Genomic DNA, 219047 nt, shown 5'->3' on the forward strand with positions numbered 1-219047 from the left:
AAATGAGGGGGTGAGCGTCTGAGGGGGAGAGCGTCAGAGGGGGTGAGCGTCAGAGGAGGTGAGCGTCTGAGGGGGTGAGCGTCTGAGGGGGTGAGCATCTGAAGGGGTTAGGGAGTGAGCATCTGAGGGGGTGAGCGTCTGAGGGGGTGAGGGTCTGAGTGGGTGAGCGTCTGAGGGGGTGAGCATCTGAGAGGTTGAGCGTGTGAGGGGGTGAGCGTCTGAGGGAATGAGGGGGTGAGCGTCTGAGGGGGTGAGCTTCTAAGGGAGCGAGGGGGTGAGCGTCTGAGGGGGTGAGCATCTGAGGGAATGAGGGGGTGAGCGTCTGAGGGGGTGAGCGTCTGAGGGAATGAGTGGGTGAGCGTCTGAGGGAATGAGGGGGTGAGCGTCTCAGGTAATGAGGGTGTGAGCGTCTCAGGGAATGAGGGGGTGAGTGTCTGAGGTGGTCAGGGGGTGAGCGTCTGAGGGGGTGAGCGTTTGAGGGGGTGAGCGTCTGAGGCGGTGAGCGTCTGAGGGGGTGAGCTTCTCAGAGGGTGAGCGTCTGAGGTGGTGAGCGTCTGAGGGAGTGAGCGTCAGTAGATGAGCGTCAGAGGGGGTGAGCATTTGAGGGGGAGAGCGTCAGAGGGGGTGAGCGTCTGAGGAGGTGAGTGTCTGAGGAGGTGAACGTCAGAGGGGGTGTGCTTCTGAGGGAGTGAGCGTCTGAGTGGGTGAGCGTCTGAGGGAATGAGTGGGTGAGCGTCTGAGGGAATGAGGGGGTGAGCGTCTCAGGTAATGAGGGGGTGAGCGTCTCAGGTAATGAGGGGGTGAGCGTCTCAGGGAATGAGGGGGTGAGTGTCTGAGGGGGTGAGCGTCTGAGGGGGTGAGCGTCTGAGGGGGTGACCGTCAGAGGGGGTGAGCGTCTGAGGGAGTGAGCGTCAGTAGATGAGCGTCAGAGGGGGTGAGCATTTGAGGGGGAGAGCGTCAGAGGGGGTGAGCGTCTGAGGAGGTGAGCGTCTGAGGAGGTGAACGTCAGAGGGGGTGTGCTTCTGAGGGAGTGAGCGTCTGAGTGGGTGAGCGTCTGAGGGAATGAGTGGGTGAGCGTCTGAGGGAATGAGGGGGTGAGCGTCTCAGGTAATGAGGGGGTGAGCGTCTCAGGTAATGAGGGGGTGAGCGTCTCAGGGAATGAGGGGGTGAGTGTCTGAGGTGGTGAGGGGGTGAGCGTCTGAGGGGGTGAGCGTCTGAGGGGGTGAGCGTCTGAGGGGGTGAGCGTCTGAGGCGGTGAGCGTCCGAGGGGGTGAGCGTCCGAGGGAGTGAGCTTCCGAGGGGGTGAGCTTCCGAGGGGGTGAGCGTCTGAGGAAATGAGGGAGTGAGCGTCTGAGGGGGTGAGCGGGTGAGGGGGTTAGCGTCTGAGGGGGTGAGGGGGTTAGCGTCTGAGTGGGTGAACGTCTGAGGGGGTGAGCGTCTGAGGGGGTGAGCTTCTGAGGGGGTGAGGGGGTGAGCGTCTTAGGGGGTGACCATCTGAGGGGGGTGAGCGTCTGAGGGGGTGAGCGTCTGACGGGGTGAGCGTCTGAGGGGGTGAGCGTCTGAGGGGGTGAGAGTCTGAGGAAATGAGGGGGTGAGTGTCTGAGGGGGAGAGCGTCAGAGGGGGTGAGCGTCAGAGGAGGTGAGCGTCTGGGGGGGTGAGCGTCTGAGGGGGTGAGCGTCTGAAGGGGTTAGGGAGTGAGCATCTGAGGGGGTGAGCGTCTGAGGGGGTGAGGGTCTGAGTGGGTGAGCGTCTGAGGGGGTGAGCATCTGAGAGGTTGAGCGTCTGAGGGGGTGAGGGGGTGAGCGTCTGAGGGAATGAGGGGGTGAGCGTCTGAGGGGGTGAGCTTCTGGGTGAGCGTCTGAGGGGGTGAGCGTCTGAGGGGGAGAGGGGGTGAGCGTCTGAGGGAATGAGGGGGTGAGCGTCTGAGGGAATGAGGGGGTGAGCGTCTGAGGGAATGAGTGGGTGAGCGTCTGAGGGAATGAGGGGGTGAGCGTCTCAGGTAATGAGGGTGTGAGCGTCTCAGGGAATGAGGGGGTGAGTGTCTGAGGTGGTGAAGGGGTGAGCGTCTGAGGGGGTGAGCGTTTGAGGGGGTGAGGGGGTGAGCGTCTGAGGGGGTGAGCGTCTGAGGCGGTGAGCGTCTGAGGGGGTGAGCTTCTCAGAGGGTGAGCGTCTGAGGGGGTGAGCGTCTGAGAGGGTGAGCGTCTGAGGTGGTGAGCTTCCGAGGGGGAGAGCGTCCGAGGGGGTGAGCATCTGAGGAAATGAGGGAGTGAGCGTCTGAGGGGGTGAGCGGGTGAGGGGGTTAGCGTCTGAGGGGGTTAGCGTCTGAGGGGGTTAGCGTCTGAGGGGGTTAGCGTCTGAGGGGGTGAGCGTCTGAGGGGGTGAGCGTCTGAGGGGGTGAGCGGGTGAGTGAGTGGGTGAACGTCTGAGGGGGTGAGTGTCTGAGGGGGTGAGCATCTGAGGGGGTGAGCGTATGAGGGGGTGAGCTTCTGAGGGGGTGAGCATCTTAGGGGGTGACCATCTGAGGGGGGTGAGCGTCTGAGGGGATGAGCGTCTGAGGGGGTGAGCGTCTGAGGGGGTAAGGGGGAGAGGTGGTGAGGGAATGAGGGGGTGAGCGTCTTAGGGTGTTAGGGGGTGAGCATCTGAGGGGGTGAGTGTCTGAGGGGGTGAGCGTCTGAGGGGGTGAGCGTCTGAGGGAATGAGGGGGTGAGCGTCTGAGGGAATGAGGGGCCGAGCGTCTGAGGGAATGAGGGGCGAGCGTCTGAGGGGGTGAGCGTCTGAGGGGGTGAGCGTCTGAGGGGGTGTGCGTCTGAGGGGGTGAGCTTCTGAGGGGTTGAGGGGGTGAGCGTCTGAGGGGGTGAGCATCTGAGGGGGTGAGCGTCTGAGGGGGTGAGCTTCTGAGGGGTTGAAGGGGTGAACGTCTGAGGGGGTGAGCATCTGAGGGCGTGAGCATCTGAGGGGGTGATCGTCTGAGGGGGTGAGCTTCTGAGAGGTTGAGGGGGTGAGCGTCTGAGGGAATGAGGGTGTGAGCGTCTGAGGGGGTGAGCGTCTGAGGTGGTGAGGGGGTGAGCGTCTGAGGGGTTGAGGGGGTGAGCGTCTGAGGGGGTGAGCGTCAGTAGATGAGCGTCAGAGGGGGTGAGCATCTGAGGGGGAGAGCGTCAGAGGGAGTGAGCGTCTGAGGAGGTGAGCGTCTGAGGAGGTGAACGTCAGAGGGGGTGTGCTTCTGAGGGAGTGAGCGTCTGAGGGGGTTAGCGTCTGAGGGAATGAGTGGGTGAGCGTCTGAGGGAATGAGGGGGTGAGCGTCTCAGGTAATGAGGGGGTGAGCGTCTCAGGGAATGAGGGGGTGAGTGTCTGAGGTGGTGAGGGGGTGAGCGTCTGAGGGGGTGAGCGTCTGAGGGGGTGAGCGTCTGAGGCGGTGAGCGTCTGAGGCGGTGAGCGTCTGAGGCGGTGAGCGTCTGAGGCGGTGAGCGTCTGAGGCGGTGAGCGTCCGAGGGGGTGAGCGTCCGAGGGGGTGAGCTTCCGAGGGGGTGAGCTTCCGAGGGGGTGAGCGTCTGAGGAAATGAGGGAGTGAGCGTCTGAGGGGGTGAGCGGGTGAGGGGGTTAGCGTCTGAGGGGGTGAGGGGGTTAGCATCTGAGGGGGTGAGGGGGTTAGCGTCTGAGTGGGTGAACGTCTGAGGGGGTGAGCGTCTGAGGGGGTGAGCGTCTGAGGGGGTGAGCTTCTGAGGGGGTGAGCTTCTGAGGGGGTGAGCGTCTTAGGGGGTGACCATCTGAGGGGGGTGAGCGTCTGAGGGGGTGAGCGTCTGACGGGGTGAGCATCTGAGGGGGTGAGCGTCTGAGGGGGTGAGAGTCTGAGGAAATGAGGGGGTGAGCGTCTGAGGGGGAGAGCGTCAGAGGGGGTGAGCGTCAGAGGAGGTGAGCGTCTGAGGGGGTGAGCGTCTGAGGGGTGAGCGTCTGAGGGGGTGAGCGTCTGAAGGGGTTAGGGAGTGAGCATCTGAGGGGGTGAGCGTCTGAGGGGGTGAGGGTCTGAGTGGGTGAGCGTCTGAGGGGGTGAGCATCTGAGAGGTTGAGCGTCTGAGGGGGTGAGGGGGTGAGCGTCTGAGGGAATGAGGGGGTGAGCGTCTGAGGGGGTGAGCTTCTGAGGGAGCGAGGGGGTGAGCGTCTGAGGGGGTGAGCGTCTGAGGGGGAGAGGGGGTGAGCGTCTGAGGGAATGAGGGGGTGAGCGTCTGAGGGGGTGAGCGTCTGAGGGAATGAGTGGGTGAGCGTCTGAGGGAATGAGGGGGTGAGCGTCTCAGGTAATGAGGGTGTGAGCGTCTCAGGGAATGAGGGGGTGAGTGTCTGAGGTGGTGAGGGGGTGGGCGTCTGAGGGGGTGAGGGGGTGAGCGTCTGAGGGGGTGAGCGTCTGAGGCGGTGAGCGTCTGAGGGGGTGAGCTTCTCAGAGGGTGAGCGTCTGAGGGGGTGAGCGTCTGAGAGGGTGAGCGTCTGAGGTGGTGAGCTTCCGAGGGGGTGAGCGTCCGAGGGGGTGAGCATCTGAGGAAATGAGGGAGTGAGCGTCTGAGGGGGTGAGCGGGTGAGGGGGTTAGCGTCTGAGGGGGTTAGCGTCTGAGGGGGTTAGCGTCTGAGGGGGTGAGCGTCTGAGGGGGTGAGCGGGTGAGTGAGTGGGTGAACGTCTGAGGGGGTGAGTGTCTGAGGGGGTGAGCATCTGAGGGGGTGAGCGTATGAGGGGGTGAGCTTCTGAGGGGGTGAGCGTCTTAGGGGGTGACCATCTGAGGGGGGTGAGCGTCTGACGGGGTGAGCGTCTGAGGGGATGAGCGTCTGAGGGGGTGAGCGTCTGAGGGGGTAAGGGGGAGAGGTGGTGAGGGAATGAGGGGGTGAGCGTCTTAGGGTGTTAGGGGGTGAGCATCTGAGGGGATGAGTGTCTGAGGGGGTGAGCGTCTGAGGGGGTGAGCGTCTGAGGGAATGAGGGGGTGAGCGTCTGAGGGAATGAGGGGGCGAGCGTCTGAGGGAATGAGGGGGTGAGCGTCTGAGGGGGTGAGCGTCTGAGGGGGTGAGCGTCTGAAGGGGTGAGCATCTGAGGGGGTGAGCGTCTGAAGGGGTGAGCATCTGAGGGGGTGAGCGTCTGAGGGGGTGAGCTTCTGAGGGGTTGAGCTTCTGAGGGGTTGAGGGGGTGAGCGTCTGAGGGGCTGAGGGGGTGAGCGTCTGAGGGAATGAGGGGGTGAGCGTCTGAGGGTGAAAGCGTCTGAGGGGGTGAGCGTCTGAGGGAATGAGGGGGTGAGCGTCTGAGGGAATGAGGGGGTGAGCGTCTCAGGGAATGAGGGGGTAAGCGTCTCAGGGAATGAGGGAGTGAGCGTCTGAGGGGGTAAGCATCTGAGGAGGTAAGCGTCTGCAGGGGTGAGCGTCTGAGGGGGTGAGCGTCTGAGGGGGTGAGCGTCTGTGGGGGTGAGGGGGTGAGCATCTGAGGGGGTGAGCGTCTGAGGCGGGTGCGCGTCTGAGGGGGTGATCGTCTGAGGGGGTGATCGTCTGAGGGGGTGAGCGTCCGAGGGGTTGAGCGTCTGAGGGTGTGAGCGTCTGAGGGAATGAGGGGGTGAGCGTCTGGGGGTGAGCGTCAGAGAGGGTGAGGGGGTGAGCTTCTGAGGGGGTGATCTTCTGAGGGGGTGAGCGTCTGAGGGGGTGAGCGTCTGAGGGGGTGAGAGGGTGACCGTCTGAGGGAGTGAGCGTCTGAGGGGGTAAGCATCTGAGGGGGTGAGGGGGTGAGCGTCTGAGGGAATGAGGGGGTGAGCGTCTGAGGGAATGAGGGGGTGAGCGTCTGAGGGAATGAGGGGGTGAGCGTCTGAGGGAATGAGGGGGTGAGCGTCTCAGGGAATGAGGGGGTGAGCGTCTCAGGTAATGAGGGGGTGAGCGTCTCAGGTAATGAGGGGGTGAGCGTCTCAGGGAATGAGGGGGTGAGCGTCTCAGGGAATGAGGGGGTGAGTGTCTGAGGTGGTGAGGGTGTGAGCGTCTGAGGGGGTGAGCGTCTGAGGGGGTGAGCGTCTGAGGGGGTGAGCGTCTGAGGCGGTGAGCGTCTGAGGCGGTGAGCGTCCGAGGCGGTGAGCGTCCGAGGGGGTGAGCGTCTGAGGAAATGAGGGAGTGAGCGTCTGAGGGGGTGAGCGGGTGAGGGGGTTAGCGTCTGAGGGGGTGAGGGGGTTAGCGTCTGAGGGGGTGAGGGGGTTAGCGTCTGAGTGGGTGAACGTCTGAGGGGGTGAGCGTCTGAGGGGGTGAGCGTCTGAGGGGGTGAGCTTCTGAGGGGGTGAGCGTCTTAGGGGGTGACCATCTGAGGGGGGTGAGCGTCTGAGGGGGTGAGCGTCTGAGGAAATGAGGGGGTGAGCGTCTGAGGGGGAGAGCGTCAGAGGGGGTGAGCGTCAGAGGAGGTGAGCGTCTGAGGGGGTGAGCGTCTGAAGGGGTTAGGGAGTGAGCATCTGAGGGGGTGAGCGTCTGAGGGGGTGAGGGTCTGAGTGGGTGAGCGTCTGAGGGGGTGAGCATCTGAGAGGTTGAGCGTCTGAGGGGTGAGCGTCTGAGGGGGTGAGGGGGTGAGCGTCTGAGGGAATGAGGGGGTGAGCGTCTGAGGGGGTGAGGTTCTGAGGGAGCGAGGGGGTGAGCGTCTGAGGGGGATAGGGGGTGAGCGTCTGAGGGAATGAGGGGGTGAGCGTCTGAGGGGGTGAGCGTCTGAGGGAATGAGTGGGTGAGCGTCTGAGGGAATGAGGGGGTGAGCGTCTGAGGGAATGAGGGGTTGAGCGTCTCAGGTAATGAGGGTGTGAGCGTCTCAGGGAATGAGGGGGTGAGTGTCTGAGGGGGTGAGCGTCTGAGGGGGTGAGCGTTTGAGCGGGTGAGCGTCTGAGGGGGTGAGCGTCTGGCGGTGAGCGTCTGAGGGGGTGAGCTTCTCAGAGGGTGAGCGTCTGAGGGGGTGAGCGTCTGAGGTGGTGAGCTTCCGAGGGGGTGAGCGTCCGAAGGGGTGAGCGTCTGAGGAAATGAGGGAGTGAGCGTCTGAGGGGGTGAGCGGGTGAGGGGGTTAGCGTCTGAGGGGGTGAGCGTCTGAGGGGGTGAGCGTCTGAGGGGGTGAGCGGGTGAGTGAGTGGGTGAACGTCTGAGGGGGTGAGTGTCTGAGGGGGTGAGCGTCTGAGGGGGTGAGCTTCTGAGGGGGTGAGCTTCTGAGGGGGTGAGCGTCTTAGGGGGTGACCATCTGAGGGCGGTGAGCGTCTGACGGGGTGAGCGTCTGAGGGGGTGAGCGTCTGAGGGGATGAGGTTCTGAGGGAGCGAGGGGGTGAGCGTCTGAGGGGGATAGGGGGTGAGCGTCTGAGGGAATGAGGGGGTGAGCGTCTGAGGGGGTGAGCGTCTGAGGGAATGAGTGGGTGAGCGTCTGAGGGAATGAGGGGGTGAGCGTCTGAGGGAATGAGGGGTTGAGCGTCTCAGGTAATGAGGGTGTGAGCGTCTCAGGGAATGAGGGGGTGAGTGTCTGAGGGGGTGAGCGTCTGAGGGGGTGAGCGTTTGAGCGGGTGAGCGTCTGAGGGGGTGAGCGTCTGGCGGTGAGCGTCTGAGGGGGTGAGCTTCTCAGAGGGTGAGCGTCTGAGGTGGTGAGCTTCCGAGGGGGTGAGCGTCCGAAGGGGTGAGCGTCTGAGGAAATGAGGGAGTGAGCGTCTGAGGGGGTGAGCGGGTGAGGGGGTTAGCGTCTGAGGGGGTGAGCGTCTGAGGGGGTGAGCGTCTGAGGGGGTGAGCGGGTGAGTGAGTGGGTGAACGTCTGAGGGGGTGAGTGTCTGAGGGGGTGAGCGTCTGAGGGGGTGAGCTTCTGAGGGGGTGAGCTTCTGAGGGGGTGAGCGTCTTAGGGGGTGACCATCTGAGGGCGGTGAGCGTCTGACGGGGTGAGCGTCTGAGGGGGTGAGCGTCTGAGGGGATGAGCGTCTGAGGGGGTCAGCGTCTGAGGGGGTAAGGGGGAGAGGGGGTGAGGGAATGAGGGGGTGAGCGTCTTAGTGTGTTAGGGGGTGAGCATCTGAGGGGGTGAGCGTCTGAGGGAATGAGGGGGTGAGCGTCTGAGGGAATGAGGGGGCAAGCGTCTGAGGGAATGAGGGGGTGAGCGTCTGAGGGGGTGAGCGTCTGAGGGGGTGAGCGTCTGAGGGGGTGAGCTTCTGAGGGGTTGAGGGGGTGAACGTCTGAGGGGGTGAGCATCTGAGGGGGTGAGCGTCTGAAGGGGTGAGCATCTGAGGGGGTGATCGTCTGAGGGGGTGAGCTTCTGAGAGGTTGAGGGGGTGAGCGTCTGAGGGAATGAGGGTGTGAGCGTCTGAGGGGCTGAGGGGGTGAGCGTCAGAGGGGGTGTGCCTCTGAGGGGGTGATCGTCTGAGGTGGTGAGGGGGTGAGCGTCTGAGGGGTTGAGGGGGTGAGCGTCTGAGGGGGTGAGCATCTGAGGGGGTGAGCGTCTGAAGGGGTGAGCATCTGAGGGGGTGAGCGTTTGAAGGGGTGAGCATCTGAGGGGGTGAGCGTCTGAGGGGGTGAGCTTCTGAGGGGTTGAGCTTCTGAGGGGTTGAGGGGGTGAGCGTCTGAGGGGCTGAGGGGGTGAGCGTCTGAGGGAATGAGGGGGTGAGCGTCTGAGGGTGAGAGCGTCTGAGGGAATGAGGGGGTGAGCGTCTGAGGGAATGAGGGGGTGAGCGTCTCAGGGAATGAGGGGGTAAGCATCTCAGGGAATGAGGGAGTGAGCGTCTGAGGGGGTAAGCATCTGAGGAGGTAAGCGTCTGCAGGGGTGAGCGTCTGAGGGGGTGAGCATCTGAGGGGGTGAGCTTCTGAGGGGGTGAGCGTCTGAGTGGGTGAACGTCTGAGGGGGTGAGCGTCTGAGGGGGTGAGCGTATGAGGGGGTGAGCTTCTGAGGGGGTGAGGGGGGTGAGCGTCTGAGGGGGTGAGCGTCTGAGGGGGTGAGCGTCTGAGGAAATGAGGGGGTGAGCGTCTGAGGGGGAGAGCGTCAGAGGGGGTGAGCGTCAGAGGAGGTGAGCGTCTGAGGGGGTGAGCGTCTGAGGGGGTGAGCATCTGAAGGGGTTAGGGAGTGAGCATCTGAGGGGGTGAGCGTCTGAGGGGGTGAGGGTCTGAGTGGGTGAGCGTCTGAGGGGGTGAGCATCTGAGAGGTTGAGCGTGTGAGGGGGTGAGCGTCTGAGGGAATGAGGGGGTGAGCGTCTGAGGGGGTGAGCTTCTAAGGGAGCGAGGGGGTGAGCGTCTGAGGGGGTGAGCATCTGAGGGAATGAGGGGGTGAGCGTCTGAGGGGGTGAGCGTCTGAGGGAATGAGTGGGTGAGCGTCTGAGGGAATGAGGGGGTGAGCGTCTCAGGTAATGAGGGTGTGAGCGTCTCAGGGAATGAGGGGGTGAGTGTCTGAGGTGGTCAGGGGGTGAGCGTCTGAGGGGGTGAGCGTTTGAGGGGGTGAGCGTCTGAGGGGGTGAGCGTCTGAGGCGGTGAGCGTCTGAGGGGGTGAGCTTCTCAGAGGGTGAGCGTCTGAGGTGGTGAGCGTCTGAGGGAGTGAGCGTCAGTAGATGAGCGTCAGAGGGGGTGAGCATTTGAGGGGGAGAGCGTCAGAGGGGGTGAGCGTCTGAGGAGGTGAGTGTCTGAGGAGGTGAACGTCAGAGGGGGTGTGCTTCTGAGGGAGTGAGCGTCTGAGTGGGTGAGCGTCTGAGGGAATGAGTGGGTGAGCGTCTGAGGGAATGAGGGGGTGAGCGTCTCAGGTAATGAGGGGGTGAGCGTCTCAGGTAATGAGGGGGTGAGCGTCTCAGGGAATGAGGGGGTGAGTGTCTGAGGGGGTGAGCGTCTGAGGGGGTGACCGTCTGAGGGGGTGAGCGTCAGAGGGGGTGAGCGTCTGAGGGAGTGAGCGTCAGTAGATGAGCGTCAGAGGGGGTGAGCATTTGAGGGGGAGAGCGTCAGAGGGGGTGAGCGTCTGAGGAGGTGAGCGTCTGAGGAGGTGAACGTCAGAGGGGGTGTGCTTCTGAGGGAGTGAGCGTCTGAGTGGGTGAGCGTCTGAGGGAATGAGTGGGTGAGCGTCTGAGGGAATGAGGGGGTGAGCGTCTCAGGTAATGAGGGGGTGAGCGTCTCAGGTAATGAGGGGGTGAGCGTCTCAGGGAATGAGGGGGTGAGTGTCTGAGGTGGTGAGGGGGTGAGCGTCTGAGGGGGTGAGCGTCTGAGGGGGTGAGCGTCTGAGGGGGTGAGCGTCTGAGGCGGTGAGCGTCCGAGGGGGTGAGCGTCCGAGGGAGTGAGCTTCCGAGGGGGTGAGCTTCCGAGGGGGTGAGCGTCTGAGGAAATGAGGGAGTGAGCGTCTGAGGGGGTGAGCGGGTGAGGGGGTTAGCGTCTGAGGGGGTGAGGGGGTTAGCGTCTGAGTGGGTGAACGTCTGAGGGGGTGAGCGTCTGAGGGGGTGAGCTTCTGAGGGGGTGAGGGGGTGAGCGTCTTAGGGGGTGACCATCTGAGGGGGGTGAGCGTCTGAGGGGGTGAGCGTCTGACGGGGTGAGCGTCTGAGGGGGTGAGCGTCTGAGGGGGTGAGAGTCTGAGGAAATGAGGGGGTGAGTGTCTGAGGGGGAGAGCGTCAGAGGGGGTGAGCGTCAGAGGAGGTGAGCGTCTGGGGGGGTGAGCGTCTGAGGGGGTGAGCGTCTGAAGGGGTTAGGGAGTGAGCATCTGAGGGGGTGAGCGTCTGAGGGGGTGAGGGTCTGAGTGGGTGAGCGTCTGAGGGGGTGAGCATCTGAGAGGTTGAGCGTCTGAGGGGGTGAGGGGGTGAGCGTCTGAGGGAATGAGGGGGTGAGCGTCTGAGGGGGTGAGCTTCTGGGTGAGCGTCTGAGGGGGTGAGCGTCTGAGGGGGAGAGGGGGTGAGCGTCTGAGGGAATGAGGGGGTGAGCGTCTGAGGGGGTGAGCGTCTGAGGGAATGAGTGGGTGAGCGTCTGAGGGAATGAGGGGGTGAGCGTCTCAGGTAATGAGGGTGTGAGCGTCTCAGGGAATGAGGGGGTGAGTGTCTGAGGTGGTGAAGGGGTGAGCGTCTGAGGGGGTGAGCGTTTGAGGGGGTGAGGGGGTGAGCGTCTGAGGGGGTGAGCGTCTGAGGCGGTGAGCGTCTGAGGGGGTGAGCTTCTCAGAGGGTGAGCGTCTGAGGGGGTGAGCGTCTGAGAGGGTGAGCGTCTGAGGTGGTGAGCTTCCGAGGGGGTGAGCGTCCGAGGGGGTGAGCATCTGAGGAAATGAGGGAGTGAGCGTCTGAGGGGGTGAGCGGGTGAGGGGGTTAGCGTCTGAGGGGGTTAGCGTCTGAGGGGGTTAGCGTCTGAGGGGGTTAGCGTCTGAGGGGGTGAGCGTCTGAGGGGGTGAGCGGGTGAGTGAGTGGGTGAACGTCTGAGGGGGGTGAGCATCTGAGGGGGTGAGCGTCTGAGGGGGTGAGCTTCTGAGGGGTTGAAGGGGTGAACGTCTGAGGGGGTGAGCATCTGAGGGGGTGAGCATCTGAGGGCGTGAGCATCTGAGGGGGTGATCGTCTGAGGGGGTGAGCTTCTGAGAGGTTGAGGGGGTGAGCGTCTGAGGGAATGAGGGTGTGAGCGTCTGAGGGGGTGAGCGTCTGAGGTGGTGAGGGGGTGAGCGTCTGAGAAGTTGAGGGGGTGAGCGTCTGAGGGGGTGAGCGTCAGTAGATGAGCGTCAGAGGGGGTGAGCATCTGAGGGGGAGAGCGTCAGAGGGAGTGAGCGTCTGAGGAGGTGAGCGTCTGAGGAGGTGAACGTCAGAGGGGGTGTGCTTCTGAGGGAGTGAGCGTCTGAGGGGGTTAGCGTCTGAGGGAATGAGTGGGTGAGCGTCTGAGGGAATGAGGGGGTGAGCGTCTCAGGTAATGAGGGGGTGAGCGTCTCAGGTAATGAGGGGGTGAGCGTCTCAGGGAATGAGGGGGTGAGTGTCTGAGGTGGTGAGGGGGTGAGCGTCTGAGGGGGTGAGCGTCTGAGGGGGTGAGCGTCTGAGGCGGTGAGCGTCTGAGGCGGTGAGCGTCTGAGGCGGTGAGCGTCTGAGGCGGTGAGCGTCCGAGGGGGTGAGCGTCCGAGGGGGTGAGCTTCCGAGGGGGTGAGCTTCCGAGGGGGTGAGCGTCTGAGGAAATGAGGGAGTGAGCGTCTGAGGGGGTGAGCGGGTGAGGGGGTTAGCGTCTGAGGGGGTGAGGGGGTTAGCATCTGAGGGGGTGAGGGGGTTAGCGTCTGAGTGGGTGAACGTCTGAGGGGGTGAGCGTCTGAGGGGGTGAGCGTCTGAGGGGGTGAGCTTCTGAGGGGGTGAGCTTCTGAGGGGGTGAGCGTCTTAGGGGGTGACCATCTGAGGGGGGTGAGCGTCTGAGGGGGTGAGCGTCTGACGGGGTGAGCATCTGAGGGGGTGAGCGTCTGAGGGGGTGAGAGTCTGAGGAAATGAGGGGGTGAGCGTCTGAGGGGGAGAGCGTCAGAGGGGGTGAGCGTCAGAGGAGGTGAGCGTCTGAGGGGGTGAGCGTCTGAGGGGGTGAGCGTCTGAAGGGGTTAGGGAGTGAGCATCTGAGGGGGTGAGCGTCTGAGGGGGTGAGGGTCTGAGTGGGTGAGCGTCTGAGGGGGTGAGCATCTGAGAGGTTGAGCGTCTGAGGGGGTGAGGGGGTGAGCGTCTGAGGGAATGAGGGGGTGAGCGTCTGAGGGGGTGAGCTTCTGAGGGAGCGAGGGGGTGAGCGTCTGAGGGGGTGAGCGTCTGAGGGGGAGAGGGGGTGAGCGTCTGAGGGAATGAGGGGGTGAGCGTCTGAGGGGGTGAGCGTCTGAGGGAATGAGTGGGTGAGCGTCTGAGGGAATGAGGGGGTGAGCGTCTCAGGTAATGAGGGTGTGAGCGTCTCAGGGAATGAGGGGGTGAGTGTCTGAGGTGGTGAGGGGGTGGGCGTCTGAGGGGGTGAGGGGGTGAGCGTCTGAGGCGGTGAGCGTCTGAGGGGGTGAGCTTCTCAGAGGGTGAGCGTCTGAGGGGGTGAGCGTCTGAGAGGGTGAGCGTCTGAGGTGGTGAGCTTCCGAGGGGGTGAGCGTCCGAGGGGGTGAGCATCTGAGGAAATGAGGGAGTGAGCGTCTGAGGGGGTGAGCGGGTGAGGGGGTTAGCGTCTGAGGGGGTTAGCGTCTGAGGGGGTTAGCGTCTGAGGGGGTGAGCGTCTGAGGGGGTGAGCGGGTGAGTGAGTGGGTGAACGTCTGAGGGGGTGAGTGTCTGAGGGGGTGAGCATCTGAGGGGGTGAGCGTATGAGGGGGTGAGCTTCTGAGGGGGTGAGCGTCTTAGGGGGTGACCATCTGAGGGGGGTGAGCGTCTGACGGGGTGAGCGTCTGAGGGGATGAGCGTCTGAGGGGGTGAGCGTCTGAGGGGGTAAGGGGGAGAGGTGGTGAGGGAATGAGGGGGTGAGCGTCTTAGGGTGTTAGGGGGTGAGCATCTGAGGGGATGAGTGTCTGAGGGGGTGAGCGTCTGAGGGGGTGAGCGTCTGAGGGAATGAGGGGGTGAGCGTCTGAGGGAATGAGGGGGCGAGCGTCTGAGGGAATGAGGGGGTGAGCGTCTGAGGGGGTGAGCGTCTGAGGGGGTGAGCGTCTGAAGGGGTGAGCATCTGAGGGGGTGAGCGTCTGAAGGGGTGAGCATCTGAGGGGGTGAGCGTCTGAGGGGGTGAGCTTCTGAGGGGTTGAGCTTCTGAGGGGTTGAGGGGGTGAGCGTCTGAGGGGCTGAGGGGGTGAGCGTCTGAGGGAATGAGGGGGTGAGCGTCTGAGGGTGAAAGCGTCTGAGGGGGTGAGCGTCTGAGGGAATGAGGGGGTGAGCGTCTGAGGGAATGAGGGGGTGAGCGTCTCAGGGAATGAGGGGGTAAGCGTCTCAGGGAATGAGGGAGTGAGCGTCTGAGGGGGTAAGCATCTGAGGAGGTAAGCGTCTGCAGGGGTGAGCGTCTGAGGGGGTGAGCGTCTGAGGGGGTGAGCGTCTGTGGGGGTGAGGGGGTGAGCATCTGAGGGGGTGAGCGTCTGAGGCGGGTGCGCGTCTGAGGGGGTGATCGTCTGAGGGGGTGATCGTCTGAGGGGGTGAGCGTCCGAGGGGTTGAGCGTCTGAGGGTGTGAGCGTCTGAGGGAATGAGGGGGTGAGCGTCTGGGGGTGAGCGTCAGAGAGGGTGAGGGGGTGAGCTTCTGAGGGGGTGATCTTCTGAGGGGGTGAGCGTCTGAGGGGGTGAGCGTCTGAGGGGGTGAGAGGGTGACCGTCTGAGGGAGTGAGCGTCTGAGGGGGTAAGCATCTGAGGGGGTGAGGGGGTGAGCGTCTGAGGGAATGAGGGGGTGAGCGTCTGAGGGAATGAGGGGGTGAGCGTCTGAGGGAATGAGGGGGTGAGCGTCTGAGGGAATGAGGGGGTGAGCGTCTCAGGGAATGAGGGGGTGAGCGTCTCAGGTAATGAGGGGGTGAGCGTCTCAGGTAATGAGGGGGTGAGCGTCTCAGGGAATGAGGGGGTGAGCGTCTCAGGGAATGAGGGGGTGAGTGTCTGAGGTGGTGAGGGTGTGAGCGTCTGAGGGGGTGAGCGTCTGAGGGGGTGAGCGTCTGAGGGGGTGAGCGTCTGAGGCGGTGAGCGTCTGAGGCGGTGAGCGTCCGAGGCGGTGAGCGTCCGAGGGGGTGAGCGTCTGAGGAAATGAGGGAGTGAGCGTCTGAGGGGGTGAGCGGGTGAGGGGGTTAGCGTCTGAGGGGGTGAGGGGGTTAGCGTCTGAGGGGGTGAGGGGGTTAGCGTCTGAGTGGGTGAACGTCTGAGGGGGTGAGCGTCTGAGGGGGTGAGCGTCTGAGGGGGTGAGCTTCTGAGGGGGTGAGCGTCTTAGGGGGTGACCATCTGAGGGGGGTGAGCGTCTGAGGGGGTGAGCGTCTGAGGAAATGAGGGGGTGAGCGTCTGAGGGGGAGAGCGTCAGAGGGGGTGAGCGTCAGAGGAGGTGAGCGTCTGAGGGGGTGAGCGTCTGAAGGGGTTAGGGAGTGAGCATCTGAGGGGGTGAGCGTCTGAGGGGGTGAGGGTCTGAGTGGGTGAGCGTCTGAGGGGGTGAGCATCTGAGGGGGTGAGCGTCTGAGGGGGTGAGCGTCTGAGGGGGTGAGCGTCTGAGGGGGTGAGCATCGGAGGGGGTGAGCATCGGAGGGGTTGAGCGTATGAGGGGGTGAGCGTCTGAGAGGGTGAGGGGGTGAGCGTCTGAGGGGGTGAGCGTCTGAGGGGGTGAGCGTCTGAAGGGGTGAGTGTCTGAGGGGGTGATGGGGTGAGCGTCTGAGGGGGTGAGGGGGTGAGCGTCTGAGGGGGTGAGCGTCTGAGGGGGTGAGGCGGTGAGCGTCTGAGGGGGTGAGGGGGTGAGCGTCTGAGGGGGTGAGCGTCTGAGGGGGTGAGCGTCTGAGGTGGTGAGCTTCTGAGGGGGTGAGGCGGTGAGCTTCTGAGGGGGTGAGTGTCTGAGGGGGTGAACGTCTGAGGGGGTGAGCGTCTGAGGGGGTGAGGGGGTGAGCGTCTGAGGGAATGAGGGGGTGAGCGTCTGAGGGAGTGATGGGGTGAGCGTCTGAGGGGGTGAGGGGGTGAGCGTCTGAGGGGGTGAGGGTCTGAGTGGGTGAGCGTCTGAGGGAATGAGGGGGTGAGCGTCTGAGGGGGTGAGGGGGTGTGCGTCTGAGGGGGTGAGCGTCTGAGGGGGTTAGGGGGTGAGCGTCAGTTGGGGTGAGCGTCAGAGGGGGTGTTCTTCTGAGGGGGTGAGAGGGTGAGCGTCTGAGGGAATGAGCGGGTGAGCGTCTCAGGGAATGAGGGGGTGAGCGTCTGAGGGAATAAGGGGGTGAGCGTCTGAGGGGGTGAGCGTCTGAGGGGGTGGGCGGGTGAGTCTCTTAGGGGGTGAGCGTCTGAGGGGGTCAGCGTCTGAGCGGGTGAGCGTCTGAGGGGGTGAGCATCTGAAGCGTGAGGGGGTGAGCGTCTGAGGGCGCGAGGGGGTGAGCGTCTGAGGGCGTGAGGGGGTGTGCTTCTGAGGTGGTGAGCGGGTGAGGGGGTGAGCGTCTGAGGGGGTGAGGGTCTGAGGGGGTGAGGGTCTGAGGGGGTGAGGGTCTGAGGGGGTGAGCGTCTGAAAGGGTGTGAGGGAGTGAGCGTCTGAGGGGCTGAGCGTCTGAGGGGGTGAGCGTCTGAGAGGGTGAGGGGGTGAGCGTCTGAGGGGGTGAGCGTCTGAGGGGGTGAGGGGGTGAGCGTCTGAAGGGGTGAGTGTCTGAGGGGGTGATGGGGTGAGGGGGTGAGCGTCTGAGGGGGTGATGGGGTGAGGGGGTGAGCGTCTGAGGGGGTGAGCATCTGAGGGGGTGAGGCGGTGAGCGTCTGAGGGGGTGAGCGTCTGAGGGGGTGAGCGTCTGAGGGGGTGAGCTTCTGAGGGGGTGAGCTTCTGAGGGGGTGAGGCGGTGAGTGTCTGAAGGGGTGAGTGTCTGAGGGGGTGAACGTCTGAGGGGGTGAGCGTCTGAGGGGGTGAGCGTCTGAGGGGGTGAGCGTCTGAGGGGGTGAGCGTCTGAGGGAGTGAGGGGGTGAGCGGGTAAGCGTCTGAGGGGGTGAGCGTCTGAGGGCGTGAGCGTCTGAGGGGGTGAGGGGGTGAGCATCTGAGGGAGTGAGCGTCTGAAGGGGTGAGGGGGTGAGCGTCCGAGGGAGTGAGCGTCCGAGGGAGTGAGCGTCTGAGGGGGTGAGCGTCTGAGCGGGTGAGCGTCTGAGGGGGTGAGCCGGTGAGTGTCTGAGGGGGTGAGCGTCTGAGGGGGGAGCGTCTGAGGGGGTGAGCGGGTCAGCGTCTGAGGGGGTGAGGGGGTCAGCGTCTGAGAGAGTGAGCGTCTGAAGGGGTGAGGGGGTGAGCATCTGAGGGGGTGAGCGTCTGAGGGAGTGAGCGTCTTAGGGGGTGAGCGTCTGAGCGGGTGTGCGTCTGAGGGGGTGAGCATCTGAGGGGGTGAGGCGGTGAGCGTCTGAGGGGTGAGCGTCTGAGGGGGTGAGCGGGTCAGCGTCTGAGGGGGTGAGCGTCCGAGGGGGTGAGGGGGTGAGCGTCCGAGGGGGTGAGCGTCCGAGGGGGTGAGCGTCTGAGGGGGTAAAGGGGTGAGCATCTGAGGGGGTGAGGAGGTGAGCGTCTGAGGGGGTGAGCATCAGAGGGGGTGAGCATCTGAGGGGGTGAGCATCTGATGGGGTGAGGGGGTGAGTGTCTAAGGGGGTTAGGGTGTGAGCGTCAGAGGGGGTGAAGGGATGAGCGTCTGAAAGGGTGAGGGGGTTAGCGTGTGAGGGGGTGAGCGTCTGAGGGGGTGAGCTTCTGAGCTGGTGAGCGTCTGAGGGGGTGAGCGTCTTAGGTGGTGAGCGTCTTAGGGGGTGAGGGGGTGAGCATCTGAGGGGGTGAGCGTCTGAGGCGGTGAGCGTCTGAGGGGGTGAGCGTCTGAGGGGGTGAGCGTCTGAGGGGTTGAGCATCTGAGGGGGTGAGGCGGTGAGTGTCTGAGGGGGTGAGCGTCTTAGGGGGTGAGGGGGTGAGCATCTGAGGGGGTGAGCATCTGAGGGGGTGAGCGTCTGATAGGGTGAGAGGGGGTGAGCGTCTGAGGGGGTCTGCGGGTGAGCTTCTGAGGGGGTGAGCGTCTGAGGGGGTGAGAGTCTGAGGGAGTGAGCGTCTGAGGGGGTGAGCGTCTGAGCGGGTGAGCGTCTGAGGGGGTGAGGCGGTGAGCGTCTGAGGCGGTGAGCGTCTGAGGGGGTGAGCGGGTCAGCGTCTGAGGGGGTGAGCGTCCGAGGGGGTGAGGGGGTGAGCGTCTGAGGGGGTGAGCGTCTGAGGATGTGAGTGTCTTAGGGGGTGAGGGGGTGAGCGTCTGAGGGGGTGAGTGAGAGTCTGAGGGGGTGAGAGTCTGAGGGTGTGAGCGTCTGAGGGGGTGAGCGTCTGAGGGGATGAGGGGGTGAGCATCTGAGGGTGAGCATCTGAGGGGGTGAGAGGGTGAGCGTCTGAGGGTGTGAGCGTCAGAGGGGGTGAGCGTCTGAGGGGGCGATCGTCTGAGGGGGTGATCGTCTGAGGGGGTGATCGTCTGAGGGGGTGAGCATCTGAGGGGGTGAGGGGGTGAGCGTCAGAGGGCGTGAGGAGGTGAGCGTCTGAGGGGGTGAGCATCTGAGGGGGTGAGCGTCTGAGGGGGTGATCTGCCCCATCCTGCTCCCCCATCCTGTTATGTGCTGCCCCTTTCCTGCTGCCCCATCCTGTTATGTGCTTCCTCAATCCTACGCCCCCATCCTGTTCTGTGGTGCCCCCATCCTGTTCCCCCATCCTGTTATGTGCTGCCCCTTCTTATGTGCAGTCCCCATCCTGCTCCCCTATCCTGTTATGTGCTGCCCCATCCTACTCCCCCTATCCTGTTATGTGCTGCCCCATCCTGCTCCCCCATCCTGTTATGTTCTGCCAACATCCTGTACTGTGTTTCCCTCATCCTGCGCCCCAATTCTGTTATGTGCTGCCCCCATCCTGCACACCCATTTTGTTATGTGCTGCCCTATCTTATGTGCAGTCCCCATCCTGCGCCCCCATCATGTTATGTGCAGCCCACATCCTGCGCCCCCATCCTGCGACCAAAACCTGTTATATGCTGCCCCATCTTATGTACAGTTCCCATACTGTGCCCCGATCCTGTTATGTGCCTTCCCCATCATGTGCCCCCATCCTGTTATGTGCTGCCCCCATTTTGTTTTTTGCAGCCCCCATCCTACGCCCCCATCATATTATGTGCTGCCACCATCCTTCTCCCCCATTCTGCTATTTTCTGACCCAATCCTAAGTCCCCATCCTGTTCTGTGCTTCCCCCATCCTGCCCCTCCATCCTATTATGTGCGTGGGATGGGGGAGCACATAACAGGATGGTGGCGCAGGATGGGGGCAGCATATAACAGGATGGGAGCGCAGGATGGGTTCAGCGTATAACAGGATGGGGGCGCAGGATGGGGGCGCACATAACAGGAGGATAGGGGAAGAACATAACAGGATGGCGGCGGAGGATCGGGGCAGCACATGCATGACAAGATGGGAGACAAGGATGTGGGAAGCACATAACAGGTTGGATCCTGCGCCCCCATCCTGTTATGTGCTGCCCCCATTCTGCGGCCCATCATGTTATGTCAGATTCTCCCATCCTGAGCCCCCAATCTTGCACCCACATCCTCTAATGTGCTTCCCTCATCTTGCGCCCCCATTCTGTTATGTGCTCCCCCATTCTGCAGCCCATCCTGTTTTGTGCTGCCTTCATCCCGCGCCCCCAACCCGTTATGTGCTTCCCTCATCCTGCGCCCCCATTCTTCTATGTGCTGCCTTCATCCTGTGCCCTCATCATGTTATGTGCTGCCCCCATCCTGCTCCCCCATAATGTTATGTGCTTGCCCCACCCTGCACCCCAATCCTGTTATGTGCTCCCCCATCCTCCACCACCATCCTGTTATGTGCTGCCCCAATCCTACGCCCCCATTCTGTTATGTGCTTATGACAAGATGGGGGAGAAGGATAAGGGAAGCATATAACAGATTGGATCCTGCGCCCCCATCCTGTTATGTGCTGCCCCCATTTTGCGGCCCATCCTGTTATATGCTGCTCCCATCCTGCGCCCCCAATCCTGTGCCTCCATTCTGTTATGTGCTGCCCTCATCCTGTGCCACCATCACGTTATTGTGATTTCCCCATCCTGTTATGTGCTGCCCCCATCCTGCGACCCCATCCTTTTGTGCTGCCCCCATCCTTCTTCCCCATCCTGTTATGTGCTGCCCCCATCCTATTATTAGCTGCCCCCATCCTGTTATGTGTTGCCCCTATCCTGCATCCCCATCCTGTTATGTGCTCCCCCATCCTGAGCCCCCATCCTGTTATGTGCTGCCTCCACCATGCGCCCCCATCCTGTTTTGTGCTCCCTCATCCTGCATCCCCATCCTGTTATGTGCTCCCCCATCCTGAGCCCCCATCCTGTTATGTGCTGCCCCCATCATGTTATGTGCTGCCTCCACCATGCGCCCCCATCCTGTTATGTGCTCCTTCATCCTGCACCCCCGTCCTGTTTTGTGCTCCCTCATCCTGCATCCCCATCCTGTTTTGTGCTCCCTCATCCTGCATCCCCATCCTGTTATGTGCTCCCTCATCCTGCATCCCCATCCAGTTATGTGCTCTCTCATCCTGCATCTGACTCACCCCCTGGGCCGCGGGGCACTCGGAGCTGGGCAATAGGGGAGACGATGGGGGTAGTAGTGGCAACCCGGTCCGTGGCTCAGGGTGGTCAGACCAGTGGTAGTCCCTTTATAAGTATTAAGTGATGTCCGACTACGCCACCCGTGGATTGCGGTGATTATGAACCGCCGCTGCAAGGTAATCCCCTGAGGCTGGTGGTGTGTGCAGCTGAGATTGTATAACTCCCCACGGGAAGAGTGTAGCCCCAGGGCAGTGCAGGGGATGGGGAGGATGATGGTGAGGAGAGTCCCGGTACCGTTAGTGCTGGAGGAGCAAGGAACACACAAGCAACATACTGCAGTCCGATGCCTTTTACTCACAGTTCATATGCTCCGGGTCACTTCTGTACAGGCAATGACCGCCCAAGCCATGCTGCCTCCACCAGGTGAGGGGCTCGGTCAACCCCCAGGCAATTCCGGAGTAGGGCACAGGACTCCCTTCTATCCTTTCTCTGGCCTGCCTCACCAGTGACCCACTTTTGTCCAGCTGCCACGGATCTGCGCGGGTAAACGTGGGCCCCATTTCCCGCTGTCCTATATGGTGCCTTCCTAGCAGGTTTGTTGAGGTGTCGCACCAATAAATGGTCACGACCTCCGGTCTTTGGCTGAGGGTAGTTTCTCCTCCACCAACTTGGGATCCGGTACCCTTAATCTGCCTGACCCTTCACCCGGTATTCTCATGGGTTCTAAGGGTCCCTTCCACCTTCTTGTTCCTGAGCCCTTCTGTTTCTCTCTCTCTCTTCTCCTTCTTTCCTGTTCCTTCTCTTCCTCCTTTCTCGGCCTCTTCTCTAGGCCCACTCCTGAGCAGAGCTCCTACAGAGCCTCTGCTCCCTGTCTTCTTCTCTGACTGAACAGACTAACCGAACGACCCTGATCTAAGATGGTGCCCACCTTTTATACTTCCCTTAGTGTGTGAGCTCAGGTGACCAGCAACCAATGAGCTCCTATCTACGCTCAGGAACCGTCCCCTCTTGCTCCTACATCACCGGGTTTTCCTCCCCCCTCCGCACTCCAGCCATGGACATGGTCTGTTGTGCCTGCATTACTGTCTAATGGGAGCACCGTTGAACTGTCCCCCGGAAATGGGGTGTGTGTGATGTATGCAGCTACCCGAGCCCTGGTCCATACTCCATCCTTACCCGGGAGTGGAATATCACACCTCTGGCAGAGGTGCAATACCCCTGTAGCGGCCGAGCCCTCGGGGCGCTACACATCCCCATCCTGTTATGTGCTGCCCGCATGCTGCGCCCCCATCTTATGTGCAGCCCCCATTCTAGAATGTGCTTCCCCCATTCTAGTATGTGCTTCCCCATCCTGATATGTGTGCCCGCATTCTGTTATATGTTTCCCTCATCCTGTGCCCCCATCCTGTTATGTGCTGCCCCCATTTTGTTTTTTGCAGCCCCCATCCTGAGACTCCATCCTATTATGTGTTTCCCTCATCCTGCGACCTCATTCTGTTATGTGCTGCCCTCATTCTGTGCCCCCATCCTGTTATGTGCAGGCCCCTCTCTGCGCCCCCATTCTATTGTGTGCTGCCACCATCCTGTTCTGTGCTTCCCCCATCCAGCGCCCCCATCCTGTTGTGTTGCCCCCTCCATCCTGTTATGTGCCTGCTCAGGATGGGAGCAGCACATAACAGGATAAGGGGCGCAGGATGGAAAAGCATGTAACAGGATTGGGGAGCACATAGCAGGATGGGGGTGCAGGAGGAGGAAGCACATAACAGGATGGGGGCTGCACATAACAGGATGGGGTAGTACATAACAGGATGGGGGTGCAGGAGGGGGCTGCACATAAGATGGTGGCAGCACATAACAGGATGGGGGCTGCACATGACAAGATGAGGGAGAAGGATGCAGGAAGCACATAACAGGATGGATCCTGCGCCACCATCCTGTTATGTGCTCATCACGTTATGTGAGGCCCCCATCCTGTGTCCCAAACTTATGTGCTGCCCCCCATCTTGTTATGTGCTGCCCCCACCTTGTTATGTGCTGCCCCCACCTTGTTATGTGCTGCCCCCACCCTGTTATGTGCTGCCCCAATTCTTCTGCCCCATCCTGTTCTGTGCTTCCTGTCCATCCCGTTATGTGCTGCCCTCATTCTGCGACCCCATCCTGTTATGTGCTGCCCCCATTTTGTTCTCTGCAGCCCCCATCCTGCTGCCCCATCCTGTTATGTGCAGCCCCCATACTGTTATGTGCTCCCCCCATCCTGTTATGTGCTTTTTTCATCCTGCACTTTCATCCTGTTATGTATTCCCCCATCCTGTTATGTGCTGCCCCCATTCTGCTACCCCATCCTGTTATGTGCTGCCCCTATCCATAGCCCCCCATCCTGTTTTGTGCTTCCCCCATCCTGTTATGTGATGCCTCAATCCTACACCCCTATCCTGTTATATTCTTCCCCCATTCTGCGCCTCCATCCTGTTATGTGAGCTCGATGTGTGCAGCACATAACAGGATGGGGGCTCAGGATGGTGAAAGCACATACCAGGATGGGGGAGCACATACCAGGATGGGGGCTGCACATAAGATGGGGGCAGAATATATGGGGCAAAGGAAAGAGGGAGCACATAACTGGATGGGGCGCAGGATGGGTGAGCACATAACTGGATGGGGCGCAGGATGGGGGAAGCACATGACACGATGGGGGAGAAGAATGTGGGAAGCACATAACAGGATGGGGGCAGCACATAACAGGATGGGGGCAGCACATAACTGGATGGAGGTAGCACATCACAGGATGGAGAGCGCAGGATGGGGGCGAAAAATGGGGGCAGCACATAACAGGATGGGGGCAGCAGGATGGGAGCAGAAAATAACAGGATGGGGGCAGCAATTAACCGGATGGGGGGCAGCACAGAACAGGATATGGGCGCAGGATGGGGGCAGCACAGAAAAGGATATGGGCGCAGGATGGGGGCAGCACACAACAGGATGTGCAGCACCCGTCGTGTTATGTGCTCTCCCATCCTGCTATGTTCTGCCCCTATCCGGTTATGTGCTTCCCCATCCTGTTATATGCTTCCCACATCCTGCTCCACCATACCGTTAATCGCTTCCTCCATCCAGCGCCCCCATCCTATGTGCTGCCCCCATTCTGCGCCCCCATCCTGTTATGTGCTGCCTCCATTCTGCGCCCCCATCCTGTTATGTGCTGCCTCCATTCTGCGCCCCCATACTGTTATGTGCTGCCTCCATGCTTTTATGTGCTGCCCCCATCCTGTTATCTACTACCCCATCCTGTTATGTGCAGCCCCCATCTTATGTGCAATCCCCATCCTGCACCCCCATCCTGTTATGTGCTGCAACCATATTATGTGCAGTCCCCATCCTGCGCCCATATCATGTTATATGAAGCCCCCATCCAGTGCCCTCATCCTGTTATGTGCTTTTCCCAGCCTGTTATGTGCTTTTCACATCCTATTATGTGCTCCCCCATCTTATGTGCAGCCCCCATCTTATGTGCAGTCCCCATCCTGCGCCCCCTTCCTGTTATGTCCTGCCTCCATTTTGTTATGTGCTTCCTTCATCCTGTTACGTGCTTCCTTCATCCTGTTACGTGCTTACTTCATCCTGTTACGTGCTTCCTTCATCCTGTTACGTGCTTCCTTCATCCTGTTACGTGCTTCCTTCATCCTGTTATGTGCTTCCCTCATCCTGTTATATGCTTCCCCCATCCTTCGCACCTATCCTGTTATGTGCTTCTCCATCCTGTTATGTGCTGCCCCCATCCTGCTTCTCCATCCTGTTATTTGCTGCCCCCATCCTGTTATGTGTTTACTCCATCCTGTGCCCCCATTTTGTTATGTGCTGCCCAAATCCTGTTATGAGCTGCCCCCATCTTGCGCCCCCATTCTGTTTTGTGCTGTCCCAAACTTATGACCATCCCCATCCTGTTATGTGCGCCCCCATCCTACGCTGCCATCCTGTTATGTGCGCAGAATGGTAGCAGCACATAACCGAATGGGGCGCAGGATAGGGGAGCATATAGCAGGATGGGGAATCACATAACAGGAGGGAGGTGCAGGATGGGGGCAGCACATACCAGGATGGCGGAGCAGGATGGGGAATCACATAGCAGGATGGGGGCGCATGATGGGGGCGCATGATGGGGGCAGAACATATCAGGATGGGCAGCACATAACATAATGGGGGCGCAGGATGGAGGCAGCACATTAAAGAATTGGGGCGTAGGATGGGCCATCACATAACAGGATGGGGGAGCAAGATGGGGGCAGCACATAACAGGATGGGGGAGCAAGATGTGGGCAGCAAAAAACAGGATGGGGGAGCAGGATGGGGACTGCACATAAAATGGGGGCTGCACATAACAGGATGGGGGCGCAGGAAGGGGGAACCACAGAACAGGATGGGGGCGTAGGATTGGGGCAGTTCATAAACAGGATGGGGGCAGCACATAACAGGATGAGGGTTCAGGATAGGAGAGGATATAACAGGATGCGGACAGCACATAATAAAATGGGGACATCACATAACAGGATGGGGACAGCACATAATATGATGGGGGGCATAGGATGTGGGAGCAAGATGGGGGCAGCAAAAAACAGGACGGGGGCACAAGATGGGGACTGCACATAAGATGGGGGCAGCGCATAACAAAATGGGGGCAGCACATAAGATGGGGGATCATAATGGGGGCAGTAAATAGCACGATGGGGGAGCACATAACAGGATGGGATGGCACATAACAGGATGGAGGCGCAGTATGGGAGCAGCACATAGCAAGATGGGGGCACATGATGGGGGCAGCACATAACGGGATGGGGGCAGCACATAAGAGGATGGGGTCGCAGGATGGAGGAAGCTCATAACAGGATGGGGGCAGAACATATCAGGATGGGGCAGCACATAACATGATGGGGGCGCAGGATGAGGGCAGCACATAACATGATGAGGGCGCAGGATGGGGGCAGCATATAAGATGGGGCAGCACATGACAGGATGGTGGAGCAGGATGGGGGCAGCAAAAACAGGATGGGGGCACGGGATGGGGGCAGCACATAATATTTCTGGGGGAAGAACATACCAGGATGGGGGCAGCAAAAAACAGGATGATGGAGCAGGATGAGGGCAGCACATAATAGAATGGGGGCGCAGGTTGGGGGGCAGCACATCATAACAGGATGGGGCGCAGGATGGGGGAGCAAGATGAGGGCAACAAAAAACAGGACGGGGGCGCAGGATGGGGACTGCACATAAAATGGGGGCAGCACATAATAGGATGGGGGAAGCAAAAAAAACAGGATGGGGGTGCAGGATGGGGGCAGCAAAAAACAGGATGGAGGCAGCACATAACAGGATGGCAGAGCAGAATGGGGGCAGCACATAACAGGATGGAGGCGCAGGATGAAGGAAGCACATAAAAGGATGGGGGCAGCACATAACAAGATGGGGGCGCAGGATGGGGGCAGCACATAACATGATGGGGGCGCAAGATGGGGGCAGCACATAACAGGATGGGGGAGCACATAATAGGATGGGGGCGCAGGAAAGGGGAACCACAGAAGATGATGGGGGCGTAGGATTGGGGCAGCACGTAACAGGATGGGAAGCACATAACAGGATGGGGGTGCAGGATGGGGGCTTCACATAATATGAAAGGGGCAGCACATAACAGGATGGAGTGCAGGATAGGAGACTATATGACAGGATGGGGGAAGCACATAACAGGATGGGGATGCAGGATGGGGAAGCACATAAGATGGGGGAGCAGGATGAGGGCTTTAGATAGCACGATGGGATAGCACATAACAGGATGGGGGCTGCACCCAACTGGATGGGGGTGCACATAACAGAATGGGGGCAGAACATAAGATGGGGGCACAGGATGGGAGCAGCACATAACGGGATAGGGGCAGCACATAAAAGGATGGGGGAGCAGGGTGGGGAAGCACATAGCAGGATGGGGGCACATGATTGGGGCAGCACATAACAGGATGGGGTCGCAGGATGGAGGCAGCAAAAAACAGGATGGGGGCGCAGGAAGGGGGAACCATGGAACAGGATGAGAGTTCAGGATAGGAGAGCATATAACAGGATGCGGACAGCACATAATAAAATGGGGACATCACATAATAGGATGGGGACAGCACATAATAGGATGGGGGCGCAGGATGGGGGAGCAAGATGGGGGCAGCAAAAAACAGGATGGGGTCACAGGATGGGGACTGCACACAAAAAGGGGGCAGCGCATAACAAAGTGGGGGCAGCGCATAACAAAGTGGGGGCAGCACATAACAGGATGGGGACGCAGGATGGGGGCTACACATAAAATGGGAACTGCACATAACAAAATGTGGACTGCACATAACAGGATGGGGCAGCACATAAGAGTATGTGATCGCAGGATTGGGGCTGCACATAACAGGATGGGGGAGGACAATACAGGATGGGGGCACAGAAAGGGGGAACCACAGAACAGGATGGGGGCGTAGGATTGGGGCAGCACATAGGAAGGGGGCGCAGGATGGGGGCAGCACATAACAGGATGAGGGTGAATGATAGGGGCTGCACATATCATGAAAGGGGCAGCACATAACAGGATGGGGGAAGCACATAACACGATGGGGGAGAAAGATGTGGGAAGCACATAACAGGAAGGGGACGCAGGATAGGGAAGCACATAACAAAATGGGGGCAGCACATAAGATGGGGGATCAGGATGGGGGCAGTAGATAGCTCAATGGGGGAGCACATAACAGGATGGGGGCAGCACATAACAGGATGGGGTCAGCACATAACAGGATGGAGGCACAGTATGGGAGCAGCACATAACAGGATGGGGGAGAAAGATGGGGGCACATGATGGGGGCAGCACATAAGAGGATGGGGTCGCAAGATGGAAGAAGCTCATAACAGGATGGGGGCAGAACATATCAGGATGGGGCAGCACATAACATGATGGGGGCGCAGGATGAGGGCAGCACATAGCATGATGAGGGCGCAGGATGGGGGCAGCATATAAGATGGGGCAGCACATAACAGGATGGTGGAGCAGGATGGGGGAAGCACATAATAGGATGGGGGCAGCAAAAAACAGGATGGGGGCACGGGATGGGGACAGCACATAATATGATGGGGGAAGAACATACCAGGATGGGGGCAGCAAAAAACAGGATGATGGAGCAGGATGAGGGCAGCACATAACAGGATGGGGGCAGGACATAATAGAATGGGGGCGCAGGTTGGGGGCAGCACATCATCATAACAGGATGGGGGAGCAAGATGAGGGCAGCAAAAAACAGGATGGGGGCGCAGGATGGGGACTGCACATAATAGGATGGGGGAAGAACATACCAGGATGGGGGAAGCAAAAAAATAGGATGGGGGCGCAGGATGGAGGCAGCATATAACAGGATGGCGGAGCAGAATGGGGGCAGCACATAACAGGATGGGGGCGCAGGATGGAGGTGCAGGATGAAGGAAGCACATAACAGGATGGGGGCGCAGGATGGGGGCAGCACATAACAGGATGTAATCACAGGTATGGGGCTGCACATAATAGGATGGGGGCGCAGGAAGGGGGAACCACAGAAGATGATGGGGGCGTAGGATTGGGGCAGCACGTAACAGGATGACGAAAAAATGGGAAAGGATGTGCTCCGGAGGCACGTCAACGGGAAAGGGTCTGCTCCAGTGGCACTCCAATGGGAAAGGGTATAACAGGATGGGGGTGCAGGATGGGGGCAGCACATAACAGGATGGGGACACAGGATGGGGGCAGCACATAACAGGATGGGGGCAGCATATAACAGGATGGGGGCACAGGATGGGGGCAGCACATAACAGGATGGGGGCACAGGATGGGGGCAGCACATAACAGGATGGGGGCACAGGATGGGGGCAGCACATAACAGGATGGGGGCGCAGGATGGGGGCAGCATATAACAGGATGGGGGCGCATGATGGGGCAGAACATAACAGGATGAGGGCACAGGATGGGGGAAGCACAGAAGAGGACTGGGGAATCAGGATGGGGGCAGCACATAACAGGATGGGGGCACAGTATGGGGGAAGCACATAACAGAATGGGGACAGCATATAAGAGCATGAGGGCGCAGGATGAGGGCAGCACATAACAGAATGGGGGCGCAGGATGGGGGCAGCACATAATAGGATGGGGAAGCAGGATGGGGGCAGCACATAACTGGATGGGGGCAGCACATAACTGGATGAGGGCAGCACATAACTGGATGGGGGCAGCACATAACAGGATGGGGGGAGCAGGATGAGGGCAGCTCATGACATGATGGGGCTGCACATAACAAAACAGGGGTCTGGGATGGGGGCAGCAAATAACAGGATGGGGGAGCAGAATGGGGGCAGCACATAAAAGGATGGGGGCTGCACATAACAGGGTGGAGGCGCAAGATAGGGGAAGGACAAAACAGGATGGGGGAGAAGGATGGGCCATGCACATAACAGGATTGGGAAGCACATAAAGGGATGGGGGGCTGCCCCCATCCTGTTATTGCCTGCTCCCATCCTATTATTTGCTTCCCCATCCTGCGCCCTTATCCTGTTATATGCTCCCCCATCCTGTTATGTGCTGCCCCCATCCTGCACCTCCATCCTGTTATGTGCTGCCCCCATCCTGTCATCCTGTTATGTGCTGCCCCCATACTGCGTCCCCATCTTATGTGCTTCTTTCATCCTACGCCTCCATCCTGTTATGTGCTGGCCCCATCCTGTTTCCCTATTCTGTTATGTGCTGCTCGCATCCTGTTATATGTTGCTCCCATCCTCCGCCCCATCCTCTTATGTGCTGCACCCATCCTGTGCCCCAATCCTGTTATGTGCTGCCCCCATCTTACGTGCAGTCCCCATCCTATGCCCCATCCGGTTATGTGTTGCCCCCATTTTGTTATGTGCAGCCCCCATCCTGCGCCCCCATCATGTTACGTACTGTTCCCATCCTGTGCCCCCATCATGTTATGTGCTGCTCCAATTCTGCACCCCCCATCCTGTTATGTGCTTCCCCCATCCTGCGACCCCATCATTTTATGTGCTGCCCCCATCATGCTTCCCCATTCTGTTATATGCTGCCCCCCATCCTGTTATGAGCTGCTGCTATCCTGCACCACTCATCCTTTTCTTTGCTGCCCCCATCTTATGTGCAGTCCCCATCCTGCGCCACCTCCTGTTATTTGCTGCCCCCATCCTGCGCCCCCTTATGTGCTTCACCCAACCTGCGCCTCCATCCTGTTATGTGCTGCCCCCATCCTGTTATGTGCTGCCGCATCTTACATGCAGCTCCCATCCTGCGCCCCCATAATGTTATGTGCTGCCCCATCCTGCGTCCCTATCCTGTTATGTCCTACCCCCATCTTATGTACAGCCCCCATCCCGCTATGTGCTGCCCCCATCTTATGTGCAGTCCCCATCCTGCGCCCCCGTCCTGTTATTTGCTGCCCCTATCCTGCATCCCCATCTTATGTGCTTCACCCATCCTGCGCCTACATCCTGTTATTTGCTGCCCCCATTTTGTTATGTGCAGCTTGCTTCCCCATCCTGCTCCCCCATCCTGTTATGAGCTTCCTCCATCCTGTGACCCCATCCTGTTATGTGCTGCCCCCATCATGTGCCCCCATCCTGCTATGTGCTTCCCCATCCTGCTCCCCCATCCTTTTATGTGCTGCCCCCATCCCGTTATGTGCTGCTCCTATCCTGTGCCCCATCTTATGTTTTGCCCCCATTCTGTTATGTGCACCCCCATCCTGTTGTGTGCAGCCCCCATCCTGTTATGTGCTGTCCCATCGTGCTATCTACAGCCCCATCCTGCTCCCCCATCTTATGTGCTGCCCCCATTTTGTTATGTGCTTCCCCATCCTGCGTCCCCATCCTGTTATGTGCTTCCCCATCCTGTTGTATGCTCTCCTATCCTGCACCCCATCCTGTTTTGTGCTGCCCCTTTCATGCATCATGTTATGTGCTGCTCCCATCCTGCGCCCCCATCTTGCTATGTGCTGCCCCCATCCTGCGCCCCCATCCTGTTATGTGCTTCCCCCATTCTGCTCCTCCATCCTGTTATGTGCTGCCCCCATCCTGCTTTTTTGCTTCCCCCATCCTGGTATGTTCTTCCCACTTCCTATTATGTGCTGCCCCCATTTGATGTGCAGTCCCCATCCTGCGCCCCCGTCGTGTTATGTGCTGCCCCCAACCTGCGCCCCCATTCTATTATGAGCTGCCCCCCATCCTGCGCCCCCCATCCTGCACCCCCATCCTGTTATGTGCTGCCCTCATCCTGCTCCACCATCCTGTTTTTTGCTGCCCCCATCCTGGTATGTTCTTCCCCCATCATATTATGTGCTGCCCCCATCCCGTGCCACCATCCTGTTTTTTGCTGCCCCCGACCTGCGCCCCAATCCTGTTATGTGCTGCCCCCATCCTGTTATGAGCTGCCCCCATCCTGCTACCCCCATCCAGTTATGTGCTGCCCCCATCCTGTTATGAGCTGCCCCCATCCTGCTACCCCCATCCAGTTATGTGCTTCCCCCATCCTCCTCCACCATCCTGTTATGTGCTGCCCCATCTTATATGCTGCCCCCATCCTGCGCCCTCATCCTGTTATGTGCTCCCCCATCCTGGTATGTGCTGCCCCCATCCTGCTTCTCCATCCTGTTATGTGCTGCCCCATCCTGTTATGTGTTTATTCCATCTTGTGCCCCCATTTTGTTATGTGCTGCCCAAATCCTGTTATGAACTGCCCCCATCTTCCGCCCCCATTCTGTTTTGTGCTGTCCACGTCTTATGACCTGCCCCATCCTGTTATGTGCTTCCACCATTTTATTTGCAGCCCCCATCCTGCGCCCCCATCATGTTATGTGCTTCCCCCATCCTCCTCCACCATCCTGTTATGTGCTGCCCCATCTTATATGCTGCCCCCATCCTGCGCCCTCATCCTGTTATGTGCTCCCCCATCCTGGTATGTGCTGCCCCCATCCTGCTTCTCCATCCTGTTATGTGCTGCCCCATCCTGTTATGTGTTTATTCCATCTTGTGCCCCCATTTTGTTATGTGCTGCCCAAATCCTGTTATGAACTGCCCCCATCTTCCGCCCCATTCTGTTTTGTGCTGTCCACGTCTTATGACCTGCCCCATCCTGTTATGTGCTTCCACCATTTTATTTGCAGCCCCCATCCTGCGCCCCCATCATGTTATGTGCTTCCCCCATCCTCCTCCACCATCCTGTTATGTGCTGCCCCATCTTATATGCTGCCCCCATCCTGCGCCCTCATCCTGTTATGTGCTCCCCCATCCTGGTATGTGCTGCCCCCATCCTGCTTCTCCATCCTGTTATGTGCAGCCCCCATCCTGCGCCCCCATCATGTTATGTGCTGCCCCCATCATGCACCCCCATCCTGCGCTCTATACTGTTATATGCTCCCCTATCCTGCGCACATAACAGGATGGGAGCGTAGGATTGGGGGCTGCACATAACAGGATGGGGGTGCACAGAACAGGATGGTGGAAGCACAGAGCAGGATGGGGCTGGTCATAAGATGGGGACAGCACAAAACAGAATGGGGGCGCAAGATGGGGGCAACTCATAACAGGGGGCACAGGGTGGGGGCTGCACATAACAGGATGGGGGCGCAGGGTGGAGGCAGCACATAACATGATGGGGGCAGCACATAACAGGATAGGTGCGCAGGATGAGGGAAACACATAACAGGATGCGGGCGCACATATCAGGATGGGGGCAGCACATACTACAATGGGGGCGCAGGATGGGGGCAGCACATAACAGAATGGGGTCGCAGGATGAGGGAAGCACATAACAGGATGGGGGAAACACATAACAGGATGGGGGTGCAGGTTGGAGGCAGCACATAACATGATGGGGGCAGCACATAACAGGATAGGGGCTCAGGATGGGGGCAGCACATAACAGGATGGGGGCGCAGGATGGGGGCAGCATATAACAGGATGGGGGTGCAGGGTGGAGGCAGCACATAACATGATGGGGGCAGCACTTAACAGGATGGGGGCTCAGAATGAGGGTAGCACATAACAGGATAGGTGCGCAGGATGAGGGAAACACATAACAGGATGCGGGCGCACATATCAGGATGGGGGCAGCACATACTAGATAGAATGGGGGCGCAGGATGGGGGCTTCACATAAGATGGGGGCGCAGGATGGGGGCTTCACATAAGATGGGGGTGCAGGATGGGGGCTGCACATAATAGGATGGGGGTACAGGTGAGGGAGCACATAACAGGATGGGGATGCAGGATGAGGGAGCACATAACAGGATGGGGATGCAGGATGAGGGAGCACATAACAGGATGGGGATTCAGGATGAGGGAGCACATAACAGGATGGGGATGCTGGATGAGGGAGCACATAACAGGATGGGGGCACATGGTGGAGGCAGCACATAACAGGATGGGGATGCAGGATAGGGGCAACACATAACAAGATGGGGGCAGCACATAAGGATGGGGTCACAGGATGGGGGCAGCACATAACAGGATGGGGAAATCACATAACATGATGGTGGCACAGGATGAGGGCAGCACATAACAGAATGGTGGCACAGGATTGGGGGCTGAGAATGGGGGCAGCACATAACAGGATGGTGGCGCAGGATCCATCCTGTTATGTGCTTCCCTTATCCTTCTCCCCCATCTTGTCATGTGCTGCCCCCATCTATCGTACGCCCCCATTCTGTTATGTGCTTCCCCCATCCTGCGCCTCCATAACAGAATGGGGGCGTAGGATTGGGGCAGCACAGAACAGGATGGTGGTGCAGGATGGGGGAGCACATAACAGGATGAGGGCACAGGATGAAGGCAGCACAAAACAGGATGGGCCGCATAATGGGGCAGCACATAACAGAATGGGGGCGCAGGATGAGGGAAGCACATTAGAGGATGGGGGCGCAAGATTGGGGCGCAGGATGGGAGAATCTGACATAACAGGATGGGCCACAGGATGGGGGCAGCACATAACAAAATGGGGGCCACAGAATGGGGGCAGCACCTAACAGGATGGGGATGCAGGATCCAACCTGTTATGTGCTTCCCACATCCTTGTCTCCCATCTTGTCATGCATGTGCTGCCCCGATCCTCCGCCCACATCCTGTTATGTTCTTCCCCTATCCTCCTATTATGTGCTCCCCTATCCTGTGCCCCATCCTGTTATATGCTGCCCCCATCCTGCACCCCCTACCTGTTATATGCTGCCCCCATCCTGCGCTACCATCCTGTTATATGCTGCCCCCATCCTGTGCCACCATCCTGTTATGTGCTGCCCCCATCCTATGCACATAACAGGATGGAGGGGCAGGATGGGGGAAGCACAGAACAGGATGGGGGCTTAGGATTGGGGCAGCAAATAACAGAATGGGGGAGCAGGATGAGGATAGCATATAACAGGATGGGGGAGAAGGATGGTGGCAGCACATAATATGATGGGGGCGCAGGATGGGGGCTGCAAAAAAACAAAATGGGGGCAGCACATAACAGGATCGGGGCAGCGGATGGAGGAAGCACATAACAGGATGTGGAAGCACATAACAGGATGGGGGTGCAGGATGGAGGAGGCACATAACTGGATGGGGGCGCAGGATGGGATGAGGACTGCACATAAGATGGGGCAGCACATAACAAAATGGGTGTGCAGGATGGGGGTAGCATATAACAGGATGGGGGAGCAGGATTGGGGGTGCAGGATGGGAACAGCACATAACAGGATAAGCCGCAGGATGGGTGCAGCACATATCAGAATGGGGGGCTGAGAATGGGGGTAGCACATAACAGGATGGGGGCGAAGGATCCATCTGCTGTTATGTGCTTCCCACATCCTTCTCCCCCATCTTGTCATGTGCTGCCCCCATCCTGCGCCGCCATCCTGTTTTGTGCTCCCCTTCCCTGCACCTCATCCATTTATGTACTTCCCCCATCCTAAGACCCCATCCTGTTATGTGCTTTCCATATCCTGCGACTCCATCCTCTGAATGTGCTACCCCCCATCCTGTGCCCGCATCCTGTTATGTCCTGCCCCCATTCTGCGCCCCCATCCTGTTATGTGCTGCCCTCTTCCTGCGCACATAACAGGATGGAGGGGCAGAATGGGGGAAGCACATAACAGAAGCACATAACAGAATGGGGGCGTAGGATTGGGGCAGCAGATAACAGGATGGGCGAGAAAGATGGGGGCACAGGATGGGGGAAGCACAGAACAGGATGTTGGCGGAACATAACAGGATGGGGGAGCAGGATGGGGCAGCACATAACAGGATAGGGGGGAGCAGGATGGGGCAGCACATAACAGGATAGGGGCTCAGGATGGGGACTGCACATAAGATGGGGCAGCACATAACAGGATGGGGGCGTAGGATTGGGAAAGCACATAACAGGATGGGGGTGCAGGATGGAGGAGCACATAATAGGATGGGGGTGCAGGATGGAGGAGCACATAATAGGATGGGGGCGCAGGGTGGAGGCAGCTCATAACAGGATGGGGGCAGCACATAACAAAATGGGGGTGCAGGATGGGGGGAAGCACATAACAGGATGGGGGCAGCACATAACAGGATGGGGATGCAGGATGGGGGCAGCACATAACAGGATGGGGACTGCACATAAGATGGGGGCTGCACATAACCGTATGGGGGCGCAGGATTGAGGGCGCAGGATGGGAGCAGCACATAACAGCATGTGGGTGCAGGATGCGCATAACAGTATGGGGGAGCAGGATGTGGGAAGCACATAACAGGACGGGAGCACAGGATGAGGGTAGCACATAACAGAATGGGGGCGTTGGGCGAAGGCAACTCATAACAGAATGGGGCGCAGGATGGGGGCAGCACATAATTGGATGGGGGCGCAGAATGGGGGCAGCACATAACTGGATGGTGGAGCAGGATGGAGGCAGCACATAACAGGTTGGAAGAGCACATAACAGGATCGGGGCGCAGGATGGGGGAACCGCAGAACAGGATGTGGGCGTAGGATGTGGGAAGCACATAACAGGATCAGGGCTCAGGATGAGGGCAGTACATAACAGGATGGGGACGCAGGATGTGGGAAGCACATAACAGGATGGGGGCGCAGGGTGGGGACAGCACATAACATGATGGGGGCGCAGGATGGAGTGCCACCTGTAGCTAGGAAAAAACTCCAAAATCCTTGTCTGATCTGACTTTTTGTTCAAAAGGAAGGAAATAAGGGATAGATAGATAGCATTACATTGCATGTGCTTCCCCCATCCTGCGCCCCCATTTTGTTATGTGCCTCTCCATTCTGTTATGTGCTTCCCCCATCCTGTACCCACGAGCTTCCCCCATTCAGCGCCCCCATTCTTTTATATGCTGCCCTCATCCTGTTATTTTCTTCCTTATCCTGTTATGTGCCAGACATATCTTGCGCCCCCATCCTGTTATGTGCTTCCACCATCATGCGCCCCCATTCTTTTATGTGCTGCCCCATCCTGTGTCCCTATCCTGTTTTGTGCTTCCCACATCCTGCTCCCCCATACTGTAATGCGCATCCTGCACCCACATCCTGTTATGTGCTGCTCCCATCCTGCGCCCCAATACTGTTCTGTGCAGCCCCCATCTTATGTGCAGCCCCCATCTTATGTGCAGACCCCATCCTGCGCCCCCATCCTGTTATGTGCAGCCCCCATCCTGCATCTCCATCCTGTTTATGTGCTTCCCACATCCTGCTACCCCATACTGTTATGTGCTTCTTCCATCCTGAGCCCGCAACCGACATGTTATGTGCTGCCCCCATTCTGCGCCCCAATCCTGTTATGTGCTGCTCCCATCTTGCGCCCCCATACTGGTGCAGCCCCCATCTTATGTGCAGTCCCCATTCTGCACCCCCATCCTGTGCCCCATTCTGTTATGTGCTGCTCCCATCCTGTGCCCCCAATCCTGCGCCCCCATTCTTTTATGTGCTGCCCTCATCCTGTGCCCTCATCCTGTTTTGTGCTGCTCCCATCCTGCGCCCCCATACTGGTGCAGCCCCCATCTTATGTGCAGTCCCCATTCTGCGCCCCCATCCTGTTATGTGCTGCCCCCATCCTGCATCCCTATCCTGTTATGTGCTTCACCCATCCTGCGCCGTTTTCTTTTTATGTGCTGCCCCCATCCCGTTCCTCCAGCCTGTTTTGTGCTTCCGCATCCTTTGCCCCCATTCTGTTAAATGCTGCTGCCATCCTGTTATGTGCAGCCCTCATTCTGCTCCCCTGTCCTGTTATGTGCTTCACCCATCCTGCGCCGTTTTCTTTTTATGTGCTGCCCCCATCCCGTTCCTCCAGCCTGTTTTGTGCTTCCGCATCCTTTGCCCCCATTCTGTTAAATGCTGCTGCCATCCTGTTATGTGCAGCCCTCATTCTGCTCCCCTGTCCTGTTATGTGCTTCACCCATCCTGCGCCGTTTTCTTTTTATGTGCTGCCCCCATCCCGTTCCTCCAGCCTGTTTTGTGCTTCCGCATCCTTTGCCCCCATTCTGTTAAATGCTGCTGCCATCCTGTTATGTGCAGCCCTCATTCTGCTCCCCTGTCCTGTTATGTGCTTCACCCATCCTGCGCCGTTTTCTTTTTATGTGCTGCCCCCATCCCGTTCCTCCAGCCTGTTTTGTGCTTCCGCATCCTTTGCCCCCATTCTGTTAAATGCTGCTGCCATCCTGTTATGTGCAGCCCTCATTCTGCTCCCCTGTCCTGTTATGTGCTTCCCACATCATGCTACACTATACTGTAATGTGCTGCCTCCATCCTGCTCCCCCGTCCTGTTATGTTCTGCCCCCATCTTGCGCCCCCATCTTTTTATGTGCTCCCCCATCTGGCACCCCCATCCTATTATGTGCTTCCCCATTGTGCGCCCCCATCCTGTTATGTGCTTACCCATCCTGTTATGTGCTTCCCCATTGTGCACCCCCATCCTTTTATGTGCTGCCCCAATCCTGTTATGTGCTTCCCTTATCCTGCGCCCTTATCCTTTTATGTGCTGCCCCCATGCTGTGCCCCCATCCTGTTATTTATGTGCTTCCCACATCCTGCTCCCCCATACTGTTATGTGCTTCCTCCATCCTGTGCCCCATCCTGTTATGTGCTTTTTCCCATCCGCTTACAGTGGGTACGAAAAGTATTCAGACCGCTTTAATATTTTCTACTCTTTGTTTTATTGCAGCTATTTGGTAAATTCTAAAAAGTTCATTTTTTTTCTCATTAAAATACACTCTGTACCCCATCTTGACTGAGAAAAACAAAAATGTAAAACTTTTTGCAAATTTATTAAAAAAGAAAAACTGAAATATCACATGGTCATAATTATATATTCAGACCCTTTGCTCAGTATTGAGTAGAAGCACCCTTTTGAGCTAGTACATCCATGAGTCTTCTTGGGAATGATGCAAGTTTTTCACACCTGGATTTTGGGATCCTCTGCCATTCTTCCTTGCAGATCCTCTCCAGTTCCGTCAGATTGGATGGTGAACGTTGGTGGACAGCCATTTTCAGGTCTCTCCAGAGATGCTCAATTGGGTTTAGGTCAGGGCTCTGGCTGGGCCAGTCAAGAATGGTCACAGAGTTGTTCTGAAGCTACGCCTTTGTTATTTTAGCTGGATGCTTAGGGTCATTGTCTTGTTGGAAGGTGAACCTTCGGCCAAGTCTGAGGCCCAGAGCACTCCGGAAGAGGTTTTCATCCAGGATATCTGTGTACTTGGTTGGCCGCATTCATGTTTCCTTCAATTGCAATCAGTCGTCCTGTCACCCCCCATAGCATAATGCTGCCACCACCATGTTTCACTATTGGGATTGTATTGAGCTGGTGATGAGCAGTGCCTGGTTTTCTCCACACATACCGCTTTGAATTATCAGCAAAAAGTTTTATCTTCATCTCCTCCTACCAGAGAATCTTATTTCTCATAGTCTGGGAGTCCTTCATGTGTTTTTGAGCAAACTTTATGCTGGGCTTTCATATGTCTTGCACTGAGGAGAGGCTTCCGTCGGGCCACTCTGCCATAAAGGCCCAACTGGTGGAGGGCTGCAGTGATAGTTGACTTTGTGGAACTTTCTCCCATCTCCCTACCTCATCTCTGGAGCTCAGCCACAGTGATCTTGGGGTTCTTCTTTACCTCTCTCACCAAGGCTCTTCTCCCATGATTGCTCAGTTTGGCTGGACGGCCAGATCTAGGAAGACTTCTGATCGTCCCAAACTTCTTCCATTTAAGGATTATGGAGGCCACTGTGCTCTTAGGAACCTTGAGTAATGCAGAAATTCTTTTGTGACCTTGGCCAGATCTGTGCCTTGCCACAATTCTGTCTCTGAGCTCCTTGGGCAGTTCCTTTGAGCTCATGATTCTCATTTGGTCTGACATGCACTGTGAACTGTGAGGTCTTATATAGACAGGTGTGTGCCTTTCCAAATCAAGTCCTATCAGTTTAATTAAACACAGCTGGACTCCAATGAAGGAGTAGAACCATCTCAAAGAGAATCACAAGGAAATGGACAGCATGTGTCTTAAATATGAGTGTCTGAGCAAAGGGTCTGAATACTTATAAACATGTATCTCTCTGCTCCTACTATATACTAATGGTACGTGACCCAAGTTACACTACCCACCCCCCACTTTCATTTATGACCCTGTTTACTGAACCTTTGAGTATCCTACATCTGGTTCAGTCTTAATCAGCTGATCAAGATGAGCACAGACCACTCCCCTCTGGTTCACAGCTGAATGCATTCAGTTACAAATATATTGAGAGCCAGGAGTCTGTGTCAGACTTTAGTCTGTGGCCATTACCTTAAGTATGGCCATTAGCTGAAGTATGAGAAATAAGAAATAATCCTGAATTGAATCTGAAGTGAACTGAAGGTAACTGGATACTAAATCGCAGTAAACAATGTTTGTCTTTGTTTTCACTCTCACCCCCTTAATCCTCCAGTTCTTTCAACCACCCCTAATCCCTACACCTGGAAAGGAACTCTTCATCTCTCCCTCCATTCTCCCCACCCATCTCGCCTCCTCCTCAGAGCTATCCCACAACATAAAATCCTTTGTCTCCAAACACAGACAGCCACCTCATGCCCTCTCCTGCTCCCACCTAATAACGCTTTCTCTTCTCCTCCTTACTGCCGGCGACATCTCTCCAAATCCTGACCCTCCTCACCACATCCCTACATTCACTTCCACCTCCTACCCCCGATCTATCCCAAACTCTCGCAACCCTTCTAACCTTATACCCATCCGCCCAGCCCCCGCTTCCCCAGTTCCACTAACAGGAGCTCTATGGAACGCTCGCTCTGTCTGCAATAAACTTTCCTACATTCACGATCTCTTCATCACCAACAAGCTTTCCTTCCTCGGCATCACTGAAACCTGGCTCACCCCCTCCGACACAGCTTCTCCTGCTGCACTTTCGTATGGCGGATTCCACCTCTCCCATACCCCCCGCCCCAACGGCAAGCACGGTGGAGGAATAGGTTTCCTCCTCTCAGAAAACTGCTCCTTCACCCAGATCCCACTGCCGCCCACAATTACTCTCCCCTCTTTTGAAGTGCACTGCGTGCGCATCTACTCCCCATCCAACCTCCAACTGGCTGTCATCTACCGCCCCCCAGGATCAACCACCACTTTCTTTGACCACTTCACCACCTGGCTACTTCATTTCCTCTCCGTTGACATCCCCACTATCCTCATGGGCGACTTTAACATCCCCATTGACACTTCCCTCTCAGATGCCTCTAAGCTTCTATCCCTCACTTCCTCCTTTGGTCTTACCCAGTGGTCTTCCACACCCACCCACAAAAACGGCCACACACTGGACCTGATCTTCACCCGCCTCTGTTCCCTATCTAACCTCTCTAACTCACCTCTCCCTCTTTCTGACCACAACCTACTCACATTCTCTTCTCTCTCCTCCCCAGGGCAACAATCCCCACTCCACAAACTTGCATACCCTCGTAGAAATCTCAAACACCTTGACCTACACTCTCTCTCTGAATCCCTCCTCCCTCTTACAGACATTAGTTCCTTACATGATGCAGATGCTGCTGCCACTTTATACAACATCACAACAGCTGCAGCTCTCGATTCGGTTGCCCCCCTCACGCATACCAAGGCTCGCACAATCAACAGACAACCCTGGCACACCAGACTAACTAAAGAACTGCGACGGGCCTCCAGGGTTGCTGAACGTAGATGGAAAAGGTCCTACTCCCATGAGCACTTCATCGCATTCAAACAGTCCCTCACTACCTTCAAGTCCACACTCACTGCAGCAAAACAAACATACTTAGCATCTCTCATATCCTCCCTGTCTCACAACCCTAAACAACTATTCAACACCTTCAATTCTCTCCTCCGTCCCCCACTCCCTCTCCTCTTATTTCAGCCGAAGACTTTGCCTCATTCATCAAGCAGAAGATTGACACCATCAGACAAAGCTTTTGCCTAAAGTCCCCACCGCCCCTCCCCACACCTACTCAACCCTCCTCCTCCAAAACTACATTCTCCACCATTTCTGAAGATCAACTTTCCTCCTTACTCTCCAAATCACACCTCACCACCTGTAAACTTGACCCAATCCCGTCCCACCTCATCCCAAACCTTACCACTATCTTCATCCCAGCCCTAGCCCACCTCTTCAACCTGTCATTAACAACTGGTGTTTTCCCCTCATGCTTCAAACATGCCTCAATCACACCCATCCTCAAAAAGCCCGCCCTTGACCCATCCTCTGTGTCTAGCTATCGCCCCATATCACTTCTCCCCTATGCCTCAAAACTACTGGAACAACATGTCCATTCTGAGCTGTCCTCCCACCTCTCCTCCTGCTCCCTCTTTGACCGCCTACAATCTGGTTTCCGACCGCACCATTCTACTGAAACTGCACTGACTAAAGTCACAAACGACCTATTAACTGCCAAATCTAAGCGACACTACTCTGTCCTCCTCCTCCTCCTCCTAGACCTGTCATCTGCCTTTGACACAGTGGACCATTCCCTCTTACTACAGACTCTCTCATCTCTCGGCATCACAGACTTGGCCCTATCCTGGATCTCCTCATACCTAACAGACCGGACATTCAGTGTCTCCCACTCGCACACCACCTCTTCATCTCGCCCCCTATCTGTCGGTGTCCCCCAAGGTTCAGTTCTAGGACCCCTGCTCTTCTCCATCTACACCTTAGGCCTGGGACAGCTCATAGAGTCTCATGGCTTTCAGTATCACCTCTATGCCGATGACACACAGATCTACCTCTCTGGACCCGATATCACCTCCTTATTAACCAAAATCCCACAATGTCTGTCTGCTATTTCATCCTTCTTCTCTGCCAGATTTCTAAAACTTAACATGGACAAAACAGAATTCATCATCTTTCCGCCATCTCATTCAACCCTCCCAACTGACCTATCTATCAACGTCAATGGCTGCCCACTCTCCCCAGTCCCTCAAGCTCGCTGCCTTGGGGTAACCCTGGACTCGGAACTCTCCTTCAAACCACATATCCAAGCCCTTTCCACTTCCTGCTGACTCCAACTCAAAAATATCTCCCGGATCCGCACATTCCTAAACCATGAATCTGCAAAAACACTAGTGCACGCCCTCATCATCTCCCGCCTTGACTACTGCAACCTCCTGCTCTGTGGCCTCCCCTCTAGCACTCTCGCACCCCTCCAATCTATCATAAACTGTGCTGCTCGACTAATCCACCTGTCCCCCCGCTATTCCCTGGCCTCTCCTCTCTGTCAATCTCTTCACTGGCTCCCCATTGCTCAGAGACTCCAGTTCAAAACCCTAACCATGACATACAAAGCCATTCACAACCTGTCTCCTCCATATATCTCCGACCTAGACTCCCGTTACATAACTGCACGCAACCTCCGATCCTCACAAGATCTCCTTCTCTACTCCCCTCTTATCCCCTCCTCCCACAACCATATACAAGATTTCTCCCGTGCTTCTGCCCTACTCTGGAACTCTCTACCCCAACGTATCAGACTCTCGCCTACCGTGGAAACCTTCAAAAGGAACCTGAAGACCCACCTCTTCCGATAAGCCTACAACCTGCAGTAACCACCGCTCCACCATACCGCTGCACGACCAGCTCTACCCTCACCTACTGTATCCTCACCCATCCCTCGTAGATTGTGAGCCCTCGCGGGCAGGGTCCTCGCTCCTCCTGTACCAGTCGCTGTCACATTGTGTTCAAGATTATTGTAATTGTTCTTGCATTATACCCCTTTTTCACATGTAAAGCGCCATGGAATAAATGGCGCTATAATAATAAATAATAATAATAATAATAATGTGATATTTCAGTTTTTCTTTTTTAATAAATTTGCAAAAATGTCTACATTTTTGTTTTTTTTCAGTCAAGATGGGGTGCAGAGTGTACTTTAATGAGAAAAAAAAATTACTTTTTAGAATTTACCAAATGGCTGCAATGAAACAAAGAGTGAAAAATTTAAAGGGGTCTGAATTTCCGTACCCACTGCTTCCCCATCCTGTTTTGAGCTGCCCCTATCCTGCGCCCCTCTCCTGTCATGTGTTCCCCCATCCTGTTATGTGCGTCTTCATCCTGCGCCCCCATCCTGTTATGTTCTTCCCACATCCTGCTCCCCCATACTGCTATAAGCTTCCTCCACCCTGCACCTCCATTGTGTCATGTGCTGCCCCCATCTTGCATCCCCATCCTGTTATATGGTGCCCTCATCCAGCTCCCACATCCTTTTATGTGCTTCCCTATCCTGCACCCCCATCCTGTTATGTGCTTCCCCATCCTGTGCTCCCATTCTTTTATGAGCTGCCCCCATCTTGCGCCTTCATCCTGTTATGTGCAGCCCCCATCCTGTTATGTGCTTACCCCATCCTGCGCCCCCATCCTGTTGGATGCCCCCCCCATCCTGCTCCCCCATCCTGTTATGTTCTGCCCCCATCCTGTTATGTGCTTTCCCCATCCTGCGCCCTCATTCTGTTATGTTCTGCCCCCATCTTGCATCCCCATCCTGTTATATGGTGCCCTCATCCTGCTCCCCCATCCTTTTATGTGCTTCCCTATCCTGCACCCCCATCCTGTTATGTGCTTCCCCATCCTGTGCTCCCATTCTTTTATGAGCTGCCCCCATCTTGCGCCTTCATCCTGTTATGTGCAGCCCCCATCCTGTTATGTGCTTACCCCATCCTGCGCCCCCATCCTGTTGGATGCCCCCCCCATCCTGCTCCCCCATCCTGTTATGTTCTGCCCCCATCCTGTTATGTGCAGCCCCATCCTGTGCCCCCATTCTGTTATATGCTGCCCCCATCTTGCACCCCCATCCTGTTATGTGCTTTCCCCATCCTGCGCCCCCATCCTGTTATGTGCAGCCCCCATCCTGTGCCCCCATTCTGTTATATGCTGCCACCATCCTGCTCCCCCATCATGTTATATGTATCCCCCATCCCGCGCCCTTATCCTGTTATGTGCTCCCCACATCCTGCTCCCCCTTACTGTTATGTGCTTCATCCATCTTGCGCCCCCATCCTGTTATGTGCTCCCCCATCCGGTGCCCCCATCCTGTTATGTGCAGCCCCCATCCTGTTATGTGCTTTCCCCATCCTGCGCCCTCATTCTGTTATGTTCTGCCCCCATCTTGCATCCCCATCCTGTTATATGGTGCCCTCATCCTGCTCCCCCATCCTTTTATGTGCTTCCCTATCCTGCGCCCCCATCCTGTTATGTGCTGCCCCCATCCTGATTCCCCAGTCCTCTTCTGTGCTTCCCCCATCTCGTGCCCTCATCCTGTTATGTTCTGCCCCATCATGCGCCCCCATCCTGTTATATGCTGCCCCAATCATGCGCCCCCATCCTGTTATATGCTGCCCCCATCCTGCGCCCCCATCCTGTGCCCCCATCCTGTTATGTGCTGCCCCCATCCTGCGCCCCCATTCTGTTATGTGCTGCCCCCATCCTGCGCCCTCATGCTCTTATATGCTGTCCCCATTCTGTTATTTGCTTCCCCCATACTGTGCCCCCATCCTGTTATGTGCTGCCCCCATCCTGATTCCCCAGTCCTCTTCTGTGCTTCCCCCATCCTGTGCCCTCATCCTGTTATGTTCTGCCCCATCATGCGCCCCCATCCTGTTATATGCTGCCCCCATCCTGTGCCCCCATCCTGTTATGTGCTGCCCCCATCCTGTGCCCCCATCCTGTGCCCCCATCCTGTTATGTGCTGCCCCCATCCTGTTATGTGCTGCCCCCATCCTGCACCCCCATCCTGTTATACCCTTTCCCATTGGAGTGCCACCGGAGCACACCCTTTCCAGTTGACGTGCCACTGGAGCAGACCCTTTCCCGTTGACGTGCCTCCGGAGCACATCCTTTCCCATTTTTTCGTCATCCTGTTACGTGCTGCCCCAATCCTATGCCCCCATCATCTTCTGTGGTTCCCCCTTCCTGCGCCCCCATCCTATTTTGTGCTCCCCCATCCTGTTATGTGCAGCCCCATACCTGTGATCCCATCCTGTTATGTGCTGCCCCCATCCTGCGCCCTCATCCTGTTATGTCCTGCCTCATCCTGTTCTGTGTTTACCCCATGTTGTGCACTCATCCTGTTATGTACTGCCCCCATCCTGTTATGTGCTTACCCCATGTTGCGCCCCCATCCTTTTATGTGCTCCCCCATCCTGTAATGTGCTTCTTCATCCTATTTTGTGCTGCCCCATACTTTTATATGCTCCCCAATCCAGCTATGTGCTTCCTCCATCCTGCTCCCCCATCCTATTATGTGCATCCCCCATCCTGCTATGTGCATCCCCCATCCTGCGCACCCATCCTGTTATGTGGTTCCCCCATCCTGATATTTTCTTCCCAAATCCTGATCCCTCATACTGTTATTTTCTACCTCCATCCTCTGGCCCATCCTGCATCACCATCCTGTTATGTGCTGCCCCCATCATCCTATGTGCTGCCCAATCCTGTGCCCCCGTCCTGTTGTGTACAGCCCCCATTCTGAGCACTCACCCGGTTATGTACTGCTCCCCCTTCCTGTGCCCTCATCCTGTTATGTGTAGCCCCCATCCTGCTTCCCCATCCTGCTCCCCCATTCTCTTATGTGCTGCCCCATCCTGCGCCCCCATCCTGTTATGTGCAGCCCCCATTCTGAGCACCCATCTTGTTATGCAGTACATAGCTGGATTGGGGAGCATATAAAAGTATGGGGCAGCACAAAACAGGATGGAGAAGCACATTACAGGATGGGGGAGCACATAAAAGGATGGGGGTGCAACATGGGGTAATCACATACCAGGGTAGGGGCGGGCGCAGGATGGGGAGCACTTGGGCGCAGGATGGGGAGCACTTATGTGCTTCCCCCTTTCTGCATAAGTGCTCCCCATCCTGCGCCCGCCCCTACCCTGTTATGTGCTGCCCCATCTTGTTATGTGCTTCCCCATCCTGTTGTACTTCCCTCACCTTGTGCCCCCATCCTGTTATGTGCTTCCTCCATCCTGTTATATGCGCCCCCATCCTGTTGTACTTCACACATCCTGTTCCCCTATCATGTTATGTGCTTTCTCCATCCTGCGCACCCATCCTGTTATGTGCGACCCCATCCATCCTGCGCCCCCTTCCTGTGCCCTCATCCTGTTATGTGTAGCCCCCATCCTGCTTCACCATCCTGTTATGTGCTGCCCCATCCTGCGCCCCCGTCCTGTTATGTGCAGCCCCCATTCTGAGCACCCATCCTGTTATGTGCTTCCCCCTTTCTGCATAAGTGCTCCCCATCCTGCACCCGCCCCTACCCTGTTATGTGCTGCCCCATCCTGTTATGTACTGCCCCCATCTTATGTGCAGTCCCTATCCTGCGCCACCATCCTGTTCTGTACTGCCCCCATTTTATGTGCAGCCCCATCGTGCGCCTTCATCATGTTATGTGCTCCCTCCATCTTGCTCCCTCATCCTGTTATGTGCTGCCCCCATTCTGCTCCCCCCATTCTGCTCCCCCATCCTGTTATGTGCTGCCCCCATCCTGCGCCCCCATCCTGTTATGTGCAGCAGAGTGGGGGCAGCACATAACAGGATGAGGGAGCAAGATGGAGGTAGCACATAACATGATGAAGGCGCACAATGGGGGCTGCATATAAAATGGGGGCAGTACAGAACAGAATGGTGGCGCAGAATGGGGAAGCACATAACATGATGGGGACTGCATATAAAATAGGGTCAGCGAATAACAGGTTGGGGGCGCAGGATGAGGGCAGCACATAGTAGAATGGGGGCGCAGGTTGAGGGAAGCACATAACAGGATGGGGGCGCAGAATGGGGGCAGCACAAATGATAGGCGGCGCAGAATGGAGGAAGCACATAATAGGATGGGGGCAAAACATTACAGGATGATAGCAGCACATAACAGGATGGGGATGCAGGATGTGGGAAGCACATGACAGGATGGTGGCGCAGGATGGAGCATTCCCTCATCTTGCGTGCAGCCCCCATCCTGCGCCCCCATTTTATTATGTGCTGCCCCATCCTGTTATGCGCTGTCCTGCGCCCCCATCCTGCGCCGCCCATACTGTTATGTGCTCCCCCATCCTGTTATGTGCTGCCCCATCTTATGTGCTCTTACCCTTCCAGCGCCCCCATCCTGTTATGTGCTGCACCATCCTGCACCCCCCATCCTGCGCCCCCATCTTTTTGTGCTTCCCTCATCCTGTGCCCCCATGCTGTATGTGCTGCCTCCATCCTTTTATGTGCTGCCCCATCTTATGTGCTTCCCCCATCCTTCGCCCCTATCCTGTTATGTGCAGCCCCATCCTGCGCCTCCATTCTCTTATGTGCTGCCCCCATCTTATGTGCTGCCCCCATTCTGTGCCCAAATCATGTAATGTGCTTCACTCTTCCTGCGCCCCATCCTGTTATGTTCTGCCCCCATACTGTTATGTGCTGCCCTCATCCTGCGCCCCCATACTGATATGTGCTGCCTCCATCTTATGTGCTGCCTCCATCCTGTTATGTGCTTCCCCCATCTTATGTGCTGCCCTCATCCTGCGCACCCAACCTGTTTTGTGCTCCCCCATCCTGTAATGTGTTTTTCCATCCAGTGCCCCTGTTATGTTCTTCCCACATCCTGCTCCCCCATTCTGTTATGTGCTGCCCCCATCATGTGCCCCCATCCTGTTAAGTGCTGCCCCCAACCAATCCTGCACCCTCATGCTGTTGTGCTGCCCCATCCTGCGCCCCCATCCTGTATGTGTTGCCTCCATCCTGCATCCCCATCCTGTTATGTTCTGCCCCCATCCTGCGCCCCTATTCTGTTGTGTGCAGCCCCATCCTGCGCCCCCATCCTGTATGTGCTTCCCTCATCCTGCGCCCCCATCCTGTATGTGCTTCCCTCATCCTGCGCCCCCATCCAGTATGTGCTGCCTCCATCCTGCGCCCCCATTCTGTTATGTGCTGCCCCTATCCTGTTATGTGCAGCCCCCATCCTGTTATGTGATCACCCATCCTGCGCCCCATCCTGTTATGTTCTGCCCCCATTTATGTGCTGCCCTCATCCTGCGCCCCCATCCTGTATGTGCTGCCTCCATCCTGCGCCCCCATTCTGTTATGTGCTGCCCCCCATCCTGTTATGTGCTTACCCCATCCTGCGCCCCCATCCTGTTATGTGCTGCCCTTATCCTGCACCCCCATCCTGTTAGGTGCTGCCCCCATCCTGTTATATGCTTCTGCATCCTGCGCGTCCATCCTGTTATGTGCTTCTCCCATCGTGCGCCCCCATCCTGTTATGTGCTCCTCCACCTTTTATGTGCTTCTCCTTCCTGCGCCCCCATCCTTTTATGTACTGCCCACATCCTGCGCCCCCATTCTGTTATGTGCTGCCCGATCCTGTTATGTGCAGCCCCAATCCTGTTATGTGCGCAGGATGGGGGCAGCACATAACAGGATTGGGGAAGTACATAACAGAATGGGGGCAGTACATAACAGGATGGGGGCTGTATATAACAGAATGGGGGAGCAGAATGGTGGGGGCAGCACATAACATGATGAAGGCGCACGATGGGGACTGCACATAAAATGGGGGCAGTACATAACAGGATGGTGGCACAGGATAGGGACTGCACATAAGATGGGGGCGGGCATACAGCAGGATGGGGGCAGCACATAAGAGGATGGGGGCGCAGGATGGGGGCTGCACATAGCAGGATGGGGGCGCAGGCAGGTTGGGGGTAGCATATAACATGATAGGGGTGCAAGATGGGGCAGCACGTAACAGGATGGGGGAGCAGGATGGGGGGGCAGCACATAAATGATAGGCGGCGCAGAATGGAAGAAGCACATAATAGGATGGGGGCAAAACATTACAGAAAGGTGGCAGCACATAACAGGATGGGGGCGGGCGCAGGATATGGGCAGCACCTAACAGGATGGGCGCGCATTCCCTCATCTTGCGTGCAGCCCCCATTCTATTATGTGCTGCCCCATCTTTTATTATGTGCAGCTCCATCCTGTTATGTACTCCCCCTTCCTGTGCCTCCTTCCTTTGCTGCCCTCATCCTGTTATGCACTATCCTGCGCCCCTATCCTGCTCCACCCATACTGTTATGTGCTGCCCCCATCCTGCGCCCCCGGCTCCTGTTATGTGTTCCTACATCCTGTTATGTGTTCCTCCATCCTGTTATGTGTTCCCCCATCCTGTTATGTGCGTCTCCATCCTGTGCTCCCATCCTGCGCCCCCATCCTGTTATGTGCTCTTACCCTTCCTGCGCCCCCATCTTATGTGCTGCACCCAACCAATCCTGCACCCCCATGCTGTTGTGCTGCCTCTTCCTGCGCCCCCATCCTGTGCCCCTATCCTGTTGTGTGCTGCCCCATCTTTTTATGTGCTTCCTTCATCCTGTGCCCCCGTCCTTTTATGCTCTGCCCCCATCCGGTTATGTGCAGACCCATCCTGCACCCCTATCGTGTTATGTGCTCCCCCATCCTGCGTCCCCATCCTGTGCCAGAATCCTGTTATGTGCTTCACCCTTCCTGCGCCCCATCCTGTTATGTTTTGCCCCCAGTTATGTGCTGCCCCCATCCTGTACCCCCATCCTTTTATGTGCTATCTCCATTTTGCGCCCCCATCCTGTTATTTGCTCATCCTTTTATGTGCTTCCCCCATCCTGCGACTCTATCCTGTTATCCTGTGTCCCCATCCTGTTATGTGCTGCCCTCATCCTGTTGTGCTCTCTCATCCTATTATGTGATGCCCCCATCCTGCTCCCCCATCCTGTTATGTGCTGCCCTATCTTATGTGCTTCCCCCATCCTCTTATGTGCTCTGCCTTCCTGCGCCCCCATCCTGTTATATGCTCCCCCATCCTGCGCCTCCATCCTATTTTATGCTCCCCCATCCTATGCCCCGATCCTGTTATGTGATATCCCCATTTTGCGCCCCCATGTTATTTGTTCATCCTGTTATGTGCTTCCCCAATCCTGTGCCATCATTTTATGTGCTGCCCCATCTCGCACCCCCATCCTGTTGTGCTCTCTCATCCTCTTATGTGATGCCAATGACTAGCCCAGGGGATGGGGATGACTCGGTACCTGGGCCTTTAGCCTGGCCTTTAGGGATGTCGCGGTGGTCGGCTCCCGGGCCCGTACCCTGGGGTCTCTCTGTAAAAAAAGGTGGATAATTCGTTAAGTTTATAGAAGTTCGTGACGCCACCTGTGGCTTCTGGTGAGAATCACCAGCGCTGCGCAGTCCACTGAGGCCGGTGATAAGGCAGCTCGATGGTATGGCTCCCCACAGGTGGAGCTAGGCCTCAGGACAGTGTATGAATGGGGGATGCAGGACAGGTGAGACACAACCGGGTCAGAGCAAGATCAGGGACAGACATGATAGTCACTTCAGTACCTTTTACTGATGGAAATTCAGGCACGTCCCGGAGCACTGTAGGGTTAAGGGTGCATGTCAGAATCCTCCCCAATGAGCAGGTGTAGGGCCTCCTGTTACTTGCCTCTGCGTAGTAAGTTTCTGACCTGCCTGGAGCTAGGCCTAACTTTGTCTCTGTCCTGCGCTGGCTGACCTTGTGGTAGGGCCTTTTCTTGGAGTACACGCTCCTCAGCTTGCGGGGCCTATGTGTCTCCTGGCTCTATTACGTATCAGCACTTTAGCGATCCTGGGACCTGTAGTTCTCCAGGGATTCCGGTTATGCCTTACTGGGTCATAGAGATCCCGGTAAGCTTCGGACCCGGTGTCCAGTAAATGCTTCGGGGTTATTCAGTTAAGCTCCTCTGCCCCCTATGTACTAACTCTCCACTCGCCTTCGGCCTTCTCGGGCCCTCACTAGGCTATACACACTAACGGCAGCTTGCCGCGCTTCACCGATCTTATGGCGCCGGCACACCTAAAGCTCACTACTCTGAGCTACAACTGAGTCTGGACTGTGCTCCACTGCAGACTGACCTCTCTCAGGCTTCTCTACTGCAGGAACTCTCTCAACAGGTTTGCTCTCTGTCGACTCCAGTCTAGACTAACTGCTGCCTGGCCCCACCTTCCTTATTTATCTATCCCTAACGGGCTCCCTCTGGTGGTCTGAGGTGGAAGGTGGAGATGTGTGAATGGTTATGGGGGCCTCTTGTGCAGGAATCCATCAATGCACTTTTCCAGGATCTGTGATACCAAGCACAGCTGGGCGTCACATTCCCCCCTAGTTGTACTTCAGCCCGGGAGTGCTGAGTTTATTTTATAACAGGAACAAAGCAATAACAATATGAACATAAGCAATGCAAGAACAATCTTCCCTTTATGGGAGGCACAAATCTTATATTTGTTATTGTTATGTAACGTTTAAGTGTCCTCAGAATCCAAGTCTCTTGTGGTGAGGTTCCCATACAGGATGTCCATCTCACAAGGTAGAGTACTTGAGGGTTTAGGACAGGTCCCTCAAACCCAACAACGTAGGCCCTGGGGTGGCTGCAGGGCATGAAGATCCCGAGTCGGACCTCCAATAGAGCCACTCCAGACAGGTTTTTCTTCTGAGGTCACCTAAAGGGCACTCCAGGGAGCGCAATTATACACACAAGCAGTTTTTGGGCTGCACACAGTCCTCAGCCACGAAGTTCTTAGGGAATAAGTAAGTAAATAGTCAAATCATAAAATAATACACAATTATACAGTACATTTCAATTTAATACCCCCAGGGTAATTATCTACATTTTCAGAAAGTTGACCATTTACCGAGTGTACCTAACAGGAGGTTTACCTCTCGTGCTACGTATCGATCTGCGTAGTACCGGTATGCGTGAAGTACTAGTAAGTGCACTACTTCCCAAGGTGTCAGCACTAGGTGTGGATGGGCTACATAACTGCATTGACCTCTCTACTGGGCTAGCAAGCATACCATTGGCTGGGCCTTCTTGCTCTGCTCCTTCCGGGGATCCTTCATCCGGGGATACTTCTTGAGCTGGCTCTTCTACCCACAGCAAGTTGAACCTGTAAGTGCTGCAGAAGGTAAGTACAGGGATGACTACTGCTCCTCCTAGTTGGGGCCAATCTGCTGGGAAGTCTCCTAAGTCAGTGTGGATCACTGCTTCTTTAGATTCTTCCAGTTTGGTGAGAGGCACTTCTTCTTGGGTTTTCAGTAGGTTTGGACACAACTTTAGGTGGTCCCTGGACACTGTTGTAGACGTTTTTCATCCATCACGACTGATTATGCATGTCTTCTTATTGTCAAATCTTGACGGTAACACAGTGTAGGGGTCTTTTTCCCACTGGTCATCAAGTTTGTGGTTGCGTCTTTTCCTTTTCAATACTGTTTCACCAGGTGTGAAAGGTTCTGCGGGTGCGTTTTTGTTATATTGACTCTCCTGCTTTTCTCTCACCCGAGTAAGACTGTCCTCGACACAAGCTTGTACCCTTCTGTACTGCTCTTGTCTGGTGGTGTCCCAGTCCTCAGTGGTCATATCAGCTTCAGGCTCAACAACACCAAGCTCCAGATCCATGGGCAGCTTTCCTGGCCTTGCCCGCATGAGATATGCCGGAGTGCAAACTTACTGGTATATGATTATACAGATCTACTAAATCAGGCAGTAGGTCTGGCCACTGGTTTCTCTCCTCAAGTGGTATGGTTTTCAGCAGGTCGATGATGATGTTGTTCATCTTTTCGCAGAGACCTTTTGTTTGTGGGTGGTACGGTGTAGTTCTGATCTTTTTACACCCGTACAAATGGCAGAACTCCTTGAATAACTCAGCCTCGAAGGCCGGGCCTTGATCCGTCAGCACCTGCTCAGGGTATCCATGGGGTCTACAGAAGTACGCTTGGAACGTCTTTGCTGCTGTCTCTGCCGTCAGGTCTTTGACGGGGGCGACCACCAGTAAACGTGAGTAGTGATCCACCATGGTCAGAGCATAGGAGTACCCTGACCTGCTGGGAGACAGCTTGACATGGTCCAGGGCCACGATCTCCAGGGGCCGAGTCGTCTTGATGGGTTTTAGGGGTGCCTTCTGGCTGCTGAAGTCATTTCTTCTAAGGCCACAGGGTCCACAGTCTCGGCACCACCTCTCAATGGAGCTGCGCATTCCTACCCCGTAGAATCGACACTTCAGCAGGGTCTGTAGCTTTTTCCAGCCAAAGTGCCCCGCCTGATCATGGTAAGCTTCTAATACCATCTGGATGTCTGTCTTTGGGACCACTATCTGCCACACCATCTCATGGGTCTTCGGGTTGACGTACCTCTGGCACAGCTTCTCACGGTAGATAAACAGCCGGCTCCTCTCGTTCCACAGCTGCTTTGCTTGGAGAGACGCATCCTTCTCCAGGGAGGCACCTTCTTGGGTTATCAGCTCCTTGATGCGGCTGACAACCGGGTCACTGTCCTGGGTCTCTTTCCAGCTGTGGTGAGGCAGGGGGTTTAACATCTTTCCACGCTGCTTTCTGGAGGCTCGTTGCTCGTGGATCATCCCACTCCGATGAAAGGCAGGTAGCTCAATCTTTTCCAAGTCATCCACTTCTTCTTCTGTGTCTGACTGGTGAGGCATCCTAGACAGGGCATCGGCGTTGGCGTTCTTGCGGCCTGCCCGGTATTTAATTGTAAATTGGTAGTTTGACAGCAGAGCCATCCATCGTTGTTCCAGTGCCCCCAACTTAGCTGTTTCAAGATGGGTCAAGGGGTTGTTATCAGTGAAGGCAGTGAACTTACTGGAGGCCAGATAGTGCTTGAACTGTTCAGTGATGGCCCAGACTAAGGCCAGGAACTCTAACTTGAAGCTACTATAGTTCTCTGGGTTCCTCTCAGTCGGTTGGCTGTAGTCAGGGTAAGCTAGGATCTCACCTGTCAGGATCTCCTTCATCCCCTGAAATGACTCGGCTTGCTCCTTACCCCAGTGGAATGGGGGTTTTTTGCCTTTGGGGGACTGCCCTACCAGGAGGTCTTGCAGAGGAGCTGCTTTCTTGGTGTAGTCTTTTACAAACCTCCGGTAGTATCCTACTAGTCCCAAGAACTTATGCACCTCCTTGAGGTTCTTCGGCTCCGGCCACTTCTGGATGGCTGTGACTTTCTCCGGGTCTGGTGCTACCCCTTTTGGACTGACAATGTGCCCCAGGTACTGTACCTTTCTCTTGAGCAGGTGGCACTTTGAGGGTTTCAACTTCATCCCGTACCGGGACAGTGACTCAAATACCTCTGCCAGGTGTTTCAGGTGGTCTTCGTACGTTCTAGAGTACACTATTACATCGTCCAGGTAAAGTAACACAGTCTCGAAGTTGCGGTGTCCCAGGCAGCACTCCATCAATCTCTGGAACGTTCTGGGGGCATTGCAGAGTCCAAACGGCATACTGTTGAACTCGCAGAGTCCCATCGGGGTAGTGAAGACCATTTTCTCCCGATCCTCCTCAGCCACAGCTACTTGCCAGTACCCACTAGTGAGGTCAAGGGTGGAAAAGTAATTTGCAGACTTTAAGGCAGCTAGGGATTCCTCTATGCGTGGTAAAGGGTATGCATCTTTATGTGTAATGCGATTTACTTGACGGTAATCTACACACATCCTCATGCTCCCGTCCTTTTTCCTAACTAGCATTAGGGGAGCTGCCCAGGGACTACAACTATCCCTTATTACTCCCGCCTTTCTCATGTCATGCAGCATTTTCTTTGCTTTCTGGTAGTGAGCTGGTGGTATAGGCCTATAACGTTCTTTGATTGTGGAATGGGTGCCTGTGGGGATATGATGTTGAACCCCCTTAACCCTCCCGAAGTCAAGTGGATGTTTACTGAACACCTGCGAGTATTCTTGAACCACCCGGTGTACACCCTGTTTTTGATGGGCAGGAGTGGTGTCTGTCCCAATATGGAGCTGTTGACACCAATCCTCCACCTGGGTTGCAGGGTCATTATCCTCCACTTCTTCTGGTGAAGTTAAGGACTCCGCCACGTGAATGCAGTTGTTATTGACAGCATGTAATTTGGCAATAGTGGCATAATGTGGCAATCTGACCTCATCTTCCCCTAAGTTGAGAAGACGGACGGGCACCCTCCCATTATGTACATCTACCACTCCCCTGGCGGTTAAGAGCGTGGGTCTGTGCTCGGAGCAAAGGGGTTCTACTACCGCCTGATAGCTCTGTCCTCTAAGACCTATGGCAGCTCTACACCAGATGAGCATTTCACTCATTGGGGGGATGACAATGGGTATCGGGTCCGTCACCCGCACGTTACCGATTTCACCGTCTGTTAACCTTACTTGCTGTTGGTACATCAGGACTCGGATTTCCCTCTGCGTGCCCTCCTCTGTCTCGGTCTGGCAGTGTCGGCGATCTGTTGGAGCAAGAACACAACTTCTCCCAAACAGTTACCAACAATGTTAGTGCCTAGTACCATATACGGGTTGGTGTCATCAGGATTATTCTCTACTACAATTAGCCCCTGGTCCTTCAGCTCCACTCTCCCCACCTTTACAGTCACATTCTTAACCCAAAGTAGGTTAAGGGGGAGTCCATTTGAGGCATATACAGTCAAATTTGGAGCTGGCGGACGTAGGTCGTCCATGAACCAGAACCTCTTGTAGAGGACGTCAGGCATGATGGTTACCGGAGATCCTGTGTCCAGCAGGGCATGCGTCGGGATCCCGTCCAGTACAATGAACAGGAAAGGTCTTCCTCCGACGAACCTGTTGTACCAGTCTGATGGGCCTGGTGAGTTTACTCCTGGGTGTCGGCCCTCGGACACAGGGTTTTCTCGTTTAAAGGACAATTCTGGGCGATGTGTCCGGTCTTGCGGCAGCGGTAGCAGATAGGGTCCTGTGGATGGCGCTGGTCACTGGTCCTCAAAGAGGGTGGTGTTGGCCTCCTCCTTCTACGCATCCAGGGGACATCCTCAGGGCTATCGGCTAACAGGATTTTCCCTCCTTCCTCGGGCTCCGTCCGCAGCTGCAGAGCACTCAGCACAGTGGTCAGGGTTTTGCTCAACTGACGCACTTCCGAGCGCAGACTGTCCAGTTCTTTAGGAGACGTTTCTGGAACCTTAGCTTCAGCAGCCACTGGGGAAAAGGTGGGTGTAGCAGGCACTGGGTTAGCCCCACCCTGGTAACATTGGATGGCATTTGTTTCCAGGGACTGCAGTCCTTTTATAGCCATATCCTTGAGATTGTCAAAAGTAGCATCTGGATGATCCAGGGACCACCAACGCACAGTCCTGCTCTCCTCTGGAGACCTCAGTTCCCGGACAAACTGTTCCTTCAGCATTTTGTTCTTATTCTCAACGCTGGTTGGACTAACCTGGTTCAGAGCCCGCAGGGCCCCTTGAAGACGCCAGGCGTAGCCACGAACATTGTCCTCAAGTTGTTGGGAACAGCTGTAGAACCTCATCCGGAGGTCCGCCTCAGTAAGGTCCTCAAAGACAGTCTGTAGTTTTTGGAATATTGTGGACACTGACTCCTGGTCTGCGGCCGACCATGTTTCCACTCCCGTTCCGCAGCACCAGTCAGTTGTCCTAATACAACGGCGGCTCTTTGTTTACCTGTCATGGAGTACATGTCCAAGATACCACATATCTTCCGTTTGAATCCAGACAGGGTATCTGGTTTGCCGTTGTACTGGGGGAGCCACTTTGCTCCAGGAATGTACGGCAGAGTCATGGGAGTGCCAGGGGTTACAGGCGCTGCTGGTGGCGCGGCCGCTTCGGCCTGCTCATCATCGGGCGCGGGTTGAACCTCAGGGACGTTGACCGGCATGTCGGCGTTCTGCTGTTCATCAGACATCTTGGCGACCCCCTAGTTAACCGTGGCCTACCTTCGTAGTTTTTCTTCCGGTAGGCCGCAGCTCCGCAGGTGACGGTCGTCTTCAGGACCTTGCGTCGCTTGCGTCCTACGTCAGCGCGTTCAGCGACGCTGCTTACAGGACCTGGCGCTTCTTGGTTTGACGTCGAGGCGTGGGGCGTGTCCGGGGTTTCGCGCTCTTTTACAGGTACGCCCCTAATTTTCCTGCGGTTACGCCCTTCTTCTCGCTCGGCGGCCCAACAATGGCGGCAACCTTCACCACAACTTTACGTACACAGTTCAGAATAAAGGCACAGAGTACCCGGTGGCAACGGGAATAACACTGTGGTGTTGCAGCGGGCACGAAATCCTGTTCATGACGCCAGTAGGAGATGACTAGCCCCAGGGATGGGGATGACTCGGTACCCGGGCCTTTAGCCTGGCCTTTAGGGATGTCGCGGTGGTCGGCTCCTGGGCCCGTACCCTGGGGTCTCTCTGTAAAAAAAAGGTGGATAATTCGTTAAGTTTATAGAAGTTCGTGACGCCACCTGTGGCTTCTGGCGAGAATCACCAGCGCTGCGCAGTCCACTGAGGCCGGTGATAAGGCAGCTCGATGGTATGGCTCCCCACAGGTGGAGCTAGGCCTCAGGGCAGTGTATGAATGGGGGATGCAGGACAGGTGAGACACAGCCGGGTCAGAGCAAGAACAGGGACAGACACGATAATCACTTCAGTACCTTTTACTGATGGAAATTCAGGCACGTCCCGGAGCACTGTAGGGTGAAGGGTGCATGTCAGGATCCTCCCCAATGAGCAGGTGTGGGGCCTCCTGTTACTTGCCTCTGCGTAGTAAGTTTCTGACCTGCCTGGAGCTAGGCCTAACTTTGTCTCTGTCCTGTGCTGGCTGACCTTGTGGTAGGGCCTTTTCTTGGAGTACACGCTCCTCAGCTTGCGGGGCCTATGTGTCTCCTGGCTCTATTACGTATCAGCACTTTAGCGATCCTGGGACCTGTAGTTCTCCAGGGATTCCGGTTATGCCTTACTGGGTCATAGAGATCCCGGTAAGCTTCGGACCCGATGTCCGGTAAATGCTTCGGGCTGAGCTGATTAAGCTCCTCTGCCCCCTATGTACTAACTCTCCACTCGCCTTCGGCCTTCTCGGGCCCTCACTAGGCTATACACACTAACGGCAGCTTGCCGCACTTCACCGATCTTATGGCGCCGGCACAACTAAAGCTCACTATTCTGAGCTACAACGGAGTCTGGACTGTGCTCCACTGCAGACTGACCTCTCTCAGGCTTCTCTACTGCAGGAACTCTCTCAACAGGTTTGCTCTCTGTCGACTCCAGTCTAGACTAACTGCTGCCTGGCCCCACCTTCCTTATTTATCTATCCCTAACTGGCTCCCTCTGGTGGTCTGAGGTGGAAGGTGGAGATGTGTGAATGGTTATGGGGGCCTCTTGTGGAGGAATCCATCAATGCACTCTTCCAGGATCTGTGATACGAAGCACAGCTGGGCGTCACACCAACATCCTGTTATTTGCTCCCCCATCCTTCACCCCCATTCTGTTATATGCTCCCCCATCCTGCGCCTCCATCCTATTATGTGCTTCCCCCATCATCCATCAAGTAAATTAAAAAAACACTTCTACTCTCACCTTTCCATTGCTCTCCTGCAGCGTGTTGCTTGTGTTATGTTACTAAAATGGTGCTAGAATCAGCGCCTGCATAGCGCGATATCCGGCGCCATTTTAGTGAAGATACATTTGCAGAGTGTATTCAACAAAATGGCGCTGGAGTACGCGCTGTCCAATGCAATTTGTTATTCTATGGAGCAGCTCAGATGTGCGATTATTTTCTCATGCCTATTCGGCATGCTGCGGGTGTATCTGAGAATTGGATCGCTCTTACCTATACAAGTCTATGGGTGCGTGTGAAACACCACACTGCACTCGGATGTCATCCAAGTGCAGTGCAATTACCCCAGATGCCGACAATGCAGGAGAAATTCTCCGCCTCCTCCACACCTGTGCTGCAATTCTGTCACTAGACAATCGGGGCACTCAGCACTGACACTCGGCTCATACTCGTAGCAGAGCTGGAGCCGAGTGTCATTGGCATATCGCATCTGATGCTTTACGCTAATGTGACCCTGGGTTAACTCTGGACTGTATCACAGTATATTACATCCAGTATACAGCATAATATGTGATAGTATATGATATTCTACCTGTTATCCTGTATATAATATGGGATGTCTGTGCATATTACTTTATGACTACAGACATCAGATATTGATTGCACCAGTCACATATTATCCTGTATATACCATCTGATGTCTGTGCACATAGTATATTACATCCAGTATACAGGATAATATGTGATGGTATATGACATACTTTGATACAGACATCAGATGGTATATACTGGATGATATAATATGATGGTATATATCAGGGATGGGCAATTAATTTTCCAGGGGGGCAACTGGAGAGAACGTGACTGTTGTGGAGGTGACCGAAATAGGCTGAAATTAATTCTGTTCAATATAAATATTAATTTTTCTCAATATTAAGTGATATAATTATTATTTTATATTAATATTAATTGTAGTTAAGTATGCTAACATCCCCCTATATACCATATGAGCACACACATAGCCCCCTGTATACAGTATAAGCCCCCACACAACCCGCTACATACAGTATGAGCCCCACATGCCTCCTGTATACAGTGTGAGCCCCACATCATCTCCTATATACAGTGTGAGCCCCACATCATCTCCTATATACAGTATGTGCCCCACATAGCCTCCTATATACAGTATGAGTCCTCACATAGCCTAGAAAATAGTGTGAGGACCCACATAGCCTCCTATATACATGAGGATGGGCCAACAGCAGATATACTATACACACATTAACCTGCACATAACATCTGATGTCTGTGGACACAGTATACCACATACAGTATATAGGAAATACATGACTGGTATATAATATACTGTGCCTGTAGACATCTGATGTTGTGTAGTAGATGTTTTAAAAAAATACACATCGAGTCTGTGCCACAGTAGATCATACACTAATCTGTATACTCCATGTGGTATATTATGTAATCACACCTGGATCTCACATATTATACACTGCTCAAAAAAATAAAGGGAACACTTAAATAACACATCCTAGATCTGAATGAATGAAATATTCTCATTGAATACTTTGTTCTGTACAAAGTTGAATGTGCTGACAACAAAATCACACAAAAATCATCAATGGAAATCTAATTTTGAGGGTGACTCCAAATCCAGGCCTCCATTGGTTAATAAATTAAAGTGGAAAAACACACTACAGGCTGATCCAACTTTGATGTAATGTCCTTAAAACAAGTCAAAATGAGGCTCCGTATTGTGTGTGGCCTCCACGTGCCTGTATGACCTCCCTACAACGCCTGGGCATGCTCCTGATGAGGTTGCGGATGGTCTCCTGTGGGATCTCATCCCTGACCTGGACTAAAGCATACGCCTGTGGTGCAACGTGACGTTGGTGGATGGAGCGAGACATGATGTCCCAGATGTGCTCAATTGGATTCATGTCTGGGGAACGGGTGGGCCAGTCCATAGCTTCAATGCCTTCATCTTGAAGGAACTGCTGACATACTCCAGCCACATGAGGTCTGGCATTGTCCTGCATTAGGAGGAACCAAGGGCCAACCGCACCAGCATATGGTCTCACAAGGGGTCTGAGGATCTCATCTCGGTACCTAATGGCAGTCAGGCTACCTCTAGGGAGCACATGGAGGGCTGTGCGGCCTCCAAATAAATGCCACCCCACACCATTACTGACCCACTGTTAAACTGGTCATGCTGAAGGATGTTGCAGGCAGCAGATCGCTCTCCACGGCGTCTCCAGACTCTGTCATGTCTGTCACATGTGCTCAGTGTGAATCTGCTTTCATCTGTGAAGAGCACAGGGTGCCAGTGGTGACTTTGCCAAGCCTGGTGTTCTGTGGTAAATGCCAAGCGTCCTGCACAGTGTTGGGCTGTGAGCACAACCCCCATCTGTGGACGTCGGGCCCTCATAACACCTTCATGGAGTCGGTTTCTAACCATTTGTGCAGACACATGCACATTTGTGGCCTGCTGGAGGTCATTTTTCAGGGCTCTGGCAGTGCTCCTCCTGTTCCTCCTTGCACAAAGGCAGAGGTAGCGGTCCTGCTGCTGGGTTGTTGCCCTCCTACGGCCCCCTCCACATCTCCTGGTGTACTGGCCTGTCTCCTGGTAGCGCCTCTGGACACTACGCTGACAGACACAGCAAACCTTCTTGCCACAGCTAGCATTGATGTGACATCCTGGATGAGCTGCACTACCTGAGCAACTTCTGTGGGTTGTAGAGTCCATCTCATGCTACCACGAGTGTGAAAGCACAATCAACATTCAAAAGTGACCAAAACATCAGCCATAAAACATTGGTACTGAGATGTGGTCTGTGGTCCCCACCTGCAGAACCACTCCTTTATTGAGGGTGTCTTGATAATTGCCAATAATTTCCATCTATTGTCTATTCCATTTGCACAACAGCATGTGAAATTGATTGTCAATCAGTGTTGCTTCCTAAGTGGACAGTTTGATTTCACAGAAGTTTGATTTACTTGGAGTTATATTCTGTTGTTTAAGTGTTCCCTTTATTTTTTTGAGCAGTGTATATGGAGCCGTATAGTAGTATAATCTGTGATGTCCTAGCGTGATCAGTCAGTGCAGGATCCTGTATAGTGATGTCTGTGGGCCTTTCTGCTGGGACTCATTGTGATTTATTGCACCAGACTGATGCAGATTAGGGTCGCCCTGGCAGTGCAGAAAGTTCAAAGTTCAGACTCCTGCAATAAGTCACGCTGAGCCCCAACAGACTGGACACTGTACAATTATGTGTGAGCTTATGAGGAGATGAGCAGCGTCCTGTTACGTCTTCACTGCAGTGCAGACCTCATACTGAGACTACTGAGGTCTCCGAACCACAGGCTCCTCTATGGCAGAATGAATAAGCTCCAGGACCGCTGTGTGACATCACTTCAGCAGACCGAGCCCACAAAGCATGCAGTTGGCCCCCGGACCAGCCCGCCACTGGCCGCATTCCAGGTTATCTACAAGATTCTAAAACAGGCTGCCACGAGAGGTGGTGAGTTCCCCTTCAATGGACGTCTTCAAACAGAGGCTGGACAGACATCTGTCTGAGATGATCTAGTGAATCCTGCTTTGAGCAGGGGGTTGGACCAGATGACCCAGGAGGTCCCTTCCAACTCTACCATTCTATGATTCTATGATTCTATGTCCTTAATGGAATAATAATTGGACCTGGCTTTCATGTGATGTTAACTGACTGTATACTAGTGTTCCACACAACATAGCCATTCTTGCAGTCGACTGTCACTTAACCAGGATACAGTTCCTATATCACAGACCTCCAATCATACATAAAATCAGTCTTACTTTTTTTCTTAACTAACAATTATTTTATGTTTGAAAATTTTTTTTTATTCACAATAATGGTGAATAACGGACTAAAAAGTTGTGTCAGCACAACTTTGTTCCTATTGGATCTCTGTTTGGATCTGTTCTAACGTATCATTAATGGACATGTGAACATAAACTAAGCAGAATAAAACTACCGTAAGTTCAGTTAAGGCTAAGGAACCCTAGCGAGGTAGTCGTGGGCAAACTGTAGCCGATGCTCACTTTGGCTCCCTGCAGACAAAGTGTGTCCTCGCTCTGGTGTGCTGCGGTGTATGTGGTGTTTTCCACTTACTTCTGACCAGCCGGTCTCTTCTGACACCAGGGATTGCTCTTCTGGAACCAGGGCAGCAATGAATTCAAAGGACACAAAGTTCATAACAATAACCGGAACTTTACTTGGTAACTGGCAATATTTACAATATTTATAATTATAAAGGATAAGACAGAACGGGTTGTCATCTTTCTCACAGGTACTTGATACAACTTCAGCTCTGGTTCCAAATTTAGATGAAGCATCTCTGTTGCTTTCTTCTTTAGCCCTAGAGAATCCAAAGACAGCATATCCGGATCCTAGTTCTCTCCGCGTCCTAGACTTGAGTCCTAACTTCTTCTGCAAGCCTGCAGACAGAATGCGCCCCTAGGTCCCCGACGACTCTCTCAAGGTTCCCAGGGCGGTTAAGGGGACTCTTGTGGACGGATTCTTCTATCTGGTGATCCATTGTCTGGGTTACTAGGCCCACATCTACCCTAGCAGCCAGAATAGAGCTGTCAGTTTTCTGAAGGACTGTCTGTACACTAGTACAGGAAGAGCATTCAGTCGGTAGACACTAGCACTGAGTTCCCCCTCCCTCACTGGGCCAGCTGTCACAGTTAACCCCACCTGGACTAAACTGCAACCCAGAGGTTTCTAACTTTGGGACATGCTTTGAACCCCTTTTCAGTGTCAGGAGGGAAATATCTCCTTCATCATTACTACACTTTAATTATGGTCGTCCTCGGCCATACTAGACAACCATTACAAGTGTCAACACTTGTAATATTCTAACATATTATTACAACATTTTGGTAGAAGACTGGTCCTGACATCCTCTTCCTGAGAAAGAACCGGCCCTTCTCGGTTAAGGACCCTAGAACAGCAATCAGGACAGTTCATTGTTTTAACATTTGAAACTCTTCAGTAGCACCGGTCCTTCTCGGTAAGGACCCCGGAAGCACAGTGTCCATGTCCATATTTGACAGAGGCCCACAGGCAAACACAGCAACAGTCCTTCCTGTCCAAGGGCACAGTCCTCAAGGTTCCTGACCTGGCTGGAACATCAGGTCGTCCGTTTCCCCCCTCCTCGAAACGTTGGTCCATGTAGTCCATATAGAAAAAAGTCCATAGGAGCATTGGGACAAAGCCCTCAACTTGTTGGGTAAGGTCCCCAGCGAAGGGTGTAGAACCCTCTCATAGCGCAAAGCCCCAGCAGGGAAGGGGAATAAGCAAGGGGCAAACCAACCTTCAGCCGTCCGCTGCTATTACAGGCCCACCTGGCCTCAAAGGTATTTCGAACAGTCCCTCCGATTCCTTTTAGGAGAAACAAACAGGCCTTCTGGCGACGAAGGTGAAACAACAGTCCCTCAGATTATTTATGTAAATCGTTCTCAGCTTGAAAAATAGGGCAGCTTGCCCCTAGCAGGGATTTTCAGCAGCAGAAGGGAAGGAAGGGAGACACAGATTCTCTACTTCGTGGGTAGGCGGAGCCCCATAGGATAGTCACCTCAGATTGGAAAAAGACGACCGTCCCCTCAAGTATATAGGCTCCTCCTACTCCCATGTTCATCAGTCTTTTTATCTGAGGTCTCAGAGGATAGTCGCTGCTTCGGCAGCTCCTCAGAAGAGTTGTTATTTTATATCCAGCGAGTCCTGGATCCCCCGTGGTCTAGAGGTCTCTGGGGGTCTCGGCACTGCTGAGACCCCTGACCCTCCCCTGGCAGCTCTGTGTATCCCTTGAGGAGGTTCCCACTTATGCCTGCCGGCCCCGGGGGATACAGGGCGCTCCCTGGCGGAGGCGCACACCACACATCTGAGAGGGTCCCTGCGTGCTCCGCCATAGGGGGGAGCAAAGGGCCATGGCGCCACACATCCCTGAGGATCCCTGTGGCATTCAGCCGGGTAAGTGCTCTTTGGTCTAAAGAGTATCTTTGACGGCTACGGCAAGTGTACTACCTGTGTGTTTCTTGTCTATTTCAGACGCTGCCTTGACTGGGGAGCAGAGACGGAGGCCAGTAATTTTTATTTTTATTTTTTATTTGCGCATGCTTTTTCGTTTTTGCTTCCTGCCTTCATTGAGGCAGGAAGCTCCCTGTATTGGCGCGCGTTTTCTTGCTTTTATTGACTTGCTTCCTGCCTTCATAGAGGTAGGAAGTTTTCTGCCCTCATTTTTGTTGTTTGAATAAGGCGGGGGTGTGGCCTAGCAGGGCGTGGCCTAGCGGGGCGTGGCCTAGCGTCTCCTGGCTTCCTGCCGTCATTACTTAGGCAGGAAGCGCTTGGTTGAGCGTGCGCTGGCGGTCCCTGCTTCTCCCTCCGGCGTCCAGCGGCGCCTCCTGCTCTCTGCTCCCCGTCCGTCCACACACTTAGGAGGAGCGGTCGCCGCAGTACCGGTGAGTCCCCTCTGCCTCTGGCAGGGGTTCTTTGTCAGTGCTGTCTCTCCAGGCTACCTATTAGGAGTCCCCGTGAGCACTGCCGCTTTCTCTCCTAAAGCTATTTACTTCACTGACCTTTTAGGCTGTGTAGTATTATAGTTGCTGTGATGTTAACCCCTTCTGAAAAAGTGGAACTTTAGGGGAAACACATGGTGTTTAAGGGAGTTTCCCCCTATTGATTTTTTGCTTGGCATTTCTGGGGTAGCTCTTTTCTAAGGGTGAGCTTTAACCCTTCAGAGCCTGTCGCATATATATATAAAAAAAAAAATAATAATAATAATAAAAAAAATAATAATAAAAAAAAGTGAGTTTTGAAAACAGGCTGTGCAGCTTTCACACTTTTTTGCCATCCTTGTTGTACATCCTGGCATCTGGTGTGGGTGGCATGTCGGATCAGGGGCCTGGGAGTGCGGATCGGTCTCCTGATCCATTTCAGGTTCAGTCGCACGCCTCTGATACACTCAGGCCTTCTACTACATCAAGTTCAACGCTCAGTGATGTTAAGGTGGAGGCGCTCACTCGCTCCATTGATAGTCTCTCTAGTCTCCTGGGACAGTGGGTGTCAGCTAGATCACACCCAATGCCACGAGGTAAAAAGCGCCGCAAGACTATGGTGGCGTTATCTCCCTCGCAGAGCGCATCAGAGGCTTCGGATTCACCAACAGATTCGGTTGATGAAATTTCTGAGTCCGAAGAGGAGGATCAACAGGATCGCTCTGTTTCTCTTTCTGGTCGCGTAGATGGGCTTATTAAGGACATGCGGGAAGTATTAGAGCTGTCTGAAGAGCCGACAAGACCGTCTAGGTCGGGCCGTCTGTATCAGAAGACGCGCCGTGTTCGTTCTACATTACCTGCGCATGAGGAACTTAACGAAGTGGTGGAGAAGGAGCGTCAGTGTCCGGATAAACGCTTCCGAGGAACGCGTTTTCTTGATGCCCTATATCCCTGTGCCAAGGAGATGGTTACTAATTGGGTTCCCTCTCCTGAGGTGGATATATCTCTGTCTCAGCTGACCAAGTCTTCCCTGCTTCCTGTTAAAGGGAGAGCCAATCTTCAGGATCCTTTGGACAGAAGATCGGAGTCAGCGGCGAAATCCATCTATGAAGCTGCGGGTCATGGTTTCCGAGCGGCCTTGGGGGCCATGTGGGCCGGTGAGGCTTCTCTGCGGTGGTTGGATCAGCTGCGTGCGGCGTGGCAGGATGGGACTTCGCGCTCAGAAGTGGAAAAGCTTTTTCAGCGAATGGAAGAGGCTATGTGTTATGGCAGAGATGCAGTACTGGACACTGCTTCATTTCTGTCCAGGGCTCAGGCTTCGGCAGTCTCGATTAGAAGAGCTCTGTGGCTTAAACAGTGGACCGGGGATTCAGTATCCAAACAGGGATTGCTTAGTCTGGCATATAAGGGCGGTCAGCTCTTTGGTTCAGATCTTTCGGAACTAATTGCCAAAGCTAAAGCTAAGGATGTTACTCTGCCTGGGAAAAAGGCAGTGGCATCCACAGGCAGCAGGACAGGGCCCGGAAGAGGTCTTCGGTCCGTTCGGGCCAGGGGACGATTCAGTCAGCCTTCTTGGAGATTGGGTCGTCCCTCATCCTCCGGCAGATCCGCCCAGAAATCTTGTACTCCTTGGAAGCAGCGGTCCCATCAGGACAGACGGGAGGTTGATAAAAAGTCCGCTAAGGCTGACTGACGCCAGGGATCCCCTCCGAGGGCTCTCGGGTGGGAGGTCGTCTGCTACAATTCGGGTCGATCTGGGCATCCCACATAGCAGACGCCTGGGTGACACGGGTTATGTCGGCAAGCTATTTCATAGAGTTTCATCCGCTGCCTCCAGACAGGTTTTGTCTGACGGGCATTCCGTCCGTGCCAAGACTGGCTGCCGCACTGTTTCAGGAGGTCGACTCTCTCCTAAAGCAGGGTGTGGTGGTTCAGGTTCCTCCGGAAGACCAGGGAAAGGGTTTTTATTCCAACCTTTTTGTGGTCCCCAAAAAGGAGGACAAGTTTCGTCCGGTGCTGGATCTCAGGGATTTGAATATTTACGTCCAGACACGGAAGTTCCGCATGGAGTCTCTCCGATCGGTGATAGTGTAGCACCCTGAGGATTCGGCTGCTACAGGGGTATTGCACCTCAACCCAGAGGTGTGATATTCCACTCCCGGGTAAGGATGGAGTGTGGAACTGAGCTCGGTAGGCTGCATGCACTACATACATCCCATTTCCGAGGAACAGACCGACGGTACTCCCACTTAGAAATGTGCAGGTACGACCGAGTCTGTTCCTGGCTGGAGTGGGAGGGGGGTGGTACATCCCAAGTAGTGTAGGGGCAGATAGGGGGAGCAGCCTGGGTAAAGATAGGAGCTCATTGGGTGCTGGTCACCTGAGCTCACACATAGAGGGTGTATATAAGGTGGGCACCATCAGAGATCAGGGTCAGTCTGTTAGCCTTTGCAGAGGAGTCACAGGAAGAGGAGCAGAGCAGATCCAGAGAGAGAGAGAGGAGAAAGAAAGAGAGACCCAGAGGGGGAAACAGAAGAAAGGAACTCTGAGAACCCAAAGTCCATCAGCGGGTGAAGAGTTGGCATTAGGGTACCGGAACCCAAGCTGGTGGGGGCAAAAACACACCCCAGCCAGAGACCGGAGGCCGTGGGCAGCGTCTGCCACGGCCACCCACCACATCCACCACGAAGGCGTACCACGTGGAGGGTCAGGGAACCCAAGGCCAAGGGTCACCCAACAGAAGGCCCGAGGGAGCTGGACCTGGGTGGATCACTAGTGGGGACGGCCAGAGAAAGGACAGAAGGAGAGCTCAGGGTCACGCTCCGGACTCGCTTGGGGGTTGGCTGGATCCAGGACCTGGTGGACGCAGCACGGCTCGGGTGGTCACTAGCAGCTGGAGTGACCGGAACATCAGCAGTGAGTAAATACCCTAAACTGCACAACCCGACTCTGTCTTCCTTTAACATCTATGCTGCACCACTACAACCCCTATCCTCTGCACCTGACCCCCTGAGGCTATACCCCACCCGTTGGGGGTTATACCATCACAAGCTGCACCTACACCATCAGCCTCAGCGGACCCTGCTGCAGCGACGGCCACAGTGACCGCATCACAACGGGTGGCGTAGTCGACACAAAAGAACTCTTAATAACATCTGTAGGACTGCCACATAACACTGAGCTTGACGCCCTGGGCACGGGGCCGGGTCCCAGCCGCTCGGAGACTACAACCCCCCATCTGATCCGGTGCCGGGTATTCCCCTCAAAAAGGAATATGTCCCAGGGGGCGCGTCAACTTTGGCGTAGTCGGCAGGATTACGTGCCCGCAACACCCGGGTACTGCGTGCCTGAAGAAAAGTGCAAGTTTACCTCAGAAAGAAGTCTCCCGCCGGTTCCGGAGGGTCCACGCCATCGGACTCCATCACCAGTCGTTTCCCGCCGATTGTCCGCCATTTCCAACTTGTTCCCGCCATCTGCAGAGTTTCCCGCCACTGGGCGACGCTTCCCGCCAAAACCGCAGATTTCCCGCCTTGGAAGAGCAGCGGACGCCATTATGGGCGTGCCAAAGGAGGGCAAGAGGCCACCTCCCATCGTGGGCCGGGACAGAAAATGGCGCCAAAAGTGGAAACCGCCCCCACCAACAGAGACTGTGATGTTGGAGGTGTCTGTCAGCGTGAAAGAACTACCCCTGGAGCTGACAGTCACCGAGTTGCCCCGGGACCGCCCTCGAAGTGGGAGGAGACGAAAGGAGAGAGCAAAGATGGGTGCCGCCTGGAGCAGTCTGGAGCGAGCGCACCCGGAGACAAGAAGTCTGGAGAGGAGTAGCAGAGAAGCTCACCCGGAGATGTCCAGAGAGCAGAGCAGCACCGGCCCGCTGGCCAGGAGCCTGCTGGAAGAAGAGCAGAGCAGCACCGACCCGTTGGTCAGGAGCCTGCTGGACACTACGACCCCACTAGGCCTAGTGGAGGTCCTTGCACAGCTCCCCCGAGACCGGGAGTGTGCGCAGACTGCCCTGGAGGGCCTCGCACGGAGGATGGCCCGGGTACAGCGCGAGATATTGGCGGAATGGAGCCGGGAGATGGCCCAGCAAGCTGGAACCCGTCCACGGAGCATGCTCCCCTGGGAGAGGATACCAACTGCCTCTACGGATGACGCGGGAGGACCCAAGGTCGGAGACGGCGCTGAGAAGGGAGCCGAACGTATGAAGGCAGGTAAAGGGGACGCTTATACCCCATACCGAGAAACCGCCCACCTGCCCCAGCTCCCCGTCGCAGAGCCCGAAAGTCCCCCTGCTGTGCCCGTAGCCGCCATGTCACCGCTATGGACTAGGCCCCGACCGGAAGCCGCCGCAGCGACCCCTGTGACGTCACGCGCCTCGACCCGGAGCGTGACAAAGCAGGAAATACCACCAGCCTGGTCGCAAGGCCTAGTACCCCCGGGCGCCGCATCACCAACAGCGCCCCCTACCTCCGCGGAGCCTCCGGCCTGGCCGCAAGGCCAGGTAGCCCAGGGCGCCGCCGTCCTAACGGTGCCCTTCACCTTCCAGGTGCCCCAGGCCTGGCCGCAAGGCCTGGGCAACCCGGGCGCCACCACCACCGCGCCCGCGCCCGTAAAACCAAGGGTGCCACACCTGGGGGAGGACTTGTTCAGCCAGCTCACATGGCCGGACGGGCGGCCCTTCATCTGGCCCGAAGAATTCCATGAGCTGGAACGGCAGCAGAGACTAGGGCCCTTGTGTGAGCCCCTGATCCCGGCTCCGAAGCCCGTGACTCGGGTCTCGCCTCCTTTAGAAGAAGCCCAATTCGTGTGGGACCCCACGGGAGAAGATTTGATGGGGTTCACCGGAGAAACTCGGGCAGTCGCCGCTGAGCGTACTGAGTGTTGTCGTCAGCAGCTAGCAGAGTTTGCGAGAGAACGGGAGGAGAGGCGGGTCAGAGAACAACAGGCCCAAATCCGGAGCGCGGAGCAGAAGAGCCGGACTAGGAGGAACCCCCGTGCAGCGCACTGTCCCCGCACCATCGGGACGGTGATAAAGTTCAACCCGCAGCATGGGTGGGGCTTTATTCGGGACCGTAACAACCGCGGTGACGTTTTTGTGACCCGCAGAGACGTCGAGTCCCACCTGCCGGAAGGTCACAGAGGTCGTGACCTCTACATCGGAGACGAGGTCACCTTCACCCGGCACAAGTGTGCCAAAGGACCTTATGCCCTCCACGTACACCGCCTGACGGAGGAGGAGTTGCGGTGCGAGGAGGAGGAACAAGAGGACCCGGACGGGTCTGAAGTAACAACCAGCTGTAAGCAAAGAGCAGGAGGAAGACGCCGTTGAGTGCGGCAGAGCAAGTGATGTAAATAGTTACCCGACCGGGTACCAAAGAAACTGTTGATACATATATATATAGTCCCCGTTGGGACCAGCTGAGTGAACTGTTTACCCGTTAACCCCTTAATCCCACAGGCTGAGGACTGTGGGCAGCCATTCCCTTTCCCTCCTTACCTGGCCGAGGACTGAGAGCGGCCAACTTCCCCTGTATATAGTTGCGCTTCCTAAAGCGCCCCCTACCGGTTTTATAGGAAAACCAGTTTTTCTAAGAGACTGTCGCACTTTTCCCGGACACACGTTGCACAGTGTCCGGAGGAGGAACCTGAAACAAGAGACGACGAGAATGTTTATATGAAAAGTTTTATATATATAATGTTTTATATGTTTATGCAAAAATTTGTATGTTTTTGGTGTTATGTCTTACAGCCCGAGGACGTGCTGTGATTTACCAGGGGGGAATGTAGCACCCTGAGGATTCGGCTGCTACAGGGGTATTGCACCTCAACCCAGAGGTGTGATATTCCACTCCCGGGTAAGGATGGAGTGTGGAACTGAGCTCGGTAGGCTGCATGCACTACATACATCCCATTTCCGAGGAACAGACCGACGGTACTCCCACTTAGAAATGTGCAGGTACAACCGAGTCTGTTCCTGGCTGGAGTGGGAGGGGGGTGGTACATCCCAAGTAGTGTAGGGGCAGATAGGGGGAGCAGCCTGGGTAAAGATAGGAGCTCATTGGGTGCTGGTCACCTGAGCTCACACATAGAGGGTGTATATAAGGTGGGCACCATCAGAGATCAGGGTCAGTCTGTTAGCCTTTGCAGAGGAGTCACAGGAAGAGGAGCAGAGCAGATCCAGAGAGAGAGAGAGGAGAAAGAAAGAGAGACCCAGAGGGGGAAACAGAAGAAAGGAACTCTGAGAACCCAAAGTCCATCAGCGGGTGAAGAGTTGGCATTAGGGTACCGGAACCCAAGCTGGTGGGGGCAAAAACACACCCCAGCCAGAGACCGGAGGCCGTGGGCAGCGTCTGCCACGGCCACCCACCACATCCACCACGAAGGCGTACCACGTGGAGGGTCAGGGAACCCAAGGCCAAGGGTCACCCAACAGAAGGCCCGAGGGAGCTGGACCTGGGTGGATCACTAGTGGGGACGGCCAGAGAAAGGACAGAAGGAGAGCTCAGGGTCACGCTCCGGACTCGCTTGGGGGTTGGCTGGATCCAGGACCTGGTGGACGCAGCACGGCTCGGGTGGTCACTAGCAGCTGGAGTGACCGGAACATCAGCAGTGAGTAAATACCCTAAACTGCACAACCCGACTCTGTCTTCCTTTAACATCTATGCTGCACCACTACAACCCCTATCCTCTGCACCTGACCCCCTGAGGCTATACCCCACCCGTTGGGGGTTATACCATCACAAGCTGCACCTACACCATCAGCCTCAGCGGACCCTGCTGCAGCGACGGCCACAGTGACCACATCACAACGGGTGGCGTAGTCGACACAAAAGAACTCTTAATAACATCTGTAGGACTGCCACATAACACTGAGCTTGACGCCCTGGGCACGGGGCCGGGTCACAGCCGCTCGGAGACTACAACCCCCCATCTGATCCGGTGCCGGGTATTCCCCTCAAAAAGGAATATGTCCCAGGGGGCGCGTCAATAGCGACCCTGTCGCAGTACGATTTCTTGGTGTCCATAGACATCCGCGACACCTATTTGCATATCCCTATCGGCAGGGCTCACCAGCGTTTCTTGCGTTTCGCTATAGGTCAAACCCATTACCAGTTTGTGGTCCTGCCTTTCGGGTTGGCCTCAGCTCCCAGGGTTTTTACAAAAATTCTGGCTCCTCTCATGGCGCTTCTTCGAAGACAGGGGGTTACGATCCTCCCCTACCTGGACGACCTGTTCATAGTGTCACCCACAGCGGAGGAGGCAATAGCGGCTCGCGATTTCTCCCTTCAGTACCTGATGGACTTCGGGTGGCTGATCAATTGGAAGAAATCGTCATTGGAGCCAGCACAGTCCATTCTTTTCCTGGGGATGCAGTTCGATACTGTTCGGGTAGATGTGTCCCTGCCTCCTGTCAAACAGACGAACCTTCGTCTTCTGGTCCAGGCTATGAGGTCGGCGCTGTCAATGTCCCTTCGGGAATGCATGCGCCTTCTGGGTCAAATGGTGGCAACTATGGGAGCAGTACCATTTGCACAATTTCATTCCCGGGATCTCCAGAGCCTTATTCTGACCCATTGGGATCGATCGCTAACTTCTCTGGATCACTCGGTCATTATCTCCCGCAGGGTGCGAGAATCTCTTGGATGGTGGTTACGTCCGGAGACTCTATCCGTGGGGAAATCCTTCCTTCCTCCGAGATGGTCGGTGGTGACAACCGATGCCAGCCGGACAGGCTGGGGGGGAGTTTGGAACAACCTCTGGATTCAGGGAGTCTGGTCGCCAAAGGAGTCGTCTCTCCCAATCAACATTTTGGAGTTGAGAACAATATTTCTCTGCCTCCAACATTGGACAGTCTTATTGAGCGGTCTACAGGTCCGGATCCAGTCGGACAACGCTACGGCTGTCTCGTACATCAACCACCAAGGCGGGACGAGGAGTTCCAGTCTCATGTCGGAGGTCTCTCGGATCCTGGTCTGGGCCGAGTCCAAAGTTCCAGCAATCTCTGCAATTCACATTCCAGGGGTGTTGAATATCTCGGCGGACTTCCTCAGTCGCGAGCAAGTGGACCCTGGGGAATGGAGTCTCCATCCAGAAGTGTTTTCTCTGCTGTGTTCCCGTTGGGGGACTCCTCAGGTGGACTTGATGGCATCCAGGCTGAACGCCAGGGTTCCGACGTTCATGTCCAGGTACAGGGACCCGGAGGCGGTGGCGGTGGATGCTCTAGTGGCCCCGTGGGGTCAGTTCAAGCTGATCTATGCGTTTCCGCCGATACCCTTTCGAGTTTGATCCGTCGGATCACCAGAGGTAGTAAGGATATCAATAATTCTGATAGCACCAGACTGGCCGCGGAGGACATGGTATTCGACGCTGGTGTCTCTTCAGGCGGCACCTCCGTTTCCGCTGCCCCTTCGCCCGGACTTGCTCACTCAGGGGCCCATTCGTCATCCGGACCTGAGGTCCCTTTGTTTGACGGCGTGGCTCTTGAGACCGAGATCTTGACCCGTCGCGGTTTTTCGCCCGAGGTCATTGCTACCTTGCGGGCGGCCCGGAGTTCAGCTACGTCCAGGATTTATCACAGAACTTGGGAGTCTTTCTATTCATGGTGTTCTGGATCCTCAAGAAACCCGAGGGTTTTTTCCATCCCCAACTTCTTGGCCTTTCTGCAATCTAGTCTGGCCAGGGGTTTGGCAGTTAGTACGGTGCGGGGACAGGTATCTGCTCTTTCCGCACTTTTTAGGAAGGCTATTGCCTCTCGCAGGGATGTGCGCTCTTTTTTTCGCGGAGTCGCACGTCAGTTTCCGCCACGGAGGGCAGTTGTGGCTCCATGGCGGCTTAATCTAGTCCTGGAAGCCCTTCAGCATAGGCCTTTTGAGCCTATGGATTCTGCTAAACTTTCACTACTTTCTTGGAAGGTGGCCTTCTTGGTGGCAGTCACCTCTTTGAGAAGGGTATCGGAATTGGCAGCACTTTCTTGCTCACCTCCTTTTCTGGAATTTTTTCCGGATCGCGTGGTGCTTCGTACTCGTGAAGATTTTTTGCCTAAGGTAGTGTCACAATTCCACATTAATCAGGACATTGTGTTGCCTTCTCTTTGTCCAGGACCTAAGAATCCAAGGGAGCGGGCCTTGCACTCGTTGGACTTAGTGCGGGCATTGAAGTTCTATCTTACGATCACCCAAGGTTTTCGGAAGTCGGACTCTCTTTTTATAATTCCGGCAGGTCGTCGGCGTGGTCAACGTGCTTCCAAAGACACGATAGCTCGGTGGATCCGTTCAGCTATCCTGGAAGCGTACCGGCTCAAGGGCAAGCCTTGTCTGGTTAAAGTTAAAGCTCATTCCACGAGAGCCATTGGCTCATCGTGGGCTTTTCGTCAGGGGGCCTCGGCAGCGCAGCTCTGCCGGGCGGCCACCTGGCGCTCCGTTCACACCTTTGCTAAGTTTTATAAGGTGGACGTAAGTGCTTCAGCCGATGCGGCCCTGGGACGCAGGGTCCTGCAGGCGGCGGTAATTTAAGTTATCCTTTTACTTAGGCAAGAGCGCAAACCGCGCTAAATAACGGAAAACTAAGTTTTGGGGTATGGAAGCTTCTGCCTCTATTTCCCACCCTTAAGTAGGTACTGCTTTAGGACGTCCCACGAAGTAGAGAATCTGTGTCTCCCTTCCTTCCCTTCTGCTGCTGAAAGACAGATTTTGGTAAGAACTTACCTGTAAAATCCTTTTCAGCGAAGGAAGGAAGGGAGACACCGCACCCTCCCAGGGCAGAAGTGTTTTTTTGTGTTTCTAGATGCAGCGCGTCTCCTTCCTGATGTCGATCTTCTGGACTGGGTTTAGCGCTCTACGGCTCTCCTTCCAGTTTCGCCAGCTCTACACAGTTGTCAGGTCCAATGGGGTATGCCTAAGACTGTGTGTTTCTATTACATAACCTGTTATCCCCTTCTGAAATTTCAGAAATGAGAGAAATGTTGTTCTGCTGGTTGGTCTGCTCTTCCTTAGCTTGTGTACGGACTGATGAACATGGGAGTAGGAGGAGGCTATATACTGGAGGGGCCGGTCGTCTTTTTCCAATCTGAGGTGACTATCCTATGGGGCTCCGCCTACCCACGAAGTAGAGAATCTGTGTCTCCCTTCCTTCCTTCGCAGAAAAGGATTTTACAGGTAAGTTCTTACCAAAATCCGGCTTTCACAGTTGCCTCACCTGAACAGTGTTAGATGGGTTCTACAAAACGTTGGCCTAGGGCTAACAAGCCCCATTGCTATCTCTTCCGGGCCTTCTCCATCTCCTTCATGAAGGCAGCCCAGGCATTGTGAAAGGGTGGTTTCCTCCATCCCCAGGGTTGGTCGGAGAACTTACTGGACCCGGGGTGTTCTTCCGTTGAAGTGGCGCTCCTGCAGCCCACTTGAGTGGGACCATAGTTGGTCACTCTAAACTTCTAGACCACCTGCCCTGCCATTACTTTATGCCGCTGTTCTCTTCCAGCTCCTGAGGCCTGTCATGGCCCCACTTTTCACATCTCAGTTTGTCAATCATTCGTGCCTTCTTTGGCAAACTCTGATCACGAGGTGGGCAGCCCCAAAACGGGGCCAGACCCAAGGCGGGCGGCCCCAACACGGGGCCAGTCCCGAGGTGGGCGACCCCAACACCCTAGACACGGGCTCAGACCCAAGGCGGGCGGCCCCAACACGGGGCCAGTCCCGAGGTGGGCGGCCCCAACACCCTAGACACGGGGCCAGACCCGAGGCGGGCGGCCCCAACACGGGGCCAGACCCGAGGCGGGCGGCCCCAACACGGGGCCAGTCCCGAGGCGGGCGGCCCCAACACACCATACATGGGGACAGACCCTGTCACGCCAGGTGTGAGTGCAACACAGAGGGGAAAGGGAAAGGGGGCCCAGACACTAGGGGGAGACAGGGTAACACTAGTCCAGATTAGGGAAAGGGGGAAGAGGTGAACTCCTAATGTCCCTATACAGCCTCTGCTCATGTGCCACGCCCTACTATCCCTTTCGTAAGGCTATAGCTGGGGGTGGAAGGAGATGAACACTAGTCATCCTTCGCTAGCACTCTAAAGACAAAAGGGGAAGACAACACAGGGGAACAACAACTCAGCTTTAGAAGAACTCCTACAGGGCACACGGCTTCAAGACTCCAGAGAGGACGTGATGCTGCTTCAGCCAAGTTCCAAGTAGAAATGAGTATAACCGGTGACACCTAGACACACCAGGTATATATACACCCAGACTAAAGGGAGGTAGTCGCTGGGTCCTAAACACATCCTCCTATCTAGGCAGCTGTCTGCATTTCCAAACTTGGATACCTCCTGCAAACCACTGCAGGGCGACTGTCTGTCACCTCTGACACACCCGTGACAGTACCCCCCCCCCTCTACGAGTGGTCTCCAGATACTCAAGACCGGGTTTCTCAGGAAAAGAGGTGTGAAAAGAGCGAACCAATCTGGGAGCGTTCACCTCTGACGCTGAAACCCACTTCCTCTCCTCCGGACCATAGCCTTTCCAGTGCACCAAGTATTGCAGAGAATGACGTTGGAGACGAGAATCTACTATCCTCGAACTCCAAATTACCATCAACTATTACTGGGGGCGGTGGTAGAGGTGAGGGCTCAAGAGGTTCTACGTGCCTTTTGAGTAAGGACCTGTGGAACACATTGTGAACCTTAAGTGCCCGAGGAAGTTCAAGACGAAATGCTGCTGGGTTATTGACGGCGGTAATTTTGTAGGGACCAATAAACCTAGGTCCCAGCTTCCAAGAAGGAACTTTCAATCTTATATTCCTGGTAGACAGCCACACAGATTCATTCACATTCAGGTCCGGACCTGGCAAGCGTTTTCTGTCAGCCATACGTTTATACCTGTCTCCCATGATCTTTAAATTACTCAGCACACCCTGCCATACCGAGGAGAGCGATAAAGCAAACCGTTCCTCTTCAGGAACTCCTGAAGCTCCTACCCCACTGAAAGTACCAATCTGTGAATGATAACCGTATGCACCGAAAATCGGTGACCTGCCAGTGGATTCTTGACGATGATTATTGATGGCAAATTCAGCCAGCGGTAAGTAGAATGCCCAATCCTCCTGATTTTCGGAGACGAAACACCTGAGGTATGTCTCCAAGTTCTGATTGACCCGCTCTGTCTGACCATTCGACTGAGGGTGGAAGGCAGAGGAAAAAGACAGCTGCACCCCCAGTCGAGAACAGAATGCCTACCAGAACTTGGAAACAAGCAGGGTCCCAAGATCAGGCACCACATCGGAGGGACCGCCGTGAAGCTTCACAATCTCATTTATGAACACCTGAGCAAGTGTCTTAGCATTGAGAAGTGCAGGTAAAGCGACGAAGTGAACCATTTTACTGAACCTATCTACTACTACCAAAACCACCGTTTTGCCTGCAGAAACTGGTAGGTCAGTAATAAAATCCATGGACAAGTGTGTCCATGGCTTGCTAGGGATAGGTAGCGGAAGACGAGTACCAGACAGAAGGGTGTGTGAAACTTTAGAATGCGCACAAATACTACAAGCAGCTCTACGTGTTCAATTACATCCCGATGCAACCCCGGCCACCAAAAACTAGAGAGGAGGTCCGTGGTTGCCTTACCACCTGGATGCCCAGAAAGCACAGTTATGATGTTCCTTGATTACTTTACATCAGGTGGTACAAACAACTTTCCTGAAGGGCAGGAGGCGGGGCGTCCCCCTGAGCCTCCAGCACCTCATCCTCCAGTTCAGGAAAAAGAGACAAAATAACTACCCCTTTCTGTAATATCGGGGCAGGGTTCTCATGGTCACCACCAACAGGGAAGCTCCGGGACAAAGCATCAGCCTTGACGTTTTTGACCCATGGACGAAAAGTGACAACAAAATTGAACCTAGTAAAAAACAGGGACCATCTGGCTTGCCTAGGGTTGAGACGTTTAGTTAACTGGAGATATGACAGGTTCTTATGGTCAGTAACAACAGTAATAGGATGGACAGCCCCCTCCAACCAGTGTCGCCATTCCTCGAACGCCAATTTGATCGCCAAAAGTTCCCTATTACCCATGTCATAATTTCTCTCAGCCGAAGACAATTTTTTAGAAAAGAAGGCGCATGGACGCCATTTACCAGGGGATGAACCCTGAGACAGCACAGCCCCAACCCCGACATCCGAAGCATTGACCTCCACAATAAAGGGTTGAGAAACATCAGGTTGACTGAGAATAGGTGCAGTGGCAAAATGATTCTTTAAGGAAGAAAAAGCCTGAAGAGATGCCTCCGACCAGTTGGAAAAATCAGACCCCTTCTTAGTCATGTCAGTAAGGGGTTTCACTACCACCGAGTAATTTTGGATGAATTTCATGTAAAAATTAGTAAAGCCCAGAAAACGTTGTAGGGCCTTCAGGTTCTCGGGACATTCCCAGTCAAGGACTGCACGGATCTTCTCCGGATCCATCCGAAAACCTGAAGAAGACAAGTACCCCGAAAACTGCACCTCTTGAACAGCAAAAACACATTTTTCTAGTTTAGCATAAAGTTTGTTATCCCTTAATATCTGGAGCACCTGCTTAACATGCCCCCGATGGGTCTCAAAATCAGGAGAATAAACCAAAATATCGTCCAGATAGAACACCACAAACCTCCTCACCAAATGATGAAAAATATCATTTATGAAACTCTGGAATACCGCATTGGTCAAACCAAAAGGCATAACCAGACTCTCGAAATGACCTTCCGGGGTATTGAACGCTGTCTTCCATTCGTCCCCCTCTCTGATTCTAACCAGATTGTAGGCTCCCCTTAAGGCTAAGTGCCCACGATGCAGAAATGCTGCAGATTTTTTCCGCATCTCCCTGGCAGGAAAAAACGCATGCAGATTTTACGTGCGTTTTTCCTTCCAGGTAGAAGCGTTTGTCAAGCGTTTTTGCATGCATTTCTGCATGCGGGTTATCAAGCGCTTTTCCAAGCGATTTTAGCATCACTTGCAAAAGTGCTTGACAACTTGGTCACACTATATAAATCCATGCAACCGGCATAGATTTTTATAGCGTGACCAAGTTAATAGTTAAAAAAAGAATAAAAATGGTAAAAAATAAACATTATATTTACCTTCCGATGGCCCCCGGTCTCCTGTCCGATGCGTCCGGTCTCTTGTGTGGCTTGCGGTGGTGTAAAAGGACATTTCATGACGTCATTTAGTCATGTGACAGGTCACGAGTCCGCCGACGTCAGTGGTCGCGTGACCTGTCACATGACTAAATGACGTCATGGAAGGTCCTTTTAGACCATCACGAGCCGCACAAGAAACCAGACGCATCGTACAGGAGACCGGGGGCCATCAGAAGGCGAGTATAATGTATATTTTTTATTTTAAATTCTTTTTTTAACAGGTACTATGGTACCCGGGTCTGGAGGAGAGTCTCCTCTTCTCCAGACCCGGGTACCATCCGCACACTGAATCTCTTAATATCCGCATGTGCACATGTAGTCATGCAGATATTAAGTGATTCAATGCTAGTCAATGACGGCAATTACGCTGCGTGTCCGCAAAAATAATGAACATGCTGCGTATTTTTCCGCAATGATAATCCACAGTGGAAATTTCCGCAGCATGTGCACAGCACATGCAGATTATCATTGGGGACCATGGGGCACGTATTACCAAGCGTTTTTTAAGCATTTTCGCTGCGGAAATTCCGCGGCAAAAACGCTTGAAAAACGCATAGTGGGCACGCAGCCTAAATCCAACTTGGAGAATACGTTAGCTCCCACAACCTCGCTGAACAAATCAGGAATCAGAGGAAGAGAGTATGGATCATGGATGGTAATTTGATTTAATTCCCGAAAATCTAAACCGGGACGTAGACCGCCATCTTTTTTCTTCACAAAGAAGAACCCTGCCACCACGGGCGAAGATGAGGGTCTGATATGTCCCTTCTCCAGGCTTTCCGCAATGAAAACCTTCATGGCTTTTCTCTCAGGGCCAGAAAGATTTCACAGTCTGGACTTTGATAGTTTAGCTCCGGGGGTCAGGTTAATAGGACAGTCATAAGCATGATGAGGAGGCAAATCCTGACACCCCTTTTCAGAAAAAACGTCCTCAAAAGCAGACAGAAAAGCAGGCAGTATCCCTGTAGAGACAGCAGCAATAGAAACATTCAGACAGTTCTCATGGCAGTAATGTCCCTATTCAGTAATCTCCCTGGTTTGCCAATCCACCAATGGATTATTTTTAACAAGCCAGGGGATAAATAAAACAGTCGGAGTAGGGAGATTTTCCAAAACATAGCAAGGGATGATTTCACAATGAACTGACCCCACCCTCAGTTTTACATTATGTACAATCTGATTAAATACTTTCTGTGCAAGTAGCGCCGAGTCAATGGCAAAGATGGGAATAGGTTCAGCTAAAGCACAGCAAGCAAGACCATGAGTTTTCACAAACTCCGCATCAACCATGCTGAACCCAGCTCCACTGTCAACAAACAGAATTTTTTTCAGTTTTGCGCTCTAGTACCACCTCTGCTGTCAGGACAAAGCGGGAACTGCAGTTTGGCCACAAATGCACCCCTTGTTTATCCAACTCTTGACTACCGAGATAAACGAGTCTCCTTTTGTTTAGAAACGAGTCTCCTCTTGTTTAGAAATTGAAGGACAGGTCCCAACAAAGTGTCCCTTTTTCCCACAAAAAAAACATACGCCTCTTTTCTTGTGAATCTCCGGGGAGATGTATGATGTAGAGACATAACTTCTAACCCCTAACTGCATAGGTTCCTCCACCTCCCCCAGTACTGGTTCACCCCAGATCGCTCCCTTGGCAAAGGTACACAACCCCGACATGAAGGCCCCGGAGAAGAAGGTTGCACCCGTCTATCCCGAAGGCGCCTATCCAGACGTATGGCCAAAGACATGGCAGCCTCCAAGGACTAAGGGGTATCATATACAGCCAAGGCATCTTTTAACCTTTCAGTAAGCCCCTCACAAAATTTACTTTTAAGGGCTGAGTCATTCCATTTGGAATTCCGAACTGTACGTTTCCACTGACCCGAATCCCCTGCTGAAGGCGACGTAGCTTAGACTCAGCCAAGGTGACTCGGTCAGGGTCATCATAGATGAGGGCAAGAGCTCAAAAAAAAAACCTCTACAGACTGGAGACAAACTGAGTCCTGCGGTAACGAAAACACCCATGACTGAGAATCACCCTGCAGTAGAGAGATCACAATACGAACCCATTGCTCCTTATTACCGGAGGAGTAGGGACTAAGATTGAAGTACAATTTGCATGCCTCCTTAAACACAAAAAACTTGTCCCTACCTCCTGAAAACCTGTCCGGGAGGGCAACCTTGGGTTCAGACTGGACAGGTCTACCAGCAGAAACCCCTACATTGGCGGCCTGTACCCGGTGATACTGCTGCTGAACATCAAAGCGGAGGTCATTCACCTCCAGACACAGACAGCGGAACTGCTCTGCAACTGATCCCATACTAAAGAGAGTAAGGAAAAAAAAAATGCACGCCCAAAAACACACAAAGTAAAAAAAAACAAAATGTCAATCTAGTGTCGTTTTTTTTCCCCCCAAAATGTGCTCGGCCGGTTATAATGTCACGCCAGGTGTGAATGCAACACAGAGGGGAAAGGAAGCCCAGACACTAAGGAAAGAGGGAAGAGGTGACCTCCTAATCTGGACTAGCGTCACCCTGTCTCCCCCTAACGTCCCTATACAGCCTCCGCAGCTGTCGCTGATCACATGCCTCGCCCTACTATCCCTGGCGTAAGGCTATAGCTGGGGGGTAGAAGGAGATGAGCACTAGTCATCCTCCACTAGCACTCAGAAGACAAAAGGGGAGGACAACACAGGGGAACAACAACTCAGCTTTAGAAGAACTACAGGACGCACGGCTTCAAGACTCCAGAGAGGACGTGATGCAACTTCGGCCAAGTTCCAAGTAGAAATGAGTATAAACGGCGACGCCCACCTAGACACACCAGGTATATATACACCCAGACTAAAGGGAGGTAGTCGCTGGGTCCTAAACACAGCCTCCTATCTAGGCAGCTGTCTGCATTGCCAAACGTAGAGACCTGTAAACCACTGCAGGGCGACTGTCTGTCACCTCTGACACACAATACACAAGGCTAGACCCAAGGCAGGCGGTCCAAACACACCAGACACTGGGCCGAACCCGAGGTGGGCTGCCAGCCCCAGCACACCATACAGGGGGCCAGGCCCGAGACGGGCGGCCCCAACACGGGGCCTGGCCCGAGGCGGGCGGCCCCAACACGGGGCCAGGCCCGAGGCGGGCGGCCCCAACACATCAGAAACAGGGCCAGACACGAGGCGGGCGGCCCCAAAACACCAGACACGGGGCCAGACGTGAGGCAGGCCGCCCCAACATACCAGACACGGGGCCAGACCGAAGGTGAGCGGCCCCAACACACCAAATACAAGGCCAGACCCAACGTGGGTGGCTCCAACACACCAGATATGGGGCGAGATCCGAGAATGGTGGCCCCAACACTGGGCTAGACCCAAGGCGGGCTGCCCCAACACACCAGACACGGGGCCAGATCCAAGGTGGGCTGCTCCAACACACCAGACACGGGGCCAGAATCGAGACGGGAGGCACCAACACACCAGACGTGGAGTCAGACCCGAGGTGGGCAGCCCCAACACATCAGAAACAGGGCCAGATCCAAGGCGGGCGGCCCCAAAACACCAGACACGGGGCCAGACATGAGGCAGGCCGCCCCAACACACCAGACACGGAGCCAGACGTGAGGCAGGCCTCCCCAACACACCAGACACGGGGCCAGACCCAAGGTGAGCGGCCCCAATACACCAGACACGGGGCCAGACTCAAGGTGAGCGGCCCCAATATACCAGACACGGGGCCAGACCCGAGATGAGCGGCCCCAACACACTTAATACAAGGCCAGACCCAAGGTGGGCGGCTCCAACACATCAAACACAGGGCCAAACCCAAGGTGGGCGGCTCCAACACATCAAACACGGGGCCTGACCCGAAGCGGGCTGCCCCAACACACCAGATATGGGGCCAGATCTGAGACGGGTGGCCCCAACACGGGGCCAGACCCAAGGCGGGTGGCCCCAACACACCAGCGACCCCAATACACCAGACACTGGGCCAGACCCGAGGTGGGCGGCTCCAACACACCAGACACTGGGCTAGACCCAAAACGGGCGGCCCCAACACAACAGACACGGGGCCACACTCAAAGTGGGCTGCCCATACACGGGGCAAGACCCGAGGCGGGACGCCCCAAAACGGGGCCAGACCCAACCAAGGAGGGTGACCCCAACACAGGGCCATATTCAAGGTGGGCGCCCCAACACAACAGACACGGGGCCAGACCCGAGGTGGGCAGCCCCAACATACCAGACGCGGGGCCAGACCCGAGACAGGTGGCCCCTACACACCAGAGACGGGGTCAGACCCGAGGCGCGCGGTCCCAACACGGGGCCGGACATGAGGGCAAGACGTGGCAGGCGGCCCCAATACACCAGACACGGTGCCAGACATGAGGCGGGTGGCCCCAAAACACCAGACACGGGGCCAGGCCCAAGGCGGGCAGCCTCAACACGGGGGCAGGCCCGAGACGGGCGGCCCCAACACACCAGAAACGGGGCCAGAATCGAGACGGGAGGCCCCAACACACCAGACGTGGAGTCAGACCCGAGGCTGGCGGCCCCAACACATCAGAAACAGGGCCAGTCCCGTGGTGGGTGGCCGCAACACCTGCTATATACAAGTGCTTCTCACAAAATTAGAGTATCATCAAAAAGTTAATTTATTTCAGTTCTTCAATACAAAAAGTGAAACTCCTATATTATATAGAGTCATTACAAACAGAGTGATCTATTTCAAGTGTTTATTTCTGTTAATGTTGATGATTACTGCTTACCGCCAATGAAAACGCAAGAGTCATTATCTCAGTAAATTAGAATACTTTATAACAGCTTGAAAAATGTTTTTAAAATCTGAAATGTTGCCCTACTGAACTGTACGTTCAGTAAGTGCCCTCAATACTTGGTCGGGGCTCCTTTTGCATCAATGCAACGTGGCATGGAGGTGATCAGCCTGTGGCACTGCTGAGGTGTTATGGAAGCCCAGTTTGCTTTGATAGCAGCCTTCAGCTCGTCTGCTTTGTTGGGTCTGGTGTCGCTCATCCTCCTCTTGACAATACCCCATAGATTCTCTATGGGGTTAAGGTCAGGTGAGTTTGCTGGCCAATCAATCACAGTGATACTGTTGTTTTTAAACCAGGTATTGGTACTTTTGGCAGTGTGGACAGGTGACAAGTCCTGCTGGAGAATGAAATTTCCATCTCCAAAATGCTTGTCGGCAGGGGGAAGCATGAAGTGCTCTAAAATTTCCTGGTAAACGGCAGCACTGACTTTGGTCTTGATAAAACACAGTGGACCTACACCAGCAGATGACATGGCTCCCCAAACCATCACTGATTGTGGAAACTTCACACTAGACCTCAAGCAGCTTGGATTGTGGCCTCTCCACTCTTCCTCCAGACTCTGGGATCTTGTTTTCAGATGAAAAGTAAATTTTGCATTTCATTTGGAAATCAACACCTTGGACCACTGAGCAACAGTTCAGGTCTTTTTCTCCTTGGCCCAGGTAAGACGCTTCTGGCATTGTCTACTGGTCATGAGTGGCTTGACACAAGGAATGCGACACTTGTAGCCCATGTCCTGGATACATGTGTGTGGTGGCTCTTGAAGCAATGACTCCAGTAGCAGTCCACTCCTTGTGAATCTCCCCCCAATTTTTGAATGGCCTTTTAACAATCCTTTCAAGTCTGCGGTTATCCCGGTTGCTTGTGCACCCTTTTCTACCACACTTTTTCCTTCAACTCAACCTTCCATTAATATGCTTGGATACAGCACTCTGTGAACAGCCAGCTTCTTTTGCGATGACCTTTTGTGGCTTACCCTCATTGTAGAGTGTGTCAATGACGGCCTTCTGGACATCTGTCAAGTCAGCAGTTTTCTACCGATTATGGAGCCTACTGAAACAGACTAAGGGACCTTTTTAAAATGCTTAGGAAGCCTTTGCAGATGTTTTTTGTTAATTATTCTAATTTACTGAGATAATGACTTTTGTATTTTCAATGGCTGTAAGCCATAATCCTCAACATTAACAGAAATAAACACTTGGAATAGATCACTCTGTTTGTAATGTCTCTATATAATATTTGAGTTTCATTTCGCATTGAAGAACTGAAATATATTAACTTTTTGATGATGTTCTAATTAAGTGAGAAGCACCTGTACATGGCGGCAGCTGCTGGAGGGTCAGGGACTAAAGGGGGCGCTGTATACACCGAGCAGGTCACATGTAACTCCAGCGCTATTTAGATCACTAGTGTTACGGGGGTCGGTCTCTGTGATGGGGGCACTCATATTGTATTGGTCCTATATAACACACTACTTGTAAGACTGAAGACTGGATCACAGCAACTCAGAATACAAGAGACACAGGAAAATTGCTAAGGAGGTGTCACAGGGTGCAATGAGTAACCATGGGGCCAGGCCCAAAACTGGGGTCTCACACACAGAAATTAATACAATGGCCTATTTACGAAGACCAGCTATATGAAGTAAAGCAGATACTTGGAGGAATTTGTGGAAAAATGTTCACCTATTTATTAGAATAGGATAGATACACGAATCCTGTTAAAGGGAATTTATCAGCAGGTTTTGCAATGTAATCTGAGAGCAGCATGGTGTAGGTGCATAGAGCCTGATATATCGCTGGAGTCACTTACTGGACTGTCTGGTGCAGTTTTGATAGAATCCCTGCTTTCTCTGTTGTAAATGTAGCAGTGCTCAGAATGTTAAACCCTATGTAAACCCACCCACACATCTGATTGCCAGCTTCCTGTGTACAAACTGAGTGACCTGCACCTGAGACATAGTCAGGCAGTGATAATCTCCTGCTGATAGAACACTGATTGTATTTAAACTACAGCACACAGCCTAATAAGTGACACAGGATCTCTTGCACTACATCATGCTGCTCTCAGATTAAATAGCAAAAACCTGCTGACAGATTCCCTTTAATCATGTACATGTCCTGTTTGGCATCTCCCAAAGCAATGTCATCAGTGTAGCTCACCAACTATGCAGACGTGAGCGGCGCTGGAAAACCCCTTTATGTCTAATAAGTACCGTACCTGCAGAGCCGGCCTCCATCAGAGGAGATGTGCACGCATCTGTCCGACAGGTTGGTGGAGAAGGAGGTGAATTGGTTCATATATCCCGCTTTTCTTAGTCCACTTAGCTAAAAAGACTATTTACATACAGGAAAGAGGGAAAGAGGGGCAGGAACATGAGAAAAGCAACGCTGGAATCAGAACAGCGGCATTTACATCAGGTAAAAAATTACATATTAATGGAAAGTGGCAGATTCTCTTTAAAGGGATTTCAGAAGAGAGAGAACACCTCCAGCACCTGAACTGGATGACCCACATCTCCGGTTTCCTCTATTATGACCGGCCATTAATGGGAGAAGTATGGACCAGTCGTGTACAGAGTCCTCCTCACATACACAGGTTGCAAAAAGCTGATGGGGCTGGTATCTACTATAGACTTGCATGTTATGGGGCCAAACATCAACTAATTCAGAAACCTCCTGCAATCAGCAGCAGACCAAAGACAAGTATGAAGCATTGTGGTCCATATGCATTACCTACATCCCTATTAGTCATTAATTTATGGGGATAATTCAAGACATGAATGGGGCAGTACCATTCATGTCCTGAATTATCCCCACAAATGAACAACCAATGCTCATTTCTAGTGTCCCTTAGACCCAATATGGACAAAGGAAACCCTGACTAGTTTACAAATGGGCTTCGACTATGGTTACTGGACACGAAGTCCCCCACAACTACAATATCCATACACAATAGATAAAAGTTGGAAAGCATTGCCCTGTTGAACACAACTGACTTGAGGCCACTACCTCCTGGTTGTCCAATGTTCTTGCTTCTCTAGGGATCTTCTCAGATATTCATTACACCAGCGCCCCTACAAAAGCTAGGGTGGATGACCGAGTGCCCCTGTGGTGGTCATAACTGTGGCATCCCAGGGGCAATATTCCATAACAACAGTCCCCTGAGGTGGTGTAGGCTGTAAGGACCAATTTACACTACATTCAGCAGTGCATTCATATCTTTACACAACTGAATTCATCATCTTTCCACTGTCTCACTCAACCCCCCCATCTGACCTATCTATCATAGTTAATGGCGGTTCACTCTCCCCAGTTCTGCAAGCTTGCTGCCTTGGGGTAACCCTGAACTCTGATCTCTCCTTCACACCACATATCAAAGCCCTTTCCACTTCCAGCTGACTCCAACTCAAAAATATCTCCTGGATCCACACATTCCTCAACCACGAATCTGCAAAAACACTGCTGCATACCCTCATCATCATCTCCCTTCTCGACGACTGCAACCTCCTGCTCTGCGGCCTCCCTTCTAACACCCCTCCAATCTATCCTAAACTCTGCTGTCCGACTAATCCACCTGTCCCCCCGCTATTCCCCAGCCTCTCCTCTCTGTCAATCCCTTCACGGGCTCCTCAGTTCAAAACCCTAACCATGGCATACAAAGCCATCCACAACCTGCCTCCTCCATGCATCTGTGACTTAGTCTCCCGGTACATACCCGAACACAACCTCCGATCCTCACAAGATCTCCTTCTCTACCCCACTCTTATCTCCTCTTCCCACAATCGCATACAAGATTTCTTCCGTGCATCCCCACTACTCTGGAACTCCCTACCTCAACACATCAGACTCTCACATACCGTGGATACCTTCAAAAAGGAACCTGAATACCCACCTCTTCCGACAAGCCTACAACTTGCAGTAACCCTCGCTCTACCATAGCGCTGCACGACCAGCTCTACCCTCACCTACTGTATCCTCACCCATCCCTTGTAGATTGTGAGCCCTCGCGAGCAGAGTCCTCGCTCCTCCAGCACCAGTCGCCGACTTGTATTGTTCAAAATTATTATAATTGTTGGTGATATGTATACCCCTTTCACATGTAAAGCACCATGGAATAAATGGCATAATAATAATAAATATACAGTACAGACCAAAAGTTTGGACACACCTTCTCATTTAAAGATTTTTCTGTATTTTCATGACTATGAAAATTGTACATTCACACTGAAGGCATCAAAACTATGAATTAACACATGTGGAATTATATACTTAACAAAAAAGTGTGAAACAACTGAAAATATGTCCTATATTCTTGGTTCTTCAAAGAAGCCACCTTTTGCTTTGATGACTGCTTTGCACACTCTTGGCACTCTTGTGGTATTGCAGCACCCAACAGAAATGCCATTTTGGCGGTTTTTTAATTTTTTTTCTATTTACAGTGTTTACCAGTCGGGTTAATTATTTTTATATTTTGATAGATCAGACTTTTACGGGCTTGGTGATACCATATACGTGTATTTTACATTTTTTTTTAATTTCTTAATTTTGAATGGGGGAAATGTGGAGTGATTAAAACCTCTTTGGTTTTTTTTTTTCACATTTTTCATTTTTTTTGTTTTTCATTGTATTTATTAGTCCCATTAGGGGACCAGAACCTGTGATCGTCTGATCACTTGTACTATAAACAGCAATACCACTAAATTACTGTATATAGTAAAAATCATGGTTTCTTTTGAAGCCCGGCCACAGGCAGGGTTTGAAGGGAGCTCTGTAATGACAAGCACAAAGGTCTTCAACAGACCTCTTGCTGTTAGAGCAACCCATTGGCTCCCCGCGATCACATCATAGGTGCACAAATGGTCACATAGAATGATGCACCCCTATGCCGATGCGCTGGCAGAGATTGACAGTGGCATTTAATAGGTCAACAATCATTGGTGGTGCTCCACTCCACCCACAGTTGTTAGAGGCAGGTCCTGGATGAAGCACACAGCCTTTACTGGCCGAGTATGGTGTGAGCTCACACTGCGAGCCCGCTCCATACAACTGTTATAGACTTGCGCCGTACATGTACGATGGATGTCAGTAAGAGGTTAATGCATAAAGAATTTCTAAACAAAACAGACAAGGTGAGGATTTTAAAAACGGCACTGTATGTCAATTTACAAGTGATAACCCCTCCTCCCACAATGTGTACACTGGGTCAGGAAATCCGGGCACAAGTCCATATTCAGACTGTGACATGAATGTGTGAGTATGGCATAACTGCATAAGTGTTAGTGAATGCCTGTGAGAGAAACATTGGAAAGGAGTGTACTATATACAGTATATCACTAAATTATAATGTTGGCAATCGTGACTTATTTGCAGTCAAATTGGCCTTTGAGGAATGGAGACATTTTTTTGAGGCGGTGGTTCATCCAGTTACTGTGGTCACTGATCACAAGAATCTAGCTTACATTGAATCAGCTAAAAGGTTAATTCCTAGATAGGCCAGGTGGTCCTTGTTTTTCTCTAGGTTTAATTTTTCGATTACATTCAGGCCGGGGTCCAAGAATGTGAAGGCAGACGCATTATCGCTATCTCGATTCAGTTTCTTCTCCAGAAACTCCATTCTCCATTATTCCTCAGGGTTATTATGGTTTCTATGGTAACCCCAGAATTGGAAATTATTTGTGCCTGTATACCCAAGATTGCGTGTTACAGGAATTTCATGATTCAGTCTCGGAGTGGTCATCCTGGGGTTATGGCTACTTCCGTATAGCATTGCTAGAATTTTTTGATTGCCGTCCATGCATAATGATGTTAAAGATTCTGTATCTGTTTGTGAAGTCTACGCATGCGCTAAAGTCAGTCATTCCCTAGCCGGCTGGGGAATTGACTCCATTGCCAATTCCCATCCAATCTCCGACTGGAAGGCGCTATCTGTCTCCAGGTGTTCATCATCCCAGGTGATTGCCAGGCTACTTAACTGGGCTGCTTCTCCCAGACATACATTCAGCTACTGTGTGGTGTGTCTCTCTGTACCTTGTGTTCTGTTTGTAGATCTTTCGTTGCCTGACCTTGGATCTCATTCTGACCATCAGTCCGTTTAACCCCTTCTGCTCGGATCCTCTATCCTCCTGGTATTCTGCCGTTACCTGACTATGCCTTTGCCTTTGTCTCTTCCTGCAGTTTAGGACGTACCCTACGGGCTTTTGACTTCGGACTCCTTGACTATCTCATGGCTTGGCTGTAAGAAGTGACTCAACGTCACAGCTGCTCTACATAAAGATGGCCTAGCCTATACGAAGGTCAACACCCAAAAACTGCGCTGCAGCACGGTGGCCAAGACCATACAGCGATTTAACAAGACTGGTTCCACTCAGAACAGGCTTCGCCATGGTCTACCAAAGAGTGCGCATGCTCAGCGTCATTTCCAGAGGTTGTCTTTTTAAAATTGATGTACGAGTTCTGCCAGCATTGCTGCAGAGGTTAAAGGGGTGTAGTCCAAAGTTCGGTTGGGGTACCAGAAGTTTAACTTGCACTTTAAGGCTGGAAATATCGCTCTCTCTCAATATTAAAACAAACTCTCGGGAGAAGTCCGTGTTCAGCACTGGACTATCCAGTACGAACCTCGAACTCTAAAGTTAGCTCATCTCTATTGACTATTTTACATTGTATCAAAATGTCGTATCTTCAGTGTTGTCCCATAAAATATTTACAAAAAATGTGAGGGGTGTACTCACTTTTGTGATCTCTCTATATTCCCGCTCTATATTCCGATCAATGGCTAATTTCCCACAAAGAGCTTTTGGTGAATTTTTGATGTTGCCGTTTTCTGCACCCATTAAGTAAAATAGGTTACTTGCATTTTTTCAAAAATATGCAGTGTAAAAAAAAAAAAAGCACTAAACACTCATTGTAGGAACGTAGCATTATAAGCATATACAAAACATTATTAGTTTAGGACACATACAGATATATGTTGATTCATATTCAAGCATTTGATAGAATTAGAGGGGGAATGTTTTTGGAGGTGAAATAATGAGCCCACAACATTTTCAGGAAAAAAATGGATTACTGTAAAGCTGGAATGTAGTAAGGGACTATTTGACCACAGCATTGGGGAAGGTGACTATAAAAAGGTAGTGATGCGACAGCTGAGCCAATGGAGAGGCATCTGTCACATGGGCCTTATTTGAATCCCTCCCACAATCTCTCCTATTCACTGTGACATAAAGGGACCACAAGACAACATATAGAAATACATTGTTTAATCAAGTTATCCACTTTAAACATTTTCTGTGAACATTTATACCAGTTTAGGAGCTTTTAACAAAGTGTGTCATGGCACAATCCCTTTAAGTAATGCCTACCCAAATCAGAAGTGTGTATCTACTGTAAGGCAGTTAGTGGAATCAATCAGATGCGAAGGTCGTTATGTATCCCCCTTAGGATGCGCATAGAGGCATACGGAACCCGCTGGAGAGCATTGTAATCACAGACACTTATTTTGTGTTGCAACCACAGCAGTGTGGACTTGATCAAGCTATTTGACCAAGTCAGATTTAAGAAATCCTAACATGGGCTTTTATTTTTGGAGAGAACTGCAGGTTGGTAGTGAGGCGGATCTCTTCCTCTACTCCGGGACTTTCAGTTAAGGTTTGGGTGTGTCAGTTTTTGGCTTGCAAGCTTCAGCTCTCTGCAGTTCAGGTCTGTATGAAGCTGAACATAGGCCAGAGCCAAAAAAAAACAAAGCCACTGATGCACCCACCAGAGATACAGTGGTGTAGTCACCCACAGCAGCGGAGTGTTACGGACTGTTCTGGAGGATACCATTTGCCTTTTTGTTGCGAGTTGCCAAAATAAAGACTTAAGTTGGACTAACCTGGGTCACTACTTCTTTACCGCACTGTGTGAATACTGCTGCATTACACTACCTTTATGATAAGTGGGAGCCTTATAAATGGAAGTAGCACCTATTCGATATTTATGATACATACTTTCAATATGCAGCAAATGCCACTGAAGGTAATACTTTGGAATTAATGCAGCCCATGGTGTTAGTTATATCTGACAATGTGACCCCTCTGAGCCCAAATAAGTGTGCACCCCTGTTCAATATTGAACCAATACTACCTTTGCTGAGCTTGGCCATAAGACGTAGAAAAATCTAAAAGCTGGAGCTCAGGACCTGTCTAGCTCCACCTTGCCCAGAAAAAAAATTCAACTTTGACTTTTTTTCTTAGGCTCTGTTCACATGTCAGATTTCTCCCTTTTTTATCTTAATATTTAATTAGATCCCAAACAGAAACCAAAGTTTCCGATCACATTCATTTTTGACTCGCTTTGAACACATTCGTATTTACTAGAGGGGTCTCTGAACGCCTAGTTGTGGTCATGTGCAGTGTGAATTCGTTTAACAAAAAGTATGGCGAATGAACAACTGTTCTGATCGGTTTCCCATAAACTTAATGTAAAAAAAACAAAAACAACAGGTCTCCGTTCCATCTGCCATCAGTCTTTAGACCGAAAAATAAGTTGTGCAAATAATGGGTTCTTTTTGTGCGGCCAAAAAACAGATAGCGGACAGAACAGATGCAAACTGAAGGCATTATAGGAAAAGGAACATTCAGATGAATGGCTCCTGTAACTCCAGGTTTTATTAGTATTTATGCTTCTCAAACAGATCAGAAAAACGTGTGAACGTATCCTTAATGTTTCCGCTTGGTACTCGTCAGTGGCAACTTGTAGTCCTACAAATTTCACATAACGCTGTATTCACACACATTGTTTGAGACCCAATTAAATCCACATCAAAGCATCTGGAGAGAAGAAATAACAAAAACATTCCATTTTGCAATGCAGTAATTGGTAGTGTGGTTTGTACAAGCAGAATGGTGTTGGGTATCGACTGTTTCCAGATTAATAATGAAAGGCTTCGTAAATAATTCAGAACATGCAAGTTTTTTCTTCTCATGGCTGGGTTTTGGATTGGAGACTTTATCTAAGGAAATCCGAGGCACCAGAATACTCATAGGGGTAAAATATAACTCTTATTCGGTCTTTAAAAGCATATGGCAGAAGCTACAAATGAGGTAGATGAATCAAGCAACGTTTCGGCCATGGTAGACCTTTATCAAGCCAAAAGTACAGGTTACAAAAAAAAAAAAAAAAAAAAAATCAGCCTGTACTTTTGGCTTGAGAAAGGCCTACCATGGCCGAAACGTTGCTTGATTCATCTACCTCATTTGTAGCTTCTGCCATATGCTTTTAAAGACAGAATAAGAGTTATATTTTATCCATATGAGACGCTTTCTGGTGCCGCGGATTTCCTTGGATTTTGAAGCTGATTTGGACCTTGTGGGGGGTCAGTCTGAGCCTGCATAGAGTGGCCTTTGGTGCATGAGAAAATATCCACTGGACTCACTTGGAGACTTTACCTGTTGGTTGTGTGCAGACTTTACCATTTATTTTTACTTTGTTGTACTGGATGTTCTATAACATAAGGGGCAGGAATCCTGGCCTTGGAACCTCACCACCATTATAAACTGAATAATTTTTTCTTTTAAATTCTTTTAAAACAAAAATCACCTGTACTAAAAGGTCTTCTAAATATATACCTAATTTATATCTGTTGTATATATTTTTTTGTCACTAAATTATCTATAACCACAATGTTGTGTGTACTGAGGAAATAGTCCAGCCCTTTTTTAAAAGCGGTTATAGTGTCGGCCATCACTACCTCTTGTGGTAGGGCATTCCACAGTGTGACCGCTCTAACTGTAAAGAACCCTCAGAGCGCATGGTGCTGCACCTAGACGAGTGGCTTGATAATATTAGCGCCATCTAAGTTTCACGCTGCCTTCTAAAGTCGGCCAGTCATTTTACCTGTCTCCATAGATCGAGGGAGGCGATACACACATCAGATGGTCAGTTGGTCTTTAATAAATGCAGATAGTAGGATGCAAAGGTAGAAAGCTACATCTTGAATGTAATGGAGAAAGAAAACGCTTAAAGACGTAATTATTTTCCATTATTTTATTCATGTTTAAGATTACAGATTCCTTATTGCTGATCTAATACAATCACTCATACATTAAAATGTAAAAGACTGGAGAATGCGGCTGTGACCGCTGACTGTGGTACAGGACAATAAATGCAGACTGTCAGACCCCACTGCTGCTGAAGGGAGGGCTACAGAGGACTGTGCATTGCACACCAGCAACATAGAGCTTTCATATATTCATCAATGCCCAAAAATGTTAAATGCATTTTGCTGGTATCCTGTATATCCTGCTATTGTAGATTTCTCAGTTATTAGCTATAAAGTTTATCTTCAGACACCAAAACAAGACGTAACTGATTAAGGAAAGCTTCAGGAGTGGTAAGATGCAGGAGAAAGGTCCAAGACCTCCAGGAGGTGTGATTCTACCTCAATTACAACTACAGAGCATCAGTCACCGATAAACGGTATACACAGTGGAGAAGCCAAACTCATCTGAATGTATATCCACATCATCAATTCATCTAATAAGGCAAAAGGCCTAGTGGTTTTCTTGCTTTGGATTTCTAGTTTATAGTGATTTGATCCCCGTGAATATTGATTCAGACAATAAAACATCTGGCCTCACGTGTATGTGTCTGGCAGACCAAACTGTCAAAAAAAAAACTAAAAAAAAAAAAAACTGAAGGAGGAAAAAAAATGAAGAAAAAAAAACAAAACCCCACATCGAATTATCAATTTAATTTACTGACAATCTAACAAATATATTTTTTGAAAGTTGGCCACAACTTTGCAGCAGTAAAATACAAGAAAAATGAATCTTTATCTAATGGATGGGGCAGTCAAGTTCTTAAAATGGGTAAAATTGCAAAGTGTTGATAAAAACAAGTAACTTTGAAATTTACTTTTTAGTAAAAATCCTCTTTACGGAGGGATTTTTAATATTATAGTGTACAGCTCGTTGCCAAGGCCTTGCAATCGCAGAGTGGCCATTACCTTTGGCAAGGCGTGCAGGCTGCTTGGAGAGTCTATACTTTAGCGCCTGCTCACGCCGCTCTGGAGCATTTAGTCCGGCCAGTCTCCGTCCCCCAGCGCTTCACAAAGTTACCCCTTCAAGCAGCCTTGAAGATTGTGCCGTTCGGACCAGTGCTGCGACCATACTGTTGGTCTGATGTGTCAGTAATCAGAAGCACACTGCTCCTGACAACCAGGAAGCCGAGAGGCAGAGGAGCGGTGTGCTCCTGAAGAAAAGCTGTGGTGCCTGAAAAAGCTAATACTTGGCTTGGATTTTAGCTCTAAAATAAATCACATAGATGCAGAAGTAAATACGCAAATACAGGACAGTAATATACAGCTATACTGTATATATACAAGGTTTCAATACTCTCTATAGCACAGGACATCACAATACAGTCTCAACTTTGCCGTTGTGTAGCAGCAGAATACTGCAATGTGCAGTAAAAGGAACAATATCTCTACATTTTCTTGCATACTAAATTAAAAGGTGTCAAATACAGAATCATCAGACTTACTATAGAGGTAATCGATTAACAAAATCATAAAAAAAAAAAAAAGTCAGCAAAGAATTTTTCTTTCAAGCCTTTGGGACATGCCAAAACCCAAGATAACTACATGAAGTGGCTTTTCCGAGTAATCTACTGGTAGTTTACATAGGTTCCCATTGGATCAGATTAGGGGGAATTCACAGCTTCAGCAGGGAATGTGTAGCGCCCCCCTTTGATGAGGATGACGAAGGACGGCTGTCAAATTACGAAGGACTTCAGAGTCATATTAGGGAAAAAAACAAAGACTAATTGGAGCCGCCTTGCAAAGCTAAGAGCAAATATATTGGAGCAAAGCAGGCAAGAAAACAGAATTTGCATTTTGTTAATTACCAGCACAAAGACGTACAATATTCAGTGGTACCTTAGAGTATAGGTTTCTATCACTTAGCAGCAATTAGTTGTCATAAATTTGCACACAATGGCCACAGACATCAATTCACTCATCACAAGTGAGAGGTTCGTTTCTCAAGTACAACTAACTTGCAATTTTAAAGGCCCCGTCACACATAATGAGATCGCTAGCGAGATCGTTATTACACAGTTGTGGGATCGCTGGAGAGTCGTTTCGTGATCGCTGGGGAGATGTCAAACATGCAGAACTTCCCAACGATTTCGGCCGCCCCAGCGATCTAACTAACGATCTTGGCGGTCGTTGGGACGCTTTCACACAGCAGCTATTTCAACGATCCACACCTTGATAGGGACTGTACTGTGTCACAAAGGCGTGCATAAAATTACTTTTCCGCGCCCCCTCATCTCCAATTGGTGGACTGCGTTCTGATTGGGCAGCCTTGGTCGCTACAACGATCCGCAAAATCAGGACTCAGTCGAATGAACGGATATCAACAGCCCGGAGAATTCTGCTAGAATCTGCAATCCAGCACGAGGTCAGAAACAAAGGATGGAATCGCTATTCTGTTGCCTTCTTTATGCACGGCAGAAAATGAGAACGCCGTAGCGACCACCAATCTGGGACGAGGGGCGCGGAAAAGTCCAATTTATGCACGCCTACGTGTCTCAGTTCTGAATAGCTAACGAGGTCGTTGATAAGGTGTCAAATACAGCGATGCACACTGCCCAGCGGGAGCGCAACGACCCAGGAATGGTCCAGGAAGCTTTGTAACGATCAGCGATCTCACAGCAGGGGCCTGATCGTTGCTACCTGTCAGACATAACGAGATCACTAGCAAGATGGCTATTGCGTCACAAAACCCGTGATGTATCAACGATCTCGCTAGCGATCTCGTTATGTGTGACGGGGCCTTAAGACTCCAGGATATCAGGAACAAGATCACATTTTACTTTCACAGATCAATAGCCAGGCGAAGATAAAGGGACCCAATCAATCAATTGTTCTTGTTCCCTTCCCCTAGATTTTGATCTCTCATAAGGATAAGAGACTAGGGAATTATCGTTAACCCCTTTTGGTCTGAGGAAAGTATAATAAGAGTACAGGGGCAACGGCAGGAGACAGACTTGAGACAAAGTCATGTCTTATATACTTTGTGACATATGCATTAATACAAACACACAAGAGAAACCTAGACACAGTACCACATTAAATACCTCTTATTAATCCATGGGTCAAAGTAGCACGTACACATTCTGTAAGGAGCCAGCAGTCCATAGGGTTCATGGAATAATGCAAAATGTACAGTACAAGTATGGACCATTAGGAAGGCTTGCATTCATTTAATCATGTAGCTACTAACATGCATCACAGTTTAGTGATTTATTATGTAGTGTTGTAACTTTTTGGAGCCATCACAGCAGCAGAAGTGGTGGAGGCCAATATTAATAATACCATCTCCATTATCCTGGGAGGAAATTTAAAAAAAAAACAAAAAAACCTTCACTATTAAAAACCACAATAAAATAGGATTTAAGTCACTTTACAGTTTTCATTAAGACATCCGCACTTTGCATCCTTCAAAATAATCAATGTTAAAAGATAAAATAAAAATGAGAGTTAACATAAAATAAGATTCATTTTAGGATTCATGCTTGTTAACGTGTGCCCCTTCCCATGTGCTACCGGGATGAGTAGTGTTAACGGATAAGTACAGCAGAAATCTGGAGGGACTTGTCAAAGACCTAAAAACAAGCCGCCCAAACCCCAGCAATCTGTGATTAGCACAGTATATTCTAGGCATCTTCACTTTAATAAATACCCTAATATATTGTTTGCTAATATGGCAGAGTCCAGTTCTTGTAGAAAGAGCTGGCTGTACAGTGGCTGTGAAAGGCTTCATATTTTTATTCGATTTTTCCAGAATCTCCCCCATCTTCCATCAGCTCCTGGTTTGTGGTATTCAGATGCACTCAATACCTATGGGAGACAACACACACTTCTGTAAATCATACAATCTTTAAAAATCTCCAGCTTGCCCGTTGTGTTTTTTAGGAATTTTTTTATTTCACTACACGAGGATGAAGTTTTCAAAACCTCATATATATCTATTGTACTGGAACCTGATGTGAATTTGCAGTGCAGAATAGGAACAGCAAGACCGCCACATCTGAACATGTCCTAATACAGAAATGTTGTGGGTTTTACAAGTTTTTACAGGAGACATCACGTCTCTCATTTAGAACATAAAAATGTGTCCACCCATAAGTTTTCTTGAATTGGGTAAAGTTGTATAATCAGCATTGATAGCAATTTACTATGATCTTGTGTCAACATTTGCTTTTTTATGACATTGGAGTCTATGTACGACAGATGGTGTCCATTAGAGGCATATCGTTCCACACCGCTCAGGAAATAATTGGTCCAGGAATAAGTTCAGTAACAAAGTTGCACTCTAACGCTATAGCATGCAAACATGAAATATATGATATTGGAATTGCATTACTGCTCTAGAAAATAGAAAATACACAGTAATGCAATTCCAATTTCATATATTTCATGTTTGCATGCTATAGCGTTAGAGTGCAACTTTCTCCGTTATATATAGAAATGGCTACTCTTAGTAAGTACCTGTACAGACCTGTTCTATGTTTGGAAGTGACGATCACTCTTTTGATATCTGTATTCATTGGCTCTCTGACAGAGCACTCCATCCGCCAGCCTCTGGTGGTTTTGATCACCGCAGGATCCTACCTACCTATAATTGCAAGCTAGCAGCCCAGGAGAGGTCTCATTTTAGGATAGGTTCCCAGTAAAGATGATCGCCTAGACCTTGGCTATTTGACATACATGAACTGGCCAATTTATGTGCCGAGTAACTTCATTTTTTTCCCATTTTCTAGAGCAGTAATGCAATTCCAATTTCATATATTTCTTGTTTGCATGCTACAGAGTGCCACTTTATTAGCTATATATGGAGGTGGCTACTCTTAGTAAGCACCTGTACACACACGTTCTCTATTTGGAAGTGATGGTCAGTCTTTGATATCAGTAATAAATTAAGGTCACCATACAGATTGGATTGCTGTCGGCCGAATGACAGCTCGGTCGGCAACCATCCAGCTCTCTGATACACAGGAGCGCTCATTTGGCAGTGTTCTCCATGAAGAAGCAGTCACCTGACAGGTCTTACCTCCAGGAGACAAGACGATCGGCAGTCCAATATCAGACATGCCGGATTGATATTTCCCCTCAAATTGTCTGGGGCCCCCATACACATTAGACCATTGGTTGAAACAGTCGTTATTGGTGGATTCTGACAATATTAGTCTAGCGAGTATGGGGGGCTTTAAGGAAGGACATCTGTATATTCATATGAGATTAAATGGTTACTCTGCTCCCATTTTTCATAAATGCATTTATTCTACTGCCTCCCCACCCCTGGCTTCCTGTTTGCCAGGGAAAAGGTGCGCTCCTGGAGACTGACACTGCGGGCTGGCAGCAAGGCTGTGCCGCTGGCCCAAACGGTGTGCTCTACCATGCTGCAAGCAGCAAAAAAGTACAAGAGGATTGAAAAGCAGTGCTTGCAAGCGCACGCTCCGTGCCGACGGAACTGCCACCTCTGATAGACTGCAGAGGTGGCCAGTAACCTAAGCAGAGAGCAGTAGACCATACAATTAAAAACTGCTCTGTTCTTGAGAACAGTTTGGATGTTTAATACACTTGTTTTTACCACCAAAGTGTAATTGCAGCTATTCAGGATGAGAAAACCCTTTTAAATGGTAAACAAAAATCCCAAAATACATACAGTACCTGTAGTAGTTTGGTTTAAAAGGCCCATTCTTGTTGAGACCCAGATATTTGGCCTGTTCATCTGAAAGTTCAGTCAGGTGGGCATCGAATGTGGGAAGATGGAGGCTTGCCACATATTCATCTAAACGGCAAAAATGCAAACTCTAAACAGCCAAGTATAGCCATAGAATGTGTAAAGCTAGGTTTTATTTTTTTTTTTTCAGTACAGTTGTAATATCCAAAATAGTAAAAGTTTATCTTATTGGCACACTCACCCATTTTTTTAGGCAAAAGGTAGACATCCTGCTTGTAGCGCCCCTCGGGAGCATTGTAGAGTTCTATGAGTGCGAGGGCCTGTAAATGTGCAGAGGACAATGAAGATGTATAGAAGTGTCTGGCAGGGAAATGCTAACTCTAAGAATATGTATGAAATACTTAATAATTAAAGTAACAGTTACAGGAAAGTCAGTGATTGTTCACCATCCATTATTTAAATTTATTTTACTCACTTTACCGCCATTAATTCCTCAGCACTTTACAGACATCATCAGCACTGTCCCCATTGGGGCTCACAATCTAGCTTCCCTATCAGTATGTCTTTGGAGTGTGGGAGGAAACCAGAGAACCCAGAGGAAACCCACGCAAACACAGGGAGAAAATACAAACTCCTTGCAGATGTTGTCCTTAGTGGGATTTGAACCCAGGACCACAGTGCTGCAAAGCTACAGTGCTAACCACTGAGTCACCGTGCTGCCCGTTATCAGAAATATTTCTAATAGTTCTAGAAAATAGAGGCCCAGGGGACCTTTATGGTGTGGTAACAGTGGCCATGCAATTAAAGTTTTACATACAGGCCTCCAAAATTTCTACATATCCATTGGATCTGTGATGTGAGGGTCGAAAGATTTCCCCTGGCCACCAGACCGCGGCTAGGAGAAGTTACATGGGGCCGGTTGTGCTCCATTTACTGTCTATGGGGATGACCATGATATCCGAGCACAGAAGCTTGATATCCTCGCCTTCCACATAGGCAATGAATGAAGCAAAACAGCAGTGACGTGACCGGCTTGCTTTATTCTACTACTTATGCCTGTGGTCTTGCAGTCAGGGAAGACAAACCTCCCATATTCTGGTGATCGATGGGGATCCCAGCACAGATTTAACAGATATCTTCTGAATACTTGATAAATGGGAGTTTTGACTCCAAAAATTAATGAAATAATTGTAAGAAACTATTGGTATGGCATTTAGAGCAGAATATTGGGCATCTTGACTCTGGGTTGCAGAATTCTAGATTTCATAATTATTTGGGTATGACCAGATGACGGACCGGTATCAGGACTGACGTCAGCTTATTGTAGCTTGTCGCAAGAAGGAAACATTTTATATCAAGTGTCATAACACATATATTGAATTCTAGATTTTGCTTTGTAAATGAGCAACTGACCTGTGTAGTAGCAGTAATCGATAACACAAAAGTGGGAACAGTAGAACAGCTCAGATTAAGCAGCCGGCCCTGGAAGGAAAAGTACAGAAGACATCAATCGAAAGTAGTTAAATGTCATTTTAAAAAACACAATTATTAAATCTTCACCTGTTCAATCTGTATGTGACATACTAATGAGAGGCAGCAGAGGAAGTGTGCAGTGCTGTGGCCTGGCAGCCAAGGACTACAGAATGTGGCCGCTGGACTAGGGTCCTCAGAGTCTTTGGCCTCATGTGGTCTCTAACCACTGCCCTAAGGGTTGCCAACCTAAATTTTGCAATTTTTTATTTATTTACACAACTTAACCAAAAATCTTGGACATAATATAAGTAACGTGTTTATAACGCAATATACTGATATTAACACATTACCAGCATTCGCTGTGAGCTGTAAAATAATTACAATCTCAATGACTTGCTCAAGTACCATTAGCCAATAAGAAAAACATTTCAGGGAGGCATGCATTTTTTTTTTTTTTTTTTTTTTTATGGACAATGGAAAAAGTGGCAGATTTTTAGTGAGTGTCCAGCAATTTCTGGATGGTTAGCAAGCCCACCTGGCATAGTTTGAGCATCTTGTTAGAGTTGTAATGGACTGGCTAGCTGTGGCATGCAGAAGTGCTGCCATACCCAGGCAGAAGAAAATCTAGTTTTAAGACTGCCAGCTTGTAGGAGGAGATGCAGAAAGAGGAGTGAAAAGATGGTGCACCAAAACAATGCACTGGAACATTAGTATTTAGGACAGTGCCAGACTGGAAGTGTGTGGAGAACTGAATGAGGAGCCCACTGTGGTCTGTGAGAAAGAACTGGCATGATGAGCTTGTCCTCCAAGGAGCCATCAGTGGGCTGGAGGCTAAATGAAATGACCGAATAGCAACTGTACGGAGGGTCGGCTGACGCTCAGAAATTTAACTAGAGTTGGAGCAGTGCCAGAGCGCTATGCCACAGCAAGGCATAAGTATTGGCACAGAAAGGCAAATGGGTCAGATGGAGGAGTGCCTCCTAGCTAGAGTTAACTTAATGTAAGAGGTCCACCTCCTCAGTGAACGATGGGTGAAAGCCAGTAACCACTCCAGAAACAAAAAACCCCTCTTGTTAACAAGTGGAGTATCAGTGTGTCCCTAGTCCCCATCGAAGAAGTAGTTCTGTAATGTTTAGGTGCTGTGATTTTAAGTCTGTTCTGCAACTATCAAGCCTACTGCTCTACACCGTGTTTGTAACCCACAAGCACGATCCAGCACATGACTGCAAGAGCTCAAATTTATATCTATGACATATACAAACACTCTACTCTCCTCCTCTATCAGTCTCATAGAGCGACAGAACTCAATCAGTTCCTCGAATAAGGAGGAATCAGTAATTGAGAGCCGCATTACCAGGACATAGGTTTGTCATTTATCAAAACTCTTCATACCATAAAGTATAGAACTACAGTTTAGGAGGCTTTCAATACCTCAGCCAGAAGAACAATTCTCTTGCCATCAGGCCAGATGACATGGTCAACTTGAGACCGCACTCGTTCCCATGTCAGCTCAGGAGTACGCAGGCTCGCCTGAGAAGAGGGGGAAAAAAATTATATGTGTAATGTGACACTTGTTAGATTAAACACTAAGAAAAGTAGATAAAACATTTGGCGTCTTTTGAAGAATAATTCATATATGTAAAGATAAATGATAGTCATCATCTAACCAATTATATTCAATTATTTCTTCTATACCATGAGCTCCTCATGATAGACCTCTGTATTCCATAGATCCTCCCCACCATATCGCATTGCTACTTACCACATCTATCTCAGTATTGGAGTGCCCCATGTTACAGACAATACAGCCGTTCTTCATACGATCTAGGTGTTCTCTGGTCACCACATTCTTGTTGCCTAACAGATTAACAAATTATGTTGCAGGCTATACTTTAGTTATATCTCTCCACTAAAAGCCTTACACAAGTTAGAAAATACTTTTTACAATGGTTATTTGTCATAGTCACTGCAAGGGAACAGCAAAAGGAAAAAGTTTGCACCCAAAAATATGTTAACTGCGACTGTACAATGAGAAAGATGCTAGAAGAAAGCCTCAACCAACTGCAGGAATTCTATTGGTATGGATTAAATGAAGTAGGTTCTGTAACATGGCTGAGAGTAAAGAATATATCTATATAGTGCTCCACATGCGGCAGCCCTTTAGATACATCAACACACATAATACTACAATTTAAACAAGTGAAATAAAGGGACTGATTCACAGGAGTTTACAATCTATGAGGAAATAGGGGGGACACAAAAGGTAAAAAGTGTTGTATTGTATGGTATGGTTCAGCCATCTTTATCTACTATATAATTGTCTTATCCCGTCTGTCTGTCTGTCTTGGAAATCCCGCGTCGCTCATTGGTCCAGCAGCGGCCAATCAGCGCCGCGGGATTTCTGAAAAAAGATGGCGGCCGTTAGCGGCTCATCTGGCAGCCGGGAGATGAGCGGCGCTAGCAGCACAACTACCCCGACTGGCGCCGCTGACCTCCATGCGGCTAACGTCGGAAGATCAGCGGCTTGGCCCACTGATCTCCCGACAGCAAGTGTGAACGGAGGACCGGGGAGCGGCGCCGCCGGTCGGGATGCTTCTGCTGCGAGCAGCCACTCATCTCCCAGCTTCTCGCAGCAGAAGGAGCCGCTCCCCGCTAATACGGAGCCGCACAAGCAGCGCCGCTCCCGGGCCCACACTAATACGACGCTGATTGGTCGCGGTGGCCGGCCGCGACCAATCAGCGAGATGGGCGGCAAATTTAAACGCCGCTCTGCTGATTAATAGCGGCTGGCCACCGCGACCAATCAGCGAGATTGGCGGCAAACTTAAACAACGCTCTGCTGATTGGTCGCGGCCGCCAGCGACCGCTACCAATCAGCGATTTTGGCGCCAAATTTAAACACCGCTCTGCTCATTGGTCCCGGCCGCGACCAATCAGAGAGATTGCCGCCAAATTTAAACAACGCTCTACTGATTGGTCGATTTTATCGCCAAATTTAAACAAGATCTCACTAACACAGTTTGCTGATTGCTCGCGGCCGCCACCCGTGACCAATCACTGATATTGCCACCAAATTTAAACACCGTTTTGCTGATTAGTCGCGGTTGCCGGCCGCGACCAATCAGCGATTTTGGCGACAAATTTAAACAACGTACTGCTGATTGCGCCCGGTCGGCCGCATACATATTCTAGAATACCCGATGCGTTAGAATCGGGCCACCATCTAGTAATAAATAAATAGGGGTATTCATGCAATGCTGCATTAATCTGTGTAAATACAGATACAAAGTGCCACTGAGTACATGGAGGGATTGGGAACAGCTGATAAAAAGGACCAGATTCTGAGGAAAGAGTAGGAAGAGAGGAGAGTGAGGTGATGTTACAGGCCAGCCTAAAGCTATGTATTTTTAGGGCATGGAGACAATGGATTTCCAAGACATCAGATGTTCCCAAAATGTTTTTTTTTATTGCAAAAACAAACAAAAAACACAGGAGCATGGTGACATTTCAGCTACAAACTGCATTTTTCAAACCAAAACTCAAAAGGAAAAACAAACAACTTGAACTTGAACAAGGCTTCTTGTGTCTGAAATGTCAATGTTTGGAATATCTGGGACCTTGGAAATCCATTTCCTCTGTAGTATTAAGTGGCTAGGTTGAATGTTGCTTCCAAAGAAAAGCAAGGGCCTAGAGAAGTGGTGCAGGGATGTAGAACTGTTTCTAGGCCACACTTAAAATTGTGGATATCCAGAATTAACCAAATTGCTTGGGGTAGTGCATTCCAGAGGACGGGCACAACATGAGAAAAGTCTTGGGAGACGGGAGCATTAGATTCAGATTATGGAGGATGTTCCTCTTAAGGCAGAGCATGGATAAGTTGGTAGACAGATGAGGAAGAAGATGCTCAGTGGAGCAGCACTGTCTCGCTTTGTCAGTAGGTGTGATAAGCTTATATTGTATTCTATAGTGCACGAGAAACCAGTGTCATGACTAGCACAGAATGGAGGCATCGGTGTAATGGCTGGACAGAAATATGAGCCTCGCTGTTGCATTCAGGTTAGATTGGAGAAGGGTAGAGTTTAGTGAGAGGAAGACCGATTAGTAGTGAGTTGCAGTAGCCCAGTCATGCATGATTATGAGCGACAGAAAAAGCTTTTGCAGTTTTCGGAGATTAAAAAAAGGGTGGATTCTGGAGAGGTGTTTGAGGTGCATGTGACCTGGGCGAGCAAGTGATTGGATATAAGTAGTGAAGCATAGATATGAGTCAATTATAACTCCAAGTGAGCAGGTGTAGAACCATACAAATGGAAATATCAAGTTTAGGTAGGTTAGAAGAGGGAGGAAACATAAGGAGTTCAGTTTTTTCAAAAAAATTCAGTTTCAGATAGAGGACAATGTCAGAGACAGCAGACAGTCAATCACTGGTGTTTTGTAGTAATGCAGGGGTGATGTCATGAGACGATGTGTATAATGGGGTGTCATCAGCATAGAGATGGTACTGAAAACCAAATCTGCTCAGTTTTTCCAATAGGAGCACTCACTATATTAATGCCACATTTTTACACCAGGGTCCTGTGAATCGATTCATTCATTTCTAAGTGGAGAATTTATATATCGGACATGTCTCCGTAATTTTGCACAGATTGGAGAAATGACAGCATCATGGCATGTACAGGTCAGAGAAATGTTCCAAGATGTATAATGTAACGTACCTGTGCATGTGATGACAATATCCACCTGCCTGATCACCTCATTAAGCTTGACCAGCCTGAAGCCATCCATACTGTAAGATGAAGTCTATGGTTAGACCCACTGAAGAGCAAACCTGAAATCATTCACAAATGCAGAGATAAAGTATCTTCTGGGCATTTTTGTGTCATACTTACCAGGCCTGCAGAGCACAGATTGGATCAATCTCTGTCACATACACAATGGATCCCATGGCCTTAAGAGCGGCACAACATCCCTTACCAACCTAAAGGAAGCAACTTTATTAGCTTCCAGAACTACACTAAACATGGCTCATGAGTACTATTAACAGACTGGCCACCATATATACCAGACTAATAAATGAGGAGTTTCAGTAATAACTTCAAAAAAGGCCCCACAGCAGAGGAGACCTCGATACTCACCTCACCATAGCCGCACACCACCACCTGCTTGCCACCAAACATCATGTCTGTTGTTCGTTTCAGACTGGAAAATAAATGATCCTTTATGAATGACTGAAAACAAAATGTTTTTACCACAATCTTACAAGTGCAATTTTAGAAGAAAGCTCAACCCCTCCATACCCATCCCCTAAGGAATCAGGTAGTGACCCAAGTGTACATCTGCCTTAATGGACTGTAAAGTGGAAACACAGCATGTTCTAGCTATAGCATGTGATGGAGTTGTTCTTCATAGGCATCCTTGTAGAGTTTCAAAACTGTCACTGACACTGCATAAAACATACAAATAATGGAGATTTCCCAACACAAGATGTAAAGCCCTATTACTAGGATATGGCATCCCTTGGTGGTGGTTTGGAATTCCAGGACTCCACCAATCCTCAGGGCAGCAGTAATCATTAAACCCTCCCACTTGTTCATAGTTCTATTTGGAAGGGGAATACGGTAAAGCCATAAGGCCAACATACACATTAGACTAAAGTCACACGCAGATATCGGAGTGCATGGCTGACTGTAAAGTGTATAGGGGTCTCCTGACTCTCCCTGAAGGATGCTGTCGGGGAAGATAAGAGGTTTGTCAGATTCAGACTGACTATCCTTTTATTCCTAGTGAAATAAGCCTCCACCAGAGGAGGTAAATGTTTTACACGACACTTTGAGCCCAAATCATTAAAGCTTTCTCGTCGGTATTCTGGCATAAAGAGAGTTGAAAAGTTGCAGAATTTTGGCCCAACTCAAAGCTGCGATAAAATATTGTGACTTCTTACGCCATTTTCACCCAACTCTGGCAAAGTGGGCGGAGCTGTAGCGGTATGGTGGCATGACTAGCAACAGCATTTGCTACGCGCCTAATCTTACTCCAGCAGGGACTGGAGTAAAATTTGTGGTGAGGTGCACATCATTCGTCCGATACTCCCGATTCATGAAGAAGAGTGTGCCCCCATACTCATTGGGCTAACGTCAGCCGAATGCGGTTTGGCCGCCAGTCTAATATGTATGGGTGCACTGGTCAATTCATTGACAGGGAAGTTAAAGGGGTTGTCCGGTCAAAAGTGATAAGTCTGCAGTCACTCTGTGTGACTGTAGACTTATGAATCCCCCCAGTGCAGGCACTGTGTGCTGCAGGGATTCGCCGGTATGAGACCCCGAACCGGAGGCTATGTATACGTTGTACATACCCCCGGCCATTCAGTGCCACATCTCTCCATACACTTGTATGGAGTGAGGCCACTCCCCATCTAGTGACGTGGATGGCCAGTGGGAGAGTCCGACTAGAAGGCGCGGCCTCGCTCAATACAAGTGTATGGAGAGCAAGGCCACGCCCACTGGCCTGGGGCATGTATAACACATACACACCCTCCATTACCGGGTCTCATACCGGTGAATCCCCGCAGAGCACAGTGCCTGCGCTGGGGGGGGGATTCATAAGTCTGCAGTCACACAGAGTGACTGCAGACTTATCACTTTTAAACGGACAACCCCTTTAAGTATCCAGCATGTTTGATTCAGACTGCCGATCCTTGGGTCCTCTCTCAGATAAGCAGCTGCCAGGTATGTCAGGGGGCAGCTCGCTCGGAGACCACAGGAGCGATGGACAAAAGAGCTGCCAGTTGAACCATCTTTTGGCCAACATCCATCAAATGGTGTGGGGTTTATTTTGTATGAGGGCCTCGAATTTCCTTGGTCTTTCCCCACAACTACTATTACTAAACAAGGCCAGTAATCAGTTTATCTACCTGGAGCAAATATTTAGGGAAGAACAATGGACTAGTAAAACAGGAGAGAAGCCAATCCCAAGGTTTCCATGCAGTCTTTTCAAGTTACTCATTAATCAAGAAACAATGATAAGGCTTTACAGCAGGGAAACCGAGCAAACAACATACAACTTATCTACTCGCCAGCTTCCATTTCTGTGTAAGTGAAGCCCAATTAAGAGAGGAAATCTTATACTACTCCCCGATAATGCACAATGTCTTGTATACAATGAATGTGGTAATGTACCATGGAGGTCATTTAGATAAGCATGCTATGTATTGGTTCAGTTACTATCTGCAGACAGACGAGAGGCCCATGGGCTATTTGTGTGATATTCTTTATGAAGGACTAGATGTCATTGCTAATAATTGTATGTATAGTACAAGTGCGGTGCTTTACTGTACAGAATAAGGAGTTGGGATGGTTTTTCACACACTTATTCAACTGCTCACACATGCTGGATAGAAGTGAGGGGAACACGGAAGTCAGGTGTGGTCTGGCAGCTATATCACGTATAAGAAAATACAATGCAATACAAAATATTAGAAATGTTCTGTTCTAACACGTAAAGTGATCATTACCCATCCAGGATGGACTCGCGACAGCAGTACAAATTGTCAAACTTCTGCTTGGTGACAGAATCATTGACATTCATGGCAGGAACACAAAGCTTTCCGGCTTTAGACAACTGGTACAGGCTGTAACCAAAAAGACATTTGTAAATGCCACTGCGTATGATGAGCAAGGTCCACAACATCTGTATGGTACTGAGCTATAATAGCATATATTATAGTGACATACACTATAATATTTCATATGTAATACATCAGGTGCTCCTCACCGGTGCACACCCGTTACACTCTCCTCCACAATGCCCTTTATTTTTTTGAACATGTTCGGATACTTCTTATATATCCAGTGTGTGAGGTCTCCACCATCATCAAGGATCTGCAACGATAACAGATATAGAGATATATATATTTTCTTTCAAAAATAATAAAATTTCTAAATGAGCCCAAACTTTTTATATGTATGTATACATACATATACACTACCGTTCAAAAGTTTGGGGTCATTTAGAAATTTCATTATGTTTGAAAGAAAAGCACATTTTTTTTCAATGAAGCTAACATTAAATGAATCAGAAATACACTCTATACATTGTTAATGTGATAAATGACTATTCTAGCTGCAAACGTCTTGTTTTTATTGCATTATCTACATAGGTGTATAGAGGCCCATTTCCAACAACCACCACTCCAGTGTTTTATTGGTACATTGTGTTCGCTAACTGTGTAAGAAGGCTAATGGATGTTTAGAAAACCCTAGAAAACCATTGCACAAGTAAAGGCCCCATCACACAAAGAGATCGCTAGCGAGATCGTTATTACGTCACGGTTTTGGGATCGCTGGAGAGTCGTTTCGTGATCGCTGGGGAGCTGTCAAACATGCAGAACTTCCCAACGATTTTGGCCGCCCCAGCGATCTAACTAACGATCTTGGCGGTCGTTGGGACGCTTTCACACAGCAGCTATTTCAACGATCCACACCTTGATAGGGACTGTACTGTGTCACAAAGGCGTGCATAAAATTACTTTTCGGAAAATTACGTGCATTTTTGACCGCTTTTTTGCGCACGCTTTTTAAAAATGCTCAATGTGCCTCTGTATCTGCCGGCAAAGTGAATGTGAAATTCACTTTGCCGTACAAACACTGCGTAAATATACGCTGCGCTTTTATGGGAGAAAGCGCGGGCGTAAAAAGAATCAACATGTCAATTCTTTACACACCTGCGGCCGCACTTTCTCCCATAGGAACCCATTATCCCCGCTGGAATTAAGCATTAAACCACTTTATTTTTTTTATTTTCACACTTACGGTTTTGGGGTTCCTCCACTTCAGGGGCGCGGAAAAGACCAATTTATTCACGCCTACGTGTCTCAGTTCTGAATTGCTAACGAGGTCGTTGAGAAGGTGTCAAATACAGCGATGCACACTGCCCAGCGGGAGCGCAACGACCCAGGAATGGTCCAGGAAGCTTTGTAACGATCAGCGATCTCACAGCAGGGGCCTGATCGTTGCTACCTGTCAGACATAACGAGATCGCTAGCAAGATTGCTATTGCGTCACAAAAACCGTGACGTATCAAAGATCTCGCTAGCGATCTCGTTATGTGTGACGGGGCCTTAAGTTAGCCCAGTAAATGGTAATTTGAATAAGGAAGGTTATTACTCCATTTTGCAACACCCTATCAGTGACAGCTTCCTTTGTATAATACAGAGCTGGCTGTCAGTCACTGATAGACCCGCCCACTGGACTGAAAATCCCACAAAGACGAGAGGTAATTGATGAAAGCACAGGTTATATTGAATCTGCTCTCACAAAACTATATATATCAATCAGCTCAGCTCCCCGTGATCTATAACATGCTGCCTGCAGATTGGACTGCATTTTCGTGGGGACAGGTTCCCCTTTAATGGTAATTCAGGTATCCAGATGTTCATGTGTTATTAGTGTTGTACTTAGTAGGTCGTCTAGAAAATGAGCTCTGCCTAGGAAAAGCTCCAGTCCATTCAGCGTTAAAGGTAGAGCTTCAGTTCACGCGTCGCTTGCCGCAGCCCGTTAGGGTTTATGGTCACTAATAAGCTAAACGAGTGCGAGATCGATAACTGTGCCTCATTCACATGTATACAAGGCTTCATTATTCTCCGGGTGCACTGCTGCTCCCGAGCTCGCAGAAGACACCCCTGCCACGTTATTACATGTTCCATTAGCTCAGGAGATCAGCAGTAATACGTGTAGAAGGGGACTTCTAATTGGCAGCAATACTCCTAATTGCATGGGCAGAGAAGCAATGTTATCTCCCTAAGGATGCGTTCACATTTTGCTGTCATTTTTTTTTTTTCTTTTGTATTTCTTCTGCCATCGCAGTATAACTGGACGGTTTAGAGGGTAGAGGGTAGAGAGTAGAGGGTAGAGAGTAGAGGGTAGAGAGTAGAGGGTAGAGGGTAGAGAGTAGAGGGTAGAGAGTAGAGGGTAGAGAGTAGAGGGTAGAGAGTAGAGGGTAGAGAGTAGAGGGTAGAGAGTAGAGGGTAGAGAGTAGAGGGTAGAGGTAGAGGGTAGAGATAGAGGGTAGAGATAGAGGGTAGAGATAGAGGGTAGAGATAGAGGGTAGAGATAGAGGGTAGAGATAGAGGGTAGAGATAGAGGGTAGAGATAGAGGGTAGAGACCAAAAGTTTGGACACACCTTCTCATTTTAAGATTTTTCTGTATTTTCATGACTATGAAAATTGTACATTCACACCGAAGGCATCAAAACTATGAATTAACACATGTGGAATTATATACTTAACAAAAAAGTGTGAAACAACTGAAAATATGTCTTATATTCTAGGTTCTTCAAAGTAGCCACCTTTTGCTTTGATGACTGCTTTGCACACTCTTGGCATGCTCTTGATGAGCTTCAAGAGGTAGTCACCGGAAATGGTTTTCACTTCACAGGTGTGCCCTGTCAGGTTTAATAAGTGGGATTTCTTGTCTTATAAATGGGGTTGGAACCATCAGTTGTGTTCTGCAGAAGTCTGGTGGATACACAGCTGATAGTCCTACTGAATAGACTGTTAGAATTTGTTTTATGTCAAGAAAAAAGGATCTAAGTAAAGAAAAACGAGTGGCCACCATTACTTTAAGAAATGAAGGTCAGTCAGTGCGAAAAATTGGGAAAACTTTGAAAGTGTCCCCAAGTGCAGTTGCAAAAACCATCAAGCGCTACAAAGAAACTGGCTCACATGAGGACCGCCCCAGGAAAGGAAGACCAAGAGTCACCTCTGCTTCTGAGGATAAGTTTATCCGAGTCACCAGCCTCAGAAATCGCAGGTTAACAGTAGCTCAGATTAGAGACCAGGTCAATGCCACACAGATTTCTAGCAGCAGACACATCTCTACAACAACTGTTAAGAGGAGACTTTGTCCAGCAGGCCTTCATGGTAAAATAGCTGCTAGGAAACCACTGCTAAGGACAGACAACAAGCAGAAGAGACTTGTTTGGGCTAAAGAACACAAGGAATGGACATTAGACCAGTGGGAATCTGTGCTTTGGTCTGATGAGTCCAAATTTGAGATCTTTGGTTCCAACCACCGTGTCTTTGTGCGACGCAGAAAAGGTGAACGGATGGACTCTACATGCCTGGCTCCCACCGTGAAGCATGGAGGAGGAGGTGTGATGGTGCTTTGCTGGTGACACTGTTGGGGATTTATTCAAAATTGAAGGCATACTGAACCAGCATGGCTACCACAGCATCTTGCAGCGGCATGCTATTCCATCCGGTTTGCGTTTAGTTGGACCATCATTTATTTTTCAACAGGACAATGACCCCAAACACACCTCCAGGCTGTGTAAGGGCTATTTCACCAAGAAGGAGAGTGATGGAGTGCTACGCCAGATGACCTGGCCTCCACAGTCACCAGACCTGAACCCAATCGAGATGGTTTGGGGTGTGCTGGACCGCAGAGTAAAGGTAAAAGGGCCAACAAGTGCTAAGCATCTCTGGGAACTCCTTCAAGATTGTTGGAAGACCATTTCCGGTGACTACCTCTTGAAGCTCATCAAGAGAATGCCAAGAGTGTGCAAAGCAGTCATCAAAGCAAAAGGTGGCTACTTTGAAGAACCTAGAATATAAGACATATTTTCAGTTGTTTCACACTTTTTTGTTAAGTATATAATTCCACATGTGTTAATTCATAGTTTTGATGCCTTCAGTAATCTTTAAATGAGACGGTGTGTCCAAACTTTTGGTCTGTAATATAATATAATATATATATACACACAGGGTGGTCCAAAAGTAGGTGGACAGAAAGATAATAAGGTTATGAAGGGAGAGATTTATCAAACATGGTGTAAAATGAAACTGGCTCAGCTGCCCTTAGCAACCAATCAGATTCCACGTTTCATTCTTCAAAGTTTATAGCCGAAAACCAAAAAGTGTCAGTGATTTGAAAAATTACATAAGAGATGCATTTCAAGAAATTAATACCCAGAGACTTGTGCAAAAAAGTTTGTCGAAGCGTAAGAGGCAGATTTCAAAGCTGTGCAAATCGTAATGGAAAACAGTTTCAGCACCTGCGTTAATAAAATTTAAGGGCTTTTGTATTATTGTTCAGAATAAAATTTAATAGTCAATGTTATGCTTGTGTTAGTAAATATAATTTTATATATAAATCAAAATAAATGTTATTATTTTCTGTCCACCTCTTTTGGACCACCCTGTATATATAGCCAGGGAGACAAAATCTATTTGCTATTGACGTCCCTTTTGCACGGTTTTATGACATCTATAGAAGCTGTTTTTGCCAAACCTCAAAAGTAGTCAGAGGCGTCCCAGCTGGACGTACAGTTCCCACCATCTACGAGCTGATTGAGATGCTGGGGCACATCCCCACGTATTGTGCACTTCCCCTCTGACCAATGTGTATCTAAGCAACTTCTACTTGGCAGATCGCAGTCCACTACAGAGTCTGGGCAACAACCATTGTGGAGTCATCAGAATGATCAATGGGCTGTGTGAGAGCCCACATTTATGTTCACATTCAAGCTGCTCCTTCCCAAAACGGGGTTAACCATTGCAGCTTCCTCACAGTTAATTCATGTTTCCTGGGACACATTAATAAAACAGACTAACACAGTGTATAACTAAGAGCCTGAGCAGTGACAGGGACAGGCCATAAGAATCCAGCAGTCACCAGGCGGTAGCAGTACAGAGCATGTGACTCACATACAACCGCCGCACAAGAACACAGCCGGGGGAGAAGAGACAGAGGACTAATCTGTGACTGTCTCACACAGAAGGTGGTTATAGACAGATTTACTGCATCAGGACATATAGAGCAAGAGCAATATTATATACTAATACTATATACGACTATATTAATATCTTACGCTACAAAAACACCCAATTTACATACTCCAGTTACGGTCTTTAGCAGATTTAGACTATATAATCTGGGAGTAGCATAATGTAGGTGCAGAGACCCTGATTCCAGTGATGTGTCACTTACTAAGCTGTGTGCTGTTTCAATAAAACCAGTGTCTTATTAGGAGATTATCACTAGAGGGCTAGTTGTCTTGTGCCATGTAGTCCTCCTGCTCTCTGTAACCCCACCCCACCACTGAATGGCAGCTTTCTGTGTACACTGTGCATAGACAGAAAGCTGCCAATCAGTGGTTGGGGCAGGGCTATACAAAGATCAGCATTCAGAGAACTGATAGATCTCCGCCTAGAAGCATATCATCTATAAGTGAGAAACTCGAATATAGTGCGTGCTGGTTGGTGCACACAGTGCCTACAGCTGCTTAGTAAGGTACCATGTGCTGCCATATAGACTCAGTATTTACCCCCTGCCCATGGGTGGTAGTCATAATAGTACATAATAGTGCAACACTATGTACTCCTACACAGCACAGCTGACATCTCTGCAAAAAGTGGTAACTGCCTATTCGATTACCATTTCAATGATCAGTATACATGAAGCAGCAGAGAAGACTTCCCAGCTTGCCCTCAGCCACAGAAGACTGACAAAAGCTTTTTGCACTAGAAGACAGGTCATTAGGCACGTTCTATTAATTCTAGGTTTTCACGGACAATCATTTCCTGACAAAATCGCAGTTTGAGTAGTTTCAATTTTTAACAAACCAAAAAGCCAAAAGGCTCACCATGTTGGGCTGCCAACCTTCCACATTTACACACCGGTCAATGCACCACCAGAAGTCATCTTCTGATTCCCCTTTCCAAGAGAATACGGGAACACCTGGAAATGGAGAAGGTTCACACATTACCTACACATTCTCATCAGGACTATTCTTAACCTGCACAGCATAGAGAATATATGCTTACCAGGCGTATACAGGTGTCTGTGCAATAAGAAAACACTAAGGTGTTAAACACTTACCAATTTCAGCCAAGGCGGCAGCCACTTCATTTAGAGTGGAGTAGATGTTGCAGGCGGCCCATCTACACTGAGCTCCTAAAGCGCCCAAGGTCTCAATCAGGACCTGGAAAATTAAAGCAGTTGAAGCAATTGGTCTCCTGCCATCATTATATTTTCATGGTTAAGTGGAGATTAGCAATACAGTAAAGTTTTATTCTCACAATTTTTTTTTTATTTTTTATTTTACACAACACGATTTTTGCATGACTATTGTTAATATACAGCTCAACAAATAGTTTCTTCCTTGCATGTTTGTCTTTTTTTCACCACCTTCTGCCCTATGTGGATCCAGCTTCACAGAGCTGAATGTGTGGTCCTATTCTTATCTGCAAAAAGCTACATCTCCCAACAGCAGCCTGCTTCTCCTCAGTGATGCACACCCCTCCCTCTGCTCCCGGTCAGCTTTCTGATAGAGATAGTTACATAGGTTGAAAAAAGACCTAGGTCCATCAAGTTCAACCTTTCTCCACCAATTATACATTTTGTCACTAAATTAACTATAAGCCACAGTCAAAAAATATGGACAATTTTTATTTCTATGGATGATGCGACCATTGATAGTTTTGAATGTAGTGACTGTGACCCAATATTCATTACCATTTACAAGCTCCACATTTCATTGGTGGTTTATGGGGATCTCCAGAGCCAATCATGAGCTCCCCTGCATATACAGCAGTGATAGTGTCTTAGTTTTATTAGGGTCATTAAGTGCAAATGCAGCTGGCATTAATGGGATCTTCTGCATAGCATAGCGGAACCACACTCCAGGTGTCAGTTGTTTTATTAGAAAGGGTCAATAGGTGCATCTGAGCATGCTCAACAGACAGCATAAATCTACTGGAGGACAGATCCTGTGGCAACGGAGTGGAAAAAGGTAGCAGTATATCGTAAGTATAGTGGAGAATACAAAAGACTGCTACTTGTAACCTTGTCACAGTAAAGACGGCATTTGAAGCCAAGACTATTAAGATGATGTCTTGAGCAGTCCTAAGGAAACCATGCCTGTCTACCAACCATAAGGAATTTGATAAGGGTCATATTTCTGATAAAATTTAGGCCAATTATATATGCATGTAATGTGATCACATTTCTCCACTTATGATATGGCAAAAATTATATCCTTACCACAGGTCTCACAAAACACCACGATGGGTACATCTAATTCTACACTTATGTGAAATAGGTTTCCTCAGCCATTGAGAAAATGATAGAACTCAGGGTTTCTAATGTCCTATAGGTTAAAATAATGCAAAATTTTTCTTAATAATCAAAAACTTGACTAAATGTAATAATAGTTTATCTCATTTGATTAAAAGAATAAATATAAAAAACCCGCAGGCCTCCGCTCACCGCAGTTTGTGCCGTTATGTGAGTACAGCCAACAATCTTGGCTCCAGCTAATGGCTTTTCTCCTTGTGCTCTTTTGCGCAAAGCCATCAATGCAGGCATCTCTGCATGACACAAAATAAATGATAAAATCTATTACATCCAACGCCTGTGGCTAAAGATTTCACAGCAACGTTATAAGAGCATCAACCACTGACTACAGTGAGACTTCTTAAGAGACAGACACTCAAACTTAGATTGAAGAAGCTTTTCTAGAGGTTGGTCATCTGCAAGAAGATGGCCAACATGCATAAGGTATTGTGGAACGTACAAACAGTCTCAGGAAATCTGGCCTGGACAAGTGTGTGGTCTTCTCAGAGAGGTGGTCAACATGGATCAAGTGTATAATCTGTAATCTGAAAGTTTAATCTAATCGCATCGAACACTCCTGATGGGCAATGAATGTAATATCCATGGCACTATAGAAGTGCATACCTTTCTCTGAGAAAAGAGTTCAATATTTTACATTTCACAATCACTATCAGCAGCAGCATGAGGAGAGTGGTGGAGTCCTAGCAGATTCATCAGACTGGCGTAGCACACAATCACGCTTCGCCAGACTTGCAGGAGTAGCAGGTTCCGAATTCATGGAGATGCGCATGCCAACTTAATGAATTTGGCGCATGTGCCTCCGGTGAAGGATTGGAGTAGCATTGCTGGCATACAAAAGCCAGCGCACCTTTGATAAATTTGATGGGTGGGCCTTGGTCATGCCCGCATCCCGGTCCCACAGACACAAACTGGCGTGAAAACGCCAAGAGTTACAATTTGTTTGTGCAACTCTGCATTGTACAAAAATGTAGACTTTTCAAAAGTGACGTAAAAGCTTTGATGAATCGGTCTCCATTTGTCTTCTTGCTGTTGAATTTCAATTTCTCTAAATAAACAGCATAGGAAGAAAGCAATCAGGAGAGGATGGCGGAGGCTGAAGCGCATTATTAAAAGCTATGGACACCTTTGCCATGGAAAAAAAAAGTATTTTTAAATATGTTAGTGGTGACTTTTAGTTAATAAAATTGCACTAAGTTTTAGTCTTCAGTCTTGGATACCAGATATGAAATTTGGAGTCTGGTCTAAGTTTCAGATTTTTCTCTTGTTGGAGTGTCCCTCCCTGTAAAGTATGCTGGATGTGAGCTGTGTGTGTATCCAGGGTGCGATGTCTTTCACTTGCTTTCATGTCACTATAGCTCTAATATTGCACTTATTTATGCTCTACATTCTTTCCTCATTGTCTATAGCCCATTTTCTCTACCCTCCCAAAGACTGTAGATGGTTTCCTCACTCTCTACACTTTGGAGATCTGTGTACAAACCCCTTCTGGCAACTTACATGTATGTTAGTTTTTGACATCTGTAAGGCATTTGTTTCATACCATCAATAAATAATAAAAATATACAAGGCCAGATACGGTATCATGTGTTAATATTTGCAATGGATCTGTTAAACCAATGCCATATGAATTTTCTATGTATTGTGTCAATTATTTTTTTGTTGCATCCATTGAAATGTGTAGACGAGTCTATCCAAGTAACTGACGAGACTAGTGCATGCTGTGATAAGTTTCCCAAAAACTGTTGGTCTGTGTAGAAAAACATTCATGAGCACACACACTGATTAACATTGGTCCATGTGTAACCTGGTTTCCACCCAGATAGATTTTCGGTCTGAATGCTGTTTGGGTGTACCCTAACACTTATAGAAGTGAGAGGACAGAACACAGCCATCCAAACCAGCAACTCTGGCAGATTTGTACATTTTCCCCATGCCTCGATCACACCCATCCTCAAAAAGCCCTCCCTTGACCCATCCTCTCTGATTAGCCATCACCGCATATCACTTCTCCCATGTGCCTCAAAACTACTGGAACATGTCTACTTTGAACTGTTCTCCCACCTCTCCTCCTGCTCTCTCTTTGACCGCCTCCAATCTGACTTCCGACCACACAAATCTACTGAAACTGCCCTGACTAAAGTCCCCAACAACCTACTAACCGCCAAATCCAAGCGAAACTACTCTGTACTCCTCCTTCTGGACCTGTCATCTGCCTTCGACACAGTGGACCATTCCCTCTTACTACAAACTGATCTCTCGGCATTACAGAGATGGCCCTATCTTGGATCTCTTCATACCTAACATACAGGACATTCAGTGTCTCCCACTCACACACCACCTTCTCATCTCGCCCCCTATCGATCGATGTCTCCCAAGGTTCAGTCCTAGGACCCCTCCTCTTCTCCACCTACACCTTTGGCTTGCGACAGCTAAGTCTCACGGCTTTCAGTATCACCTCTATGCTGATAACACACAGATCTACCTCTCCGGACCCAGACATCTCCTCCCTACTAACCAAAATCCCACAATGTCTGTCCGCTATTTCATCCTTCTTCTCTGCTAGATTTCTAAAACTTAACATGGACAAAACAGAATTCATCATCTTTCCACCATCTCATTCACACACCCCCCCACCCGACCTATCAACGTCAATGGCTGTTCACTCTCCCCAGTCCCGCAAGCTCGCTGCCTTGGGGTAACGCTGGACTCCGATCTCTCCTTCAAACCACATATCCAAGCCCTTTCCACATCCTGCCGACTCCAACTCAAAAATATCTCCCGGATCTGCACATTCCTCAACCACGAACCTGCAAAAACACTATTGCACACCCCAGGGGTGGATTAAGAGTAGCAAGGGCCCCGGGCAGTTTAGAAGGCCCCACCACACACACACGATGTATCACGTGACATGTCACATGATCCCCTGTGATAGATCATGTGAAATTAATTTGGCACAATATTATAATAATTTTTTTACATTAATTGTATTACTTAATATTGAGCACAATTAAGTATGCTGACATCCCCTATATACAGTATGAGACCCTACACACAATATGAGCTGCTACAATCCTCCAATACACAGCGGGAGGCCGCACAGCGCCATCTATACACAGCGGGAGGCCGCACGGCGCCATCTATACACAGCGGGAGGCCACACGGCGCCATCTATACACAGCGGGAGGCCACACGGCGCCATCTATACACAGCGGGAGGCCACACGGCGCCATCTATACACAGCGGGAGGCCGCACGGCGCCATCTATACACAGTGGGAGGCCGCACAGCGCCATCTATACACAACGGGAGGCCGCACGTAGCCATCTATACACAGCGGGAGGCCGCAATCTATACACAGCAGGGGGCCGCACGCAGCCATCTATACACAGCGGGGGGCCGCACGCAGCCATCTATACACAGCGGGGGGCCGCACGCAGCCATCTATACACAGCGGGGGGCCGCACGTAGCCATCTATGCACAGCAGGGGGCCGCACGTAGCCATCTATGCACAGCAGGGGGCCGCACGTAGCCATCTATGCACAGCAGGGGGCCGCACGTAGCCATCTATACACAGCAGGGGGACGCACGTAGCCATCTATACACAGCGGGGGGCCGCACGCAGCCATCTATACACAGCGGGGGGCCGCACGTAGCCATCTATGCACAGCAGGGGGCCGCACGTAGCCATCTATGCACAGCAGGGGGCCGCACGTAGCCATCTATGCACAGCAGGGGGCCGCACGTAGCCATCTATACACAGCAGGGGGACGCACGTAGCCATCTATACACAGCAGGGGGCCGCACGGTGCCCCCCAGAGACAGCGGGAGGCCGCACGCAGTCATACACAAATACATTAGAAACACAAAAATACATATAAACAGACATCACACAATGATATCGGCCTTCACACTCTCACCATTCCCCGGCTTGGCTCCAGCCGTCCAGCTCCTCTCCGGTGCAGCAGTGCAGGGTGCACACTGCGTGACGTCATGCTAGCAGACACGGCCACGCACAGGGCCGTGTCTCATAGCTGTGACGCGGCCGGGCCAGCACACAGGGAAGTTAACAGGTGCCCGGCCGAAGAAGAAGCAGCGGCCGTGCGCAGCTGCTGGGGGAGTAGTCCGGGGCACCCCACGCCTCTGCCTGCCGGTATGTGCCGCATTGGCGCCCACATATTATAAAGAGGGCAATCGGGCCATGAGTCCCCCGGAGCCCCGGGCGGTAGGCCAGATTGCCCTCATTATAATCCACCTATGGCACACCCTCATCATCACCCGCCTCGACTACTGCAACCTCCTGCTCTGTGGCCTCCCTTCCAACACTCTTGCACCCCTCCAATCCATCGTAAACTCTGCTGCCCGACTAATCCATCTGCCCCCCGCTATTCCCCGGCCTCTCCTCTCTGTCAATTGCTTCACTGGCTCCCCATTGCCCAGAGACTCCAGTTCAAAACCCTAACCATGGTATACAAAGCCATCCACAACCTGCCTCCTCCATACATCTGTGACCTAGTCTCCCAATACACACCTGCACACAACCTCAGATCCTCACAAGATCATCTTCTCTACTCCCCTTTTATCTCATCTTCCCACAATCGCATACAAGGTTTCTCCCGTGAATCACCCCTACTCTGGAATGCTCTACCCCGACATATCAGACTCTCGTCTACCGTGGAAACCATCCAAAGTAACTTGAGGACCTACCTCTTCCGACAAGCGTACAACCTGCATTAACCATCACTCCACCATACCGCTGCACGACCAGCTCTGCCCTCACCCATTCCTTGTAGACTGTGAGCCCTCGCGGGCAGGGTCTTAGCTCCTCCTGTACCAGTCGCCGTCACGTTTTGTTCAGGATTAGTGTAATTGTTCTTGTATGTATACCCCTTTTTCACATGTAAAGCGCCATGGAATAGATGGCACTATAATAATAAATAATAATTTTTGCACTCATCTAGAAGACTTCTAGACATACTGCAAAATGGTAGAATATTTTTTTACACTATTGAGAGAGTTGCTTAACTTTATATTTAGAAAGCAGATGAATAATTACAAAAAAAAAATATAAATATATAAGAAAAGTGCAAAGGCGTACATAACCATTAAGGACTATCAGGTGCAGAGTGGGCTGAATATGTCTGCTCAATTGTATTCTTTAAACTGTGATTTTCTGAAAACTACTGCAAGTGCCAGCACCTGAATCCAGGTCTCCGTCACTACTTTATACTACGCTTGGGTGGGGGGGGGCATAAACCTGGTGATAAATTTATTTAAAAGGGAATCTGTCAGAAGAATTTCACCTCCAAACTATTTATATGTGAATGTAGATCTTTTAAAGACAAGTCCAGCAATACATTTACATGGCCAGTCCATTCCTCCATTATTGAGAAGTCAGCGTTTGAATTGATATGCAAATGAGGCTGTAGATTTAAAGCCTCTGTCACTCCAGCTCTATTCCCTGCCCAGAATCACTTCCTCCAGCTTGATTATAAGTTCCTTTGCCTAAAATCGCACAGTACAGGAGCTATCAGTTAAGCAAAAAAGGTAGTGCTGGGCGGGGAATAGAGCAGGAGTGTTGGAGGCTTCAGATCTACCATAATTCTTCAGCCTCATCTGCATATCAATTCAAACACTGATTTCTCAGTAGTGGAGGAACAGACTGGCCATGTAAAGGTATTGCTGGACTTGTCTTTGAAAGAGCTACATGCGCATATAAATAGTTTGAAATCCTGCTGACAGATTCCTTTCGGAGGAACTGTCACCATGTCAGAAATGGCCAATTTTTGCCCTTTTACACCTGCTGCTCCTGAGTATTCTGTTTTTTCATTTCTGCCATACAGTTCCAGAGATACAGGCCTTTTAATTTTGTGTTACTTTCTATGGTATTTAGAAGGGGGTTTTGTTCACAGGGTAATAACGCAGTGCAGCCTAAAGGCACACATTGCTCAGATAATCCTGTGACATCATAAAGACCACAATAAAAGAGTACTAAATAAAAAAGTACCCATATCTCTGAAATAGAGCTGTGAATTTAACAAAAAAAAAAAACAACCAAAAACCCGAATGCTCAGTGGATCAGCAGGAATAAAATAAGCGCAAGAACTGGCCATTTTTCATCTCGTGACTGACCGCTTTAAAGAGAATTTCTGCTAATGCTACACTTCGTGTTAATTAAGGTGAAGTATCTTCACAACACCAGACCACCCTTACCTTGCTCAGCAATTTCAATTTCCCGACGACCAAATTCCGCCTGCTTGATGTTTTTCACGCAGAAGTCACTGCTGCCCTTGGAGTTCTTCTGCTGTTTGTCCCGCGGAGAGGTCTCATCATCTGAGCTGTCTGTGTAGGAAGCAGCTAGTGAAAGAGGATATAATCAGCAAAGGCAAAAAAATATATTTTTTTGCCTCTTATGATAGCTGTTCAGAAACATCTGAACAAGATAGTTTACTTTGCTTGATCTGCTAGCACACTTATCAATAAATGAAGTAGCGAATTACTAAGGAATGAAGGTCGGCTCCTAAAGCATTACTGGAAATGAACGTGTACCAAGCTGTAGTGCCAGGCACATAAGGGGAGGAAGAAATCTGGAATATGAAATATCCACGACTCTTCTATTAACAGTACAATTGTATTTTCAGATATAGGTGATGGATCTGAGCTGTAATGACCGGTTATTATACTTTGCAATGTGACGGTACTCCGCTTCTATCTTGATTCTCACAAAAGTGATTGTGAATCCTTGAACCTCCACTTTGTTTTTAAGTCCAAATGTCTGTGTTGATGAATTGCATTATATATCGGCACAGCATTAAACAGTTACCTGTATGAGTTACAGAGCGCCAAATTCCCCTTTACTTTCCAATACAAGAAATAGTCAGATATATGCAGATTTATGGGAGATGATCTGCTGTACCCACCAGCAGCCACTAATCCCAGTACGCAGCGGTGGGGTCCCAGTCAGTACACTACTTACATCCGGCTGCTGATTGGTGGGGGGGGGGGGGGTCGGGTGTCGGACCCCCATCGATCTGATATTGATGATCCAATGGAGGAGTCATCAATATCACACTGTCTTCTCCACTATTCATCTCAAATGCAGTTCCATGCAAACAGAAAAAAATATTTAGCTTATTTTTTTATGTAGACTTAACTTGGCCATAGACCTAAAGACTAGGGTTGAGCGAGTATGTTCTGTCCGAGTATGCTCGGGTCGAGCTCCGAGTATTTATAGCTGCTCGGTGATAAGGTTGAATCGCTCCCGTGCATGATTTGCAACTGTTTGGCAGCTTTATTACATGTGAGGAATGTGTAAGAAATAGACATTCCTCACATGTAATAAAACTGTCAAACAGTTGCAAATCATGCACACGGGAGCGATTCAACCATATCACCGAGCAGCTGTAAATACTCGGAGCTCGGCCCGAGCATACGCACCGAAAGGGGGTTAATAGAACATACTCGCTCAACACTACTAAAGACCTCTCAGACCATCAGCAATTCCTCCAAACCAGTGTTTCCCAAACCCCATCCTCACAGCCCCCAACACATCATGGTTCAGGATTTCCATAGTGTTGCACAGGTAAGAGAATTCTTGATGTCTTGATGATCCTTCCATCACCTGTGTGATACTAAGGAAATCCTCAGAACATGACGTGTTTGAGGCCATGAGGACTGGACTTTGGGAAACACGGATCCAAACCCTTACTCCAGCACATGTTCTTACTTGGGAGAGAGCAGTAAGGCTTAAAGGGGTTTTCCCATGAACAAAAGTTAATTTTAATAATGGTCTGTGTCTGACCGTGTAGGGAACATACCACATCTCCTGGGCAGACATTACAGCTGAAGATCACAGAGGATTAATTTTGTGAGGTAAAACATTTCCCTGCCAGTTAAACAATATTTTACCTCACAAAATGAATCCTCTGTGATCCCCTGCTGTAATGTCTGTATTGTCTTTTCCTTCCTCCCCTGCCCAGGAGATGTGGTATGATCAGACCATGTCTCTGTACGGTCAGACACAGCCATGGAGTAAAATGCACTTTTGTTCATAGGAAAACCCCTTTAACTCTTATCCAGTGAAGGACCGGGCCATTTACTCCCAGGCACATTTTTGTTTTTTCTGTACATGTGGTTAAAGAGCTGTAAAGAATTCTCTCGTTCGGATATTCTAGTACTTTTTGATACACGGGGCTTCATCTTTAGGTCACTGTCCCATTCGCTTTTTTTTTTTGTTTGTTTGTTTATACTGGGATGATATCGGTGGGAAAATATGGGAAATAAGTTTAATTCACAAGATTAGTAAAATACAATTATTTTAAATAATGGACAATTATTATGGGGGACAGGGCTAGTAACAACGATCACCACTGCTCATTCCCAATTATCTCCTCGTCCATTTGAGCCTTAAGACCTAATGCAGTCATATTGTGGCTCCATGCAGCGCTATAACCTCTAGACAGGTGTATTGAGTCTTATATAGTATCTCTGATTTCATACAGAACCTGAGGATTTTTTGTGAGATTTAATACAAATAAAAGGATGTGTCCCATTAAATAGGTATTTGCAAAAACCACTTATTCCATCTCAGAATATTGCCGCCCCACACAGCACATGGGGCCCTGCGGCTCAGTACTGTGGAATCTTGGGATTTTTTTTAGGAGGCAGAAAAGAAGATGATTTATGACGGCTGTGGTGTTTGACTGGTTGAGAGACTTCTGCATAAGTGACTCCGTACTCCCTGCTTCTGACACAGCGCTGCCCCCATTGCCTAAACCAATGCCATCTTACGTTTTGTATCTTTTCAGAATGGCTGAATTTGTAGTTAAAGGCAGGACACCATTGCTAAAATTTATTAACCCTTTAATAACAGTCAATTTGGACCGTGACAACTTTTTTTTTTCTTCATTTTTCAATTACCCCATTCTGAGCGCCAAAACTTTTTTAACTCATCAATGTAGCCATATGAGGAGGTGTTTGGAGGAAGAGTGGTCTTTAATGGCACTTTTTACAGCATTCACTATGCAGTATAAATGACATGTTAAACTAATAGAAGCACTTAGCTGACAGAATTTGGAGACTTCCCTAGGCCCCCAGCAGCCATGGCACTCATGGGCATCCTTCAGTTGAATTGCAGCTGAACGATGATGAATGAATGCCAATGGGAAAAAATAGAAAATGCAGAAAGAGCTCTCTCCTGCATTTAAAATTAATTTTCTCAGGATGTATCATCAGCTCGCTGTCACCTGCTTTGCCAAGGGCGTTGCACTCCTGAAGGCTGACCGTACAATCCAATGGCATTGTCCACATTGCTGGCCCAAACGGTGCTCTCCCCAGGCTGCCAGCACGGGAGAAATGAAGGGGGACTAAGGCTGGCAGGATCCAGGAATCAAGTAAAGCATAGGGCACGCTCCTTGCCTAGGTAGTCGGCCATGCTGGAACTGTAGGGTGAGATGGTAACCTAGGAAACGAGCTGTACACTATAGAGAGTTCCTGACAACGGAGGGCTAAATTGCAAAGTTGCTTGTTTTTACATGTGAATGGTTGGAATCATTACTATTTATCTTAGTTATGTCTAAGTAGCCATAATAGCAGATATGATATTCTGTAAATTATCATTTACAAACTTTTTAAAAGAAAGTTTTGCAGGACCTGATGCATGTTGTGAATCACTGTTTGGATGACAGTCACTGATCCCTCTAAGCTGCGTGTTTGACACCGTGCAGACAGTTATCGCCCTTATCGGGTTCATTGACCTTATTAGAATGTGGTTTTAACTCTCTCCTTCCCAGAGCACACAGATTACAGATAACCGTGCCATCACAGCTATTAAAATGAACACAAGCCAAGTGCAGATTTATGCCCATGTGAGTAACTCAGCACTGCGACCTTGTATAGGTCTGTAACAGCAAATTCTTTCAATTTAACTACTATTGTCAGAAAAAAAAAAGCCTAAAAAATTAATTCCAATAAAATAAAGCAAAGCTGCTGAGCCGCAGACTTTCGCTGAAGTTAAGTGAGTGACCGGGGATTAGACCATGCAGAAATATTTCCCTGAAGGCCAGTCGTCAGCAAGGCTCTGTCCAGGAGCGGAGCCTGACCTGCAAATCCCTGTGAGACAGGAGCCTGGCATTTCCCGGGCTAGATTCCCACGTTGACCTAAAGCCCTAGAAATCTGTGCTTAATAAAGGAGTGACATTGACAGAATATCTGCATGAGAATGAAGAGAAAAAGGCCAGAGCTGGAACAGATCAACCAGCTAGAACTGGATTTCCATCAGATGAAAAAAAGCCAGATCCTGTGACCAGCATCTTATTAGAAAGCGTCTCGCTTCTATCTTACATTTCTGGCAATGCAAAGGATAAGCATGGATTAGAACAGCGTTATTACACTCCAATGTTCATTATCATCGGCTGCTGTTCTCTAATACACTGTATAATGTGCAGACAACAAGCATGTGCTGTATGTGGCCTAATGAGACCATCATCTTTAAGGGTTCATCTCATGAACTTGCCCTTTCAACATTCATTAAAGGGATCTTGTTGTGAGAGTCATGCTGTGTGAACCATGGTCAGCATGAATCAGACAATGGCTGCATTGTAGCCATGAATGGTTTGCTCTGAAGTGCTGCAGAGAAAACATACTCTGGAAAGTCGACCGGGGACCAACCAGTCCAAGACAGATCGCTGCTGGCGCAGCCCCGCTCCCATGCTTTTGACTGACTGGTCTCCACCACACACTGAGGACAGATTGCTGCTGGTGTCGTCCCGCTCCCATGCTTTTGACTGACCAGTCTCCACGCACATACGGAGGACAGATCGCTGCTGGCGTCGCCCCACTCCCACACCTATACACACATCCCTGCTGGTGTCGCCCCGCTCGCATGCTTTTGATTGACTGATTCTCCCTCCACACACACGGAGGACATATCGCTGCTGGCGTCGCCCTGCTCCCATACTTTTGACTGACCAGTCTCCACACACCACACCACATCACACACACTCTATGGGAGCGACCGGGGATCTGACAGATTCTAGCTAGCCAAGAACAGCTTTTTGAAAAATGTTTTGTTTGAAACCCTACAGTATTTTGGAGTAGAACATACATAAGACTGCAATAATGCAGCAATTCTTGCTCCCTGTAGGTTCGGCAGTAAAACCTCTCCGTTCTGCCAGTGTAGACACAGGAAAGCAATTGTTAACCTTGAGACCCAATATTCAGAGGCCTCCTAAAATCCCTTGCCTGCCTATAACCACGAAACTAAATGCAACAGACTTGCTAGCTTAAAGGGATATTCCCATCCTAATTCTGGCATGTCTACATGATATGCTAGAAATACCTGATAACTATGGGTCCTAGGCGACCCGGGTTTGCCCATAACCCTTTGCAGATTCCCGTTCGTCGCCTTCCCTGTTGAATTAAAAGGTGATTGCAGTGGACAGGAATTATCCGCCAGCGGATTATGGCATATTCTGTATGTACAGTACAATTGCTTAAAATGGGCAGTATTTTGCATCAGTATTAGTAAGTAACAACCAGAAGTGGAACATAAAGCAAAATGGTATGAATTGTAGCTTTTCTGTGTTTCGGACCCACTCCTGGCTTCATCTTACCGAAAGCTATACCTAGAACTGCACCGCCCAGGCTCTTACCGTGCGTCTCAAGTAGAACGGCTCTTGTCTAGATGGGATGGGGCCTGCGGCACTAGGTTCCGTAAGGACCATAGTGTTCTTGCTTTTTACTTACCGGAGCTGTAACTGTCCGTTGAGGATTGGGATATAGAGCGGGATAAGGAGCGGCGTCCAATCTTTGTTGGGCGTTTATTAAATTCTCTCTTCTGGTCCGCAAACTGGATCTGCTGCGATAAATACAAAGAGAAGCTGAATCTATGGAAAAATACCGTACATATCATTACTGCAGATATAATAAAACCAATGCCTACACCGTCATTACAACCTAGTTATATCATAAGACGTAACAATATATACTTCACTACGCCAGAAACTGAGAAAACCGAATTAATGAATGATCCTAACCAGTATCGGTGGAAAACATTTCACACCCAAACATCAAGGTCTGATTAGAAAATGCAGAATGCTGTGATCACAACCAAGGCTGGACGGGGTGTAGAGAGGGATGAATCCAGTCCAGTATTATCTGTATTTTTCATGAGCCCATTCACTTAAATGGATGAAACTGTTCATAGCCAAATAGCATAAGTACCATAATTCAAAACATGACAAATCAAGAGAAAATCCACAGCGCCAAAAAACACAATAAAACGCACGTAAAAAACTCAAGTAATCTAACTATTATTTATTGTTATAGTGCCATTTATTCCATGGCGTTTTACGTGTGAAAAAGGGGTATAATACAAGAACAATTACAATAGTCTTAAACAAAACATGACGGCGACTGGTACAGGAAGATCAAGGTGCAGAAATTGTGCAACATCAAAAATCCGCCACATTCTCATCATGTGAACGTGGCCTTAGTACGTGTGGCATCTCTTTTTCACGGATATTATAACCTATGGTGTCATACAAACATCTGCGTTTTTACATGGACCGTGTGTCCGTACAACACACACTTAGACATTTCCATTTTTTTCCGGCAGCATGAGTGACAAAGGCCAATACAAGTCTATGGGTCCGTGAAAAATAAATACAGCACACGGATGGCATAAGTGTACCGTCCATGTTGAACACAGCAAAGTATAGGAGAAACTTTATTATTTCTATCTTTATCCACACCAGAAAACCACTGATAAACAGGGATGGTAAAAAAACACAGACATAGGGACCGTACACTGATGACAGATCCAAAACCCTGATGACACTGGTACCGTTTTTTCAGAACTACATTGAACAATTTCTATTCCAGCAAAAATATATTAAAAAAATAGAGAAAAGCATTTAATTCCATGTCCACTGCTGTGACCCACATCTATCTGGGGAAAGTGGTGGTCTATCACACCACTATCCATGGAAAGGTGGTCATGCATGCAAAACTCTTTATTCATTTGTATGGGAGTTCTTATTCAAATGAATAAAGAGTTGCACACGTGCGGCCATCTCGCCCCCTTTGGCCGAAGTATAACCGGATCCTGTTCCATTCATGGAATATCGTCTGGACAAGCCACAATTTTCTGATCAGAATATCCCTTTTAATAACTGAATTTAACAAACCAGCCAGTCTCCCGATGAAGCAACCTGCAATTGAGAAACCGCAAGCTCAATGGCATTGTATTTTATATGTAAGCATGTTATTATAGGATAGGAAAAAAAAAGGCCTGCCTCTCCTGTAACAAGAACATGGATGATCACCAACCCCCAATTCTGATCAATCCTTCTCTATTTTCGATCATGTATCTGTACTTGGCTACCTGCATTTTCCCACTTCCCATTATATAAGCACTATACCGTATAATCAGACAAATAACTGATAAGAGTTCACGGTCTGTGATGTAACAAATCTCGCAAAGCAAGGTCATAAACCTATGTACACACATTTAAGCACTTCCATAAAAGTGGAGCTGTAAAAAATGTTTTCAAGCAAATTATTGTGTGGAAAAGATTGTATGTAATTATAGAATTTATACAGTCTATATGGCATCAGGTAAATTAAACCCCGCAGTATGGGACTACATGCAGTTTGTAGGGCATCTGCGTTGGAGGCTGTGTCTCATTTCGCATGGTGCAATGCTACTTTATTTTTCCAACAATTTGGGCACATCTGCAGAACGCCGTGTACCCCATGATAAGACAATAGGGTCTGCTGGGCACCACTGGCGTCTGGTGTGCAACAGACTCGTCTGAGCTTTAATCCAAGTTTTCTGCTCCAACAGCCTTGTAAAAACATCCTACTACCCATTTGTTTCTACTAAGCATCCATAATAAAGTCAAGGAGATAAGTAGGCCTTCAATGCTGCCCTCACCTGAGATTTCTCGTCCACCTCAACATTGACGTTGTATTTCTTTCGGTTATTCAGCATTCCGAGAGACCACCAAGAATCTGACATCCTTGTGAATGACCTGGGCACAGGGAAGTCATGTTTTATACCCAAGAACCCGCTGGCTCTGGTTTCACCCTGCTTTATCTTTTGGACAAAATTGGACTTCCTACCCCCCAAAGTTAATGAGGCATTCCAGAATTCACTAGGACATAGTTTGGTTTAACAGCCAATTACACCAAGACACATTAACCTCTAAACGCTTAACAGCAGTTCCTTACAAGGCCCTAACACCAGCCCTTTATCTTTATGTAAGCAGTGCTCGCTGTAATTAACTTGTACATTAGGTTAATTTTAATGTATGAGGCCCGCAGGTGGTCACAGCTTTACAAATGGACACCCACAACCTGTCCTACAACACTAATTTACCAAATGGCACTATTATGTTCTCATATAAAAAAGTCACATTACAAAAGAAACATGTGCCAAAAATTCTCAATTTAAAGGCCAATACATCTGAAAGAGCTGGTCACTTGATCTCTCAGATTACTGAAGCTGAATTATAGCGTGCTCACTCACACAGCCATATGTATGGCCACTATTTCAATTCACATGAAGACTAGTGATCACAAACCTGGCTGTGTAATTCAGCGCTTTAACCATGATCGCTCCTAAATGGCAGACACTGCCCATGTCCTGAGCTGCCCTTCTTGCCTTTCAGTTTGCATCCACATAGCTATATGGCACTGGCAAAGTGTCATTGGGAAGGAGTACGGGCTTATTTGAAAAAAGTAACCGATCGTTCCAAAACGCGTTAGCTCTGAACTGTTGTCCAACAAATAATAGATTCTTTGGTGGACATCCAGAAGAACCCACACCTTCTAACTACATTTCTCCTGGATAGCTTCAAAGCCACTCAACCCCTTTAGATCCAGTCATCAGGCAATCAAACGTATTGTGCCTATTTAGGTGTGTTTTAATCTACTCTATTTCATACTTCTCTACTTTTTACCCCTATGATCCCTATTTCACGTGCAGTGCTAGGGCACAAATCCATGTTCTGAAAAATTGCAATGGCAGCACCCAGGGCATAAAACATGGTTTTGTCAGTCATAGTGCATGGCCATAACCCTAATTGTGCCTACACCATTCTCCCCATCCTCTACATAGCACTGTCAGAAGATAGTCCAGCCTGCTCAGACTTCAAACATGGACCTCAAAAAAGTAAGATGTTCTGCCCGACCACTGCTGCCACATTAATCCCACACATTTCTGGAAGTTTCCATACTTCATGAAGAAAACTAATGAAAAGTGGATTATGTGGCCATAGAGGTACGTAGCTAGAATGATTACAAATCCAACTGTAAGGGCCAATAGCCAAGTATAAGGCAGGAAGGAATCAATTAAAGAAACATGGAAAACCTTTGCTACGACTGACAACCTCTTTTAATCCCACTAATAAATATCGGACAATCGGTGTTACATTTTCAGGTTTAAGATTAGCTTTATTCTAGTGTATGCCCCATCTTATTTCTTTTTTCAGCGTTATCCTAAAAGAATAACAATATACACTGATATAAGCAAGAAGCTACTTATCCCAAGCACAGATAAGTCGCCAGCAGTCTGACTGTCCTACTACCTTCAGGCAAACAGAACAGTTAATGGGAAAGTGCAGAAGTCAGAAAGCTTTTCATTTCTAAAAGCAATTATTCTCCCCAAATCCATTTACGGTTTGTAATCTTTGTAGGAATGTCTTGGATAGAGTTTCAGGACAGGAGCAATAAGCACATCCCTGCTCCCCGTCCAGCACACAAACTCCACAAGTCACGGAATATATCTGGCCATGAAATACATACACACGTAACCAGAGCCACAGACAAGAATGATGGAGAGAGCTAGCAGCGATTCTGGACAAGCCTTATTATCCCGGTGTCACGGTCTGTGTGGTCCTGATCTTCCAGCCTGGCTTTCCACAAGTGAACAAACCCGCAAAAGCGTGTCTGATGATCAACACCAATGCATAGAGCATTAACCAGAGAAGGGTCCGGGCTCCTCTCCCCAGCACACCTGAGCTATCTGCGGTCCTCCACATTCCCACATATCTCCTCATCATGGAGCTCACATTACCTCTGAAGAACTAGGTCGCAGCTCTCACATAAGGAACTTTACAGGGAAGAAACTGCTGCAGTTACATCAGAATATCAAGAAGATAATCAATGGAGTTTATAGTCTTTTGGCAACAGGTTACCAGGAGACTATGAAAAGCTAAATTAAATCATTCCTTGCTCTGCAATCCCACATACTTTTAATAAGAAAACATATTTAACCATACGGATCTTTAGAAGTTAAGCATTTTAATAATCTAGAAAGAATGCCTCTATACCTCTAATCCGACCCCCCTGGACCATAACTCCACCTGCAGACAAGCCAACAACCCCATTGGCTAATGGCCAAAAGATTGTTAACATGTTACCAAGCTATGTCTAATGACGCCATGTACCCCATGGGTGGTTAGAGGGGGTTGTTCCCTAATTAACTTGTCTACTATCCACAAGAAGGTGATGAAAGTACAATGGCCGAGAATGCCATTTATGGGACAACCCCTTTTAGAAGGGGCATTCTGTCCCAGAGATGTAAATTAGTGCAATCATTGTGTATAACAGGCATTCGCAAGCCATCATCTGATCAGAGTAGATCCAGACCCCAGCTCCATTTCCAGGACGGAGATGAAGGATGAAGTTGAAAACTGAGGCGGTGCTCGGCGTGCATAATAAAGCTGGGGGTCTCCTGTAGTGGGAGCATGGGAATGAATATATGAGCAATATTGCGACTTGGTAGGTAGGCAACTAGCAGATCCACCAAATCACTCAAACCACCAGTTCACTTCTCAGCATTTTGCTAAAAACTTAATTGTGTGGAAGATTATAACTAGCTCCAATGGTTAGATTGATCTAATAGATTGTCCTTTTGTAATTCTGGTATTGATTGAAGCTTATTACTTCAATGGAAAGTCAGCATTCATTTTATTATGTTGTTCATTGCACCAGCCATCAAAAGCTTATGCAGGGAAAAAAAAAAAAATGTATATAATAGACAGACAAGGACACTGCTCAGTCAATTTGTCTTGCTGTTGTGCAAGTGGAACAGACAACCAGTAGAAATAATAGGCAATTAGCAAGACAACCCCTATAAAGAAGTGGTTCTGCAGGTGCTGACCACAGACCATTTGTCTATTCTCATTCTTTTTGGCTGTTTTGGTCACTTTTGCATTTTGTCATTGCTCTCAGCCCTAGTGGTACAGTAGAATGAGGCGGTGTCTACAGTACAACCCACAGAAGTTGCTCAGGTAGTGCAGCTGTTTAAGGATGGCACATCAGTGCGAGCTGTGGCAAGAAGGGTAGCTGTGTGTCAGAGTAGTGTCCAGAGCATGGAGAAGATACCAGGAGAAAGGCCAGCACACCAGGAGGGGGCCGTAGGGGGGCAACAACCCAGCAGAAGAACCGCTACCTCCTCCTTTGTGCAAGGAGGAACAGGAGGACCAATGCCAGAGCCCTGCAAAATAACCTCCAGTAGGCTACTAACATCCATGTGTCTGCTCAAACTGTTAGAAGCAGACTCCATTAGGGTGATATGAGGGCCAGACGTCCACAAGTGGGTGTTATGCTCACAGCCCAACACCGTGCAGGGTGATTGGCCTCTTCACGGATGAGAGCAGGTTCACACTGAGCACATGTGACAGATGTGACAGAGTCTGGAGACGCCGTGGAGAGCGATCTGCTGCCTGCAACATCCTCCAGCATGACCGGTTTGGCAGTGGGTCAGTAAATGGTGTGGGGAGGCATGTCTTTGAGGGGCCACACAGCCTTCCATGTGTTCGCCAGAGGTACCCTGACTGCCATTAGGTACCGGGATGAGAGCCTCAGACCCATTGTGAGACCATATGCTGGTGCGGTTGGCCCTGGGTTTCTTCTGATACATGACAATGCTAGGCCTCATGTGGCTGGAGTGTGTCAGCAGTTCATGCAAGATGAAGGCATTGATGCTTTGGACTGGCCTGCCGTTCCCCATACCTGAATGCAATTGAGAACATCTGGGAAATCATGTCTCGTTCCATCCACCAACGCAACATTGCAACACAGACTGTCCAGGAGATGACTGATGTTTTAATCCAGGTCTGGGAGGAGATCCCTCAGGAAAACATCTACCGCCTCATCAGGAGCATTCCCAGGCGCTGTAGGGAGGTCATACAGGCACGTGGAGGCCACACACAATACTGAGCATCTTTTCCTTGTCTTGAGGCATTTCCACTGAAGTTGGATCAGCCTGTAATTTGATTTAACACTTTGATTTTCAGTATCATTCCAAATCCAGACCTCCATGGGATATTAATTTTGATTAACATTGATCATTTTCATGTTTTATTGTTCTCAACGCATTGCACTATGTAATGAATAAAGATTTGCAACTGGAATATTTCATCCAGTGATATCTAGGATGTGTTATTTTAGTGTCGCCCTTTGTTTTTTGAGCAAATATATATATGTGTACACACACACACTTAACAGTGAAGATAAGCCCTGGTCAGAGGGGGTCTGGCGGCAGCTTAATCACCTCCCCTCTTTAAAAATAAAAATGCATACTTGACTTGGCTGAGCCAAACATGCATGTGTATGGTAGTGACACTAATTACTAAGAAATGCAGCTACAGATAGAAGACAAAGATTCATGAATTGACATTTCAAAGACCTGCAGCCCATATATGTGGGGGTGATGAAGGCTGATCTTACTGACAGATTCCTTTTAAAACACTTACCATCCTTGTTTCCAACTCTGCTCATCTCCTGCATAATGTGACCGCAGTTGTGACTAGCCGGCTCACACAGCATTTTTGTGTTGGCCAGAAGTCATTTTGGACCATCAACTCTCTCTCCCCCCCATACAAAGGAAGATCAATACCCAGAAGGCATAATAAAAAGGAAGAACCAGATAAAAGGCACAAATAGTGCAAGTATGTATAAACAACTGAAGCCAATGGTTAAAATGAGGTGTTTCAGGACTCAGGGGCTCCTTTAACTGAGCGACAGAGAAAGATTTGTGGTTTACTACTTCTTATCATAGGTACATCTCTTGCACCAAGATCCGTCAGACCGCTTATATTGGAAATCTACACACAAGAATGATACTCCTGGGCTCGGAAGAACATTCATGTGTTTTCAAAAGTTAGAGTGGAGAAAGCTGCTGCTGGACATCGCTGGCAGAGACTTACCTGCTAAATTACAAAGATTTGGGTATACACTTTAAACTGCCTGATCTTCGTCTCCCGTGACATCCTCTTTAGGGGCGAGAGTCCGTAGCCCCCATACACGTCGGTGGTGTGATTGGCCACTGGTCTATCAATGGGTTTGGCAGTCTTTAATCTAATGTGTATGGGGACCTTTACAGTGTTATAGGTGGATTACAAGTCATTATAAGCTAGAGTTCAAAGATAAGTGCACCTCTCATTTGTCCTATCAGCAAAGGGATGAGTGTAGTCTGCAAAGTTCAAGGCACAGAATAGGACATCCTCAAAATTAGATTGTGGTTGGCTGAATCCATCTACAGTCTGAACTGTACAGGAGGGGGGGGGCGGGACCAGAGATGAATTGACACAGGCCAACTGCGGACACTAAACAAATGCTGATCGGATACATGCAAGCTGATTGCTGGTCATCTCAGTCTGCTTAGATACATATATGGGCACACAATGAGAGCTAACAGTGTCATTCTGTGCAAGCTTAAAGGGACTGTCAGCACAAAATGATTGTTCAGTAAACTACAGGCGCTCGGTGCTTCAAGGCGGGGCCAGTCATTTATATAAACCTTCCCACCTGCATGGTCTCCATCTCTCTGCCCTCTTCTGAATCTATGAAGCCAGAGCTGTCAATCAAAGAAGAGGGGGTGGAAATAGAGGGAAAACAAGCAGGTGGGAAGGTGTATATAAATGACTGGACCCACCGTGAAACAAAGTTAAGCGGGACTTCGTTTGTACAGTCATTCTGTGCTGACACGAGTCCCTTTAAAACTATTTCACCCAACAAGTGTTTGCAGCCTGTTTAGAGTGGACGATAATTGAGAAACAAGCACTTTTTGGATTACTCGTTCTCAATTGTTAACCACTCTAAAAGCACCCTAACAATCACTCCACAGCATGACATAAAAAAAAAAAACTGCAGGTTTTACAAAAGGGAACCTGTCATGTGAAAAAATGATATTAACCTGCAGATCTGGGGTTAATCTGCAGGTTAATAGAGCTCGGAGGCTGCCTGGCAGCAAGGCTCTTGGTGCAGGGGCCAGTAAGAAATTAACTTTATTCCTCCTGGCAGCCTCTGGCTTTCAGTCACCGCTCAGCATCATAGTGATAGCGGCGCTGACGGATAGCTTTAAAGTGCATCAGTGCTGAGCTGGCTAACTGTCAGTCAGTGCCGGAGGGTTACAGTCTCCGCATATGTACTGAGCAGTGACTTAAGCAGAGCCTCTATGACTGAAAGCCCCAGGAAGCTTCAGAACTTTATTAACCTGCAGATTTACCCCATATCTGCATGCTGCTAGCGTTTTTTTTACATGACAAGTGCCCTTTAAGCATGTGACAGTGGCCTTATTCCCCTCTCTAAATGAGAAGGTGTGTCCAAACTTTTGGTCTGTACTGTAGCTCATTATAAAGATTTTTCTGTATTTTCATGACTTTGAAAATTGTACATTCACACTGAAGGCATCAAAACTATGAATTAACACATGTGGAATTATATACTTAACAAAAAAGTGTGAAACAACTGAAAATATGTCTTATATTCTAGGTTCTTCAAAGTAGCCACCTTTTGTTTTGATGACTGCTTTGCACACTCTTGGCATTCTCTTGATGAGCTTCAAGAGGTAGTCACCGGAAATGGTCTTCACTTCACAGGTGTGCCCTGTCAGGTTTAATAAGTGGGATTTCTTGCCTTATAAATGGGTTTGGGACCATCAGTTGTGTTCTGCAGAAGTCAGGTGGATACACAGCTGATAGTCCTACTGAATAGACTGTTAGAATTTGTATTATGGCAAGAAAAAAGCAGCTAAGTAAAGAAAAACGAGTGGCCATCATTACTTTAACAAATGAAGGTCAGTCAGTGCGAAAAATTGGGCAAACTTTGAAAGTGTCCCCAAGTGCAGTTGCAAAAACCATCAAGCGCTACAAAGAAACGGGCTCACATGAGGACCGCCCCAGGAAAGGAAGACCAAGAGTCACCTCTGCTTCTGAGGATAAGTTTATCCGAGTCACCAGCCTCAGAAATCGCAGGTTAACAGCAGCTCAGATTAGAGACCAGGTCAATGCCACACACAGTTCTAGCAGCAGACACATCTCTACAACTGTTAAGAGGAGACTTTGTGCAGCAGGCCTTCATGGTAAAATAGCTGCTAGGAAACCACTGCTAAGGACAGGCAACAAGCAGAAGAGACTTGTTTGGGCTAAAGAACACAAGGAATGGACATTAGACCAGTGGAAATCTGTGCTTTGGTCTGATGAGTCCAAATTTGAGATCTTTGGTTCCAACCACCGTGTCTTTGTGTGACGCAGAAAAGGTGAACCGATGGACTCTACATGCCTGGTTCCCACCGTGAAGCATGGAGGAGGAGGTGTGATGGTGTGGGGGTGCTTTGCTGGTGACACTGTTGGGGATTTATTCAAAATTGAAGGCATACTGAACCAGCATGGCTACCACAGCATCTTGAAGCGGCATGCTATTCCATCCGGTTTGCGTTTAGTTGGACCATCATTTATTTTTTCAACAGGACAATGACCCCAAACACACCTCCAGGCTGTGTAAGGGCTATTTGACCAAGCAAGAGTGATGGGGTGCTACACCAGATGACCTGGCCTCCACAGTCACCAGACCTGAACCCAATCGAGATGGTTTGGGGTGAGCTGGACCGCAGAGTGAAGGCAAAAGGGCCAACAAGTGCTAAGCATCTCTGGGAACTCTTTCAAGAATGTTGGAAGACCATTTCTGGTGACTACCTCTTGAAGCTCATCAAGAGAATGCCAAGAGTGTGCAAAGCAGTCATCAAAGCAAAAGGTGGCTACTTTGAAGAACCTAGAATATAAGACATATTTTCAGTTGTTTCACACTTTTTTGTTAAGTATATAATTCCACATGTGTTAATTCATAGTTTGGATGCCTTCAGTGTGAATGTACAATTTTCAAAGTCATGAAAATACAGAAAAATCTTTAAATGAGGTGTGTCCAAACTTTTGGTCTGTACTGTACATAACAGGTTTATAAGGACTTGCTTGTATACAGCTAACAGTTATTCTAGGTGTATGGCCACCATAATATTGGATATATACCTGGCATTGCTAGCAGCACTCCTTACAACAGGAAGGGCTTTATTGAAGTCTATTCCACAAATGGTATAAAACAATGGCAATGACCTCTGCTTGACTTTGTTACATACATAAAAAAATGAAAAACATTTCCAATAAAAACCTTTGAAAAACAGTACCAAAAGTTTGAAAGAGACTGGAGGCTCTGGAAACGGAATGAAATGCAACATTAAATCGTAAATTAAAATCAGCATAGCAAAAAAAGATTTTCACTAACATGTATGCATGACATACTAAAGCTGCATTTTCACACAGATTATCATGAACGAGCGTTCCTAGAAACACTCGTATAATGATATTCTAGCAGTGTTATGAGGCTGCCGATCACTTGAACAAGCAAAATGCTTGTTCGTTGGGTGAAATGATTTTCAAGCTAGCTTAAAAATCAAATCTCGGCAGCACATCATCCTTTTAAACAGGATCTGAGCTGCCAAGAACAATCGCAGCCTATGTGCACTGAACGATTATTACAGACAGTGCATATCTGCCTGTGTACACACTTATAAACGACCACAGGGTGGGAAACATTTGCTGATCAGCAGTCGATCACTTCTTATTACAGACCCTTAGTTCTGCCAAGCTTCTCTGCCCTCATCTCAATGCTAATGTGGCCTCCCGATTTCAAGGGACGCTGTTGCTCTCCCAGGATTTCGGACAACTTTGGCAAAAAAAAACCTTCCATAGAGCCAAAGAAAAAAAAGGAACAGGTTCTGAAAAACTTTCAACAGTTTAAAAAGAAAAAAAAAAAAGTTCCAGCTGTGGCACAATCACCTAAGAAGTTACTAACTCAAGGTTAAGTATACTCCTTTTCCTTTCAAAGTACATTGTGATAACATTATCATAATTAAGATTAAGCAATAGTACTATGCCTTCATGACACAGAAGGACATTTCCAGGTAGATACAAAGGTGTTAATTTGCCCTCTGGCCAACACTCATTTAGGCAACAGCTATTCTCTCTATGCCCCCATGCACATGTACTCTCCGTTCAAGAGAGCACGCATGTTTTTAACAGGGAGTAAACCTCTGCCAGACTGCTTTGGTGGTGGCTTATTTTCCCCAAAAACAAAAGAATCAGATGTCGAAATTCAACATATCCAATCCCACTTTCTCACAATAGGAAAGTCGAGAGACCACCCTCCCACACCTCCCCCAAACAAAATTGTCGCCATTCTGCCAAAATTTGCTAACTGCTCCAATGTGTAGGCATCTTGAGACTAAAGGGGCAACCACAATTCTGTGCCAAAAGATCCTGTTAAGTTTAAAAACTGAGCTAAAAGAAAAGTAGCATGCAGTATTAGGTACTAGGACTTTACGAAGAACATTTATAGAGATTATCTGCATTTATTTCAGAATGTGAACTTTAGTAAAATAAAGAAATACTCAAAATTAAATCCTTGCATTAAAACAATTCACATTTTTTTTTTTACTAGACTTTTCTTGGGACAGATGGATGTTCCTTGTACTAATGATCAGTCATTGTGGAACGTGAATGTCACACTACAAGTCCTTCCCAGGTTTTGGCACGGCTTGTATACTTACCATCCAGTCGGGCATATTAAAGGCGGTGGTGTCTGCGGTGCTCTCCGTCCTCTCCATGGCTTCACCTGCTCAGTACAAGCAATCTAAGGAGTGTTTAAGAAAAGCCGTGTTGTGTACTTCACTGCCAAAGCCAGTGCCGTCACTCCAGGAGCTTAGGATCCAGCCTCCTCCTGCTCGGTGCACACAAAACTCCACTATTCTCCCAGATCTTGCTCCACGCTCAGGCAGCACTGTTATAGGACGCTGTGTGACATAGGAAATCTGTCCGGCCCCTCCTCACATCGGATACTAGCTCACATTTCGCCTTACACCATTGGTAGGATCTGCCCTTTGTAATGTCAATACTCTAAAACAATGACTCAATTCTCTGGCTACAAATGTCAATAAATTCAATCAAAGTCAAGGAGGAATTTACACCGCTATACTCCTTGGGTAATTCTTGGTGCACGGCTAATTGCTATAGATATACGCTAGGGAAGATAAGAATGGAAGAAGGAAAACGATCGTTTGTTAATGCAGCATTACGGAAAGGGGTCAGAAATGCTGAAATATTTGGTAAAATAACAAAAATCTTAAAGTCACTGACCGGTGAATAAAATGTATTATCTAGCGGCATCAGTCAAAGTGTCAAATATATTAGGCGGTATGTGACAGATCTTGGAGCAAGAAAAAGAATGGGAGCAATAAGGCAAACCGGTGATGGATGGAAGACTAGGTCAACGCAAATCCAAAATAGCAGGTCTTGTGGGGGGTTCCCAGTATGTAATGGTTAGTACCTACCACACGTGGTCCAGGGAAGGACAAGCAGTTAACCAGCAGACAGGCTCGGAAATCACAAACTGGGAGAAAGCAACCCCTGTCTGTATGGCTAGCACCTGAGCTACTGCAGTAACATAAAGACCTAGGTCCATCAAGTTCAACATTTCTCCCCCAAATTGTAGCCCTACACTAACACTACAGTAACTTACTTGAACTAGGCCTTACAAATGTATTACCATTTTTATTATTACAGAAATCCTTAAAAAGGGTTAACCAGGACTTTTTTTATTATTATTATGATCCTAAAAACTAACACACAGGTAGTGCTCACTACCTGCCTGCTGAGCTATCGCAGACGGGAAATCATGTGTGACAGCCGGCTCCCCGCTACATAACTGGCAGTCAATCCGCATGATGTCGGCAGTCTCGCCCTGTCCACAGAGCAGCCCGGAAGAGGAAGAGCTGCGCTGAGCAGCTGAATCGCCGGTAGCAGTGGTCAGTGACCACTCTGTGACCGCACCGGGTAGAACAGGCAGGTAGTTAGCAACAACTGGCCTGTTAGTTTTTAGGCCTATAGTTATAAAGAAAAAAATAGTCCTGGATAAACCTTATAATGCTGGCCATAACAAACAGGTGATCTACAGGATCTGATGAACCATTTATTTAACATCATGAGAACGCTGGGAGAGATGGCGTCACTAACCGGGGCACCAGGATGCACTATAGGACGTGGCATGTAAGAAGCAGTGTGAAGCTCTGGGGAACCTTATGTCCTGGCACTGTGTGTTACTTAAAGGTTTTCCATATACAAGAACTGTATCCATCCTTGCACTGTTTTTTAAATCTTGTTCTTGCACCCCTTCATAAGATTCCCCGCATACCTAAAAATAATGCTTTTTATAATTATCCCGTGCCTTATGCTAAACAGCACGAGCAGTCCGATGGGCGTCTCAGGACTCTGCTTGGCGCCTCCTGTCTCCACAGTCGCCATCTCTCCTGCTTTTGGATATGGAGGACATCATCTCAACGCAGAGTTGCGCGGAAATTTTGTGACTTTTGGCGTTCAAGGCCAGTTTCTCCCAGATCTGCCAAAATGGGTGAATGCCACAGCATGTCTTATTCATGACTGCGGAGTTCCTTATGCTAGAAATTTTACTCCATACCCTTACTGGAGTAAGATTTAGGCCACGGCCCCACTATCAGTATTTGGTCAGTATTTTTCTCAGGAGTGGGAGCCAAAACCAGGAGTGGGTGATAAATGCAGAATTGGTGACTTGTTTCTATTATACCTTTTCTCTGATTGTTCCTCACCTGGTTTTGGTTCCCACTCCTCAGAAAAAATACTGACCTAATACTGATAGTGGGGCCGTGGCCTTATGGTGAAGCGCAGGCCACTTGTCAGACGCCCCCAATTCATGAAGAGGCGTGCGCCTGTTTATGAATCAGAAGCGTCTGACCCCAACATGCCCCCTCATCAAGTGAAAAATCGCCGGTCTTGATGAATCAGGGCCACAATCTCAATTATTCTATCAGGTAAGGAGACAACATAGTGATATCTCAGTCATATGGTCTTTTTCAAGCGAGACAAGACTAAAAAGCAATAGATTATTCATGCCTCGCTTAATATAGATCATATGGCCACAACATTTGTCTTTTCACCTGATGAAATAAATTAAAAGATGAGGCTTTATTCCACCTTCAGCTCGGTGGAAGGTCAAGTCAAGTCTGCACAGAGCTCTACTTATGGTGCATAGGACGTCTCACTATACATTGTTACAGACCAAATATGCTTCTTCATGGCCCCTATATTGTCTAATGGCATTGGCCTCTCCGCAGGATAATGCCCATGCCGCACTGCAAAACATGAAGTGAATTATGTCCAGCACTCTGGGCGGCGGATATCCAGCGTATCGAGGTAATGGATAAATCCGAAATTATTTTGTACCGCATAAAAGATCATTGTTCTCAGCAGCACATCATTATCAGTATTTGGTCAGTATTTTTTCTCAGGAGTGGGAGCAAAAACCAGGAGTGGAACAATCAGAGAAAAGGTATAATAGAAACAAGTCACCAATTCTGCATTTATCACCCACTCCTGGTTTTGGCTCCCACTCCTGAGAAAAATACTGACCGAATACTGACCAAATACTGATAGTGGGGCCGTGGCCTAATGTGAACAATGACTGAGTATGTAGACCGAGTGACCTACCTGCAGTTTAGTGTAAATGAACCTTTAGGATATGTTCACATGTCCAGTAATCCTCCTTTAGAACGGATCAAGCAGCAATTAGTTGTCAAAAACAGGCTGCGAAGACATTTTTGTCTGCCTGAAAAAAACCTGATTTTAACTGGATCCGGGGTTTTTTTTTTTTTTTTTTTTACATTTTAGTCTATGGAGAATGGATCCACTAAATAGTTATCTATTTTTCTCCCATTTGAAAAGGATCTGTTTTTTTTTCTTACTGGAGGTGCAAAAACTAAATATTTACCATATACTACTGGACATGTAAACTTTCAAAAAGATCCTATTCAAATGGGAGAAAAACAGATGGTTAATTAACGGATTTGTTTTCCATAGACTTCAATGGTTAAAAAAAGAAAAAAAAAGGATTCAGTTGAAATCAGTTTTTTTCAGGCACACAAAAAAGTTCTGGGAACTACAAATCCCATTGCACCTTGTCCTTACATCACAACACAACGGGAGAGATTGTCAAAGGAGCAAGAAGCCCAAAGCTAGTTAAAAGGATCATTTAACATTGGGCAGGCTGCCCCTGAAGCAGGTGTAAAGCACATCCCAGACCAGGAACAAACCAGCGGACTGCAGGGAGGGGCAAGACGATGGTCTTACATCCCGTATAGCAGACTGCCTTCAGGAGAGTTAGCAACAGTCACCAGGTTTTTGCTACTTCATCTTAAGGTAGAATGATGTAGAGGCAGATGCCCCGATTCCAGTGATGTGTCACATTCTGAACGACATGCTGTAGCTTTGATAAAACAATGGAGGAGATTATTACTAGAATACGTCAAAACCTGCAGCAACGTACGGTAGTTCTCAATAGTCATGAGTGGTGTATCCCGGTATTCCACCACTCATTGGCAGCTTGCTGCCTATGCACAGTGTAGGCAGAAAGTGCTCAATCATTGTTGCAAGCGGTGTTATACAAAGCTGCAGCAGATAAAACACATAATTTATCAAAACTATAGCACATAATTTATCAAAACTATAGCAAACAGCCCACCAAGTAACAGCGCTGGAATCAGAATTATGCCCCTACATAATTCTGTTCTCAGATGGGGTAGGAAAAACCTGGTGACCATCTAATGGATTACGTGTGGTTCAGTCACCTTTTAAGCTAATAAGTAATTTTGGTCAAGAAAAATTAAAACAAACAAGACAAATTGTATGGACCATTTATATACTTCACCTGTATCTGTTCAATAGATTTGGAATCATTTTTTTAACACTAAAAAGGTGTGCGGGAATTACTCTCACTTTATATTTTTATTTTGCAATGTAAGATTTATTAATAAAAATGACTTCTCTCCCTAAAAACAGCATTGCTGCAGACCTACAGTATACTGCAAAGGCCCTGAAATCTATATGCCTCCAGTCTGATACATGGTACATTGCCCAGAGAGGCTTCAGTCTGTCTAACATTACATGAAGACATATAATGAATATATGCAGAGATTTCATTAGCAGTGAGTAGGCAGGAAGTTAGGGAAGAAAAGGGCTGTCACAATGAGATCGCTCTGCCTATTCTGACCGACTCCATAGAGAAAACTAGTGTCAGCATTTTGTGATTGCTCCATCTAAAAATATGAATATTACGATTTTTATGTGGATATTATCAAACTATTAAGAACTAATAGTATCAGGACTTAATCAAATGCATGGCTTTATTTTCATCACTGTGCAGTACTCTCAATCAACCACTAGATGGCGAGCAAACCATTTGGTTACTCCTAATTGAAGCGGATTGGTGTGTGGGAATCACATAACGGCAAAGACAGCGCTGAGAAAAATGGGGTCAGCAGCCACAGAAGTCAAGGTTTCACATTTTATTCCTCCTGCACATTCGCAAAGTTATGCTGAGGCATAATATAACGGGGGAGCGAACAGTGGGGTCGAGCGACAATTAATCTTTATTCAGATAAGACAAGTGCGAAAGCTGCAAATAATTAACAAAGCCGTGACATTAGTACTGCTCACCTGCAGAAGCAGAGCATTATTGAGTGAGTTTTTCCTTCTACACCCCTCGTGTACAGGCTCTGCTATAATTGTGAAGAGTGGGGTATGTTTTTCATTTTTTGCCGTTTATTATAAAACCTCTCCTCCTCCTTTACTGCGATTTCATTTTAAATAAGGATTCCTTCTGCTTTCCTCTGGGGCCCGCTCCCTGCACTTCCATGTGAATAATGGGGTCTTAGCTTGAGTGACCTCAGCTTAAGGACACCATCGTGCGCTGGAAATTTGGTGTGATTTTACAAAATCCCCTCTAGAAGATTTAAGTTATTTTTATCAGATTTAGCTTTGGAATCCGCATTTGGCTTTATGCTAAAAGGAAAGAAGGTTAGGTCTACAGGCGGACCACTGTACACCACCAAAAGCAATACGGGACATACGGAAACCGCGCATTGTGACTGCCAGCTTATTTGTTTCACAAGAAAAACTGAAGACAATTGTCAGAAACAAAAATGCAGCAGTAATTCCACATTAAAATCTGCGGTTCTGAGTTGTCTTCTGCTGCTCTGTTTTATTAATCTCAATGGAGGAAGAAAGCAGTTAAAATGCTGATAGAAATAACATGATTGTTATAAGTAAAATAATCCCTAGCTGAGATACAAAAGGCAATATAAAAAAAAAGCATAGGTTAGAAACCATATTCATTTTGCCGCAACTGTAAAAAAATTTTTTTTTTTTTTGAGGCTGAAAAAAGCACGACAGAAAAAAATGCAAAAGAAAAACGCTATGCATGAACAAACTGAGTATTCATTCATTTTTTCATGCAGTTTTCGGTCCTTATGTAAAAACTGCCCCACAAAATGCCATCCATTGTTCGCAATTGGAAATCCACCGACCGTACAGCTGCAGATTTTTCTACCAATTTGAAGTACTGATTCAATAGGTGATGCATCACTTTTCAAAATTGTATATTATACACACATACACACACACATACATAATATTGAAAAGGCTAGGGATATATATTATACACACACATTTTTATATTTGGAAAAACATGCAAGCAGCAAAATTTACTCTCTATATACGTCCCATGGGGCAATTTCCATTAAAAGTTGTAGGAGCTAAAAATATAGGTTGTGAGAAGGTCACTGGTAAAATATTGGAGGGGAGATATGTGTCACTCAGGATGTTGGCCTCAGTGATCTGAACCTTGAAAAATGCTCCAGCATACTAAGTGCTGAGAGGGGCTAATCAGCCATATTAAGGGCTGGGTTTTTGTGGACAGGTGAAGAGTGGGTGGGAGGCTGTTCACCGTATCGCCACCCCAGGGTGTGGTCCACAAGGTAAATATGTAGCCTTAGGACTCAGTGTTCGGTGAGTCGGGAGATTAACACTAGCACGGCTCTGGAGCTCAAGAGATCTGAACCTTATTTTTTTCCCCTGAGCGGGTGGATTCCCACAGGCACACAGGCTGTACTGTATGCCATTTTGCTTTTCCCGTTATGCCAGAAGGGCCGTGTTTGTATACCTAATTTTGGACTGGTTTTTGCAGTACGGTTTTAATAAACCAATTCAAAATTTAAAACTGAAAGTGTTCCTGTGACTAACGAGTGAGTCGATCTACCACAAGGTGAATAAATGTAATAACTCTGGCTCCATATACTGGTTGGATTGATCACCCTTGAGGGTCAGGGCTCTGGTTTGCACCTACATATCCCACTAATAAAACAACGTTCTGTCTGCATTATCTGATACATACTGATGATCCTCTCTGAGAACGTCCATAATGCATATAGTGCAGAAGAGCATCAGCTTCTTACTGGATGGCCAGCACAGCCGCAGGAATCACTGCTTTTCATTACCTATCAATTAAAAGGATTGTATAATAGGCCTATGATTGGCACATGCCCCTGTACGGCATCGGTCACAGGCCCCATCACCCATAGGCCATTGTGTCCCCAGTTGAACACTGTGTAATGTAACAATCCAGAACTGTTCCCGCAGTACACAGAAGCAGCACATACAAGGATGCATACAGCGCTCATCTTGCCATTAGGCTTTGCAGACACATCTTGCAGGTAGTTTCCAGCCCCTGGCTCTTACTACACTGAAAGTCACAAGTGCTGTATATGAAGTAGGAAAATATGTTGAAATGCAGGTGAAAGCCAATAATCGAGAACAGGAAAACATCGGCAGACAACACTTTCATCATACACATTCTTGGGTGGAAAAACACCATCACAGGAGGAGAAAAAGGCCCCGGAAGAGGGTCATTGTAGGAAGCAATAATGGATGGCAAGCTCACTGAGGCAATGCCAAGAACACTAATTCAGCGGTCTAAAGCCGGGAAAAGCACGGTGACGGCAGAAGAATATTAAGGAGTTGCTATACATCTAATGCCTTAAAGTAAGAGCTTGGATTCCCCTTCTGTTCCTTTTTTCTAGCTGTATTCTTTTCAGGAGCAGTAAAGTAGAGGAGTCTATTCTGGGGTCTAAATTTTGCAGTTTTTTTTTTTTTTTTTACTCTGGATTGCAGTCTTGTCAGACTAAGTGGTTAATACAAAGCTGGCACAAGTGCATCGTTCCAGTGATATCTTCACAAGTGCTGCACCTTGCTGAATCCTAATGGTGTGTAATATACACACTGCTACGATTCAGAGTCACTAGCTGGTTCCAGCAGTTGTTACATGACCAGAAGTATGCGATTTGTGATCTAAAGTCACATGCCGACCATTAGGGCAGCTGCAGACAACCGTGTATTCTCTCGTCAAGAGAAAATCGGGTCGATTATGCAAATAACACTCCAATCAAACGTCTCCATTCTGTCAGTTCGTGGAAATAGGACTGCACTCAGATGTCATCCGAGTGCAGTCCAATAGTTTCCTTGTATTCATTGACTTGAATCCAAATGTCAGATCAAACTCTGACATGCAACGTTTTTTTCTTTGGGCAAATTCTGTCCAAAGAATATATAGAACATGTGCATGACCCATAGACTAACACTGGTCCGAGTGCGATCCAATGTTCTGTCTGACTGCACTCGGATGGAAAATACACTCATGTGCACGAGTCCTTAAGATTCGGCAAGCTGCAGTGTTTGCTGAAAAGATCACCCGTTAAAGAATAAAGTAGATTCTTATGAATGCCTGTTTTAGTTAGTCCCATTTATGGGTTGTCCGCCATATGCATTACATCTTCCCATGTGATATTCGGGTAGCCAGAGTCTGGCTACATTATTCTTTCTATTGGCACAGTTATGACACAGTCTAAAATAAGAAACTATTTTTGCCCATAGAAATTTGGACTTTCATGAGCAAAATACAAAAAGAAAGCTGAACGGTGACTGGCTGCTATGGGCATCACAAACTTTTCAATTAGATTTCATAAATTTCTCCAGAAATCTTTAGTTCCATGGGGGAAGGAATAAGCTGGGTAAGAAGTCAGAGCTGCCAGGAAGCCATTTACTGGACTGGTTGTCAGACTGGAGATTATGTGGCACAGCTGCACATAGTGAAGGTGGGGCAATGTATGGATGATACGAGGGACGCTGGGGCCCACATAGGTAGGGTGCCCGCCAGTCACGTGTAGTTACTGTGTGCTGGTATTATTGGTACCATTAGTCTTTGTACAGTTATTTTTCCCATAACAGTATGTTGGTAATCTTCAGACCCCATGGTTATGGTGTGGAGGCATTATTTTGCCACTGTATTTTGGTATTATTGGCAGGGTTCTCAGCTCACTTTGCTCAGTCCACATTCCGTCCAGCAGCGAAGTCTCTGGTCTGCTGCCAGAGCACAGAAATAAGAGGAAAGACTTCTGCATTTGTCATCCTGTCTCTGATACAGAATGCAGCCATGTTCCCTTATGTCCCTAAGGAATGAGCCCTCTGAGCCAAATTGGACGCCTCTAAATATTTAATATTTATCTTACTTTTAAAACTTGCCAATTCCACAGGCTGCACTGCTGTTTATGAATGTTCTTCTTTATAAGCAATAAATATAGGTGTATATAGAACCTCTCGGTGTATGGGGTGGACCTAAACAAACACTGATCTATAAACATCTTTTCTAATATACCGTACTTTTATTAAAAATTCCCTACCATTCCCTCCTGTTGCTAACCCATGAGTAGGAAATACAGAGACCACCACCCCCGAAACAGATATCACTTTCAGGGGCAGGGATGGTTTCTGTTCTCTCCGTTTTCTGCATTCTCTCCTTACAATCCACACGGACAGTGCACTCTTGCCGACTCGTCACTTCTCAGAGCCAGCAAGCGAGCGCACTGTCATTGTGCATTAAAAAGAAGTGACAAGATCCTACTGAGCATACGTCGGAATGGACAACAGATACATGCTCAGTAGAGCAGGGACTAGCCCAGTCCCGGAAATGGACGACACGGATGACACTTCATTTCAGGATGGGGATAGAGGTTGAAGCAGTGACCACAGCCTCTGCCCCCTGATGAAATCTAGTTTGGGAATTCTTAAACAAAGTGTCAAACAAGAAGTTGTTTAAAAACAAAAAAAATTAGATGATGACATTAAATAGATAGATTTAGGATCAGTGCTTCAGGACCATACCTTTAATCCCTTCGCAACATTGGCTGTACATTTACTATGCCGCTAGTTGAGGGCATCGAGAGGTGACACACACACACCAGTGATAGCGGTGATTGGCCAATCAAAGCAACTTGACAAAGTTAAAAAACAAATAAATTTAAAAAAAAAGAATATCCTGCGGAGTCTCCTGCGATCTGCTTCTGTGCGCCATCTGTGTGACCGGTCTGTGATCACAGCAGCAGTTTTCAAATCCCTGTTCCAGCTCACCAGTATTCTATATGGCTATGACAAATCCAAACATTTTTGCCTTATAGTGATAGTCTCAGAGAGGACACTGCACACTATCCAAACTTTGATTGTCTATATAACATTCAGCAAGTAGTTGACCACCTCAGAAGAAAATTTGCTGAGGTGTACCACCCTCAAAGGCAGTGGTCCCCAACCTTTTTTGCACCAGGGACCGGCTTGAAGCAAGATCATTTTTCCATGGCCCAGCAAGGAGGGGGTGGGGTGGGCGGGGCTTTGGTCATATGGGGGCGGGGTAATGGAGGGATTTGGAGTTTAGTGCATACTTATCATATAGTGTAGACCAGGTCCCCGCCAGGAGCTATGCCAGGAGCCCCACATAATGTGCTGTACCAGGAGCCGCATCACTGAGGTCCCATCACGCCCTAGAATCATAGAATCATAGAATGGTAGAGTTGGAAGGGACCTCCTGGGTCATCTGGTCCAACCCCCTGCTCAAAGCAGGATTCACTAGATCATCACAGACAGATGTCTGTCCAGCCTCTGTTTGAAGACGTCCATTGAAGGGGAACTCACCACCTCTCGTGGCAGCCTGTTCCACTCATTGATCACCCTAACTGTCAAAAAGTTTTTTCTAATATCTAATCTGTGTCTCCTCCCATTTAGTTTCATCCCGTTGCTTCTAGTCTTTCCCTGTGCAAATGAGAATAAAGATGATCCTTCTACAATGTGACAGCCCTTGACATATTTGTAGACAGCTATTAAGTCTCCTCTCAGTCTTCTTTTTTGCAAGCTAAACATTCCCAAATCCTGCAACCGTTCATCATAGGACATGGTTTGCAGACCAGTCACCATTCTGGTCGCTCTTCTCTGAACTTGCTCCAGTTTGTCTATGTCTTTTTTAAAATGTGGTGCCCAAAACTGTACACAGTATTCCAGATGAGGTCTGACCAAAGAGAAGTAAAGACCGATAATGACTTCACGTGATCTAGACTGTATGCTTCTGTTAATACATCCCAGAATTGTATTTGCCTTTTTTGCTGCTGCATCACACTGTTGACTCATGTTCAGTCTATGATCTATTAGTATACCTAAGTCTTTTTCACATGTACTGTTGCTTAGCTCTATTCCTCCCATTCTGTATATGCTTTTTTCATTTTTATTGCCCAGATGTAGTACTTTGCATTTTTCCCTGTTAAAAACCATTCTGTTGGTTGCTGCCCACTGCTCCAGTTTATTTAGGTCTTTTTGAATCCTCTCTCTCTCTTCTCTAGTATTAGCTATCCCTCCTAGCTTTGTGTCATCAGCAAATTTAATCAGTTTACCCTCAATTCCTTCATCTAAATCATTGATGAAGATGTTGAACAATACAGGTCCCAGGACAGAGCCCTGTGGTATCCCACTTGAGACATTCATCCAGCTGGATGTGAAGCCATTTACAACCACCCTTTGAGTCCGATCACTAAGCCAGTTATGAATCCACCTAACAGTTGCCTGGTCCATTGCATACTTGGTCATTTTTTCAATAAGGATGGTGTGAGATACTTTGTCAAATGCTTTGCTGAAGTCAAGATATACTATATCTACAGCATTTCCCTGATCCACCCAGTCAGTGATTCTGTCATAGAAGGAAATTAAGTTAGTCTGACATGACTTGTTAGTTACAAACCCATGCTGACTCTGGTTAATCACTTCATTCTTATCCAGGTACTTACATACATGATGTTTAATAATTTGTTCAAAGATCTTTCCTGGTATAGAAGTCAGACTCACCGGCCTATAGTTCCCTGGGTCCACCTTCTTCCCCTTTTTGAAGATAGGAACAACATTTGCTCTTCTCCAGTCGTCTGGGACTTCTCCTGTTCTCCAAGAATTTTCAAAGATTATGGAGAGTGGTTCTAAAATTTCTTCTACGATCTCCTTCAGTACTCTGGGGTGTAATTCATCTAGACCTGGAGACTTGAACTCATTTATGTTAGCTAAATATTCCCTCACAATCTTTCTGTTTACAGATAACTTGGATTCTTCTATTCCTTTAAAAGGACAGTGAAAATCAGTTGATGTTACATTTTCTTTCTGAGAGAAAACAGATGCAAAATAGGAATTAAAAATGCTGTTCAGGTGCATTTACTTCATCCCAGGGGCAGACACAGACTGTAGTGGGCCCCTGTGCAAGAAATTTTTGGGGCCCCCCCCCCCGCCCTTCATAAGGCAACAAAGTTATGTAAGCATAACCCCCCCCCCCCATGTGCATCTCTCATCCCCCCCGTGCATCTCTCAACCTCCCCCCCATGTGCATCTCTCATCCCCCCCCGTGCATCTCTCAACCTCCCCCCCATGTGCATCTCTCAACCTCCCCCCCATGTGCATCTCTCATCTCTCCCCTCCCCCCCATGTGCATCTCTCATCTCTCCCCTCCCCCCCATGTGCATCTCTCATCTCTCCCCTCCCCCCCATGTGCATCTCTCATCTCTCCCCTCCCCCCCATGTGCATCTCTCATCTCTCCCCTCCCCCCCATGTGCATCTCTCATCTCTCAACCTCCCCCCCCATGTGCATCTCTCATCTCTCAACTTCCCCCCCCATGTGCATCTCTCATCTCTCAACCTCCCCCCCATGTGCATCTCTCATCTCTCCCCTCCCCCCCATGTGCATCTCTCAACCTCCCCCCCATGTGCATCTCTCATCTCTCAACCTCCCCCCCATGTGCATCTCTCATCTCTCCCCTCCCCCCATGTGCATCTCTCATCTCTCCCCTCCCCCCCATGTGCATCTCTCATCTCTCCCCTCCCCCCATGTGCATCTCTCCCCTCCCCCCCATGTGCATCTCTCCCCTCCCCCCATGTGCATCTCTCCCCTCCCCCCATGTGCATCTCTCAACCTCCCCCCATGTGCATCTCTCATCTCTCAACCTCCCCCCCATGTGCATCTCTCATCTCTCCCCTCCCCCCCATGTGCATCTCTCATCTCTCCCCTCCCCCCATGTGCATCTCTCATCTCTCCCCTCCCCCCCATGTGCATCTCTCATCTCTCCCCTCCCCCCCATGTGCATCTCTCATCTCTCCCCTCCCCCCCATGTGCATCTCTCCCCTCCCCCCCATGTGCATCTCTCATCTCTCCCCTCCCCCCCATGTGCATCTCTCATCTCTCCCCTCCCCCCCCATGTGCATCTCTCATCTCTCCCCTCCCCCCCCATGTGCATCTCTCATCTCTCCCCTCCCCCCCATGTGCATCTCTCATCTCTCCCCTCCCCCCCCATGTGCATCTCTCATCTCTCCCCTCCCCCCCATGTGCATCTCTCATCTCTCCCCTCCCCCCCATGTGCATCTCTCATCTCTCCCCTCCCCCCCATGTGCATCTCTCATCTCTCCCCTCCCCCCCATGTGCATCTCTCATCTCTCCCCTCCCCCCCATGTGCATCTCTCATCTCTCCCCTCCCCCCCATGTGCATCTCTCATCTCTCCCCTCCCCCCATGTGCATCTCTCATCTCTCCCCTCCCCCCCATGTGCATCTCTCATCTCTCCCCTCCCCCCCATGTGCATCTCTCATCTCTCCCCTCCCCCCCATGTGCATCTCTCATCTCTCCCCTCCCCCCCATGTGCATCTCTCATCTCTCCCCTCCCCCATGTGCATCTCCCATTCCCCCCACTCCTAGTTAATTGTATTTAAAAAAAAATAAAACTTGTTATACTTACCCCCATGCGATCCCTGCAGAATCCTGGAGCTCGTCCAAATCGCTGACACCAGGTTCTCCTGCCTTCCGGTCATGTGACGGTGCCGTCACATGACCGGAAGTCAGAGGAATTAGGAGATGTCCTGGACCCGGCGCTTTGCATGGGGCCGGGGGCCTCATGAGGAGAGAGACGCACAAGAGGGGGGCTCCGAGGGGGCTCCTACCGGCCGGGCCCCATACTGGAGTCAGGGCAGTCATGCCCTGATGGCGGCCCTGCTGGAGGCTGGAGGGGCCCCCTCTCCCTCAGGGCCCCCGTTCAATGAACCGGCTGCACGGGCGGTAGTTCCGCCCCTGCTTCATCCTGCTTCAGGACCTGTGGTGACATCACAGTTATGTACCTTGATGTCATCACAGGTCCTCTACAGGTCTACCCTGTGGGAGTCTAGAACAGCGGGCAGCATCCACCCCACACAGTGTGCTCTGAGCCACAGCAGACCAGAGCACACTGTCAATGTTTAGTGATTGTCTGTGGCGGTGCCGCGGACCGGCTGAAAAACCCCAACGGCCCGGTCCTGGTCCGCGGACCGGCAGTTGGGGACCTCTGCTCAAAGGGACATCTCTATGGATGAATCTCTAATTCATATCAAAGGGAGGTTAAAATGCCAACAATACCTGCCCGAGTCAGAGGGCAAGATATGGCATTATACTTTACAAGCTCTGCGAGAGTACCTCAGGGTGCACCCACAGATTAAGGGTCTACTAAGGGAGGGACACCCAAATTTATCCCCCTGAATGCCCCCCTATCATGAAAATGGGAAAATTGTGTGGATAAGGGTTATCACCTGTAAGTAGATAACTTTTACACCAGCATCCCAGTCTTTACGACCTTCTCTGCCAGAGGTACAGTTGCATGCTGCACCTGTGAAGAAATCAGAGAGGCCTCCCTAAGCCACTAATTGGGCAACTGCTGAAAAGGGGGACCGTAGAGCAAGAGGGATGTCCTCATCTTGACCACCGTACACGGACAACTGCTCCCTTGTCACTGTCCGAAGTACTACAATACAAGTCCCAAAGCCAGATTGTATCCTGGGTTATAATCAGGGCTGTGGAAGAGCCGTGGAGTTGGTGTCCATTTTGGTGAAGTTGGTATAAAATGGACTGACTCTGACAATACATAATAAATTGATACAGTAGTACAATGCAGGTTGTGCTGTAAATGTTTTCATAGGAACTTGGGAAAGTTATGAAATGTCCTATAAATGTCTGTTCTGTTCCTGATCTAAGGCTCTTGGCTTTTAGGTGAGATGAATCTGTGCTGCACTTTATGTACATGCTGAGTAGTGAGGCAGGGCTGTGGAGTCAGTCAGTGAAATTGAGGAGTCGGAGGTTTGGCTTACCGACTCCACAGCCCTGGTTATAATAAGTAAATGGGAAGTGTAGATCTCTCAGATCAGGTCCTCAAACCATACAGTGGCATGCAAAAAGCTAAGGTATGGTACAAAAAAATTGGCCGTGCACATTGTATACAGATGGCACTGTACAATACTTTTGTGTGGTTTCGACGTGCAGGCAATACGGGGACCTTCCTTCTGTTTCAGGAGGTAGTCATCAAGGCCCTAATGTTTGGCAGTCAGGAAGGTGAGGATCCCAGCACTTCTGAAACAGATGGTGCCCATATTGTAACAGGTCAACATTTTCCTGGAGAGGTTCCCCAATCTGTGTGGTAGGGAAGATCATAAAAAAGGTGCAGAGTACAATCCAAGAGGGGAATATGAAAGGACACAATTTACCATTGTGAAACCTGCCCTCTGCATTATGGATTGCATCAAAGCGTACCTCACATTCATAAATTAATAAAATTTGATTTTACCCTGTTGACACAACACACTTATAATCTGATGTAATCCGCACAATTTACACATACCACCACATTATAAATTCATACACCAGTAAAACCAAAAGCATTATAATTACTATAACTATGCCTCTAGATAAAATTCCTTGAGGGCTGTGGAGTCGGTATAAAAACTGACTCCTAAAGTATATAATAAATTGGGTACAGTAATTCAATGCAGTTTGTGAGGAATATTTTTTCATAAGAATTTGGGAAAGTTATGAAATGTCCTATAAATGTCTGTCCTATTCCTGATCTAAGGGTCTAGACCAGGGGTTTCAAACTCGGCTGGGTATATGGGCCGCACATGGAAAAAAACTGAATTTGGGGGGCCGCATTCTTTGAAGGTCAAAGTGAAATTTTTAGTGATACCATATATATATATATATATATATATATATATATAATCTATATATACACATACACATACATACACACATACACACACCACCTGAACATTTTTGCTATGTTTATTTTGTTTTTTTATAGCTTGGGTCGTTACGAATGTGGCGATAATAAACGTGCACTTTTTTGTGCTTACTTTACTTTATATATAAAAACAGCATTTTTACTGGCAAAATATTTTTTCATGCTTTTATTTTTGAATTTTTATTTTTTTTAATTTTTACAATTTTGTTTCCTCCAATTGGCCACATACAGTAATATTGTTTTACAATTAGCATCATATAGTAATTTTGGCAAACATCTAGTAATGTGCCCCATCCAGGTGGTCCCCACCTTGCAGTAATGTGCCCCATCCAGGTGGTCCCCACCTTGCAGTAATGTTCCCCATCCAGGTGGTCCCCACCTTGCAGTAATGTTCCCCATCCAGGTGGTCCCCACCTTGCAGTAATGTGCCCCATCCAGGTGGTCCCCACCTTGCAGTAATGTGCCCCATCCAGGTGGTCCCCACCTTGCAGTAATGTGCCCCATCCAGGTGGTCCCCACCTTGTAGTAATGTGCCCCATCCAGGTGGTCCCCACCTTGTAGTAATGTGCCCCATCCAGGTGGTCCCCATCTTGTCGTAATGTGCCCCATCCTAGTGGTCCCCATCTTGTAGTAATATGCCCCATCCTAGTGGTCCCCATCTTGTAGTAATATGCCCCATCCTGGTGGTCCCCATCTTGTAGTAATGTGCCCCATCCTAGTGGTCCCCATCTTGTAGTAATATGCCCCATCCTGGTGGTCCCCATCTTGCAGTAATGTGCCCGATCCTGGTCCTCATCTTGTAGAATTGTCCCCTAGCACTGTTCTTCACACACACAAAAAAGAAAAAAAAAAAAAAAAAAGATTATTCTCACCTGTCCTCCGTTCCCTCAGTGTCCTTTGTGCACATGCGGCCTGCAGGCACAGACCCCTTGACGGTCCCGACGTGGTCCAGGAGGAGCAGCCAACAGCAGCACTGAATTGCCACACAGAGACCAGCTCTCTGCACGGTATTTCCAGTGCCAGTAGCCGGGCTATCAGAGGCCAGAAGCTGATATCTGCGCATGGCAGTGATGTCATAGGCCGCTGCGCTGGGACGCAGATATCAGCTGCTGGCTTCTGATTGGCCGGCGGCTGGAATTGGAAATGCTGTGCAGAGAGCCGGTCTCTGCGCGAAAATGCAGCGCTGCTGTCGGCGACTCCTCCTGGACCAGGTCGGGATCGTCAAGGGGTCTGTGCCTGCGGGCCGCGTAAAGCAGCCTCAGGGGCCGCATGCGGCCCGCGTGTTTGAGACCTCTGCTCTAGATTTTTAGCCGAGTTTGAACATGAGCCATGTATGAGGGAGTCAGAGGTTTGGCTTACCGACTCCACAGCCCTGCTCATGGGGGTTTCCACTGTTCAAGCAGGGGCTCTGCAAAAGCAACATGGTGTCCACACACCATTCCATGAAAGGCCACTCCTTCCTATTGGAGCTTGGCAGTGTGTTCATACAGTAGTTTCCCAACACTTATGGGGGAGGGGGGGGGGGGGGGGTAATATTTTTGTTTTCACAGTACAATGCTATAAACTTCTGTGAAGTACCTGGGGGTTAAAGGTGCTCACAACACATCTAGAGAAGTTCTTTGGGGAGCCTAGTTTCCAAAATTGGGTCACCTCTGTTTAGGCACATCAGGGCTTTGCAAAAGCAACATGGTGTCCAATTTTGTGTTTTAAAGTCAAAATGGCGCTCTTTCCCTTCCAAGCCCTGCCGTGCGCCCAATCAGTAGTTATCCACCACATTTGGGGTATCAGCGTACTTAGGAGAAACTGCATGACAAATTGTATGATGCATGGTCTCCTGTTACCCTTGTGAAAATGCAAAATTTGGGGCTAAAGTAACATTTTTGTGGGAAAAAGTAACCTTTTCATTTTTTTTCCCTTCCACAGTACTTTAATTCCTGTGATGGTGATGTAAAGTAGACATGTGGGAAATGTTATTTATTAAACTATTTTGTGTGACAACTCTGGTTTAAGGGCATAAAAATTGAATGCTGAAATTTCCAAATTTTTGCCAAATTGAAGATATTTTCACAAACACAAAAAATATTGTCCTAAATTTACCACCATCATGAAGTACAATGTATCAACAAAAAAACAGTCTCAGAATCAGGGGGATCCGTTGAAGCGTTCCAGAGTTATTACCTCATAAAGTGACACTGGTCAGAATTGAAAAAAATTGGCCTGGTCAGGAAGGTAAAAACAGGCCTCAGGGTGAAGGGGTTAATACACTACAGGTACTGAAAAGTAAATGGCAAGAGTTTTTCCATAAAGTTACTATTAAAAATATAAGTGCGAAACAATTACAATCATCATTTATAATACACTTAAGATAATGTCACAAAATAAATTCCAACATAAATACATAGACGGAGCTAGAATAGCTGGGTATTCTCATGAATACATATGAAAAGACAAATTGTGCTTTTTTACTGTAATTACAGCCTCTGCTTTACCATTTGTTAATCCTCACTGGCGTCTATGGAGCGCGGATACTTTCCGATAAGCACATCTGTTGCCAGGAAACAGTTACATTGCTCTGAACAAAAAGAGGCTTTTGTATGAGCAACACAAAGGGCACATAGAAGACATGGCATGTTAACCTGCTCGGGAGGGGAGCGCGGCGTTCACCCCTTGGATCATCACCATGCTGCATCTTCTGAAAACCACAGCAGAGGGAAACGCAAAAAAAAAAAATTATAGATATTCTACTGGTTACCTGGAAAAGAAACTTTGAGGAAGAGATAATCAAGAAGAGAAACGCAAAAAAACACTAAGACCCATTAACATTGTACGATTACCATCTGCTCTTCCCAGAGAAGGCAATTTCCTGTTCTCGCACGTTTGTTTGATTTTTTCATCTCCTCTGCCTAAAGCCATATCTCGTATTGTACGTCACACATCAGAAAGGGGTTAATGAGTGCCGAACAACTATATTCAACTTTGGTTGACACTTTTTTGAATGACCCGTTCACAGGATCGATGCCGTATGTGGACAGAACTATGTTGTTGGCAGCACATTCCAATAATGTGCTGTCAACAACTATTATGTCGATGATGGGGAATAGGTGATCTTGTGAACGCTCATTTTTTGATTGTCAACCCATGCACATGTGCTTAAGAAGGTACACAAAAACTGCCGATTGGTGGTCTGAATCCCAGCCCTCCCACCTATGATCAGATATTTATGACCTATCCTAGTCATCAATATCTAAATAGTGGGACAACCACTTAGGGGTTGTCCAGGCTCAGAACAAAAGTCAGCAGTTACTAAGTGACTACAGACCACGGAATCGCGACCGAGCAGTCACAATACACTGATATACGCCTAATGAAGGCGGGCGGACACTTGATGGCACGTCTACGATTTGAATATTTGTGCTCATGTGCCGACTAGACGTGTTCAGCTCTCACATCCCTTTTATTCTGAGAAGCCGAATGGCTGTCGTCGCGTGATCACAAGTATTCCAATCTCATACATGTGATCACCCATTTGTACAGGGAATACGGGGCAATCATGACACCACACATTGCAGACCGCCAATCACACTGAGTGACAGCAGACTTTGGTTCTCGTTACAATACCTCATTAGAAGAATCCCTTTTTCTACAGGGGACAGGTTAACTTTGCTTTGATGGCTTACTAGAAGCCTGCCTGGCAGGATGGAAGAAAAAAAAAAAAAATAAATAAAAAAAAATAAAATTATATATATATATATATATATATATATATATATATATATATATATATATATATATATATATATATATATATATATATATATATATATATATATATATATATTTAATCCATCTTTTACAATTCTTGATTACAGGAGATATTTCATCATGATGGGAAGAAATAAGATACTATGTGCACAACCAAGTTTTCCCCATCATTGTTGGAATATGATCAGCTGAACATGAGGTTTTTGTTTTTTGACGTGAAAAATGTAATTTTTTTCCCCGGTTGGGGACACAACAATAGTAAGAACTGCCTTAAGCAACAGATCAGCGTAATCAATCCTTCCTTTTTATCATCTAACACTTGGAAATATGTTTACTTCTGTGAGGTCTGCCAACTCTTTAAAGGAAGGTAGACTTGCAGTTTGAGTTCTAGTCTTCTCACGGCTGCCCTTCTTGCATAGCCGCACCGTCCACAAAGCCCCTGATGTTCAGCGTAGATGGGCACCAGAGTAATCTCCATTGTTATGTTCCCTGTCTCAGCGCAAGAGCCGCTGTGTTCACACCAAATACAAACTCCCAAGATGGCACTCGAAGGAACCATAAATATAGTTGTTGTGAAGAGTCTCAGACTATGCCGCTCTCCTCACATTTGCAGCTAACATCAATGGGATGTGACAATGACAAGTAAAGCAAGACTACATATACTTCATCCTTCTCAGTAGGGTTGGACTGCCGATCTGGAAAGGCAAATGCAGTCAGCAGGCCACTTGGGTCCGCATCACTTTAAAAAAAGGAGAATGCTTATCTCCTAGACCATCACTGATCCAGATCCAGTGCAGTGTTTCCCAGCAATCTTGTGACATTGTAAGTCACGTGAGCGCTGTAGCCCTCAGTTCTGCCAAAAGGGGACATCTACTTTGAAAGGAGATGGCTGCAGCTGCTGATACGTGAGAGCTGCAGCCAATCAGTGACTGCTGATGGGCTGCGGGGCGTTCACGTGTCAAACAATGTCACAAGAGCACTAGGGGACAGCACTCCAAGCAGAGAAGTGGGAGCAATTATATGCCTATATATATTTTATGCAACACATTAAGCGCATTCAAAAGTGGATGTCCAGTAGTGATCCCCCCCCAGATTAAGACACAGGTACAGTTAAAAACTCTGGGAGAATAGAGCAATTGGTTCCCTGCTCAGCCATTCACTCTGGTACGCCACCAACTGCTTTAACCTGCGGCCTGCCAGAGGTCAGGGTAATGAAGGGGACGCAAGGCAGCTCGATTACTTCACTGTAGCCTGAATCAGGCACTGCAGAGAAGAAGAGGCGGCAGTCACTGCTCATCGTAGGAGCAGGATGAGTTGAGACGTGGGCACCGTTAAACCCCCCCCCCCCCCGGAGGCACAGACGTGGGCACCGTTAACCCCACCCCCCAGAGGCACAGACGTGGGCACCGATAACCCCACCCCCCGGAGGCACAGACGTGGGCACCGATAACCCCACCCCCCGGAGGCACAGACGTGGGCACCGATAACCCCACCCCCTGGAGGCACAGACGTGGGCACCGATAACCCCACCCCCTGGAGGCACAGACGTGGGCACCGATAACCCCACCCCCTGGAGGCACAGACGTGGGCACCGATAACCCCCCCCCCCCCCTGGAGGCACAGACATGGGCACCGATAACCCCCCCCCCCCTGGAGGCACAGACGTGGGCACCGTTAACCCCCCCCCCCCCCGGAGGCACAGACGTGGGCACCGATAACCCCACCCCCTGGAGGCACAGACGTGGGCACCGATAACCCCACCCCCTGGAGGCACAGACGTGGGCACCGATAACCCCACCCCCTGGAGGCACAGATGTGGGCACTGTTAACCCCACCCCCTGGAGGCACAGACCTGGGCACTGTTACTCCATGGAGGCACATAGCGCAGCACAATCAGTACACAGAGGCACTATTACTTTATGGAGACAAAGAACAGGGCACTATTACTTTATGGAGGAAGAGCAGGGAGGCTTAGCGGTATGGAGGTATTGTTACTGCATGGAGGCACGGAGAAATGCACCATTTTGTAGGGGGAATCATTACTGAGCAGGACAGTCAGAGGGACCTTACTCCTGTCGAGGGTACTATGAGTGGTTATAGCTCTATGGCATTTGTGTAAAGGAGAGGATATCTGGGCTGGGTGCTGGAAAAAGCAAATCAGCCAAACATGTCTGTGTTAATTGGAAACCGTCATTAAAGCAGTCTGGGCCAAGCAGTTTAGAAAGGAGAATGAACGACTACGATCACAGAGAGCATCACCTGGGAGTCACTGGAATTATATGTTCACCATAAACATATATGGTCTACTGGACGCCAGTGTAGATGCTGGTATCCACCACTATATTGCTCATTGTATTGTGGTAATACTAATCTTAGTACAGGGGGTTTGTTAAAGGGGTATTCCCATCTCCAAGATCTCATCCCAATATGTAGTAGTTGTAATAATAATAATAATAGCAAATACCTCCAATCGGAAATGTAGTACAGTTTTCCTGATTCGCTGTCTCTTTTCTCATGTGCAGGCATTGCAGGGCCTTAGGTATCCATGGTTATGACCACTAGCAACTGGCTAACTAACTGTCACTATATGAGTGGTTGTAACCATGGATACCTAAGGTCCTGCAATGCCTGCACATGAGAAAAGAGAATAGCTAATCAGAAAAACTATACTACATTTCTAATTGGAGATATTTGCTAATATTACTACACCTACTACATATTGGGATAGGATCTTGGAGATGGGAATACCCCTTTAATGATCAGTATTGTGGTATTATTGAAGCATTACTGTATATGTTGTTACTATGTAATATTACCCTTACACAGCAGTATTCCTGGTAATACAGGACTTGGCACATCACTTTTTAATTTGTGATCAGTATGGTGGTGCTATTGTGTCTTATGTGGTGGTATTTCTATCTCTATAGTGGTATAGCTGGTAATATTCGTCCTGGTATGCTGGATTTTGTGTAGTCTGGTGGTTACTTGTATAGTGGTATTATTTGGGGAGTGTATAACGAACATTTAAATTACAGTACATTTGTATTTCCCCCAATATCAGACAGGGCCATATTGGTAAGAGACCCTGTGTAAACAGGTGATGTGCTGCAGATAACATGATATTCTGTGGGCCCAGACCAGTCGTATTAATGATTAATCTCTGCGCTCATGTCTAAGCTGGCCAATAAATGATTGCTTTTCATGTAACCCAATGGTAGTTGCTTAATGCCCTGGATCAGCCTATGTAAAGGGGCCATTATATCCGTACCCAGAAAAATAGTTCAGGAGACAAGATGGGAAAGCTATTCCCATCCTATCCATAGGCAGGAAACGACTGAATAAAAGGTCGATGAGTAGGTGGATTTAATAAAATAAGGACTTTAATTTAGGCTGAAGTGTTTTCCATCTGATTTCATTTTTCTTTGACGCTAGGGCAGGTAATTTCACCCTGAATCAGTGGTGCTAAACTTTCCGAATCAGAAAATTGTTAGGTTATTCCAAGAACGGGGAACTCACTGTGCTGCTATGGGGCGTTCAATGGTCGTGTGGACACTGGTAAAACGGTCAGTGTATAAAGATGTCATGGGTGACGCTTGGCCTTTTCTTCCAAATAGTAATTCACAGTAAAAAGGAGTTGTCCACTACTTTTACATTGATGCCCTATCAATTGAATGGGAAGCGAAAGTGCAGTACACCACGGCGGCCACTACCACTTGACGGCGGAGCCCCACAGGTGAGCGCTTCCAGCCGGCGGCCACCGCCGGCACAGATAACAGTGGATCGGCGGGGGTGCCGCGTGCGGTACCCCGGACGATGATACATTGATGCCCTATCCATAAGTAGTGGACAACTTCTTTAAGGCATTAAACAAAAAAAAAAAGAACCTCGATCATAGAGACTCGATCCCCAATCCGAAGACCGGGCTAGCAGTAAGTTTTTGTATTCCCAGTATCTCTTCTATTCACACATCATAAAAGACAAGCTATTCGCATCCCCAGATTACGGAGCGTGCCCTAGCTTGACTCGTCAAAGCCTATAACGCCAGGTGATGGGGAGATTAGAAGTAAAGCACAAGAGGAATATTCTGTGTCTGTAATGACGGCCCGTTTATCATGACACTAAATAGAAGATAAGCCATTACTTTAAGTGTAGATACTTTGTACATTATTATTGCAGCAATCTATACAGACTGATCGACAAAATATCACGAGCTTCATTTAAAGGTACAGTGCAAATATTGTAAATGAACGATCCTCACATAGCTGCCATTCATAGAGCATGACAACTGTTGTAAGATCGTCACCAGATCAACGTTTAGGGCATAGGTTACTGTTGGTATGTTACTGCTCAAGGTAAACGTTTAGGAGAATTTCCATTAATAACTATGCCAATAACCAAGTACAGGCAGATGTATTTCTGCAGAGAAGACTGAAACTCATTGTTAGCCCCAACTCTCAGCACCTACTTCTCACCCAATAGGTAGAATAATGAGCATGTTTGCCTTGTGTTACACAACTGGTTAATGTCAGCCAAAACCCACCATTTCAGAGGCACTGGACAATCATCCCTGGGTGCATTTAGAAGGGGCAATTTTGTCCCGTTAATGATCACTAAATAAATATATACAAGTTGAGCAGAGCTAATTTATCTGTTGGCTTACACAAGTCGATATATAGTGCTGGGAAGAGAACGATGGGTAATACAGTCGTCCTGTCCCTATACCGCCCAATGCTATGGGCAACACATCCGATCAGGTGATCACTGGCAAGTTTAACGGGCATGGAGTCGGGAACGAGTGTTCTTACACCGCTGATCAGCCCGTCTTAATACAATGACTGCTGGCAGACGGCTTGTTCAGCTGGCAGCTATTGTTACAGAGCTCCCCAAACACAAGCTACATATGTTCAGAAAAGGAGAGAAGCCGCACATCCTCCTTTGCAGTGTGGAGACATTGATGGCTTATTCTAACCCTTCGTTCGTCATGGCCTGTGCCAAGTATTTCTTATAATACTTGTCAACAATATTCGAGGAGTCTTCTCCAGACCAGTGAGGATGAATGGGCAAAGGTAGTAATGGATAGTGGGAAACATCAGCAGATGTCAGTAAGTGGGGAAGGTCTTAAAAAAACTCTGGACTCTCACCCATCGGAAGAACAAGGGTCTTTAGGCTCTGATCCTAGCTTTCATTACTTTTCAGACTACAATGGAGCAAGCCATAGGTAAAGAAGTTGGGAGCTAAACCCATCATGCACTTACTCTACATCCTGAGGATTTCCCATACATGTTTGTGATGGGAATAGCCCCATTAAACAGACTTCAGGAAGCCCCATTATAATCATCATACTAGACTGCTATGAAAAAATTGTGCCGAACTAGATGCCGGGGATTCAAGGTGTTTGAGGCCATTTTTGTATCTTTTGTAAGCAAAGTAACACAGCTTTCTGCTCCTAATGAGATCCTGCGCCTCCTTGTAGTGGAAGACGGCTGCTGCGTGGGCTACAGGACATAGAGGCAGGCTTGCTTTCATTCTGCCACACACGCTGACTTCTTACAAGTCTTCACAAAACAGATTTAACATTTGGAGATCCGTTGGCTTCCTGATCACACAGAGCTGTTCTGCAATACATTACTGGATGGGAAAGACTAGAAAAGTACTGACCACATCTCTCACCCACCAAAGAACAGTAAAGTACATTCTACGTAAAAAAAAAAAACTAATTATACTGAAGATATGGAGTCACAATAACCACATGACACAACCAGAGATACCGGAGGATCATAGAGTACAGAGAACTCCCTCCAGCATCCTTGTGTCCACTGCAGAATTGTCACACTGATTTTGGAGCACAAATTTGAGCAATGTCCACCCCATGTGGCTTTCCCTTGAAATACATCAGATTTATCTGTCATCTGATGGCTTACATAGAAGTCTCAAAACTGAAAATTGCATAAAAACAGACATTTTCAGCTGTATGCCATTTTGCAGAGTTTTTTAACAAGAGACAACCCATTTTGCAAAGTTTTCCGAGAATAGTTTTATAGTGGTGGTGGCACCGGAGTACAGCTGGCGAGGGCAGACACGATGCCACAGCATTGCAGGCTCTTAAGCGAGCTTACCTGTGCAAACACATTTCCCCCATGTAAGGTTAACTACAGAACTGTACCCGCAATCCATCTATGTCCCGCACACAAGAAAACCATTGTATAACCATCAATACAGCCTTGCTGCCAAATTAGCAGTGGTGCCAAAGTGTAATGTGAGCCTCGCAACCAAAGATCAAATTATTATTTTCTCATTAATAAACTCAAGGCTTTAGCAAGAGTATAAGTGTTACTACAAGGACTGATAAGAACTGATTACAAGTTAGAAAGAGCAAAGGGAGCAGATAATAGATCACACTGCCATTAACCCTATCCTATCTATAAGCTGCACCTTTTTGCAGTCATCACTTTAACCAACATCAATTTCTCCCAGATCCACTGTCACGGGAATTGCCATTCACGGTTACATCCGAGAGCTTGGGAGTACAATGAGGTATTGGAAGAAGCGTTCTTACTAGTGATAAGTGCCCATTACTGGAGTTCGTCTAGGGTGCTCAGGTACGCACCGAGTATTGTGGGTGCTCGAGTGACATGTTCGCGTCCATGTTTGTCAGGCAATCCCCGCATGTTTTGTGCTTGTCTAACAGCTGCAAAACATGAAGCCGTGGGGACGCGAACATGAGCACCCGCACTACTCTGTGCATACCCGAGCACCCTAGACAAACTCGAGTAATGAGCACTTGTGCTCATCACTAGTTCAGACATCTTAGAAATGCTTCACTGCCATTCTTCTGTCATACTTCTACACATTTAACTCCCCAGTCCAAGAAATTACATTCCCTCAAGACACATTGTGAGCCCATTTTACGGATCAGTCCCTTTGCCAAAATTTGAGCCAAATTTTCACTCTGGTAGGGGTCAATTTGAGGGGGTTGTCCACAACTTGGATATTGATGGACTATCCTCTTGTAAAGGTCAAACACAATGTGCCCCCATAATCAGGTGTTTGCAGCACAGTCCGGATGTAAATTGTGTACGAAGCAGGAAAAGCAAAGCTCCAGACACGGACGTGGCCGTTCTTGAGTACTGCAGCTAAGCTGCTATTCATTTCAATTGGAGCAGGGCAGATACCGGAGAAAGGCCACTATATGGAGCATTGCTTAAATCCGGCATACCGCTGACTGGTGCAGCAGGCAGCTATGCCCCAACACTTATATTGTAGTCCTATGTAAGGCGAGTTACGTGCTGATCAGGTGCCTTATTCCCTTATCCATCCCCTTATCCCAGTGTATGCCTACAAGAAATCGGAGATGAATATGCAGCCAAAAAGTGATCTGGATGGAAAATACTAAAGCTACTGTTCATGACAAATTCTACAAAACAGTTGATCGCTGGGAGCATTTTCACTGGATGCTATACATATCTGATACAGTTGGGTCCCACCATCTCCAAAACGGGGGTCCCAAATCTCCATCCTGCCTCCTGTAACAGCTACTGTGAATGGTAATGTGCCAAAAATACTGAGATAAAAGGGGTAACGTTTCTACTTGCGGAGAGTGACATGTCAAGCCTGACATGTCAAGGTGAGGAGACTTTTAAGCCACTCGAGTTGTAGTCCTCTTCCTCTCTGAAGAGACAATTTGCAAAATACTAAGGTCACAGTGCTATGTGGTTTTTGTAACCCCTATTAACTTCTATAACTCCATAATCTACAGGGACAACGTCCAATTGAAACACTATTCCTTATAAAGCAAAGCTTTTCAGCTCAAGCAATCTTCTGCCTTCTGTCTTTTTTGAGCGAGTCTGCAGTCAAGGAACCTATTTTGCAGAATTACCTAGTTAAATTCAACAGAAGTTTACCCCTACTCTGGTGAACCAACGTTTTCTTCAAGCCTCTTGTTTTGCACTAGATTGTATCCCTCTTCTTACTACCCATCACCTGTACATCATTAGGCCCTGTGTCAGACCCTTATTACCCATCACCTGTACATCATTAGGCCCTGTGTCAGACCCTTATTACCCATCACCTGTACATCATTAGGCCCTGTGTCAGACCCTTATTACCCATCACCTGTACATCATTAGGCCCTGTGTCAGACCCTTATTACCCATCACCTGTACATCATTAGGCCCTGTGTCAGACCCTTATTACCCATCACCTGTACATCATTAGGCCCTGTGTCAGACCCTTATTACCCATCACCTGTACATCATTAGGCCCTGTGTCAGACCCTTATTACCCATCACCTGTACATCATTAGGCCCTGTGTCAGACCCTTATTACCCATCACATGTACATCATTAGGCCCTGTGTCAGACCCTTATTACCCATCACATGTACATCATTAGGCCCTGTGTCAGACCCTTATTACCCATCACATGTACATCATTAGGCCCTGTGTCAGACCCTTATTACCCATCACATGTACATCATTAGGCCCTGTGTCAGACCCTTATTACCCATCACATGTACATCATTAGGCCCTGTGTCAGACCCTTATTACCCATCATCTGTACATTAGGCCCTGTGTCAGACCCTTATTACCCATCATCTGTACATCATTAGGCCCTGTATCAGACCCTTATTACCCATCATCTGTACATCATTAGGCCCTGTATCAGACCCTTATTACCCATCATCTGTACATCATTAGGCCCTGTATCAGACCCTTATTACCCATCACCTGTACATTAGGCCCTGTGTCAGACCCTTATTACCCATCATCTGCACATCATTAGGCCCTGTGTCAGACCCTTAATACCCATCATCTGCACATCATTAGGCCCTGTGTCAGACCCTTATTACCCATCATCTGTACATCATTAGGACCTGTATCAGACCCTTATTACCCATCATCTGTACATTAGGCCCTGTGTGTCAGACCTTTACCCTGGTAAGGTTTTGGGCAAATTCTGCATTCAAGCACTTTAGCCATGTATACGGTTTATCAGATCGGTACATTAATGAGAGCAGACACAGAGAACACAAGCTCCCTGCCTCCTGAATCCGTTATTTCTCATTCTGACGCAGGGGTTTTGACATTGATTATTCAACCCACACAGTAATTGTTGAGCTCTTGTTCAGGCGAAGCTCACGCAGGAAACAGACTGTACAGAACACACAGGAGTTTTATTTCTAGGGCCCTGTACTCCTGCAATACTGCCAACGTATCCAAGCAAGGGCCAGATCATTCACAGATTCAATTCCTCGTACGTGGATTGCATAGCAATATACCGTTCTCTCTGTGCCGAGCTGAAATCAACTACTTATTTGTAGTCACTTATCAATGTGTCACAGATGAAAAATACATGCTTGGTATCGCACAAGCCAATCATAGAGGCTGCGGATAACTGGAAATAAAAAGGTTGTGTACTGACAACTTTATCAAACACATGACATTGGTGGTGACAATTTGTTCTAGTGAAGGGAATGCTGGGAGGACTTGTGTCCCGGTCAAAGTTGCCATCTAAGCTCTGGCCCCATAAACACATGCTCCAATCGCCATGGGTAGACCATCTACAGGAGTCAGAATACAAGCAGGTGCGCATCAAATCAGCTGGACATGGCTCAGGTTATACATCTGCCTCAATGATCCAACTAGTTGTCAGAGTTTGATGTAAAGCTTTTTGGGCAACCTGTGCAAATTATGGAGTCTTTTCCGCCAACTTAGGGTGGGTATGTCCTGAAGAGTACGATGGTGTTTAAAGGGACTCTACTGAACAGTTTTTCTGTGCTGACAAAGAACAGGAACTCGGTGCTTCATGGCATGGCCAATCTGTTTTTAGAGGGATATTCTCATCTCCAAGAGCCTATCCCAATACGTATGGTCTCCTGAAGGAGTCAGTGGACTCAAAAACGAGTTGACAATAAACTTATATTTTATTTACCAATATTTCTGTTGTATTCTGGAGAGCGCAGAAACACTTTCTATCCTGCTACTTAAATGTTTCATGGAAGCGTCTGCATCTGGTTCTCAGGCCCTATAAGGCAAGGTTCACACGTTGCATTTTTGCTGCATTTTTTATGCAAATTAAAACTTGCATTTTACAGTACCAGCAAAAGATGTGACATTTCGGAAACCTCATGCACACACATTGTTTTTTTTTCCTGACTGAATTGGAAAACTGCAGCATGTCACTTTCACAGTATTTTTTTCACTCACAGAAAGCAATGAGCAAGTGTAAAAACACAGCAAAAACACAGGTATCAAGTCTTGCTGAGCTTTTAGTGAAAAAAAAGGATGCACAGCACGATGTGAAACACATTTATTTTTGTGATTTTCCCCAAGTTTAAACCATAATGTCTTGGTATCGTTACCAGAGATGGCAGTTAGGATTAGTACAGTTTAATTACATTAGTGATGAGTGCAAGTAAACGCTGGCTGACCAAGGTGTGAGATTGAACAATACCTGATCAAATCAAGGGCTGACCAAAGTGTAAAAGTAAACAATGTTTCCACAAATTCAATTCTCTGTTAATGTCTTAAGTAAACTATTCCTGACCAATTCACCTACCCCCGCTGTTACATTTTTAATTGTGTATTTTTTCATGAACTTATTGTGAACTTTTTTGTTCACAATATCACTATTTTTTCAAAACCTAAAAATTTTTCCACTAAATTTGATCAAATACCTTTTTTTCCAAAAATGATTTTACATAGGTCTTGCATTGGTGACCAGTGTTCATGCTTCTGTGGTGGAAGCAAAGCTAAACTTTTGGATCCTGAAAAACACAGCAAAAGCTGCTTTTTGTAAGCAGCTTCTTTACTGCCAAGGAGAGCAGGTTTTGTCTGTATAAAAAAAACCCCGCAAACATAGCCTAAGTCTTGCATTTCACAAAACCACATAAGGTGAGCAGTTCTACTTATAATTATCAACCTTTTTAACGTGGGTAATCCCTATTGCGCTCTTGCATTTCTCTACAATATGTAGTAGGTGTAATAATGATTTTAGCAAACCACTCATACAGTTAGCTAGTTAGCTGCTAGTAGTCTTAACGATGAATACTAAAGCTACAGCAATGCCCTGCATATGAGGTAAGCAACCTAGGTTACCAGGAGAACTATACTACATTTCTAATTGGAAGTGTTAGCTAATATTACACATACTACATATTGGGGATAGGATTTTGGAGATGGGAATACTCCTTTAACCCCTTAAAAGCCCTGGGCGTACTAATACATACCTGCGCCCTAGGTTTTAAGAGCCAGGTACATATTAGTACGCCCTGTTGATTTAGCCCGCACACAGGCTGTGCGGGCGCGATCGCCGCCGAGTGTCAACTGATTGACACAGCTGACACCCGGTGCTATGTGCTGGGAGCAGTCCCGCACCGCTCCCGGCACATTAACCCCCGCAATGCTGAGATCAAAGTCGATCGCAGCATTGCGGGAGCAAGGGGAGGTGATCGCCGATACTCACCTCTCCTGCCGGAGTCCAACACTGTCTGCCGCGGCTTCCCGGATGTTGCCATGACGACCTAATGTCGTCATGACAACATCCGGGTCACCAGACAGCAGGACGATACTTTGGTCATGGGCAGTGCATGACCAAAGTATCTGCTGCATCTGCAGCGCTGACAACCTGTATAGCACTGGGATCCCTTCATCCCTATGCTATACAGGCGATCTGAGCAAAAAAAAGTGAAAGTCCCATAGTGGGACAAAGTATAAAAGTAAACAATAAAGTGTTAAAAAATCAAAAGAAAAAAAAAAATTGTAAAAATATCAGAACAATAATCCACCAAAAATAAAAATATAATTTACCCATCAATAAATATTATGAAAAACAAAAACAAAAGCAAAACAATAAAAAGTACACATATTTGGTATCACCGCATCCGGAACGACCTGACCTATAAAACTGTCCCACTAGTTAACCCCTTTAGTGAACATGGTAAAATAAATAAATAAATAAGGAACGAAGCAAAAAACAATGCTTTATCATCATACCACCAAACAAAAAATAGAATGACATGCAATCAAAAAGACGAAATAAATAAAAATGGTACAGCTGAAAAAGTCATCTTGTCCCACAAAAAACAAGCCGCCACACAGCTCCATTATCCGAAAAATAAAAAGACTAATGACAACTTATTCAATATGATGACCTAATGTTATCAAATTCTGTGTCGTACCTCTGGGTTCAAAATGTTCACTATACCCCTTGATAAAATCCTTGAGGGGTGTAGTTTTCAAAATGGGGTCACTTGTGGGGGGGGGGGGGGGTTTCCACTATTTAGGTACATCAGGGGCTCTCCAATCGCGACATGGCGTTCGCTCTCGATTCCAGACAATTTTGCGTTCAAAAAGTCACACAGTGCTCCTTCCCTTCTGAACTCTGCCGTGCGCCCAAACACTGTATTTTCCCCACATATGGGGTATTGGCGTACTCAGGAGAAATTGCACAACAGTTTTTGGGGTCCATTTTCTCCTCTTACCCTTGTGAAAATAAAAAAATTGGGGCTAAAACATTTTTGTGGAAAAAGTTTGATTTTTTTATTTTCACGGCTCCATGTTATAAACTTCTGTAAAGCACTTGTATGGTGAGCACCCTGAACCCTCATCTAGATAAGTTCCCTGAGGGGTCTAGTTTTTAAAATGGTGTTACTTGTGGGGGGTTTCCACTGTTTAGACACATCAGGAGCACATCCACTAATTACTCAAGCAAATTTTACATTAAAAAAAGTCAAATGGCGCTCCTTCCCTTCCAAACCCTGCCGTGTGCCCAAGCAGTGGTTTTCCCCCACATATGGGGTATTGGCGTGCTCAGGAGGAATTGCACAACAAATTGCATGGTGCAATTTCTCTTGTTACCCTCATGAAAATGCAAAATTGGGGGCTGAAAAAACATTTTTGTTGCAAAAATGTGAACATTTTATTTTTACGGTTCATTGTTCTAAACTGCTGTGAAGCACCTGGGGGTTCAAGGTGCTCACTACACATCTAGATAAGTTCTCTGAGGGGTCTAGTTTCCAAAATGGTGTCACTCTTGGGGGGTTTCCAGTGTTGAGGCACATCAGGGGCTCTCCAAACGCAACATGGCGTCCGCTAATTATTCAAGCAAATTTTACATTCAAAAAGTCAAATGGCGCTCCTTCCCTTCCGAACCCTGCAGTGTGCCCAGTGTTTTTTAACCACATATGGGGTATCTGTGTGCTCAGGGGAAATTGCACAACAAATTTGGGGGTTTATTTTTTCCTGTTACCCCTGAGAAAATAAAAAAAATTAGGTCTAAAAGTAACATTTTTGTGAAAAAAGTTAAATGTTCATTGTTTTCTTCCACATTCCAAAAATTCCTGTGAAGCACCTGAAGGGTTAATAAACTTCTTGAATGTGGTTTTGAGCACCTTGAAGGGTGCAGTTTTTAGAATGGTGTCACTTTTGGGTATTTTCTGTCATAAAGACCCCTCAAAGTGACTTCAAATGTGATGTGGTCCCTAAAAAAAATGGTTTTGTAAATTTTGTTGGAAAAATTAGAAATCGCTGGTCAACTTTTAACCCTTATAGCGCACTAATAAAAAAAAATTGGTTCCAAAATTGTGCTGATGTAAAGTAGACATGTGGGAAATGTTCTTAACTATTTTGTGTGACATATCTCCCTGATTTAAGGGCATAAAAATTCAAATTTTGAAAATTGCTAAATTTGACAATTTTCCGTTTTTTTCACAAATAAACGCAAGTGATATCGAAGAAATTTTACCACAATCATGAAGTACAATATGTCACGAAAAAACGATCTCAGAATCAGGGGGATCCGTTGAAGCGTTCCAGAGTATTTACCTCATAAAGTGACAGTGGTCAGAATTGTAAAAATTGGCCTGGTCATTAACATGCAAACCACCCTGGGGGGTAAAGGGGTTAAATGTACCTTTCCAACTGCTTATTTTCCCTCTATCACCACCTTTATCTGGCTCTATGAAGCCAAAGCTGTCAGTTAAAGAAAAGGGGGTGAAGGTGGGAAAGTATAGAGGGAACTCAAGCAGGTGGGAAGGTGTATTTAAATGATTGGCCCCGCCGTGAAGTACTGAGACGCTGTGTGCACATACCCTTAACGGTGAATGCAGCCTACTGTATCTTTACAAAACTTTACTCTGGTGCAAAACTGCCTGAAGGTGACCATGAGTACACGAAGTACATGACCACGCAAGGTGACCACGAGTGGCACTAACGTGTCAGGACTCTTTGGAATAGATACCGGTCTGACACCTCTCATCCAGCCAAACCAGAACTCACACTTTGCACTGATGAGGGGCAGTACCCCGAAACACAGTGTCTGCAAATTGAGTGTCTGGTATTGGCTTTTATCCTAAGTCATGTGATAAGGCTCGTTAAGGGTCACTATTGACTTTTAGGATTGCTACTTCCTGTAGGTGGCACTAGAGTTCTGGTCCTCGTCCTCTCTGAAGAGACAATTGACTCTTTGGAAAACAGATTTTCCTATTAGTTTTATGTACAAAAGTGTCCTGAAATCCCTCACACACATTGTGTGTTCTGCCTTACAATCCGCTGCAAAAAAAACCTAATTGAATATTTAATCTCTACGCTGATAGGGTTACGTTTTCTACATGCGGCAAAGTGGTTTTTTTCTATGTTCTATAAGTCAAGTTTATCCATGAATTTGATTTTTTTTTTTACCAGTACTTGGCAGAACCTTAACAATAAAATGGTCCTCGGGAGCACTATCGTCAGCGTCTAGTGAGTGCTGGAACTATAAAGACTAAGTGGATAGCGTAGTGCCGACATTACTCTTTAGATCAGCTTGGCGGTTTATAATCATTGCTTTATCCTAGGACGTTAGCTAGAAGTTCACTGCTAACTTCAGTTACAACGGCTGAATATAAAATAGAGGCTGGTGAACTATGAAGGCAGCAGAGACATTTGCAGGGCAGCCAACCTCGCTTCCGCAGCGGTGGGAAAGCCATCACAGCGAGTTCCAGGCAGGTTTCTGAGCCAGCACTCAGCAGTACACCATGTTCCCTGAGGATAATGAAGTGCTTTGCAGGCAAAGGGGGAAAGGGGGTCTACATGTGTGCAGATTTCACCATTGAAGTAAATAAAACCAGGTTTACACGGTCAGACTAAAACCAGGGCCAGTCACATCAGCAAATGGCAGACATGATTGGCGGTGTGCTCATCTGTATAGCAGACGAGCGCAGGGGGCTGCTTGTAACTGACCAGCACTAGCCTGGTCCGTAAATCAGACCAGCCTAGTATATGCTGATTTTTTATTTATTTTTCACACTGACCCAAGGTCTTTGTGAAAACTCCTCGGTGTGCACAGGCACACAGGTAATTTGTGGATCTGTGTGCTGTCCGTGGAGCACAGACCAAAAATACAGCCTTCCGAACAAGCACAGAGGTATGAAAACTGGCAAGCATATTTGGCAATAACTTCAGCCCATCAATCCATAGTAGTATGGCCTTACCTTGGCTACCATTGTTCTTTCATTTTGTAATCGTTTGCATGTAAAGGCTCACACAAAGCAATCACTGCTCCACACAAGCTTCACTAGTGGTCCCTAGAGTGGCTATTGCTCCGCTGCATGGAGCAGTAAGGGCGGTACATAATATCTGCTGTATGCATTAAGAGGTTATTCCCATCTTCATAGATGGATAGTCGGATAGGACATGCCCTTTAGCAATTAACTGTTTCTAAAAATTTGTAGCTGTTCTTAAGATCTTCACACTGGTTTACACCTTGTTGCCTAGCAGACTGACCACCACTGCTGTCCAGCTTGTAAGCGCTGCACTGAAGCTGGGCAGGATTAAGAGGTAATAGCACACTCCAGCAATACTGGCCAGCTTCAAAGCAGTGCTTACCGGTTCAATAGAAAAGAGCTTCCAAGCACTGTGCATGCTGTGCTGTCTAGCACTGGTGGTCGATCTCCAAGGAAGCGAGACGAAAACAAGAACGGTTGAAAATATTAATAAGCACTAAATTGCTGTGTTTACATGAACTTTCAGACAACTATTTATGAAGATAAGAATAACCCTTTATCCAAAGATTGCAATATATCACTACTGCATGTGCAAGACGCATAGTGCCGAAGGGATGATAGGACCCAGTCAGCGGAATGCAGGAGGGAGAAACTTCCCTCAAGATACATGCAGAAAAGTTTTGCTTGTTCTCTGATAAAATATCACCAATGATTTGCATTCTGAAGTTGTACTAAATAATTGCAAGAATAGAAGAAAAATGAGTGGCACTCACCCCTGGCACGTTATTTTGTGCTTTTTTTTATTGTTCCAAGGTCATATGGAAACAGAGTGAAGATCCACAGACTGGGTTATAGCTGTTTCGCATCTAACTACACTTTATCTAGGCCCTCAGATGGTCAGATGAAGAGTAATTAGAAGCTAATCAGAAGTAGCCCAGTCTGTGTGTTTTTACGCTGTAGTCCCATATGACCTTGGAATAATAATAAAAAAAGCACAAAAGAATGTGCCAGGGGTGAGTGCCACTCATTTCTCTTCTATTCTTGTCATTTTTGAAGATTGTACTGCTGCACAGTGGAGCACCAGCACATCAGGCGTTCTCTTTTAATCAACATTGAATACTCCAGTGGCATATACTTACAACAGTGCCGGTCTGCTGATCTTTTGAAATAAATGTAATACTAAATAAGTTTGTATTCATATAAAAGGGTTATTCCTGACACGTCTCCTCAGGATCATTCTGCTGCCTGGTTGATGGGCTGTACCACATCACTGGCCATAACATGTCCATGTCTGATACTGCTACATTGCAGAACTATGGAGCTGGCAAGGTTGTGCTATCACTGGAATCATGACAACCAGCAATGGTAAGCATGGCTGTCATTATTCACTTTGTAGCACCCTGGTTACTGCTCACTCCTGAGAATTAGTCAGGTACCTTAGAAGGAGCTGGCGGAGGTGTGCATGCACGGCAACTGCTGCTTTGTTGCAGTGGGGTCCATAACCCCTGACAATGAATGAACTATACACAATCCAGTGGTTAATAGGAGGATAACAGGAGAGCAGGACACTTTTGATACATCAATAAAATGGGAAAATTGCCAATTCTTACAATATCTCTAATGTATGGGCAATTTTAATGAGGGGAACATAAAATGTTTTGGTGACACTTTAAACCTGCATTTTTGACGGCCTGTAGAGTAGTCAAAGACAAAACCTTGTGTAAGATTTCATTTGAACAGTCAAAATCCGATAAATGAGAAGCGGCAAATATCGCTCCAGCGGTAAACATCTATACTCTACCTGACCGAAGTACACACGTGGTCAAAATTGTTGGAACCCCTCGTTTAATGAAAGAAAAACCCGCAATGGTCAAAGAAATAACTTGAATCTGACAAAAGTAATAATTAAAAATCTGTGAAAATGAACAAATGAAAGTCAGGCCTATTTCATGAGCTTCGATTGTTTTAAAAATTCCGCGGAAGCAGGGTTGAAAAACAATGACTGACTTCCACTTGTTCATTTTGATAGATTTTTAATTTATTACTTTTATCAGAGTCAAGTTATTTCTGTGACCATTGAGGGTTTTTCTTTCATTAAAAGAGGGGTACCAACAATTTTGACCACGTGTGTATGACAACATGCAGATTTCTTAATCTGAAGCCCAGCAAGCCTTAGATTTCTGCTTCAGGTTGTCTGGAAAGACTATGAACAGAAAGAAGGACCACAGAAAACATGATACAGTTTAACCCTACAACACTGAAAAAAAGTGCACGAGACTAGATCATTTCATTAGGTCAAACTGGTTTTATAAAAGGGTCTTCTACTTGCGATAAGCTACATGTAAGGCCCCTTCCCTGGCAATGGGAGCCTTGTGTCCCCGCGTCACATGGGAAGAGATACGATGAATGCAGATAGCACGGATCATGCTTTCTGCCTTTATCCTGTAGCAGTTGCCAAGGTTATAGTGATTTCGTCACAAGCACAGCCCTCCTCCCCCATCCTATCCTCCTGCTAAACAGATTGGAGTGCACCTCTGGGTACGAAGCATTCAGTGATCATGGCCGATTATTTCTTCTTCGTGACCGGAATGTATTAGGACAGGCTTTTAAAAATAAAAAACACAGAAAATGGAGGCAATTATGACAATGAGTTCAAATTCGAGGATGAAGAATGTATCAATCCCCTGATATTTAACAATAATATTCTAGCATGATGCATTAATCCCATTGCCAGCCATGACCACATAACTAATAAAACCACCAGCTTTATATCAGTATCCTTGTAGATAACCTGCTGGTAAGAGAAATGTATATGGTCATGTAGTATATGGTCATGAGAAGGTAGAAATAAAGCCGATCACATGTCCTCCTCTTACTACTTGTCTATAGAGGTCTTCTACCTTGGTGCAAGATTTAGGAACCATCTTATTATGGATAGAAAGGCTATGGATTGCGGCTAGCCTAGGAAAACAGCAGCACTTCACACAGTTTGCCTCCCAGGTTTATTATTAATGTGCTGTGCACTTATTAGCTGGAGGCAATCTCCGTCAGAGCGGAAAGGTCATTGTGTCCGGCTCAGTAAGGGCTGGAGACAATCATGTCACTCCTTGCCACCACCCATCCACATGAAAAGAAGGTAATAACAGCCCTTTCTGATCGCTGAAAGAAAGCTTTCACTAAGCGGCAACCTGAAACTTCATCCGCTTCAGGATTTCCCTTGTCTTTTTTTAGTAAAAGACAAGTATTGTCTATGAAAGCCAAGACATGAACAGAATGCTTCCTACAAGGTGAGGCTACGTTCAGCCATTACTATATTCATCTCATATTCCAAGTTCACCTCTCCAGGAGCAATTTAAGGTTGGAGACACACTAGCATGTCCAAAAATAATAATCTAATTCTTATCCATATTGTCATTCATATTCAATCCGTGTGCCGTCATGTGTTTGTTTTTTACGTCTGTCTGGCATCCGATTTATAAATAAACATTTTAAAATGTACATGATCAAACATAGTTTCCTTGGTTAAAGGTGTTGTCCCATCTGGGGGTGAAAGCTTGGTGTCGCTCTTTGTGACTGCAGACTTCTGAATCCTTATAGTGCGAACACGCACAATGTCAGGAGTCTCCAGTGTCACTGCCGAGACCGGGCAGTCATGTGACCACAAGTATACAATTCGCACGCAGGCGTTCACGTGCCGACTAAGCGTGCTCGGCCTCGCTCAATACAAGAGAAATGGTCAGAATGTGGCTAAAAATATGCAAATAATATACTTGCGGTCAAGTGGTCTTGGAAGCAACTCTCATCGGAGACTCGGAAGAGAATAGTGCATGCTACGATTTTTTTCACAAGCACACTAGATACATGAGAAAAAAAGTCATCTGAACAGCCCTACTGAATTACATTGGTCAGTGTGCTGTTAGTGTGTGGGTGTTATTACTTGTCGTCTGTATTAGACACTCGTCTGAACTAACTCCAAACAGGATTCAAAGATCAGTGTTTCGTGGTCCAAGTATTGACAGGCTGCAGATCTCCTGACCCGAACTCGACCGTCCATGTAGGTCAGGGGACCCGGTATAAAATGGACTGACTCCGACTCCTAAAATATATAATAAATTGGTACAGTAGTACAATGCAGAATGTGCTGTAAATGTTTTCATAAGAATTTGGTAAAGTTATGAAATGTCCTATAAACGTCTGTTCTGTTCCTGATCTAAGGATCTCGGCTTTTAGTTGAGATGAATCTGTGCAGCACTTTATGTACACGCTCAGTAGTGAGGCAGGGCTGTGGAGTCGGAGTCAGGGAAATTGAGGAGTCCGAGTTGGAGGTTTGGTTTATAGACTCCACAGCCCTGGATGCTACGCCCCCAAAACCCATTCAAAGATTCAAATACCACCAATTTCTAATTCACTCTCGTTTTCTCTATGGGTCTTCTATACTCAAAGCACCAAGATTGCTAAATTTCTATCCCTTACGTCACACAAGTGAAATTTGGCACGCATGATGAGTATATTTGGCCCGCGACGCCAGAACCACACTTAACTGTATCGGCATCCTGGATGCCAATGCAGTTGAAAGCAATGGTGGAGGAGGGAAGCAGTCAGCTGATGCACCCTCCTCCATCATTGTATCTATGCGTCTGACGTCTCAGTGCAGCGGACATGATTATGCCACTGCAACGCACCTGCTGCGCTGAGCAGTGAAGAGTTGCAGAAGACACGCTGACAAGACCGGAGCAGCGGGGGAACAGGGAAAGTCGAGTATTTATTTTTAATGGGGGGCCCATTATTCAGCATGGAGGACTGTGCGAGGCAGGGCTGTGGAGTCAGTAAGCCAAACCTCCGACTCCAACTCCTCAATTTCCATGACACCAACTCAAACTTAAATCAGAGCCATATATGAGAGTCGGAGTCGTGGAGTTGAAGTGATAAATTTACTGTAGTAAAATGGTAACATCAGGCTTTTAATCATGATTATGATTAGCGAGTATGTTCTGTTAACCCTTTCGCCGAGTATGCTCGGTCGAGCACCGAGTATTTACAGCGTGCTCAGTGATATGTTTGAATCGCTCCCGTGTGCATGATTTGCGACGATTTGACAGCTTTAATACATGTGAGGAATGTGTAAGAAATAGACATTCCTCACATGTATTAAAGCTGTCAAACAGTCGCAAATCATGCACACAGGAGTGATTCAAGCATATCACCGAGCACGCTGTAAATACTCGGTGCTCGACCGAGCATACTCGGCGAAAGGGTTAACAGAACATACTCGCTCAACACTAATTGTGATACAATAATCAAGCTATTTCGAGAGAACATAAAATATATTTATTGGAATACAACTTTAGAACAAAAAAAACTTTTGCATATTTACAATTTATTATACACTATGCAGTAAGTGGAAAAAAACAGTTTTCAACAAAAACATACTGAATAACATTTGTGCAGTCTATGAATTTGTTCTGAGAAATAGTATCGCCTCCATCAGATCCTCCTTCATAGATGACCTTAAATCTGACCTATTTATTTTAAGGCTAGAGAACAACTTCTCTACACTAACTTGGGTTGGTGGCAAAGCAGTAACCACATGGGCAACATCTCTAACAATTTCAGGGTATAAAGGAATTGCCTCGTCGTGCACAGTCAGTTTTGATGAACGATTGAACTCTTCTACTTCTTTGATAGCAAGTGAAACATTTTGTAATTCCACAATTGCCCCTTTTCCAGCACGCCTCTTCAAGATGGAATCAATTTTAGGGGTTCTGGCAGCAATAGCCAATTTCCTCACTTTGCTAATCAGATTTGCAGAATGTCCCTCTTGCAGACTAAGGCTGTGTGCCCACGATGCGTCTTTCTAGCGTTTACGCTGCGGAATTTCCGCGGCGTAAACGCTTGGGAAACTTTCCCCCATGGTCTCCAATGCAATTCCGCACTTTCAATGCCCATGCTGCGTATTTTTCCATGGCGTTTATGCTGCGCTCAAAAATCCGCAGCATGTCCATTAAGTTTGCGGACACGCAGTGTAATCGCCGCCATTGACTTGCATTAGAACGCGCCAATTCCGCAAGACTGCATCTGTACTTGCGTAATTGGCACGTTCTAATGTGCGGATGGTACCCGGGTGTAGAGGAGAGGAGACTCTCCTCCGGACCCAGGTACCATTAAAAAAATCTGTAAAAAAAAGAATAAAATAAAAAATAAAGATTATACTCACCTTCCGATGTCCTCCCGGTGTTTTGTCCACGCCGTCCAGTCTCTTGCAATGCTCGCGCTGTTGTGAAGGACCTGCCATGACGTCACTGATCATGTGACCCATCACACGACTCAATGACGTCACCGCAGGTCCTTCACACCACCGCGAGCATTGCAAGAGACCGGACGCAGCAGAGATGACACCGGGAAGACACCGGAAGGTGAGTATGAGTTTTTTTTTTTTATCATTCTTATTCTTTTTTTTTTAACTATTACTTGGTCACACTATATAAATCCATGCTGGTTGCATGGATTTATATAGTGTGAACAAGTGGTCAAGCACTTTTCCAAGTGATGCTAAAAATCGCTTGGAAAAGCGCTTGATAACCCACATGCAGAAATGCATGCAAAGACGCTTGACAAACACCTACCTGGCGGGAAAAACGCATGTAAAAAACGCATGCGTTTTTCCTGCCAGGGAGAAGCGTAAAAAATATGCAGCATTTCTGCATTGTGGGCACATAGCCCATCTCTTATTGCCAGCTGCAGGGTGTGCACAACACAACGCATGTGATGAATAGGAGAGAGGTGTGAAGCAGCTTCAACAAGATCATGCAATTGTAAAGAATCATTTTGCTGTTCTTGTGTAGTAATATCGGTTTGTTCCTCCGTTATGGGAACAGGACTGTGGCCTTCTATCTCCAAGATACTGAATCTGAAATGTTCTTCTAGCCGCTGTTCACCTTCATTATTCTCATTCATCAGTTTAATTGTACTTATGTTTGAAGCATTATCAGTTATAATAGCAAGAACCAGTTCTTTTTTGTTCTTAACCCTGCTTTCCTGTTCACTCCAGCAGTTCTGAGATGAGTGCATGCATTCCTTCCCTGTGTGTTTGGGTTTTTTCCCCTTATTTGTAGAGGAGGAGGTTCACTACTTATCATGTACATAAACTGCAGCACAGATTCATCTCGGCTAAAAGTCTAGACCCTTAGATCAGGAACAGGACATTTCATAACTTTCCCAAATTCTTATGAAAAAATATTCCCCCACAAACTGCATTGAACTACTGTACTCAATTTAGTATATATTTTAGGAGTCGGTCCATTTTATACCGACTCCACAGCCCTGCCCAATATGTGGTCAAGAACTGCTGTTTGGGCACATGGCAGAGCTTGGAAAGGAAAGCGCGTTATTTGATTTTTGGAGCGTAAATTTGTCTGGTATAGATTGTAAATTCCATGTCGCATTTGCAGAGTCTGACATGTCAAAACAGCAGAAACCCCCCAAAAGTGACCCCTCAATGAATTCATCTAGGGGTGTACAGAGGACTTAACGTACAGGTGTTTCACAAACCGTTATAGCATTTATGTAAAATTATGTCAAAACTAAAAATTATATATTTTTTTATACTAAAATACTGTATTGGCACCAAATTTATAATTTCCACGAGGGATAATATTAGAAATGGACCCCACAATTTGTTATGCAATTTTTACTGAATGTCGCAGTACCCCACATGTGGTCGTACACTACAGTTTGAGCACACAGCAGGGATCGGATGGGAAGGTGAGCTACTTGGCTTTTACAACGCAGAGTCCGTTTGAACAGATTGTGAGCGCCATTAGCCTAGCCCCTAAGCTGCCAGATCAGCAGACCCGACCTCCCCACCTCACCCAAGTGACCCCATAAACTTCACTGCTTAAGATTTTCCTCTGGGGTGGTGGAGCTGTGTTGCTTTTCCAGAGTCTTTGTTCTACCAGTAACGTGGTAACCCCCTATAGTTCCAGTGACAGACGACGGACCTGAGTGGGAGTTGTTTTTTTTGTGGTATAAATTAGGGTTTTTATTGGTAACATATTGGGGTACATATTTTTTGATCACTTTCAGTGTAAGGTTAGATCACATTCTTGTATTCTACGCTCAGCACTTACATAGCAGTTTCCGTGTAAATCCCACAAAAATATGATTCAGACCCCAACAAAACAACTCTAATGAGGCAGATGGAGACACGTTGGATTTTGTTTGGAGTGTTCTCCGGTGGTATACATCTTTTTAGGCGTTCACAGAACTGTGGTTGACTACATTGGTGCGCTAAAAAGATGGGACATTGCCTGACCGGTCCAAAGTGACTCCATCTGTCTTCTAAGTGAGTGGTTCCATTGGGGGTTGTGTCTGAATAGCGGTTTTGGGGATTTGCACAGAAACTCCGTTGTAAGCGCTCAGCAGAGAGCGCTTCGTCAAAGTATCCGGGCTGATTTTTTTTGGCTACCATTTTTAGGAAAAATAATAATTTTACAAAAGTTATATTGTTTTTGCATCCCCATATTCTAAGATCTGTAACTTTTTTCCCCCCGAATGAATCATACTAGGGCTCGTTTTTTGCAGGATGATTTGGCATTTTTATTATTTTATTTAATTTATTTACTTACAAAAGACTTTTTGGTCGCTTTTTATTAATTTTTTTGTGTTTGTAAGAATAAAAAGCAACATTTTGTGGTGTTTATTTTATTTTTTTACGGTGTTCGCCGTACGGAATAAAGTGACTGTTTTATAGATCGGGTCGTTCAGGACGTGACTGTACAAATTATGTGTATTTTTTTTGTTCATGTTTGTTTCATCACAAAGGCTGCATTTTTAGTGGCGAAACGGCTTTCCGTGATTTGTGTACTTTATAGATTTTTTTTTTTTTTACTATTTTACTAAGGCCACAGCCCCACTATCCGTATTCGGTCAGTATTTTTTCTCAGGAGTGGGAGCCAAAACCAGGTGACGAACAATCAGAGAAAAGGTATAACGGACACAAGTGCATTCATTTTGCATTTATCACCCACTCCTGGTATTGGCTCCCACTCCTGAGAAAAAAAATACTGACCAAATACTGATTGTGGGGCCGTGGCCTCAGTCCCACTGTGGGACATGTATAATTTTTACACTGGATTGTTGGTCTCCTGCAGTGCAGTACTAGAGTACTGCAGTGCCTGAGACCCGGTTTATAGCTGGATCTCACCGGCCACTGTACCCTGGGGTCATCAGATGTCCTGAGGGTACCATGGCACCCGCGATTACGAACACGTTGGTCGATCCTGCCATAGGGGGTCTTTTAACCACTTGAATACTGCTGTCGTGATTGACAGCGGTATTTAAGGGGTGAATCAGCCCTAAAACCAGCCAGGGCCAATACCGCAGAGTGTCAGCTGTCATGTACAGCTGTCACCAGTAGGAATTTCGGCTGCAGGACGGCACTATTCTAGGGCCCCTTAATGGCCACCGTTTTAATGTGTATCGGTGGTCGCTAAGGAGTTAAGTTTGTTTTCATATGAACAGGTCCATCATTATATTTGCTAAGGAAAAAACTCTCTCAATTGTAGGCTTTTTTTTAAATAAATATCAAGGTTGGCCCATGACTTTGTTCCAAGTTTTTAATTTTGGCCCTCTGTGTATTTGAGCTTGACATCCCTGCCTTACATATACACCACCATTACCGCATAGCGGTTCTGCAACATGTAGCCCTGCCAGTTACTTCAGGGTAAAGCAGACACTTACATTCTGTATTCAACACTTTGTATAATTTATTTTAAACCCCTTTTAGCTTGATTGCATAATATATATAAGAAGAATCTGATCAAGAAGATAAAAACTCTCTCTAAGGGCTCATTCACACGACTGTATTTTCAGTCAGCATGCATGCAACTCGGATGAGACTCGCCCCTTCAATTCTATGAGTACATTGAAAAAAAAATTGCAATGCATCCAAAAAAAATCAGATCCTATGCTGTGGCTCCATATAGTATCTGACTTTTTTTTGGATACATTGCAATTCTGTAACGCAAGAAACTGTAAATGATCTTGCAAATTATTAATAGCTGCTGCTATAAAAAACATTTTACACAGACTGCACACAGATGAGAAGTGAGAAAAAAAAAATCCCACCCGTTACACACCACCTTGGGACTGTGGGCACTAACTAGGTCCCTAGAACTAGGGGCCCTAGTCTATCCATGTCCCCCAGATTACTCCTGAAGGTGGAGACGCTGGGTTCTCGTGCCTTGCTATGCTCCTAAATCAACCCTTATCTGTCCCCTCCACCACCCAGGGAGGTGGGAATCCATAGTGTACAGGATAACACTAACTAGACAAACAAGGGAAGATGGACAGGGGTAAATGAAAACAATAATCATACAAAATTCACACACCAGTGGAACATGGGAGATAAGGAAGGAGAAACCAAATAAGAGAGGATGAGGATGTGCACACAAAACAAAACTCCAAGCAACAATCTCCTGAATAAATCTCCAAACACCAACTCCACACCAGACAGTAAGGACTAACACTGGGAATTCCTAAGAGCCAGAGGTGAGCATATATAGCAGAGGGGAGTGGCCAACACTTAACAGCTGAGACAATCCAGGTAGGAAAGCACCAGGAGGGTAAACTAAACAGATTAACCTTTGCACTGCCAGAAAGGAAAAAAAACTGCACTGCTTAATAAGATGGTGAAGTACTTCTAACCAGTGCAGAAGTTCGTGAAACAGATGCCGCAATTTTCTGGCCTCTCTCTGTCGCGGTATCCCCGTGTCGCCACCTTTCGTGATGAAACTCTGAACTATTTTTATACGTCTGTGTGAACCTACCCATTTACTTGTTATTTAGGGCCTATGCACACGTTGTAGATTTGTCGCAAAACCTGATGCCAGCAAAGTGAATGAGAAACCTGAAGTGTCATGCACACCAAGTATTTTTGACTTGCAGAAAATAATCTGTAGCATGTCAATTCTCTGTGTTTTTGCCTGTGTTTTCATGCCAAGAGATGCAGAAAGGGTGCAGAAATTTCTGCACACAATATTTAATGCGCGCACATACCCTAAGCTATGTTCACACATCGCGTTTGTTCACACATCGCGTTTTTGTTGTGTTTTTTTTCTGCAGCAAAACCTGATCTCTTGCCAGGAGGTTTGTTCAGGAGTTTTATGCATGTACATAAATTTCAGTGAAAAAAAAAATAAAAAATCTCATTTTGGTTTTGGCACAAGAAACGCTGAAAAACTCGACACCTGCGTTTTTGGTGCGTTTTTTCACCACACATTACTTCCAATGGGTGATAAAACGCTGAAAGAAGTGATATGCTCTATTATGAAAAAACATGCGTGCATGAGATTTCTGGAATCTCAGACTTTTCTGGTACTGTAAAGCGCAGCTGAAAATTTGCATAAAAAAACGCATCTAAAACCGCAATGTGTGAACATAGCCTTAATTAACCATCCTATTCACAGGTCGGCACTTTTTATGTTCGTAATTATGTATATACCTGATGAAGAAGCCAGCTCTGAAATGCATCATTTTTATACATATTTATAAATTTGAAAAAAAAAAAAAAAGGTTTCTCACTCAAACTTTGGAATCCTCGTTTATCTGCAAGGATTGATCCACGCTGGAAACACATGGACTCCATCCTCATGTGGTATCGACTCTGAAACGCTCTGGCTTTTCAGAGTAAACATAGGTTGAAAAGCCGGCCATCTCGGCTGAATAGTGCGATGAGGCCCCCGGCGGCTTATCCAGCCATACTCTGCGTTTCAGAATAAAACATACCTGTATGCAGCCAGGCTACGGACTCCTGCCCATGGTTCAGACAATGCATGATGTAATATAATGATGCAAAACAGACTCACTTATTTGAGGTGAGCACCAAGACGTGGTCGACTGCATTTTAGAGCGTATCTATGCAGGCGGATACAGTCAAAAATGACGTGTGACAGCACATAGTGACTCGTCTGCATAATTGCAGCCAATGGTCCTCTCGGCACATACGCCCAAATCCTGTTTTCCATGGCTGCAAATGTAAGCTCCAAAGGAGCCATGAGGATCAGAAACACAATGTGAACCCAGACTAACAGTAGCATCTGTCACCTATACACTGTAGTGGCAGCCATTTAACGGATACATCATGAAAAAGCTCACAATGTAGAAGTTAAAACGATCCAACATAAAAGTCTGTGGGTGGTGGACTTGCACTTATAGGAAGCCATCAGTCTCGCTTTAAATTGTAGCTTTTCCAGCCCACAACACAGCGCTACCCTCACCTAACTTTGCTTGATAAGTTTATTTACAAGCTGAATGGATTACCTAGTTTAGAAAAACATTTTCATGAAGATTATTCAATGGGAACTCTCCATTGCCAGAGTAGAGAGTGGTTACAAAGACCATCACTTGTTCTGGAGGACCTGCAAATTGTTGTAGGAAGACTGGTTGGCCTACGTTTTACTCAGCGGAGGGCTTTTCTCCAGCACAACACATGTAAATCTTTTACACTAAAGCTTTAGGCTGAGTGCCCACGTAGCGTTTTTCAAGCGTTTATGCTGCGGAATTTCCGCAGCGGAAACGCTTGTTAAACGCTAGGTAATCCGCACCCCATGGTCCCCAAGGGGATTCCGCATGTTCTATGCACATGCTGCGTACAAAAATCCGCAGCATGTCATTTAATTTTGCGGAAGCGCAGCGGAACTCGCGCCATTGACTTGCATTCAGACGCATAGAAACCGCGACTGTACATTTGTACAAGTGGCTTCTATGCGTCTCTATGTGCGGATGGTACCCAGTTCTGGAGGAGAGGAGACTCTCCTCCAGACCTGGGTACCATTGTACCTGTAAAAAAAGAATAAAATAACAAATAAAGTTATATTCACCTGTCCGGCGGCTTGTTTCTGAATGCCGGCATCGCTTGAGGACCTGCGGTGACGTCACAGTTATGTGACCGCAGGCCCTTCACCGCTCTGTCTCGCGATATGCCGGCAGCCAGGAACTAGACAGGAACGAGCGCTGCTGCACACACAGGGGCCTCGGGGGCGAGTATAGCTTTATTTGTTTTAATTTTTACGGTTCACACTGTATAAATCCATGCTGTTTGCATGGATTTATACAGTGTGACCTAGTTGTCAAGCACTTTCCAAGTGATGCTATCGCCTGGAAAGCGCTTGTCAATCTGCATGCAGAAAAGCATGCGAATCCGCATGTGGATCCGCATGTATTCTGCAGGAAAAACGCATGCACAATCTGCATGCGTTTTTTTCTGCCAGGGAGATGCAGAAATGCTGCAGAAATTTTCTGCTTCATTTCTGCATCGTGGGCACATAGCCTTAAGCCCATAGCCACAGCATAAATACCATATCAAATACTATGGCTGTAAGTGCTGACATCTGCACACAGTTCACCATTCACACACACAACCCAGTGTTTGGCTGGCTGAGCAAGAACAAGGGAAATAATGGTGCATGGTTAGCCGACAGTACCCAACATGTGACAAAGCTTGTATATGTCTAACAGTGGCAAAAGTCTAATCAAACAGGGTGACAGACGCTTGACGGGAGGGCTAGCACTTCCACAGACAAGAGCTGCTGATGACGCAGATATTAGACATCATGTAAAGCTCACAAGGACACAGCAGCCCGTCAGTGCCAGTGTACAGGCAGAGCAGTGATTCATTCATTCATTACTGCCATTCCAGCCTCGCACAAGTGCAGTCAGAAGATTGCAATCCAACCACACCAGGTTTCATAGTAGTAGCATCACTATAATTTTAAAGGATAGATTCAAATGCTTTCATTTTGGCTCTAAATAGTGAAAAACAAAATACAGGCAATGCTATTCTGCTCCTCCGAAAATCAATGTCTAAAATAAGTCAAGAACACGAGATGGAAAGAGTGGTCACATCGCCAGTCAGGCCAAGAAGCCAGAGGTGAGAAGAGCCTGGACATCATTTCTAAGGCTATGTACAGTGGGAAAAATAAGTATTTGATACATTGCCGATTTTGCAAGTTTTCCCACCTACAAAGAATGGAGAGATCTGTATTTTTTATGGGAGGTACACTTCACCTGTGAGACAATCTAAAAAAAACAAACAGAAAATCTCATTGTATGATTTTTAAATAATTAAATTGCATTTTATTGCATGAAAAGTATTTGATCACCTACCAACCAGCAAGAATTCTGGCTCTCACAGACCCGTTAGTTTTTCTTAAACCCCTTAAGGACCCTGGGATTTTCCTATTTGCATTTTCGTTTTTTGCTCCCCTTGTTCCCAGAGCCATAGCGTTTTTATTTTTTTGGCAATATGGCCGTGTGAGGGCTTATTTTTTGCAGGACGAGTTGTACTTTTGAACAACATTACTGGTTTTACCATATAGTGTACGGGAAAAAAATTCCAAGTGCGGTGAAATTGCAAAAAAAGTGCAATACCACAGATGTTTTTTTATTTTTTACCACGTTCACTGAATGCTAAAACTGACCTGCCATTCTTATTCTCCAGGTCATTACGAGTTCGTAGACACCAAACATGTATAAGTTCTTTTTTATTTAAATGGTGAAAAAAAAATCCAAAGTTTGCTAAAAAAAAACAAACAAAAAAAACAACCCATTTTCCAAGACTAGTAGCGTCTCCATTTTTCAGGATCTGGGGCCGGGTGAGGGCTTATTTTTTCCGCGCCGAGCTGAAGTTTTTATTGATACCATTTTGGGGTAGATCCGATGTTTTGATCCCCCGTTATTGCATTTTATTGAAATGTTACGGCGACCAAAAAACGTAATTCTGGCATTTAGAATTTTTTTCACGTTACGCCGATTACCGGTCGGATTAATTATTTTTTTATATTGATAGATCGGGAGATTCTCAATGCGGCAATACCAAATATGTGTATGTGAGGTTTTTTTTTATTATTATTATTTTAAAATGGATGTGGGGTGTTTTTTTTTTTTTTTTTTTTTTTTACACACTTTTTGCTTGCTTTTATAGTCTCCATAGGAGACTAGAAGAAGCAACTGTCCGATCGCCTCTGCTACATAGAGGTGATGAGCAGATCACCTCTATGGAGCAGAAATGCTCCTGTGCTATGAGCGCCGACCAGTAGGTGGCGCTCATAGCGATCAGTACATGACAACCACTGGGGTCTGCTGCAGACCCAGGGTTGTCATGCCCACCCATCAGTGACCCGCGATCACGTGAGGGGGTCACCGATGGGCGGGGTAAATGACGCGCTTCCGGTGCGGCCCTGTTAAATGTCGCTGTCAGAGATTGACAGCGGCATTTAACTGGTTAACAGCCGCAGGTGGATCGCGATTCCACCCGCGGCTGTTGCGGGCACATGTCAGCTGTAAGAATCAGCTGACATGTGCCTGGTTCAGTGCGGGCTCAACGCCGGAGCCCTCACTGAACCGGGGGTGATAGCCTGGTGCGTACTATTACACCCCAGGCTTTAAAAGGGGTTAAGAAGCCCTCCTACTCTGCACTCATTACCTGTATTAATTGCACCTCTTTGAACTCGTTACCTGTATAAAAGACACCACACTCTCAATCACACTCCAACCTAAAGACTAAAGAGCTGTCTTGAGATTGGACACCTGGGACTAAATTGTAGACCTGCACAAGGCTGGAACGGGCTACAGGACAAAAGGCAAGCAGCTTGTTGAGAAGCAACAACTGCTGGCACAATTATTAGAAAATGGAAGAAACAAGATGACGGTCAATCTTTCTCGATCTGGGGCTCCATGCAAGATCTCGTCTCGTGGGGTAAAGATTATTCTGAGAAAGGTTAGAAATCAGTCCAGAACTACACGGGAGGACCTGGTCAATGACCTGAAGAGAGCTGGGACCAGTGTCTCAAACATTACCGTTAGTAACACACTATGCCATCATGGATTAAAATCCTGCATGGCACGAAAAGGTCCTCCTACTCACAACAGCACATGTCCAGGCCCGTTTGAAGTTCGCCAATGACCATCTGGATGAACAAGAGGAGGCATGGGAGAAGGTCATATTGTCAGAGGAGACCAAAATAGAACTTTTTGGTATCAACTCCACTCACCGCGTTTGGAGGAAGAAGAAGGAGGAGTACAACCCGAAGAACACTGCCCCAACCGTGAAGCATGATAGGGGAAACATTATACTTTGGGGTTGCTTTTCTGCAGAGGGGACAGAACAACTGCATCGTATTGAAGGAAGGATGGATGGGGTCATGTATCCCGAGTGTTTCAGTAAGAGCATTGAAGATGGGTCGAAGCTGGATCTTCCAGCATGACAATGATCCGCCAGGATAACTAAGGAGTGGCTCCGTAAGAAGCATTTCAAGGTCCTGGAGTGGCCTAGCCAGTCTCCAGACCTGGACCGAATAGAAAATCTTTGGAGGGAGCTGAAACTCAATGCTGTCCAGCGACAGCCCCGAGACCTGAAATGGATCTGGAGAACATCTGTATGGAGGAGTGGGTCAAAATCCCAGCTGCAGTGTGTGCAAACTTGGTCAAGAGCTACAGGAAATGCCTGACCTCTGTAATTGCAAACAAAGGTTTCTGTACCAAATATTAAGTTCTGTTTTTCTATTGTATCAAATACTTATTTCATGCAATAAAATGCTAATTAATTTATGCAAGAATCATACAGTGCAATTTTCTAGATTTTTTTTTTTTAAGATTCTGACTCTCCATTCTTTGTAGGTGGGAAAACTTGCAAAATCGGCAGTGTATCAAATACTTATTTTCCCCACTGTATGTGCCATTTTTCTGAAGCCATGTGTAAAGGGGTATTCTCATCTCATTTATGATACAAACACAGATTTATCCACAGGCTTGCTGTTTTCAGAACTGATCTAGAAATCAAAACGGATGACCCCAATACTCAAGATGGGTGCAGGTCACAGAGGTGGACATTAGACCATGTTATATCATGCGGATATATCAAAATTTGTCAGAGGAGAATCATCTGTTAACATACAACAGTCCCATAAAACACTGGAACTAATGGAGGGAAAAAAAACAGTAGCCAGTAACCAGTTTCTAGGCACATTGTCTGGCTACCATGATGCCTTTCCTTAAGCAGGATGGTCCAGTCGGACATTTACAATCCTCCTGCAGGGGAATTGAAAACTAAAGTTATGCTGTCATCACAGTTGAGCAGTTTTTGGCCATGATTTACCAAAATAATAAAAATTATGTCCAACGATTCATGTTTCTATATCTTCATGTCAAAACAACCATTCTCTGTCTGCATAAACAAATCCTGACCAACAAGGTTGTTATGCTGGGCGCTGGCATGAAGATCATTGACTGTCTTGTGTATGCAGGATGTGCTGCGGACAATAATGCAGACTGTATGGGGACGAGGGACTGTTGTACCAAACGGCAGTTACCATGATTGCTGCATCCCAAGTGGGCGCCTATTGACTTCTGTCAAAGTTCAGGCAGTTTATCTGCCCATGTAAAAGGACCTTTAGGCTAGATTTACAGGTGCATGTGAGCGTTACCATCCGAGAGAAACTGACCAATTTTTTTCTCAGGTGTCATCCTAGCTGCATTTGTTTTTTTCTCTTCTGGTGTTTTTTCACTGAAGAGGTGTGCTTGCTTCAAATCCAATGAAATCCCTTAGAACGTGATGTTTTTTACTAAAGTTCGTCAATAAGCAACAGATCTGAGAGACACGGGTGCAAATCAGAAGCCTTCCGATTGTCATCTGTGTCTCGCGGATCCCCATAGACTTCAATGGTTGAGTGTCTGATCTGATCACAATAGAACAAGCTGTGATTTGCACAGCTCTCTTTTGGATCTGAGAATTGAATGGACATGTGAATACATCCATTGTTCCAACATAAAAAAAAAATAAAAAAAAAAAATCAGACAGGTCACACAGAAGTGTGAATGTAGCCTTGGTTGAACCTGCAGAGGAAAATACTTAAGTAAAACAAGGTGTACATCTTTGCTGTCTTCCATGCTCTTCTTTGGGGCAGCCGTATTTTGTTTTTCTTATATGTACACAACAGTGAGCGGCTCCCAACCAGAAGACGTCTGAAGAATGGATCAGTCACTTCTTTTAACTTTCTTTGCAGCCTTCAAAGTCTGAAGCGGGTTAAAAAAAGCTCAAAAGACTGAACATATGAATAGAAAGTTGTTTTGTGTCCATTCTCTTTGGCACTTTTTCAAGCAGGTTTCAGAGATCAGCCTGAAAGACATCTTGTGCACATATAAGGGTTTACTCTGTCAGATCCCTAAGTATATATGTATTGTCTGCTGAATGTATCAAACACGCAGATGAATGGCAGTACACAGGGGCTCTGCCATGTGCTTGAGTCCAAAGTCTTGTTTCAGACATCAATTGATATGCCATAAATATCTAATATAACAATACCTCTACATGATATGTAATTGAACACTAAGGTCTCATTCAGACATCCCTGTTTCTTGCCTGCATGATTTTGATCACGACATAAATTGAGACGCTGCTACCTTGCAGCATGACGCTACTGAATGGGGTCGCACTGCAAACCACAAGGTACCACAAGTCTCAGAAGGCCAGAACCAGTTGAGTTTTTTGCAACTTGCTTGTCAAGGTAACAGTACTATGTGGGACATAACTCGACCCCATTTGCCAGCACCACAATGCCTTGTAGCAGCAGAGTACAGTGATCTTTGGATGTGTGACCAGTGTCATTGTCAAAATCATGATGTAGCTCCAGCAAAAAACATTATAAAGTTCCTTATTTTCCTGCCCCTAAGGCCTTATTCACACTTTTTTTGGCCTGTAAAAGACTATAGGAAGATATGCTATAAACAAGTCTATGGGAAGATGCATGGAAAAAAAAAGTGCAGAAATGTGTTTTATATTTTCCTGATTGACTTATAGCTGACATCTGGCTGCAATATTGAAAAAAAATAAACATACAAAAACACAGAAACAAAGCAGCATAAAAAAAAAAAAAGTGCTATATGAGAATCGTTTCTTAACTCCTTTCTGACGTATGACCTAATAGTATGTCATGGTGACCTGGGCCGATTGGACCAATGACATACTATAAGGTCATATGGTGATCACACCCGCATACAAGCGGTGCGGGGCGATCGTCGCCAGGTGTCAGCTGATTGTTACAGCTGACACCCGGTACTATGTGCAGGGAGCGGTCCCGCACCGCTCCCGGCACATTAACCCCTTCAATGCTGCGATCGAAGTCGATCGCAGCATTGCGGTGGCAAGGGGAAGTGATCGAAATACTCACCTCCTCTTCCGGCCTCCAACGTTGTCTGCCGCGGCTTCCCAGATGTTGCCATGACAACCCGATGTCGTCAGGACAACATCCGGGTCACCAGACAGCAGGAAGATACTTTGATCATGCGCAGTGCATGACCAAAGTATCTTCTGCATCTGCAGCGCTGACAGCCTGTATAGCACAGGGATGGTGCTGCATTCCTGTGCTATACAGGGGATCAGAATAAAAAAAGTAAAAGTCCCAGAGTGGGACACAGAATAAAAGTCCAAGAAGTGTTAACAAAAATGGAAAAAAAAAAAATTTGTAAAAATATTTAAAAAAACAAACAAAAAAAAACCCACCAAAAATAAAAATATAATGTACCCATCAATAAATATTATTATGAGAAAAAAAAAAAGAACAATAAAAGTCCACATGTTTGGTATCACCGAGTCCGGAACAACCTGACCTATAAAACTGGCCCACTAGTTAACCCCTTTAGTGAACACAAAAAAAAAAAAAAAAAAAGAAGCAAAAAACAATGCTTTATCATATCGCCAAACAAAAAATGAAATAACACGCGATCAAAAAGACGAATATAAATAAAAATGGTACCGCTGAAAACATCATCTTGTCCCGCAAAAAAACAAGCTGCCATACAGCTCCATCAGCCAAAAAATAAAAAAGTTATACCTCTCAGAATAAAGCGATGCAAAAAAATATTTTTTTCTGTAAAATAGCTTTTATTGTGTAAAAGCGCCAAAACATAGAAAAACGATATAAATGTGGTACCGCTGTAAACGTACTGACCGGAAGAATAAAGCTGCCTTATCAATTTTACCCCACGCGGAGCAGAATAAAAAAATTCTGAAATTGCTGTTTTTTGTTTATTCTGCCTCCCAAAAATCGGAATAGAAAGCGATCAAGAAAAGTCAAGTGCCTGAAAATGGCACCAATAAAAACGTCAAGTCATCCCGCAAAAAACAAGCCGTCATATGACTGTTGGACAAAATATGGAAAAATTATAGCGATGCAAAAACTAGATTTCGCAAAAAAAAATGCGTCTTTTAGTGTGTGACAGCTGTCAATCATAAAAACCCGATATGATTCTGGTATCTCTGTAATCGCACTGACCTGAAGAATAAAGTCGTCTAATCACTTATACCGCACGAGGAACGGCGTAAAAAATAAACTCTAGGGTTAAGGGGATGGGATTTTTTTCAAAAGTAAAAAAAAAAAAAATGATATGGCAACTAGTGTTGAGCGCAAGTGCTCTCTACTTGAGTTTGCATCGGGTGCTCGGGTATGCACGGAGTATCGCGGGTGCTCAAGTCTCCGCTCCATATGCTTTGTGGCCAAAAAACCTCGCAGGGATTGCCTGCCATGCACAAGCGATCCCCGCATGTTTGTTTTTGGGTGTCTAATAACCATGAAACATGCGGGCGGGGACTCGAGAATGCCACTCGAGCACGCGCGATACATGGTGCATACCTGAGTACCCGATGCAAACTCAAGTAGGGAGCACTTGCGCTCAAGACGAATGACAACTTATTCAATATGATGACCTAATGTTATCAAATTCTGTTTCGTACCTCTGGATACAAAATGTTCACTATACCCCTTGATAAAATCCTTGAGGGGTGTAGTTTCCAAAATGGGGTATCTTGTGGGGGGTTTCCACTATTTAGGTACATCAGGGGCTCTCCAAACGTGACATGGCGTCTGCTCTCGATTCCAGTCGATTTTGTATTCAAAAAGTCACACAGTGCTCCTTCCCTTCTGAACTCTGCCGTGCGCCCAAACACTAGTTTCCCCACATATGGGGTATTGGCGTACTCAGGAGAAATCGCACAACAGTTTTGGGATCCATTTTCTCCTCTTACCCTTGTGAAAATAAAAAAATTGGGGCTAAAACATTATTTTTGTGGAAAAAGTTAGTTTTTTTATTTTCACTGCTCCATGTTATAAACTTCTGCAAAGCACTTGGGGGTTCAGGGTGCTCACCACACATCTAGATAAGTTCCCCGAGGGGTCTAGTTTCCAAAATGGTGTCACTTGTGGGGGGTTTCCACTGTTTAGGCACATCAGGGGTTCTCCAAATGCAACATGGCGTCTGCTAATTGTTCAAGCAAATTTTACAACCAAAAAGTCAAATGGCGCTCCTTCCCTTCTGAACCCTGCCGTGCGCCCAAGTGGTTTTCCCCCACATATGGGGTATTGGCTTACTCAGGAGAGATTGCACAACAAGTTGCATGGTGCAATTTCTCCTGTTACCCTTATGAAAACGCAAAATTGGGGGCTGAAAAACATTTTTGTGGGAAAAATGTGAACATTTTATTTTTACGGCTCAATGTTCTAAACTTCTGTGAAGCACCTGGGAGTTCAAGGTGCTCACCACACATCTAGATAAGTTCCCTAAGGGGTCTAGTTTCCAAAATGGTGTCACTTGTGGGGAGTTTCCACTGTTTAGGCACATCAGGGGCTCTCCAAATGCAACATGGCGTCCACTAATTATTCAAGCAAATTTTACATTCAAAAAGTCTAAAGGCGCTCCTTCCCTTCCGAACCCTGCAGTGCGCCCAAACAGTGGTTTTTCCCCACGTATGGGGTATCTAAATGCTCAGGGGAAATTGCACAACAAATTTGGGGGTCCATTTTTTCCTGTTACCCCCGCGAAAATAAAAAAAATTGGGTCTAAAGTAACATTTTTGTGAAAAAAGTTAAATGTTCATTGTTTTCTTCCACATTCCAAAAATTCCTGTGAAGCACCTGAAGGGTTAATAAACTTCTTGAATGTGGTTTTGAGCACCTCGAGGGGTGCAGTTTTTAGAATCGTGTTACTTTTGGGTAATTTCTGTCATAAAGACCTCTCAAAGTGACTTCAAATGTGATGTGATCCCTAAAAAAATGTTTTTTGTAAATTTTGTTGGAAAAATGAGAAATTGCTGGTCAACTTTTAACCCTTATAGCTCCCTAACGAAAAAAATTAGGTTCCAAAATTGTGCTGATGTAAAGTAGACATGTGGGAAATGTTATTTATTAAGTATTTTGGGTGACATATCTCTCTGATTTAAGGGCATAAAAATTAAAATTTTGAAAATTTTCACCAAATTTCCGTTTTTTTTACACAAATAAACGCAAGTGATATCGAAGAAATTTTACCACTATCATGAAGTACAATATGTCACGAAAAAACAATCTCAGAATCAGGGGGATCCGTTGAGGCGTTCCAGAGTAATTACCTCAAAGTGACAGTGGTCAGAATTGTAAAAATTGGCCCAGTCATTAACGTGCAAACCACCCTCGGGGGTAAAGGTGTTGCCTGGGTCTAACATAAGCTTCCCCATAATGGAGCTGAGTTGCAGTACCCAAGAACGGCCACTTTACAGTGTGCACCAGAGTGGTGCTTAACCTCCATCCACTGTGTGACAGTCATGGGGCCTGGTAAGAGCTGCTTAGTGGTAGTGCCCAGATTCCCACCGATCTGATAGAGATCTATCCTACGGAAAGGGCAGCAATATCAAAGTAGTTTTCGAGTATTACAAACTATAATATATTAACTGGAAGTGACAGCTATTAACTGATTTCAGCAAGTGCATCTAGAAGCTGACGCCACGGCTCCCACAATGTGGTCACACAACTTTCCGAATATGATCAGCATGCCTCCCAATGAGATCAAGAAGAGGTAATGTCCCCATGTAATGTAATTCAGGGGTCTAGTTTTCTTAAGACTTCATATATGGTAAGGCTATGTTCACACGCCTATTTTCAGTCCCAATGCTGTCCGCGAAAAAAAAAAAACTAACAGCACTTGAACCAATGTTATTCAACACAATGTGCAGATAGATGACCATTTTTTTCCAACAGATCAACTGACAGCATAAAAAATGCAGAATACAGTATAGTCTGTTATGTATCTCGAATGAGACTCATCCATTTAAGGGTGCGCAAACAAAAAATCAGATCCCATACAGATCAGCAGTATAGCATCCGATTTTTATGGATACATTGTAACTCTTTAACACAGGGAACTATTTGGTCTTGTAAATTTTAATAACCGATTCATAAAAACGGATGCAATACAGATGAAGAATTGTCCATTTTATCTGGATAAAAAAAAACAAAAAAAAAACAAGACTTTTTTGGGGGGTTTATATAAATTATCACTTAACACCTGGATAGGCAGTAACCATCAGAAGAGTGAATGTGTCCCCCATTTTCCCCTGGCTGTAGAATAATTGCAAATGGTTGAATAGAGTAGCTGGACATGCAGTCTATTGAAATTAGGAAGATAGAGTGCAGCATTGTACCTGGTTATCCTAGCATCCTAATTACCATAGACTTTAAGGGGTTACCCACTACTACCTTCCACATCCAAAGAGATGTGTGTGAGAGGTGATGTATGTGTCCTAATGAACAGGACACGTGCACATGCGTGGGGTCATCATCAGCACCACTCCCTTCTGATGGCGCTGCAGAACCCGATCATAGGCAACTTGTGAATAGATTCAGAGCATGGCTGCATGATTGCAGCCCCGTATGCTGCAGCATTTCAGAGAAACATTTTGAAAAGCCGCCTGGGGTCAATGGCTTCTCCCCATGATCAACAGGTCTATCACGTGTGTACATGGTGAAACCTGTCAGTAAAACAAGCAGTGGGTGATGATGGGGGTGGGGGAAGCCGGACGGGGGCTTTATCAGACTAGTCAGGTCTCTCCCTATAGCTCCCAGATAGCTTTTCAAAGTATAATAGCACATGCTATACGTCACTGTGTAGGGGTCCAATCCTTGGATACAATAATTTGAAAAAACTCGTCCAAAAAAAGGCAATGTATTATAACAATTTGGATGTTTCGATCTACTATCCAGACCTTCATCAGAAACGTGGCAGATTGCAAGAGAGTTAGGGAACACCTGTAAGCACTCTAGTATGTGACGTCCATCACTCTGGCAATGGCGCATACTACAGCGCTTACAGGTGTTCCCTTCCAACCTTTCTGATGAAGGTCTGGATGGTGGACAAACGACAAAATTGTTAATACACTGCATTTTTTGGACAGAACCAAATAAACTTTCTTGGTAACTTGCACACCGACGAGTGACGAGCTTTTCATATTATAGAGTTCCAATCTGTTTTCTCTGAAAGAAGGATCACTTCAGAACAAAACAAAAAAGGCTTCAATCCAGCAACCAGGCTCAGATTTATGGGGACCGTGGTTTGGACAGCAAGAATCGTTCTCCTTTATGTTGGGTGGAAGGGTCCATACGCAACCAGCTGCTTAAAGGGGTTCTCCATGAACGTAATAAAATGACCATGTAATAATTCAAACAGTAGCCTGTCCTATGCACGTGTCAGTCTGAAGAAATACCGCTCCAGACACCTTTGCCTCAACTGGCAGAGGAGCTGTATCATCAGCACAGAAGCTGCTGGAGAAGAAATACATCTTCTCCATAACCGAGCACGAAGGACTGAGGCCAGAGAAAAAAGAAAACCTGTATTTCTTCTCCAGTCAGTGTCTTTGGCAGCACAGGTGTCGGGAGCGGTGTTTCTGCACACTGCAGCCTATCCTGACATGTGACCAGGAAGGCTGGCTTTAGAATTACGAGAACCCCTTTAAAGAATGGGGCAGGTGCACAATACCAGCCCCAATTGTAAGAGAGGTCCTTTTCTAAGTGTAAAATTGAGTGAACCCTTTAACGTACCACCCCCTGGATGCGGTCTTGTGATGGGTGGGCTACCGGTAGATAAGCAGGGGTAGTCCAGCCCACGTAAATGACCCATCCATGATCCACAGACACAGGTACTCAGGGGTGCCCCAGTCATTCTATAGATGTGTACCCTACGCCCCTCTGTACAAGGCGGAATACCCCAGCGGATATAGAACATCTCCATACAACACTGTGCCAGCTGTGCTAAGTGACTCACTGGGATGGAGACTCTCACTAGCACGTCATATGTCTGCGTACAACCCCCTACAGGAATGCTGGGATATGTAGTGCTACAGTCCATACTAACACTATAGAGGACGTGTGAAGGTCACGGGAGCAGCCGCCGGTGTAATGGCCCCAGCGGGCGCTTCTCGTTGTCGCATCTTCAGCAGCAGATGCGCACGAGACGTGGAGGCGAGAGAGCCAATCACAGCGGCTCTTGTCCATGACCAATCAGCGAACACAATGCAGACGGAAGACTCTCTCAATGACAGCCGGGGTGCACACCTGGGCACATCACACCATAGCAACAGCGAGGTGCTCTCTCGCCTATGATGGAGGAAAAGTAGTCCGCAGCTGCAGGAGAAAAGATGCCCCCCACTAACCGCGCCGCGGGCAGTCGTCTCCGCTCGTCATCACCGTGCACACACTAATAGCATGGGTGACGGTGAAGAAAGGGGGTGACGTTGTAGATATATCAATGAGAGCAGATAGCCCCGGTGACATTGATACCCGGGAAGCAGCACGGAAGACAGGCCGAATGACGTCACAGAACGATCGTGATGAGCACCACCGTGCGCACCGCTAGAGCGGAGCGTTCCTGCTGTGACCGGTTCACATTACCTTTTTGACGGTCCGCGGGGCCTCACTGACTGCGCCTTCCGGGCTGCCCGCGCCGTCTCCGGAGCGCTGAACCGGGTCGCTCCTCTTCATGGCAGAAGCCGGGATCCCCTTCAACGGCTGGCTGAGCGGTGACACCGCGGTATTGTTGTCGGGCTCGGTAGGCAGAGCAGCGGTGAGCGGCGCTGCAGGGGCAGCTGCCAGGACGGCCTCATTGTGCCGCTCTCTGGCTGCCTCCTTCAGCTCCACGTCGGCCACTTTGGCGGTCACTACCTGCACGGACATCGCGCCGCACACACTCGTATGTCCCGGCTCTCGCTCCTCTCTCAGCAGCCTCCTGATGCACACAAACACTAGCACGCTGCCGGCAGCCTCTGGCACGCCCCCGCAGGCTGTCCAGCCTATGCCGAAGGGGAGCCTGGGAAAGCTAGTTTCTCCCACAAACAGAACGCGTAGCCTATGAATCATAGTACACCACAATTCCCGGCGTGCGCCACGGTCATTGCTGGCCGTCGCGAAGCATTATGGGATTTCTAGTCCTGGCTCGTATTCGCTATTGTTTTGTCGCTGACAGTGTACTACAATAACCAGAGTGCCGTGCGGTCCTGCAGGAAGAGTGAGGCGGACTCGTTCTGTTTCAACACACTTTATTAGCAATTGTACACATGGGCCTGTTAAGTGTGTTAGGCCTTCTTGCTCCAAAATGTGCAAGTGTTACTGTGTGTTCAAGATATGAGACCATTGTGGTAAAGTGTGCACAGGAAATAGTGACAAAATTGCACTGTATAATTGCATGGGAAGGTGTAGTTGTGCACAGACCCCTTAGTTATGAATGAACATGGAATGTTATCTGTAGTGGCCTTAAATGGGTATTCTCATCTCCAAGATCCTATTCCAATATGTAGTAGATATAATAATAATAATATTAGAAAATACCTCCAATTAGAATTGTAGTATAGTTCTTCTGATTCGCTATGTCTCTTTCCTCATGTGCAGGCATTGAAGGACCTCGGGTATCCATAGTTAAGACCATTGATATAGTGACAGCTGGTTGCTAGTGGTCATAACCATGGATACCTAAGGTCCTTCAATGCCTGCACATGAGGAAAGAGAAATAGCGAATCAGAAAAACTATACTACATTTCTAATTGGAGGGATTTGCTAATATTATTATTACACCTACTACATATTGGGATAGGATCTTGGAGATGGGAATATCCCTTTAAGGGTTAGTCCCATCTTCATTGTTGGATAGTGCTTGTAAATGCAGCAATTTTGCAGTTTCTTATTAAAAATTTCAGCCGTTTTTGAGATTTTTTTTTTGTTTACAACACATTGCCTTGGAGACCGGCCATCACTGCTAGACAGGTTTTTTTTAAGCTCAAAAGAAGCATGGCCAGCATTGCCGGAGAGTGCTGTTACCTCCTAATCCCGGCCAGCTTCAGCACAGTGCTCGCAGGCTAGACAGCAGCAGTGTGAACACTGGAGTAACTCAGCCAGTCACTTGTGTGGTCATGCTGCAATATCTTGAACAAAGAAAAACCAAAGACAAGCAAAATACCCAAATAACGAAGTAAATTGATAAATCGCACAGTGCAAAAAATATGATAAATAATAAAGGGTTTTTGTTAACATAATTTTGATCCTGAGGGTTGCTGGAAGTCGGACCATTATTGATAAAATATTGATGGCTTGTGCTATAGATATGCCATCACTTTGTGCAGCTGCCGTGGGCAAGGTACTCGTTTCTTACGCCCCAGCACATTACATGAAAGTGGGGATCCTGGCTGGGTATGTGGACTTGTACTATGGCCACATTTAATCGATGTTGCTGGTTTGCCAGGACCAGATGTTGAACAGTTCAGTAAAGGAGACCACCAGTCAAAAATAAACTTTTTACTGAGCAATAACTTGGTGGGGAATATATACAGTAGATAGTGGGTACACAACTTTATGAAAGTTTCCTTCCCAATACGAAGCATTTTCCACACACTGTTCCAATTCTTTCCTTATTACTTGCTTGTTCTCTATCTTCACTGTTCCTCTCTACTTCACCCACACCCAGCTCAGTACTACAGTCCGGTTAGTAAGAGTCCTACTCTCAACCCAGTTTCACTTCTTCTTTGCTCTCAAAGGAACTATGTTGCCAATATGGTCGGTATTTTATCTTCTCTGCTACTGAGGCTCTGGAACTCTGGCCTGGGGCACTCTCTCTTTTCGACTCGCTTTCTCTGTCCCGTCTTGGCCCGTTACGTCTCTAACTCGAGGCTGTACTGCTAGGCGTTCTCTTCTTGTACCCATCTCCGACTAACCACTCTGTCTTTCCGTCGGTTCTCCTTTCCTCTTTGCTTCGGTTCACACTAACCACCGTGTTGGTCTCCCCACGCTTTAGGACACCCACGTCATGCGGCACTGCTACTGTCTAGACCTTAGGTCTACTTCAGACACACACTGTGCCCTATCTGACGTTCTGACAGGAAACTGTCTTTGTGCCTTCACCTTAGCCCATCCCATTCTGGGCTAGTCTCAATCGTTAACTCTTAACTCTCCCTGTAGGCAGAACACAAGATGACACTATTAACGCATGTCACAATTCACATTACACAATACAATAATACAGTTGTTCTTCAAGGGGGAACGTGGGCACTATTTCCATCTCCTTACAACTTTATGAGATTGGAAAACCTCTTTAAATAGTTTGTGTAAAGCCACAGTCACACGTTCATTATTTGGTCAGTATTTCACATCAGTATTTGTAAGCCAAAACCAGGAGTGGGTGATAAATACAGAAGTGGTGACGTGTTTCTATTATACTTTTCCTCTGATTGTTCCTCTCCTGATTTTGGCTTACAAATACTGGTGTAAAATACTGACCACATACTGAACGTGTGAACATGGCCTTATGTTGAGTTCACAAGTCTGTAGTTCTAGTTCATTACTTCCTTATTGCCAAAAGCTGGAATTAATCTTGTAAGAGGAACTAAGAGACCTGCTCCCGTTTTGGTATATATTTTGTACGAGGTAGGGAAATGACCATAAAGAAGCTCTGAGAGCCAGTATTTTTCATAGCTTTTCTGGCTACTAATGGCCCACATCTTCACATCGGTGATTGTTTAGTGTGAGAGTGAGAAGACAAAGTAACAGAAGACATAAAGAATATGCAATAAATCACGAGCAGTAAAAGCAGCAACAGAAAAGTCACAAAGATTCTTGTATTGAAAGCTGATTGATGACGATGTCGTTAACCATTCCAGACCCAACCTTGAGTCTATTTATCGGCCTCCTGGAATGTGATCTAGCCATAAAACTAATGTATGTCACTGGATTTGCAGTGATTGTTTTATAAACGAGTTATTAGTTCAATTTCCAGATTAGGAATATGTCACTATCAAGGTTTTGTTTACCCCCTATCTAATCTATCCTAATCATTAAACTAATAAAGATATGCAATTCTGAAGGCTTCATTATGCAGGTATTTGCAAATTGGGCTGAACAGAAACCTCCAGAAACATTTTGGTATTGGCCTATCCACTGTTAAGCAACTGCATTCACAGCACACTGGGACAGACTGTAAAAGAACAGTCGTTTGTGTTGCCAGTAGCTTGAAGGAGTCTTATCTTCTGGAGCGCACCACTCCACCCTCTCCCTCTCTTCCCCGAATTTATGCTGATTGGGGGGCGGTGAACTCCTGATGATTGAAGTATGGATCACCGGCATGGTTCTATCGCTGGCCCGAACTGAGCGCTCTCGGATGCTGCCAACACAGGCAACTTTCCCTCTGCAGCTTCGGAGGAGGTCAGTGGCACTAAAGCAGGTTTATCGTGCACTCCAGCAATCCAGTCAGCTTTAAATCTGTGCTCGCTCGGACACCGCTGCTAGTCTGCAGTGGTGGCCAATAACCTACAGTGGTGACCAAAAGTATTGGCACCCCTGCAATTCTGTCAGATAATACTCAGCTTCTTCCTGAAAATGATTGCAATCACAAATTCTTTGGTATTATTATCTTCATTTAATTTGTCTTCAGTGAAAAAAACAGAAAAAGAATTGTCCTAAAGCCAAATTGGATATAATTCCACACCAAACCTAAAAAAGGGGGTGGACAAAAGTATTGGCACTGTTTGAAAAATCATGTGATGCTTCTCTAATTCATGTAATTAACAGCACCTGTAAGTTACCTGTGGCACCTAACAGGTGTTGGCAATAACTAAATCACACTTGCAGCCAGTTAACATGGATTAAAGTTGACTCAACCTCTGTCCTGTGTCCTTGTGTGTACCACATTGAGCATGGAGAAAAGAAAGAAGACCAAAGAACTGTTTGAGGACTTGAGAAACCAAATTGTGAGGAAGCATGAGCAATCTCAAGGCTACAAGTCCATCTCCAAAGACCTGAATGTTCCTGTGTCTTCCGTACGCAGTGTCATCAAGAAGTTTAAAGCCCATGGCACTGTGGCTAACCTCCCTAGATGTGGACGGAAAAGAAAAATTGACGAGAGATTTCAACGCAAGATTGTGCGGATGGTGGATAAAGAACCTCGACTAACATCCAAACAAGTTGAAGCTGCCCTGCAGTCCGAGGGTACAACAGTGTCAACCCGTACTATCCGTCGGCGTCTGAATGAAAAGGGACTGTATGGTAGGATACCCAGGAAGACCCCACTTCTTACCCCGAGACATAAAAAAGCCAGGCTGGAGTTTACCAAAACTTACCTGAGAAAGCCTAAAACGTTTTGGAAGAATGTTCTCTGGTCAGTTGAGACAAAAGTAGAGCTTTTTGGGAAAAAGCATCAACATAGAGTGTACAGGAAAAAAAAGAGGCATTCAAAGAAAAGAACACGGTCCCTACAGTCAAACATGGCGGAGGTTCCCTGATGTTTTGGGGTTGCTTTGCTGCCTCTGGCACTGGACTGCTTGACCGTGTGCATGGCATTATGAAGTCTGAAGACTACCAACAAATTTTGCAGCATAATGTAGGGCCCAGTGTGAAAAAGCTGGGTCTCCCTCAGAGGTCATGGGTCTTCCAGCAGGACAATGACCCAAAAGACCCTTCCAAAAGCACTATAAAATGGTTTGAGAGAAAGCACTGGAGACTTCTAAGGTGGCCAGCAATGAGTCTAGACCTGAATCCCATAGAACACCTGTGGAGAGATCTCAAAATGGCAGTTTGGAGAAGGCACCCTTCAAATATCAGGGACCTGGAGCAGTTTGCCGAAGAAGAATGGTCTACAATTCCAGCAGAGCATTGTAAGAAACTCATTGATGGTTACCGGAAGCGGTTGTTCGCAGTTATTTTGGCTAAAGGTTGTGCAACCAAGTATTAGGCTGAGGGTGCCAATACTTTTGTCTAGCTCATTTTTGGAGTTTTGTGTGAAATGATCAATGATTTGATTTTTGCTTCATTCTCTTTTGTGTTTTTTTCCTTGCAAGCAAATTAAATGAAGATAATAATACCAAAGAATTTGTGATTGCAATCATTTTCAGGAAGAAACTGAGTATTATCTGACAGAATTTCAGGGGTGCCAATACTTTTGGCCACCACTGTAGATGACGAGCATTTAAACAATGTTAAACACTGTTCTTTAGAACTAAGAGGATTTTTAGTAACAAGTAAATTGCAAAGTTGTTTGTTTTTACATGTACTTTGCAATTTTCACCATTTAGTGATGTTGAAACTAACCTTCTAACATGCCATACTTGTTCAGTAGCTGACAACTAAACCCTCATTCAGCTAACAGCTATTTCTCCAGGTTCCACCATACAAATACTCGTTTTTTATATATAAAATTCTTATTCATGTGTACAATAATATAATTATTATTTTATATATTTTTTTAAAATACTTTTACAATTTTTTTATTTTTTACTTCTTTCTTACTCACTATGAAATTTTCACTTTCAAGATCTGATAGCAGTTATAAAACGTAGCAATGCATGAGCATAGCGATGCTTTATAACGGTCAGTGCTTCTCTGACACAAGCTAGTTAGATCATGCACTGCACATGGTCTAACTAGTTTGCTAGCCCTGGTGAACCGGATGTCATGACGACATTGGGTCACCATGGCAACAGTCGGCCTCTCGTGATGACGTCGCAAGGTGCCCCTCGGAGGGGAGAGGGAGCCCCCTCCCTCTCCCTGTCTTGTAAATGCTGCGATCAATATCGATCGCAGCATTTAGGGGGTTAAACTGTCAGGAGGGCCGGGCATGTCCGCTGAACACCCTGCAGCGATTGCGCGTGCACAGCTCCTCTTGAAGTACTTCCCAACCTGGATGTATGGATACATCTAAGGTTGTGAAGGGGTTAATGTATGAGCTAGGACTTCCCTTTCAGGGAGAAAGCTATATTGTGTGGCTAGATTAACCTTTTTTAACCTTTTATTCATAGTTACCTAGGTTGAAAAAAAACAAAAGTCCATAAAGTTCAACTTTTCTCCACCAGTTATACATTCTCTGTTGCTAGATTATTTATAACCCACAATACCATTTGTGAGAAAAGCATCCAGTCCTTTTTTTTATATGCTGTTATAGTGTCTGCCATTACTATTTCTTGTGGTCGGGCATTCCACAGTCCGACTGCTCTAACTTCAAAGAACTCTTTCCTATTTAGCTGCCGGAATCACCTTTCCTTCACACTCCTAGAATGTCCTCTGGTCATTTGTAATGTATTTGGAAGGTTTAAAGGGAATCTATCAGCAGGTTTTTGCTGCCTCATCTGAGAGCAGCCTGATGTAGGAGAAGAGAAGCTGAATCCAACAATGTATCACTTAGATTACTGGGTGCAGCAGTTCTCGCACAATCAGAGTTTTTAGATTTAGCAATGCAGCAGAGCTGAGGGAGCTAACTCCGCCCACACCAGGCTCTGTAAATACAATGTCCATAGACGGTGAGCTGCATATTACAGGAGGGGGCGTGTTGGACCAAGGCTCATGGGCGACCAGCTAGTCACAGCAATGATAAGCTCCTGGTGCTAAAGCCGTCCTTCAGTCTTGTGGCACCGACTGTGTTAATAGGTAGCCTAAAAAGATGAGATTCTGTGGTGTAACAATAAGGCATGGGGTCCAATAAAGCAACAAAATGACATTCTCATCAGGGAAGACTGGTGTGGTACTGTGGAATGACCTTCATGATGTCTAAATGCCTTCATTGGCTATGTAAAAGAGTGGTCTTCAGACAACCCTGTCAGTCAGGATTCCAGAACATGATTGCCATCTTTGAGGCAACTCTGGCAGTAAAAATTAAGTAGAAATTACTTGATAATCCACAATCTTCCTGAGTGTCATCTCCCCATCTTGAGCAGTTTCTGTTGCTACTAAACCGTGGTCTGCACATATTTGGCCTCAAATAATATAAATGTTACTATACCATTTATATTCTTTTGTAGCCAAAGTGTGAAATGTTTTCAGGAACTGGTCATGTGTACTAAATCACACAATTTATATAGTTAATTTACTTATTTAACCCTTAAAGAGAACGTGTCAGCACGATTTTCTAACGTAAAATAAAGACTTGGCTGCAATACAGATTAAATTGATGCCTTTGGTGAAGAAATCCGCTTTGTTGTTCTTCTTTAACCACCTTGTGATGTTTTCTGCTGATTAGATTTTGGTGCACAGGGGCCGGACTGTGCACTGGGTCTTCTCCTCACTGTCTGTGATTCCCCGGCCCCTCCGCCTTCCTTCGGTGTTTGAATGACAAGTTACTGCTGAGCTTACAAACAGAGCAGGCCCACCATTAAAAGACCGGAAGCAGGCGGAGGGGCTGGGGAATCACAGACAGGGAGGAGAAGACCCCGTCCACAGTCCGGCCCCTGTGCACCAAAATCAAATCAGCAGAAGACATCACATGGTGATTAAAGAAGAACAACAAAGCAGATTTCTTCACCAAAGGCATCAATTTAAACAGTATTACAGCTCCATTACAGCCAGTATTTTACTTTACAAAATCGCGCTGACAGGTTCTTTTTAAGATGAGTTGCTTAAATGGGCAGCTCAGGTCTGCTGACTGTTTAGCCATGTACGTTAATCAAATAGGTATATTTTTAACCTAAGGTCTGAAGGTTCATTGCTGACCGTGGATCATGTGCTGATGTTAATTTGTAGCTGCAGGGGAATAGAAAACGCCATGTATGAATGTAGTGCCCAAGGGTCTCTGGATAGAAGTACGACAAGAAACCAGTTGTGAAAGTCATGCCAGGCAGGTACTGTGCCCTCAACTAGTCAGCAAACAGTAACAAAAAGGTGGAAACTAGGTAGTGATTGCTTATCCCCCCATTGATTAAAATTTTCTGCAACGGCATGGATAGTAATGTCACCCACGAGCGTATGAAAAGTAGGTCCAATTTTCACCCAGAAAAGTCAGACGATTTTTTTTCACTTGAACAGCTGAGAAAAAAAAAATCACAGATCTGCACTGCCTCATTGAATAACATTGGTCCAAGTGCAGTACCTTTTTTTTTTTTATATCAGATTGCACTCGTGCGAGTCATACACTAGTGTGATAGAGCCCTAAGGGTTCGGCCACTGGATTGCCTTCACTCCTCAGGTGGTAATGGGTTAGGCATCTAGCTAGTGGGTACTGTGCTTTTTCTCATTTGATGACTAAGTACTTAATACAAAATTAAATTAGAAATGTCCATGTAAACTGCAAATTTTCTTTTTACTGTTGGCGGCAATATAATCTGAACATCTTGTTCTATGTCATCCCACAGAGGAGCTAGTGCCTGCGGAGCTGACTACACTGTGATGTTCCCGGAACCATTCCAGCGTTCTAGCCTTATGGCGCGGAGACTTGCATTGACGACAGTCAGACTGAAGGCATAGTGCTGCCGTTATGAAAAGAATCTCGTCATAAAGAATGTCTATATGTTCTATACATGCCATACGCACACTATGGTATGCTGAGACTAAAACAAAGAAGATTTAACCCCGTCCAGGAAGGATTAAAATAGACGGAATCATTAAATGAAGACTATAGGCACTTTACTTTGACTGGAAAATACAGATAAATAAACAGATTAATAAGGTTTTAGAGAAATTGGTAGATTATGAACATGACATAAATAAAGAAATGTTATGCTGTAAAACATCTCCAGAAGACCACGTCTTTATTCAGACCAATATACCTGTGATAGATTTTCACTTTCACCTGATGAACAGACCCATTGTGTGGTTAGTATAGGATTATGCATATCGGGCTCGGGAACTGGGATATTGGGCTCTTATGTACACAGGGCTACTCACAGAATCACTAGACATCTTCTAGACCTTTCTGTTCCAACACAAAACAGGTTTTTTTTGTATTTAATCTCCCATATTGGATGCTCCAATTGTGTACATATATATGTATGAATTGGCAACCTTTCTTGTCCTTCACCGTCCGTGGATATTAGCACACTTTATGTACTTTGAATATTCCTACTCTTTTCTGTCTCTCTCCTGTCTGAGGGCCTATTAGGGTCAGACAGGCAGAGTCGACGCTGAGCGGGAACGCCATTGCGCAGGTTAAGGGTGCCAACCTCCGCAGTCAGGTAGGGTGACCTAAATAGGGATTGTGTAGGATATTTACCTCTCATCCAGACGTTTCATATAGTCTGTTATCTAGAGGTTTTTTGTACATCTAGGTATATTAATACACTTTCATGAATAACCAAACATCATTGACTCCGAGTTAGGTTATTTTTTTCCCTTGTACGTGTTAGTGCACCTTACCTATGCCTGTCATAGGGTCTAACAGGGTCAGACAGGGACAGCTGAGTGGGGGCGCCACTGCGCAGGATGAGGGCCAAGATAGGGTATGTGTAGGGATAATTTTCCACCCCTGCCTATGTGAATATTGGGTGGAATATTCTTTGGCTTGGTTTTAAAATTGTCTTCTTGTAGTACTTTTTAAAGAGATTAAATAAAAGTGATATTTTAAGAATCTATTAATCATTGGTGTTAGGAGTCGGTGAATATATCCAACACAAAACAGTTTACATGGTTCGGTGCATAAGTGCGGTAAGGATATGTGCACACAGCGTCTTTTTCAGGCGGCCTAAAATATCTGTTTTTCAAGCTGAATCGCTAGTTTCTGACATTTTGTAAGAAAGCATTTTTTGGTTCTTTCCTGAGCACTTTTTTGTCCTATTTTTCTGCGGCTTTTCTTTAGCATTCCTTCAGTGTATTTTTGTGTCTTTTAACTGTCATTTTATGGATTTCTTTAAATTGTATGAAACAATGAAGAAGACACTAGCGTTTTTTTAAGTGAAAATGCTGCGAAAACGCTCAAAAAGATACATGTGCGGCTTTTTAGCCTCCTCATTGACTAGTAAGTATGGCGCATCTTCCAAGCAAACAACACCCGGAGAATGGTCAGCTCACTGCTTTAAACGTCTTAGCATGTTTGGAAACCTGAAGTAGTTGAAAGATGCTCAAAAGATTGAACATATGAACTGCGTGTTGTTTTTACATAAAAATTTATTTGTTCATTCTTTTGAAAATTTTCTAGGGACATTTTCAACTGGTTTTTGGAGCGACCTAACTCCAAATTCATGTGAAAAAAACATAGTCTGAACATACCCCAACACTAAATCCATGTCTCATGCCCGTGTTCAATATTCTTTGATGAAAGTGTGAAAATAGTCATGTACAAGGACGTCTTTTGCAATTCTATGCACAGTTAATTGATCACAAGTGTATTTTTTTTTTTAATGAAGAAACTGCTCAGTTATTTTGTTCGCCATCCTGTATTATACATACTAGCCATCTTCTTTGAGAAGACCCCAAACCAGTGGTTTCATTGTACATGCAAAAAATATTTTGAGCCCACTCCATGCATGGTGGCTGCCAGCTGCGTATTGCTGCCAGCGCCTTCCTCTAACAGCCATTATTGGAGCTAGTTAAGGCCATGTTCACATGGAGTTTTTGTGGAGCTCAAAAACAATGACATTTTCAAGCGGAAAGCACTTCAGGAAGTGTTCCTTTTAAGGCTATGTTCAAACGTTCAGTATTTGGTCAGTATTTTACATCAGTATTTGTAAGCCACAATCTGGAGTGAAACAATCAGGAAAAGTATAATAGAAACACGTCACCACTTCTGTATTTTTTACCCACTCTTGGTTTTGGCTTACAAATACTGATGCAAAATACTGAAAATGTGAACAAGGCCATAAGCTAAGTTTCTGCAATTGGTGAGTTTTTGATGTTTCAAATTTTCTGTAGCATTAGGTAAATTAGGTTACTTGTATTTTTTTTCATTGCATTTTTTAGTGCATTTTTTTTTCATACAGGTTTATCGCGTTATTGGCGCTTTGATTTTTGTCTCTCTTTGTTAAGTCTTTTTTTTACATAAAGCTGCTTTGTTTTTGATACATCCTGGCATTTGGCATTGACGAAACTTTATTGGTACAGTCATGTGTGGATTACATGAGTTTTTAGTGCATTTTTTTTTGTAACGGGAGCACACTAAAAACTTATATGCATTTTTAATGTGAGGATTTTCTGCATCTCCTGCAATTCTATAGGGAAAATCAACACACAAAACTCAACGTACCCACCAGAAAAGTTGACATGTATATTTCACAGTCAGTTGACGTAGCCTAAAAATTGTGGGACCTTAACTTTGGGGTAAGTGCACACAAATGTTTTTTTTTTCCGGCTGCTCTGCCCTAATACTTGCCTGAAAAATCAATCAGGAAAATCTCAAAAGAATGAATATATACATATTATTCATATAATCAGGGTTTTGAGCGTCTTTTAACTGCTTAAAGTTTCAACAGCTGCAAAGCAGCTAAATGAAGTGAGCTGACCATTCATCAGGCACTTTCCGCTCTAAAGATGCTCCATACGTTACAATATAATGGGCAGTCTCAAAAACCCCCAGGCATCGTTTTACGCGTTTTCTTAGCGTTTTAGCTTCAGAAACCACTAGCGGTTTCTTTATTCTTGACTGGAGAAAAAAACACCTGAAAACGTCAGTACTAAAAATGACTGAAAAAATCTGGAAAAATGCTCAAAGAATGACCGGTTATCAAAAACAATGAACAAACGCTCAGGACATGGGCAAAAAGATGCCAAAAAGAAGACAAAAAAAGGCTATCTTTTCCTAAAACGTCTTCCTTTTAGAAAAATGGGCAGGTTCACTTGCATGTAAAAGATGGTGAGTGTACCTGCCTTTAGACTATGTGGCTTCACCGTCTGAATGTTTTATGTTATACTGTGAAGTAGCTGGCAGCATCCTGGCAGAATGAGCATTTCACTTCTGTTAAAGGGAATCTGTCAGCAGGATTTTGCTATCTCATCTGACAGCAGCGTAATGTAGGTAAAGAGACCCTGAATCCAACGATGAATCACTTAGTTTATTGGGTGCAGCCGTTCTGACACAAGCAGAGCTTTTACATGTAGCATGCAGCAGAGCTGAGAAAACTAACCCCTCCCACACCAGCATCTCTATGTACATTGTCTACTTATCACAGGAGGGGGCGGAGTCGGAATACCAGTCCCTTGCACATCAGACCTGGCAATGATAATGTTCTAGTGATAAAACCTTCACTGTAAGTAAACAACAGCACACAGCTTGATAAGTGACACATCATTGAATTCTGTGTTTTAACCCCTACCTCATGCTGTCCTCAGATTGCATATAAAAACCTGCTGAAATATTCCCTTTACCCGTTTCAGCTTTTATGAACCCTGAAGTGGTTAAAAGAAGGGACATAAGATGGAACACATGTGCACAGCAAGTCAATTTGACATTGCTGTGAGTTATATCCATTTTATGGGGCTTTTGTGACGCCTGAAAAAGACGTTGTGTGCACATAGTCACAGGCGAGTTATTCCTTTTCCTGAAGAGTTTCCAGAAGTGGTTATGAAGAAGTTTTATTTCCAGAAACATTTTTTGCTTCTTTTGATTTGACAGTGCCTTGTTTTAGAGCTTATTCCTTCAGTCTGCTTAAAAGTAGAGACAAGTACTTTTCTTCCCACCGTTTTTCAAAACCTTTTCAGGAGAAAAATCTCTCTTCAGTGGTAAATGTCCTCTGAAGACGTCTTTCAGGCGTGCAGATTTGGCAAGTTTTTCATGAGGAAGACTGTTCAGGTCACGCCAATGTCTTTTGTCCTGAAGCATTTTTTTTTTTTGTCTTTTCGGATGTTTTTTCATCTTTGGTCGACAGCTTTTTTTTTTCCATTTGCATTAATTAAAATAGTGAGTGGTTTTCAAGAAGAAACCGCCTGCAGAATGGTCAGGTCACTTCTTATTACTACTTCACAGTTTTACATACATGAAGTGGTTAAAAGAAGCTCAAAAGATTGAATATATACACAGCAAGCAGGAGGAAAGAAAGACAAGACCAAGAATAACTTGAAAAAAACAAAAAAACAAAGAAAAAAAACCCCCATAAATAATGAATCAGGACCTCCTTTTTTATCAATGGTTCAGCACCACCTAGTGTTTATTCTTTATCATTACATTAAAGTTGCCTCACAATGATTTACTAAGCATTTATTCTAAATTTGATTAATGTTGCACTCAAAGTTATTATAAAAAACTAGCAATTTCTTGTTTTATTAGTAAATTATTCACTTGCTGAGAACCTGCATGGTCTTGGTTTATATTGTACCCTGTGAATTATTTTCTTTTGCCATCGTCTTTTTAAGAAGTATCATATAATGCCAAAATAATACAGTCATACTATGTTCACATAACATTAGACAGTATATATGAGCCATTCAGAATTCAAGACTCTAAGGAATGAAAATTCATGCCGTGTGCCTGCGTTTATTCTTATATCTTCATGTATGGTAAGGACTTTTCTCTTGCGTGATCTAAGACTCCCAAACATCTCAGCCTGTATGATTCTGGGTTCCTCCTTTTTCTGAATGTTCATGTCACTTCAAAGAGCTTTAAATCGGTTGTCCGGTCCAAATCAATAAGTGCACATGCACTGTGAGCCACGGGGATTCGCTGGTTTCAGACCCGATAACAGAGGATATGTATGAGTTATACATACTCCCGGTAAGTGGGCATTACCTCGCTCCATACACCATGCAGTTACTCCGTATCGATTTGGACCGGACAAGCCCTTTAAGGAGATTCTTAGTATCTTCTGCTGAACAGTAATATTTCTTATCATCATCAGCTGCCATCTGTATCATTCCTTCATCTTCTTCTTCTGAAGATTTAAGTTAGAACACAGTCTGAAGCTTGAGGTACACAAGTTCTGGCTCTTTAAGTTGGAAGATGAAAAATTCAGTCTCGGTTGTAAGTTTAGTGCTGAAAGAGAGGCTTGGATTTCTTCTTTTATTATAGGTCTAAGCTCTCCCAACACAGCCTGCTGTTCCTCCTGAATGACTTTCCTTGTATGTGGTTTACACAGTGGCTTTTTGTAAGATTCTGCCAGTTTCTTGAAGCAAATGGCACGCTTTCTGATTTGGGCTTAGTTTTTTGAACAGACAATCCTTCCTCCTGCAAACAAATATACAGCGATAAACTAACAGTTGCGCTAACAAAACATTGTTAATTAGGCAGCAGATACCCAGATATACAATAAATGTACCCCAAGGGTAGATACTCACTTGTCTGGGGATAACAGACTGCTCCGCAGACTCAGAACTGGGTATAGATGAATCCATCCTGTCCACCACTCCTCTGCCGCAGCAGTCTCCTAACTTAAATAGTAGATCTCCAGTAGGTTCTTATCATGGTGATCCTCCTCTTGAGGGAGACTCCTTCTCATTCCATTGATTCAACAGAGACCGCAATCTTCACCTCCTAGATCGAAGATCTGGAAGTCACGGGTGATGAGGTCAGGATGCTGAACACTTGATCCTCTGCGCCTCTCCCTCACTTTCGCTATGGAACCAAAGAACACTAGGCGGCATTGCCATGGAGTTGGCAACCACCACCAAAGAGACGCCATATTGTGCAACCTATAGCTCCTCCGGAACGCAGTTGGCACAGCAGGACCAGGAAGATCCGATCTGTGGAGACCCAGTGCGATCCTATTAAAGGAAAGGAGAAAACTCCACTCTCAGTCTACCTGACTGAGAAAGGAAAAGACCCTGATTGCCAGCCACAGGATCAATCAGATACAATGAAATCCCTCTATAATCCCTGTTACGGTAAGAACCAGGAAAGTAAGAGAAATAAAGTAGAAGTAGAAAGGCTTTCAAACGCTATGCTTGTGTTTGCTTTTTCTGTTTGAATCGTCAGAGCAATCTCTTGTTAATGCTGTCATGATGATGTGGGTTAAAAGAGAAGTGAGCCCATTTTGGAAATTACACCCTGTCATGTCCCACGACTTTGGAATCATACAGTATTGTATTGCTGCTGTTTCACTGCTATGTAATCAGGTTTGCCTTTTAGAGTTTTGTCCTGTCTCTCTCCCTGTCTGTCTCCCCAGCTCTGATGTCAGTAACCCTTCCCTTCTTAGCCAGTGTATGTCAGCCATATTGGTGTGAGGATCATCTCTACACACCTCTGGTTTAGAATAGTCTTTTTTACCTTCTGCAGCTCTTGCAGCTGCTGCACTTGTGCATACTACAAGAATTCAGCTGGAAAATAAACCTTCTTCTGGAATCTTCATACGTGCCTCTGCAGTCGAGTCAAGCTATCTGATGAAATCTCTTTGTTTGAGTACTGGTTGAAAGAGACATCCATAGAAACGGTGTCTCAAGAGCCCCACACTCGCTGCCTAGTTATGGAGTCAGAATATACTCCTATTAGAATTCATCCATTGGTGTAGTGACTAGTTTGTCACCCAGCTGCTTTCTAGAAGAAAACACGTAGTGGAAATTGCAAATATGTCAGCTTAGTGCCCAATACATTGTGCCCAGCTTGTGCTTCTGTACATGTATGCTATAAAACAAGTGGGTCCTTCCTGCCACACCATTGTCATTTGTGTGGATGTATGTGCTACAAGGAAGCCGCTGCCAGACTCCTTTGGCAGCTGCTTATTTAGCCAAGAACAAAAGAATTGTCAGTCTGAAATCGGACATGCCAGATCATTATCTCTCTTGACATCATCTATGAGGGGAGAGTTGGTTGGCCTCCATACTCATTAGCTTGTCGGTGGTTCGGCTGACCTTAGTTTAATGTTTATGGGGGCCATAAGGGCCCATTTACACTAGCCAATTTGAGCTCGTTCTGTGGTCATCTAAAGTTTACAAAATACGATGTGATGTTGAGAACAGTGATTTTTATGCTTGCTCACCTTATGAACGATCATCTTACTCAATAATCAGGTTATTGCCAGCATTTGCTTAACCAGGAGTAACTATCTGCTGCATTCCAATGAAAAGAAAGGGTCCATTTGTGCTGCTTGCAACTGGAACAGTTACAGCTAATCTTTTCCTGGATTGACTATGTTTTGCAATTTTACACAGGTCCAGATAATAAAATATAACAAATACACAAGTGGACCAATTACACTTGCTTCAGCAGCGATGCCTGAAAACACTACATAAAACTACTTACATCAGTATTTGTCTTAGGTGGTCATATGGATGTATGTGAGATTATCCATGGACCAGGAGTACATACACACAGACTGTGGTTCCGTGTCCCACCAACTGGCAGTGGTCAAGGACTTGTTGAATGGTATTGTTATTGGTCTTATGGGCTAAAGCTATAGGACCCAGTAGTCTGGTTTGCCGCCAGCAGTCGGCTATTACAACAAGGTCGCATGATGTAAATGGTGAATTTCCTTTCATTTTTTTGACTAGAGAGGAGGATGTAGTGTACTGAGACCAGCGTCAGTGCATATGTAGCAGAGCTGTATATGAGGCTTTGGGTCTGCAGAGCACTATGGTGCTGGTGTATGTGTTGTATGTTGGCTTTTAGTACTAGACTGACCTCAAGTTGTATGCAGTGAGTGTTTTTGTAATATGCATACGGCAGAGCCTGTGTGCATAATGTGCAGGCGGAAGAACATTGCGTGTAATCTGTAGGTAGCAAAGCCCTGCAGGCTGTGTGTTGGCAGATGGTGCCAAGCCCCTGACTTTGAGCATTTGAGCAGAGGGGGTGGGGGGGGGGTATGTAACAAAGCCAGGTAGGACAGGGATATGGTATGACAAAGTGCTCAGTATGCAAACTGAGGGAGTGTAATGGTCCACTGAGCCCTTTGCCTTCCAATGGTGCAATGAAGCAATACTAAAATCTATACTACAAGTATAAGTGGCTGTATGACAAACTCTGTTTGGATGGTAGACATTTTGGGGATGATGGATTCCCTTTTAACATACAGCCAGGTGTAACGGGTCTGGGAGGTGGAACCTCTGAGCAACTATACAAGGGGGCAGTCCTTGTAAGGAAGCGGGTGGCTCCCAGGGTAGACGGGCAAGTACTCACGGCAAGTGACAGGGACAGTCTCTGGGTAGAAGGGCAGGTAGTCGCGGCAAGTGACAGGGACAGTCTCTGGGTAGAAGGGCAGGTAGTCGCGGCAAGTGACAGGGACAGTCTCTGGGTAGAAGGGCAGGTAGTCACGGCAAGTGACAGGGACAGTCTCTGGGTAGAAGGGCAGGTAGTCACGGCAAGTGACAGGGACAGTCTCTGGGTAGAAGGGCAGCAGACAGGTGGCTGGTGAGCGCTCCCAGGTGAGCGGGCGAGAGTCTATGGACAGGCAGGTGGTCACGGCAAGTGACGGCAGAACCTCCAGGTAGACTAGCAGACAGGTAGCAGGTGGACGCTCCCAGGTGAGCGGGCAAGAGTCTCTGGACAGGCAGGTGGTCACGGCAAGTGACGGCAGAGCCTCCAGGTAGGCTAGCAGGCAGGTAGCAGGTGAACGCTCCCAGGTGAGCGGGCAAGAGTCTCTGGACAGGCAGGTGGTCACGGCAAGTGACGGCAGAGCCTCCAGGTAGGCTAGCAGGCAGGTAGCAGGTGAGCGCTCCCAGGTGAGCGGGCAGGCTGGTCCATAGACAGACTGACAGGTGTCGGAAGGCAGACCGTCGGACCGCAGGCTTGCAAGCAGGTAAGCGGATAACAGGCAGGTATCAAGCAGGAAACTGGCAGGTGACTGGCAGGTAACAGGCAGGAATCTGGCAGGTAACAAGCAGGAATCTGGCAGGTGACTGGCAGGTAACAGGTAACGGGACCTGAGGGCTGAAGCAGAGTGAAGGCTTTGCAACAACATTGCTCGGGCACCTCCATTTTGGAGGAGGTGCCTTATATATGGAGAGGTCCTCCGGCCATTGGCCGGGGACTCCTTAGGACGGCGCGCGCGGCGCCTTTAAGAGAGGGGGGGGCGCGCGTGCGCGCGCCCTAAGCACAAAGGCCGGGAAGCAGCGCGCGCTGCCAGCAGAGCGGGAGGAAGCCGCCGGGCACGGAGAGGTGAGGGGAACGGCGTCCCTGCCTAGCAGGGGGCAGGGACGCCGACGCTACAGTACCCCCCCCTTTAGGCCCCCCCTTTTTTAGGCCAGAGAGAAATTTAGCAAGGATGAGAGGGGCATGCATGTTCTCCCGGGACTCCCATGTTCTCTCCTCAGGACCAAACCCCTTCCAATCTACCAAAAAAAAAGTCTTTCCTCTTACCCTCTTAGTGGCCAGAATACTCTCTACCTCAAAGACGTCTTCAGCGGAAACCGGAGCAGGAGGA

General features: G+C 47.8%; 1 protein-coding gene across 8 annotated transcripts; it reads right to left on the minus strand.

Moving 5' to 3' along the window:
* Positions 1-93538: 93538 nt before the first annotated feature.
* AHCYL2 (adenosylhomocysteinase like 2) lies at positions 93539-200907 on the minus strand. Of its 8 annotated transcripts, none has more exons than XM_073652518.1 (17): positions 200488-200907; positions 127603-127714; positions 122071-122214; positions 115993-116093; positions 114604-114706; positions 114368-114462; positions 108499-108605; positions 108239-108355; positions 105864-105927; positions 105618-105706; positions 105444-105514; positions 102494-102588; positions 102163-102261; positions 100672-100740; positions 99500-99578; positions 99246-99366; positions 93539-97412 (listed from the first exon to the last, which is right to left on the minus strand). In XM_073652518.1, the coding sequence occupies exons 1-17, from the start codon at positions 200767-200769 to the stop codon at positions 97406-97408; spliced, it is 1755 nt and encodes a 584-aa protein (XP_073508619.1). In that variant the 5' UTR covers positions 200770-200907; the 3' UTR covers positions 93539-97405. The 8 variants fall into 8 exon arrangements, with proteins under 8 accessions (XP_073508619.1, XP_073508623.1, XP_073508620.1 ...); XM_073652522.1 differs by having other exon boundaries at positions 122071-122199; positions 127603-127711; positions 200488-200906; XM_073652519.1 differs by having other exon boundaries at positions 127603-127711; positions 200488-200906.
* Positions 200908-219047: the final 18140 nt, after the last annotated feature.

This window comes from Phyllobates terribilis, unplaced genomic scaffold (genome assembly GCF_046119375.1).
Source record: "Phyllobates terribilis strain yellow unplaced genomic scaffold, ASM4611937v1 Scaffold_11__3_contigs__length_659146591, whole genome shotgun sequence".
In the NCBI taxonomy this organism is placed as follows: Eukaryota; Metazoa; Chordata; class Amphibia; order Anura; family Dendrobatidae; genus Phyllobates; species Phyllobates terribilis.

Coding starts and splice junctions, on each gene's coding strand:
- AHCYL2 (XM_073652518.1), bottom strand. CDS start 200,769: ATGTCCGTGCAGGTAGTGACCGCCAAAGTGGCCGACGTGGAGCTGAAG. Junction 105,515..105,617: donor ATCTGTGCTCTGCAGGCCTG/GTAAGTATGACA, acceptor TTCATCTTACAG/TATGGATGGCTTCAGGCTGG. Junction 102,262..102,493: donor CCAATACTGAGATAGATGTG/GTAAGTAGCAAT, acceptor CCCTCTTCTCAG/GCGAGCCTGCGTACTCCTGA.